Source organism: Callospermophilus lateralis, chromosome 5 (genome assembly GCF_048772815.1).
Source record: "Callospermophilus lateralis isolate mCalLat2 chromosome 5, mCalLat2.hap1, whole genome shotgun sequence".
Lineage (NCBI taxonomy): Eukaryota > Metazoa > Chordata > Mammalia > Rodentia > Sciuridae > Callospermophilus > Callospermophilus lateralis.
The window spans coordinates 153,160,875-153,449,232 of NC_135309.1; the positions used below are offsets into that span (position 1 = coordinate 153,160,875).

The 288,358-nt window shown below is 42.2% G+C and overlaps 3 protein-coding genes across 5 annotated transcripts; 1 reads left to right on the plus strand and 2 right to left on the minus strand.

The window, feature by feature from the left end:
• The first annotated feature begins 20,485 nt into the window (after positions 1 to 20,485).
• Positions 20,486 to 156,812, plus strand: Ankh (ANKH inorganic pyrophosphate transport regulator). The gene is made up of 12 exons (XM_076857454.2): positions 20,486 to 20,970; positions 94,633 to 94,849; positions 104,594 to 104,712; positions 107,835 to 107,918; positions 113,430 to 113,600; positions 115,307 to 115,441; positions 117,447 to 117,539; positions 121,128 to 121,223; positions 150,478 to 150,607; positions 153,354 to 153,477; positions 154,095 to 154,194; positions 155,354 to 156,812. Exons 1-12 carry the CDS (start codon positions 20,875 to 20,877, stop codon positions 155,465 to 155,467), a joined length of 1,479 nt encoding a protein of 492 aa, XP_076713569.1. The 5' UTR covers positions 20,486 to 20,874; the 3' UTR covers positions 155,468 to 156,812.
• Positions 155,998 to 202,459, minus strand: Otulin (OTU deubiquitinase with linear linkage specificity). 3 transcript variants are annotated; one of them, XM_076857457.2, is made up of 7 exons: positions 202,181 to 202,459; positions 194,654 to 194,730; positions 188,273 to 188,367; positions 184,874 to 185,017; positions 179,599 to 179,724; positions 175,524 to 175,793; positions 155,998 to 157,295 (listed from the first exon to the last, which is right to left on the minus strand). In XM_076857457.2, the coding sequence occupies exons 1-7, from the start codon at positions 202,309 to 202,311 to the stop codon at positions 157,284 to 157,286; spliced, it is 855 nt and encodes a 284-aa protein (XP_076713572.2). In that variant the 5' UTR covers positions 202,312 to 202,459; the 3' UTR covers positions 155,998 to 157,283. The 3 variants fall into 3 exon arrangements, with proteins under 3 accessions (XP_076713572.2, XP_076713570.1, XP_076713573.1); XM_076857455.2 differs by lacking the exon at positions 155,998 to 157,295 and adding an exon at positions 172,418 to 172,967; XM_076857458.2 differs by lacking the exons at positions 155,998 to 157,295; positions 194,654 to 194,730 and adding an exon at positions 172,418 to 172,967 and having other exon boundaries at positions 202,181 to 202,244.
• A 42,027-nt stretch (positions 202,460 to 244,486) lies between these two features.
• Positions 244,487 to 271,454, minus strand: Otulinl (OTU deubiquitinase with linear linkage specificity like). The gene is made up of 8 exons (XM_076856214.2): positions 271,319 to 271,454; positions 253,205 to 253,364; positions 253,086 to 253,117; positions 252,893 to 252,984; positions 251,590 to 251,739; positions 249,003 to 249,131; positions 247,232 to 247,501; positions 244,487 to 246,480 (listed from the first exon to the last, which is right to left on the minus strand). Exons 1-8 carry the CDS (start codon positions 271,380 to 271,382, stop codon positions 246,307 to 246,309), a joined length of 1,071 nt encoding a protein of 356 aa, XP_076712329.1. The 5' UTR covers positions 271,383 to 271,454; the 3' UTR covers positions 244,487 to 246,306.
• Positions 271,455 to 288,358: the final 16,904 nt, after the last annotated feature.

Here is a 288,358-nt window from a genome sequence, read left to right on the forward strand (position 1 = left end):
TCATTTGGAATCCCAAAGAGGTTGGGAAGTTTCCAAAAGTAGAAACAAACATACCTGCTTGGGAGGCCGAAATCCCCTACCTGAGGACTGGGGGATCTCAGGCCCGTCACTGGACCTCTCTGGGCTGCTGTTGCCACAGCTACAAAAATGGAGACGGAAAAAGTAGACCAGGTTGTTTTAAGCATTAAATGAGGGTCAGTAGCCCAGTGCCATGGTGCACACCTATAATCCCGGAGGATCACAAGTTTGAAGCCAGCCTCAGCAAGTTAGCAAAGCCCTAAGCAACTTAGCAAGACTCTGTCTAAAAATAAAAAAATAAAAAGGGCTGGAGATGTGGCTCAGTAGTAAATTGTGCCTGGGTTCAATGCTCAGTACCTAAAAAATAAATAAGTAAATGAGGATTAGCAAAAGGTCTCTGTGTCAACAAACCAGTAATTTGTAACTAGAGCTGTCTGGAAAATGGTTACTAGAACTTTATTTTGTAACTACAATCGTTACTAAGACCCCCTAAAACACAGGGTCAAAAGTTTCTACCTTTTCCTTGGAAGAGGTCATGGTCTATAGGAGGCCCCTGTAAAGGACGGCCAGGGACAGCCAAACCAGCGTTAGGACAGAGACGAATGCTGTAGTGGAAGCCAAGGGGGCTTTAGAGGGTTGAGAATAAAGAAAAGAGAATAGGAAAAGCGTCTCGGGGGGCTGTGAGGTCTGAGCACACTTTCAAGGGGCACAAGATCAAAACAAAACAATAATAACCCATAAGGCTCTGGAATGAGAATGTGCTACTCCTAAAATGCCCAGGTCTGGCAGGCTAGCGCCCTCCTGTGAGCCGGGTCAGCTGCTGACTGACTGAAGGGATGGCTTTAATCACAGCAGTCATTTCCCCTGGCCTCCCAGCCGCCATTCTATTCTGGTTGCTTGAGGAAATCCTTCCCTGGCAATTCTGACGTGAAGAAGTGAGCTTTCAATTCAAAAGAAAAGAGAAGTTGCAGTAGGTGGTTTTTAGGAAATCCTGAACATAAACCTGTTTGGGAAGCCAGCTACCGAGGACTGAGTCCCAGGGGTACTTGGCCCCTCACTGCTCAGGGTGGTTCTCTGATGAGCAGCGTGCGTCACCCTGGAACTCAGCCCAGCCAACGGTGCTGATGAAGGTCTACATTTTAACAAGATCCCTAGACCACACTGGGGTTCAGAAGCACCACCAGTGCCCAATTCTTGGAGAATTAAAAAAAAAAAAAAAAAAATCATCCCAAAGTGACGAGTGTGAAAACCCTTCATCCCGACTTGGATTGACCTAACCTGAACTTGATGGTATTTATTGCTGTCTGTGTGTTACAGGTTCATGGCTGACCCACAGAGAAGAGCTCTATACTACTCACCCCCCCACCACCACCACCATGACCTTATTTATATCTCCAGACCACCTATAATTTCTGGGTCTTTTGTTTTTACTTTTCTAAAACAAAGCTCAGAGACATTACGTGGCTTGCTGGGACCACTTTGGTCCCCAGGTTCAAGTTCAGGACTCCTGCATGGAGCCAAGCAGCCCATCACTTAAAGGTCATGAGGGCTCCACTCTTATGAGTGGGATTGTGTGGGGCTGAGAAGGTGGCCCCCCTCTGGAGGGCTCAGACTCCATGTGGCCCAGGTGCAGTCAATGTCGGAGCCTGCTGCTCCTGTCTTCAGACCCTGAGTCTCATTACCAGCACCATTCAGTCCACGGGTTCTAGACTCCCTGACAGGCCTTCTCCTCTACTTCCAATTCTTCATCCTTTAAGTCCTGTTTATATACAGCCATCAGAAGCCAGCTCTGGGGTGCCTCATTGGCTAACTGAGACTTTGGCTCTTATCAGCAAGGTCCCTAGGGGATTCCTCTTTTATTCCTCATAAGCCTACTTCATGCCTCCTGGGGTTCAATCAAGTGGTTGAGACGGATGAATACCAGGGGCTCCTCCTGAACAAACCTGCAACAATCTCTGGACAAGAGGCAAAAGCAGTAGAGGGCAAGACTGGGGCTGGGTGTCTAGCTCAGTGGCAGAGGGCTCACCCTGCACATGCCAGACCCTAGGTTCCATCCTCCACAGGGAGGTGGGAGGTCCTTGCAGCAGGGGCAAGGGCTGAGTGAATTGTAAACATCCTAAGCCAGGCACGGTGGCACAATCCTATAATCCCTAGGGAGGCTGAGGCAGGGGGAACGAAAGTTCAAACCCAGCCTCAGCAACCTAGTGAGATCCTAAGCAACTCAGTGAGACCCCTTCTCAAAATCAAAAATAAATAAAGGGATGGGGATGTGGCTTAGTGGTTAAGTGCACCCCCAAGTTCAATTCCTGGTACCAAAAAAATAATAAAATAAAACAAAACTTGGAAACATCCTGAAATTCAGAGGCTTGAGCAGACTGTCTGACAAAGGTAGGACTTGAGGAACAAGCCGGGGACCCTGCCTTCTGCCATAACACGGAGTCCAAGGGTTTAAAAAGAAGGCTGAATGGCATCAGAAAGGGAATCCAGTCAACCTGGCTCTTCACAGGAAGAAGGAGGACTTCAATGTTGGTAGAATTATCTAGGCATTGTGCAAGGGGTTTTACATTTGGCACCTCTTTGACTTTCCTGTGACAATCCAAGGTCAGTATTATGACTCACATGTCACAAGAGGCTGAGTGAGGCTGGACCAAGGAAAATTGCCAAAGTCACACAACCAGTAACTGGCAGAGTCAGTTTCTACCCAGGGGCCACATTCCACTCTGCTATGGGGACCTCAAGGAGGGATCACGAAGAGATCAAGAAAGTCCAAAACAACTTTTTGAATCTCTGACATGATGACATGATGCTCAAAAAAGTTCAGATGTTGTAGGGCTGAGTGTAGTTCAGTGATAGATCACGTGCTTAGCATGATCAAGGGTTCAATTTCCAGCACCCAAGTTTCAAATTTGGAGCATTTCCAATTTTTGGATCAGGAAGGGTCAACCAGGAAAGTCTACGCAAATATTCCAAAACCCCAAATCTGAAACACTTCTGTCCTCAAGCATTCTGGATATGGGATGCTCAAACTGTACTCTCTTGAATGGGTGTTGTGCAAATGCTTGCAAGAGTAGACATCTGAAGAAGATTACATGATAAACTTTAATTCCTTCCCCTCACTTCCCCCCCCCCCCCCCCCGCCTCAGTACCAGGGCCTTGCTTATGATAAAGAACTCTGCTACTGAATTATATCCCAGTTCTTTTTATTTCAATTTTTGAGACAGAGGCTCACTAAATTGCCCAGGAACACCTCCAAATTGCGATTCTCCTGCCTCAGCCTCCCAAGTAGCTAGGATTACAGGCATGAGCCACCATGCCCAGCTCCCGTTATTTTGGAGTACAGTACTGTATAGTAGGTTGAATGGTGGCCCCTCAAATATATGCCCAAATCCTAAGTCCTGGAACTTGTGAACTGACCTTATTTAGAAGAAGAAAGTTTGCAGATGATTAAGTTCATGATCTCCAGATGAGATGGTCGTGGATTTAGGGTGGGCCCTGAATTCTGTCACAGTGTCCTTGACAGAGAGAGAGATTTAACAGAGATACAGGGAAGAAAACTTAAGAAGTCAGAGGCAGAGATTGGATTTCTGCAGCCAAACCAGGGAATGTCTGCAAACTGGATGAGGCAGAGAAAAATTAATTCTCCCTGAAAGTCCTGGGAGGAAGTGGCGGCCCTGTTAACACTGTGATTTTGGACTTTGACCTCCAAAACTGAGAGAATAAATCCCTATTGCTTTAAGCCACCCACTTGTAATGATTTATTATGGCAGCCCTGGGGAACTCGTTTACACCCAAATTAACAATCGTTCATTTTTTAACTATTATCTAAAAATCTATATTGGCACCAAGAGCCTATAAAACTCACTCTAGAGCCATTCATTTTTGGATTGGGAAATCCAGATTTGGAAATCTATGTTAAAGTATTGAGAATATACAGTAAAAAATTTATATCTATCTATAATATAAATAATTTAAATAATATATATATATTTAAAGTATGGTAGTTTGTTAGCTACTTTGGTCTCAAGATGAGGAGATAGAATGTGCCTTTTCATGCAAAATATTTTATAGTGCATAGATAACGTTATTTAGGGATGAGGATTATTTATGCTATTCCTATAGTATCCTAATTAACTTTTCTTTAATGTGCACTAAGCATAAAAGAAAGAAAATGAAACAAAACCAACACAAAGAGCTTAGATTTCACCCACAAATCTGTGTTGTAGCCTGCAATCTGTCAGAAAAGCCTGCAAAGCCCCCGCTGCATTTTTTTGGTACAAACACATTTTATTTTGAGCCTTTTTCTCTCATGCTAATAAGAAATTTTTAAAGCAATCATGAGCTAAAACGGAAGATAAGTGGCAAAGCAGGCTTTTCCTAAATGCTCTATATTATCCTCACTCTGGCCTCATTTTGAATCATTCTCAGAAAACTCTGCAATAATCTGTCATCCTCCGAACAGAGCTGAGCTAGGCTTCTTCACTGGAGCATGGCCACAGTTTACCTGGGAGTTGTTACAAAGTCCCAGGACTCACAAACCGGAAGTAGGAAGAGGAATGTATGTCACTGGGTAGTCCTGGTCACAGAGCAAGGGACTCAGGGGTCAGATGGCCAAAGTGTGATTCTAGTCTTCATCATTTAGTAGTGTGGTCTAGGCAAGGGTTTTTCTTTTCTTTCTTTCTTTTTTTTTTTTTTTTTTGGTACCAGGAATTGAATCAAGGGACACTCAACCACCGAGCCACTTCCCCAGCTCTTTTTAATTTAGAGAAAGGGTCTTGTTAAATTGCTTAGAGTCTTGCTAAATTGCTGAGGCTGGATTGACCTTGCGATCCTCCTGCGGCCTCAGCCTCCCAAGTTGCTGGGATTACTGCACCCAGCATTTTCTTTTTTTTTTTTTTTAATTGACAATTTAACATTGCATATTTCTGTGTACAACATGAGGTTTAATATATGCATACATTGTGGCATGTTAAATCAAGCCAGATAACATGTGCATTATACCACATTCTTCTTATTCTTCCTATTATTATTTTAGTAAGAGCACTTCAAATCTGCTCCCAGCAATTTTCAAATATACAATATGTTGTTGTTAACTGTAGTCACCATGCTGTATCATAGATCTCTTGAACTTATTCCTCCTGGCTAACAGGTTTTATACCTTTTGACTAATATTGTCTCAGTCCTCCAAAACTCCAGCCTCTGGTAACCACCATTTTACTTCCTAATTCTATGAGTTTGACATTTTTATTCTCCCCATATAGGTAAGATCATGTAGTATTTTGTCTTCCTGTGACAGGCTCGTTTTATTTACATAAGGTCCAAGTGTTGTCCATATTGTTGCAAATAGCATAATTTTCTTCTTTTTTTTTTTAAAGACCAAATAATATCCCATTGTGTGTGTGTATGACATTTTCTTTGGCCACTCTTTGGTTGATGGACACTTAGGTTGATTCCATAGCTTGGCTATTGTGAATAATGTTGCAATGCAGATGGCAGAAGAGATATTTCTTCATCCCACTGATTTTATATGTTTTGGATATATAACCGAGAGTGGGATCGTTGGATCATATGGGGGCTCTGTTTTTAATTTTTGAGGAACCTCCATGCTATTTTCCAATCAGGCAAGTTACTCAAGCATCTCCAAGTCCTGGCTTCCTCATTTGTGAAACAAAAATAATAATAGTGTCCGCCACATAAAGTTTTGAAATCCATGTTGCTAAACCCTGTGGTCAATCTCAGTTCTCATCTTAGTTTATTAGTGTTCTTGGTCACTTTCTTTATTTTCTATCAAAATGAGCTCTCCTGGTTTTCCCACCTCCTTGAATGTCCCTTGGTATTTGTGCCCGTCCTATGTGTGGAGATGAGAGCACTTGGGGTTTGGCCCTTGGATCCCACATCTTCTCCCTCTCTCTGCTAGATAGCCTTCCTAGCCTGTGGCCTCCCCTTTCACCTCCACGCTGAAGACTTCTGCAAACCAGCCTCTCTCTGAGTCCCAGACATTTTTATCTCTGTGACCTCTCCACCTGCTGTGGAGTGAACCACACATCTGCTCCAAATTCTGGATTTCTACCCCCAGGTGGGCTCAGCTCCTCCTCCCATGCTGAGCATGACAAGAAATGATACCCTTAGCTTGGGCTCAAGCCCAAATGTCGAGGATGTCATCTGTGCCTCTTCTGTTGCTCTCACATCACATTCAAATCCATCTTACCACATTTTGTTTTGTTTTATTGGCCCCAAGGTCAGTCCACGTGACTCTCACCTCAACTTGGGAGAATATGCAAAACCCACCACTCCTCACCTCTGCTGAAGTTTTAGCTCAGGGCTTCAAGCCGCGGCCATCTCCCTCCTGGACTACTGCAGTAGCCTCCTAACTGGCCTCCTACCGCCAAGCCCTGCCTCTTCTCCAGCAAGCAGGCAGGTGATTCCTTAAAATCTGGGTCCATGTCTGTTCTTGATCAACACTCTCTAATGGCTTCCCCGTTTCACTCAGACCCCAGCACCCCAGGGACCTCATCCCCTGCCCCTTTCCCCTGGCCAAGCCTTCCCACAGTCAGGGGTGGGCTGTTGGCTCCACTTGAAAGGTGCCAAGACACCCACCCACAGAACCACCTCCCTGAAAGCTCCTGTCTGCCTACTCCCTGCTCAGATGATTTTTCCTCTTATAACTCACCTACTTGGTATTACATTTGTATTTGTTTGTTGTCTGTTTTTTTTCCCTCTAGGACTCAAGCTCCATGAAAGCAAGCAGTTGCTGTGTCCTTGGTCCTGGCATGCTGTTTGATATGTTGTTCACTGTTAATTATGGCATGCATGAATGAGTGAGGTAAAGCCTGTAAAGTCTGGTACGCAGCATATAATTGATAAATGGCACCTGCTGCTGGGCTTCTTCTTTTTATGAGCAGTGATTATGCATCCAGGAACTTTACATGTCTTGCCTTCTCTCCTGGCCCTAAATGTTTTTAGCCCTCTCATTCTCATGCCCAGTCTTCCTCATCAGGAGGCTGAGAATGGTAAGAAGAAAGCAAGAGGGGCTGGGGTGGTGGCTCAGCAGTAGAGCACTCGCCTAGCACGTGTGAAGCCCTGGGTTCAATCCTCAGCACCACATAAAGATAAACAAATAAGATAAAGGCATGTTGTCCATCTACAACTACAAAAAAAAAAAAAATTAAATAACGAAAGAAAGAAAGAAGGAAAGAAAGAAAGAAAGAGACTACTATGGCAAGAAAGAATGTCGCTGGCTAGCCCTCCTTTCTTGTCACCAGGCTTGACTCTGCCAGATAGACACAGAAAGAGGTTGGTGGGACTATATGGCCTTTAAGTAGTGCCATCAAACACTCTGAATGTGGGCTTCTGTGGTTGTTTGTTAGTTAGTTAGTTAGTTTGTTTGTTTGTTTTACAGTACTAAGGGTGAACCCAGAGCCACTATAGCACTGAGCCACATCCCCAGCCCTTTGCATTTTTGTTTTGAGACAGGTTCCCACTGAGCTGCAGAGGCTGGCCTCAAACTTGCAATCCTTCCTTCCTCAGCCTTCCAAGTCATTGGGTTTGCAGGTGTATACCACCCACCCAGCCCTGAATGTGGTTTTTGGACAGTCTCACTATAAATAATGTGTTCTGTGATTTTTATATATGAGCCAAAACTTAATTATTTCTGCCTCCCATGTTGCCTCCCAGATTAATGCTGAAAAGTAGCCCAAAATGATATTTTTTGCTCAGAACACATTGAATCTTCCCTTTAATAACCATTATGCTGTTTTGGAGATTGTATAAATTTAAATATATAGAATTTTATGGGATAAACTTAGGCAAACCCTGAGAAAAGCAAACCAAATAAACTTGTAGGGATATGCGCATTGGTAACTGAGATACAAATGTAACTCATTATTGATCCATGCATTTTTTTTTTTTTTTTGAGCTTTGTGCTCCCTGCTCTGCATGAATGAATCCAAGAGAAGCAAGCACACCCTCTGTACACCATTGCTTTAAAAAAGCTTGGTAGAGTCCTTGGGAAATGGAGCAGGGACAAGATGCTTTTCTTTCCTTTTGAGATGTGGCCCTCAGCCATCAGTCCCTCTGAGTTGGTTGGCAGCCAAACCACCCCAAGATAAGGACTGTCGTCAGCACATGCCTGGATACCTGTTACTGCAGACAGCCCTGGTGACTGCAGCTGACAGGTCTAGTATCAGGTTCAAATACCCATCTGTGGTCCCAGTGCAGGGAGGGACCTGGAAAGTTACTAAACCAAAGAGCCAGAAGGACTGGGTCTCAGTCCAGAGCCAGAAGAGCTCTCATCCACCCTAAGGGCAAAACACTCTTGGGAGACAAATTGGCAGTGGACTCTTAGGAGATGAAATCGCTGACTCAGGGAAACCAGACCCTCTGGAGGGGCTGAGCCCTTTAAAGCATGACTGGAACATTTTGGGGTTGGACATTTCACTGAAAAACAAACAACTTCACAGTTCATCTCCATCCAAAACAAGTCTCCCTGGGAGCAGCCCAGCCACGGTCTGGCCACACCTCAAGGCTCTTCCTGAAACTCCAATCTTTACCTTGACCATGTGGACCACACCCTGGCTTGTCCCAGCTTCTGGTCTGCCCCTGACTCCCTGGCCCTGCCTGTGTGGTATCCTTCCTCAGTCTGGTTTGGGGCTGCCTTCCACCCTCGGATATGGCCCCAACCCAGCATGGATATATACGGTCAAGTCAAAGGAGAAGGGTCTAGTAGCTGAGAGAGCTGGTTTTGGAATCAGAGACCAAACGCCTCATTTCTACCATGTTTCAGTCGGCTTTTTTGCTGCTGTGACCAAAAAAAAAAAAAAAAAAAAAAAAAAAAAACGTGAAAACAACAACACAGAGGGGGAAACATTTATTTGGAGCTCACAGTTTCAGAGGTCTCAGTTCACACATGGCCAACTCCATTGCTCTGGGCCCAAAGTGAGGCAGAACATCATGGTGGAAAACTGTGATGGAGGAAAGCCACTCAGGACTTGGCACCAGGAAGCAAGTAAAGAGGGGGTGGATGGAAGCACCACCTATCACCAGGGACAAAACATAAACCTCCAACGCATGCCCCAGTGACCTGCCTCCTCCAGTCACATGCTCCCTGCCTACGGTTACCAGTTAATCCCTATCAGTGGACCAAGCCACTGATGATGGAAGAAGGGAGGCAGAGGAACAAACATCTTGGGCTGAGTAACCTGGGACACAGCTATGTGCCAGCTGTTGAGGGGAAGTAGGGGAAAGGCAAGCTGCGGAGTTGAGTCCAGGCGCATCCCTTTCTCTGGAAGTCATGTGTGTGTGTGTGTGTGTGTGTGTGTGTGCGTGTGTGTGCGTGTGTAGGGGATAGCCTGCAGGGTACAGTCCTTAGATCCCACTACCTTATTACCAGGAAATGGAAATGCAAAAAAATATCCACAGTCACTCACTGGGCAGGTTACTAAAGATGGCATCTCAAGGTCTAGATGTGAGGTGTCCCCCAAAAGTTGACGTGTGAGATAATGCAAGAAGGTTCAGAGGTAAAATAAATTAGCTGCTCTTTCTTCTATAAAGAGAGATCCTGTGTGTAGTCTCTCTACTAGAACATGACCCCAGGGTGGGTGCAGCTCTCTCCAACCTAAGAATAACTCATAAGATGCAGAGAGAACAAGGAGCCTGTGTGTACACACAGGATTTTGAAGATTAGGTAGGAGAAATAGAATGTAAAATATCCCCACCACTATTTTTATGTTAATTACATGTTATAATAATGTTTTGGAATATTTGGTTAAACAAAATATATTAAACTTAATTCTACCCTTTTTACTTTATGTTTTAAGTGAAGCTGGTGCAATAGGTTAAATAATGACATCATTCCCAGAACCTGAGAATATCACTTTATATGAGAAAAGTGTCAATATTTCCTTTTATGGAAAAATTTGAGATTGACTATGAACCTGATGTCAGGATCTCAGTGATGCATAAGGTGGCTGGATGTGACCTTGAATCATTCTGCTGAACCAAGTATAACTGGGATAGTTGGGCTTTATTAGAAGCTGAAACTAGCTGATTTCTCTTACATTCTTTTTTTTTTTTTTTTTTTAAGAGAGAGAGAGAGAGAGAGAGAGAGAGAAAGAGAGCGAATTTTTTTTTAATATTTATTTTTTAGTTCTCGGTGGACACAACATCTTTGTTTGTATGTGGTGCTGAGGATCGAACCCGGGCCGCACGCATGCCAGGCGAGCGCGCTACCGCTTGAGCCACATCCCCAGCCCCAATTTTCTCTTACATTCTATCAAAAAAAATCAACAAAGATTTTCCCCCTGAGTTACTTATGAGAAGTAAATGTGACTCGTGTGTGTGTGTGTGTGTGTGTGTGTGTGCGTGTGTGTGTGTGTGTGTGTGTGTGTGTGTTACAAAGGATTGAACCCAGGGCCTTGCACATGTTCATTAGGCCAGGGCTCTACCTGAGCTACATCTCCAGCCTGTAACTGATAGGAAGAATACCCTGGAAAGTCTGGGTGAAACAGAGTACTGTCAAGGCAGCTTGTCACTGCTCTAATGGAGCCCTTGACCCTGCAGTTCTGGGAAACCCTGATTCCCCACTGTCTCTTCCCCATGCCTGTGGCCCAGGGTTTAACCCCAGCCATCCATCTCTCCTTCATTTCTGAGACACCACCCAATGCCTGCTCTTTCTCCTTGTCTTTTCCCGTGTCTTTTAAACTAAAGCACAGATTACACTATTGGACTGAATCATCTCTAAAATTCCCTGAAGTTGGGCTGAGGGCATAGTTCAGTCTACCTCTTGCCTAGAATGTGCAAGGCCCCAGATGTTACCCCCAGCATTGCACAAAATAAATAAAAAAAAAATTTAAATAAAATGAAATTCCTTGAAATCTTGCTATTTTGTGATTCTGAATCTCTTTCACAGTCCTTATCACTCAATCAGTCATTTCCCAACTATTTCCAGCCTGAACATGTTCTGGAATCTCTCAAGTATATCCTTCCTTTCTAAGCAACACAGAGTCTAGTTCCCCTTACAAAGTGATTTCAGACAAGAAGCAGGATAGCCAGATGCCATGGTGCATAGGTCTAATCCCAGCAACTCGGGAGGCTGAGGCTGGGTGACAGCCAGTTCAAGGCTAGCCTCCGCGATTTAGTGAGACCCTGTCTCAAAACAAAAACAAACAGACCATCAAAGGGCTGGGGATGTTGCTCACTGGTACCAAAAAAGGACAGAAGAGGAGGAAGAGGAGGAGAAGGAGAAGACGACAACGACGAGGAGGGATTATGTGGTAATTTCAGTCTAAACTCTCATGTACCAACTGGGGGTGGTAACAAATAATCCCTCCCTCGGAGAGTTGGGGGGAGTGCATGTGATAATGCATGTGGTATACAGAGCACTTATCCTGGCACAGGAAAAGAAGCCCTCAGCCCAGGATTTGTCAATAATAACAGTAAAATGGCAGTACACAGCTTTCCATTCCAGTCTCTCCTGATCCTCACGGGTCCTTTGCTGGCCACCTATGTGCTAAACATCAGCTCCATCCTCGCATTCCCTGGGCACCTTTGTGAGCTCTGAACTCACTCCCCAAGTCCCCTTTCTCTCTGACCCACCCATGTTTTGGCTCATGCTGTGACACCCTCTTGTTATGGTTTGGGTTTTAAAAGTCCCCCAAAGGCCATGTGTTGAAGGCTGGGTCACCTTTAAGAGGTGAAGCCATGTGGGAGGAAGATGGGTCGCTGGGGACATGCCATGGAAGGAGATATGGGGACCCCAGCCCCTTCTGTCTCTCTTTGCTTCCTAGTCACCCTGAGGTGAGCAGCCTTCCTCTGCCACATGATTCTGCTATGATGTACGGCCTCATCATGGGCCCAAAAGCAACAGGGCCATGTGACTGAAACCATAAGCCAAAATTAACTTTTCCTCTTTATAAGTTGATTTTCTTGAGTATTTTGTCATAGTGATGAAAGCTAACACATCTCCTTCAGTGAGCTGAAGAATTCTCCACAAGGTCCTTTTCATGGAGCAATATACAATATATTGTATATTGTTTTAATTGTTCTGTTTTATTAAAATATTTAATAATATTCATTGTTGTTAATCTATTATTGTTCCTGATAAACTTTGTTATTGGTATGTATATGTATGTGTAGGAAAAATTATAGTACACATAGGGCTTAGTACTACCCAAGGTTTTAGGCTTCCACTTGGGGACTTGGAATGTGCAAACAGAATACATAGTCTATCTGCAAAAAGAATACATAGCCCATGCAGTTGAGGTTGTTTGTGTGACCTGCATCAGAATGTCCTGGAGTTCTTGTGAAAATGCACTTCTCCCAGAACTTATCCCCACCCCCTACCCTGGCCTAGAGTCTGAATCACGAACTCTAGGTGAGGGCTGAGACTGCACATTAAGCTTACAAAGTTTAAGAAGTTCTAGCATGGCAATTAATATTTTTTAAGTCATGAACATCAGGATTGAAGTATCAACTTTGCTGCTTCTTTGTTGTGAGACTTTAGACAATCTAATTAACCTTGTTACCTATGTTTCTGCTTACACAAATATACATGCATACACCCAAAGAAAGAAATAGTAGGATTAAATGAGATTACAAGACTATACCTCTGTCCTTGCTAAGTGCTCATTAGTTCTGGTAGCTTTCTTGTAGAATCTTTGGGATTTTCCATGTAAATTATCATGCCATCTATGAATAGAAACTTAGTTTTTCTTTCCAATGTATTTGCCTTTTGTTTGTTTTATGTGCCTGGTTATCCTGGCTAGGACCTCCATTACAGTATTGAATGAGAGTGTTCAGAGAGCCCATCTGCCCCATTCCCCATTTTAGGGGGAATCACATCTGATTTTATTCAATGATATAATACACTCAGCATCTTTTACAACACATGGCACACAGTGGGAACTCCAAAGAGGTTGCTGAATAAATTAGAAAAGTTAACTGATCTATAGAGAAATAAAAGCAACATTGGACATTGTATTCAACCCAATCTATTGAGTCACAAATAAAACTCTATAATTAGTAAAGGAATATCATCTTGAAATTAGGAACAGTTCCAAGTGTAAATATGCTCTAATGGAAAAAAAAAATCCTTTAATGGGGTTTAGGAATTTAGGGATAATATGTGGTGATACTATGCTTCTTGCTCGTCTGATGAATCGATACCTACTCTGAATTAGTCACCCTAAAAAGCAGAAACAGTTCTGATTAAAACGCAGTGACAATCCAAAGAACTGTGGCTGGTCTACCTCTTTTCTGAGATCCAAAGTCTGAGGAGCAGGAGAATCTGGTCTCTATTTACTATCAAAATGTTAAACAGGCCTAGTCAGTGTTAACTATGCTGTGAAAAAGAGAATACCTTTGTCATCCAGAGACTAAAGATAAAAACATAAACACTTATGGAAGCTGGGTGCAGTGGCACATGCCTGTAATCCCAGTGGCTCAGGAAGCTGAGATAGGAGGATCATGAGTTCAAAGCCAGCCTCAGGAAAAGTGAGGCACTAAACAACTCAGTGAGACCCTGTCTCTAAATAAAATACAAATTAGGGCTGGGGATGTGGCTCAGTGGTTTGGTGCTCCAGAGTTCAATACCCAGTACAAAAAAAAATTAGATACACACACACACACACACACACACACACACACACATATATAAACACATACACACACACATACATACACACATATGGAAAACTGAGCATGAGTGTATTACTTCATATCTATTATTGTATTGGGGGTGGGAGTGAGAAGTAGGAGAAGGTGAAAGAAGCTGCAGGAACATTTTAAATAGGCCCCACCTCAGAAGATTAATATTTTGTGGTGAAAGCAGATTTACACACTAGAAACAGAAACTTATGCAGCTATTACTTTTTGCCAAAATATAAAATGAAAAACAAATGATCAAAGTGAAGCTAAAGGTATCTCTGTGAAAGACATAATATTTCAAAGAGTTTTTAAAAATTAACAGACCTTGGGTATGGCAAAAATAAAAAATTTAAGCTTTATTAAATTTTTTTGGGGGGGTACTAAATTTCTTTATTTGAAGGAATGGTACAAATTAAAGAACATAAGTGGTAAAGGTAACCCCAATATGCATGCACTGCCTTGGTGACCAGGGAAGTCACTTGCACGGCTATGGGAAAGTCAGGCTGAGTATTAAATATTTTTTTAATACAGCTATTTTATGTTAGTCTGGTTATTTAAATAAAACAAGCAGAAGTTGAAGAGCAGGAAAAGGAGAAACAAGCAGAAGTTGAAGAGCAGGAAAAGGAGAATGGAAAGTTGTTATATATTTTTATAATTTATTTATTTCTTCTAATTAGGTATATATGACATCAGAATTTTGATTCATTGTACATAATTACTGCAGAACTTTTCATTTCTCTGGTTGTACATGATGTAGTGTTGCAACATATGTGCAGTCATACATGTACCTAGAGTAATGATGCCCATCTCATTCCACCATCTTTCCTGATCTCATGCCCCCTCCCCACCTCTCCTTTGCCCAAAGTTCCTCCATTCTTCCCATGCCCCACCCTCCCATTATGGATCAGTATCCACTTAATCAGAGAGAACATTTGGGTTTTGATTTGGGGAAATTGGCTTCCTTCACTTAGCATGATATTCCCCACCTCCATCCATTTATCTACAAATGCCATAATTTTATTCTCTTTTAATGCTCAGTAATATTCCAATGTGGATATGTACCACAGTTTCTTTATATTCATCTGCTAAAGGAGATCTAGGTTGGTTCCACAGTTGACCTATTGTGAATTGAGCTGGAAAGCAGTTATATTTTGATCTGGGTTACATCTCTCTGTTCCATTCTGTTCATGAAGAATTGCCAAACCTAAGGTTTGCACAGCCAAGGTGAATTATAAAAACTAATCATAAAAAATACCTTTTATGTTTTACCATAATGAGCCAAATACAAAGCACTGAATTATCAAGTACTCACCTGTATAAAGCACCTTACTTTCAAAATCCCAAGTCAGCTGGTGGGAGTGGTGTCATTTCTGTGTTTCACGGACAGAATCCATCTCAAAACTTACTTCTGATTTTAGGTCACTTTTTAGTGGTAGGAGTGAGTTAATGGTTTACTAATACACAATGCCATCAGGTTGCATAATGACCGGGCAACATAATTCTCCAAATGTTTTATTGTCTAGCAATTACAGAGAAATAAAAATTCATAAAAGTTCATAAGGCAAATAGCTGTGATTTGATTGAAGCTGTGTCAAATCCTTTCCTTGGAATAAAAGGGGGGAAAAGTATAATGTTTTCATCTGCAATCCACAATTTTTCTGTGGATTTAATTTTGTTATTTCAACATGTAAAACGTGAATGTTTCCAAAGCCAAAATCAGATAAGAAGGTACATTCAGAGAAGTCTTTCTTCCACTCGTATTCCACTCTGTTCTTTTCCTTCCCTTGTAGATAAACATTTAATTAATGTGGGGCTTATCCTCTAGTGAGTCTTTTCTAAAATATAAGCAAATTCACACACATACATGCTTTTCTCACCTACATTCATATTTCTCTCCCTTTTTGCCCCCCTCCCCAAATAGGATGCCATTTTATGGTTTGGCACCTTGCTTTCTAGCTTGACAAAATAGTACGCAGATCACTCCATATCAGTATGTAGAAATCTTACCCATTTCTATTTTTTTAAATATTTTTTTTAGTTGTAGTTGGACATAATACCTTTATTTATTTTTACGTGGTGCTGAGGATCGAATCCAGGGCCTTGCATGTGCTAGGCAAGTGCTCTACCACTGAGCCATGGCCCCAGCCCTTCCCCATTTTTTTTAAAGTACTTTTTGAAGCATCTGTGTGATCTCTTTGAAATATTAAAGAAGTTACTAAGCTGGGTGTGGTAGGACCCCCCCACATCCCCGCTAATTCCAGCAACAGGGCAGGATAAGGCAGGAGGATTACAAATTTAAGGCCAGCCTCAGCAATTCAGCAAGACTCTAAACAACTCAATGAGACCCTGGCTTAAAATAAAAAGTTAAAAAAAAAAAAAAAAGACTGGGATGTGATAAAAACATCCTGTGTTCAATTCCTAGTACCAGAGGAAAAGAGAGAGAGGTCTATAAAAGTAAGAACTGTAACTCTTGGCAGAATTTAGTTATTTCCAGCTTATCTACAGAAAAAAATTCAGTTTGGGGATAATTTATCCATGCCAGTCACCTCCTGCCTCCAACTGTTGGCATGTGCTGGGAGTACAGAAACTGACTTTGATCATTCACCAGGCAAATTACAACTAGGATCTGGGCTAAAATGACACAGAGATAGCAAAAGTCAAATTTACAACTGGAAAAAGGGAAACAACTTCTCTTTTGGCTCTCTTTCTCTCTCTGGAAGCTAAAATCTGGGCAGAAATCATGACTTCAACTATAGGATGATGTTTTATGAACACAAATAGGTTAGAAATGAAGATTTCCCCAGGACTGGGGTTGTCGCTCAGTGGTAGAAACTTGCCTCACACACATGAGCCCCTGTGTTCAATCCTCAGCACCACATATAAATAAACAAAGAAAATAAAGGTGTTGTGTCCATATACAACTGAAAAAAAATTTAAAAAAAAAAGGAAAGAAATGAAGACTTCCCCCTGCCATGGATCCATAGTGCACTAGGCCCAAATGTAGAGCTGTAAGGCCTGGATTTATACCTGGTCCCCTCTATGTGGGGAGCTCATGGCTCATTTGAAAATCAGACACCAATCTCCAGATTAAGTCTTCTATCAAAACTGTTAAATACATGGGTTTTACTAAATACATAATATAAGGTAATCATGTGTGCCTCATGTAGATAATTCCATCAGATCAAGCTTATACGGATCTGCATTGGCATCTGCTTCCAAACCACACTCATCGCTTCAATCCTAATGTGATGTCATTTCAGCATCCTGTTGTTGCTGAAAGCTCGGTCCTTGTCCACGAGGATGCCAATCCAATAACGAGGACATAGTTTTGAGGAAAAGGAAAAAGACGGCTTATTGCTTTGCCAGCAAAGGAGAAACACAGAGGACTCCTGTCCCAAAGTGTGATTCTTCCCATCAAGGGGAATAGGGGGCTTTTATAGTAGTGATTCAAAGAAAATGAGATTATGGAGGACAGATCAGGAAGGAAAGGATCAGGGAAAAGAAAATCAGGGAGGACAAGTTTAGGGAAAAGATCAGAGGAGATAAGGGAAATGATTAGAGAAAAGAAGATCAGGGAGAAGAAGACTGGGAAAAAAGAAAAAAAAAAACATGTAAGTTTCAAAGCCACAAGGGATATAGTCAAAGCATTGGGTGAGCCCCCGTTACAGCGTCAAGGTCTGAGTTACAGAGTTCTACAACTGGAGAGTCAGATGCATAATACTGGATTCTGTCCTTGATAACAGATGTTCCTTGGGGGTTACTGGATCTTATTCATTTAAGAGCAAGTGCGGGATTGGGTGCAGAGTAGGGGTGGGGAAATCAAACCTTTGTAATGTTTATTCTTTTTGCATGATCTTCTTAAAAATATTTGACTTAACAATAATTTTAGGCACAAAAATTATAAAATATTGCTGATCATTTATGAAGCTGTTTGGCAAAAAGTAACTTTTCCATGCTCCAAAATCAACGCTAATTTGCTTTTTCAGTGTTTTAGAATTTCTTTCTTTCTCTCTCTCTCTCTTTTTTTTTTTTTTTTTTTTTTTGCCACATCTCCAGCCCTTTTATTTTGAGACAGATCTCTTTAAGTTGCTTAGGGCCTCACCAAATTGCTAAGGCTTGAACTTATGATCCTCCTGCCTCAGCCTTCTCAACCACTGGGATTATAGGCATATACCACCAACCCTGGCTAAAAATATATTTTTTAAATGCCTTCTTTTTATTAACTTACTCATTCTCATTATGTTAAGCACAGGAAAATACAAAAAGAAAGTAATAATTACCCATATTAATTCCACACATCTATCATAACTACTTCAAGGTGTTGAGCATATTTTCAGTTTTCTTCCGGTATTTTTTCCTTTATGTACATATGTACATTATTGAATGTAGAATCTATAAATTTTGTAATGATATCTGGCTAAAAGCAATCAAATATGAGTTTTAAAAACAGAAGACAAAGCTAAATCTTCCAAAAGATAACATCCTCTGAATCTAATTTAAATAACTTTGGGATCTCTTCTTGGCTTTGGGGTAATTTGGAAAACTTTTCACTCATTGCTATTATTTGTATTTTAGAGTTATCTTTACAAACAACTACACAGTTTAAAGGGAAGGGGGTAAAAAAATCCCTTTAAATTCTGTTATCTGATTTTGACTTTGATGCCCCATTTACTTTCACAAATCTCCAAAGTACTCTTTGATTTAGTTAAAGATGACACAATCACTCATTTAAAAGTATACTTTTAAAATACTCAAACAAGGATGACATTTTTATTGTTCTGATATTGGCAATGGAACCCAGGGCCTTCTGCAAGCTAGGCAAGCACTCTACTACTGAGCTACATCTGTAGCTCTGGATAACAGCCTTTGATTCACTAGAAATTTCTCACAGTTCTGCAGTAAGATAAAAAGTGTGCTTTTATACTAGCAGCATTAGGAAAGTGACAGACCCTGTCCAGAGACTAGGGAAAGCAAACTGGCCTTGATGAAGATCGATCTAGGACCTCATCAATCCTACACTCCAGACAAAGGTCATGTAATTAGACCGTTTTAGGTGAAATGAGCCTATGAAAACCTAGATTAAAAGAATGGTTCAATCAGGAGGCTCTATTTGCTTTGCAAAAAGAATTCTTTCCCAGAGAATTCCTTTAAATAACCCTTTGTATACTTAAAGTCATAGTCAAATACATTGACACACACTTTTCAGGAACTTGCTCCTATTAAGAGTACCCCACACAAGAATTTTCTGTTTTGCTGGAAAATCCTTTAAATGTTGCTGTTTGACACATTTAACACAATAAATAATTACTAGAGCTTTACTTTAATTATAGGTGATATAATTTGGGGTTACATGGTTTTCTTGTTCAGATTATGTTGAATTTAAAGAGTATTTTTAAAGGGCATAATATTTGGCAATATTTCATATTTTCAATACAGTTGTGAAATATCTGCATCCAAACACTGGGGTCTCAAGCTCACTATTCACATAAACTTTAGAAAGCTAAATGTGAGGTAATAGGTTCATTCCCGAGTATAAAATATTTTATTATTTTCAATAATAAGCTACTTTAACTCATTATGCTTAAAACTTAAAAAATGACGTGTCAGAGGGTACAAAATAGTGCAGGACAGCCTACAAAACTTGCCCAACCCAGGACAAAATGAAAACGCAAGGCCCCTTGTGCTCAAATTAAAGAGCTTCAAGAGCAGAGTGCTGCACCAGTGACAAGTCCCGCTAAGTGCCAGGCCCTAGGTGTCTGTCTGCACAGGTCACGTGCCCATGAAGCCAGTGCAGCAAAGAGGCCCTTTTCATTCCCCAGGTTGCACCTTCCCGTGGTAGTTTGCTGGGCGTGGGATGGATGCTGCCTTTGGCATACTGTTGAGTTTTAAGTAAGCCTCTCAGCACGGCAGCTAATTATCTGAAAATCACTGTGGACACAGAATTATAAAACAGAATTTTCTTTCCCTTTAAAGAAAGCCTTTACTAGGTGGCTCGCTCGCTCTTTTAAACAATAGTTGCACAATGTTAGCAAACTGCTAAGACAAGTCAGAGTTCCTCCGTAGGCACCCGGCCCTTGGGAGCCTACGGGTCCTTGTTGCCCTCTGTATTTCCCCAAAGGGAAGCGGATGACGGTCGCCCCTGGAAATCCTGAAAGAGGGATTCACTTCTCGGCGACCTTGGTCTCTCTGGCCCGCGGCACCTCCATTTCTCCCGGTCCCTCAGCTCCGCGAAGCAGCCTCCATTGCCGGCCCGGAGCGGCTCCCCGCACCTACCCGCCCACATCCAGGCCAGCTGCCCTGGGATGGGGCTCACCTGGCGCCTGCCAGCGGGGCCAGGGGCCTCCCCAGTCCCGCGACCCACGGACCCTGCGCCCAGATCCCAACTCGCGCGTTCGCGCTCTGGTTGCCTGCCCGGGCTCCCAGGTCTTGCCGACGTTTTGGCCCTCCCGGGATGACGCGGGGACACGAGGGCCCGGCTGCCCAGCCAAGGCGGCCCGGGGCCTTGAGATGGCCCAGAGCCCCTGCCCTTCCCCGCCGCCCTTGGCGCGTGCCGCGTCCCTCGGGCCTCCGCGCCGCGCCCCAGCCCCGCTTCCCGGCCGGCTGCGACGCCGCCCCTGGGTCGGCAGAGGCATCGCGGCGAGTCCCACCCCGCGCGCCCGGGACGCGGCTGCGGCGGCCTGTGCGTGCGCAGCGCCCCCGGCGGCCGAGCCGAGCGCAGGAGGCGGCGGGGGAGGAGGCCCCGGCGCGCCCGGCCCGGCCCGGCCCCCTCCCCAGTGCCCCCCAGCCCCGCCCGGGTCGCCGGCGGTGTCCGCGCCTCCGCGCCCGCCCATGATTTCCTCCGCGCGGCGGCGGCGGCGGCAGCGGCGGCGCCTCGTGCGCGCGGTTATTTATTTATTTCCGGGCCCCAGAGCGCTTATAATGGAGCCGCTGTCAGCAGAACCTTCTGCTGCTGCCGCCGCCGCCGTCCCTCCTCTTTTTTTTCCCGGCAGATCTTTGTTGTGTGGGAGGGCAGCAGGGATGGACTTGAGCTTGCGGATCTCCTGCTAGAGCAGCCGCGCTTGGAGAGGGCGCCGCAGCCGCGAGGAGGAGCCGCCGCCGCCGCCCCGAGGCCCCGCCGAACGCGGCCTCCGTCCGCCCGCGCCCCCGCTCGCCCCTCACCTCCCTGCAGAGTCCCCTCGCGGCGGCAGATGTGTGTGGGGTCAGCCCACGGTGGGGACTATGGTGAAATTCCCGGCGCTCACGCACTACTGGCCCCTGATCCGGTTCCTGGTGCCCCTGGGCATCACCAACATAGCCATCGACTTCGGGGAGCAGGTAAGCCCCGGACGCGCCCCTTGCCCGCCCGGGCAGCGCCGCCCCGCGCCCCGCACCCTGTGCCGGGCACCCTGCGCCTGCTCGCTCTGCCTGGGCCTTAGATGCCGGGCTCCAGGGGATGGACCAGAGGGGAATCACCTGCTCCGAGACCCTTTATCCTGGAATATTTGGTTGGGTTTGCAGCTTGACAAGGATGACTTTTCCGGCACCCCATTCCCTCTCTTCTTCCCAGTTATTCAGGGGACTTTTCCAGGTCTCTCTGGAAAATGGTAAAAGACCAAAGACCGAGGGTGTGAACTTCACCTATAGAAGGGTTTTTAGTGCACAGGAGGAGTATTATGTAATTTGCGATTATGTAAACCTCGGGTCCATAACTCAAATGTACTTTCTAGTAGCTTAAGTGCTGGGGTTTTACTTATCCACGGTTGGTGGGGACGAGGATGGTGGGGAGATTTTGTCTTACAACGTGTGCAAGTTGATTTTCCAGGTACTTCTAATTTTTTAAATTTTTGTTTTATAGCCTAGATTAGGAGTAGGGGTGTCCCAAACGAGTCTTGTTATCGTCGATCATTGACTATCTTCTCTGTACTTTGGGGGTTTTAACACACGCCCCCACGCGTTGGACCACTAAAAAGGAGGAACACATTTTTGTTTGTTGTTGCCTCTCGTCCTTGTTTCTTATGCTTTCTCCAAGTGGCGTCATTGCATATCTAGCGCTGCAGGCTTTCTCAAGCGGCAGGGTACTGTACCCTGCGCTTTGCCTGGGGGACCGTTTTTTTTTTTTTTTTTTTTTTTTTAAATAGGGCCTCTGGCGGGATGCAGTTATATTCTAAGGCCCAGGAAGAGAATTTGGAGATGGGACCTGCGTATTTTCAGAAGCCTAACATATAGCTACTTTTTGCTAATTGGTTCTTTTCTCCTCTTTATTGTGCTTCAAAGAAGTTAGACTAAAATGCTTTTTTATTTGGTATAGTTTTTTTTTTTTTTAATTGTAGTTTTGGAGAGATGGACACATGTAGGTTTCCAGCCACCCAGTGGGCAGGTGTATTATGCCTTGCTGTAGTGAATGATTAATAAGTAATATACGAACCCTAAGTTTGTGAGGTGACTGGGGATTGTGAAGATCAATGCAACGACTGTTTTTGCATGCTTTGGAGTGATTAAGAAATGCAAATTTAAAAAGTAAAGCATGCCCCTTTCATGCCTGTGACTTGTCAAGGAACAAAAGGACAGCAAATAATTTTGATGTTTCTTGGACTTGGACGAGTTTTTTTTTTTTTTTAACGATTATAACACCAGTCTGTGATTCCTTCAAAAAATGTGGACAGAACTTTTAGTATGGAAATTCTGCTATGTGCAAGATTCCACTGAAAGTTGAATAAACTCCACATATATGGCCACATAAAGGAATTACACACCCATAGTCTCAGAGCTCTTAGAGGGTGTGGAGGGGGGGCTAACCAAGAGGCTTTGTAGCATTCTATGCAGTGCCTCCTGATGTTCTCCACCAACATCATTTATTTGTATGATAATGCAAATCAGATGCTGCATATATGTTATCATAATGTATGTAGATTCTCTGTCATAGCTCAATCAGAAAGGAAATCCATATTATGAAATATTTATTCTCGCAATACATATTGTCTTTTTGTGTTTGTGTGTGTGGTTTTGATAGAGAGGTTGAGGGAGGACTTGAATTCTATACCAAAGAAAAATGTTATATGGAATAGAATGACCTGCTTTCATACAGGTCCGTCAACAACATATATATACCTGTATTTCTTTCATTCATTCATTTGTTTATATGTAGTGCTGAGAATCACTGAGCTACAACGCCAGCCCAGACCTGCTTTTTAATACTAAACATAAGTACCATAAGAAAGAATGAGAATATATCTATTATTGCAGAAACTAAAAGTAAAATGATGTTTGCAGCATCTTCTGGTTATGTAAAACAGTTTATGAAAACTACATCTAGAATTATCCTTTTGTCTCCACTTTTGTAGATAGCAAATCTAAAGCATTATTCACTTACATTCATTGAGCACCTAGTATGTGCTTATAATATTTCAGCACATGTTATTTCTGAAGGAAGAATGAGAAGTTTAAACATGGCAAGTCATTTCTTTTGCCCAAGATCACATAGGCTGTAAATGGCAGAGCTGAAGTTCAAGTTCACACCCACCTGGCCCTTATCCATCCACTGTCCGCTTCCTCTAGTTGGGTTTACACAATTAAATTTGCCCAGGATTCCTAGAAACTTAGAAATAAGTTCTAGTTTTTCAGATTCTCAGCCTAGGTCTAAATTTAATTGAAGTTGATATTTTTCATTAGATCGATACAGTTTGTTAAGGAAAGAGGAATGATTTTAAACTAAGCATATTTTAAATATTTTAAACTATGCATTTCTTTTTAAAGACCCACAAAGTCTGTTTGATTTCACAATGTTCAAAGGAGTATTGTTTGTTTAAAATTTAACTTTAAACAAAATCCTTGATTTCCTTTAATGTCAAGACCACCAGATTATGTAGAATAAATTAGAACTTTTTTGAAAGGTACTTAATAGCACTTAAAATGTTAAGGACTCCTTTGCTGTGAAGACTTTGAAAAAGAAAAGAAAGTTGCAATTGCTCTCAATTAAGGGGAAAAGTACCCTTCAGAGTGTGGCGTAATCCACTTTCCAGCCTCGCTTGGTAACATCAGGTATTCAGATGACTCCTAATGAGTCACAGAATTTGATAGGGTCCAATATAATCCTTCTGAGACCCAGGGTGTTTGTCTGTGAATGAAGAGTTTTTCATATGGATTGTTACAGTTACTGGAGATGCGTAACAAGAGTGTTAAAGTGGTTCCTCAGCCCACCATTTTTAAATTTAGGAAATCTAGTGTTAGTCTTCCAAGTGTAAGAGGGTCTCAAATTATGAATGTCATAAAAAAATGGGAAAGAGAGAAAGAAGGAGGAGGGAGAAGAAAGAGGAGGAGGCAGGTAGAGAAGTCCAAGAAAAAGAGATTAAAACACGTTCTTAATATCTCTTGAGTAAAGAAACCACACACACCCAGAAACAAACAGCCCACCAGAAACAAATGAAGTATGGGAATTAAGAGGGTGAGTGTGGTATGTAGCTCCAGCCGTCACTAGGAAGGGCTCTTCATCCAGGGTCACCAAGCCATGGTAGGGACCCTGCCAGGCAGACCTTGTCTTCAGTAATTAATAGTAATCAAAGCATCCCTTTTTGGCCCACTTTCCAAGTTGCTTAAAAACAGAAATGTAAATCTCAAGCTCTTTCTCAATAACCTTGGGGAGACCTCTTCCTTCTGTTTTCTTCTTCCACCCAGCTCACTCTATAATAATGAAGTAAATTTCAAAATAATTGTTTTGTTTTTCTCATTATAAAAGGAATATATGCCTGTTGTTTAATGTTGGTAAAATTCTAAAAACGGGTGGGGGAATACCTCTAATTACTCTCTGAAGAAAAAACTCCTTTAACAATTTGAGTCTCTTCCACCCACCTGTTTTTTTTAAAACAAAATTGAGGAAGCATGTGTGTTTGTATGTGGTATCAAAAAACAAGCAGTTTTCCTCAAGTCATTTGAAAATATTTAAGTATGATTTTAAGAGGCAGCAGAATCCTTGGCTACCTGAGCATGCTGCAATCCCTCTTGCTGGGTGTTGCCCTATTGTTTCTTGTTTGTTCTTTGGTAAGGTCAAGTTTCAGAGGACATCCAAGTGCCTAGCAGGTGCTGGGCTTTCTCTGCCTGCCTTGGACTTTTTGCCTGGGGTGGTTTGGTCCCAACTTCATCTTCTTATTCATACATAGAAAATGAGGTCACACCTTCCTATTTAATCAAGGACATTGTGACCTCCTCAGTGCATTTGACCTTCACTACCCACCCACCCCACCCTGTGTTTCCCTAATCTCTTTGGATGTTCATCTCCTTTTAAAAGTGCTTTTTAGATGACTTTGGTAAGTAGGTTGTTTCCAGAGACACAAAGGTATAATCCTGTGGTTAGTAGGTTTACTCATTGTTGATCAGTTGAGGTGGTTTGATGACTAGCCTAAATACTGCTTTGTCAGAATGCTTCTTTCCAGGAGTGTCCATCACACCTGCAGACAAGGTCTACATGTGTTTCTAACAACAGGTCAAATTCCTAAAAGGCAGGTTTTAAAGCGTGTGGTACAATGTTGTTCTCGAGCTACGGCACTTGTTAGATGTGACAAGCCTAGCTTTACATTAGGGTCACTCATTTGGTTTCCGTTTCTTTTTGCTTTCCTGGTGTGCATGAACCCCCCACACACTCCCCTTCCCCCGTGCCAGGGGTTGGTCCCAGGGCCTCAGGCCCGCTAGGTAAGCACTCTACCACTAGCTGCATCTCCAGTCCAGCTGTTTTGGGTTTGAAATGGGTACCCAGGTTGGCCTCAAACTCCTTTTACTTTTGAGACAGTTTTACTCAGTTGCATAGGGTCTTGCTAAATTGCTGAAGTGCTGGACCTCCTGGGGAGTGGGGACTACAGGCAAGTGCCACTGCACCCCCACTTTCCTCGTTTGATTTGGAATAAGCCAGGTCATGTTGGAGTGGGAGGAAGGAGTGTCCTGTGTGAGTTGGGATAAATAAAAATCACTAAAACTCCTGGCATAACATACTAGAGTAACTTGGGTTGGATATTTTTTAAAAAAGATAAATCAGGTATTTTTGAGCACCTGTGACTATAGCTGCTGTGGAGAAAACCCTATTTTCGGCAGCCTTATCTGGATATGAGCTAGCCACATGAGTGAATTTTCTTGATAACTGAAGTTGACCCTTTTTAGTGCAAACCATTGACTTTTCTTCTTTTTAAATACGAGAACTAGTGATGTTGAGCATCTAACCTAGAGAAATATGGCATATTTCTCTAACTTAGTAGTGTAAAATAATGTAATGTTTTTGGAGGCCTGTGAATGCCCGTCTTGTGCTGGGCAGTCAGGGATATCCCCTGACATTTGACATGCAAAATAACACAGAGTTTGACAACAGCTTGTGGGAATTGACTTTGGTCAGTCTTGAGCCCTGTGTGGCCATTACTTTGGTGGGCATTGTGAGACCACTGAGTATGTGGTGGGGATTTTTTAAAGAATATTTGAGGTCCTGTATCTGCTTTTGTCATTTTTCTACTAACCAGTTGCTGACTATCAGTTTTCTCTTCTTGCTGCATGTTGTGCCCACCTTACCATTTCAATAACAACAACAAAAGTAGAACAAAAATAGCCAGTCTGCATTAAGTTCTTGCTTTTAAATTTTCTGCTTCAGATGCAGAAGAGGCTCTAGGCCAGAAAACTAAAATTCTCTTAGATTCCAGGAAAAATTAAGAATAAAGAACTTTGGAGACCTCCTTTGGGAAAATCCTGTACTACTTTGTGACACTTGTTTTCCTTCACTATTTTTTAGGGGGGGGGGGCGGGTACCAGAGATTGAACCCAGGGTTGCTGTACCACTGATCCACATCCCCCAGTCCTTTTACTTTTCAGACAGGGTTTTGCTCAGTTGCAGAGGGCCTTGCTAAGTTGCTGAAACTGGCCTTGAACAAGATCCTCCCGCCCCAGCCTCCCAAGTTGCTGGGTTTAAAAGGATTACAGGTGTGTGTGCAGCCACTCCTAGGTCTTCCTTCTCTAATTTTACTTCTGTTCAAGAAAAATTCTGAAGTTAATGTCACTGAATGATCCTTTGAACAAGAGAAGGGAGCATTGCCATATTTGACAGCCCCTACCCTCAGATTGCTTAGATCCAGATTAAAACAAACAAACAAAAACCACACTTATGAAACCTTTGCTTTGCAGTCAGAGAGCCAGAGCAAGGGGGAAAAAATGCTTCAGAGCCACAAGGGATATAGCCAAAGCATCAAGTGAACCCTTGTTACACACTGTCCAGTTAGACATCTTGCTTTGGCTCTCTGGCTATCCCTTGTGGCTTTGAAACATGTTTTTTTTTTTTTTTTTCTATTTTCCCCAACCTTCTTCTCCCTGACCTTTTCGTCCCTGATCTTTTCCCTAACCTTCTCCTCCTTGATCTGTTCCTGATCTCTCCTCCCTAATTTCATTTTCTCTGAATCACCTCTTTAAAAAACCCACTGTTCCTGCGGATGGGCAGAATCACGGCTATTGGGACAGGAGTTCCCAGTGTTTCTCCGTAGCTAGCAAAGCAATAAACCATCTTTTTCCTTTTTCTCAAAACCATGTCCCCATTATTAGATTGGCATCGTGGACAAGGACTAGGTTTCGGCAACAAGAGCAGCACCACGTGCGGAGGGTATGGGGGAGGGCTGAGCCCCTGCAGCTGAGCGGAGTGTGGGCTGGTGTCCAGGCTGCAGCCCGCCTCTTCCCTCTGCTCATCAAAATGGTACCACTGATCTGCTGAGATAAAGACAGTGACAAGACAGGTCCACCAGCAGCTTCCTATGAAGCCATACAAACACAGGCTCTGTTTTTGTTTGCTTGCTTTTCCTATTTCCATGGCTTTGGACTCATTCAGGTTCCAGGCCAACAAGCAAATACCACTTCTGACACTATGAGAACAGATGAGCTTAAAGTGACCAAGACAGCATCGGAGACTTTTATCTCAGGCCACTGGAAGGCGTCTGCACCACAACTTTATATGATTGCTTCTTTATGCCCAACGAGTTTCTAGGCCCATCCTGAGAAGGCAGACGACTTGGTTCTTTGTTTGTGAGCAAACTAGGGTATTTATTCCTGTAGATAGACTTACCTAAAAACAGCTTATACATCTGGTTTAGGAAATGTCATGGGGTCCTTAGAGACAAAGAACCAGCTCTTGGGGAGTACCTTTGACTTTAAGTTAGCTTGCAGGTTCTCAATCTTATTATTTATTTATTTATTTGCAGTGCTGGGGATCGAGCCCAGGAACACTCAACCACTGAGCTTCATTCTCAGCCCTTTTAATTTTTTATTTTGAGACAGGGTCCTGCTAAATTGCCCAGGCTGGCCTTGAACTTTCGACCCTCCTACCTTGGCCTCCAGAGTAACTGAGATAACAGGTGTGCACCACCCCACCCAGCCTATTTTTAGATTTTTAAGGGTGTTTTAATGGGACTAGTCTGGCGGGGCTTCTGGTGATTATGACATCCTTGGCACTGTGAGAAGACTGCTTTTCTGCACAGAGGTCACTTTTTTTTGTAAAAATCTGCAGTTTGGGGCTGGGGTTGTAGCTTAGTGGTAAGAGCACTTGCCTAGCATGTGTGAGGCACTGGGTTCAATTCTCAGCACCTCATATAAATAAGTAAAATAAAGGTTCATCAATAACTTTAAAAGAATCTGCATTCTTCCCAACTTGGATGACTTCTGTCCCCAGCCTCAGGGCAAGGTGGTGTGGAGCTCCTTATCCTGCAGCACAGGAGGCTGGGCCATGCCTGAGTACCTCCTCGCCCAGCCCTTTGTCACCTCCTGGCCCCTCCCACCTGCATAGAGACAAGCAGCAGTGAGAACCTTTGGCTGAGGCTGGGGGTGGCGGGAGTTAAGGAGTGGGAATTCTGGACAGGATGTGGCAGGTGACTGGAAAAAATGAGGCCAATACACCTCAAGACATCTAACTGGAATTAAATGACTGGAAAACAGGAGCTGTTACTAGGTTAATAAGACTTTTTCAAGGGAGCAAGATGAGACTAGAAGGAGGAGGGCAGAAGTGAGCTTTGTGGTTACAGTTTCCGAGAATGTTTCCTAAGGTCGCGTATTTTGTGAGTGACCCAAAGAAGAGTACTTTTGTCTGGAAGCTCGGTGCTGTAGTTCTGTGTGGGCATTTATGCTGAGGGTTGGTCACTCCAGTTTGTTTTCTTCAACTAAAACGGTAGTGAATCCACGTCGGCAAGCTTCTCAAAGTCCCTGCTCTGTTTCATAATATATAACATTAAGTCAAGGGAAGTATTTGAGTCCCTGTCATGTTCTAATTTGCCACTTGGCCTAGGTGTGGCTGTTTTGTTCCTAAGACTGTGTTTAAGATGATAAGGAGTTTGTGCTCTTTAATAAACAACCCAGCAAGACGTTGGCCACTGGGTCATGCATTTTAATTTGGAGAATCTGAAATAGCAGATCACACACACACACACACACACACACACACCCCAATAACAGCAACAACAAAACTCTAAATCTCTTAGTTTGGCAGAAAATTCACCATAGCTAGGATGTGAGGCCTCCCACAATGTGTGGCCTAAACTTGACATTTGTAAAGACAAACTGTGCAAAGGAGAGTAACAAATAATGATGCTTAATAGGAAAGAGGTACATTCACCTCTTCATGGTTCTAGCCAAGTCCAGTACCACGGTAACCCAGAAGATAGCTGGCCAACCTGACAAGGGAGCCCGGGTATCGCCCTCTTCAACTTCATACCACACATTCAGGTGCCACAGGCTCCCTCACGCCTTCCAGAGACCTTGTTGTTTCTTTGGGGTGGGGCAGTTTGGGATGCAGCATTGCATCACCTGAGAAGACACCTGTCCTGGAGCCGGACCTGCAACAAGGGCGCACCTCATTTCAACTCCCACGCAGAGGCATTCGCCACCCAGGGCTCACACCTATGGGAGTGTTTGCCCAGGGTGGGCAGGTGCCCCGGCATTGTGGGTAGTTAGCCCAGTACGTGTTTACCAGACCTTCCCAGGAAACCGGAGCTTCAGTGGTGAATGGAAGGGGGCCTGGGCCTACTTCCAGGGCCACTAGAGAACCTACCACATGCCGAACACCACTGGCGGCAGTGAGCATCGGTAGCTGGGTTGCAGGATCCTTTGTTTTCCTGAAATTCTTATTTACTCTGATACGAGGGGCTGGGAGGGGCACTGTTTTTCTCTCTTTTTTAAAACAAGCAGTGAAGTATAAATTACATACAGTGATATGTGTAGCTCTTAAGTGTATAAGTCCGTGAGTTTCGACAAATGGCAAATGCACATCCATGCACAGCCACACCCCATCAGGACATAGAACATTTCCATTAGCCCAGAAGGGTTTCTGGTTTCCCATGAGTCTCGTTTTTTTTTTTTTCTTTTTCAGTACCGGGGATTGAACCCACGGGTACTTTACCTCCGAGGTATATGCCCAGCCCTTTTTATTTTTTATTTTGAGACAGGGTGTTGTTAAGTTGCCCAGGCTGGCCTCAAACTTGCCAGCCTCCTGTATCAGCCTCCTAGGTGGCTTGGATTACAGGTGCATGCCACCTCACCCCATCCCTTTAAGCTCTTTTTGACCATCTCCCTTCTATCCTGATTTCTATGTCAGCCTTTGTCATTGCTTGTACAAAATGGCACATAGACATTAAATCCTTGGATACCTGAGGTCGGGGCCGCTCCTTGTTATTATAGTGTGTAGCAGTTTTTCCTCCCTATTCCAAAATATAGCTTTTAGTATATATTTATATAGTAAATATAGCATTTAGGCAGAGAGTTTGTCTTTCCTGTGTGAAATAACTTTTTCTCTTAATTTGCACCATTTGACATTTTTAATTCTCCTGGTGATAAACATCTTCAATTTTATGAACTACTGGCCATTTTGATGTTCAGACATGGTTAAAAATTATTTTTTTTTTAAAAAAAGCTAGCCTAAAACAAATCATGGCATATACATAAAATAGACTATTTGTTATCAGGCTTAAAAAGGAATGAAATTATGATGTGTGTTACAATATTGGAGAACCTTGAAGACATATGCTAAGTAAACTAAGCTAGATGCAATATACAACTGTTATGTGATTCTCCTTATATGAGATACCTAGAATGGTTGTATTCAGAGACATGAAAGACAGAATAGTGCTTACAGAGGCCAGCGAAAGGGGAATAGGGAATTGTTTTAATTTGAGATGATAAAAGTCCTGGAGATGGGATGGTGGTGATTGTTGTACAAAAATGTGAATGTATTCAACGCTACTGACCTATACACTTAATAATTATTAAAATGATAAAATCTTATGTGTATTTTTTCAAAAATAAAAAAAAAAATCTTAAAGTAACAACCATAAGCTACTGGGATAACCTGCAGTGTTTCCCTTTATCTTCCTTTTGAAGAGGATGTCCACTTTTAAAAAAAAACTATATTTATTAATTTTATTCTAGTTAATGAATAATTAGAATATTTTTATTACAGGAAGAAGGAAAATATAGGTTATCAAGAAGAAAATAAGAATCTTGGGCAAGCCCACTGCCTGGAGACCTGTATTTGGTGCATAGTTTTCTCATCTCTTTTCTTTGCATATAGATACATTAGAGCAGAATTGTCACCTTTTTCTACTTTATATCATAGGCAATTTCCCTTGATTGAAATATTCATTTGAAATGTGATGGTTTGGGGGGGGTGGCATTCTATCACCTGGCATCCCATCATTCATTTAACCAGCCCTCTGGGGTTAGGTGTTCGGGTGGTGGTTTCTGTTTTGTTCCTTTTGTACATGGTGTTAAGAGACTTCTTTGCACATGTCTGTTTCTTTGGATTAATACCCAGAAGTTCTGGTCACATGCGTGTACCTTTTCAAGACAGGCTGAGCGACACTGCCTGTTGCTCTGGTATCCCTTGGAGACACTGAAGTTGGATGTGTCCCTGTCCCTGGCACACAGTGAATGTTCCCTCCCTGGATCTATTTGATGGCACATGACTTCTACATGGAGAATCTGCATTTTAGTTCTCAAGTCATATCAGGTTGAACTCCTTCATATAAATCCTTTTATTAAAAGCATTTTTAAATGCTGATCAATTGGTTATTTCATACCATGATACCTTAGAACTCTTCCTGCACATTCCTTCTTTTCAGTAGGCATGTTTGGTAATGAACATGTACTGATTGACGAGGGCACAAATGCAGGATGGCAGGGATTGTGTTAGTTTTACTTGCCTGTACCTGGGAAGACGTCAGATCTGCAGGTTTCAAGGCAGAGAAGTGGGCCTTCTTCCCATGAGTTCCTGGTTGCTTCCTTGTGAACACATAGGTGGGAAAGAAAGCAAAACATACAATGAGCCAGGCCCTGCCCTCGGTATGGGGCATCCTCTGTGGACGGTCACCTTCCCTTCCTTAGAGAGGAATGGATAGATAGCTGTGGCATGTGGAGCCAGCCTGGCCTGAAAGACGTCTTACGCTCAGCTTCTCCCAGGGGAATGTTTGGTGTTGACAGTTTTCTAGAGAAATGGAGTTAGTGGTATTTAGAGGAAATGGAAGAAGATAAATTTTTTCTCTCTTTTCTTTCATGCTGACCCTGGCTTCCATTTTCCCTGGATCTTGCCCCTTAAAGTCCACCTTGGAAGAAAGGGGAATGAGAAGAGGGAGAGGGGAAAGTGTTCCTGCTAATGAAGAAGTGACCTGTGTTCCTGTGACTTTTTCTCTGCTCTAGTAGCAGTGGGCAAGCCCATCAGAGCACAGGGTATAGAAAGAACCCAGATTCCTGGACGCCACCTCTGTTCCTGCACCCACCAACTCTGTGACCTTGAGCAAAGGACTTGACCTCTGTGGGCTTCTCCTTTGCCAACTGTCAAATAGTGGGGATGAAAGGTCGAGCCACTTTTTAGAGTGTAGACCAAATGGATGCAGAAGTGCTTTGCGAAGTATAAAGTGCTGTGCGAATGAAGGCAGTGTTGCTAAGCCGCTAAGCATGGCCTGCTGCTGTCACACCTGTTTACCTGGTTATTTTTACACACTCTGCACTAGCCCATTTTTTTTTTTTTTTTAATTCATTCAATGATTCACATTAAGGGGATTTGTTAACCTAGAGCTAGCCATGTTAGGGACAAGCAGAACCATGCAAATGATAGATGCTTAGAACACTTGAATTTTGTAGCCTGTATGTCAGTCTGTCACTCTCCCCTCACCCCCACCAACTTTGGGGAAAAGACACTTAAGGCTAGATTTTTTTAAAAAAAGTTCTTCCTTAATTGAGTTACTAGGATTTAAGTAGCTTGCTTTTTGAAATGTTAAATTTTCTTTTTATTATAGTCTGCTTTTGATACAAAAATGGCAGTGGGGTTGCTCACATATTCCATGGACCCCGCCCCCCCCTTCGAGATGCACAAATGAGACCAAACCTTTCTCAATTTTATCAACAATTAGAAGAGTAACACACCAAGGTGTTTTGAAACAAAATGATGCCTGATTAGTGAACTGAAAGTTGGAACTCAGTCTCCCAGGCACTAGATGCACATTTTGGGGGTTTTCTACCGTTAAAGAATGGGAAATGTGGAACGCAGAAGGCAAGAGTGCATTCAAGAACTCATTCATTCAACAGAAGTTTCTCACACAACTATACAATGTCCCAGGCACAGTACTCAACACTAAAGAGAGTTTGGGAGCTGGATGTGGAGGTGCATGTCTGTAGTCCCGGCTGCTCATGATAAGGCTGATCACTGTAGCCCAGGAATCTGAGGCCAGTTAGGACAACATATTGAAACACTATCTCAAAAATTAAAAAAAAAAATTATTTGGGAAAAGGGTAGGAGCAGCCATTGCCATGGATCAAGTCTATCTTGTAGGGCATATAAGCAGCAAGTACGATAGGGGCTAAGAGGGACAGGACAGCGGGTTGCTCTGGAATTCTGTTGGAGGCGTCCTTACCTGTCCTAAGGGTTAGGGACACGTTGTGTTCAAGCTGAGGCCTGAAGGGAATAGTGTGGCCCCGTTCTGGAAAGCAGAAGCGTCCCAGCTGAGGAATGAATGATGCTTTGTGTGCTTGGAGCAGGACCAGAAGGAGGAGAGGCACAGGAAGTGAGGAGGGCTGGGGAAGAGGACACTGCATGGAGAAGGGCCAGTCAGGGCAGAGTGAGGACTTGACCCTGAGCCCTGTGGAATGCTAAAGTGTTCTCAGTAGGGTGCGGTGCCTCAGATTTGCATGTCCCAGGTAACTTTGGTTTCAGTGTGGTTAATGAGTTAGAGGGAGGTGAGACTCGGGCAAGGAGACCAATTAGGAGGTATGTGGTAACCACCAGGGAAACGACAGTGGCCTGGAAAGCCAATCTGGAATCACATGGATCCGTGGGAGAGGAAGGGGTACATGACGGTGACACCAAATGTTTTAAATGCTGGGTGAGAGTGAAGAGTCCTATTTCAGCCATTGTTAACTTGTTAATAGGTTTAGTGAAATGTTTTAAACTGCTTGCAAATTAGGAGGAGTGGTTAATGGCAATTACAATAAATACTTAGTATCTGGATTTCTCTTTCGCCCTGCAACAACTTCAGTATATTTCATGTAAATGCAAGCTTTTCTAGATCTTCTTTTTACTTTAATGCAAATGCTGTGAATATTCATTCATTCCTTTAAGACATAAGAATACCTTATTATAATACTGTCAGTTCGCAAACAATGCCTTAATGAAATAATGATATGAAAAATTCAAAACTCTGTGAATATTTGGCATTGGGATACACCAGGACACTGGAGAAAACAAATTTATCTGCATTATCATCATCATCCTGCTCTGCAAAGGATAATATTACAGTTGGACCAGGTGCCTGGTGACAGCAGAGAGACACCATCTGGAATTAAATTTACAATCTCCTTGGTTTGTTTGGTCTTTCTGTATATTAAATGTTTGTTGTGTAAACAGTAGGGAGTGGACTCACCTTAGAGTTTTGTTTTAGGGTTTTGTTGTTGTTGTTTTTAGTATTATCTACAGTTTAGTATTAGTGACATAAAATTCATTTGGAATACATTTTCCTATTAAAATGTTATACATTGTGATTAGGTTTCCAAAGTACTCTGCTATAGTTGTATAATCCCTAATATCATTAAAATATATTACACTGAATAGTGGTAGAAAACACACTGCTAGAATAGTTGTAATTGGGAAAACAGTATTACTGATAAATATATATTTTTGTCTTTAAGAACAGTTGCTCTAACAGTTGCTCAGGTGGTGATATAGTTTGTGGGAGGTGGTTTGGTGTCAAGGGCCTTAGAAATTGGATTACTTTAAAATCAAGCCAGGCTCAGGGGTGCACACCTGTAATCCTAGCTTCTCAGGAGGCTGAGGCAGGAGGCTCCAAGGCCAGCTTGGATAATTTAGTGAGACCCTGTCTAAAAAAAAAAAAAAAAAAAAAAAAGGCCTGGGGATGTAATGCAGTAGTAGAGCACCCCGGGTGTCAGTGTTCAGTACCAATAAATAAATACACAGATAAATAAAACCCAGAGATCTTCTAGATGAACGTGACTCTTAGCTGTGGTTGCAACCATTTGAAAGCTTAGAACTAAGAGAGGAGTGGGAGGCAACTCCCAGAGGGAAACCTAGGCAAGACTTGAAAGCAATGAGAATGGAAATGAAACAGATCTTCAGTAGAATTCATACGCGGGATTGAGAAAGTTCTCCTGGGGAGGTGGAGTGCCCCGTAGGATCCACTGGAACTTCTGCTTTCCTGCTAATCTTGCACCCAGGACAGCTTGGGTCTTCTGGATGGGAAGTGGGAAAAGAAACAGGATGTGCTTCCTGCCATTTGCATGGAAGAATGTTCTTTTTGAGGGGTCACCAGACATTGCCTGTAACATGCTGCAGTCTAAAGCATTGAAGCAGCCAGTCTTCTGCTGCTAGAGCCACATGTGAGGCAGCTGAAGAAATCTTAGTATTGGGAATAACTCGCATTTCTTAGAGAAGTGCTTGCTCTGATTTTCACTATCAGTTGCTACTTGGACTTTAAAATTCATGTTCCTGCCCTGTAATTCATTGTGGCCTAATTACATCGTATGTGCCTGGCAAATTTCCAAGACTTTACCAGTTCCATATTGTGTTTAATTTTCCTTAGTCACCCCTTTAGTGGCATTTCAGTTCTGTATGTGTTATTGCTGTGCTTTCTAATGAGAGTAAAATTTAAAACACCTACCTGTCTCCATCATTTAGGCTTACCTATTATCTCTGTTCAATGAGATATAGATAAATAAACAGGTAGATAGAGATCTGTGTGTGTGTGTGTGTGTGTGTGTTTCAGAATAGGGCAAAGAAACATTTAATGTGAGAGAACCAAATTATACTAGGAAATTCAGTATTTAAATGGGAATTTGGTAAGTGAAATTTCTTTTGTAATTGGACCATATCCATTTTATAAAAGAAATATCTAGTTATATATATGATGCCCAGACTCTTTTTTTATCTGAGAATCAATCATGTCATCTCCAATATAAGACAAATGATTTTGAACTGAGGGTATGGAAAACCATTACTTAACCCATTGTTTTATCTTTTTTTTAATCTTTTTATCTTATTTCTTATTTCAGATTGCCACATAATGAGCATTATCCTCCTTGTCTGGTACATACCGCACATTTGTAGAGCACTTCACAGTTTGTGGAGTATATTCTCACTAAATGTAATAGCTATTTCACAATCTAATGGCCTGCCCAGAAAGAGAGCAAGCTGTCCCCAGAGGATGTCTGTAGAGGGTGTGTCTGGAAAGTCCACTGGCCTCCGACCACCTTCATTTCCCTCCTCAAGATGAGGACCTTCTCCCTTCCGCTCTGCATGGTGCTGCTTTCTTTTGGGGGTGGGGTGGGGAAGTGGGCTACCAGGGATTGAACTCAGGGGCACTCAACCACTGAGCCACATCCCCAGCCCTGTTTTGTACTTTATTTAGAGACAGGGTCTCACTGAGTTGTTCAGTGCCTTGCTGTTGCTGAGGCTGGCTTTGAACTCACGATCCTCCTGCCTCAGTCTCCCGAGCTGCTGGGATGACAGGCGTGTGCCACCACACCCAGCTGCATGGTGCTTCTTAACAGAGCTCCTCTCTGAGCATTGTGGAGGGGTCTGGAATCCAGTCTTGGTGTTCTAGAGACCTGACAAGGAGACCAGAGAGCTGCTGATAGCCTGCGGTCAGGCTCACAACCCACAGCCAGCCTCTCTTTCCGTGGGTGCTGGTCTCCTGAGCCTCCTCTCCCTCTCCTTTGGTCACTGCACAGCCTCGGCAGGATTCAGGATCGCCTGTGGGGTCAGCCCTGGCTCTCCTGGGGTCTGTCCTCATATACGTCGCTGTCTGCTTGAGCATTCTGGACACAGAGCTGTGTCTTGCCTGTCCTGCCCTCTGCCCTCCCCTAAACAAACGTGAGCAACTGTGCTCAGAGTAGAGTTTTCTGAAAATCTAATCCCCAGGTGAGTAATAAACCTGATGTGAGCTCTCTGGGGCTTTGATTTCCTGCCTTCTGGCAGACGTGGCAGTTTCTCTGCTTTTCAGCACCTCTTCATAAATCAGGTGTTTTGAAGATTTTCTCCCTCCCAAGCCCTCCCTGGTTTCTGACCAGTCCCCCTCCCCCCACCATGGCCACTGTGTTGAATCCCTTCCTCGACCCAGCAGCTGGCTCCAGAGGAGGCAGTGATCGCATTCACTCCTGTGCCACCCTTCCGGGAAGGACCATGGTACCCACATCTTACATGGGATGTGACAGCTCTGTCCCCATCTTCCCATGAGCCCAAGGACAGAGCTGCCAGGGGACCCCACCTACCCTCCTGCTCCCGCTCCCTCTACAGTAGGACTTGGCAAGCGGTGGGGACGTCAGAAGGGCTGAGTGAATAAAGGTGTGAGTGAAGGATTGCTTGAAAAATGAGGTGTCGAGTATGATTTTGCCACGGCTCCTGCAGAGGTCCCTGGCTTCTGTCTAAATGGAGGGACGGCACCCTGGGTTTATTAGATGCTTTCCTCGCTGCACACCTTGGCGCACACTAGCACAGGGTACGTGGCCAGGCAGCTGATGGCACCTTACTGTGCAAGTTGGGTATCTCCTTCCCACCCAGCCAGCAAGGAGCGCCCCTCAGTGTGAATCTGCAACCAGATGGGGAGTTGATGGTGGCTGGACTTGGTATGCACATTTGCTAGCTGGTCCTAATGTAGGTGCCGATGAGACCAGACCCTGTGAAAAACAGTTATTCTTGTGTTTGGTGAGAAATAGAATTCTTTTTTCTGTCTTTCTTTTTTTTTTCCCCTTTTTACTGTAGTACAAAGGCCTCACACATTCTAGGTAAGTTCTTTGCTACTGAGCTATATTCCCAGACCTTTTTAAATTAGTTGCTGAGTCTGGCCTCAAACTTATGATCCTCCTGCCTCAGCCTCCTGAGTCACTGGGATCATGGGTGTGCACCACCATGCCTGGCTGAGAAATTGTTTTCTGGTGAAAAGAAACATGATTTTTATGTGATTTGGTTTTACCTGAAAGAATAAAGTCAGAGAGGGATTTGAGGCTTATAGAAGGACTCCTTGTTCAGGAGAAGGTCTTAGCCCTGGGGGTCTATCATGGGGAGGGGGGAGTATAAAGGGGACAGGGATACAGAGAAGGCTCAGGACCACCCAGCCCTTGAGGCCACAAGGAACACCAGCTTCTCCTGAGCATGCACATCCAGGTGACTATGAGACCAGGATCTTCCTGGGTGGCAATCTTATTTGACTGACAGGTACCAATCTCTATCCGGGGGCAGAGGGATCGTCCTGTGCCACTGTGGTTCCATAGACCGAATAGACCAGATGTGAGGAGCAATCAGAAGAGTTGTCACCGTGTCCCTGCTCTCTCCCTGTAAGGAGCATTCTGTGCTGCACTTTGTACTTGAAGTCATCAGGATGGCTGTCGCCAAACCTAGAAGCTTTCAGTGTGCCGTTATCCGTCATAGAAGTGGGACCTGGACATAGAATAACACTGAGGACACAGTAATCTGATATCCAGCAAATAAATACTTCTTACAGAGCCCCCCACCACCATCTAACTCGTAGCTGAGTGACCTGTGGTAGTTTCTCTGCAGGCAATGCAGACAGCCCTGGTTTTGGACTACCTGTACATAGCTCCCATTGCACAGGGAAAAGCCCTCTGGTGTAGGGATTCTGACTTTGTTGCCTCACTTCCGGTTCCACAAAGGGAAAGAGGATGCTCAGAAATGGGACCAGAACACTTTCCCCTCCCCCAAGCCCAGATGGCATGATGAAAGAAAGCTTATCTGGGACTTACCTGTGGACAAGTCTGGCAAAGAAGAAAGCTGATCCCTAGCGGGAGCTGGGAGCCAATCCCTTGGCGACTGGGTAGAGGTGCAAGCCCAGAGGGAAAAGGGCAGAAATCAGCATGGTGTGTTTTTACAACATAGCACTGTTTTGTAAACCAAAACCCCGCCCCTCCCCCCAACCCAGAGCCGTAATACCTACTTGTTTGGGATTATTTTAAAACCAATGTTTCCTTTCTAAAGTTATTAAATCATTGGTTACATAACCTTGGCAACATTTTGATGGTTTTCTGTTGTTTGAGGTTTCCCTGAGCATGGTATAAAATACTTACAGACTGATTGAAATAATCCAGATTATTTTTAAAATGGGATAATGTTCAGGTTTTTTCATTTTTTAATGCAAAAATAAAACTTTAGAAAACATAGGATGGATTTATTTTCTAAAAGCAGTAGTGGGGCTTTGGAAATAAAGCTCCCCTAAGATTGGAGGAGAGGCAGTCTCTTAGGGACTCCAGATTCCACACTTTAGAATCAGTAGACATCATTGTGACTTCCCAAAATGCAGAAATTACATTTATCCATGTGCTTTTGTTTTTTTCCAGGGCTGGACAGCAACTAAGCCTGAAAGCATTTTTATTCCTTCATCTCCATTTAGAGGGCTTGGGGGATTTGTTTGTTGGTTGGACTTTGTCTATTTGAGGGGTGGTAGGGGGTGGGATGAAGGGGTGAAATAAAGAGGAATAAATAAATTTAGTTATCTTCAACAGATCACTAAAAATAATTTATAACTTACCTCTCCCTCATGATAAGCTATTTTCTTCCTGATAATTATTATGGCTTAATACAGAAGGATACACCAGTGACAAAATTTTTCAACTTCATTGAAAATAAGTCTTAAAAATAAAATTAAAATACCGATTGAATTTTCTGTTGTTGTTCTCGTAGCGTCCTAATGTAATGAGCAGGGGTTCTTTGAAAGTTTGTGGTTCTCCTACACTGAGTAGGAGAACGTTTCTTTATTGTCAGGGAGACTGGGTACAGATCTCTAGGTACAGAATAAATTGACTCTTGCTCTGCCAATCCTCAGCAGCAGATTGTCATTCAGCTGAGGTGGCCCCCAGTAGCGGTTATGATCCAGAGGACTATTGAAACCCAGGCCCAGCCCTGCCAGAGCTGTTCCCTGATGCACCCTCCTTGATTGCAGCCCCTGGTCACCTAGCAACCCTGAGATCTTGCCCTTGTCCTGCTGCAGCCTGCGGGTCCCAAAGGACCACAGGGTCTTCTGCAGTCAGGCATCACAGAGCCCTTCAGCTCCGAGGCAAAGGAGACTTCTTCAAAACCAATAACAGCCCCTTTTTTTCCTTAGTGACCTCTATGTTTTTTATACTGGCCACTTCATCATTCATTTCAAGGTGCCTACTTTGTCCCCAGTTTGTTGAAAATAATTCAATGCACCTTGTTTTTCTGTCAGCAACTCTGTGCCTTTTGTAGTTTCTCAGACCCCTTTCTCATCCCGATGCTTGTGACGAGGTGCCCTGCACCTTACTAGGAAATCTGTAGACTGTCATTTGAAAATCACAAGCTTGAATGTCCATCTTAGCAGGACTTATCACTGTGTGTCACATGTGCATACTTTCTCAGAAGTTACTTGTGTTGGATGATATAAAAGTGATCTCTGGTCAGGACAGCTCAGGAGACGATCAGTTGCTTACCTGAGCCTTGTGATCTGCCCACATGGGAAACAGTTCAAAGACAAATCCTTTACAAAAAACCGAGTGACTCAACATCTCATAAAGTGGGTTCTTCAATAAATCTTGTAGTCCATGTCTTGTCGTAGTCCAAACTCAACTAGCCGTTAGGCTGAATGTCTGTAAACGCAGTCATTAACTTTGCTCTGTGCAAGAGGAGTGTCCAGACATTGTCTGCTGCAGGGAAAACTCAAGGAGACTTATGGAAATGCTGCCTTGAAAAATACCTGACTTGTAGAAATAGTTTTCTTAGACACTTAGTTGACAGTCTTTAAACTTTTAAAATCATAACCACTTCCTAGCATCAAAATAGGAGGTTTACCAGAAGTTCAGAGTTAGTGAAAAGCCTAGACAGGGGTTTTCTGTGGCCATGTTGTTGGCAGAACTGGTTTAGAAATGTATCACCTTTGATTCTAGCTAGTCATCTTGCACCTGTGATCATTGGCCAGTATTCTGCGTCATTAAAGATTCTCATGTACCTGAGAGCCAGTGTGGGGAGAATCAAATGAGGCTCTGCCTGCCTGGCTCCCTCAGCAGGTTGGAAACCAAAAGAAATACCCGCTCTGTGCTGCTCCTCCCAGGACTGGACCCAGAGTGACTTCTTTTCCAGTCCTCTTGGAGGGTGCTCAGAAGATCCTGCAAGCTTATGGGACCACATGGAGAGGGCAAGAGGCACTAAAATCTTACAAGGAATTCCCACAACAGCTCTTCCTGCACCAACACAACTAAACACACACAGATCTTTTTGTTTAATTTACTTTCTGCTATCTTCTCTTGTCTTTTTTTAATGAAGCTAGATAGGTTTAAAAAAAAAAAAAGCAAAACAGAACAGATTTTCTTCTGCCAATAGTGACACCTTCAGACCTCCGCACTGTGGTTTCAGGCAGGCAGAGGATAGATGGAAAAAGACAGCTCTGGGCTCATTTGTTCATCCAGACTAGACTCTTTGCACGTTTACTAACTAAGTAGGTAAAACAATACTCATTTTTGTTCTTTTCAAAAGTAAAATTGAGGGGCAGGGGTCCTATTAGAAAGCATACTCCTATCAACACCATTAATCTGAATGTTAAATGGTTAGGTATCTTATTAAGAAAAGTCTTCTTTGAAAGTTCAGATGTAGAGAAAGGACTTTCTTTCGTTCTTTTTTTTTTTTTTTTTTTTCCTTGCACGCTTAAGTAAGCAGGAATAGAATTGCAGGAAGAAACTGATAATATGATAGGTTGGTAGTAATTTTTTCCCCTCCCCAAAGAAACATTTTTAAGTAGAAAACTGATACCAACCCAGTGGTTCTAATCTTTCCTGAAAGACTCCCAGAAACTTAGAGTTCTCTGGAGGCCAAGGCAAAAAGATTGTTATGTACATATAAAAGTGGGGGAACATGAAAGGCAGAAAAAAAAACAACTCAGACTCAAAATGAATATGAAAAATCTGTAAGGTCTGAGCACAGTGCCAACCAACCTCCTGAATCTGCACCTGTTTTGTGCCACTGTGAAGCATGTTAGAAATGGTGGAAGAGGCTTGTCTTTAAGCAGCACCCACATCTAGCTTCCATGGGCAATTGGAAAGAGAGAGAATGCATGGCCACCTTTGATCCCTGCTGTTTCTCTAGATCTCTGAATTATAGCTAAGATGCCCTAATGAAATCTATGCAGAGTAAGGGCAAGGAGAGTACTAGAAGACTGCAATTTAGGTAAAAATACCAATAAATGTCCTAATGTCTTTATGAGAAAGAATGGAAGTTTGACTGCTTCTTTTGAAACTGGTAGCCAGGACATTTGGCAAAAGCTCTGAAATGCTGTGTATCTGTGTATCAGGTCAACAGTAAGTTCAGAGAAACATAAGAAGTGGAGGAAAATTGTGCCTTTTGAAAACGAACAAGCTATTTGCTCAACAAGCTATTTGCTCATCGCACTGAGAGAGAGTATGGACTATCAGAGAGGTACACCAGATAAGGGTTGCCTATTGGGATATTTTAAAAAGTAGGCTTTAGGTTGCATCTGATTTCCTGGAAGCTGTGGCCCGAGGCAGAGTGTGACAGATCTCTGCCATCCAGCTGACAAAGTGATTCTGATCCAGAGTCCATCTGTTCTACCGTGGTGCTGTCGTAATGTGGTACCTGGTACAGAAAGATCACATTTGGACTTCTAAAACAGCTCCTGCTCACGGTCACTTCCCTGTGTGCACAACGAGTGCCGCTGTGTGAAGGGTGCTGTGGCAGCTCTGCCCCTGGAGTGGGATCCTCGTTATTGTCCTCATGTTCTTATCCACTTATCCTTACTGATGTTCTTATCCACTCTTTCATGGTGATGGTTCATCTCCTCCCTCACCCAGAGAATAAGCCAAGAGCCAGAGCCCGTGGAGGAAGTCAGGGGAGGGCTGTCAGAACAAGAAAAGGGGAGAGAGCCCACCTTGATCTTGAGTTTCCTCCGATTCCCTGCTCAGGGTTAGTATTGGTCTTGCTCCAGCTTCATCTTTTCTGGGACACTCAGATGCACACCTTTGTTTTCTCCTCTTTGGCTGATCCCTGATGGTAGTTTGGGAAGGGGGCTCATTGTTGGGGTCTGGTCCTTTAGGTAAAATAAGAACCCCAGTGGAACAGACTTCTTAGGGAACTGAGCGGCCCAGGAGGGCCGGGTTGCACACGACTAAAACACTCAGGGGTCACTCCAGGGGGACCAGGCTAACTGGGCTGTGCGAAATAACCACACAAGAGACAGAAATACCTTTTTCTTTGGGGGTGCTATGACGGCTCCTCTGACCTTAAGGGTCCGCAGAAAGAGAGAGAGAGAGAGCACGTGCTGACCCCTTTTATTGAGGAGAAGCCATTCAAATGAGGCAAGGGGTCAAGTTTCAGGGGGCTGAGTCTAGCTTCATGATGTGCACTGTTGTCAGGTTGACTGACATCTGGGTAGGCCACACCCAAGGACACAGTAAGAGAAGGGGACACTCAAAAGGCACTTCCATGGAACATTCTATCCTAAACAGGGCAAAGGGTAATATTACAAAGGAACCGGTGAGCGTAGCTCCACCCATGGGGATGTGGGAAGGCACGCCCAGGCACAAAGACATAGTCACTTGCACCCTAAAAATTGAGGCTACCGTCTGGGGTTACCTAGGCAACCAGATTACAGAGTGATTGAGGATGCCACACCAATTAGAAGGGAAGACAGACGCAGTCTGTGCTAGTGGGCCTCCCACACAGGAGATCTGCTGCTGAGCTGTAGGTAGTTAACACACTTGGGAGGCAGTGTCTGTGGACCTCAGTCACTGCCTGGCATCTGGCCACAACTCAACTCACGGGCCCCTTACCTTGAAGCTCTCGGAGCAGGCTTTGTGGCCCTTCCGCACAGCCAAGAAGGGAACAGAGCCTGCCGATGTAGAGCTGGTTGGGTGGACAGGTTTCCTATCTAGGAATCTTCACGTGTACTACTTGTAATGTTCAGAACATTCTGCTCTGGCTTGTACCAAGAAGAGAAAGGGTGGATAGTCACCATTCATGTGTGACTGGATGCTCCTGCCAGGCTCACAAGCACTGAGTGAACAGAAGGGACTTCCACATTGTCCTTCAGACTTGGGCAGAAGACTTCCCACTCCTGCCCCTGCAGCATGGCCCATTTCAAGTCCAGCGTAAGAAACTTAGCTGAGTGTTTTCTCAGGTTGCTGTGAACTGAAGCCTTTCACACTCTGTAGGTCTGGACTGTCCATTTCTTTTTGTTTCCCCAAGTCTTGTGCAGATGGAGACATAGCCAGTCCCTAGGGGAGACTGTAGAAGGGATGTGTGTCCTATAAGCCTAACCTGCTGGCCAGGACTGAAATCCACAGATGCTGCTGAACTGGCTCAGACCCTCCATGCCAGTGTCCTGGGGTGGTGCTTGGTCAGGGCTTATTATCCCTTTGTAAGCCATAAATTCTTTTTTTTTTTTTTAAACTCATTCCTTAGAGCTTTGGAATTCTCTCTGAATTCTGGAATACAAAGATTTTGGTGACTGACATGATCACATATTGACACATTCTACAACATAGATAACCCTTGAAGATACCGTACTAAGTGAAATAAGTCACAAAGACAAATACTCTGCGATTTTATTCACACATGGTACTTAGAACAGTCAAATTCATAGGAACAGACAGTAGAATGGTGGGCGGCAGAGCTGGGGGTGTTTCAGGGGTGGAGTGTCAGTTGTGCAAGTGAAGAGGTTCAGGAGGTGCCCAGGGTGATGCTTGTCCGCAGTGTGATATGCTCAGTGTCACCAGACTTTACACTAAAGATGGTAAGTGTGCTTCCTCGTGATTGAAAAACAAAGTTTGAGAAAGAAAAAAATGATCACACACTTCATGCATTAATCATTTTCCCTTGGAGCCCTTTCTGACCAGATTGAAAAGACCTAAGATTTTTCTTTCATTTTTTAACAAAACTTGGTATGTCGACTTTCCATCCCTCTCACCATCTTCTTTCCTCAGAGCCACTTAAGACTGTAAAGCCTGTCCCCTCCATAGTGACAGTTGGTATTGCATGTGAGGGATCCTATGTATTAGTCACATACGTCCCCCTCCAAGCTCCCAGGACGGTTCCAGATGTGTTCTGTGGGGTGAAGGCAGAGCAGTCACAGGGAAGGTCACAAAACAGCAAACAGCCCATGATGTGGAGCAGTGTGGGTCCTTTCTCTGTGACTCCCTCAGAAATCCCCTGTTTATCCAGTCATTGTCCAAATCTGTAGGTGTCCTTGAAGTCACCTTCCAGGAAGCACCTTGGCTACCTTTAGGTGTCTCCTCTTCTTGGGCCAAAGATGAGCAAGGCTACCAGGGTGTCCTTAGTTAGCTGGGGGAGCTCAACCTGATGTATCAGTAGAATTTTAAAAGAATTTTTAAAATGCAGCACTTGCTAAATCAAGTCGTTTGTCCTTTCTAGAAACCATCTTATGAAGCAAATTCCTAAGCATTGAATTTTGCTTAAAACGGGCAACTTAACAAACCATTAGAACACCTGTTACAAATCAACAAGACTAACAGCTCAATTACCTTGGATCCCAAATCTAATATGGTAGAAAGCAAGTTAGAAAAGTCAAAATTTGGTGGAGCTCTGAATCCAGAGGAGAATCTGTTTGAGATTTTTCCATGTTCTACAGTCTCCTTCCCAGAAAACCATAGCAGAGGCAAGTTTGTTTTCTAGAAGCAACTTTCTTAATGTGGTTTTGTTCTCCGGCAAAATGGAAAGTGGTAGACAGATATATCCAGCGACAATGATATTACATTCCTTCCTTAAAATCTTTAAACCTCATTTTGGATAAAGAAAGAGAAAAAATAAGCTGATATTTTTTAAAGATGTGGAAATTCTTTGCACTGCTCAGACCCTCCACTTGTCGAGAATAAAAGGTGTTGGGGTCTTTCATTAGCAAACCTGATGGTTGGTAGGAAGTGCAGTGAGGAGGAAGACATGTGCAGTCCCCTGTTACCCATGGGGGCAGGAGCCCCCTCTTAAAACATGAAGAACTTTTCATATATTACTTACTCATCCTGATCTCTGTTCAGAGAGGGAGGGGTGTGGCTGAATGTCTTAGAGAAGACCACCAGGACATTTATTAGGTTCAAGCACAGAAAAGACAGATACTGGTGACTTTCTGTGGTTGGTTCTGCTGTTGGTTAAGTGCCAGTCAAGGTAGTTTTGACCTCTGATGGGAAGTGAAGGGTTTTCTATTTTTACATTCCTTCCTGGGTTAAAACAAATTGTGGGTCCCACAGACATCCCTGACATGCATAAAGTATCGCAGAATTAGAGTATTGAGGATGAAAGGCTAAAAGACAAGTGTCATTAGGAGTTTGATCCTGTCATCCAGTGTCTTGTAGTTTCTTCTAGGAAAAAAGAGAATCTAGGGCTTGGCGCTTTGTAGCCTTGATTTCAGCATGAAGGTTACATGAGTTTGGAGACTGATCAAAATCTAGTCAGCTTTGGAAACAAATCTAAACAAAAGTTCTTCATTATACTGAAGGGGGGAAAAGAATCTGGGGGTTTTTGTTGTTGTTGTTGTTGTTGTTCTGATAAAACTGTAAGATGAGGCCAGAGGCTTGGCCATGTCAGAGTCACTGATATGAGTGACTGTGAGTCCTGTGCTGCAAGAAGCCCCAGTGAGACCCAAAGCCAAAACCGTGAGTGTGAGTGTATGTGTGTGTGTGTGTGTGTTTTCACCTTATAAAATTTCAATTTATCCATGTTAGCGCTCTTTATACCTGTCTTCGCTACTCTTGATATTAATGACTAAAATAAAATAATATAATTATTCCCTTTTCAGGAATGAAACATCAGTCCACATTTTCCTGAACTCAGCACTCAGGCCTAAGCCTAAGGAGTCAATTCAGGAGGTGAGAAGGCAAGGTGGCCGTGCTGGTTCGATACACATCACTCCCTCATCCAGCCCTGGTTTAAGATATTGGCCACACTGAGCTAACCCAGCATGAGGCTCAATTTGCTAAAAGTGAGGTAAAGATCTAGTAGGATAACTGAGTCAGAATCACCTTAAGGGTCATGGCTCAGATTTTTATGAATCACTTTTCACTTGGTTATTGGGGAAAGAGGGTGTGGTGTTGTTAAACCCCTGGTTCCCAGGGCTCAGGCCCTGAGTGATCGTTGCCTTCGTGTGGATAGTGATTTTGTCCCTTGGCCAATAGACACACAACTCAGGGGCCAGAAGGGACTTGGCTGCGTGTTTGCCTGGGCACACCTGCAGTTTGTATATACTGGCAGAAAAATTCACACCACGGAGTGTTTTGTTATGCTCATTAAGAGATTTATTGACAAAATAAACTGTTTCTAAACTTTCCTGTATCAGAAAGTGTGTAAAGAGCCAACCGCCAAATAAAACAGTCCCATTGGAATGGACCGGAAGCCCCCAGGGCCTGCTTGCTTGTGGCTGCTTGTCCCCTCGGTCTTCTCTGTGGTCACCCGCGCAGGGGTGTGGCCCTGGCTGCTGTGGCCCACAGTTGGCACCACAGGTCTTTCCATTTCCAAGCTTGCACCTGAGAAGGGCATGGCTTTTGAGTCAGAGAGATGTGTGGTTTGTGGTGGGTTGGAGAGGACTGCTGCTGCGGAACGTGATCCTGTCAGGAAACAAGGCAGGGGGCTACTAGTTCAGCAGAAAGACAAACAGGAAAAGTAACTTGTAGCCAGCAGAAGCATCTGCCAGGATCTTAGCAGCCAAAAATGTGTGGTACTATGGTATCGGAGTTTCTGATGGAAAGCAGGATTCGTGCTCCATTTGCTACCAAACACACCAAGGCGTCTGCAAGATTAATGGCCCGATTGTAAAAATGGGTTTCAAGTCAATAATGCTGGATTGGGGAAGCATTTTAACCTGAACCAGGCTGGCTGTGGGCAGGAACTGTCAGTTCTTTCAAAGGGTTCCTTCGGCAATGGGACAGACTCTGTCAAGAGACAAATTATTCTGATGCTTAACCAGAGGTGCCACATTCATCTCGTCTGGCAACATCATCTCCTTTAGTCTCAACAGAATTAAAAATATATGTGGAAGCACTTTAAAATTTAAAAAGCTCTGTACAAATCCAGAATGTTTTTTAAAGAAAACTTGTTAAAGACTGTATCACCGTAAAAAATGAAAATGAATTATACCAGTATCAGAAGTAATGATGATCCTGCGTGATTTATTAATGTTAGTAACATTGAAAAAAAAAAACAGAGCTTCTTTCCCACTTTGGCTGCCTTCTTAAGAGCAATGATAACAGTGGTAACAGTTACCCAGTCCTGACTGTGGTCCAGCCGCTCCCGGTGCCCAGTATGTATCAACTTAGCCTCTGAATAATCTCATGGGACAACTACTGTGGGCATCCTTTCTCAAAATAAGGACACCAAGGCCCAGAAAGTGAACTTGCCTAAGACTTCACAATGGGTTGGTTTTTTTAAATTTTATTTCTTTTTTTAAAGAATCTCAAGATTAAGTTCCTAGAAAATCCCCAGAATATATGGGGTTTTCCTCCATCAGAACAATGTCCTTTGCTCCTGTCATCTTTGAGCCTGGTTGCCTTTACTGTTGCTGGCATCAGTGATGATAATGGCCGTGGTCACTTGTGACGGTGCCTGGGCTGGGCATTGTAAAGCTGCTTCCCCCTGTGATGCAGGTCTCATGACTATCTCCATTTTGCACATGAGGAAACTAAGGTTAATTGGTTCGATAACTTATCCAGGGTTAGACCGCAGAACTCTTATCTGTGCTCAGGCAGGCCAACAGTAGTGTTCATGTTCTGTACTGTGACATTGGTCCTTTCATTGTACTTCCAAGTTTTGTACAGAATCACTCCATTCTGCCTCTGTAGTCTCCAGATGGCTGTTCGTTTGTAGGAGGGGAGTGCATTCTGAATGTAGGCCAGGTGGGTGCAGAGTGAGAGCCTGTCAGCGTGACCCCCAGGGTCCCCAGGCTGTTCTGTTTGGTTTCCCAACTCCTTCATGCTGCTGGCTCTGAGTAGCTGAAAAGAGAGAAGGCAGCATGGTGCTGAGGACTCAGAACCCCCACAGTGCCTTTGCACATCAGTATTGATCTTACCTGAATGAAGGAATGATCCATAAAGGGCTGTGGTTTTGCATGAGGTAGCTAGCTCTTTTGCATTGTATTGTACAAGCTAAGAAGAGCCCATAGGCCAGCCGGCTCCCATTCCCTCACGCCCAACATAGGCCCATCCGCAAAGGGAAACATCTTGGCTATCTTGGAAGGGCTCTGGCATATATCTCCACTTGCCTTTGATATTGTGCAACGGTGAATGCCTAACATATTCCTCCCCCTTGTTAATTCTGAACTGATTCTGGACCCTATACCCGGACTAGGGAAAGAGTGAGCAGGAATCTTGTTTCCGGGTCCCTTGCTCCAAGGGTTTCGGAGACTGGCTTTTCTAACAGCCCAACAGGCTCTGCAGGGCGGCAGATGAGAGCTTCTGCTAGCCTGCTACTCATTACCATGTGTAGCCAACGACTTGTGCGTGAATACAACCACCTGGAGACCTGAGCTTTCCAGAGCAGAGGCGTCAGACTATTCTACTGAGACAGGTACCTCACTGTTGAGCCAGCTCTTCTCTTTAGTTTTAGTTCTCTGGTAGAACTTCCAAAATATGTGGCTATGCTGAGACATAAGGGTGGAGTGGGTGTTTCACCTGCCTCTGGGAATGTGAAGACACGATCCCTCATCAGCCTTACCGCGGCCGGAGGGAACCGTTACCTTGTGATGGTCTATGTGCTGCTGAGCAGTCCATCTGAGACAACAGGGATAACAGCACCCTTTGACGGAGTGTCCCACAGAGCAGGCTGGCCAAGCTCAGCGCCCAGCAGAGCAGCACTGGGACCCCCTGGATGGATGGAGACAGTAGGCCCCAGAAATCCTCTCTCAGTTCATTATGGCTAGTCAGGTTTCAATTGTCTGTTGGAAGGCAGGTTGCAAATAATTTTTGTGGATTAAATTTCTCCTTTTCAAAAAGATTAGGTATTTGGTATTTGGTATTAGGTATTAGATACTTGGTATTAGGTATTAGGCATTTCAGTGTCTCGATAATCGCCATGTTCTTTTTCATAGCATGTGCAGTGGAACAGCTATCCTTACATCCTCATTTGAACCTTGATTCAGTCTCCTGGCTCCAGATGGTATATATAAAGATCGTATTTCCAACAGTCCAACAAGCCATGCAGGTAGTACTGGGTACAAGCAAGAAAAGGAAGCATGCATAGTAATTAAAACCTAGTTTAACCTTTGTTGGAAGCTTACCCACTCTATCTCCTCCTTCAGCACTTTTAAATAAACCTATTAGATTATCCCATTAATTCTAGATGAAACAGGTCTCCAAATCAGCTTCTTTTCTAAATATATCTGTTTGTTTTTTGCTTCCACCTGTCTGTAACTACCCTTTGAAATGTTAACTGGCAATTGGAGAATTGACTTTAGTGATTGGATTTTTTAGAAAGGCTACTGCTTGCTTACAATCTAGGAATATTTTTTCTTCATTGAGTTTGTTTTTGGAGCTTATAACACATGAAAATAGTGGAGATAATATTTATTTGCAATTGGAAAGCTGTCAAATTTTCACCAAGACAATAAAATTTATGTCCGTGGCAGCAAACTTTTAATCACTTTTAAATGTTTCTGCCTTTTTTTAAAAAAGTTTTTAAATTATGTTTTATTTTGGAAAGGTCAGTACTTAAAGACTGATATCTTAGTATGATTTTCAGACCAGAAAATATTTTTTAAAATATTTATTTGGTATAACACTATTAATCTAAAAATTCCTTTTCTTGGAAGGGGTTTGCCAGGAAATTTCACTGTGATCTTGAGTAGAACTGGCACAGTTGGTATTATGAACTGTTGAGAAATACCACAGAGAATTGGAAATTTCACTGGGCAAAGATTTTTATTCCCAGAAAAAAATTTTAAAAATGTTTTTAAAAAATATATCTTTCCTAAATTATTAATCTTTATTCTTTAAAGGTTATCCCTGTTCTTTTTCTGTCTTTGTTAACTGTTTAATTTGGTGATGAATGACTTTCATCTATGGGAAATAATCTATTGTTTGGTAACTACTTTCCCTCAATTAGCAAGATTCACTTTCTAGTTGATGAAAGATTGTTTTCAATTCTGCAAATACCTTAGTTGTGTATGTGGCCTGGTGCGTGCTGTAGATAGTAAGTCTTAGATGAAAATTGGACCTGTGGTGGAGTTTGGGCAGCGTTTGGTTGACTGCAGCAGAGATGGTTTCCTGCTATGGGATTCCCACGAGAGGACATCTGCATGCCCTCCTTGGTCACTGGACTGTATATACCTTTAGGCCATGGTAATCACTGCTATAAATAGGTGCCGCATAATGACATGTATATGATGGTGGTCTCTTAGCAATTATGTAGTCTAGTGACATTGTAGTCATTTTAGTTTGCATAAAAACATTCTGTGATATTATGTAATGGCAAACTCTCCCAATGACACATCTCTCAGAACCTATCCTGACTCTGTATCTCAGCTCATTTCTTTCTCTCCAAAATGCTAAGGCAGGTTTTTATTTGTTTGTTTGTTCTTTTGTTTTGTTTAATAGGTAAGGAAAGTAAAACACAAGGAGTTTAAGGAATCTAAAGTCCACAGTCAGTTCAAGTTGAGCAACCAGGGTGGGGGTGCAGATTGCAGTCTAGCCCTAGAGTTCACACTCTCACCCACTGGTCTAGACGGGCTTTTAAATATAAATGTACAGATATCAAACATACACCTTTGGATTACTTGCCCAAGTGTTATATAGGATCAATCTGGGCACAGGTGAGGAGGCTGGTTGTTAATAAGGGATCCACCGTATCCAAGTCAAAAGTAAAAGGATAAGCTAGAAAAGGCATTGCCCAAGTCCAGTGTCTGTGCAGCACCTTTTCAGGGCACACCCCACTTCCTCTGTTAGCCAGATATTCTGTCAGGTAGCAGGTAATCGGCTAGATCATCATTTCCTTTGGCTTCCTGGGGCTCCCCATGTAAACTATCGTCTCTGGACACCATTGAGTCTCAAGACCTTTGTTGTATCTCTCTGCTTGTCAGAAACCACTGTCCTATGACCTATTTATCTTGGGGTCCTGATCACTGAGAGCTGATCACTTTGAAATTTGATACATTGTATCAAGGTTCTCCTTCACTCAGAGCATCTTTTATTTCAGCCGAGGCCTTCTTTAGGTTACAAGGCCATGGTCTGAAATGGCAATTCAGTTGCCAGCAGTTTCCAATGTCCCTGGGTAGGTGTAGGAGCCACATGTGGCCAGAGAGGGACCTGAGGCACACTCCTGTCACACCACACAGGCCCCTGTTCTAGCACGGGATGTACATGTTAAGTACAAACTGCAGAATACATCACCATGTTTCCATACTGTTGAAGCAACATCCTACCTTTTTTTTTTTTTTTCTTTGTTCCTTTTTGTGGTGCTGGCGACTGAATCCAGGGCTTCAAGCACACCAGGCAAGCGCTCTGTCACCGAGCCACACCCCTAGCTCCCTGCCTCAAGCTACAGTCTACCTACCTTTTGCTACTTAAGGCACTGAGGTGAGGCACTGAGGTAAACTCACTTCACAAGTAGAGATTAAGCAGTACATGACTGGTCAGTGTGGTTACTGCTCAGGGACATCTTCTAACAAGTTTGCTTTTTATCATAGTGCGGTTCTTCAGGCCCACACCGTGGAGTCAAACCATCATCTATATGGAAAACATACTTGTGAAAATGTGGCAGGTCCCAGACTCTAGTCACGCTCTTGGAAAATACCAGCTTACTAAAATAACATACAGCCTTGCACTGTATCCAAGTCAAAAGGAAAAGGATAAGCTAGAAGTGACATTGCCCGAGTCCACTGCCTGTGTCTGTAAGGTCGGAGTTACTTGCAGGAGGCCCTCATGTGAGAGTCATTCAGAAGGAGCAGTTTCAAAGCGTGGACCTTGACTGCAGTTTTAGTTAGTTGATGCTCCTCTTATCTGTTATAAAGAGGGGAACAACCGAATTCAGGAGGACCTATTTGGTTCCAGGTAAGCATTCTTCTTGCTTGATCTAGTAAAAAATTCACTATGATTCAATGAAATATGTTTCACTATTATCTCTTTACCTGCAGTGTTCTGAGGAGGAAGCAGGCTATGGAAATGAGAGATTTCACATAGCTAGCAGGTGGTAAAGCCAGGACTTGAACTCAGGTTGATTCATTTTTAGCTGCCATCATACTGTGGATAACCAGGGACAGCTTATTTTGATAAAGAGATGCCAAGGCATCTCCTGTTTTTCTTTCTCAATCGCGGTGGTCAGGCTTCCAGAAATAATCCAATCAAACCTTCAAGAACTGAATAGACCATGCAGTTCAGATTCAGCTTCTACTGGAAAATGTCAAAGTTGTACAAATAGGTACAGGCTCTGAGACGTGAAAAGAAAAAGTGTCAAATCCCTGCTTTATAAATAAACTGCCAAATGCTTAGGAAGGATGTGTTTGGGCGAGTTGCCTGTTCTCATGCAGCAGATCAACAGGAACGCCTGACGTGCGAGCTAGAATTCACTGCTGCCAAGCTATTGCTGCCCAGCCATTACACATCATGTGTGTCGAGAAAACCTCCTCCCAGAGTCTCACTAAAGAGGAAGAGCTCTTGCCCATTCCCTGTGTTTTCATTAGGCAGGGACCTGAGACAGCATAAGTTGTCCTTCTAATCCTCGGGATAAATAAGATAGAATTCATCAGTAAGCCCAGTGTTCTCATTGGAGTCCATCATCTCATAATTGAATAATAATTTCAGACAAGTAAACACCAGCCTCACCTCTAAAGTGATCGTTCTCAATCGTAGCAAGTTGGCTGTTTTGTATAAATCAGAGAATTATCACCATGCGGTTGCTTCTGGCTTGGCAATTTCCGCAGATGACGGGGAAGACCACTTATCTATTCTTGACCTGTAGGATAGATGGAGGGATAAGTTAATGTGAGGGAAGTCCAGTGTTTTAACTTGGAAAGCACCTCGTTAAATGATACACCCACAGTCCTGGAACAGACCGAGGGCACAACTGAAGGATGACTCGTAAGCATGTATTTTTAAATGGGCGTGGAGGCGGAAATTGTTACATAGAAGTTTTCCTGTGTATTTGAGGCTGTCCTTCAAAATGATTTTCTTTTATTCCTGGGCTCACTGGGCAGCATGTTTTCCTAGCCCGGTGCTCTATCAGACCTGAGAATATATTGCTTGTGGCTTACCCGCAGTGTTGGCTCCCTTGAGCTATTTACAATCACCCACACAGACCCAAATAACCCAAGGATGGGACAACATGAATAGGAAGTAAGGAAAGCATGCCCCCGTGCACCGGGAAGAGGCCAAATCAAACATACCTCTGGGCTGTGGGAGAAGGAAGTGGCTGGAAAGATATTCCCTGATGGGTTAGGGTATTTAAATGTGGATTGGGAATGAGTGTGTGTGTGTGTGCGTGCGTGTGTGTGCGCACGCGCGTGTGTGCAGCTGTAGTGATAAAAGGCAACATAGCTAACTTAGAAAACTTAGTTTGGCCATAACCAAGAGAACGGCGATAACAGACCCAACCAAGATGGCAAGAAGAGTGAAGGATCTTAGGGCTGCTGGCCTCTTCCCCAAACTGTCTCCCACTGATGATTTTCATAATCCCTGTTCAGGAAAGCATCTAGTTGACCCTCACTGGTATAGCATGGAATTGACACTTTACCCCCAGCATCTAGCCTGCTTGACATTCAGAAGCCACCAATTGTCCTGGTTTGCCTGAAACTAGCTTGGTTTTTAGCACTGAAAGTTCCACATCCCTGCAAACCCTCAAAGTTGGTCCTCTGGTCACTCTCGAGGTGACCCCTATCTAGTTGTTTCCGCAGTATAGCTTAGTGGAGAGGTGGCTGAAGCATTCCTTTTACTTTTTGTGGAGACACACTTTGTGCTGAAGTGACTGTCTTCTGGTGAAGACAATGTAACCCAAAGGAAACTGTGATATTGATCATTCCATATGCTGAACCATGTCTAAGTTGATAAATCTCAAAACTGTGTTGAAACTCAGGCGGCAGCCTCTCATGGACTTTTTTTTTTTTTTTTTTTAACAATAAGATTTACTATTTAATGACACTGTTAGTGGAATGTTTACAATCTATTTCCTTTCAACTCAAACCTGCACAGTGTTGCAATTTGTGGTTCCAGAGAACCCTTGCATAGTGGCAAGCCCTGGAAGAGATGCTGGCCCATGATGCAGCATCCCATGTGGAACTCTGACGAGCTACAAACCAGCCCTTGAGTAACTCCCCGGCTCCAGGCTCCAGGCTCCAGGCTCCCTTTCTCAGTACTGGCAACTATCCCCTCTCCATTTCCTTCACGAGACGCCAGCTTCTCCAGCTTGGTGGCTTCCCCCATGCTTTCAAGGAGGAGTTGAATGCACAATGACAAAGACTCCAACAGAGTGGGGACTCCAGGAAGGACAGCATTGACTTCCTCATCCTGGAACTACTATGATTTCACCCATAAATTTGCAGCAAAATGCCCAGGGCCACTTCCCCAGGCCTCTGATCACCCCTGTGGTCCTCTGTGACCCTGGGATGCCCAGGTATTGTTATTGATTATTTGCTGATTTGGGAGAAGTCAGAATTTTTTTTTCAGTGGATGTTTAAATACGTGCTAATAATTTGTAAAGATTAGGCATTCAAGAAAAAAAATGATCTCTAAAAATGTCTCAATTCCAAAATGGTGTTCCCACTTGAATTTCAGTGCCAAGCACTTCCTCTAGAGTTGATCAAAATCAAGAATGGTGTAAGACCACTGGGTGCTGTGGCACATGCCTTTAATCCCAGTGGCTTGAGAGACTAAGGCAGGAGGATCAAGAGTTCATAGCCAGCCTTAGCAAAAGTGAGGTGCTATGCAACTCAGTGAGACCCTGTCTCTAAATAAAATACAGAACAGGGCTAGGGGTGTGACTCAGTGGTGGAGTGCCCCATTTGGGCTACAGATGGAACTGGCATTGTGGTATCTAACTCAGGAGACTTGTGGAGATAAAGAGAGCCCTAAAAGAAAGAGCAAAAACTGCATAGAAACCAAAGCCAACACTCTTAATTCCTAACTGGAGAAATTCTAAAGTTTAAAGACACAGTCATGTATCTTTCAGCTATAAGCATATGTTCTGAAAAATGCAACCTTAGCCAATTTTGTCAATCATTTCATGAACATCCTCGCGTGTACTTGCACAGAACTGACAGTATAGCTTATGACACACCTAGGCTACTTGGGTTAGCCTATTGCTCCACTGTCCTATGTGCAGTCAATCCATTGTTAACCAAAATGTACTACGAGGTGCATGGCTGTGTGTAAGACACTCAGAGTGCCGTTTGGCACTTAATAAAAGTATTCACTATTATTGTTACTGAAATGCAGTTGAGTTGTGCCTAAGGGAGGAAAGGAAGGAAAAGCCATATATTTGACCATGCAAACTACAAGAGCCCACAGTGCTGACTTCTCAAATATTCAGCATTATGAAAGTTTCTTTCTTGTTTTTGGAACAGCTCAATATATGTGTCTCCATATAGACATCCAGGGATCTTGAGTCTTTGAATACAACAGTTCCGTATTTTAGGGCCTCTGAGTTCTGCACTCATTTTCAGAATCCAGCCAGCAGGTGGGGAAGAAGGTTTGCATAGGGGCTCTTGGGGGCCAGACCCTCATTCCTACCTCTCCCACATTCCATTGGCTCCATTCCTTCATTGGTTCCTTCATCTTTCCCCAGCCTCACCTAACCACAGAGGAAACTGGAAACTGTGGTTCAACTCTATACCCAGGAAGCAGAGGAGAGCTTGGATAAACCAATAGCCAATGGACGATTTTCACTTCATTAATGGTTTCATTAAAAAGCATGGGAAATTTTTCAGTTTAATTTTAAGAAATCATATTAAAATCGCCCTTATCTGGCAGGCAACATGCAAATTATAATGTTCATGTGGGAATCCAGCTACATTCTGAATAAAATAAGATCTACGGGGAACTTACTGTGCACCAAAATACTAAGTACTTTATGTACTTGTTTGATCTTTTTTAATAAGATTAAACTGATTTAATTCCCACTGTAGCTCTTATGAGATGGCTATAAGAATTATCCCACATTTGATGAAGAAACTGAATCACAGAGAAGTCATTAATCCACATGACAGAATGTGAGTTAATGAAGAGTCACAGGCAGGATTAACAAAACTGCTAGTTGATCTTCTTTATTGTCCCTTTAATCCGTAACCTGAAAAAAAAAAAAAAATTGGTACTGAGAGAACTTTAGTTGTTTACTCTGTTTTCTATTTAGAGGAGGCCAAATCTAGCTATATTGCAAACGTGTAATATAAAGGACTTGATTCAGTACAGGATGTCCAGTTGTCCTGGTCCAGCTCCCATTAATTGGTCATGAGCTGGGTGGTTTGTCTAGAAGATCTAATGCTCATGTGCATGGAAAAACACACATCAGTGTGTGCTTTGTCATTGGGTTTACTTTGATTTATTTGCTTCTCAGATTAACCATGCATACATTGCACTCATCTGAAAAAGTGGCTTTAGGGTCTTCACCTCTGCTCTTGAGTCTTTCCTTCAAAAATCAGTTAGGTCCCTTATTTGGATCTGCAGTTAGTATTTTAACCATAGAGATTAAATGACCTAATGTCACTCATATTTGAGCTTGAATTTTTTGAATGTAGCACAACTGATTAAAAAAAAAAAAACATAAGGCACAATTCTATGAGCCCCTATAGATGGACCATGTTAAGACCTATCTTCGAATTAGATGCTTATTTCTTAGGATTTTGCAAGAATGGTTAGGATGAGGCAGCTCATGGCTGACTTTATCAGTTCCATGGATTCAGATCCCCCTATGGAACTAAGAAATGTTTGTAAAAGCTCTGGGAGTGGAGATTTAAATAGATGTCAGGTGGAAGCAGCCCCAGATGTGTGCTAGTATAAAGAGTTTTGATAGGCTGTGGAATAGCTGACTGATTCGAGTTTCTGGGCGCTGAGTATCCACTTCAACACTTCTGGCCAAGTCACAGGCCAGGTGAGGGCTGCCCCATTGTTTGTGGCCTCATGTATTTTTTCAAAACTTCTGTAAGGGCAGCCATATGCAGAAAGCACCTGTTCCTCATTATTTGTGCTTGGCCATGTGGGCTGTGGCTGCTGCTTTACATGCTGCTGTGTCTAGATTTTATAAAAACCTGAGGAATAATTAGAGACTGTCCAATCTCTACCTGACTAACAGCAGGTAACCCCATGCCCTGTTTGCTCCTATATATCAAAGCATTTTCCACTGTGATATTATATTCCTTATCACATTTGTTCTTTGAAGTCATTTTCATTAAGTTGAAAAGGGAATCTAGCCATGAGGCACTGATAGTATATTTGACAAGCCACATTTAAGTCAAGGGCCAGGCAGAAAATAAAAGTATCCAGGGCAACTCCTTGGGCTGAAGTCTTGGTAATTTAGTAGGGACTTTGGACTTGGGACCTCATTCTTAGAGTCAGGGACCCTTTTACAACACAGTGGCAAACCAGCGTGTTAGCAATTACTCATATCAGTCGTTAAATAACCTCCTAAGCTGCAGGACTTTGCGTTGTATTTATTAACCCACATTGTTTGCTGTTTTCATTGTTTTAACACAGCTATTCTCCTTCCATGAACTGATCTTAAGAATCTTGTTTGGTTCTCTGGCATAATGAGCTGCTGTATTTTATATTTCACAAACCTGGACCTGCATTATTCTTCCTAATTCAAATGGAGCTTAATTTTAACATGAAAAAAAGAAACCACCATTTGTATCTCTATCCTTTTATTATTCTTGGGGAAGGGGGATCAACCAATCATTATTGCCCTTTAGACTTCAAGTCTGGTTTTGGTTTTGGTTTTTAAGCAAGAATAATTTATGTGCAGCAAACAAATCATGTCTAGTCCAGGTCTGCTCAATTCTAATTCCTTTCTTTCATATATACACACACACACACACACACACACACACACACACACATATATGTATATGTTTTTTTTCTAATGGGGAAAATCCATCATTTCAATTTTTTTTTTCTATTCTTATTTCATTGAAACCGTTCTCCTCCCCTTTTTCTGCTGATAGGGGTGGGGGGGTTGTATCTGTGGAGACAAATGTGATGGAGATGGTTTTGTCCTGTAGTCCAGCCGTCTGGGGCTCTCAGACTCCTGGCCAGTGTGAGATATTCTTACACACCACCTACTTGTTCAGTGGGCTTCTGTCTGCTGCTTGTTTATTTAGGCAGCAGCACCACAGGAAGAAAGGAAGGTTTAAATGTGGAAATGACTATGTGTGCATCATAGGCTATGAACTTGGAAGTCGTTTGTGAATTTCAGTCTCTAGTTTGCTTGAAAATATCCACTTTTTCTCTATCAGTCTCCCAATTACCAAATTATCTGTAGGAGGATCACCCAGTTCTAACTCCACACTGTATTGCTTTCTTACTATATATCCTTTTCCACAGCAAATTATTCATTTTATAAACAGAATCTCTCATTTAAAAATTATCTTTAATTATTGTTGTTATTCTTGATATTTGGGGTGATAGTTACACTGACACTTATTTTTATTACACTGACACTTATTTTTATTCAAAGCAATAAAATAAATGAACAAAACTTATTTTCTAGTAATGTGGTAGAAAACAGTATAGGTTCAGCTGTCTGATTAGCCAGGTGACTGTTCCAGTCATCTCTAAAGTTCATACTGTGCCTTTACGACATGGTCAATGTCAAATGTGTGAGTGTTAGGTTTTATTTAGTGTTGTAAAATTACGTAATAATGTAATTAATATCACCAGATAGCCTCAAATTAATTGTAGTACTAGTGGTATTTAATGGCAGATACATAGGGCACAAGAAAAGGACAAAAGTGGTTTTCACGTATTTCTTGGGTTTGAAAACTTGGGGTCGTGAAATTTCTGTTATTTGTTGGCAGAGTTTTTACTACTGTGGTTAGTATGGGTTCTGGATGCATGCTGTATGTCACCAAAAACAAAGGCCACTACCTTTTTATTTATGGTAAAAAAGATTATGTAACAGAATTGAATCCTTATCAAAGCAGATGGTCCCATTGTAGGGTCATTATGTGATTCTGCTGGTGCGCTATTTCTGAAGTGTGAAATATTCATTCTGTTCAGATGGCTAGGAGAAAACTGGAATGTCTTATGCAGCAGTGTCCAACAGAAATATAATGTGAACCTCACATGAAACTTACAATGTTCTAGAAGCCCCATTTAAAAAACAATAAACAGATGAAATTAATTTTAATACTATCTTTAACCCAACATATCCAAAATACTATCATTTCAACATGGAATAAAAATATTATACATTTACTCCTTCTTTTAAACAAGTCTTTGAAATCCAGTGCGTGTTTCCACTGGATTTCGGTTCTGACTGCCCATTTTCAAGTGCTCAGGAGCCACCTATGGGCCATGCTTGCTGCAAGGGACAACGTTGGTCTGCTGTTCTCAGAAAGTGAGTTCATTGATGGTTTGATGGCAGCTTCAGATAGGAGGAAGAAAGGGAGCCTGTGACATGTCCATTCATTTGCAGAAAACTAAATGTCACTTCTTGAAAAGGAAGATGTTGACAGGACTTTCTGGAAAATATAACAGTATTCCTGGTGTTTGTTTGCACAGGTTGAATGCTGTACCATAGCAGAGTTGACTTTATTTTCAAGGGTTGGGGGGGAGGAGGAAAAAGAAGCCTTTGATTTAATGTTAGTCATTTCCTCAAGAAATTAAAAAATCCACATCAGAGAGCCTCAATGTACAGGATTTCTTTCTTTACTCACTCATCCAGATCTACTGTTGCCATGGGCACTGGCAATGGGACAGGATAGGAGTTATAGGTGCAGTGCTTTCTTTAATTATCAGATTAATTTTTAAATACAGACTGTTTTTATTGTATCAAGATTTTTCTCATGAAAATAGAAAAAATCTGCTTAGACATTTGTAGAAGGTTCATGGTATTGTTTTGTTGTTTTGTTTTGCTTTTGTATGGTGGATTGAACCCAGGGGCACTTGACCAATAAGCTATATCCCCAGCCCTTTTTTATTTTTTATTTAGAGACAGGGTCTTGCTGAGTGGCTTAGGGCCTCACTAAGTTGCTGAGGCTGGCTTTGAACTTGTGATCCTCCTGCCTCAACCTTCCAAGCCGCTGGGATTACAGGAATGTGCTTATGCACCCCACTAAGGTTTTTGTTTTGATTGGTTCTCGAAAGCTTCAAAGCCCTCACTTATATGTGTACACCATAATTTGCTGAAAACAATCAGGGTTTACTCATACCAGAACTTGTCACAGGTTTTATCTGACCCCATTATCCTCCTAGGGGCTTCTCTGGAACACTGGCTATTTGATGCCATTCATCTTCAGAGTGTCATTCCAACTGAGGGGTGATAACAAGTCCCAACTCCCTGGCGGATGGAGGTTTTGCTAATTTATTACCCTCAAGAGATTATTAATAGAGGTCTCTGCTCAGAAGTAACTTGAAATGTATTTACAGAACCACTAATCTGTTTCCCTTATGATGTTGGGCTCTCCTAACATCTTGGTATGTTCTTTAAGCTTAATAAATTTACATATGGTAGTAATGCATAATGATTCCTTAATAGAACTGCAGTGTGACTTCTCTGAGCTGCTTTCTCAACCTTGACCTTTAGGGTCTGTCCTTGCCTGGCCTGCCTTTAGCAAGAATCCTAAGAATTGCTTTAGTGAGAATCCTCCCACCCTTGGTATCTGGTCACCCAAGGTATCTGATCAAAGTCCCAGCTATGGATTGCCCTCAGGAAGAATTCCTCTGCCCCCATGTGTCCTCTTAGCAATTTTCCATCCACAGATCTCTTCACTCTTCCAGTTGACAATAAATCCCCATTTATTCTTTTATTCAGTCAGTCCTATTGCCATAAAGCTGACCCTTATTGCAACAGTCCTGAATTGAATCTTCCTTACCATTTTAACAAATGTCAAAAGACCTTTTCTCTTTCACAAAATAACTCAGAAGTTGCGTAAAAAGCACACATATTAAAATTTCTGGGCGGTTTTATTGTAGAAAGATACTCAGTAAGTTCTTTCACCCCATTCAAGAAACTAAAAAATACGACCATAGCCAGGCCAATGTAAATTCTTTGGTTAGAAATGAAGCCCATACTTAAAAACTCACTCTTTATCAACCCTTTTATATAGGCATTTTAATATACTTACAAAGAAAGGGTAAAAATTGGCTTAAAAATCATAAAAATTCTTATTTATAAAATGCTGAGTTTGCCCAGTGTCAATCTTGTAGGATGTTTTGATCTAGTGGGAAAATGGCACATTTCTATGAATTGTCCTTAATTTGCCCCATGGTGTTCAGCATGTATCACCCACTGATGTTGTAAAATGAATTGCAGAGACTTTTAGATTAGGCTTAGTGAATGTTAATCCACTTGTAGGAAATAACCTGGAGCCAGGGAGCCTGCAGAATGGCTCGCTCTAGAAATCTACTCTCTGAAGTGAAGGTGGTACAAACTAACTACGTTGTAACCTCACTGAACCACTTTTACCACAGAGAAACCCTCCTTGTTTAAATGTTAGGCACATTTATTTCATTGGAAAGTTCATGCCCTTGTTGATTTTCATGACCTTGTGACAGCATTAAAGTCCCAGATAGACATGGATGCATAGACTTGTGTATCGGCCAGTTTCCTGCCCAAATGTCTTTACTCAATGCATAGTTACCTTCCAAGTTATGCAAAAGAAAGAGATGGAGAGAGCAGAATAATAATGTAGTTGTTGGTATATATTCTTTTCCTGAAGATAATTATGGAAACTCCCCAGAGAGTTACTTTTCAAGTCTACTTTAGTTCCTTCTGGGTGCAGGACGCAGTGCCCATTCCTGACAGAGGAGGGGGGCTTGTTCACGCTGGCAGCCTGATCAGTAATGCCCTAATCAGAGCTGAGCCATTAGTGTCTCATGGTGAGGCCACTTTCAGTCACTATGTTTAAACCTCCGTAAATTTCTGTGCATTTATTTTTAGAATAGTGTATTTCAAGATTCAAGGAAACTAGCTCTTTCCAAAAGCAGGACTTAAATGTAAGCTGTAGGTTATAGCATTCGTTCAAGGTATCCTCTACCAAGTGTTCATTGTGTGCAGATTTCAAAATGTTCCAGACCAGAATGATACTGTTTCACTCAGGCTTTTTATACCTTTGTAAAAAGAAAAAAAAAAAAAAAAAAAAGCAAGGGCAGAATTGCTACACTTCCATTAGGAAAGTGGCAACTTGAAACTGAGATCATGTGGAAGCCAGTATACATGAATGCATGACTCTTTTATTTTCCTCCTTCTGCTCCTTTTAAAAAAAAATTTAAAAAGATAAAATGGTGCCATAAGGAAGAAGTGGGGAGGACGCAGGACTTACTGTCTGCCCTGCCTTTTTTGCTAGAGAGTGATAAAGATTTAAATACGGAGATGGTCAAACTCTGGACTTCCATGTCGAATAAAGCAGGAAAGAAACATGAGCTGCAGGTTTTGTCAGGATGTGGAAGGAATCACAACAGTCGCTGCAGACGAAGAACAAGATGTTCCTGGCAGTGGGTTTCTTTAAATCTCGCTCCCTTTGCAGCAGCTCTTGCGTTTTAGGTCTTAACGCTCCTGTTACAACAGACTCTGGTGGAGTGGCGCGTTGACACCTCTGTCCACGCGTAGCTTGTCTCTGCTGAGCGCCGATGATACCGATGATACCGGGTGCCTGGCGTGTGTGCGACATCACCACCTCTGGAAAATGCTTTTCTTGACACAATACCCTGGGGAAATAAGCAGCCTTTTGATTCTTCACACTTGTGAACCCAAACATATAACATGGTGGCAGGTGTGACACTTTGTAGAGCCAAGTCTGTCTTCTTCTCTGGCTCTGTGGAGGATAAACACAGGAGGAGGTTAGAGAGTAAGAAGAAAGCTGGTTCGACCGTCTCCAGGAAGGCCACATCTAACTGGGGGAGATCAATTTAACACCACAAATGCATTCTTACAGTAGTTCAGGAATACCTACATTCCTTCTTAAATTCACTTCAGCTTTTTGTTCTTTTGGTCCTTTTTTGCTCCTCTTCTTTTGATCCTTCCATTTCGCTGATTTCTACTCGTGTGTAACAGTTTCCATCACTTGAGCATCCCACGGGAAACCCACTGCCATCAAGAGCAACCTGCATGGTCAGACAGCCTCTGACACACCTAGCACTAGGCTGCCAGAGCGCCCCGCAGAAAACCAAACAGAGTCAGTCAGCTTGGATTCATCCTTTCTGCCCTGCAGTGTCCAAGCCTAGACTCAAGCACGATACATCCTTTCCATCTGCCTGCTTGGCAAAAACAACAGAAAAAGGAGAGCTCATGTCTAAAGGAATCGAAGCATTTTATTCAGTGAAATATTTGAATTTAGAAAACAAATCACACTACAGAATCATCAAAGCACGTTTAACATTCGTTTTTTAATTTAAAAACTATATCCAGCGGGAACCTGTGGCAATCTGTGTTTTAAATATCTGTAGAGTCTAGTAAAAGCACACACTCCCACTTTCCATCACATTCTGAGCGAGTATTTCTCTTTCCCCAGTGGGACAGTTTGTTTGCCGTCAACGTCACATTGGGTATTGGCCAAAGCAAGGCTTGCAGTGCTGACTGCCCTGCTGCTTGGTTGGGAGAATTTCTGACAAGCTTTTCCTGGAGACAGACCAGGCTGCGACAGACCCCGCTGCGGAATAGTCAGGTGTACTTGACATGAATGTTCCAAGAAACATGACGGAAACACTCGGGCCCCTTACAGTATTGACAGCTCAAATAAAAACCTTTTGTGATAGAGTACAGCCAGAGGCGCAGGTCAGCTCTGAGACTTTTAAGATGATCGTGATTCATCCTCACTTCTAAGTTTGACAGTTGCTGAGCTGATCCACTCTCCTCCTCTCATGCTGAGTTCTGTTCCTCTCATGCCTCAAGTCACTCTGGTGCTAAATCAAATTTGGGAGTGAAAGCACTGCGAGGACAAAAAAAAAAAAAAAAGGATCATCAACGCAGCTATTTGAGGTTTAGAAGGAACTCGGCTCAGACCCACTTAAGGCAGCTTCTGTCTCATTCCTTCAAACTTACAAGCCAAGCCCTCTTTTATTTTGGAAATGAGGAAACTGAGGCCAGGCAAGTGACTTGGCAAAGGAAACACTCAACCGTGGCAGATCCAGCAGTGAAATGTCCTCTCCTAAGACACCAGCCTCCTTCCTCCAGCCATTTAAGTCAACAAAGTAAAGGAAAATGGTTTTCAGTTTGAAAAAAAAGAAATTCAGCATAGCCTGCTTTTCCTGAGAGTGAGAAGTGGAGATATTTCATACATAAGTCAAGAACCTTTTCACCAGTTTATCTTCAGAGCTTTTCAAACTGATACCAAAAGTACCGTCAGCCAGAAACCAGGTTAGGGTAGCCCCTGTAAATGAAGAAAAATACAGGGGCTGGAGCTCAGAGTTGGCATTCCCAACAATGAATCTGTCTACCTTGGGCCTCGTGACTGGCTTGTGGGCCAGAGCCCCTAATCTTTGCCTTAAGAGTGACTGGACCCATCCAGGCCAGATTTGGGATCCTTTCTGATCAGGGTTTAGAGGTGAAATCAGCTCTCCTGTCCACAGGTTCTGCATCTGCAGATTCAATCAACCTTCCAATCAAAAATATCCAGGGGAAAAAATGGTATCTGTGTTGAACATGTACAGACCATTGTTTTCTAACCAGTACAGTGTTTAGCTTTACAGAGCACTTAATTGTAAGGGTGTTATTAGTTATTTAGAGACGATTTAAAGTATACAAGAAGATACACAGAGGTTACATGAAAATATGAAGCCATTTTATATAAGGAACGTGAGCTCATGGGTTTCGGAGCCCAAGCAGGGGCCGTAAAGCCGATCCAAGGGATGGCTTGCATTTGGTCTGCATTTGCTGGGGCCTCTGTGCTCTTGGGCACTTGTGGTTGTTGTGGCCTCTGTGTCTGTGGATTCAGTTGTCATTCCTTTTTCTGTTGGTGTAGAAAAGGCCTGACTATGGTATTTATCTGATAAAGATTACCCTTGGGTAGGAACTCATGAGTGTTTTGTCCTTCATAAAAACTGACTCAGGCATGACAAGCAAAAAATTGGCATACTTGTCAGGAAATGTAGAAACCATGAGTTTGCCTGGAAATTTTTGTAGACCTTCGTGTTTTTATAGTAATCAATGGGAGAAAGTCCGGTTGAAACAGCTAAGATTGCAGATGACAAGCGTCACTCTCAATGGGCAGATTCAAGGCAGGGGCTGTGGGCACCTGCTCATTCACATGCATACATCCAGCTGAACCTTGGCTCACTGATGGCCTGGTGGGATGAACTCCCCTCAAGACAGCATGAGGGGCGTCTACTCTTACGTGTTTGGATGCTGTTCAGCCTGGCAGTCATACTGTCTCTCTGGAAGGCAGCAGCCCAGTCTTGCTCCAGCCCAGTAGGTGTCATTATGTAGAAGATGTTAAAGTGAAGCAGTGCTCACATACTGTTCCAGAAAGTCATAGAGCTAGAATATTGCGCATAGTTTGTCCTTGTAGAATTACAGAAATTCCAGATGGCCAAATGACACATTCAGAAGGATAGAAATGAGATGCTGGTGAATAAAAATATGCTTCAAAGGTTAGGAGTCTTCAGTGTAGAAATGCTAGAACTCTGTCAGACACTCCATTTCTGTCTGTAAGTATGAGCAGGGTAAAAAGGCCTTATTTGGTAAATATTGGCACTCTGAGGTGAGGAAAAACCTCCCCATAAAATTTGAAGGAAGTACACGTTTCTTTAGAGAGGGGAGGGAGGGAAAACTGGACTGGGCTACTATTAGTGAACTCAGTGGCTCCAGGCGGTGTGTAGGTGTGCAGGTAGATTCTTAGATGGGTGTGAATCCAAGGCATATCCTTGAATTAGAGTCTGGGAATGCTGTGAGAAGCATCTTGGTGTGCAAAACAATGTGAAGCTGTAAATAAAATAGGATGTGACTTAAACCATCCACTTTGGGGTCCATTCATTGATATTTTTAGACACCTGATATTTGCCAGACTTCTCTCTCTGTGTCTCTCTTACACACACACACACACACACGCGCGCGCGCGCGCGCCTGTCCTCCTATCATTTATGATCTAGTGAAGGAGACAAACAGAATTAACTTTTTAAAGCTATGGGAATGAAATAAATGTCAAAAAGTCATGCAGAGACTAACAGTTGTCTGTGAAGACATTGAGAAAGCATCGTTGGTTGTGGTGTGAGGGGCTATAAATGTAAGTGGGGCTGGGATAAAGCAGGAAATTGGAGAAGGAGAGTTGGCCTGAGGAAATGATCTGAGTCCAGAGACAGGTAGTGGCTGGGGAGTAGGGAGAGCAAGAACAGAGACAGGGACAGAGTATAGAGCAAGCTGAAAGAACACGGCACAGATCACCCCCGGGCGTGAGTTAGGTTTATGCTGTTGGCAGCAGGAGGTCTTGTGGATTTTGGAGATGGAAGTGGCAGGATCCTGTCCATGTTTGGGGAAGGTGATGCTGGAGTGGTTTGAAGCAATTGGAGAGCTGAGAGGCTGTGGCCGAGACAAAGATGAGGGGCCACATCCTCCTGAAGTGCAGCCCTGCAGGGGTCCCAGGGAAGATCCAGCCATTGGTGGCCATCCTGGTGCACGTCAGTACATTTCTTCTCCTCTTCACGTTGGGGGTTTCACCTCAACAGTACAAAGCTGAGGACACTGTTAACTTACTCTTTTGTTGTTGTTGAGGTCTCGCTCAGTTACCAGGGCTGCTGTCCATTAACTCCTGGACGCAGTGATCCTGTTGCTGCAGCCTCTGAGCAGCTGGGTCTGGCTGTTACATATTTTAATTTGTTTTTCTCCTTTCTTTTTTTACATCATCTGAATGCATATTTTTGCCAAAACAAAACAAAACTCTTTAATAACCACCTGAACTTAACATTTTCCTAGAAATTCAGGTGACGATTTATGTTAGTAATCTGCACAATGCTTTTGCTGAAATACCTAACTCTTTATCTATGGGATCTGTTTTATCTGTGGAACTAATTTTAAACCATCCTGTATCATCCTAAACACTTTACATGTACTGATAAGTGGGTTATGCTAACAAGGACCCTCCTCAGCCCTGTAGAAGTCTGACTGGGTGATTCCACTGGATAAAAGAAAAGCACGGCACTCTGCCTGCTTTCTTACCGTAGCAGCACTCATTTCAGGCTTTCCTTTGCTTTCCGATACATGGACTGTCAGTTACTAGTCAGTACTTTTTTCATATTTTACTTAAAGAAAAAACTATTTCTTCATATTAAGGGGAAAAAGTTAATTTGGACCCATATTAAATAGTAAGGACCATTGACAGAGGTGTCAAGATGATCCCAACCCCAAATACAAGAAGTAGAGATTGGTAGGTAGTGAGCAAAGGGAGGTATCAGTGGATAGAAGATTTCAAAGAGCAGACATCAAGTGTGGGGTGATTCTTGCTAAATCAACCTAATGAAGGGCTTGTGCATCAAGAGTAGGGGATGAGGAACTCACCAGATATCAAAGGTGTCCAGGTATTAAAGTTGGGCCGTTTTCACTAAATAGACCCTGCAAAATTCTCGCTACTACTGGACTGAGTAGGGTGAAGCCTGAGCCCAGGACAAGTCAAAGACAGGGCTCAGGGGAGTCTGACTAAAGTTCCATCATGGAGAGAGCCCTTGGAACACAACCTCTGGGAACACTTGTTCTGTGTTTTAAGAGGCTCCTTATTGCCCAGGCACTATTTCCAGACCGGATGTGTCATTAGACTTTGTGTAATGACATTCCAGTGGCTTCTGTGAAGCACGTGTCAGTGTGTCAACATGGGCAGAGAAAGAGGTCTGAGAGCACAGTCCCCAGCAGAAATACTTGCCCAAGTTTTATGACTCATTTTATTACATTTTGGCAAAATAATAATAATAATAATAATGCTTAGAGTTTTTATTTTAATCTAAGGAAACATTAACACTTAAAAAATCTGTTTTCCCTTGATAATTTTTCTTTTTTGTTTTTTTAAGAGAGAGAGAGAATTTTAATACTTATTTTTTAGTTTTCGGCAGACACAACATCTTTGTTTGTATGTGGTGCTGAGGATCGAACCCGGGCTGCACGCATGCCAGGCGAGCACGCTACCGCTTGAGCCACATCCCCAGCCCCCTTGATAATTTTTCCAACTTTCTAAGTCCTTTGTATTTTCTTTTAAAGGGAAAATACACAGAAACAACTATCTTCAGGATCAAATGATGGAAAATATCTAAGCAAAAAATTTATAGAGAGAAATGAACCATGAGAAATAGTACTGTGAAGTGAACGAGGACCATGTAGTGTTTTCTATAGTCAGAATTGAAAAAGTACTTCTGATGAGCCACAGTGGTACCAATTATTTGTCCTGCCATCTTGGAGAATTAGGAAAAAAAGAAGAAATAGAATTAAGGTGGGTTATATTGAGCAAAGGCTCTTCAGGAAACAATGAAGGTGATCTCCCAACTCTGGGGCCTGGCTGCTGTGGATGATTTGGATGGAAAAAGATTAATTGTGCGCAGTCATTTGTTAGGAGAAAAGAGAAATTTAGCAGAAGGTGATAAAAGTTCCTCCTTGTGTTAAACGCAGGGACTACAAGGAAAGAAGTTTTGAAGTTTCACCTGAAATGGAAGTGTGTTAAAATATTAGTAAACTAAAATTTTCACAGATTGCAGATCAAAGTTTCAGTTATTCTGTTTGCCATTGTTTCTCTACATACTGTCCTTCAGTACATACTGCTTGTACTGAAGGACAGTATGTAACACAATCAGAATGCTCTTTAGCTGTTAGTTCCAACAGTACGCACCCACAAGGTAAATCGAAAGGAGCCTCAGTAGACAGGGACTTTTATGACCCAAAACCAGCAGTCCTGCCTCCCACCAACACCATCCATGGAGGCTTCCTCTGGGCAGTGTGGTGGGTGAGTGTGGGTGCAGTCTTCTGAGAAGAGGCCTGGTCCTGTCAGGACCACTGGGCTCCCTTTTCTGCTCTGCGGTTAGGTCAGCCCTGACTTTTCTCATGGGCGTGAGTGACTGAGCTTGTGTCTCCAGCAGAGTGGAGACTTCTGAAAGCCCAGTGCCTGTTTTGTTGCCAGCGAGTCAAGTGTTGAGACTGCAGTATACGCTCAGGGCAATGCGTTAATTCACTTAGGAGCTGCGTCGGTGCACCGGAGGGATCATGATCTGTACTTGCACAAACATGATTTATCTTTTACTTTTTATAGTCCATTTGTTTCTCACCAACCTTCTTCACCCCACAGTGCCCTCATGAAATCATAATTCTCTGTAAAATGGCATTTTGTCACCATGTAAATGATAGCATTGAATCTGGAATTTTATGAGTGCACAGTCCCATCCTGGGGGCTAGGTGAATAAGAGGGAAAGCATGACCTTGACAGTGATTTGCAAGGTTTGATTTCTCCCTCCGTCTCTTTTTCTTTTGCAGACTTTTATATTTAGAAATGAAAAGTCCATCCTGGAATAATAAGTCAGAGATCCAGACAAGTAATGGCTTCTGAGGGGACAGAAAGTAGATGTGAAACATGTAGCTGTCTGTTTGGTTTCTCAGGGCTGCAAAAAAATTTCCCAAAACCTGAAATTACTAGGATAAATAGCCAGGCACTAAATTCATGGTCAATGTAAGTCATGTCCCTTGGGTACTTTAAATTCCAAATCAATGAAAGTTAATTCTGAACTTATCATTGCAACCATGGGCAAGCGTGCTCATTGTTATTCCACTTTACATTTTAAAAAGTTCATAACCCCTAAGCTTTCATAATAGTTATTCTCCTTTCTCACAAAATTCAGACTTGCATCTTCGTTCAGAGTCCATGTCTGTGGCTTGAATTCAGTCGGCATCCAAAAACTAACTTCCTGTTTAGGTTCCTTTGTGAGCAAAATCTTGGTTTCAGATCTTAATTCTGTTTTGGCTTCAGAAGGCCAGTGCCCACTCTAGAGTCACACTGAGACCAGGCTGACCCAGAGGAAGGTTCCCGCCCATTGAGTCCCATTCAAGTGGTTCCTGGACTTAGCCTGAAGATCTGGGAAACCCAGGAAGAGGAGAATCCTATGTTTGCAGGTCCCCTTTACCTCTGCATCTCAAACCTACAGAAAGGCATCTTTTCATTTCATGAACACTTTGTATTATGGAGGAATAGAGATTGGTGGAGGGGAAAATACTAGAGCTTTCTGTTATGAGGTGTGCATTTATACTTCTGCCCCTTCCCCTCTAAATGTGCCACTGTGTCGCCATATAGGCTTTCTGTAGGGAGATACCATGCTTGCCTTCTAGAGCATTATCATCTACACGGGGGCCCTTCTGCAGGTGCACGTAAACACAGCCTACAAAAATGGAACCTATTTCAGTAGGTTTACCTTTCCCACAGCTAGTTCAGATTATTGATTGGTACCCAAGGGAACAATGCTCAGGTGATAGTATAATCCTTTAATCTTCATAAATTCATTGTGTTGATGTAACCACATGATGGGGAGCATCATGGCAGACCACACAGGACAGCCATGTAGGTGTGACTGAGTAGCCATGACTTGCTGATAGTTGGGTTAGTGCCTGGGATGAAAGAGACACAAGAAACATTTTCTCATTTATAATGAAAGTTAAAAACAAGAATTGGTTGATGGTTTATAATGTTAGGATTGGACCCAGGACCTCACCCATGCTGGGCAAGCACCCTACCACAGAGTGCTGTGGATCCCTGTCTGAATTTCAGACTTTTATTTTGAGACCAGGTCTGGCTAAGTTGCCCAGGCTGGCCTCAAACTTGTGATCCTCCTGCCTCCATTTCTTGAGTCACTGGGATTACAGGTGTGTACTACTGTGACCAACTTCTTTTTGTTTTAATTGAAACTGTATTTCCCAAATTCATGACAATCATTGTTATTCAGAATGTGGAAAATTCACTTCATATCTAAAATCACAAGGAAGGAAGACCAGTAGAGTAGAGGGAATTAAGACGGCAGGAGAAGGGGAGGCCAGGGGAAGTCCTGGGAATGAAGTCTACCCAAGTGTGTTATGTCCATGAACAAATATGCCACAATAGAGGGGTGACCCCATCTATTTAATTACATAATATTTATAATAATGTATATAGTTCAATGATTAATAATAATAGAAGGGGAATCTTTATAGTAGAAAAAAGTGGATCCGGGGAGGGAAAAGGAAGATGCTGGGGAATGAGACTGATCAAATTATGTTGTGTGAATGTATGGATGTGCCATAATGAATCCCACTATTATGTATGATTATAAATGTACCAATTTTTAAAAAAGTTTAAAAAAAAACATGGACTTCTTGGGAGAGAAAATTCTCCAGTGCAAAGATACTGCAGGACATGTTTCTTCCTCTTGTTACTTTATTAGGAATCAGTTCAGGGACTTACTGTCTTATCCAGTATTTCCTTTTTCTACTTACAAGAGGTCACAGGAGGACAGTTAAAATTAACGATGCCCTAGGAGGGATCACATCTAATAGAAGAGCTGCCGTGACCCATTCCCATTGGAAGGACCGCCAAGGGGAACACACACAGGAACTCACCCTACACTGTTCTTGGTGGCTCAGGGTCTTCCCCGCCCTCCTAGCAGAGGGAGGTGACCTCTTGCCACAGCCACAGTCAGGCCTCCCTAACCTCCTAAGAAGAGGGTTTGTAGCATGACAATGAGAAGGAGGCAAGCATTCCTTGGAGACCACCTTACGGGGGGGAGGGGGGTCCCATTGTACTTCCAGGTAACTATTGAGTAGTCATTATTAAATTGGGGGTGAATATTCCATTTAAACACTCAGTATCTAGTTTTAATCCTGAATAAACAGTAGGCTTATGTGGATTGACTCCCCTCACCCACCCAAATATGTGTTTTTTTTATTATTATTCTTTTTAAGTTATGATACAATACCAGGGTACACCTTGACACAATCACAAAAGCATGGAACCCAGCCCACTCCGGTTCAGTCCCAGCACTTCCCCTGCCCCTACTCCCCCTCCCTCCACTCCACCAACCCCTCTTCAATCCAGTTACAGTCCACTTTTTTCTAATTGTAGTGTCCCGTGGATCCACCTGATGCCAGGATCCACCATGCCACATCCACGCACATGGGGAAGTGTGTTCAGAGTACTTTGTGGGAAGAGGAGGCCAGTTGGAAGGGGGAGAAGATGCTACAGGAGAGATGATCCCCTTTAACTGACCAATGTTTTACTTTTTTTTTTTTTTTTTTTTGAGAGAGAGAGAGAGAGAGAGAGAGGAGAGAGAGAATTTTTAAATATTTATTTTTAGTTTTCTGTAGACAAAACATCTTTCTTTGTATGTGGTGCTGAGGATTGAACCCGGGCCGCATGCATGCCAGGCGAGTGCGCTACCGCTTGAGCCACATCCCCAGCCCCCAATGTTTTACTTTTATTCGATTATTGTTTAATTAGGCAGGTTGTATCCTAAGAGTTTTCAAACCAAGAACGTTGAAATAGCAGAAGAGTGGAAGAATCCTATTTCATGATTACAAAGCTGCTCTGAAGTTGAATGTAACTATGTATCTACTTCTATTAACTATGTATCTACTTTGTGCAGTGTACTTATATTAACTATGTATCATATTAACTATGTATCTATTATATACTTAAACTATGTATCTACTTTATATAATTTAAGTTTTATATATTTACATAGATTGTAAACAAGTCAGAAATTACCTCTTAATGTTACATGTATCTTCTCAAAACACCCAGCTAAGTGATAATGTGAGTGCTTAGACACACAAACTTTTGGATCTAGAAGAGTCAGCACAGCCTGTTGAGCCACCCCTGGTTAAACAGGGAGTTTGGCTGTACTTAAGCAAGCAGCAGCACATGCTATCCAGTAGCAGTGTCATTTTAACTTCCAAGGCAAGGGACGGTGAATATTTTGCAGTTGTTTGGAACCATCTACAGAGATATTATATATCCAGCTTTGATAATGTGCCAATTAGTCAGTCTACCTGATTGTGGGGAAAATGTATACGTTGGGTCATTAAAGGAAGGTCAGGCCAATTCCAGGCAAGCTAGATGCCTGAGTATCAATACCCAGAGCAAAAAAGACGAAGCTGAAAAGTCAATCCTTGGTCATCTCCAGCAGCCTCAGGCTCGGCTACACATACTGAGAATCGCATGGAGAACCTCGAAGGACATCAGAGTCACTTGAGGTGGACCCAGTCACTTCCCCAGTATCCCAAAGCCAGTTGTGCCAGAGAAAGAACGAGATCCTAGGCCTGCTGGTTTGCCACCCAGCGTCTCCTGTTTGAACCATCAGTGAGCACTGATGATGAGTCTATTCCCCTGCTGGGTACACACCTAGCAAGAGTATATTTTGCTTAGAAAAGTCTGCAGTCATTTTACAAAATTTTTCAGTCTTCAAACCCAGTGAGGCTCCAACCACATTTCTAGTCCATGCCTGACAGTTCCTTTACTTTTGCTGAAGAAGCAAAGCAGTCAAGAGTGGGCACACACTTACTCCGGCCACCTCCTTCCCTGGCTTCCTGCCTGCCCCTCAGTCAGAGACGAAAACATCTCTTCGTTCTGCCATTTGACAAATAGAGGACACAGCTCTGCATGCCTGGGACTTTGAGCCACCTGGGGCTGCGACAAGCAAACCATGAGAGAATGGTTTGAGAATGGTCGAGGGGAGACGTGTAGAGGAGTGTCTATTACAGGCAGGATTCAGACTGGCTTTCTTGGTCCTAGCTGTGCTGTGCAGTCTGGGGTGTAGAGTCTGTACCTCTGTTTCTTTGGCATATGGAATCGGAGAAATAATCGGATCTGCTTCGTATGTTTTTTTTTTCCCTGCTTTGGGCAGTGCTAGGTATTGAACCCAGTACCTGCAGCACTTTACCACTTGAACTTGTACATGAACTTGATATACAGCACTTTACCACTGAGCTATAGCTCTATCCCCACCTTAAGATTTTTGTAGGACCGAGTGATGACACTCACCACACATTCCCTGCTGATGACTGGTGGTTATCATTGCTGTTGCCCCATTTGAAAATGGAGAATGTTTGCTTAAAGAATTCAGCATTTTCACAGGCATAGTGGCACATACCTGTAGTCCCGCAATTTGGGAGGCTGAGACAGGAGGATTGCAAGTTCAGAGTGAGCCTCAGCAACTTAGCAAGGCCCTAAGCAATTTAGGGAGACCCTGTCTCAAAAAAATAAATAAATAAAAATGGGTGGGGATGTAGCTCAGTGATTAAGTGCCCCTGGGTTCAATCCCTGGTACAATATATATATATATATATATATATATATATATATATATATATATATATATATATATATATTCAGCATTTCTTTCTTGGTTTTAAATTTTTCTATTAATCAATTTCATGAATTTGATATTATTTTCACTTAAAATGAGTTTAAGGACCACAAAGTATTGTAACAGGGGTTTCTTTAAGTCAGGATAAAAGCTGTACTTATTTATTTTTTCAAATGCAAAATGCTGCCTAATCGATCAGTGGGCAGCAGTGTTTCACAGTCCTGGTTGAATTTCACTACCTTTGTTGAAGGAGCATTTTTCCTACTCTTGTGTTGTTAGCTACATTTTCATACTTGACAGTAATGACTCTAAGTTGGTGACCAAACTTTATATTGTCATTAGCATGTCACAAAGAAAATGGAAAATATTTTTGTGCACAAACATGAAGGAAGTCAGCTCCAAAAGAAAAAAAAAAAAAGGGCAGCTGTTTGCCCTGGTGTGTGGTGAGAGAGATGCAGTGGGTGGACACACAATGGACCAGGCCTGGGTCAGGCATTTTTTGTCTGAGACACACACTGTTTCTCTGCACCACCTTCTAGTTTCATTATCTCAGAAAATGCACAGGACAGCAAAGGGAACACAGGAGCCTGCCTTTCACAGCACAGAAGGAATTCCATTTCTGTTGCCTCACCTTATACAGAAGAAAATGTGATATATATATTTCTTTGAAGTCCTTGGACAATGTAATGCTAAATGCAGCCTTAACATAATTCCCAGAAAAGAAAACGGGTTGCTTCCAAGCCTTGGATTGCAAATTAGAAGGCGGTATCTGTTAAAAAAGCCAGCTCATTATACCACGACTTGTAGCAGGCTCTCTCATGTGCTTATTATGCTTAACAGCTCCATGGGCAAGATAATTAACTGTACCTTAAGAAGCTATCTGCCTATGGGAGCCAACTTTTAACCACGCATATTTCCAAATTACAGCAGTTAATAAATCTGGGGACATTTATCTTTAGACTGTGATCTAACAGTAAACAAAGGAATTCTTATGGTAGGAGATCTGTTAGGTAATTAGTGTGAGAAAGGAGAGGGAGAGAAGCGGGCATTTCATCAGGCACCCCAGAGCCCCCACATCCTCCCTGAGCTGCACCAGCTGCCGTTAGTTAGTTCGCGTTCCTGGTCAGGGCTGCTCTCTACCCCACTTCCCTGATCTGTGTGTCCCAGTGTGCCACACCTTGGATCCATCACCAGCGCTGGGCACACAAGAAACTGCCACATTCAGCTCCAGCTTGAGTAATTCAGTTCTCCACTGTGGCTAAAATGGTGTCCTTGGAAAATATGTGCTGCTGCCCCAGGATGGGTTGGTATTTTCCCTGACACTCCCAACAGAGATTTCCTGCCCAAATCATGAGGATTCCTGGGAGTCTGCACACCAGTTATCCACGGCCTAAGAGAATGGAGCCCTGCAGTCAGTGACATTGACTCCCCCGCCTGGCCCCGCAGCCTGGGAGAGTTGGTTCTCACCAGTGTAAACAGATCCTAATGATATTTCTGTTTATCCCAACACAAGTCTGCTATCAGATAAGTGTTAGCTTAGCAAACACATTTGCTTTGCAGGCCAGAATGGATCATTGGTTAGCATTACTTCTTCCACTTAGAGAAAAACATTTTTCACCCCGTGGGCGGTGGCTCCATTCATTGTTCAACAGTCAGCAACACAAAAATGCAATGGTAGCAGATGTCCAGGGAGAGGCCTCACTGCCCCAGGAAGGAGCCAAGGGACAGGAGATTGCTCCTGCCAGGGCCTGGCTTGCTGCCTCCCAAGGCCACCGGCTGGCCAGCCCCCTAGTCATCACTTGCAAACTTCTCTCATCAGACCTTATGTGGGACTGAGTTTTTCCAGGGCCGAGGAGCTGAGTCGGTGAAGGTGGAACAGCCACTGAGACTTGTAGCAACTATCCCTGAAAATCTGGTGCTGGCTGCTTGACCTTTGCCTCCTCGTCCCCCAGGCATCTTCTACTCAGTCTCTTACCTCTTACCCTATTGTACCTCTGCGGAACTCTTGCGCTCCATGTCCAGAGGTCTCACTGGCCTCTGATCCCCTACCACCTACCTTGCTGCCAGTTCTGCACAGGCCCTACACCCTGGAATTTTGGGAAATTCCCATGAGCTACTGGGTAAAGTCACCAGAGACAGAGAGTTTTGGGGGATCATGGGATTGGCCCTGCTTGGGGTCTAGGATACACGGAATCGTGTGAACTATCGTGCACGTAGGCAGAGTTGATGTGGGTTGAACAAGTGACAGAGGTGTGTCCCTGTTGGGTCTTCACCATCTCACAGCATCCCCCCAAGCTTCTTTCAAGCCCAGAGTCCTCAGATTTGCGTCAAGGTCAAGGCAGACTGAATCTGAGACATCCCGGCTCCTCCAACCTGTTCTTCACTCTTCAAACTTGGATAAGAATATCCACCTCTCCTTTATTTTAGGCTTTGTGGTAACTAAGTATTGTTTTGCTTTCATCTTGCGTAACTTCAAGAATGGGTAGTCAGCCCAGGGAGTGTTTCCAGCTTGCAGTCTCCGGCACCCAGTCTCAGGTGGTGATGCCCTGCGCTGCCTCTGCCAGCCATCCTGAAATGTCTTCCCTTTAGTCAGTGTTCGTTGACCGCCTCGGTACAGGATGAAGGAGGCTGTGACAGTCCTTCCTCCAGGAGATTAGCACAGAGAAGGGAGATGCTGGTGGCTCCCGCCCACTCCCACGCAGGTGATGGAAGTGGGGTTCCCCTCAGTGGAATAGGCTGGCCAAGAAATAAAAGCTAAGAAAAATAAAACTGCAAAAGAACCACAGGACACAGAAAATATTTTCAAAAGCAGGGGTGGGACAAGCAAGCCAATCATATGGATGGAGCTTCTATACTTGCCAAATGGAGCCTGCACTTGACTTGCTTTATTTATATAGGGGCGGGAGGACGATATCAAAGGCAGGGAAGAGGTTTTAAGGACAGTTGTCTTGCTTTGTGTGTCTTGCTGTCAGGTTGATTGACATCTTGGCAGGTCACACCCATCTCCAGTGCTGTGTGGGATCTCAGGCAGAGCTTGAGGGGGAAAGTCACCTGCATTAGGTGATCAATCCCTGTGGGGGTGCCATGAGGGGTTCCCAATGCCAGATTTATCCCCTCATTAGACTACTATGTGCAAGCCCATGGACAACTTGTGACAGGCAGCAGACTCATATCTCACATAAAAATATACATTGTCACATTTCCCTTTCCCAGCTTCCCCATGGGTCCCAGGGGAGCATCTCTTGCCTGCATGCCATGACAGGAGTTGGCTTCTGATTCTGTTGACTTACCTCTCTAGTCCCTTGTACACAGCCCACCAGGTCGGTCTTCAGACACTGTACTCTTAGGTCCGCGGTTTCCTGTTGCCCATCACATAGAACCTGCAGAACCTCCCAGCCTGGTGCACAGGTCTCTTGTCTAGATACCAGTCTGCCCTTCGCCCCTCTCTGGGACCAGAACAGGCTGAGCCTGGTCATTCCCACCACCCCCTCAAAGCCCTCAGCCTCCTCTGCAGATCAGGACCCTTCCCTGTGTTCCCCAAGCACTCAGTTTGCTCTTAGCACCTCAATGTCTGAGCCATGCTTCTTGCTTTGGACAGCACCAAGCACATGATAGATTCTAAACAACCTCTTATTCCTTTAGTGATTGCTACGAGGGCCAATTTCACTGTGGCACCTGTGTGGCAGAGATTTGTTGGCATGTAAGGGAAGAGTTGGGTGGGTGCTACGCAGAGGCCCGGGGAGACTTGATTTGGGGAGGTATGGTCGGAAGCTGCTTTTGCAAATGTAAAACCAGTGCCTCGTTGCACACCTTCTGCACATTTCCTTCTAAAGCTGTCAGATTCATGAGGCAAAATATTGAGTGATGAAAAGTTTGCTTGATTTTGCTTAACTTCTGTCTGGGTGGCTGCATTTATTCAAAACTGATTTTTACTCATTTTGTAAAGTAAGGGAACCATGCTTTTAAAAAGAATATGAAGAGCCTTAGTAAAGCTAGAGGACCCTGGCTATGCTGCAGAGGGGTTGGGTAGAGAAGGCACTTTTAAACTGACTTCAATGAGGCTGTAATTTTGCATTTTTAGGGAAATAGCCAAGCAGTTTCTGCCATTCCTCTTCTTGCTATCCCTCTCCTTCCCACTGAGCAGAATCATTACATCTCAAGCATGGTCAGTGCTGGTCACTCAGTTTAGCCTTCCATCCCAAAGTTAGGGGTCTTGCCATCCCACTTCAGACCACACTGAGGGGTCATGCAAATGTGACCAGAGTGATGGAGAAGTGACATTTGGTCTGAACCGATCCATAGGCTGTGGCTATTCTAAAAAGTCAGTAACTTCCAGAAGACTCTCAGAAATGCCAGAGACCTTCATGCCTTGTGTCCAGTCTTCTCTGAGCCAGAATTGCACCTTGAGGTCTGATGGGAGTCTTGGCGTGCTCGCATGCCAGAGTTTCTGATTTAGGACTCACGTCTCCAAACCATGGCTTTACCACTGTCCTTGTTCAGGGAGGCTGAGAGTGTTGAAGATTTGCCTCTGCTGCCACATCATATTAATTAATTAACCCTAAACCCTGCTCTGTGGGCGACAGATTTGGGGAAGCATTCCTATTTTACTGAGGATACTGAATCTCAGAGAGGTTGTCATATACCTAAGATAGCACAGAGGGAATATGCAGAAACTCAGATACAAACCTTGGAATTTACTGGCTTTTCACCTCCTTGTTTGGATTTAGAAACCAGAACCCCATAAGCCCCATCTCCTCATCTTTCACAACAACTAAGACCCCCACTTGCTGGGTTTTCAGATCAAATAAGATGTGATAACTCAAGAGAATAATGTCCAGCACCGACCCCTGTCCTCACATCGAACGGTACTTGAAAACAATTCTTTTAATCTTTTCAGGGATGAATGTGAAAATAATTTTATAGTTCTGGTTAGCAGTTTTTGTGTTTAAATGTATTTGACAAAAAGAGAAAAAGAAAAGAACCAGTAAATAAGTGATTTGGCCTCATTCCAGATATATTTTTAAGATTCTACCCTGCTTCAAAATCTACAGCCAATGTCAACAAATTCTTAGTTTGTCTAATCTTTTTGTGGCCTGCATAGAAGGTGGCTTGAGTGTTTTTCAAAGTTAGGACTTCCTGTTTTTCCTCATCAGTGTTTTTCTCTTTGAATTCTTCAATTTTTGCATCAGCCAAAAACATGTAACACAGTCACATAGGACTAGTCTCTGGTTCCACGTGTGCTTGAGAGGATTAAAAGCTAGGTGATAAAATAGCTTGTCATATTTTATTTGTTTACTTTCCTCTTCACCAGAAGTAAATAACTATAGGGAAACATTTTTTGTTATAAAAAACCAGGGGAGAATCTTAATGTGTTTTAACTTATGAGAAAGCACCATATTCTATATTGTTGAATTGAAAGGCACCCAAAAGCTTCCTTTAGAGCACATGTATCATCAGAGTTATTAATTTTACACAATGAGTAGATCTGTGTCCTACTCAAGGTCCAGATTATTGTTGTTGTTAATCCTTAAAGTGCAATTTTAAAAATCTGCGTTTGGTCATCTTGAAGTTTAACAAATGACCCTGGGAGATTCTTCTGAGTAAAATAAGAAGAAATGTTTGCTTTGATGTATTTCTTAGTGTTCAGGAGCAGTTGCCAAGCCAAAATACTGAACACTTCAGAAAATTTCCGAAGAGACACAGCTTGGAAAGGGGGCTTAGCTTTTTCATCCCTGCCAATCTGGAAGCACATCATGGGTTTAGAGTAACTGCATTGGACCCAAATGAGATTCAGGACTACTAAATTTGCTTTCAAAAAGTGCTTTTAAGCCAAAGAAAGCCTCAGAGTGAGATTTGGTTAAACAGTTTTAACAGTAATGTCGGAATGATGCTCAAAATCCTCAAGAAAGGTTGTCATATATAATACCAAGTGGGTTGAGTTGTAGTTATACCTAAAGGGCCCCCAGGTAACCTTGTGACATGGGAAACATGCTTTTCCCCCTCTTTACATGGTTACTTACAGAACATTCCATAAATCTATCCTTTACTGGAGATTGAGCCCAGAGGCACCTTACCTACATCCCCAGCCCTTTATATTTTGAGACAGGGTCTTTTTAAGTTGCTTCAGGCCTTGCTAAGTTGCTGAGGCTGGCTTTGAGCTTGTATCCTCCTGCCTCAGCCTCCTACGTTGCTAAGATTACAGGCCTGCCCTACCGCACCCAGCTCATAAACCTTAGTTCTGAAGACCCTTTTCCACTCATGTTGGTCAGTTAGAACTATCATCCCATCTTGTGAGTCGTCTACTGACCTCCTACATCTGGGCATGTGTTCAGTGATAGCCCCATGTGTGTTTCTCTCCATCTTTCCCGACTTCTCCCCCCGCCCCCATCTTCTGCATCCCGTGCTCCGTGAATCTCTTCTCCCTGTTCTCATACAAATGCACCCTGACCCTTATGACACTTATCAGTCAGTAGCTGTTACATGCCAATCCCCAATTCTAAGGTTTGTGAGCACATTGAGTCTGCCAGAGTCTGTGCTCTCTGCTGACCCTGAACACGAGGTAGTGGCCATAGAAAGTCAACACGGGCATTGATCAGGCGTGAGTGTGGAGTCAGGCAGACACACACACTGGCTGAGCGTATTTGAATGAAGGCATTCTGTGCATAATTAAATGATGACATTAGTACCTGCACTGAGAGCAGTCATGGTGCTCAGATTAGTTAGAAGGCCTCCTGGGAGAGCAATGGCATGACCTTGCTCTGGGAGGTTGGGCAGAAGGTGAGAGGAAGACATTCAGCTGGCATTTCAACCGGGTGAAGATGACAGCAAAGAGATTCAAAGACGGGGCTTCAAAAACGAGAGGTTTAGCAAGGCAGGACTGATAGTCCTGTTAAGTTCCTAGGACTCCGCGAAGCTTTGGCTGACGTGCAGACTGGGTTAAATGACTCTGTGCTCCAAAGAGTGTGTCGCGATGGTTTTGCCTATTTGTAAACAAATCTTGACTTAAGTGCGCCATCAAGAAATGTGGAAACAGGCCTTGAAGAGTTTAAACAAGTGGCTGCAGGAAGCGGAGTTAAGCATAGAGAAGATCCTTGCATTTTCTCAGGCCCGAGGTGTAGGCTTTGGACCCTCACTGCTGACCTTTGGCCAGCGCACAGCTCCTAGCACTGGAAATCATGGCCTTTGTTCAAGGAGATGAGCAGGGAGGCTTCTGCTTAGAGCTGACCTACCCGGTGATCACTAAAGCCTGCCTGAAGCAACAATGGACATTTTCTCTGAGGAGTAGTTATTTGGCTTTGCACCCTAGAAACTTAGGTATTTTATTTGTTTTTATGTGTCTCAAAAAAAGTGCTTTTATTTTCGTCATTGTAAACAATAAAAGTAACATCTTCCCTCTGTAATAAGTAAAATAGTGCAGATGTGTGAAAGTTAATGATTTCCCCCTTCCTGCCCCTCTTACTCCCAGCTAAATTAGCCAGTATTAGCAGCTTGGTGTAGATGTCTCCCTCTCCCTCTGCTTAGATCACACAAATGTATTTCCACGTTCTTGAGGCTTTTCATTTTCCTCACAGAATGCCTTACGTTGCCTGAGGGTGACTTCTTCAGCTTGTCACTGTGTGGTGGGTGTCCTGCTGGCTCAGTACATTTAGCTCCACTTCATGCTTCTTGTGTAACACTCCACTGTGTGGATCCGCCGTGATCACTTACCTTTCCCACCTTGAGGGACAGTCGAGGGTTGTCAGCTGTCTGACATTACAGAGTGCTTTAATGACGTCTTTCTATGCATGTCATCGTGTCCCAGTGCTTTTGTTTAGAGAGATTTCTGAAGGGATTACCGGATCAGGGAGTCGCTACACTTTAATACCTCTTGACATGTTCTTTTTCCTCAAGTCACAGCAGTTTACACACCTGCCAATAATACAAATTTGCTGTCACACCTAATCTCGGCTAGCACCAGGTTCTATCGGTTGTTTAATTTTTTACAGGGGCTAGCAGTCTCCTCTGCTGTGAGGTGGGGCATCCTTTCCCAAGTCCCTGCCTCACCGCTGTCCCGCGAGTTGCCTTCTCCACGGCTCACCATCCTGTAAGACCAGCCCCCTCTGCCTGCAGTGGGCTTCATGTCTTTCTTGGCTTTTCTCTTGTATGAAGTTAAAAATCATTTGGTCTAGGTCCCGAAGAGAATCTAAATTGTTGGAAACAATTAGATTTACAGGTGAATTCAGAACGATCCCTTGACATATTCAGGACATTGTCTGCTCCTCGGGAAATGCAGTTTGTTGCTTCTCCATTTATTCGGATCTTGTTTTATGTATTCCAACAAAATGCTATTATTATTATTTTTTTACCATTTAAAAATACTGGTTGAATTATTCCAGAGAAATTTAGGGTTTTGTCTCTCTTGTAATGGGAAAGAGGCTGCTTATTTAGTCTGATGTTGTTCTAATCAGTTTATTGGTCTAATGAGACATAGAATGTGTGTCCATCTGAAATGGAGAAAGACTTCTAGTTTTTTTTGTTGTTTTTGTTTTGTTTTTTTTGTTTTTTTTTGTTGTTTTTTTTGTTTGTTTTTTTGTTTGTTTGTTTTTTTGCTTGACACTGATCGCTTTTAAATAGTAAACTTACAGTAAGGAGTTTTACTGGAGGATCAAGAATGCCCTTCTCCCAACATACATTTATATTAATGTTTTCCTAAATGATGCTTTAAAATAGTCTCAATTTCAGGGCTGTGGATATAGCTCAGTTGGTAGAGTGCTTGCCTCTCATGCACAAAGCCCTGGGTTCAATTCCCAGCACCACCAAAAAAAAAAAAAAATAGTCTCAATTTCAACTGGGAAGATCTAGAACTCATACATTAGTGTGCTTCACTTTGGACTCTCTGAAAAGAAACCTCACAGCACTCGCAAAGGCATCAGTAACTCTTTTGGCAATGGGTAGTTTCTTGGGAATTTCACTGCTCTTGGAAGCTTCAGATATTGAAAAGATGGACAGAAACTAAGGAAAAATCAAACCCAGCATGCGTGGAAGATTCAGCACTGGGTTGGGGCCACTGCAGGAGCTCTGGGGATGGCCACACACACGCCTTCTTTAGTCAGGCATGCTGGGCCTCTGGCCTGCATCTTGGGGACAACTTCATTATCATGCACCATATGGAGGCCATGGAGGCTTGGCTGGGGCTGTACCAACTTTGGCAGGGTCTTTCCCAGGTACCCACTTGCTCCTTGAAGTGAGAATTAGAGGGCAGAGAAGAGGAACATAGAGTTGAGTTCTTTTCTCTTCTTTGGAGACCAACCTGGAAGCTGCAGTCCAAGGAGCTTTATTGAGCTGCTGGTCCTGTTAATTCTTCTTTGCTAAGATGTAGGGTAGGGACAAGACCTGACTTCCGTCACTAGATCCTGTGCCTTTTTGTCCTGCACTGTTCCCTCCCCCGTCTCCCCTTGGCGTTGGAGGGGGCGGGACTCCAGACTGACAGGCTCATTGGTCCTGACTTGGGCAAGGCCTGGAGTCTCTGAGCCTTAGTTTCCCTGTCTGCAGCTTGGGAATCTTCAGTACTTGCCCTGTTGTTGTTTGTTTAGACGAAACCAGTGAGAGCATGCGTGAAATCATGTTTAGTCTTGTAGGACTGCTACGTGAGAAGTTGTCATTCTTCCTATGGTCGCAGAGTGCTCCTGGGAGGGGTCACTGCTCTCCACCAGCAGATTTGCCCTCTGATGTAGCAGCATCCTTCCAGGTGGACTGAGCGGACAAGGTTATAAGGTGTTTCCTTCCCTGGTCCCCTTTATCCCCTCACCCATGTAAGTGCAAGGGCTAAAGCAAGAGGCTTCATAACATTTTAGGCTACTGAGTTTCAAAGATACAAGTTCTAAATTGTAGGGAATTTGCATTGACAGTATGACGCTCCGCAGGTCCGTTTGCTACCTCACACACTATGTGTATGAACTAGTAACTGGTAATCATGTGTTCATTTGCCTGTCTTTAGATAAGTGCAAAGGACTTTAATTTTATCTACATTGTTATTTAGCTTATTACGATATCATATCAGGGTTTTCTCCATGAAAAATGTGAAGCATAAACCATGGCTATAGCTTTAAAGACAACATACATTTAGGCTGGGCAACTCTCAAATCTCAGCTGCAGCTAATGAGGCTGTTGGATGCTTCGCTGCTTAGTTTGCGCATGACAGTGTCCTTCATCCTGTAATGTGATTAATTCAGCAAGATGATTTTACTTTGCCTTGAATTCCATAAATCAGTCATTTAAACCAATAACAGCAGAGGGGGTGAGGAGGCAGAAACACAGGGGGTGAGGGGATGACAGGCCCACTGCAGAGAAAACTGCAGCAGCTTCCACACGGTTAAATGCTATCTGAGGCTCATTGGGACTCCATCCAGCATGGGCCTCTCTGTGTATGCAGGTGCATGTGCATAGAACAGACGGGACCCTTACTTTGCAATGTTCTATTCCTAACAGACTAGGCTTAGTAGGGCTCATCATGGGATGGATGGACAAGCTTGTTCAATGACCGCTTATAGCTTTCTCTTACTCATCTCCTAAAAACAATCATGTCAAAAGCCCCAGATCCTCAGAATTCATTCACAAAACTTGGTGTGTGCCAGTGTATTAAATTCCAACAGTGAGTTTAAATGGACCCCCGTGCAGAAGTAAATGAATCCTGTAACTGAGAAGCAAATAAAAACATTAAACATTAAAGATGGGCCTGATGGCACATCCCTGTAAAACCAGCAACTTGGGAGGCTGAGGCAAGGGGATCTTAAGTTCAAGGCCAGCCTCAGCAACAGAGTAAGACCCTTAGCAACTTAGTGAACCATCTCAAAATAAAAAAATTAAGAGGTCAGGGTATGAAGCTTCAGTGATAAAGTACCCCTGGACTTTTAAATCCCCAGTACCAAAAAAAGAAAAAAAAAACACTAAACAAGTTAAAGCCATTAGGATGATAGGATGATGCATTAACCCTTGTAGCAAGGAGCCCATAGCATTATGGTCCACATCTCTACCAGGCCTCTATAGAGAGCTCTTAGCATTCCCCCCACACTGCTGACGGCTGGCCAGGGCTGAGCTCGGCTGGTCACCCTGCACAGGGCTGTATTCATGGTTTCTGAGTTCTCTTGAGCTGCACAGTACTTACTGATTGCAGAACATCACTGACCTAGTTTCTTTTGTTCTTTTTCCTGTGACTCAGATACATGATGTCTTCAGCCACACTTGGCTCATCCTTCACAGTTACACTGTCATATTGTCACATAGTACTGTTTTTAAAAAATAATCTTTACTTTAGGATCTTTGGGATTATTTTTTAATAAAAATTGTCTTTCTCCAAAAGTTCTCTGCAATGTGATAGCTAGACATCTCTGTTTAAAGTATGGGTGTGAGGCAGAGTTCGGTAGCACCTGCAGTATTAATCAAAGTGAAAGGAGGATTTGGTCTTCAGATAGCAGAGTGAGGCTTACAAGCTGGAATAGAAAGCTCTCTGGAGTCTTCTCTCAGCTTCATGTCCACCTGGGCAAGTGACCTGGCTCCAGATCATCACCAGCAAGCCAAGAAATAATAATAGCTCCCTAACAGAGTCATCAGGAGAAGAGAAGCTCTTAGAATGGTGTCTGCTCAGGCTCAGGGAGTGTGAGCGAGCATCATCATTACTGGGCTCATTGAACTTCGTGGGGTTCAAATGCAAACAGGTGCGCCCTTTTTCTTCACCTGGTACACATGCATTTATAAAAATCAATGGAAGGCTACAGATAACACCTCAATGTTGCAATTAAGTCAGAAAAAGGAGTGGAGATTCTCAGCTGCTCAGAGATCCCTAGCCAAGGTCAAGGTTGTAGAATAATCAAGGAAAAAAAATCTGTCACCAAGTAGGGAAAGAGTAAGTACGGAGAATGATAGACTCGGGGCTGGGGTTGTGGCTTAGCGGTAGAGCACTCGCCTAGCACATGTGAGGCCCTGGGTTCGATCCTCAGCACCACATAAAAATAAGTAAATAAAATAAAGGCATTGTGTCCAACTACACACACACACAAAAATATTTATATATATGAAAAAGAATGATAGACTCCCAAGATCACAGAGTTAATCTTTATTCCAGGCTGTTTTTATAGAGTTGTTGTTAACTATAAAAACATTTAAAACTCAATTCTGAAGTGAATTGGCATAATCTTGAAATATCAACCAAGAAATATGATTTGGGGACCATGTATCTTAATAAAAATTCAAAAAAAAAAGATTAGCAGGGAATGTGGGAATTTCAGTAACAGTAAAGATGTGAGTTCAAGGTGAAAATATGTAAAAGTTTTTAAATGGCATAGAAGTGTTGGTCTTTCAAAGGACATGGACACTAGAATTAGCGTAGTAATATCCCTTTTTTGTTAAGCCTTCCACCATTTCCAATTAAATTGAATTTGGTCAGGGTGAATAGGTTCATGTTTATATGAACTTGAATTTGGGGAGGATACTGTGACACCAAAATATACCCTTTAATGGAGAGAAGCAGAGGGCATCCTGTTTTGTACCCAGACACACTGAAGAGACCAGCAGGAGAAAGCTGAGTTAGCCATACTTCATCATATCCTGTTCAATAGTTTGTCTCTATCCTTTGAAGAAACTCTTCTTTGGATTTGGGAAGTGACAGAAAACACCAGTGTCATATTTTGGCAGGGTCATCTTGGGGTTTTCAGGAAGCACTGAATTGGACAGCACTGCCCAGGGCAGTAGCTTTACGCCCGCCCCCCCACCTCGGCTGGCCCCTCTCAACCACAGCCTGGTGTGTGGGTGTCAGGTTGGTGCTGGAGCTCCAGCTAAACAGAGCAAGGCTGTCTCGTTTGGAGCAGTATAGATCCTTGAGAAAATAAAACATAGCTGGAAAACTACCGGGAAGACAAATGATCTAATTTAACCCAAACCACTTTTTAAAATACAGACCAACAGAACAATAACAGTGGAAAATTACAGGAACCCAACTCTGGAGAAGATTGCAGTCCAAAATGGCTGACTCCCCACGTCCTGGGAAGAAGCTATTTCCACAGGTGGCTGCAGCTAGATGTGGGCTTCCGAATTTCCCACACTTCCACAAATGTAAATGTTCTGATGACCATGGGTGAGAGGAAGATTCTTAAACTGTATTTACCTGCTCCAGTGGTCGCTTTACTTCATGCCATAATAGGTGTAACAGACAGATGGAAGCTGTGGACGGGGGAGTCATCTTTTATCAAAGGGATTAGAGGACAGTGTGGGCTATTTCCTGGCAAAACAAAATGAGTGCTTCCAGGATGAGGCAAGCAAAGGAAATAGTCATCTTACTGAAAATTGTGAAAGGGAACTTAGTGTTTCCTATGATAACCTCTTGGTATTTAGGAACCATACCAATTTCCAGCTGGATACCCTGTTGTAGAAGAATGTGAAAAGCATTTCCATATGAGCCACATGATCATTTCCTCACATGACCATGAATGTCAGATACAGGATCAGGCCCCAGGCCCTTGGCATCTTCTCAGTGGCACCTCCATCCTGCTTGAGTATTGGTGGCCCTCACACATACCCACCTTTTCAGGATTTGGAGATCACCACCCTGGTATCAGTCAGTGGTCCACCCAGACCGCTGCTCTTGTTTATTTAGTCATCTGTGCTGGGGATGAAACTCGGGGCCTCACAAGTACCAGGCGAGTGGTCTACCCCTGAGCCACACCCACCCCACATCCACCCCACACTCAACCCTGGGTCGGGTGCTCTTGGATTTCCAGGGTCCCGTCAGAAAAGATTGTCTTGTCCTTTGAATCTAAACCTGATTTTTCTTCTTATAGTAGTTATTTCTGCTACAAAGTTGGACTCCATAAAGAATGATTTGTCCTGTATCCCAACTGATGTCTAAAGAAAGGGGAAGAAATGGAGTTGTAAAAAATCTTTACTTAAGCTTTACATTTAAGAGGCTAACAGTGAGGCCCCAGGTTGCATTCCATTTTTGTTTGTGTCTGCCATTAAGCAGCCTACTGGGTGCCCAGCTAGAAGCAGCAGGGGAAGCCCCTGTCTTTCTATTGAGAAATTTCCAGAATTACAGGAACATGTACAGTGCTACTGCCATCACTTTGCATATTCTAAGTACATAGATTCCACCAAAAATCATTTGTTTGGTTTTTGAAAACTAAACCTTCAGTTGGAGGATTCTGTTTATGGATAACCCAATGTAAGTTATGGAGCAGGGAACACGTGCATTCGTTCGTGTATTGAGTTCGAATCTTCATCCTGCTGAACAGATGCAGGAAAACTGATGGCAAATCAACCTAGTCCCTGGAAAGTGGACAGATGACCACAGCTCACCCTGGAGCACACGGCAATGGGATCTGAGGTCTGGAGTTGAGATTAGTTTTCTTTTTGAGATTTTGAGATGGAAGAGATGTACACAGTGAAACCTTGACAGGAAAGAGCCACCAACTTGAAAAGATCCAACAGGAGAGGGAGATGAAAGGTCAGTGGGACATATGTGCTGAGCCCCAGATGGGTAGCCCTACACCAGCCTGGTCAGACAGCCTCTTATATGGTCTTATAACCATAATTGAAACCCCAGGGAGAATGGCAACCCTAGGCTGTGGTCCAGACTAGCGTGCTCCTTTGTTATTGTGGCCATGGTGACCGCTCATTGGCTCAAATTTTGTACCAACTTCAGAAAAATTACCCGTCTACACATCAGCACCTCACAGTCTTCCCATGTGCACCAGACCTGCTCTGGGAGGAGCCTCCACCTGGCCCTGGCCCCAGAAGTACAACAATCTTCTTTCCCACTTGAAGAGATGTACTTCAAGTACAGATGCACTGACATTGGCCTAAAATGACTGGCAGGAGCTGGTGACTTGTCCCAAAGAATCTCAGTCTGTAGTATAAAGATTTCGCTAGTCTACAGGTTCCAAATTTAAAATGTCAGGACTCTTTCCTGTTCTAGACCAGTCATACCAGGGAGATCAGTTCATACCTATGGGATTTGGTAGCCATTTCCCTGAAGGTTGGAGCTTTTACTTTTAATATCCTGTGGTTTTGCAATCTTACTGTGGGGGAAAAGATCAGGCAACAGAACACCGAGGACCTGGCAGATAAGATATGAAGGAATATGTGACCCCCTCGGAGATTTCTAGAGGCATCTGTGTTTTACAGTCAAACGTTCCCCAATCCTGCACACCCAGGGCGTGGGGGTCTGAAGTGTCAGGAAGGGCCCAGGATGCACCTTCTGGGATCAGAACCCGGCCGTTTCATATTTAGGATTTTGGAGTACTGGTAGATCTGGCCCTAATCTGAAGTCACATGTCTTTACTTTGTAAAAGCCCAAGGACATTTAGGAACTTGCCCTTAAACAGTAAGTGAACCTCTGTGTTTATGAATGTCTTGGGCTGCAACTCTGCCTCAAGGGCTCATTCATTCCAAAGGCATCCCAGACCCTTTTGAGCTCAATTTCAAGACCATGGCTAGTCCTGGTTACCAGCCACAGCGCCTGTTCTTCCTAATCTGGTTAGAGATGCGGCTGTGCTGGGGGTGGCCCTTGACCACCAATGACAGCCCGTCACACCGCTTCACACAGAAGCCTTACGCAGGCTTGATCTCTGAGAAATACCATCTCATAATAAAAGGTGATTTTTTTTAAAAGTGTAAATAATTAGTATGAATGTTTACATTCTTGGTAGATAATAGTCGATTCATTTGTTTATTCAATAGATCAATTGGAGGGCTTACCAAGCCCTTCACTTACAGTGATGAAGAAAATAGACAAAAGTCCTTGCTTTCAGATGTCTTGTCTAGGCCAGTCACTGCTTGGTGCCTACGCCACCTGCCTATATCCCATTTAAGATCAGCAGGGTTATTTCAGGGAGAGGAAGTTCCTTGACCACTCAGCAGTTAAGTGATGGAAGCAGATTCCAGCTCAAGCCTGCATGCCTCTGAACCCTGTGCTCTTTCCTCAAATTGCCATAATTGTCGAGCTAAATGAAACTTTCTCACTTGGCTTGCAGGCTGAGGTATCATTACCTGTGTCCTCCCTCCTCCCCCCACCCTTCAGCCCTAGGTTTAGGACTTAAATCAAGGAACTGTTGGTGGAAATAGAAAGCATTGTAACAGAGGCCCCAGCCAGGGCTGATTTTTTTTTTTTTTTAAAGCAAAACATGAAGTTTTGCCAAGAAGACACATAAACAATCTAGTCCTACATTATTTAAGAGCACTACTAGGTGTGATTGAAACTTATGTTGAATAATATATATTGTTTAAATTTTAACATACATTTGAGAGGTAAAAACAAGTAAACAATCCACAATCACAGATTTTGGGAAAGATGGGAAAGAAAAAGAACACAACTAGCAGAGTTCTCCAGTCTGTGAGACAAGTAATTAGAAGTTGTCCTAAATAGAGTTCTCCAAAAGCAAAATCGGTATGTGTGGCCTCTTGTGCATTGTGATTTAATGAGCAAGTGCTTTCAGGGGGAGGAGAAGCCATCAGAATGGGAAGCTGGAGAGAAGTTAAGCAAAGATTGGTCTCCACTGGAGACCGCTTCCCGTGTCGCATGGGAACGCCAGGTTGTGAACCGAACCAGAGTGGCTTCCATGGAGGCAGGGAGCTCATCGTCTAAACCCTGTGACATTCCCTTCCTGCTGTCAGGGGGTCCAGTGGGGATCAGGTGTGTTTCACCCACACAAAGGGGCTGGGGTACTTCTTCCTGAGAAGGAAGCATCTGTGAACCACAACTCCCAGCAGCTGGTGATGGGTGCACCACCCGGTATTGGGTATCTGGGCGGGGTGCCAATAGCATCCACTACCAAGTCCAAAAGGAATTAATTTGGTAGATGATCAAGCGATAAGTGTTGACACATAGCAGGAGCCCTCTGAGTAGATGTGCCTGTTGAACATAGAATTTATTGTCAGGTTTCTTGCTTTTATGTTGCTCTAGGGTGTTAAGGGATTTAATCAACTGTGATAGAAGGGAAAATTTGTTTCTAAGAGAGGCATCACAGCAGGGGTGCTCTGCAGAGGCTAAAAAGGTGCTCATGAAAGTTTTCAGGCTATTACTAGAAAAGGAGAAAGAGCATTAGAGACATAATTGGAAACAATTATCAGGAACTAGCTTATGTAATGCCAGCTTAATCGGGAGGATCACAATGACTTCCTACTGCTAGTGTACATTTTTGCTCTAGTCTTTTCCAAAACCATTTTTACATTTTGGTATTTTCCTGTGACTATCTCTTTTTCCCTAATAAGCTTTGCAAAGACCGTTCAGCTCCGCAAGTGTTCATGGTATCAGTCAGCCGCGTCTCCTGGGAAAGTGAATGGGACACAGCACAGGCAGAGACTGAGCCCTTGAGTTTTGCTGGCTCACTCCACCTGTGCTTGTGCTCAGTGCCTGCTGGAGTATATTGAATGAAGACCAAAACCTAGATCAGCCTTTGACGTTGAGGAATGTTTTCAGAGTACATGAAATACCTCCTTTTATAGATCCTGAGTACCACGCCCCCATACCACACACGCATTTTAGTATCTCTGCAATCTGGATGCATCTTACAGTTGGGAGCCTTTTTTCTTTCTTGGTGGTATACAAATTAGTAATGTACCTTATGATTTTTAGTGTCTTAGAATCAATGAAACACAATAGATTGCATTTATTTTTAATATAGTATGATTCTTAAATACTATGTGCATTTGAAGATTTGTTCTTGAATTTTTTGTTGTATTCAGCCATCACTCCTTCAAGCTCCCATTGGCTCACTTAGTGTTGCGCAAATAAACTTTAGCAAGTAAGTATAGCAAGGTAGCATTTGTACTGTCCTGTAACAGTACATTCATAGGGGAAATTATGAACTGCTATCTACTTAATACAAATAGGAAGCAGACAGGAAAAAAATACATTTCTTTCATGTCTTCTACTTTGAGTTTATATATGCATAGACTGAATATGGGATTTATGAATGTCATTGTGTCTTCTCTGGAAGAATGAAAATGGTGGGCAAAGACTTTAGCGCATATCATTGATGATAGACATATGTCATCCTATTTGTTAAAATCCACAGAATGTACAATACTGTGAGTGAGGTCTGATGTAAACTATGAGCTTTGAGTGATAATGATGTGTCAAGGGTTCATCAATTGTAAAAACACAGCACTTGGGTGTGGGATAGCAAAAGTGGGGGAGGCTATCTGGGGTTAGAAGGTAAATGGGAACTCTATAATTTCCACCCAGTTTTACCATGAATATAAAACTTCTCTTAAAAATAAAGTCTGTTTTAAAAAATACTTATTTGACTGGAAGTTATCTTCCAGTTGCATGGTCCTAAGGACAGAGGTGATGTTCTAGAGGGGTTTTAGGCATAAAGTTCGGTCCTCCTGGACTCCTGTTCCCAACATCATCCGCGTTATCTATTTGTCTGCTAGGTGGGTGGGTTAGTTTCGAAAGGGTATCTGGACCATAAAGTGGTTAGAACATTCAATGACTGCATCTTCCCGAGTGGTCATCGTATTTCATCTAAAGGGGTTCTTTTTATACATATTTGTCTGCACAGAGCCCAAAAATGCATTTCAAGTTAAAGCACAGCAAGAACCAGATGATTCTATATAATGATTTTTTCATAGCATACAGCATATTCTGCAAGGAAGGCCACTTACACAGTATGTAAGTTTACTCAAGCGCACTCAAACATGCACATGCATGTCTTTAAGAAAAAGTCATTACCTGCCCCACATAAACAGGTTGATTCACTTCCAGAATGCCTGTTGCTGTTATTTACATTCAGCTTACCAATAAAATTTAACATGTTATGGTTTTTTTTTAATTAGTTTTTTACCAAAATTTTATAGAATTATTTTCTAATTTAACAAAATACTTACTGGTTTTTTTTCCTATTTCTTTAACCCCAATAAACAGGTATCTCCCCCACAAAAAGATTCTCAAACTGAAGCCAATCTGGATGACAATGAAGACCAACAACCTTTATCAAATTACAGGGAGATTTACCCTATAAGCTGCTTAGCATTTCTATAGGAACAGATCTACGGAGTATTGTTTTGGAGTGTGATTCCCCAGAGAGAGACTCCATCTCTAATGGTATTTTTTTTTTTTTTCCACCTTCTCAGGCCTTGAACCGGGGCATTGCTGCTGTCAAGGAAGATGCAGTCGAAATGCTGGCCAGCTATGGGCTGGCCTACTCCCTGATGAAGTTCTTCACAGGCCCCATGAGTGACTTTAAAAATGTGGGCCTGGTATTTGTGAACAGCAAGCGAGACAGGACCAAAGCCGTCCTGTGTATGGTGGTGGCTGGCGCCGTGGCCGCCGTCTTTCACACCCTGATCGGTAAGGCTCTGACCGAGATAGGCACCTAGCCTTGGTCATTTCTTTCTCCTCTTCCTGGATTTAAATATATACTAAAATGAATGACGTCTTCACCAATTATCAAATATTTCTCTTGAAGTTTTCAGGGGATGAAAAGATAAGAGTCTATGTTTCCAGCTCAAGAAAATAACTTTTTTTTTTCCCCTAGAAAGCTATAGTTTTGTGTCTCTGACTCTCAAAGTCAGAGAGGAAGATGTCATCAATAGGTGATTGTACCTAGTAAGGTGCACAAAATCCCTGGGCTTTTGTTAGAGATGTGTGTGTGTGTGTGTGTGTAATTGTACCAACTTAATCTTGAACGTAAAAGTGGAATGTTGTTACTCAATATTAATACTTATCAGTAGTGACAACAAATGACAGATTGTTTTATTTATTACAATTAGTTCATGCTAGGACTCTTTTATGCTGTTTTACTCAAAGATGAGACTAAAGCCTAACATTCTTTCCATGAAATAAGAAAAATTGGATCATACGTAACAGTTTCACAAGACAGGGAAAAACTCATTCCTTCAGGATGGGGATCTCATTCCGTTGCCTTCTTGGTCATAGAACCCCAAGATTGTGATTTCAGCCTTGCTTCCCTGGCATAGCATCTGTTGAAGCCAGTCACATAAACTGATTTCACAAACCCATTGAGTACCTTTAAAATGTAGCTGGTCGTATGAGAAGCCCATGGATTTGGATGGTGAATAGGGAGGCTGGAAGGTTAACCCAGGCTACTTACAGTGTATTTGCAGGAGCTAATGTTTGCTCACTTAATTGTGAATCTCAAAGTAAATAGGGTAAGCCATTTGCGGTTTTCCTTTTTAATATGGCATAGAATTCTATTCCAAGGGCAGTGTGGAGGAAAGCGAGTCTGCTGATGGGCCCCTTACCTAGCCAGCATTGATACTGATCTCTTCATCTGGGCTCAGAGCCTCTCCTTTCTTTTCTCAGTTTTTGCCCTAACTGCTAACCATAAGTATTTGAAGAAAATTTCTGTAGCTAGATTTAATCTGGGCCATTTTCAAAGATGGTGTATGTATCCAGAAAACTCCATACATTTTTAAAATAAGGGGCTTATCTAAATAAGTAATTTAGTTCCCATTTTACTTCCATCTCTAAATAGACCCATCCATTCCCTATTTTAGGTATGGTTGAATGAGACTTTGGGAGAAATAGCAAATTACTAGCTGTCAATAACTGGGGAAGAAAAAAGCTGAGCATACTGTGTTATTGAAACCGGTTGAGGAAATTGTCGTCATTGAAATAAAAGTCAACATCACTTTCCAACTTGAATCTAAGTTTTTCACTTTTAAAGTTGAATCGTAAAGTACTAAATTTAAACCAAAAGGGTTCTACATTCCAGTTATATTTAATAATCATTTTTATCACATTTTATTTTTTTACAGATAAAACTTTTATTCCTTGCATCAAACAGATGATTTCTTGAGTTATGAAAAAGTACATATCAGTTTCTTTTCAACTCCTGCAGCTTAAATTTTAAGGAGCTTCTCTCTCCTAATTCACCAGCCTCATTTCAGTTTTCCAACCAATTATTCAGTTGCTCTTATTTTCCTATCTTTGCTCATCTTCCTCCTGCTTCCTTTTTTAATGGTCTGTAAGATCTGGCCCATTCTTTGTTTTCCATAGGCAGGACCACAGATCCAGAATGGGACATTGCTCTCTCTCCATCCCTCACCTTTTTCTTTTACCATTCCCTATATCAGTGAAGTGTCAGTTTCTACTTTATGTGCCACCTACTGTGAGACACTTAGTCCCATTTTTACTTCTTAGTACTGCTGAAAACAGCTGCTTACATTTCTTCTTGACAGTCAGCTCTTGTGACGGGGGAATATTGACCTAGATAAAACCAAAACACACGTACTCCAAACATGTGTGGCTTGAGAAGTGTGATCTCAGGCTGTCTTCCTAGTCCCCTTTGCCTGGATTCATAGTGAAATGAGCATTTGTTCTCTGCATGAACAGTCCTTGAATGGGACCTGCAGTTAGCAAAAAAAAAAAAAAAAAAATCACATGTTACAGATTCATCATGCTGGATTCACAGAGTGGAAATATGCATCGGAAAGATCTAGCTTTAAACTTGATTTTTCTATTTTACTATTTTTTTTAAATATAAAACTAGTCTGATTGTCTTAGACACTTCTTGAGAAGCTATTTCCCTGTCTCTTTAATGACTTTATCTCCTTTCCTAAAGTTCTTCTAATCTGTCAGTGGCACATATGTGTGGACACTTAAGGGAACAAAGAGGGAGAGGTTCTCTTGGGGCTAGGGCTCAAGGCCTTGTAGATTAGCTCTGAGACAATGAGTTGGATTTCAGCACAATCCTTTCTAATTTTTTCCTTATCTTTGATGCAAAATGGAGTCATGAATTTGACCCTGTACTCAAAATTAATATTTTGTTACATCTGCATGAAATTCCCAGTGATCACCCTTCCTGCCTATTTCTCGTCGGTTTCTGTCTAGAGTCAAAGTTGGTTCAGATTTGGTTCAAGATGGTTCATGGTGATTTGCATTTTTTTCAGTTTAATCTTCTTTCTTTTTTGTTTTGCTTTTTTACTTTACATCTTTTTTTCACCCTTTAAGGTATTAGTTACTTTCCCCAGCATAATGCCTCCTGTACTTTTGATGAATATTTCTCTTCTTAGAGGTTCTCAAACTGGTAAATTCATCCATTTCTCCATATGATGCTGTTAAATATGAACTGAGCCATTTTAACTACAAAGACTACATCATTAGTATTGCTAGAGCTCATCATCCAACTCTGAACATTGGGGGCTTTTATTTCAGAAATTACCCACCCCTGAGTACAGAAGAGTAAGAGAAGGGATTGCCCTTTGTTTTAGTTTCTTTGTCCAGTTCTCCGCTGTCCTATATAGTGGCTCTACAACACCTAGTTGTGCATATCATTCCAGAGCCTATTGATCAAAAGTTGGGACTAGAAGTGAAATGGGAACAAAAGATATGGTGGCCAGACACACCCTTCCCCTGAGTAGATGTGGCTGGTGGGATGTGGGTGTGATTTCTGAACACTGACAAATGCCTTCTTCACCCAGTGAGAACTTTGAGAGAAGGCAGAAGAAATTGAAAGCCAAGGTCTGGGTGTGAAAATGCTCTCCTGGACCTGAGAGAGCAGGGTGACTCGGGGAGTGGGAAAACAGAGAAGGAGCTCTGGTGAGAAAACGATGGGAAGGCAGGCGGAAGCCAGGAGCTCATGACCCAGAGGGAAATAACACGAGAGAGAGTGCAGGGCCGTGTGCTCAGGCAGGAGACCGTAACCAGGTAAAGGAGACGTGGAAACTGAGACTAGGAAAGGCTCTGCTGACTCCCTGGAAAGCCAAAGGAGGGGCAGAGGGAGGTCAGTATAGAGAGGAAGCCCATCAGGACGCATTATGGTGCAACTGTGGGCTTTGTTTCTTTGGTTTTTTGATTGTTTGTTTAATATTTTTTTAGTTGTAGATGGACATATTACCCTTATTTTATTCATTTATATGTGGTGCTGAGGATGGAACCCAGGGCCTCCCACATGTTAGGCAAGCGCTCTACCACTGAGCCACAACCCAGCCCTCAGTATCTTCTTAAATGCATCTTTATAACTTCATGGTCTCTTTGTAGAAAGAATTAGAATATCTGTAATTCTGCTCGTCTCCTTGGCTGTGGACTAGTGCCTTGGTTAGGTTCTCTGTGATCTCTCTCAAGGACTGTTTGTTCCCGTGATTCTTCCAGGCATTTGAAAAATCCTCGTTCCAAGTGTGATCTTCTCTAGCTTAGATTTTCCCCAGCCTGCATGAATGTGAGCACTTAGTACCCTGGTATTTACTAATTATCTACCCACCCCTGGGGGATCTTCTTCACTTAGAAGCAGCAGTTTCAAATGTGACCATCCCCAAGTAGATGTAGCTCCTCCCTTTCACAGATAAGTCCTCTGTGTTCATCAGCTAATGGGTCACGAACAAGTGAAGGTCAGGTCAAAGGGCACTAAAAGCTTCTCTGTAGTGTCGTCCATGATTAATTGTGTTTCCCCCAATAGAGGAAAGGACCTTTTGCCCGTCCCTTTTCATCACGTTTGCTGTAGTTAAGGAATTCTTTTAGTTGTGTTTCATATTTTTTTTTCCTGATTACTTTTCTTTCTGGACCCCACAGATAAGCATAGCCCTCTCCCCTCTTGGAGGCATTGGCACATAAGTGTGGGTTTCCCCAGACGGGGAGCAGATTCCGCCGGCCACACAGCTGTCCCCAGGAATGCCTGGAGAGCTTACGAGGGAAGACGGCTGCACTCAGCAGCACCTCCCACCCACAGGGTGTGCTGTGGGACAAAGAGCAGACACTGAGGCTGTGCTGAGTTTGTCAGACCTGAAGTCTAGGAGAGTCACTGGCCCCAAAGCTCTTGTCCATTCTGTGCACACCCATAGCCTGGCTCTGGCCACCAGATAGCAGGGGCCTTGGGAGTGCTTCTTGGCCTGTTGGGCGACTCCAGTTAGTGTTCATGGATCATCCATGAGACTCCATTTATAACAACTGCAGAGCACAGGGTTTGCCACCAACGCACTGCGATTCAGGGCACTGGTCACAGTGCAGGTGGTAGATACCCTCTTTTTCACTCTGGTGAGTCTATGGAAGAGGAAAGCTGGATGAACTTGCATTTCTTTCATTTAGGTCCACAGTCATTTTACCTGTAAGGAAATTCCTATTTCCTGAGCGCCTCAGTTACCAAGCTATAGGAACCAGGGCTGTGGATTTCAGCCTTTGTTCCACTTCTTTATTCTCAACAGTGACCTCTCAGGCCTTTCCCACGTTCTGAAGCAGCCCGGGCAGTCAGCGGGACTCTGGCAACCACACACATAGGCTCCCACAGAGGGCAGTGGAAGTCATCGCCATCCTGGTTCTGTCTGCCAGTCTTCTCTTTTTGAACTTTCTCCTTGTTCATGTGTTATAAACAAGTCCTGTAAAGGCCAAATGGGTCCAGTTTGACAGAATTAAAAAACAGGTGCCAGGGATGACCAGTTTCAGTAGAAGATCACAATTTGTTGTTATCTTAAAAACCTTCCCCCTACTCAAAGGCTACAAGCACAGGTATTTATTTTTGCTCACCAGACCATGGGAACGCTGGGTGGTTCTTTTGGGCTTGGCTGGGCTGCTGCCTTTGTGGTCAGCTGAGGATCAGTTGGTGGCTGAGCTGATCTTGTGAGGGGCCTTCTGGGTATGGTCAGCTGGTTGCAAGCTGGCCCAGGTGACCTCTGCTGGACAGCTGAGCTTTCTTGCACACAGTATCTTGTGGTCCAGTGGCACAGCCTGGACTTTTGGAGATGCCGTGTCTGAACTCTAAGCAGGGAATAGAGGCTCACGAGGCATCTTGAAGCCAAGAAGCAGGCAGCACTCCATCACCCCCAGTGCATGCCACCTACCCGAGCACAGGGCAGGCCAGCCCAGGTCCAGGGTGGGGACATAAATTCCAGCTTTTGACAGGAGTTGAAAAATCACAAAGGTGGAGATACAGGAGAAGAAAAGAATTGGGGACATTTTTATAGTTAGTCCTTTTGGGGATGATGGATTTGTACATTCATTTGATTAACATTTATCAAACACCTACTATGTGTTTGATAAAAACTGAGCTAAATCCTGGGTATTCAGGCATGAATAAGACATGTTCTCTAGAGAGAAGAAGTTATCAATGATAGAATATGATCCCGCTCTATCAAGTCTTAATACTAATGAGGTAGGATTTTTGTTCTTGTTTTAAAATTTCACATTCTCTTTACTTATATCAGGCATGAGTTTATAGTATCACTCCCAAGCCTGGACCACGTTCGCACCTCCCATCCCCAAGTTTTCCTGGTACAGATTCTAGTTGAGTTCCATGTCAATGTCCCACGTAGGAAATCATCACCTTCACAGCTGGGCTAGTCAGCCCAGTACCTGATATTAACAGTCATTCAACATGTATTCGCAAAGCGATGTAAATATGGCTATTACCCATATAAATACACCCACTTTGGAAATGATACTTTAGAAACCTGGGGGTGAAGTTGCCTGTTCCATGAACAGCCTTGGTGGGTCCGCAAACAGTACTGGTGAGACTTTTAAGCATTGACAACTTGGGAAATTTGAGTTTGAAGAAGGGCGGTCAATCCTGTATGTTGGAAATGCACATATTATCCTGTTTCTGCAATGAGGGGGAGGACTTTTTCTCATTCCCTTTGGGAAAATACATATAGATAGACCATTGTCACCAGTGTTCATATTTTGTGGTTTACAAAAGTGCTAGTAAGCACTGGATGAGCCAGTTTGGAAACCATTGCTTCCAGAAAGGGCTGTCATCCTGGTTGGCTGAGGTCAGAAGAGCTGTAGACTTGAAGGGCCCTTCTGTCTCTCCTTGTTTGGGCAGGGTCAAAGCCATCTCCCTATAAACAGGTCAAGTCACTGTCCTCTTGGGGTTACAGCATCGTAAAACCTGCTTACCTGTGTTCAGAACCCTCATTTAATTTTGTTTTATAACTTTCTGCCCTTCATGAGGAACACACAAGTCGTTTCAGGACACGGCAGGGCAGCCATGGAAGTTGAAGGTCACTCAGTTTTGCTAAAGCAGCTGGCCTGGTAATTATGGAGTCCACGCAAAGCACTTCAAGCAAATCACCCAGCCAACTGCTCTCACTGGAAATAGCTGGAAATAGCCAGGGGCTGGCACTGGAAGGAGGGATTGGAGGGGCAGAAGAGACATGAAAACAGGTGCTGGGATTTTACACTCACAGCTCCCAGGGTGGAAACAACCAAAGCAGGGGACCACGGGACTGGGGCAAGGCTGAGAAGAAGTCTTCTTCTACTGTGAAAAGGAGGATAAGTTTCTGTCTTTGGCCTCCAGATTTCTCCCATGTAACTGAAAGAGACCAAAATGGAAAGAAGCAAAAGCAACCTGGAGCCCATAGGTCCCACCGTGCCGGAACTTGGGGTGGAGAGAAGCCTGCATGCAGGCCCTGTGCTGAGAAAGAGGGAGGGAAGGGCTCACATGTCTCCCAGGAGCAGAAAGCCCCCTGGCTCCTCCCAAGGAGAACGTGTTGGGAACCCTGTGGTCCTCCAATCCCCAGTCCCCTGTGTCTTTCTTGCATAAAGGTATCATTCTGATGTTTTAGTCAAATATCCAAGGAAGTAGCTGCATTTACAGGGAGGGCAGAGGCTCACTTCTGTTGGTCACTAGTCCTGGACAGCACCGGCAAATCCCAGCCCCTGGTCTCCACTCAAGCCCACATGTCCCTCTTCCCTGACCACCACCCAAGGACCTAACATGGAAATCATTCTCCCTCTCTGCCTCAGAAGTGCTGTCTTCATTTGTCAGGCCTGCCGGAACAGAGCACACCAACTGGGAGACTTAAACAACAGACGTTTACTGTCTCGGAATCCTAGAGACTGGAAGTCCAAAATCAAGGTGTCGGCAGGGCCGTCTCCTCCTCAGGACTGTGAAGGAGACTCTGTCCCATGCCTCTCCCCTGACTTCTGGGGGGTTGCTGGCAGTCTTCAGCATGTAAGGGCATCACCCCAGCTCTGCCTTCATCCTGGTGTGGTTCCCCTGTATGCATCCAGATTTTCCCTTTGTATAAGGACACCATCGCATTGGATTGGGAGGCCACGCCACTCCAATGTGATCTCATCTCATCTAATTCCACCTGCAGTGACCCTCTTGTTACATAAGGTCACATTCTGAAGTCTAGGGGTGAGGACTTAGGCATCTGAATTTTGAGGAGACCTGGCTGAACCCACAACATTGCCGTTCTCGGTCTCAGCCTTGCCCTAGTCCCGTGGTCCCCTGCTTTGGTCACTGCAGTCAAGTCTACTCAGCTGGCATTTTGTGTTGACTGTAACCTTCCCAGGAAACTCTGACTCACGAGCTACTTATAGCCAGCCCCACGTGCTGCTCTCTCCCCCAGCACGCCACCTTTCTCGTCACCCCCACCCGAATGGGCACGGTTGTGTGGTGTGGTAGGCCAAAACTGTCCCTTGCAGGTTCCTGCACAGTGAACATTTATTGACTGAATGAAAACAACTCCACAATAAACAGCAGCAATGGTACACTTTGCGACAAACTTTCCACAGCTCAGCAGCCAGAGTAGACCTGGGTGGCTCAGCAGCATCTCATTCTGGCTTTGTGCTTCAGTCTGCAGAGCACTGTGGGGAGGAAGCTCTGACCTCCTGCAAGCAGACTGCAGCTCTCCCACGCTGCCTTCCAGGTCCACTCAAGCCTCCTCTGTCTGCCTGTCCACTTGGTAGGACTCTGATCCAAATGACGGGACATCACAGCTGCCTCCTTCCTTCCTGTCCCTGGCCGTACCTCAGCCCACCTTCCCATATCTCTTCTTTCTGCCTCGTGATGCCCGCTGTTCCAGCTTTCTCTTCTTATTCCCCCACCATGGCCCCACTACCCTCCTCACCTGGCACTTGGCTCACCTGATCTACTGGCCTTTGGTTTTTCACTTCTGTCCCTCTTTGGAGGACAAGGAGCATTCCTGCAGCCCCTGCCTGCCTTCCCCCACCCCAGCTCCACCTTGCTCTACGGAAGTCATAGCCACCCCAGCCTACGAACTTGAAGTCACCTACTTGCCCCCTGCAACCTCCAGGACTCCCATCTGTGCATTTCAGCATCCTGGATAGCATCCCATGACCTCACTTACTCTAGAATTCCTGTAATTCAAGACTAATCCTGATAAAGATTAGAGCTTTACTTCACTTTGCCAATTAAGGTGGTAATAAGTTGCCCTATAAACGTTGAGATGTGGGAGGATTCTTATTTCACAGAAAGTAAGACTCTGCCCTCTAGCTCTACCTGATTTCAAGGGCACATTCATATCCATAGTTATGACAGAAACAGCAGGAACACTTAGTGTTGCAGCCCTTATAAAACATGGAAAAGCATATAGATTAGTATTTTCGTGTCCAGCCTTGGCTATATCAGTGGGGTTGAAAATAGCTCCGTGTTTCATTAAACCTTTGCTAATTAGGATGCTGAGCTAATGCAGTGGGATGACCAGTGCCTTTCTCCCTTTCTCTCTTGGGCATATATACATTCATCCAGCCCACATGTTCCAGTCTCACACTGTGACAAATCTTAACACAGGAGAGACTTCCAAAACACCTCTTGCACGTCATTTTCCACCATGCAAGACTTTGCCACCAGAGTTGCCACCCTCCTGCCAAGAAACAAAATAGAAGGACTGACAAGTGTGAAAAGCTTGCTTTAGAACTTGTATTGAAAAGGCATGTTAGCTTCTGGAAACTTCCTCTGTTAATACCTAATATGTGTAAGCATTTAACTGCAGATCAGTTCATCATTCATCCTTTTAAAATATCAAAATAATACAAATGTGCAACAGTAGGAGATTGAAGAAAATCAGTTCATGGAGAGGAATTCAGTGAGTTAGAATGCAGAAGCATATCACGGAAAGGTGGTCCTGGTTTTCAAAAGAGCATATGTAGTATGCGCCCATTGTTACATTAAAGCACACACTTACTCCACACAGCCGTAAAAGAACTGCTAATACTGCTATGAACATGGTTGTACAAATACCTCTTTGAGTCCCTACATCCAATTCTTTTGGATATATAATCAGAAATAGAATTGATCATCTGGAATTTTTTGACTTTTTAGTGCTACAGATTGACCCAGTAAATAAAGCCCAGAATATTAAATATTCTCATATGTCTTTTGACCCTTTGCAGCTTATAGCGATTTAGGCTACTACATCATCAACAAACTGCACCATGTGGATGAGTCGGTGGGGAGTAAAACCAGAAGGGCCTTCCTGTATCTCGCTGCCTTCCCTTTTATGGATGCTATGGTAAGTAGGGGACTATTCGCCTTTCTCTTTTAAATGACAAAATATGCATAGCATGAAATGGGCCATTTTAACTGTTATGTGTAGAGCTCAGTGGCATGAAGAACAGTCATGTTTTTAGACAATCTGTCTTGAGAGCTCTCTTCACTTTCCAAAACCAAAACTCTGTACCCATTAAACAATAATTATAGTTTCCCCAGAAACCACCAATCTACTTTCTGCCTCCATGAATTTGACAATTTTAGATACCTCATATGAGTGAAATCACAGTATTTTTTCTTCTGTGACTGGTTTATTTCACTATGTTCATCCATGTTGTAGTGTATGTCAGAATTTCCTTCCTTAGGATTGAATAATACTTCATTCTTTGGGTTTGGCACATTTTGCATTGCTTTTACATGTTTGTATTTGCTAATATGACTAATACTGCTGTGAACATGGTTGTACAAATACCTCTTTGAGTCCCTACATTCAATTCTTTAGGATATATAATTAGAAATAGAATTGATCATATGGTATTTTTTGAATTTTTAGTGCTACAGATTGACCCAGGGCCTTATGTGTGCTAATAAACACATGCACTACCACTAAACTACATCCCAATCTGATTTTTAATTTTTGAGGAAACATCATACTGATTTCCTTGACTTTTACACAGTCCATCTTCTTGATTTATTTTATGAGAATTTTATGTATTTGCCATAAGTTGTGCCAGGTGGAAAGAAAGCCCATTTGAAAATTTTGATTCAAAATATAAAGTTCTTTTCTGACATATTCAGATCAAGTCATCGGAATAGTTCACTGATAATTTACCACTTGTGTAGCCTACACTGCCAAAGTTGTAGAATAAGAATCTCCTGAACACACCAATAAGATTTCCTTACTTTGATACCAGCTCTACTATCTTAGCTAAGGACTGTTCTTGTCTCTAAATCATCATGACGCCCAGAACAGTACTGATTTTCTTTCCATCTGGTACAGATATAAAGAGACTTAGAGCACAAAAATTTACAGTGATGTCTGATGCTGGAAAATAAGCCCTTTCTTTGGGCTCTACTTTAAATTACTTTTTATTGTCCCCTACCTCAAGTTGCACATGCGTTAGACACAGGAGTAGATGGACCTCTGTGTAGAGGTAAGGCCACAGTCCCAAGCCCTGGAGCAGGAAGATGGGTAAAATGCACCTGCTGAAAGGTCTTCAGAAGTCTTAAGTGGTTTGTGGTCAATTATTGCATGGCCTCAGTGGCTCCGAGGGCTGTCTTCTGGTCTGCAAGGAAACCTTAAATATTAAACCAGTTGTCACATGAAGGTCTGGTCCTCAGTTGTGGGGATGTCACTGTAGGTGAGAGAACTGGGCCATCTGAATCCGTGCACCTGTACTTTCTTCTTACTTGTTGCCAAGTATGTTTTCCCTGGGAGATGATGCAGGAGTACATGTGTGTGGTGGGTACCCTCTCTGCAGCCCATCCCCACTTCCAGGAAGCGCAGGGCTTTCAGTCACTTCATTAGAGAACGGAATGAAGTGACCTTCTTCACATTTCTGAAAGAGTTAAGGCCTGACCCCCGGATGAGGCCACCGTGCCACTGTAATGTCTGTGCTCCTTCTGAGCTGGAAGTGGGAACCTAACCACGGAGAACTGTAATTATACAGTGAATTCCAGGAACTGGAGACTGTTAGCAAAAGCGACTCATGGACTCTTAAAATACCCTGTCTTCCACTGTCCTTCAGTTCTATTTATTTGCCATGAGAAATAGTTTCAAAAACTTAGTACAAGTGGAGCATACCTAATCCAAAAATCCAAATCCTAAATGCTCCAAACACCAAAATTTCTTGAGCACCAATGTGACAACCCGTCTGGATTATTCTATAACCAATCTCAGGTGAAACTATGTTTCATGCACAATTTTTTTAAATGTTGTATAAAACTACTTTTAGGCTATGTATATAAGGTATGTATAAATGAATTTCATGTTCAGACTTAGGTTTGAACCTCAAGATACCTCATTATAATATATGATCATATTCCAAAATCTAAAAAAGTTCAAAATCAGAAGTATTTCGAGTCTTAAGCATTTTAGTGAGGGATGGTCTATGTGCATAGCACCAGAACATTGTTGATTGCTAACTTTTCTTCCATGTTTTAAGTCCTCCCACTAAGACCTTATTATAACAGTAAGAGAACTGCTAATAAAACCTTAAATAATGAGCATTTATAATGAGCAGGTCATTTCTGTCCTCTCCCACCTACACACACATCCATACCCAGTAGTGGGTTGGAGAGAGAATATTTGGAAGCCATGAAGCTTTGTTATCCAGATGGCTTTCAACAACGGACAGCCCACAGGTGATGGTTGTGAATGTTATCTGTGGTTGTATTTCTTTTAACATTTGGCATCCTGAGTCTCTGAGCTGAGACATAGACATAACAGCTGCTATAGGAAGTCTGGACACAGACCTGGGGAATAGAGCATACTTGTCTGATTGTGTCCATCTCAGATGAAATTTTATTTCTAAACCAGTCCAAAGGTAAGAAGGAAAATCAGTCCGTAAACAGATCCCATCGAGAGCATCCGGCCTTCTCCAACCCAGCTGTCCAGGCTCTGGGTTGCCTGCCGTGGTACTTCTTTCCATCTTAACTTCCCTTGAAGGCACAAAAGGTCATATCAGGTCCTGCCCAAACCCGAAGACAGTAAAACAGTAGAACCCGAATCAGCTAGTGAGAACCGTCACGACTGTGATCCGCAGAACCAAGTCAGTGCCCTGGTTGTAACTTGCACCCCTGGAAGGAGGGATGCTTCTGAGATTCATCCTGCTCCACGGGTGACTGGGTTTCCTCTGCTCTTGCTATCTGATCATATTCCAAAATCTGCCAGGCACCCAAACAGAATGACCACACTAGTCTGCATATACTTAAATGTACTCACTCTTCCACTTAAAAAAATCTAACATGGATTTAGCCACCAGACCCAGTGACAGTAATTTCACCAACTAAACATTTATCATACCTGTGCTGCTAAGACATTGGAATGTGTAAAATATATTTCAGGAATACCCAGTAAATCATAATGAGAAACAATATCATCCCAACAGTGTATCTCATGGCAATTTTTTTTCTTTCTGGCAGGCATGGACCCATGCTGGCATTCTCTTAAAACACAAATACAGTTTCCTGGTGGGATGTGCCTCAATCTCAGATGTCATAGCTCAGGTAACTGTGGTCTTTGTGTCAATTGGAGGTCCTCAGGGTCACCTGGTGAATGACCCACTGAATGTGATAGAACTGACAACCGATGCCATATTTATGTTGGGGCACAGGGCTGGGGGCGTGGCTCAGTGGTAGAGCACTTGTCTAGCATGCACAAGGCCCTAGGTTCCATCCCCAGTGCTTCGGCCTATGGGAGGGGGTGCCTTCTGCACTACTCTGCAGCACTGGTTCATCAAATATGGACTTCAACAAAGGATAAATGACTAAGAAAAGGAAACCTCCTGTGCACTGCGGGCACTCTACCACTGCACTACATGCTGAGTCCTTTCCATTTTTATCTTGAGATAGGGCCTTGCTGGGTTGCCGAGGCTGATCTTGAACTTGTGATCCCCCTGCCTTGGCACCACATTCCAGCTCTTGACCATTATTTACAAAGAAAGTGTGCGTGTAAAAGACTTCAGAGTCACACCTGGTACACTGAACAGTAATCACAGTGTTGTTGTGCACTTGGCCGGGTGCCCTCGGCATGGTTTAGCCATACACAGCCTGTCACTCAGTTCAAAAGTGAGCACTTAGAGATTATTCTTTTCTGGGGATGGGGTAGCAGGGATTAAACTCAGGGGTACTCAACCACTGAGCCACATTCCCAGCCCTATTTTGTATTTTATTAGAAACAGGGTCTAACTAGGTTGTTTAGTGCCTTTCCATTGCAGAGGCTGGCTTTGAACTCATGATCCTCCTGCCTCGTCCTCCCCGTGCCCAGCTGGGAATTATTCTTAAATGGCATTTCTTATGCAGGTTTCCAGGGAGAGCTGCCATTCACGCATTATTTTCCCACATTTAAAAAGAACCAGGGGATGGCCCCACTCTCTTCCTGAGTGTTTGAGTAGGCTGCTCCTCACCTTCTGCTGGATCCACATCTAACGGCCACACCCATTCCTGATTTTCTCCTCTTCCCTTCTTCTTCCACTGAGAATGCCACACAAAAAACTTCAATAGAAAATTAGATTTAATTACTCTGATTTATCAATTAGGCTAAGTTCCTACAATCAGGGACTTGGTGGAATGATTGTTTCATGGAGGAGGTTAGACCATGATCTCTAAGCGCCCTTCCAAATTCTCATTCTAGGAACATCCCCACGCATTGCCCCTTTCATGCTCCCTCATCTCTAAACCACCTCTTTGAAATAATCTGTTGAGCTGTTAGATTGACCTCCCTAAAGACCAAGAATTAAACTTCCAAATCAATTGCATTTCCTCCGTGGATCATTATTAAAGCAATTTGAATACGTTCCTGCTAAGGCTGTGCGCGCGCCTGGACACAGCTGGGGTGGCGCTTTGATATGTGCTGCTGGGTGTTCTGGTGGGGCTCTTCGAGTTCCCTCCCACTCTTGCCTTCAGCATCCGCTGAGAGACAGCTGCTTTGTTCACTCCTTAATCGAAGCGAAGGAAGCTCCTCCCGTTTCACATGTCGGCCTCAGCAAGCCATGAGCATCTGTACAGGTGCATTATTATAAAGATAAGAAAGAAAACAGAAGAAAGCGTGTAACTTTGCCAAAGATAAATACAGTGGGCATCCAAGGGCAGAAGAAAAAGCGTAGTCGTGAAGGCGCCTTTGCCAGTACGCCCACAGCTGTTCCCCTGCTGGTTTCAGACCTGATCTTGGCCTCTGCCTGGGGAGTAAACAGATCTGGTTCAAAGCAGCAAGGGACTTGGGTGCAGATGCCATCTGGCCTCGGGCGGTTCCTGGTGGAGTGGTTTATTTTAAACCTCGCAGTTTGGGTTCCTACCACAACTTGGTTGGGGGAATAAACTCCATTTTTGTTCCTAAGTCTCCCTCTCGCCTTGCCAAGCTTCATCTCTCTCATTACCTGAAAGCCTCTGGTAGTTCCTAATTTGGTCATAGGTAAATAGATCCTATGCAGCACTGGCATAGTGAGCAACTGCCAATGATAAAATGAAATTTGTTAATATGCTTTGAATTTCAGTGGCAACTCTCTTTAAAAAAAAATAATAATAATAACAACTTTCCTAAGCTAATTGATTTCACACACTAATACAAAAAAAGCTCTTGGTTTGGTTCAAATATGTGATCACTTTTGGGGTCACCATTGTTGTAATATGGTTCCAGTTGTTAGGCTGAATATTGCCAAGGGGTTTATGAGAAATGTCCTCTGCCTTCTATGCTGTCATCTGCCCTTGCCCTGAGGTCAGCAAGACCCCTGATGATCAGATCAGACTCTCCCTGCATTATTTTAAAGTCTCTTTGCTACTCGTTTGTCTCTCTGTATCTTCTGACAAAATCCCAGCCCTGATTGGAACCCGTGTTGTGGACCCTCCTTCGCCTGCCCCAGGAAGCACATGCTTCTTCAGAAACTTGCCCAGTGCCTGGAGGACCCCATCACAAGTGCCAGACCTCCTCACCCCCTCCGCTGTGTCCTAGGGACTGTTTCAGAGGGTCTCCACCTGCTGCTCACTTCCAGCCATGACCTCCATCCTGCTTCACGGAGAAGCACTTGAACCTAATTCAAGCCCACTGTGGTGCAGGTGTGATGTGTCCCCCAGAGGTTCCTGTGTTGGAAGCCTGGCCCTCAGTGTGGCAGTAGGCTTCGTGGGCTTAGGTCATTGGGGGAGTGCCCTCAGAAGGGATTGTGGGGATCCAGTGCCTGGTTTCCTGCTTTCAAGCTGAGATCATTTCCCCATGTTCCCTTGGTTGCCACCAGCCATGATAGGATACAGCCAAGAAGGCTTGTGTCCCTGCTGGAGCCCACACCATGGTGTCTGGACTTTCAGCCTCCAGAACTGTGAGCTAAGTAAACCTCTTTATTCTTTAATACGTATAAAGTTAGCCTGCCTCAGGTATTTTAGAGAATACCAGGAGGCTGTTTTTTTAAGGTATGTTAGAACAACAAAAACAGACTGATACTGTGCCCTAAGTCAATAATATTTGTCATATGCATATTGCCCCCCTATTAAATATCTGCATCCTCTCCCTCTCCTCAGAGCCCTAAGCAAGGCTATCCAAAAGCCTCTGTGGCATTTCTACTCAGTTCCTTCAATGATGCCTTCAGCCTGAATTAAAGATCTTCTGTGTGAAGTGTTTGGTGGAGTAAATCTGTGGCATTACCATCTGGTCAGAAACCCAGGAGCCACTCTTGAAAGGTGTTCCCTTAGCACCAGGACTGAGATGTGAACCCTAGAGCTTTCTTAGAGTGCGACCTCTGCTGCTCTGCCTGGTCTGAGGGGTCACCCTTGCCAGCTGAGTGCTGAGAAGCTTCCCCACTCATCTCTGACCTACTCCCTCCACTCTTCCCCCCAGGGCCATAGTGGTCTTTTCCCAGTGAAATTCTGACTGTCTCACCACCTGCTTAAAAAATAGCCTCCTGGTAGTCTTGTGAGTACTGCATGCTGTCTGATTGTGCCTCTGGAGCTGTGGCCTCCTGGTGTTCTTGATAAAAATCCCAACCCTGATCTTGGCCTACAGAGGGTCTGAAGATTGACAGGCTGGTGGCCTCTGCAGCCCCGTACTCTCCTCTCCCCACTTGCTCTCTGTTCTGCAATCAACCAATCATAGCTCCTCCTTGCAGGGCCTGGCCATGGATGAGCCCTCTCCCAGGGGTCTTTGCGGGTCTGCTCCTTCTGCCCAGGAGAGTGCTCTGCCTCGTTGCCCCACCTCCCTCCCACCCTGAGCCCTGCTCACTCCTGGCCTGACCGCTCCCAGCAGAGATGCCCTCCTCCTCTGCTGCTCCACACTCTGTCCTTCTCCACCCATCTGCCTCACTTGGGCTGGCAGGGAACACTCACTGATCTGTGTCTGCCTCCTCCCTTAGATTGTCGGCCCCAGAACAGATTCTGGGGCCGTCTATTATCACTGAATCCCAGCACCTGGCACTGGGCCAGCGGATGCCAGCTCTCACTGGGAAAATGCTCTCCACTGAAACCGTTGGTTCCCTCAGAAAATAATCTGACATGTTTCTGATGGCTCTCTCAGGTTCAGAATTGTAATTCCAGGTTGAAATGCAAAGGGTACGCATGATATTTTGAGGTGATAAATGATACATTCTGCCTTGAAGATGTCAGTTCTGTGGCAAATGCTGGGCCACAGGGCATCAGTCTATTAGAAACCTGGGGGAGGCTGGCGGCATCTTCACCTTGGTCTTGGGAGCTCCGCTGGCTTAGTCATGCACTGGTCCCCTCTGCACTTGGGGACGCTGTCGGGTCCTCGGCACACTTCCTCCTTGGCCGTGTCTTCCCTTTCCCTCTCTTCCAGGTCCTTCTCCCTGGCCCTGCTTGCTCTGCGGGCTTCTGTCTTGCAGAGCCGTCCTGACAGCCCGGGAGTTTCCTGGACTGGGCAGAGGAGGTGTTGATCTTCACGAATTCGTTTTTCACAGTTTTCAGCCGCTAAACATTCCCATCGTGGTTTAGGCTGTGGGTTTTGCAGAATGTGAAGCTTGCTGTGGACATACTCACCCTGAATCTGCATGTGAGGGCACCTTAGGGGATTTCGATCAGATAAATCCTCGGGTCTTGTGTCCACACCACAAAGCTCCAGTCTCCTGCCTCACCCGTGCATCCCAGCAAGGTGTCCTTCCACTGCAGTGGTCCACTTGGAAGCAGCAATCACGGGGAGAGTCCTGGGCATCCTGTTTCCATCAGTGTCACTGTGTCCCTGGCACAGTGTGAGGGCTGCCTGGATGTGTGTCCACTCACATGGCCTATGCTCCCGGCAGCCTGGTTATGTCCACATGGCACCTCTGTGCTCTGGGCTACCCTGAGGACTCAGTGACAAGGTCAGCCTCACTGTGCTTCAGAATGACAGCCTGGGCACACATGTCTGTCTGTGCTGAGAGCAAACCACTCTGGCATCTAAGACTTTGATTTCGTTCAGAGGAGATCTCTCCATTGCTGCTGCTCTGAGCTCCCTGCGGCAGAGGGAATCAAGGTCTTGATATTACAGATCCTGGCCTGGCTGCAGATAATTTCCCAACCCATGGATACTTGGCCATTGGAGTTGTTGGTCAGGAATAAGCCTCCTGCCCAATTACCTACTTTTTTACTCAGTATGCTTCCAGAACCTTCTGAGCATGGGTCCCAGGTGGTCTCTGGGCAGAGGCTGGACTGATTCTCTGATTTCTGCAGGATGGGGAGGTTAATAAGTTATCAGATTTGCTTTGGAGACTGTACCATCAACAGAGATTGGTGCTTTATTATGATTTTAAGCTCTTGCAGCTCTGGTAATTTCAGCCTCTTCCACTTACAGAAGTAAGTTAGTACTTTAAGTTTTAATTTAGGTGTTTTTATAGTAATTCCTGGGAGTGCATCTATCAAAACCAGGGTGAGTTCCTCCAGTGAACCCCGATACCTTCATGGGAGTCGTAGGAGAGACATGTGGAGCCACAGCTCACGTTTCTGCCCTCTCCATCAAAATCAAGGTCCTCACTGGGGAGGGTGGGCCTGCACCCTGCCGCCCGCCTCCCTGTCCTCCCGCTGACCGCCCCTCCTCCTCTCTTGCAGGTCGTTTTCGTAGCCATTTTGCTTCACAGCCACCTGGAATGCCGGGAGCCCCTGCTCATCCCCATCCTCTCCCTGTACATGGGCGCGCTTGTGCGCTGCACCACCCTGTGCCTGGGCTACTACAAGAATATCCACGACATCATCCCTGACCGAAGCGGACCAGAGCTGGGGGTAGGTCTCTGCAGCGGAGTGGAAGCTTGCATTTCACACCTGTGCACGACAAGCACTCGGTGCCACGAGCTCCTCCTCATGATGTTGTTCCCAGAGGCCTGGTGCCGGGTGTCCTCAAGGGAAAGGTGGTGAATAAACTCTAGGGGTGGAAGGGATCTCAGAGGTCACTGTCCAGCCTCCCCATGGCCCCGGGAGGAGACCAAGACATAGCACACGGTGTCAGGCCATGGATGGGTACCACACTTGTGCCTCCTTTTCTCTCTATGGTAAATTATTCTGCAGTCAAGAAAGCTTTAGGACCCTGGCAGCTCTGAGTCCGCATTTTATGATTTCTAGTTGCGTAGCAGGCATCTGGACTGTGTTCATGATTTCTGTAGCCAGTGCCAGTCTCTTATTCATGAACCTACTTCCTAGAGACCAAACAGAGTCTTTGGTACCTTGGGGTGACAGAAACGTTGAGATACGGTCTCTACTTTCGAGCAGCTTTGTAGCCCACATGGCAGGTAACACCAACACAGAAGCAGGCATTGGGCGTGAGCCCCCGACAGCACATGAACTTTAATGAGAATGTGAGAGCTTCCAACACCAGGGAAGGGGCCTGGGATTGGTCTAAGGAGCCTCCTCCTCAGAGTCTGATTTGCCTTGGAAGTTGAATAAGAAACAAGCAAGTGTAAGATACAGATCCTCTCCCAGTGGCCATTCTGTTCATCCCAACAGAACAGCATCTGATTTATTTAATGCTAAGAGTTCCACCCACAGGTGTTAGGCATTGTCGGGTTTGTTTCCATTTAGCTGTAAGGCAGATCAGAATGCTCATGTGTAGCCCTGAATATATCACCACACTCCACCACCTGCCCCCCCTTGACCACACATCACTTTTGTCATGTCAAAACAGTAATCATGTTGACCACTTACCTCTACCTGAGGTCAGACCATCAGTGGAATCCTCCCTACTTATTCCCACCCTGGGCCAACCACATCAAATTGGTCTTTACAGTAACAATCCATCTCTTAACATCCAGCCACCAGCAAAGGGAAATAAATCAAAGTGGCTGAGATGGTTGGGTGATGTAACTCTTACCCTTTCAAAGAATCAAAACCAAAATTGCATGATGAAAGCAAGGCTTTGCCAACAGCACACACCTTGGCTGCAGAGGTCTCAGCAAATCCCTTTTCTTTCTTTTACTTTGCTTATCCTTCTGAGTAGTTTATGTACCTTCTGTGAAAGCTTTGAGAGTAAGAACCCTGTAGTCAATTCTCAGAGTGCAGAAATAATTAGGCATATTGATATATGTTGAGTGATTCCAAAATAGATCATAATAATTTTCTATTTCTAAGAGCAGCCTCCTCCTGACATGTTCTAGCCGGTCAGTGTGGTGATACAAACAAAGACTAATTTCAAACCTGTTTCTCAGGCCGTAGGCCTGGGTTATACCTTGGCTAGGGATTCCCTAGATGGAACCTGTCAAGCTTTGGTGCCTGTGTTGATCTCACCTTGGCTTGCCAACTGTCTGAAGTTATTTCTAATAACTATATGTTTTATTTTAATTCAACCTGGCTTATCCTGAGAGGCATTTCCTTATATTACTGTTAATTACAGTGAATTGACTCATGATTGGCATAAAAAGGAAAAGCTCCCATTCTAAGTTGTTTTTCCTGTTCTACTTCTAGAGCTTAACAGACTTCAATTCCATTTCTTAATGCAGGGAGATGCGACAATAAGAAAGATGCTGAGCTTCTGGTGGCCTTTGGCTCTGATTTTGGCCACACAGAGAATCAGTAGGCCCATCGTCAATCTCTTTGTTTCCCGGGACCTTGGTGGCAGTTCTGCAGCTACAGAGGTAGGCACGTGGCTGGGGGTGGGGGGCCGGAAATGACAAATGCCTTGTTTTGGGGAAACGAGAATTAAAACTTATTTCCAGTTCCTCTCGAGAGCTCTAAAGGTTCTACAGTATTTAATTATGGAAGCCATGCGGGAAGGCCATGAGGAGCTCATTCTTGTGACTAATGGACATGTAATTTTAAATTCTTATAATTATGGAAGAAAACATCTGCTTCATCCTCATTTCCCAGAACGGAAAGGTGAAGGGACGGGAGTAGCTAGAAGCTGGGCTGGTGTTAGAAATAGGTCTTCCGCCCCCCCCCCCCCACAGTGGCCTTTCCATTCCTCCATGGCGGTGGCCCGTGGCCTCTTCCCTGTAGTTGCGGGAATGATGGCATCTGTCAGGTGGTAGCCGAAGGGACAGGACCTCCACTTTGACCCTGCCTACCCTCACCTGCACGTCACCTCCTGCAACACACAGCACCCACCCATCAGGTGCTCCCTGGCAGTCTGCCTTCCTCAAATGAGGATCTCCTGTATTTACTCACTCACAACTCAAGAAGTTTATCTGGAAACTGGCAGCTTCTCCAAAGAAAGAGTTGACTCATTTTTTCCCTCTTTCAAGCTGGGTATGAACAAATAGAATGACTTCACTTGCTTCCTCCTCCGCGGCCTTCTGGAGAATTAATTCCATCTCTGGCACCGCTGATCCTCGAGGAAGGCTGGTGGCCACTCATTAGGGCCTCCTGTTTATGTGAGTGGCTTTTGCAGGAGCCCGGAGCCCTGGCCTGCCCTGCCAGCAGGGCTCCAGCCTGGAGCACCCTGCCAGTTTCCATGTCTTGGAAGCTGTTCACATTGGCCGGCAGGGAGAAGCCCGTAAATCAAAAGCAGAACGCTTTCCCTCCCCTCGGTTTGCTCCTGGACTTTGTTTTCTGAGTCATGGATGTCCTCTTGGGTGGCTTCTGTCACAGGAGCTTTTTTACTTGAATGCTTCAAGTTTTCCAGTAAAAAGTATGAGACCCCCATGACCTGTGTGCGGGAACCCCATTGTCTCCTTAAAACAAAGAAACAAACATAAATAGCAAATTCTGTATGAGAGCCACTTGAAAATTGCTGGCAGTGGCATGGTGTCTACTTATGTGGCAGGCATCTGTGTGCACTTCACCACTCCGCCAACCCGGTGAGATGGGTGTTAATGTTCTCACTGTTCTGCTGGAGGAACAGAGAGGGACTCCCTGGAGGGCTCATGTCACACAGCTGGTGAGCCGGGGTGAAGGCTGGTGAGGCGCACCTCTTCACGGCGCTGTGCTGTTCCCCACGCCTCGCCAGGCCACGCCACCCCTCACCGCAGCTCCTGGCACGCAGGGCACTGCTGCTCTGTCCGTTAGGAAAGCACAGGCTTCTTCCTCCCAGTGAGTGAGAGTCGAGCTCTGCCAGATGGCGCTTTAGGTGCCATGTTCTAGTTTTTCTTCTTTTCAGTCACATAAGAAAAGAAACTTTCATTTTTTTTGTGGAATTACTTCGATTGCTCTTCCTATATGAACATTTATTAAATTTTACTAAATTAAAATTTTAAACTGGTCCGTGCTGGCCGAGTAGCCTGGAGTGAGCTGAGATGGAAAGTAGCTCAAAACTGCATGCGTGGTGTCAGTCCCCCGAAGGACAGAATGGGGGTGGGGAGGTGGGTGCTGAGCAGACTCTCCAGAGTGCGGCGAGGGCTCCCAATTTCACATTGAGTCTCGAGAATTGGCCTAGGCTAGAGAGAATTTGTTTGGGCCTAAGGGGAGGAACCCTGACTGAAATCGTGGCTTCTCAAGCTAGTGCTCCAAGCCTGTTTCTCACTGGATTTGTGTAGGGTCACTTCCTCTGGGGTCACCTCTGCTCCTTTCGGGGCTGTCCTGTGGCTGGCGGATGCTGGTCACCCAGTGTGGAGGGATCTGCTCCTGGCCCTGTCACATGGCGCTGCAGCTCCTAGAGAGCTTTGTGGACACCCACGCTAATGCTGCCCCCTCTTCCTCCTGTAGGCAGTGGCAATTTTGACAGCGACATACCCTGTGGGTCACATGCCGTATGGTTGGTTGACGGAGATCCGTGCTGTCTATCCTGCTTTTGACAAGGTGAGGCCTGTGGGGCATGGTGTCAGAAGCAGGCTTTTAACATAACCGTTTGATAGACAGGGATCTCAGAGGAGGAGCACTGCTTTTTCTCAACCCCACGTTCCTTTGTAGGGTTCACTCAGTATTGGGGACTGAAGGTAACTGTGGGGTATTTCCCTGTGAAAATAGCAGGGCACATTATGCTTACATTGATGCTCTTTCAAATTGATATTCCTATGGCCACTTTCAGGTTATTCCTATTGAGAAATTATTTGTTTGCAAAAGGGAAAACAAACTCTCAAAAAAAGTTAACATGTTATATTTTGTTTCTGTGGTTTGTTTCTTTAAATTAGTACCTTGCTGACCTCATACTAGGTGGCTAAGGTGCAGACATGAGGCTGGGACTCTAAGCTCATAGGCAGATGGCTGTCTCTCTGTGGCTGGGGTGCATGTGACGCACACTGCCTGGACAGCAAGACTTGTGTCCAGTTTGGTTCTGATGCAACACACTTACTCCTGCTGAAAACCTCTGTGGCAGCAGCCCTGTCCTTCCCCAGCTGCTGGCCCCACCACAGGAAGCACCTGACCCTTCTGACCTGTTGTCAGAACCCTCCTGCTTGTCATTCAGTAAATATCTGTTTCCTGACATCTACATTATTTGGATCTCTAGGCCTTTCCAAATGGCCAGTCAAACATACTGAAAATAACATGCAATGTTTTAAAAGGAAAAGTGAAAAGAAGCAAAGTAGCCTGCCACTTGTACCGGCCATTGATAATCCTTGTTTTGTCTTTAATTTCCATAGTCCTAGCTCAGAGCCATTGCTAATTCCTTCTTATCTTAGCCCAACATCAGCTCTGTGAAGTGAGGAAAGCCCTTGACCCGGGTCTGCTGCAGGCCAGCCCTGGGCGTTTGGAGCTCTGAGTCTGGCTAACACTGGAGCCTCTCCTTCCTGCCCTCACCACCTTCACCCCGATCCTGTGGGCACAAGAGCCCCGGGAAGCCACACAAGCAAGGCCAGTCTCTAAAATGCCCCCCTGAAATGGTACATGAGCTTCTTAGAGGGACCAAGACAGGTAGAGTGGGGGCCTAGGGGAGATGCCACACTCTAGCCCCACCTTACAGAGCATCTCAGGGGATGAGGTGGAGATGGACCACTCACTGTCCATCCACCTCCTCTTCTGCGCCTACAGTCCACAGGCAGAATTCAGTCCGTGTTAGTCCATGCTTATGTGAATACACACATGAGCCCCTCTTCTCTCACCTCCTGCCCTTACGTCCCTCCATGTTGCGCAGCTCCCTGCAGGCTTCTGTGTTCCAGTCACCTTCTCTCTGTCCCTGTGTACCCACGCTTACCCACAAACACTAACTCGCCTCCATGCGGTGGGGATCCCACCAGGCAACCCAGCAGGAGCTAGCTGGGCCATCGGTGCAGGACTCTCCTGGTGTGGAACCTCCTCAGCAGTCTGTTAGAGCACCCACAACCTGCTGCAGACAGTCACATGGAGCATCCAGGTGCACAGCTGCTGCTGAGAAATGCTCTTGATTACTGCCCCCCTCGGAGGAGGCCTGAGTCACTTGCAGACAGGGAGGACGCTGTGTTGAGTGGGTTGGATCCAGTCTACGGATGGAAATTACTTTTTTCATTTCAAGGAACGGGCATATAGAGAAAAAACAAAATGGATGTAAGTCTTCTTGCCATTTTCAGTTCTTCCTCTGGAGAATAAGATTATGTACTGCAATTTGATGACATGGGCAGGTGCTGAAATGGCAGAGCCTCCTGCCAAGGAAAGTCCCATCTGAAACTGGTTTGGGGCCATCTTGAAATAATAAAGCTGAACAATATCACACTGTATGGCTTAGTAGGAGCATCCAAGGAAAACATTACTTTGTTCTTAATCACAGGGGTTAGGAACTGTAAAAATATCCCTTTAATGAGTGCACCTCTGGCCGGAAACTTGAGTTACTCAGAATCCCTTTAAAATCTCGCCCACTGTTTCCATGCATCCCAGTGAGGACACCAAGCCACTATTGGAGTGCCAACATCTTGGACCCTCTGGGTGGACTTCCCACATTTATTGCCTTGACTATTAAAGTCAAGAATAAGAGATTTGTGAGGTCAGATTAGGAAATTTAAATTTTCTCTGTTTAATTATCATCCATGAAAGAATATGCTCCTGAGCACATCAGGCCAACCAAATGAAATAACCATGCTAATTTAATGATGCATGTGAGTTCATTTCGGCCACATTTGCAGAAGTATTTGCTATTTTGCAAATAAAATATTTGCTCTTTCACCAATAAAAGTGCCCCTGCAGGAGCCCTCGCATATTGCCATCAGCACAGGCGGAGCGTGTGCTGTGAGGTTGCCTGGTTCCCTCAGTGTGGCCCCCTCTCACTCTACCACCAGGGCATCCCTCTTACAGACCCTGGGGTGGATGAGAGATCACCAGCATGGTGGGATGTGTACAGTCTGTTATTCAGAAAAGCAGACATGCTTTAGAGAGTGGAATTTTAAAGTGTACACTCACTGAGAGGTTTGCGCTGGTGCATCCACAAGGGGAAGGGAGATTACCTTAGCTTCCGCAGTGACAGGAATCAAAGGCATTTTCCACGAGGCTCCTATGCGTGTGTCTCATTAGGCAAGACATGGAGCCAGGTGTTGGAGATTGTTTTTGTTTGTCAGCTCTGGGACTAATTGGATGCGTAACGAGGCAGGGGATCTTTCTCTCTGTTGATTTTCCTGGCCACGGGGCCAGGTACTGGTTTGATGGGGTGAGGATCATGCTTGGCAGTGGGACGCCATGAGAGGACATCTGAGCCACTGCAGTTCTGGCTGGACCATTCAGTGCAGCAAATGCTCTTTGAGACCTTCTTCACTCAAAGAAGATGGTGCTAAGTACCTCAGAGCCACAGAGGGCAAGACGCAGAGTGCTTGACCTCAGAGGCAACACCGCCTCATGGGGACTGAACATATTCCAGGACAGGGTCCACCCTAAGAGAGCCCCATGGTCAGTAGTTCAGAAGGCAAGACCCACAGGATGGCCAGGAGGCCAAAGGTCAGAAAGGCTTTGGGGAGATGGGCTGTGAAGATGATGGCCTTGAAGAGAGGCGGTTTGAGAATCAGGAGGTAGATGAAGAAAAGCGCTGGTGTGCGGGGGAAGAGCAGGGAGCCCCATTTGGGATGCAGGAGGAGAAACAGCGGAAGTGAGTTTGGATCATGCTGAGCAGGGCCTTGAGTGCCCAAGGAATCTCAGTCCATTTGGTAGGAAGGAGAGGAACCCAGAATCACTGAGCAGGGCTGTGGCATTTAGAAAGGCATCGCTGGGCTGCAAGGGGCAGCTTAGAGCCACTCTGGACAGGTGAGGTGAGCAGCCCAGCACTACAGGAAAAGGACTGAATCAGTCCAGCATTTGCTCTGGTTAGTGTTGCACGAACATGACAGCTGTCTGGGAGACCCAGTGTGACAGCCATCTTCCACCCTGTCACTTGAAATTGGCACTTCAGGATCATCAAGGAGAACAGGATGCTCTTTGAGATCCCTGGGGGGTTGGGGGGGTCAGCCAAGGATAACCCTGGGCCCAGTCACCACTGCCGTTCTCTTTCCCCAGAATAACCCCAGCAATAAACTGGTGAGCACAAGCAACACGGTCACTGCCGCCCACATCAAGAAGTTCACGTTCGTCTGCATGGCCTTGTCTCTGACGGTAAGGGAAGACGGTGTGCGTACCCCCTTCTCCCCCCCCACCCTCTCTCTGTGTTTTGTAAAGAGGGAAATTGCCATTTTAAAGGAAGAAATCGTGTGTTCCATAATGGGATGCCGTGCTAACTCAATCAACACCCTCTTCAAAATGTTTTCTTCCCTAAATGTGAATGATGGTTATTCAGTGGAGGCCATCGAGTTCCGGCATTTCTCAGGGCTCTTAACTGATCAGGAAAGTCAGACTTTGCCTTTAATTTGAATAATGCTCTCGTCTTGTTAAACAATTTCCAGCCCAGTTTTTAAACATCCAAAATCAGCTTTATAACCATTTCCTGTCCCTTTCTCTAATTTAATTGGCATTTTTTTTCTATTTCTGTAGTAAAAGTTCCTTTCTTATTACATTATGCTGATGTAGCCATAATTTGCCTCTGTTTATTGAGCCCCTACTGGATCCTAAGCCCTGTCTGCTGAAGATAGAACTGTGAACAACTGTGGGTGACAGCCGACTGTACATCTGTGGGTGTCCAGGTGCACATTCTTAAATAAACAACACACACCCTTCGCTTATCACCATCCCATGGGAAATTCAGATGTGTGAGATAAAGTCCAAAAAATGGAAAAAATATGTATGTGTTTTATAACCCAAAGGACTTGGTGTGTAATTTCAGGTGGTTCGTAATGTCTATCAACAGTAGCAAAGAAACATGTATAAGCAGCCTTACCGGGTAAACTGTGCCATTGGAGTTGGAAAGATAGAGATGAAATGAGGATAAAACAAAATTGGGGCCAGGTGTGGTGGTGCACACCTATGATCCCAGAGGCTCAGGAAGCTAAGGCAGGAGGATTGCAAGTTCAAAGTCAGCCTCAGCAAAAGTGAAGCACTAAGCAACTCAGTGAGACTGTCTCTAAATAAAATACCAAAAAAGGGCTGGGAATATGGCTCAATAGTTAGGTGCCCCTGGGTTCAACCCCCAGTACCCACCCACCTCCCAAAAAATAGGGGTCTTTTGAATTCAGTTCAGTTTTTCTTGTTCATTGTTGTGGCTATACATTTCCCATGAAGTCCTATAGACTATTTCCCTTTATATGTAAGTATGTTATAGAGGTGCCTGGCTATGTGCAGTAGTCCAAAAAGCAACCAATAAGGACCAAAGGTTATTTAAGGCACTGGGTTATGCCGAGAACAGGAGCACAGTAAGTGCCGTCCGTGACATAAGGACCATTTAACTTGATAAGACCTGTTAGTGGGCCTTTAAAACCAAGTCACCATAGGTTTGAAACCTTGAACAGACATTGCTTTGCAGGCTACAACTTAATATTTGATGCATCGCTCCCACACCTGAGTAGGTTGTGACAGGGAGAACTCCAGACAGTGGCCCGTCACAGAAGGCCTCTGACCTCTCTGAGACGTAGCCTCAGTCCTCAACGGCTCATCCCCACTAACAGTGCCCCTCACACCCTTCTGTCCCTTGTGAAGTGGGCATGTCCGAAACCTCTCCCGACACTGCCTCAGTGGGAGGAGCTCTGATAGCGTGGCCTGCTGGGGTGGCGCTGGTGACCCCAAGCGACCTGCCTCTCCGTTGGCATTCCTTCTTTCTGTAGTGTGCAAGTTTTTCCATAGTTCCCTAAAATATTAGCAAAACACTGAACAACTTTGAAACTGTTTAAAAGAGTATTTTAGGAAAAAACAGAGAAGTTTCTATTCTAGGAAAAGACCTCAGCTTTTGGAGACTTTGTTAAATGACTGGGAGTCGAAAGTTGAATTGAGTCCGCACCAGGCTCTGTGACTTGGACGTCATTCACACAGAAAGCCAGCAGCTCTGGGCTGTGCCGGACTTGCCACCGGAGGTCTACCTCCGCCTGCTTCCCCCATATAAACATCTTCCCACAGCTGGAATGGCATGTGACGGGGAACTTGACTGTATTGGGTGTAAGGACAGTCCTCTCTGTGGTTCATGGGCAATAATTTGTACGTGTACAAAATTATAGTGCTGGCTGCCGTGGTACACACCTGTAATCCCAGCTACTCAGGAGGCTGAGGTGGGAGGATGGCAAATTCAAGGCCGGCCTGGACAACATTGCCAGATTCTGTATCAAAAAAGAAAAATAAAGAAAGAAGTGATAATGACTCGGGATCTGGAAAAAGGCTTGCGTTTCTCAGGTAGAGGTCTTATGTATTTAATTATTCTACTCCCAGATTGAAAAAACATCTATAACTAGAAGCATCCCAGTAAATACTCACCTGAGAAATAAAAGACTCAGAATTCTTTTTTGGAACAGAACTTGGAGATGAACTAGTCAAAACCTATAATTTTCAGAAGAGGAAATGACTCAGACAGAACAAGCAGCTTGTCCAAGTACCCAGCAGAACAGGCCAGGACTCAGCCCTTTGGGGCCCTGTCCTGTGAACTGTGCTGTTTCCAAAGAATAAGAACAAATATTGGTCCTTGGGCTTCCAGACTGGAGCGCTTGACATCATGCTTGAAGAAATGGTGGCTTCTTTAACATTAGAAACCATGGTATTTGGGTTAGCTTATAAAATTCTCACATTCATCATCCTTATCATGACTAAATCAGTCAATCCAATGTCTTGGCTAGAGAAATTGCTATCAAAAAAAACACGTAGAAAAATATGAAGCCTTGTTTTTCTAAATTCCATATGAAGCTGCCTCTCTGAGGTGCACGAGCCTTTTCTTCCACTTGCCACAGCTGTTCTTATACATCACTGCTGCTCCTGGGCTCGGAGTCGCATCGGGCAGGCCTGGGATGTGGTCCGTAGGGTCTGCTGTCCTGCCCGACAGAGGGGCACAGTAAATGGGCAATCAGCTAGCTCTTTGCTGGGGTGAGGATCAGGAAGACACCCCCACACACACCAGCTGCCTTCCTGAGCCACATTTTTTTTCATTATGCTCAGTTTATTCTATTTTTAAAGTTCTTAAGAGGCCCTTTACTCTTGAGTCTATTTTTATTGTTTGACTTTTAAAACATCTTAATGTGTGGAAATTAATGTAGCAGAGGTCATTGAAACAACTCAACAGCAGTGTGCTCCCTGTGTATTCCAGTAGATGATTTTATGTATAAAGTGTGAGCTTCCTTATGACTCTACAGCTTCCTGTGCACCACCCAACAGTAGCTCTTTGGGGAAGTTAATTCTTATCCCTGAGTCTTAGAGAAGGCTGACCCCATGGGCCCTACAGACACTCAATGATACAATGATAATAACTGCACTTGGAGATTTGTTTTTTTTGTTTGTTTGTTTGTTTGTTTTGGTACTGGGGATTGAACCCAGGGGGTACTTAATCACATCCCTAGCCCTTTATATATTTTGAGACAGGGTCTTGCTAAGTTGCTGAGGCTAACCTCAAACTTGCAGTCCTCCTGCCTCAGCCTCCTTATTCACTAGGATTACAGGTGTGCATCACCAAGCTCAGTACTACCTGCATTTTGAAGAGAAATTTACACTACCCAGAACAAAATTCATCTCTTTTCATCAGAAAGGGCTCCTTTTCAGGCCATGACAATTTGGGTTCAATGCCTGACTTGACCTTTGAAAAATACTACTGTCACTTTGGACAATAAGAGACTGATATTACAGTGTGCTACGATGACATGTATTCCCTACTATAGATTTTCAATTTAAGTTTGAAGTTTCTACCTACTCCACAAGCTGCTTCTGCCCTCACACTCTTACCCTAAAAGGCTTTTTTAATCACTAGGTTTCAAGAAAAGCAGCTAATGTCCTCTGCCCAGTTGGAAAACCAGGTGAATTCAGGAGGAGCGTAGAGCAGAGAAACAGGAGTGGGTTTCTGTTCCTGTTAGCATCCTGCTTTCAGTCCTTCAAAGCATGCTCCATGGGTAGTGCTGACTGATCTCACCATCTGAAGAGAGAGAGGATGGGGAAAGGGGCATCTTTCGTCAGTTCAAAAGATCTGCTGCTTCAAAACGGCAGACTGTCATCTAAAAATGAAGCCCCTCAAGAGCAACGCAGGAGTGGGCATGGTGCAGACTGAGATTAGCAAGGGGACCGCAGACCGGCAAGCTGCTGTTTGAGGTGAAGGACATCACGATCCAAAAATACATCCAGAGTAAAGCCATTTGGAAGAAGAGCTTCAAAGGGTGTGCTTGCTCTAGGAAGCCAGCCAGTCGTAGGCCACAGGGGAGACTCGATTACAGACAGGCCTTCCAGACGCACAGCCCCGGGAGCAGAGGCCGCTGGAGCACTGAACCTGTCTGTAGAGGTGCGGTCCCTGTGGCCAGTGTGCTGACTGTAAACACAGTGACAGTGTGTCCTACGGAGCTGTGTGTGTTGCCAGGCATAATGGTCTGAGCCTGTGATCCCAGCGGCTCGGGAGGCTGAGGCAGGAGGATCGTGAGTCCAAAGCCAGCCTCAAGCAACAGCAAGGTGCTCAGCAACTCAGTGAGACCCTGTGTCTAAATACATACAAAATAGGGCTGGAGACATGGCTCAGTGGTTGAGTGCCCCTGAGTTCAATCCACGGTGCCCGCTGTGTGTGTGTGTCTCCGTAGTCAGTGAGGGGATGGTGAGCCGAGGAGAGTGTCAGGGATGAACTGCCCAGAGCTGAGCTCAGGGAAGGATGCCGGTCATTCTAAGCTTATAGGAACCCGCCTCTGTATGCCTGCAAGGTCCGACTGGAGGGGAAACTACAAGCTGCCGACCAGGGTGGGGTGCATCTCTCCAGCAATACTGCTGGTGGGGAGAAGTACACTCATAGGATAACAGACCACCCAGTTCCTGGATCTCAGGCCAGTTTGGTGAAAGTCAACAAATCAGGCTGCTAAAATGACCAAATTTGCCAGTTTACCCAAAACATGTCTTTTTTTTTTTTTTTTTTTTTTTTAACTCTTTCTGAAGTTCACAACCCTCATGCTGGGTGGATCAGCTTGAACAGTTTTGGTGGCTTATAGCTGACCAGTTTTCATTGTGACTTCACAGACGGCATTTTAAGAGCATTTGATGTTTCTCTTCTCAAGCTCCCTGCTGATTTAGCTTTGGGGAGCTGGAGCCAAGAACGGGGGCCCCTCTGTTTCAGGATGTGGAGAAGAATCCATGCAAAGCACAGGCTGCTGCTGCCGAGGCCTCCCCAACCCCTTTGTACACAATGGACATGGGCATCCGTCCAGATGGATCCTGGCAGGCAGAGCCGGCAGGCCACTTTTGTGCAGTGGACAGCCTACACAGCCATGCCCAGCACCCCCTGCATGCCAACCCCAGAGAAAGTCAGAGGAGGGGGAAAGCCAAGATCAGGAGAGGGAGAGAGACTGAGTGGGCTGAAGATCAGGAAAAGAGGGAGAGACTATTCACAGAAAGAGAAGAGAGCCTGCTGCAGAAAGATGGGCAGGATGGCAGGGGGAGGCAAAGGCAGGGAGAACGCCAAGCCGGAGGCCCTGGGGCTCTCACAGTCCTCTGCAGCTCTGCCTATCCTTTCAGTACAAGTTACTGTAAACTTATAAGAATTTAAGAAAGGTGTATTTTTAAAGAAATGAATAAATTTAACAAATTGTTAATTTTTTTTTTTTTAAAGTTACTCCACGGGTTGATTTTTGGCAAACTGACCTGTTTCAAGAAGGTGGGTGAGGGCCAGGCATGGTGGTACACGCGTGTAATCCTGGCTACCAGGGGGAGGCCGAGGCAGGAGAATCTCAAGTTTGAGGCCAGCCTCCGCAACTTATTCTGAGACCCTGTCTCAATATAAAAAGTCAAAAGGGCTCTGTGGTAGAGTGTCTGCTCTGTGTGTGTGAGGCCCTGGGTTCAATCCCCAAGACTGAACAAAACAAGTGCATGTGTGGAATGCAACTCCCAGCAGGCTCTGCACACGCGCATTCAGATTACGCCCATGTTGTGGGACTGGCCAGAATCCCAGATGGCTTCTTGTTGGCCACCTAGGAACTGGCCTCCCTCCACTTCAACAGTGGAGGTGGCAGTGGTGATGGGGTGGCGGGGGTGAGGTGCTGCTGTCAGAGGGAAGGCTGCCAGAGGCCAGCGAACCACAGTGCCTCTCACAGCTGGCTGCAAGGGCATCTGAGGTCAGTGGCAGGCAGCATCTAAGGATCTAAGGTTTCTTGGGTTTTGAGGGATTTTTTTGGGGCGGGGGTACTGGAGATTGAACCCAGAGGCACTCGACCACTGGGCCACATCCCCAGCCGTATTTTGTATTTTATCTAGAGACAGGGTCTCACTGAGTTGCTTAGCGCCTCAGTGTCGCTGAGGCTGCCTTTGAACTCGCAATCCTCCTGCCTCAGCCTCCTGAGCTGCAGGGATTACAGCCATGCCCCCACCACTCTGGGCTTGCTGTCTTTAATTCTTTAGGATAAATAGCACGCCGTGGTATAGCTGGGTCATAGGATCGTTCCATTATTAGCTTTCTGAGGGACCTCCTTACTGATTTCCTGAGTGGCTAAACTAATTGACATTCTCACCAACAGTGTAAAAGTGTTCCTTTTTCCCACATCTTTTCCAGCACTTGTAGTTTGTATTCTCAATAATTGCCATTCTGACTGGAGTGAGATGGACTCTCAGTGTATTTTGATTTTCACTTTCCTGATTGTTAAATAAGTTGAACTTTTTTTTTTTCATATATTTGTTGGCCCTTTGTACTACTTCTTTCGAGAAGTATCTATTTCGTTCAGTTGCCCATTTATTGAATGAGTCATTTGGGGTTATTTTTTGTGTTGAGTTTTTGGAGTTCTCTATATATTCTGGATATTTCTTCTCTGTGGGAGAGTAGCTGGCAATTTCTCCCATCCTATAGTTCTCTCCTCACACTGTTTCCTTTACTGTGTGAAAATTTGATGCCATTCTATTTATTTATTCTTGGAGTTCTTTCCTAAGCTATCAGAGTCCTACTGTATGTGGCAGTGTTGACCCTACAAGTTTTCTTCTAGAAGTTGCAGTTTCTGGTCTTATTCTTAGGTCCTTGAAGATCTGATTCTTGAAAGAAAGTTAAAATAGATTTTCATTCTTGATCTTTCCAACTCTTGCCTTTTGCAGCCAATAAGGGATAAAAGGGAGACCATGAACCAACTTATAACCTTCTATTCTGATTATTATGGGTTTCCTTGCATTATGTGATTATTATGGGTTGTATCACATTATGACAAATATTCATGCATTGAGGTGCTAATCCCACTACCTCAAATGTGATCTTAGTTTGGAAACTAAGGTTTTGATGAGGTTCTGAGACTGGAGCAGTGTTTCATGCTTCTAATCCTAGCTACTCAAGAGGCTGAGGCAGGGGGATTGCAAGTTCGAGGCCAGCCTCAACAACTTAGCAAGACCCTGTCTTAAAAATCAAAAATGAAAGGACTGGGGATATAGCTCAGGGTAGAGCACTCCTAGGTTCAATCCTCAATACTGGGAAGGGGGTGGAGAGATGAACTTCTGATAGATGAGGGGCTCCCGACCCAGCTTGACTGACATTCCTGATAAGGAGCTAAGATGGTACCAGAGATATGATCTTAGCAAAGGTTGCACTGTGTCATTGGCTTGTGTTCTTGCATGAAAGGATTTCAAGCAAGACTTAGTAAAAGTTTAGCAAAGTTTATTAGAAGAGAAGGAGGAGAGGGTGGGTCCACCCAGAGAGGAGAGCCTCAACTCACTTCTTTGTGTCTCAGCTTTTACTGAGGTAGGAGGGAGATGGTTAGAAGGTCCCTCCCTCCCGACTGTCACCTCTGGGCTCTAGGTTAGCTAACACCATCTTGGCCCGGCTGACAGGTCCTGGCTGGAACAGGTTTTTATTTATGGTGGGTGAGCTCTATCTTAATCATCTTGCTTTCTTCTCTGGGGACCTCTGGTCTGTGTTCATGTGGGGTGTTAGAGTTAAGACATCTTATCAGTTAGGCCCTTGTGAGCAAACATCTTTGTCCTCCCCTGAATTTATCTATCATCCTCTTGTTGCAAGAGGAATAGTTTCTAGAGCTGAGAGGCAGGCGGGGGTCCTGAAGCGGCTGTCTGGTCAGATCTTGAGGCACCACTGAGGCAGGGCTGTGCACTAACCGATTTGCTCTGTACTGCATGTTTTCTTAAGTTCTCATCCACTGCTCGTGTCTGCTATCTCGCATTCTCTCAAGGGCATAGGTTTGGGCACAGGTGCAGGGAGCATGTCATGCAAAGGCTGGAGTTCAGCGACCACAGCAGAACTTCAGATGCTGGGGAGGCCTGGACCCTTCCCTAGGGCCTGTCCACAGTGATTTCCCACTCCAGAACTGTAAGACACTAACTTCCTGTTGTTCTGAGCCACCTAGTTGTATTTGTTACAGCAGCCCTGATGAACTAATCCGCTGATGTTTCCAAGATAAAGGGATCTTGTCATCACTGAGACCAGATGGACTGATCAACCAGACTTGTAACTGTTCAACTGACTTTTGTTTCTAAATTCTCCATCCCTTTAGTTTATATAAGACCTCTATTATTTTATTTCCAGATTCTCATGAGTAGAGGATTTGCTAAGAAATACTGTGCAGAGCGGTGCTGTGCCTGCATTCATGTGTTTAGTTGTATCTTTGCTGATGGTTTTTTGGGATAGAGGGTTATAGGCATCATAGCTTCTGATATAAGTAAGTACCAATATTAGATTTAGGTTACTTGGCTTGTTTTTCTTCTTATTATTATTGATTGGATAATCCAGCACATTTCAACTGGACCCTTGCAGAGCCCAGGACTAACTTGTATCACTAGTAACTGAAAAGCTAAGCTATTTTTCCCATTTTTAGAAAACAAAGTAAGTTGGTAGTATTTTACTCAATTGTATTTATCTTTCCAAATTGTCTCAATCTTGATCCCTTTCACTGTTTCTCATTTAAATCTTACAAATTGTATCTCTGCAGGTTGTGCTGCCAATGACAGAATGCCACAAATCTGGGAAGTTTTAATGAAAATAGATTTAGTTTGGCTCATGGTTCAGGAGGCCTGAGGTCAAGGGCCCACATCTGATGATGATCTTTTCTTCTTCTTCTTCTTTTTTTTTTTTAATCTTTTTGTAGTTGTAGATGGACAAAATGCCTTTATTTATTTGTTTTTGTTAATTGTTATGTGATGCTGAGGGTGGAACCCAGTGCCTCAGGTATGCTAGGCAAGTGCTTTGCCACCGAGCCCCAGCCCCAGACCAATGATGATGATGACCTTCTTACTGACAAGCCTCAAGGTGGTACAGGGGTCACACAGGGAGAAGCAGGAGTCCATGCATCTGTGTGACCAGAGGTCTCTCCCCCTTCTTATGAAGCACCAGGCTTAATTGTCAGGCTCCATCCTGATGACCTTATCTAATCAATCACCTCCCAAGACCTATGGTCAGATTAAGTCCCCACCCTCTCAGGACTCACAAAGTGGTGACACTTTTAACACATGAATGGTTGGAGGCACATCCACACCATGTCCAGACCATATCCTGAGTGGAATCTGATTTGACACCAAGTTATAAAAATGACTTTTTTTATAAGACAATGGGTTTATCCTGCAGCTGCTGAGTCACACTGTTCCCAGCCCCTTCAGCAACCCGGGAGGTTAAGTCTGGCCGGGGCCCTCCCTGCATGAGGCCTGGCACTGCCCTACACAAGTCCCACCACTTTAGGGCTCCACCCTCCATGTTTCTCTGGAAGAGCAGATTCGTGTAGTGCAAGGTAGGCTCTCCTGAGCCATTGCTCCACACAGTGGTGAAAGGCCTCAGGAAGGCCTGAGGACTGGACTTCCAGAAAGAAGGCCTAAGACTCACCGTGGCCGTTCAAAAATTTGTTTTCATTAGCTTAGCTCAAATACAGAAAAACAAAAGCAGTCTGGGGCACGTGGCAGGAGTGACCGTGTGGCCAGCAGACCTCAGATCCCCCTGGCTCAGGCTGACAATCACGGGAAAGGTGGAGGAGAACACAGGATGTGGTGGATGGCCTGGCCGCTGGAGAGCTGTGCTGGCTTGGGGCTCAGGGTCACTTTGGGCTCCACCTGGGATGGCTTCCTAGCAGCCTGAAACTCTTGAGTAATTTAGGTATGGCTCCATCAAGCAGCTGTGAAATGAGCAGGGGGAGGACCACCCGATTAGAATCTGAAGTGGCCCTGTGTCTGTTTACTGAAGTAAGAGGTCATATGACTCTGGGCAGAAGAAAATGATGAGAAACCACTCTGGTGGTGCAGGGGGCAGAGGGCTTTGCCAGGGCCTGGGTGTGTCCAGGGTGTGCAGGCTGCACTTAGCTCGGCCGCCTGGAAAGCTCAGTCACTTTCAGCTCAAGAAAGCCCTTGCTCCCAGCGTTCATTTCCTCTTCAAGGCACACCTCTGCACTGGCGGCTCTGGATAGAATGGCCCGCCTTGGTCAGGGTTTTCACGGCACCATGATGGTACTCAGGGGGTCTTCTTGTTCCTCCCAAGCCCATTGCAAGCCCAAAAGGACCACAGTGTGCTGCTGAGAAACTGCATATGTGGCAAATAGTAGTGCCTCAAAAACCTGCTCACCATTTATCAAGTGCCACTGATACTCCCCAGAGAGGACTCCTAACTGATGCTCTTGAAAAATGAATTGACCCTACCAAAAAGAAATTTCCAGAGGGTCAGGTGCACTCACTGGAGCCAACTTCTCTCATCTCCTCTCACATGTCCCTGGCCTTGGAACTGGTTCAGGTGCCAGGCTGCTCATCCCACTGTGTGCCGCAGTCTCTCGGCTGGGCACAAATCACGAGTCTCCACACAGCTTGTAGATTCAAACAGCAATTCTTTATTCCCAAACTCACACCGGCCGTCTACAAACACGTTCTGGGGGAATCCACGTTCTCTTCCCAAATCCACTCTCTCCCAAATCCCCTCCTGCCTAAATCCACACCGCATGGGCTTCTGTCTCTCAAAAAAATACTGTCTGACCCTAAGCACTCAAGAGGAACTCAGCAGCAGGATACGCCCTATTCCAAAAGAGGAACACCCTAATCTCCTATTACTAAACCGCCCTATTCTAAAGGGGAAACACCCTACTCTCCTATTATGCTAAACTGCCCTATTCTAAAGGGGGAACACCCTAAACACGGATCCTGCCCTGGTCCTTGAGCAAGGTCACCTTTCAGAAGTCCTTCCACTAGACAGCATGGGAGTAAGCTGGCAAGGAATTTGTCATACCTACTTGGCTGATGGCTCCCAGCATCTCCCCCCTTCTGATTAATTAAACAACAAGTAATGTGGCTTAAGGACCGTGCCTGGTAGGTTGTCCAGTTCAACATATGGCTCTTACCCGTCATCGGAAAACTGACCTTTAGGTAACTGACCTTTAGGCGTCAGCCTCCTGTCTTAGGTTGATACCATTGCAACTGGATCATACCCGTCACTGACTACCGGTCCAGCATACAGCCATACTTGTGGATAGGTCTATGCACCAGTGGGGGGGTGAGGTTCTTTGCCTCACCTCTGTTGGCCCCCAAATTTGGCCTTGGTGCCAGTGGGGGAGTGAGGTTAATGTGGCTTAAGGACCGCGCCTGGTAGGTTGTCCAATTCAACATATGGCTCTTACCCGTCATCGGAAAACTGACCTTTAGGTAACTGACCTTTAGGCGTCAGCCTCCTGTCTTAGGTTGATACCATTGCAATTGGATCATACCCGTCACTGACTGCCGGTCCAGCATATAGCCATTGGCCCCCAAATTTAGACCATCACTAGCAGAAGGGAGGAGGATACAGAAATGCCACGACACCAAGCCAATTGACAGTTCCTTTGGAAAAATTGCATCATTGGTGACACCATCAGCAAAGATCACTGGTGACACCATCAGCAAATATATGCCAGCATTACCACAATAGCTGCACTAAACGTAGTTACATAGTCCAGGCAAGTTCTGCAAGCAGTTCAAAGGGGAGGAATCTATCAATCTGTCCGTCTCCTCCCAAAGTCCGTTTCCTCCCAAAGTAAGTTGACTCCTTGATTGAGCATACTTGTTGAGTTATATTCATTGGGATGAAGATAGGAATTCTGGCAATGATGCTAAAAAGACATTAACCTGAAAAGAATTATTAAATATAATGAAAAGGAAAGGTGAAAGTAAACAAACAGATCTGTTAACCTACTTAAAAAACAATCCTCAACAGCTGTTTACCTGATTTAAATTAGTAAACAAGCAGATATGTTAAGCACCTTTAAAAACAATCTTTAACAGCTGTTTACCTAATTTAAATTAAGCCATTTAAATCACGTGAATAAAAAAAAAATTCGGATCCATTTTCTCATGAGCACTCCTCATATATGAAATACGCACACACAGACATACAACACAAAACACAAATGTGCAAACAAACGTACAACACATAAGATAATAATAAAGGCCTTGTAATAATAAAGGCCTTGTAATAATAAAGGCCTTGTAGCTTTACCTAGGTGAAATCTCCATTGCAATGTTTAAAAACTCCACAGTCAAAAAATAAAACTGATCAGAAAAACATTAACCTAGGTTTGTATGAGCTCAAAAAATAAAAATAGAACCTTATGATGTGGGAAAAATGCAATAATAAAATAGATATTGAAAAAAGCATCCTTGTTAATCACTGTTGCAGATGTAAGAATGGCCAAGCTGGAGTTCTGGATATCAGCTGTTATGGATTTGAGTCAAATCATCTTCTTTTCGATTCGTAGAAATTGCTTTAGTTAGTCTTTCTGGAATCCAAATCGGCTGCTGTTCTCCCTGTGGAAACACACAAACAGAGCCCCGACTCCAGACAATCACTGGGTCTGGACCTTTCCATTGTCCTGTTAGAATATCTTTCCAAAGAACTTTAGGCTTATGCACATTTTTTGGATACATATGCCTTTCCGCAGCACTAAGTCCTGATGAATCCAAATTTAAAAAGTTTAGAGTAAAAAGGGTTATTTTAAGTTTATCTTTGGGGGATATATACCCCTTTCCAATTCCCTCTTTTTGTTTTAGTAAGTACGTTTTAATAGTTTGATGAGCTCTTTCAACTATGCCTTGTCCCTGTGGATTGTATGGAATTCCTGTTATATGAGTAATACCAAATGATGAGCAAAATTGTTTAAAAGAGGTAGAGGTATAGCCAGGACCGTTATCAGTTTTTAACTGTTTAGGAACGCCCACAGTGGCAAAATTTTGTAAACAATGAGCTATAACATCTTTAGTTTTTTCTCCGGCATGAAGGGAGCCCATCAAAAATCTGGAAGAAGTATCAATTGTAACATGTAAATATTTTAATTTTCCAAATTCTGGCAAGTGTGTGACGTCCATCTGCCAAATATGGTTAGGTATCAGTCCTCTAGGATTGACTCCAAGATTAACTTGTGGTAAAAAGGTCACACAATTTTGACATTGTTTTATTATATGTCTGGCTTGTTCCTTAGTTATTTTAAAACGCTTTTGTAAAGTATTAGCATTAACATGGAATTTTTTATGAAAATTCGTAGCTTCTTCTAGTGTAGAGAAAATATGTATGTCATGTGTAGTTTTATCTGCTAAATCATTGCCCAAACTAAGGGCTCCAGGCAATCCTGTATGTGCTCTAATATGTCCTATAAAGAATGGATCTTTTCTGTCCCAGATTAGACTTTGTATAGTGGAAAACAAAGAGAAAACAGTAGAAGAAGGGGAAATCCTACCAGCATCTTCAAGAGATACTATAGCATTAACTACATACTGACTATCAGAAAATAAATTAAATACAGAATCTTTAAACATTAAAAAAGCTTGTAATACTGCATTAAGCTCTACCTTTTGAGCTGATTGTTTGGGTACTAAAAATGTAAAAGTTTGATCAGGGGTAACTACTGCTGCTGTACCATTATTTGACCCATCAGTGAATATATTTGGAGCATTCATGATAGGGGTTTTTCTTGTCATTTTTGGAAAAACTACAGGATGCTTAGACCAAAAAGACAACAAAGGATTAGATGGTAAGTGATTATCAAATGAAACATTAGATTTACACATGATTATTGCCCAAGTATTTAACTCATTAGCTAACTCATCAATTTGATCCATAGTATATGGAGTAATAATTTTATTGGGAGAAATTCCAAACACTCCCTTCGCTGCTTTTATTCCTTTGAGTATTAATTGTCCTACAGCCTCAGGATACCTAGTAAGAATAGTGTTAGGAGAATAAGATAAATGTATCCACAATAATGGACCTTCTTGCCAAAATACTCCTGTAGGAATATTTTTTGTTGGTAGTACAATAAATAATAAAGGCAAACTTATATCAATTCTATCCAAATATATATTTTCCATATATGTTTCAATAATTTTCAATGCCTTTCTTGCTTCAGGAGTTAACATGCGAGGTGAGTTTGGATCTGATGGACCTTTTAGAATATCAAATAAAGGTCCCAACTCTCCTGTTGGTATGCCTAGATAAGGCCTTATCCAATTTATGTCTCCCAATAACTTTTGAAAGTCGTTAAGTGACTTGAGTTGATCTACTCGTATTTGAATTTTTGGTGGACGGACCATGGTTGAGGATAATAGAACTCCTAAATAATTAATTGGAAAATTTAATTGCACTTTATCTATTGCTATCTCTAGATTATAATTTTTTAATAAGTTTGTAAGTATGGCATAACATTCCAGCAATATGTTTTTATCTTTATGTGCCAATAATACATCATCCATATAGTGAAATATTTGTAGTTCAGGATTTTGATTTCTAAGTGGCTGGATTGCTTTATTAACATATATTTGACACATAGTTGGACTGTTAGCCATCCCTTGAGGGAGTACTTTCCATTCATATCTCTGATCAGGACCTTCATGATTTAATGCAGGGATAGTAAATGCAAAACGTGGACTATCCTTGGGATGAATTGGAATTGAAAAAAAACAATCTTTAATATCTATGGCTAAAACATGCCAGGTTTTTGGCAAAGCAGACAATTGAGGAATCCCTGATTGAGCAGGTCCCATAATAACCATCTCATTATTAATGGCTCTTAAATCTTGCAATAATCTCCATTTACCAGATTTCTTTTTAATGACAAAAATGGGAGTATTATGGGGAGATATGGAAGGTTGTATATGTCCTTCCGCTAATTGTTGTTTGACCAGATCATGGGCTACTTGTATCTTTTCTTTAGTCAGGGGCCACTGAGGAACCCACACTGGTCTTTCTGATTTCCAAGTAATTTTGATTGTCTCAGTGGCCCTTTCTGAAAATCCAACCCATGTCTGTCTGTTCCTTGATCTATTTGAATTGGTGCTGCTATACCTTGTCCTTGTTTTCCTAATCTTTTTTCTTTCCTAAAACCTTGTCTAGCCCTAGTAGTGGGCGCATTAGGATTGATGTTATTTGTTAATGTCAAACCTAATTGATCTAGGACATCTCGTCCCCATAAATTTATAGGAAGATGATCCAATACATAGGCTGTATAGTTCCCTCACAACCTTCAGGATCCTTCCAATCTAATATCATTGCACTTCTATGGGGATTAGTCGCCACTCCTAGGCCTCGAAGCGTTTGAGTGGCTTGTTGTAATGGCCAATGTTTTGGCCATTCCTTACTAGATATGATGCTAAGGTCCGCACCTGTGTCCAGTAGCCCATTAAAGTCGTGTCCTTGAATATTTAGTTTTAACATTGGGCGAGAATCTAAATTTAAAGACAACATAGCCCAATCTACACCTGTGGAGCCTAATCCCCTGGAACCTCTTTCTACACTATGACTAGGAAATTTATTATGTAGGCTGGGTATTATTAACAACTGTGCTATTCTGTCTCCAGGTGAAATTACTGATATACCTCTTGGAGAACTAGCTATAATTTTTATTTCACCTACATAATCGGGATCAATTACCCCGGGACTTATCATAAGTCCTTTTAATGTAGATGAACTACGTCCCAATAATAAGCCTACTGTCCCTTGGGGAAGAGGTCCTTTTATTCCTGTGGGAATGATTTGAATTCCCATCTCTGGAGTTAGTACTGCTCTGGCAGAGGCGCAGATGTCCAACCCTGCGCTCCCTCGGGTTTGTCTGATGAGGGATTTAATGGACAATGTGTCCTGGGCACTACTCTGATGGTGTTGCTGGGTTCCTCCACTGCCCCGTATATTTGTGGTTGTGGGCCCCGGAGCATTGGGCCCGGCTGTCCGTTTTTTGGCAACGGAGCCTGATGCCTTTCTCCACGGTATCGTGGGTAAATACCTGGTCCTTTTCCGTTTTTTGGTAAGGGAGTACCCTCTATGGTAGTTTGAGAACGGCATTCATTAGCCCAATGTCTCCCTCTACGGCATCGTGGGCAAATACCCGGTATTCTATTTCTTTGATACCTAGTTTTGTTAAATCCTCCTCCTATGGGGCAACTCCTTTTAAAATGTCCTGTTTGTTCACAATCATAGCATGTTTTTGGCCTGGTATCTAAAGCCTGTTGTACTGCAGCTGCCAAGACTTGCCCTTGTTCATTAATATCTCTACATAATTTAATATATGTGTTTAAATCTTCATGTCTCCATGGTCTAATAACCTCTCTGCAGCAACGATTTGCTTGGTCATAAGCCAGTTGTTTTATTAATGGCATTGCTTGTTCCGTATCCCCAAAAATTTTGGCAGCCGTTTGAATTAGCCTATCTACAAAGTCAGCGTAAGGTTCATTAGCTCTCTGTATTACCTTAGATAGCTGACCTTGTAAATCTCCATGTCCTTGTAAAGTCTTCCATGCCCTAACTGCGTCTGCAGCAATTTGTGCATATATAGCAGGATCATATTCAATTTGTTGCCGCTGACCCTCATAAGGTCCTTTTCCTAGCAACATTTCTAAATTTCTTTGAGGGTAACCGGCTGCTGCATTTCTCCTAGCTGTCTCTGCACAAAATTCCTCATTGGCAACCTTCCATAACAAATATTGTCCTCCATTTAGCACAGATTTACACATGCTAGCCCAATCTGCTGGCGTCATGTCCAAGTTAGTAATGGACTCGACCATGCTCACCGTGAAGGGAGCTTGGGGACCATAGGTTGTTACAGCCTCCTTTAACTGCTTCACTGTTTTAAAATCTAAAGCACGGTGAATTCGCTGCCCTCCTGCCTGTTCAAGTACAGGACATGCTAATCTTTGAGGTCCTGTCTCAGGATCCCATTTATCAACTACGGGGTTTGAGGGCCACTCAGCTGTCTCTATCGGTGGGGCTGTTGGTTGAATTAAACCTTCTTGTGATAAAACGGAGTTAGTAACAGCCTCCTGTTGTGGCCTTTTTCCTAACAACCCCTTTTCCTTTAAATTTTCTTCCTCTGTCTGACTAGCTGGAGAGACCTTCTCTTTTGCTTGATCTAAAACGTCTTTCACCATGTTCTGAACCTCTAACAATTTACTTAACATCTTTTCAGTTTGTTTTAATCTACTATAAAGATAACGCAACCCAATAAGATAACACAAAACAAAACCGAAACTGAATGAAGCAAAAACAGAATAAAAAATCGTTGTATCAATTTTCTCTTCCTCAGGGCCGACAAACTTCAAACCTTTAGTCAACCATTTTTTCCAGTTTGCCTGAGAAATTTCTAGGGATAGGCAGCTTGAAAGAAAAACAAAATAAATCAAAAGAAGAACACATTGTTTTCTGAAATGGTCACCCATTCTCTCGCCTTCCCTCAGGGGCGAGCAATTTCACTTACCTTCAAGTTTCAGACGTTCCGCGTACGAGCCACCAGATGCCGCAGTCTCTCGGCTGGGCACAAATCACGAGTCTCCACACAGCTTGTAGATTCAAACAGCAATTCTTTATTCCCAAACTCACACCGGCCGTCTACAAACACGTTCTGGGGGAATCCACGTTCTCTTCCCAAATCCACTCTCTCCCAAATCCCCTCCTGCCTAAATCCACACCGCATGGGCTTCTGTCTCTCAAAAAAATACTGTCTGACCCTAAGCACTCAAGAGGAACTCAGCAGCAGGATACGCCCTATTCCAAAAGAGGAACACCCTAATCTCCTATTACTAAACCGCCCTATTCTAAAGGGGAAACACCCTACTCTCCTATTATGCTAAACTGCCCTATTCTAAAGGGGGAACACCCTAAACACGGATCCTGCCCTGGTCCTTGAGCAAGGTCACCTTTCAGAAGTCCTTCCACTAGACAGCATGGGAGTAAGCTGGCAAGGAATTTGTCATACCTACTTGGCTGATGGCTCCCAGCAACTGTGCAGCTGGGGGGCTCTCCTGACCCTCGACTGCCTCTCTGTTGATTGAAGAGAAGGGACAGACCGTGGGCATGGTGGCACACTCCTGTAATCTCAGTAATGGCAAGGCACTAAGCAACTCAATGAGACCCTGTTTCTAAATAAAACACCAAATACAAAGTAGGGCTGGGGATGTGGCTCAGTGGTCAAGTGCCCCTGAGTTCAATCCCCCATGTCACAAGGGGATGGGGGGGCAGCATTTAGCCCAAACTTGAGTCCAGGGCTGCAGAGCACAATGCTTATGGAGATGGCCCCGGAGCCACAGGGCCCTACAGCCCTGCGCTCCCCCTTGCATTGTTTAGAAGGGGTGTGGAGAAGGTGTGCACCAGCAAGGTGGCCCTGAGGGAGAGGGTTACTAAGGCAAGAGGCCTGGGGATCACTGCATCTCCTCCCTAGGTCTATGGAAGACAGTTCCTGTGCTTTCCTTTTCTTTTTTACCTTGTATCTCCGTAGTACAAATCAGGTCTGACCTGATCAGGTCTCATGGACTAGAGTTATAAGGCTACACATTGTTATTTCTTTTTTCTTTAATTAGCCACATGGCTACATTGTTATTTCTTTTTTCTTTAATGAGCCACATGGCACTGTTGCCAGGATTATCATGACACCTGGTAAGATCAATTGATTGTACTCTTGTGACAGTCCAGGACTGGTCCCATCTGAGCCCATCTTTTGGATATTTGCCAGACTGGGCCCTCCTGGCATCTCCCCAAGTCTGTGCTTCCTGGTCACATCCATGAGTACTTTCGCCACATGGGTGTTTGTGATCTGAGCCTCTATGCTTTTAAAATCATGCAAAAAGCCCAGCGTCCCTCTCATCTCTTTCCAGATCCTCTTAGTGTTTGCTTACCCTTCCTGGTTTTAAGGTGGCCCGCCTGAGTCTGCTTTGTGCCACCTAACAGAGTATCTCAGACTGGGTAATTTACAAAGAACAGAGATTTATTGCTCCTGGTTCCAGAATCTGAGAAGTCCAAGGTGGAGGGCCAGCATCTTGCCCCTGTCATCCCAAGGCAGAAGGGCACAGTGAGAGAGAAAAAGAGGCAAACAGGGGCTGAACTTGTCCTTTTATCAGAGCCAACTCAGAAATGACCGAGGTCCTCAGGAAATGAAGCCCTTCAATGCCCGCCCCCACAGCACTCTCCCAGATGGTCCACCTCTGGTCGCTGCTGCTGTAGGGCGACATGGTCTCCCAACCTCCATTGGAGCCACCTCCCACATTCGCTTCTCAGGCAGAGGTGGCCCCTCACTCTGTGCTTTGCTGCCATTGTTTCTGCCTCTGTCTCAAATGCTTTCTGGCTGGCAGGTGCCTTCTTACCAACCTCTCCCTGGTGCAGACAGGTGCCCCTCACCTGTGCTCCCAGCACCAGGGTCTTGCCTTCCAGTACACTGGCACATTAGCAGCTGGCCTGGTGCAGGAGACCAGAAGCCTTGAAGGCCACAGTCCCTACACTTGGTCTGGCTGCCAGGAGCTGGGTAGAGAGAGCCTGTGGTGAGCAGATGACCCGGGGGTGCATGTTTGCTGGCTGCATCTGTATCTCCGTCCACTCTGGTACCTGTGGTCTTTGAGATGCACATCTCCCTCCTCACTGGCCTGTGCTGGTTGTATGGAGAGAATTTATCTTTTGAGAGCTTTTTAGTCTCCTTGTAGGTTCTCTGGCATTATCAGATCACACTTGTCTTTTATGCACAAATTTTGAAATGCTTTCTTTAGTGTCCCCCCAAACCCCAGTTCTGTGAATTCAAAGAGGTTATGGTCAGCCTCTCTCAAGGCAGCAGGCTTCTTCTTGCCTGTCAGGGTTAGTCCAGTGAGGCCATTCTCTGTCTTGTCCCAGCTTCCCCAGATCAATCTGTCTGGAAAGGATGAGGCTGAGCTGCTGGAATAAGAAGTGGTTGGTCTCCAGATCTGCCGAGATCCCTTCCTTCTTTCCATGGAAATCCAGGCCTGGAATTTTGCCTCAGCTGGCTGTCTCTGTCTGGCTTTACCGCCTGCCCCAGGCCAGGAGGCCCAGAGGTGCCATCCAGGAGTGCAGTCCCCACAGAACTGAAGAGTGTTGGTGTTTAGAACATCTTACTCCTAAAGCTTCAGGACTTCAGGTCTCAGAAAAACCCAGCCAGGAAGGGGCAGAAGCTTCAGGAAAGGTAGCAGTCAGAAAAAAAATCTGCTGGGTGGCGTCCTCCCTGGGACAGATAGCTCCTTTCAGGGAGGCACAGCACACTCAAACAGTGTTTGTGCTGCTCCTGCCGGGCAGAGCCTCAGGAAGCAGCATCATTCTGAAGATGCCAAAAAGAACTCCAGCTCTGCCCCACCCACACCCTGCCACCACCTTTGCAAGGCAGCAAAGTCAGGACAATGCCAGTATTTATAGTGCCCTAATCCTCAGCAGAGCCAGACCACTCTAATCCTCGGCTCCTCTGGGGTCTGAGCAGGTGTCTAAGGAGCTGTTGGCAGATAAAGGCAGAGGCCCTGGGACTGAAACACCCTGCCTGGAATTCAGCAGCCTAGAGTCTGGCCCAGCCTCTCGAGCCTCAGTTTCCACAGTTAGAAGGCTTTTCCATAATGCTGGGCTGAAGTTCCCCTTGCAGCTCAGCCTGGGCTCCTCAGCTACCATCTTTGCCCACTCTCCATGTTTCACAGGTAGGGTCAAGTCCTTGGGTCACTCCTGGATGCATCCCAGTACTCAAACAAAGCAGTTGGTTCTGAGTCCTCGGTGTGCTCGAAGGCTAAGAACCTACTGTCCCACAGGACCTTGTCCTGGTGGCCCTGTTTTCCAAGTTAAAAGTTGAGTTCCTGAGAGTGACCTAGCCTCACCTTCCTGTCCCTAAACTTACCCTCCAGCATAGCTTCATTCAGCTACCCTGGGCCATGCTAGGGCCTGTTCCAGCCATGCACCAAGCTGGCCATTGGTCTAGAACAAAGGGGGCCTGTTCCAGGCTTTGTTCCTGCTGGATGCCCCACCCCCATGCCAGGAGGTGGAGACTGCTGCCTCATTGTTCCCATTATCCAGCCGAAGAAAATGACTCTCTTGTGCATGGGGGATGAAAAAGGAGCAAAGGTAAATGAGCAGAGTTCACAGCTTTCTCACACCAGTGCACTGCGTCCCAATGGCAGGAACATTGCAGCACCTTAGGACCTCCAGGAGATAGGGAGCGACTAAGATGTGGGAGTCCCCCAGGCCTGGGTTAAACTCTTGGCCCCCAAAGTGACCTGGGGCAGGTTGCCCTGTGACCTAATCGTAGAGAAGCAAATAATGATTTAACTATCCTGGGATTGTATGGGGGACCAAATGAGAGAACATGGAAAGCTCTTGGCCTGTTAGAAGTCATTGGTTAAAATTTTTTCATACTTCTTTCTAGAAGCTTACATAGTCCAACATTCGCTTTATTTTTATTTATTTATTTATTTATTTATCTTTGTGGAGGTAGTACCAGGGATTGAACTCAGGGATACTCCACTACTGAGCCATATTCCCAGCCCTACTTTTTGTGTTTTATTTAGAGACAGGGTCTCACCAAGTTGGTTAGTGCCTCACTGTTGCTGAGGCTGGCTTTGAACTCATGGTCCTCCTGCCTCACTGGGATTACAGGTGTGCGTCATGGCACCCAGCTCCAACATTTGCTTTTTAAGCCAGCATACTCTGTAGATTTGAGGGGTTGATTTATTCATTGGCAGGTGGGGGAGAGGGGTTGGTCCTCAGGTCTCAGGACAGATTAAAATAATTGAGACTAGTGCCTAAAGACTCTACCTAAACCCTGTGAACAAAATGTCAGTGCAAGTCCACATGTGTGTTTTAAAAAATTATCAGATGAATAATCATGCTGTACTGTTATGAGCAGGTTCCAATATTTTTCCTTAGTTTTTTTTTTCCATTTTACTTAAACGCACATAACATACAATTCCCAATTTTAACCTTTTTTGACTGTACATTTAAATACACTTATCAAGTCATAGTGCAGTAACCACCATCCAGCCACAGAACTCTTTCCACCTTGCAGGGCACCATGGCACATGCCTATAAATCACAACTACTCCAGAGACTGAGGCAGGAGGACTGCAGGTTCAAGGCTACCCTCAGCAACTTAGTGAGCCTCTGTCTCAAAAAAATTTTTTAAAGGTGGGGGCACTGTGTAGCTCAGCAGTAAAGCATCCTTGGGATCAATCCCCAGTACCACCAAAAAAAGAAAAAGAAAGAAAGAAAAGGGTGTGTGTGTGGGGGAGGACTCTTCATCTTTATCTTGCAAAACTGATACTCTACCTGCCCCACCCCCCAGGCAAAATCCAAGTTGACTGTTAACAGTCAAGGAAAAGGAAAAGCTAACAGAAGCTGGAGTGTGGAACTTTCTAAATATTCTTCAGGCTGAGTAAGAATATGAAAGAATCCAACATTGTGTGGGTGTACTATATGGCTTGGTGCATGGCGCCCCCTGCTGTTTATTAATTTCTTCCAACCAGTACTTTGTGCCACCTCTTAAATGCTTTTTTTTTAAAAAAAAAAACCATGAACGTGGTTTAAAGGTGATGGTTGTATCCTACTCCCTATGGAAGTATTCAGTGTAGACGGGTAATAATTATAATTATCACAGGATCAGCATCAGGATCAGAAGCAGAATTTTGGATATACAAATACTTTTTCATATGTGTTTCCAAGCTTCCTAATATAGAAAACATATCTTCTCCCTTATTGGATTCTCTCAGTAATATATTAGTTTACTGCACTTTACTTGATCTGCTAAAATTCTGCCTGCCTGAGCTTATCTAATAAGTCCTATAGATAGTGAATCAGTGTGCCACCTTCTGAAGCTTCCCTTCCCTTTGAATCGGGACTTCTCACATCCCTGCCAAAGCACATATGATGATCTGCTTGATCCCTGAAGACATCTGCAGGGGTCTATTTTATTTAAAACTTTTTTCTGCCAAAATATATATGTGGTTAACAAGTATATATGTGTATGCACACACGTGTACACCCTTGTACAAATAATGGGGAAGTATGAAGAGGAAAATGAAGTCATTGCTGTTCTCACCACCTACATATGACTCCACTGTCAACATTTGATTGCAATCCAAGTAAACCTTTTACAGTAATAATGGTGGACATTGAGGGATTGTGCACAGTGTGCCTGCTCCAGGAGGAATGCTGTGTGCTGTGTACATGGCAAGACTTTCTTGATGAAGGAAGGAGGACATTGGTTTACTTCATGGAGTCAAGAAAGAAAGTCCATACAGTTGGCAGACTGGCTCCTCTCTGGAGGGCAGCCCTGTGAGGAGGCACGATTTCAGAGGTGAGGGCACTGAGGCCCAGAATGCTGAGAAACTCCAGGAGGCGAACTGCAGAGGAGCCTGGGGTCGAAACTGAACCTAGCAATCAGACTGCAGAGCCAGGATCAGCAGCACCTCCTCATGCCCTGTCTTGTTGAGGGTTAACCACCAGCTTTCCCAGTGGAGATTTAAACCTGATTAAACGTCTATTGAACCTTCCTAAGTTAAGGCTCCAAATAAAAATGATGTCCAGGACCAACTATTTTAATTCAAAACAGCTGCACATGGTTTACTTTTTCTCACTGCAGGGGATAAGAATCTCATTTACTCCTAAGTCCTGATTATTCAGGGCAATGGGGAAAGCCTGGTGAGTTCCGTAAAAGTATGGCCATCAGCCTTTGGAAATCAAGTCAAAACCAGAGCACCAGCTGCATTTCCAGCAGAATGGAGTTCCCTGAGGATGTGGAGCAAGGGGCTGCCCGCTGTGGCTGGGTTCTATGTTCTCTGAGTTCAAATGCTGATGAATACAACCAGCTCCTCTCAATCTCAGCCCCAGTTGCACTCAGCATAAGTCAAGTTCATCTTGACCTTGATCATCTGACCCAGGCTTCTGTACTATTGAGTTACTTTTTTCTTCTCTTTGCCTCTGTGCTCTTTGAAAGGAGGGTGAAAAAGAGTGCCCCAGCCACCTCACAGAGGAATATCTAATGGATTATTTAGAATTCTTTGGAGATTTGTCCCATCTCCCCCATCTATATATGGCAACACGGACTCACGATATTTATTGTATACTTTGAGTTATAATTTAGTACTATGTTATTTATTTTGTTGCTCAAATTTTCCCACTTTGGCAGTTTGGAACTCCTTTTGGCTGGCTCCTTTGTCCCCTTGATGTGTCCCATTTGTCTTTTGAGCACTTTCTTGCTTCGTGGCACTATAGACACTCAGTGGATTCTCTTGCACAATCCCAGCCTGAGTCCTAGAAAAGTCATTTCTCCAAGGAGTTTGGTTTCCTTTGATTGGAAAATAAATAGAAAAACCAAGACCTGAGCATGGTGGGTGCTGTTCTGTTCTGTAGGCTGCCTCTTAATGAGATAATATTGTCAGCAGTCTCCTCAGCAGAAAACCCAGCCCCAAAGCTGCTCGGAGAAACGAACCATGTTTGTTGTCAATAGGTCATTAGGTTTGTATTCTTGTTTGGAAAAGTTGGTGTCACTGGGTTCTGAAAATATTTGAAGAACACAGTGTGTCCTGGTCAACTGGGAGGACATGTTCTAAGGCAGCTCTACGGTGGCTGAACTCAGTTAGAATGGCACTTTTTCTGAAATATTTTTTGACAGGTTAACTTTTATAAAGCTACTTGTTTTCTGAAACAGACCGTTTAAATTAGGCCTGGTTTTTATGCAGGACTCAGTGTGTTGCTCAGGGAAAGCTGACCTGCAGATAGGTCAGCTTTTAGCTTTTAGCAAAAAGGAATACACACAACTGAAAAGCAGGTATGGTGTGTATTCCTTTCAGGACATTGCAGGAAATGTTCACTTGTTGAACTTGCTGGAAGGCGGGATTTTCATAGTAGAGGCATGGCAAAGGTTTCAGAGACTGCAGGGGCAGAGGCAGAGAGAGCTTTGATAAATGTGGCATTCCTTCCCTTTAACTTCCCTTTAACTAATGATTGTTCAAGCCCCAGACCAGACTGATGGATTTCATGTCAATGTTCCTGGAAGATCCAATCTGGGCCCTTTGTGTGTGCATGGTTGAAAACTCTGGCATGTGACCTTGATAAGAGGCTTTTTGGGTATGCCTGGCACAGGTGGATACTAGATAGGAAACAGTGAGGTAGTAGTCAGAGTCTCATGGTGGCACTCTAGACATGGAACACTGAGTTGCCATCTCAGAAAGCTCTTATAAAGGTCCATCAATCCTTAGCATTGTGGTTGTATCAAAGTGTCAGTCTGTATTCACTCCCCAGGTTTGCTGACGTTGATGTAAGTGTGTCAAATGATGTGGGCATGCACACCACCATTGTGTCCTCTTATTAAACCCCCTCCTCCAAAGGGGATAGCTGATCACTTCCTACCTGATAGCAGAAAGCCTCCAGGTGAACATTACCCATGAGGGGAAGCCAGAGGTAGACATTACCTGGCTTGTTTGCTGTAGAAGCACGCGCACCATCCTTCTCTGACAAGCAGTTGAACCCTCCTCTCCGCTTAGTTTGTTGTAATTTAAAAGCCACTTTTCAGTGATTTTGCAAATCCCAGGGAGATTGCAACATGTGTTTGAGGCATTATCTCACATTCAGATTATCGGTGGCTACAAGATAAAGCAGGCTAATGAGTCTCCTGGAAGCTTAAGTTTTGAGCAGAATATGGCCTCAGTCTGTCACTCTAACCACCAGAGGAACAGAGAAGGGCTGTCTTCATAGGTCCTAAGGCACTGATTGACTCCACACTTGGGGACGGTGCTCCTTTATCTCAATTGTTTAGCGCTTTACTGCTATGGTAAAAAATGGGGCCTAATGTAAAGCTAGAAGTAGGGTTTGATCCTTCTGTTTTGGAGGATGGGGTATAGAGAATAAATTGTATCCCCGCACCATGCTTTGGAATTGTTATATGAAATTATTGCCATGCCTGGGCTATTTTTTGTATATATACACAATTTGGGGGGTATGCCTGGCACAGGTGGATTCTAGATAGACTACATACAACAACAAAAAATAAGGTATTTTTTTAAAAATGTTTAAACAAGACATAGTGGCCATAAGTGATGTCTCATTATTTTAGGTCAGCAGCTCTGCAGTGGGAAAAGATGACAGGCCACTTGTCCAAGACTCTCAAGTAATAAAGTCCCTGAGCTGCAAAGTTGCTAGATCTGAGGGAGTATTTTTCCCATCATGTCAAAATGGGGGTGATTGCTGGCAACAAGCAATAGGATTAATGGAAGCACTTCCCAGATGCTGAAAATACAAACAGAAAATTCTATTGCATTTATAGTGATTCATTTATAATAGATCCTCCAAGGTATTTTTTAAATGTTTAAACATGACATAGTAAATAGTCCCAGCCTTATTCCATGAAATTTAATTTACCCAAAGCATAAAGGATATTATATTCTAAAATCTCAGTATTCTTTTTTCATACATAACTCTGATTTACTTTATAATATATTCTGTTTTAGAGAAGAATCACTGGCATTTTAGGAAAAGAATATAAGTATTTGATGGAACTGGCATGTTTTTAACAATATCTTCCAAAAGTACTACATTTTTTTTAAATTCAGGTTTTTAAAATCAGCACAAACTTTTAAAGATTCTGCTAAGGATTGTTACCAATAGCCCTGCCCCAGCCCAACTCCTCCAGAGACTTTTCCTTCTGGTCCTATTTCCTCTGTGACTCCTTCAAGTCTTTGGATGGATTCTGACTATGTCAACTTGGGATAAGATGGGAAATTATTTAGCTAGACCATGTCAGCTGAGTCCTGATTCCCTTCCTTTCTTAAACTGAATGATCATTTTTTCTTAGTTCTTCATGTACTTAACATTAAGTATATTATTCCATTTTCCTTGTTTGGGTAAATCCACTGTCACATAGAGAGCCACGTTAGACTTCCTGTATGCCTCACCCTCTGAGTGTGTCTCTAAGCCTTGCTTCTGGCTCCCGTGTAGACCCACTGACTTGCACACCTGTCACAGACTTCCTGGGATTGCCCCTCACCTCCATCCCAGAGATTCCCCCATGCTTTTTTGCTTGTAATTGAGCCTGGGTTTCTTCCTTTTCTTCCCCTGTGACTCCCCTACTTGGCAGAGCATACTTCCAGTAGCAACATCCTCTTTTTCCTTTATTTCCTTTTTTTGGGGGTGGGGGGAAGGGGTACTAGGGATTGAACCCAAGGGCACTTTACCACTGAGCCACATCCCTAGTCATTTTTATTCTTGATACAGGGTTTCATTTTAGAGGGTCTCACTAAAATTAATTTATTTTTATGTGGTGCTGAGAATCAAACCCAGTGCTTCACACATGCTAGGCGAGCCCTCTACCACTGAGCCACAACTCCAGCCCCTTGAGGTCTTGATTAGTAAAAATATCCTACTTTTAAATAGCTTTCATCTGGGGCTGTAGCCTAGTGGTGGTGTGCTTGCTGAAGACCCTGGGTTCACTCCCCAGCACGATGGAGGGAGGGGAATCCTCGATTGACATCTTGACTTAGAGTTCTAAAAAATCATTTCCCTCCAAATTTTTGCTCTGTGTCTTCTTGTTTTCCATGCTGTTCAGAAACCTAAAGGTGGAAGCTCTGTGAATCTATCTTCTCTGGTTCCACCATTTTCCAATGGTGTGCCCTAATGGGTCTTCCATCTTCTGCGCTACCATCACATGGTGGCCCTTTCTGTCTGGAGACTCGTGTCTTTCAGCTCTGAGAGATTCACTCTTTCCTCTTTCTGGAATTCCTGGAATATTGGACCTTTATGTTATTGTAATCTACTCTCCTGTACTCCTCACATTTTTATCTCTAAGTGGTAAACTTCCCTAACTTCATCTTACTGTTGGTAATGGCTTTTCATTTCTGCTTTCTTAATCCCCAGTTCTTTTTGGTCCTTTAAGTTTAACATTTCCATTCTGTTTTTTGTTTCATGAATGCAGTTCTCCACCTTTCTGAGAATGTCAACATGGAAAGATTTTCTTTCTTCCTCTATGTTGTTCTCTCCTTACCCCCACCCCCACCCCTACAGCCCTCTCTTTTCTTTCATTTGTTTTGACCTCCTCGGGAGCCCTTGGTTGTCTGCTGTGTATGTGGAGCATTTATAAAGCTCTAAGAAGCTGTGGATGCTGTGTGAGATTTATCACCCACATGGGTCTCTCACTGATGGCTGGTCCAGTGGGGCTACTTTTTTGGAGCCTTGAATTTCCAGGACCTTTAGGTCTTCCTTCTTGGTCTAATTAGATTCCTTGGAAACTACTCTGGGTCTCTTGTTTGGGAAACTCAACTGGTTTCCTGTGTCCTGGGAGCCAAGTAAAAGAAGGCAAGGATATTTAATGTGTCCCCTTTCCCTTAGTCCCTGTTCTGCCTTCGATCATGCCGGAAACCTTGTATTTTATCTTATCCAGCAATAAATCTCCTGTGTCCTGCCGAGTTTGGGAGGCACAGTCACCAGCCGTGCAAGGGGAACTGTGCCTGAATTGCTTACCACTAGATTTTCATGGGCCAGTGCTAGCTCGCCTTTACCTCTACTTCCTCATCTGTGGGGAGGGGAAGTAGAGAGAGAACTCTGCCTTTCCCCATCAGCTTAGGATTCCATTCTCTTGAACCTGTTTAAATCTGTTTTCCACTTGCCCATCTTCTTTCCAAAGTTCCAGATTTTTGGCTATTGTCTCTTCCCTTACTCTCTCAACTAGACATTGCAAAGTTTATAGACAGATAGTTGTTTTAAATATTAGCATTTCCTTTATTATTATGTGTGCTCATTCAGCATGGTTCTATCCATGCCCAAATGCTTTCAGGTGACTTTCTCCTATTTTGTTAAGGCTATAAAAATTAGTGGACATGACCACCCAGAACTGAGCTGTGCCCTGGCTAAGCCTCCACAAGAGCACACTGGTCTTCACCAGTGGTTAGTGGATGTGCCATATCCACATCTGTTCCACCGCAGGGTCCCTTTGGGGAAGCAGGGGGATGAGCACCTCCTCTGGCAGGGAGCAAGGCCGGGCCATGCCTGTTGTGGTGGCCACCTGAGCTTCCAGACTCAGACAGTTCCACTGCCTTCCAGACCTCCTCAGGGATCAGGGCACACCAGATTCTGTTATTTCACCCATTTATGCCTTTCCTCATAACCCTGCTCAACGTTATTTCCCCTCAGCTCTGTTTTGTGATGTTCTGGACTCCCAATGTCTCCGAGAAAATTTTGATAGACATCATAGGCGTGGACTTTGCCTTCGCAGAACTCTGTGTCGTTCCTCTGCGCATCTTCTCCTTCTTCCCAGTGCCAGGTAAGGAACAGAGAATGAATGAGCATTCCCATGGGCCCTCACGCCCAGTGAGATCTTTCTTTGGAAATGTAAAATTTCACAGTGAATTAAAAAGATGCAAATATATTAGCCAGCAAGTAGAGAGTTCAAGAAATGAATCCAATAGGCAAAATATATTTTTTTAAGTTGCAAAGAAAATAAGAAAGCAGACCAAAAAGAGTAGCTTGTGGGATTTGGGGCCAACAAGAGAACTGCCATCTGTCTTGATTGTGGTGGTAGTTACTTATGTTAATTCATGAATTACAACTCTTAGAATTTTACATACATACACACACACACAAAAAAACGAATTTTACAGTATGATGACTTAAAAAGTAAAAAAATTGGGGGGTTGGGGGACACCAGGGATTGAACTCAGGGACACTTGACCACTGAGCCACATCCCCAGCCCTATTTTGTATTTAACTTAGAGACAGGGTCTCACTGAGTTGCCTGGCACCTCACTTTTGCTGAGGCTGGCTTGAACTCGTGATCCTCCTGCCTCAGTTTCCCAAGCCACTGGGATTAAAGGTGTGCATCACCATGCCTGAGTAAAAAGTAAAAAAATTTTAAACAGGAAAATAGAGTGAGATTACTGCTAAAATTTGGAGCTATACAAAAAAAGAGAAGTATTCTTAGAGGATAGATTCCAGGGGCAAGTTGAGGCCAGATTGCATATGGTCAGGACATGCCCATAGTGAAAACATAAGCCAGTTTGAAAATGACCAAGTTGATTTAGTAACATTAGGTATATTATACAAAATGAGGTAGTTCTACATAAAATGAGAATAATAGATTATGGAATGGTTGGTTAGTATGTGACCATTGCTATGACAAATGTACAGCATGTATATAACTATATTCTAATTTCTATCTGAGTGCTTGCATATCTATATTGTATTTCTAGAAGTAATTTACCCAGTCAGTAACTGGTTGCATGTGGGAAGCAGGACAACTCATAATATGTAGGAGGAAGATCTCCTACTGTTTCCTTTTGTACCTTTTAAATCCTGTAGTACGTGTATATTAGTCAAAACTAAATTTCCAGGGCTGGAGGTGTAGCTCAGTGGTAGAGTATGTGCTTAGCATGAACAAGATCTTGGTTTCATTCCCAGAAATAAAAAAGAAAGAAAAATTAACTACCAAAAAATTCCACCTAAATGAGGAAACCCAGATTCTACAAGGCTATGTTAAACTAAGATCTGAGTTATGGAGTTAGTCCAGAACATCTACCAGTTTTTGTGGTTCCCAAGTTAGGCAACAGGTAGCTCCCACTCTTAGGTGCCACGTCTTCTCAGAGGTCAAGCCTTGTGTCACTTTTAGGGTTGTGGCTGGAATGAAGGAAATGACACAGACCACCACAGCGGGATGGTGTCTGGTCTTTGTTGGATCGACACTGGCTAAGTTTGGAAGGTGATGTCACTCAGGGGAGGCTGCACTTGAAGTTCATTGCCCACACTTGTGACCTGAGGAGGGGCCAAGGAGTCTGGAAGCTCCAGTTGGGTGTGTGGGTCACCTATAATCTCTTCTTGACTCCACTTCCTTTCTGTCAGAAGACCTTCCAGATAGCTGTCAGGCCGCATCTCTGCTCGTGACAATCTTGGGTTTGCACCACCAGATTAGCCTCTGACCCTTACCCTCTCCCTTGGCCAAATTTAAGTGGGTCTGTGCCTGAAAAAGGAAATGAGCCTCATTGATATAACACTTCCACCACTTGGGAAGGCAGGACACAGTATGAGACCAAGACAACAGCAGGAACAGGGGTGTAGCTCAGTGGTAGAGGGCTTGCCTAGTCCTGGGTTCAATCCCCCACTCCTTGAGGGCTTGGTGGGAGAAGGATTGGGGGACGGTGCAGCAGGCTCTGCTTTCCTGGAAGCTAATGTTACACAGCTGCAAGCACGTCCTCCTCCAAGAGCCTTTGCTGGAGCTGCCTGCCTGGGGCTGAGGGTCCCCTGCCTTCCAGGCCCTGGCCCTACACTCCCTCAAGCCCCTTCCAGTTCCAGATAGAATCTGGACATTCGGAGCAGTTCTCCCTGGCAAGGGGAAGCGTCTGTGCCCAACATAGCAATGCCGTTCAGTTATTCAAGTGCTGGCCTCCTGCACCTCCTCCACACTCAGGCTGGCAGCCCTGCCTCCTGCAATCTGGGTGGGGAGAGAGGTGCAGGGAATTTGTGCATAGTCATTGTGAAATAGCAACAGATGGAACTTGTGGCTGCACCATGATGGGGAGGAGACAGGGCAATGCCCACGGTTGGAGTGGACAGGGCTGGCTCTGGGAACATAATGGCAAGTGGGAGCAACAACAGTTCCCCACTCTCTCATCCCCTCACCTCTCTGGTGATGGGAGACAGCTCTGGGGCCAACCAGAGCTCAGCCAGCATAAAAGTTGCTTTTTGTGGGGGTTGGGTGGTTGCCTTCTAGAAGTGGATGGTCAGGACTAGGGTAGGGCTGGGAGGACTGTATCACAGGTGGTGCACAGGTGTAGCCTCTCTAGGCTACACCTTTCCTGGATGATTACTGTGGAGCAAGGGACCTGCCTACATCCAGCCACCTGAGGTGGGAAGCCTGGGTAGGAACAGGGACTGAGCCCAGCCTGACTCAGAAGCAGCAGGAAGGCCAGGCCACAGCAGCAAGGCCGGAGTCCCAGGCAGTCTGTGGGTCAGAGGTGATGAGAGAGAAGCAGGGCTGATGGAAGACACAGCTGACAAACCCTTTGCTCTCTCCACAGTCACTGTGAGGGCCCATCTCACAGGGTGGCTGATGACACTGAAGAAAACCTTTGTCCTGGCGCCTAGCTCCGTGCTGCGGATCATCGTCCTCATCACCAGCCTCGTGGTCCTGCCCTACTTAGGGTATGGTGTTGGGGAATTTGCTGGCAAGGCCTTCTGCTGCTTAAGTACTCTGTCCAGAGCCTTATGCTCTGGACTTTCAGGTGAACCCCCTGAGCATATTAGAGTCAGACCTTTAGCAGGGAGTTCTGCCTGCCTGGCAGCAGGTGGAGGCTCTTGAGATCCGTGCCAGCTGCAGGATCACAAATAAGAGAGACTTGGGCGGGGCTGCAGAGCTGAGCCGAGGCTGGGAGGATACCAGCCCTGTTGGTCCCCAAAGGAAGACAGCTCAGCCCTGGGTTCCAGGTCCCTCCTCCCAGCATGGGTGATTGTTAGGGGCCTTTCTGAACCCAGTTAATCAAGAGTGAGGTTCACGGGGCTGAGACTGTAACTCAGTGGTAGAGCGCTTGTCTAACACGTGTGAGGCACTGGGCTCAATCCTCAGCACCACATACAAATAATAAAATAAAGGTATTGTGTCCATAAAAAATATTTAAAAAAGGAATGTGTTTCACTTGCCCCTCTCTAGAATACACCTTTCCTGGGTTTCAGTAACATCAGTTGGGTTTTGGCATAAACTTTGTGTTGTGGCTCAATTTGGCTTTAACAGACAAAAATAACCTTTGTGTTCTCATCTCCAGGGTTCATGGAGCTACCCTGGGTGTGGGCTCGCTCCTAGCAGGGTTCGTGGGAGAATCCACCATGGTCGCCATTGCAGCGTGCTACGTCTATCGGAAACAGGTGAGAGACACTGGCTCCAGAACTGCAAAGCCCCCTCCCAGGTGTTCTGAGTCTGTGCCACACATGTGCAGGGACAGCCATGATAGGCACTTTAGCTTTATCCTGACCTTCCAGGGTCTGTACCCTCACAGCCAATGTCACTTCACCTTGGTCAGCTTTTAGTAAAACGGCAGGGAAGCCTTTCTTCTATAATAGTTTCTTCCTTATATCCCACCGTGTTTCAAAAGAAAGAAATACCTCTCAGGATGGATATGTACAGTCCTACATCCTGCTGTTAACCTCTGGAGACCTAAAAAATTGTAGAAACTAACAGTTTTGACCTTAAAACATCCTAAAAAAGGTGACTCTGGGCTGGGGATATAGCTCAGTTGGAAGCATGCTTGCCTCCCATGCACAAGGCCTTGGGTTCAATCCCCAGCACCACCAAAAAAAAAAAAAAAAAAAAAAAAGACTCTTCTTGCAACCTGATTCCTCCCCTAAGTCGTTGTAAGCCCAGACTGGATCACTAAGGTGTGGCTAATTTAGAAAATGTGGGGTGATTAGGCCACTCTCCCTCTCTTGCCTCCACAGAGCCTTTCCCCCTCTTCAGCTCTCCTCCAGGAAGCCTTTCCTGACTGTGCTAGACCTTACCCCACCCCACCTCAGCACTCTCCCACACTGTCACATGTTCTACCTGCTGGCATACAGCTGGTCTACCTTGCAGGCAGGGTCACCATGCCCTGTGGGGGGTATTTCTTTTCTGTCTCAGGTAATAAGCAAGACTCAAAGCTATCCCAGAGAGGACCAAGTGATGACAGAACAGGGAGGAGTGTTCTAGAACATGAGATTCAAAGCTCCAGGCTTTAGGGAGGAGGCTAATAGTTTGCACATGGCCATAAGGGTAGTGGGGAGCAATGGTGACAGAACTGCAAAGAACAGCCTCCACTCCAAAGGGCTGCAGGGAGGTGAGAAATGGTCCCTCTAAGTGCCTAGCACAGTGACAGGCACACTGCAGGTGAGAGGAGTGTGCTGAACAAGATGCAGCCTGATGAGCTCACCCCCCAACCACAGGCGAGACCCAAGTCTGCAGCGAGAGGTCCTGACAGCCTCTCCCTGCTGTTGGTTCTATTGCCGGGTGCCCTGTCCACAGCCCCACACTAACGAGTCTTCTTTGGTTTAGAAAAAGAAGATGGAGAACGAGTCAGCCACTGAGGGGGAAGACTCTGCCATGACTGACATGCCTCCAACAGAGGAGGTGACGGACATCGTAGAAATGAGAGAGGAGAATGACTAAGGCACAGGACACCACGGGCACTGCAGGGACAGTTGGGATGGCACTTCAGCATCATCTCTTTCCCATGTGTTTTTTTGTTTTTTGTTTTGTTTTTGGTAATGAAAGAGGCCTTGATTTAAAGGTTTCATGTCAATTCTCTAGCATACTGGGTATGCTCACACTCATGTGGGGACCTAAAGAAAGGTCTTTCCTTCCGCTTTGTAAACAGACAAAACCGTTGACTTTGTGCCCCTGCTTCATGAAAACCCAAAAGACATAGCTGCCTCGTAGTCAAAAGTTTCTACTCCTCCCTCGGACAATCTTTACTTTGAACCAAAGGACTGCGGCTGTGCCATCGCCTCTCGGGCCACCACTGCCCAGCTGGCCACAGACTCTTTCCTGTCCCATTTTGTCTCTCTTAAGAATCAACAGGTTAAAGTTTGGCCTCCTTTGACTTGCTTCCCAGTAACATGGCTGTACACAGAGATGTCACCTGGTGGCCAGTTTCTTCTCCCTTCCACCATGGAGTCATGAACTGCCTACCAAACATATGCAGAAGGTGAGCGACAAGCTGCAGCCCAGAGTCACCATGCACACTGAGGAACAGATTTGTGACCACACTGGGCCGATGTATGGAAATATTCTGTAGAAATGTTTGCAATGCCATCAGAGTAGCAAATTGACGTGGTCAATGGCATCTCACTTTTCGTTTTCCTAGATCAGAGCGAGCTGTCATACCGCACCGTGTGTACACACGAGCCACCTTTTCACAGCTGACACAAAAGCGCATCTCCCAGCATCAGCATCCCTCCGCATGACTTTCCCTGAGGCTTTTCACCCCTTTCCTGAAGATGGCACTAGAGCGAGTTAAACGGAGCCTTCTCACTTTCCATTTAGTTTTTACAATGAACTGAAGCTTTAAGTCATAATCTAGCATTCTAATGCCAGGTTGCTGTCTCATAACTTTAAAGTAGATTTATTACCTGGTTCTGCCGTTCCTAGTCATGACTCTGCGGTACAGGTAATTCCAAGTGTACTACGGTACTTCCCTCTCACATACACCATAAAGCAAGACATTTTATAAACAATTATCAAAGTCACTATGTGATATTCCCTGAAATAATGCATTGGAAATCCATTTAGTGCAGTATATTTTTCTAAGTTTTGGAGAGCGGGTTTTTTCCTTTAAAAAAAATATGGACACATTCTCTAAATTCTTGTTTTAGTCAAAATAACTAGACTGAAAGAACCTAAACAAAATATTTTAAAGATATAAATATATGCTGTATATGTTATGTAATTTATTTTAGGCTATAATACATTTCCTATTTTCGCATTTTCAATAAAATGTCTCTAATACGATGCAGTGATTGCGTGTTCCACATACCTGTAGTTGAATGGTATTGTATCACTGACCATTGTATCTTATTTGCAGCAGTTTTACAAAATCCCTTGTTTGCATATGAATGTAAGGGTCCGTAAATTACCAGAGAACTATTCTGGGTCACGGGTAACCCAGGAATAAATTGTTGTGTGGACAACAGTGGGAATGCTAGTGTGAGCTGGAAGGGCAAAAGAGGCAAAGGAGAAGGCGGTCCTGTTGTGTTTATTGTTTTCAGTGCTGTGTACCCATACTGTTCCTCAGAGAAAAAAGGCAAAAGGGCATAAAGGTGGCTGTGAACCTCACAGGGCTGCATTCCCGCTTTGGGGCACCTGGTGCCCCTCAGATGTGCCCCGCACAGGGACAAGACCTTACATGCTTCCTCAGAGCGGCTTTTCCTCCATTTATATGTATGAGTGCTGAACATTCAGATGCGTAGCTGCTTTGGGGGTGGTTTCAGGGGCAGATCTGAAAAGATGAAAAACAATCTAATTGTATTGGCTTTTAAAAAGTACATGACTAGAAAATTAAACAGCAGTATTTTTTAACATGTGTGACTATTTCATGCTTCTGGGGTTGAAAAGCAAAATGAAAAAGCTCTCATTCAATCCAGGGTAAATCAGCTAGCACAATTCCTTATTGTGCAATTAGGACATGCAATTTTAACTTCAGAGATACCTTTAGTAATAAAGATTAATGGGCCATCATGTTATTTTGGAGTTCCCAAGAATCTGAGAAGCAGTGCAGTCCCCTACCACAGCTCAGGAGCTGGGATTCTGTAGTGCTTCTTAATACATTTTCTTTACCTTGGCTGCTGCGACATGGTCAAAGAAGCATCTGAACTTTGAAGGCAGAACCCTGAGCTGGCATGTTCTCCTGTTTGCACCAAGAATTTCATCATCCAGATAGGGAAAGGGGAGAGGGGACGCTTTCCCCACTCCACAGTCACAAGGGGCAACCCTTCAAGTCTGCTAACCCAAGCAATGTTCCAACATGTTAATTTTTGCACAGATCACTCAGCTGACAGATTTAGAAGAGTGCTGTGCCTGTGAGAGTCACATGTCAAGGACTGTGGAAGGATCAATCTCAAACTACAAGGGCACAAAGCAGATATTCATCTAAATGCTGAGAAATGAGTTTGGGCCACTCAAAGCATAGCCTTAGGTGAGGATTTCCTGAACACACTGCATCTGTAAGACTTCAGAGAACTGAGCAAATAGAACTAGATGAGGCTGCTCCAAGAAAGTCATGAAGATTGGACCTGCTAGCCACAGGCTCAGGGAGCGCTGAGATTTGCACATTGGCAGAAAACCCTCATCCATTGAGGAGTCTTCTTTGACACTCAAGGCCACTCGTTTATATTGCTGAGTAAAAGTCAGTCACCCTACTTGCTTCCTGCATTGGGCCTGTTTTGTGCCAAAGTTACTCCTCTGGTTTTGATTTGGGTTTTCAGCATTAACAGGTAGTTTTGCTCAGAAATGCCCTCAGAAATGAGACATTTCCTATGAGAAAAGATCCATCAGATGAGGCTCAGTGAAATCTGGATGCAGCAGTTGCAGCACTTCCTTCTTCAAACAACCTTGGAGGTGCAGGGGACCAGACGCCCAGGAGGAAAGGCACCTGGGGCTCACTAGGGAGTGACGAAGCTGGGGTAGGTCTTCAGGCTCCAGGGGTAGCTTCACTTGCAGCCCTTTCTGGATCTGGCAGGATTGGAACAGTTGTGACATATCCCAATGATGGGAAAAGTTATTCAATTTATCTTTAGAGGAGGAAGTGAGAAGAGTCAGCTGCTCCCACCCTGCTAATTATTCCGCTTGGGGATCTCTTCTTCTGAAGGGGTGGAGCATGGGAAGAACTTTTTTGTAATACTCCTTTCTAAAACTTTGTCAATGGCCCTTGACTCAATTCCCGCTCCCCCACTCAAACTAAAGTGGAGAATGACAATATGTGTTGCAAAGTAGAAAGTATATTGTTGCAATTCAATTGTTCCCTTAAGACATGCATGTCTCAAGGGGGATGTCAATGCCCTGGGACTAATCCCCAACATGGCAAAAATAAATAAATAAATAGAAATCTAATTCAGTAAATCTGAATATACCAGCACCCAGAAAGAATATCATGTGCTGGTCTGTACCAACCAGCCATGGTTTCTGGCCCCTGGTTCTGCAGGTGAGCTGCTTGATAAACTTAACATGAGTCCTCATCCATCAAACGAGTGCACAGTCCAGAAAAAAGGGGTCTCTTACATTCTAAGTTCTGGCCCACACCTTTCTTTGTAACTAAAGGTGCACTGCAGTGCACTACAGTTGCATGTAGGAAAACCGTGGGGGCCTCAGTGTTGATGTGCACACTGCACATTCAGCCAGCAGCTCCTGCCTACATTCTCCACACCACCACCTTCGCAGGCCCTCACACTTTATAAATAAAGTATTTGAACAGTAGAAAAGCAAGTTTTTGCGCAATGTGTTTGGTAAACATCCGAGATACTCCTCTGTGTGGTTATTTTGAATCTCTATTTCTGTCATTTGAAGCAGCAAAACATCAGGTGACTCATCAGCTGATCTAACCACACATAAAACAGGATGTAGAGAAAACCTGAAGGAAAACATAAGAAAAGGCCTTGTTGCCTGCCCTTTCAGAGGCCAAACATCCAAAATTACTACATAATGTTCAGCATGAGAGAAACTACATTGTGCAATCAAAATAATCCAAATGTCACTCAGGAGTCAGAAAAGGTAACAAATTATACACTTTACTATCTGATTTCAAAAGGAGAAAATAATGAGATGAAGAGAACTTGCTTTAAGTTTAAACTTCCTTTTCTCTGCAAAGGAGGTTAAGGTCTGTGATCTATCTGTTGTAACTTTCTGCTAGGAAGAATGCCTACATCAAAAGAAAAAAATTATCTTCATCAGGTTCAGGTGGTTTCAGAAAAAGCATACCTGGTACCTTCAAAAATATTTAATCTTACTGATAATTTTTTTCTCTGCCTCCTTTGCAATCAATGAGGGTCTCAAAGACTTCATATATGCATACAAGTACTTTTGTAGGTGGCTGTGGGCTATACACAAGGTCAGCAAGTGTTTTTTATATGGTATCCTTTTTAAGTTAAGCTATGTAATTTCAAGTGAACTTTACTAACAAGACTTGTTATCAGCTTCTATAATATGGACATTTAAACAAAAGCACACAAAAACTAGGAATCCTTTCTCTTCAGAAATATGAGTTTCTATAGGTTAAAGAAAGGCAAAGATGAGAGCAGACCAGCTAAAAATGGTTGGACCATTAACTGTATAACTTCATGAAAATTCCGTGATATGGAGACTGGTCATTACTATAAGATTTAAAGACAGATGTTCCCAACTATGAGCCCTGGGCATGGTGGCTTTGGAGTTGGGTAGATTCCAGTTCCCTGAAGTTGAGGCCATAAACTGCAAGGCCCTACAGATTCAAAGAACCAGTTCTCAAAGTTCAAGTTCATACCATCCTCATCTCACAAAGCAGACATCATCACCAATCACCCAGCACTCTACAGCATTGGCCGCATCCCACAAAGCAGGCCCATTACCCCAGGGTTGCTATATCCTCAAGGCTTTTGGTAGCAAATACTTGTTTTTGGATTCAATGATATATTTTGTCTTGATAGGGTAAATCTCTAAGGCTGGTATGACCAAAGAGCCAGATAGCTTCACAAAACTGGACAGAGTCAAACTCAAGATTCTGTCCAGTACCAAAAAGCCCATGTTCATACACTACAGGAGAGCTTCCAAGCTGGAAGCCTCAGGCCCACAGCATGGCCTTCCATAGCACTTGCACCTCACAGCCTTACTGGCCCATCCATCCATCCAAGGAAAGGCTTGAGCCACTACTGTAAGGCCTCTTCCTGGTCTAACATCCTACATGTGATCTTGTTTCAGAACTCCATATGAGATCCAATAAGGAAAAAAGAAATTACCTCAGTCTTCATTTCAGATCTGAACATTAGCAGCAATCTATATTTTTCTTTTTCCTTTTAATAAAATTAAGTCCACAGGGAGTCATTCCTCTACCTTAGGTGGCTGTCAGCCATATCAAAACTATGGGTTTAATTTAAACTGTTGAAATCAATTGCATTAAAATTTTTGTATAGCCTTTGATTAAAACTGACTGCAGGTCAGTGTGACTATATGCTTCATTTAAACAAGCATTGTTTATATATTTAATTGGAAGTTTTTCATTGTTAAGAACATTTGTATAATTTTGTTTTTCAGGTTTTTTTAATTTGTACCCATATATTTCAATTAGGTTTTATATTCTAATTTTACTTTAAATAAAGCTTATTAAACAGTTGGCAGATAATATTGAGATTGCTTTCAGTTTCTTGATTTTCTTATTCGAATAGCCTGTTCACTCACAAGTTACTTAATTCCTAATCCTGACAATTTTCCTCTTTCAAATTTACATGATATTAAAATTTGACCCTTTGCTTTGGTAACTAAAACTTCTGAGCATTGAGGTAGTTCTATTACTCCCTACCTTATTAAAATATAACATATTCCTTCAGATTTTATTCTGTATTAAAATGATTTTTTACTTCCCATAATTTCAGTAATACTGAAAGTACTTCTCTGAGCCCCAACTTCTCCACACTCATCTTATAGTGGGAATCCCAAAATCAGTTGAGTGTGAGAAAAGCAGAGTCTGAAACCCTCCAGCTCACATCTAAGAGGCTTTCTCCTATCAGTCTTTATTTTAAAAAGTTTGTTTTGTTTGTTTTTTGGTACTGGAGATAGAATCTAGGGGCACTTTACCACTGAACTATGTCCCTAGCTCTTTTTATTTTGGGGGACAAGGCTTCACCAAGTTGCCTTGAACTTTCAATCCTCCTATCTCAGCTTCTCAAGTCACAGGGATTATAGGCATGTGCCACTGTGCCCAGCATTATTCTTTTTTTGAAATACAACATCTTCATCTCAAAGATGTCTCTTATTTTTTTAGCCAACTCATAGTATATGAAGTGTTTTATTATAGATCTACACTCCCTAAGATTAAAAGCATCCCACTGACTTGCTCAAGATTGAAATTTTTCTTCTTTACTCCTCTATTACATCTTATAGTTAAAATCCCAGCTCTCAGTGCTTCTCTTACACTGGCCATGCCTTTGAAGTCTTAAGGTGCCAATTTTGTGTCCACCCACAGTTATGCCTTCTTCGTGCTCAGCAATGTCAGGGTATGTTCTTGGCTACCTTAAAGACAGCTTGGAGCTGTACCAACCCAAGCGGCATTAATTGTTCTGTGGGGAGCAGCACTACCATAAGGGGCAAGTATGTAACACCCACCCCACCCTTCCCCAGACTTTCCCATCTTCTCTGTCTAGATGAGTCATAAGTATCACCTCCTGCACAACCCATGCCCACTAGCAGAGTTCCACCAATGCCATAGCCATAACTATCTCCTCGTCACTCTCCCCTGCAGCCTTTCCTGAGTACCCTGTGTGCTCCCACTGGCCTAACCGTGGAGTTTTGCTCAGACCAAGCTTTCCTTTTTGACACTATCGAAAGCAGTGCTGGGGTGGAGGGGAAATTGGTCTTCCTTGTATATTTCTGCCCACTTACCTGAACAATGCAAGCCAGTAAATGCCATGTCAACTTCACAGTTCAGCACACTCGTGTTCAAACAAAAGGAACAAAATCATGAACTATGTATGCATCCTTGCTCTGTCCCCCTGCTTAATAGCCATGCATCAGGTAAGTGACTAGTGCCCCTGAATCAGCCTCCTACAGCTTTTATGATCTATGGGATATCAAGATTTGCAGTGTGACTGGTGGCAATTCAGGAAGACAGGTGGCTCGTCTACTAATCTTTCAAGTCACAGGAAAGCACTTCAGTCAATGAATCTGTGAATGGTTTGGTTTCCTTCAACAAAGAAAAAAAACTGGAACTTTCATGAAACAAAGTGTAACCTTACCTCAGGTTCAGAAACCCTTGAACCCCAAGACCAAAAGAGAATAAACAGATGGAGTAACTATTTTCAAATTTACATTATGCTGTACACCTAAAGACTCCTGTCAGACTTTTCACCTGTCTTATGGAGAAAGTCCTCTGGGTCTAATAGCCAAGGAGAACTGGTCATCTGTGGACAGACCTTGCAAGTTCATGGTGATAAAGAGGACCTCCTTATCCAGCTAGTTCTACCACCTCTGCCCCAGATGCCTCAGACACCAGAAAACAGCACTCTTCCTCAGCCTGCAACTATGCCTCCCAATGCTATTTAATTCAGCTCTGTGGAAAAGAATAAAAATGGTCCACAGACCCCTCCCACCTTAGTTGGGAATCCAGTTCTACAGGCTTCTAGTGCCTTAAACCCGGGCCTGTTTCCATACTAAACACACCCTAGTGATCGATCCCAAAGTCTGTTTTCCAGTCCTGACTTGTTCACAAGCTTCAGATCCACGTACTAAGTCACCTCCCAACATCTCCTCTGAGGGTTCCAGAGAGGACTTGGTCTCATAGCCCCTCCCTGCACACTTCTTGCCCACCCCTCTCACTGTCTCCTGACTTATCAGAGGAACCACATCAGCAGCCGCCCAGAAACCTACTGCAGAACCTACTGGACCCTAATCCTTCCAGTGCTGCCTCCTAGCCTCTCCCATTTCCAGCTTCCCTCTGCAGTCCCACAGCTTATCTCAGATACTCCTGCTCACCTTGGGCCTGGCTGTTACAGAAGCCTCCAGACTGGTCTTTCTTCTCCAGGCTTGTTTGTCCCCAGGATGGGATGTAAATGACACCTCCTAGAGTTGTGCCGCACCCCACCTACACACCCATTCCCAGAAGTCCCCTCATTCCCCTGTCCCCTTCCTCCACTGCAGCTAGTTCTAAGGCACCCAGCCTGGTTTTCTAGGCTGGCCATTCTTGCTCTGAGCATGGATGGTTGTGAGGCCAGCCTGGCACTTCCGCCGAAGTACATCTGCCTATCCAGGCTCTATACAGAAAACAAGAACCTAGTCAGCATTCAGGATTAATGTCTACTGAGAAGCAAGAACAAAACAGGGACTCCTGATGGACCAGCTTCCTGTTCCAGAGTCTTAACTCTCTATCATCCCCCATCCACAATGAGGGCAAAGGACTAAGGGATTTTTAAAAAAGAGAATTTGCAAAGATGGTTTCTTTGCAAAGATCTGTACTGGGTCCCACTCCACTCAAGGGTGTGTGTCTTAGGTTGAAAGGGACCTCTTAACAACTGAGTGACAGGGCTTTTCAGGAGCCATTCAGAGAGCTTGAACTGGCCCCAACAGTGCCGGGACTCAGGGGGTTGGTGTCTGACTCACCCGTTGAATCTGAGGGAAGAGGTGCACTGAGGCTGCCTTGAATAAGCCAAGGCTGACAGGAAGGGGTACAAATGCCTTTCTCTTGATGAGACCTGGCCACAGTGATCACCAGGTGGGCCTGGGGTCATCTTCAGGCCTGTCCAACAGTACTACATTGGGGAAGGGGTATGAGCAAGGCTCAGCAGAAAGAAGCTGGGTTGTCACTGGATTCTGAAAAGCTGCCAAGGAAGAAGTAGGTCAGAGTACAGAGCACTGGCACAACGGGGCAGCTGTCAATGAGAGGCTCTGAATTGGGGACAAGAGGTGGGGGATAGAAGGGTCTCCAAAGATTCCTGAAAGTACCCCAAGAGAAGAAGAAAGAACATGAGCTAAGTCCTGCTCAGCCCCAGGTGGGGAGGCCAGTTTAGGACAACTTCAAGAGTTAAGACCTTGCTCTCTCCCTCACCTCGCCTCGCCTCCCTCCTCCTGTTTCAACTCTGGAGGGCCAGACAGGGCGGCCAGCCATTAGTCGTGGCTCTAACACAGTTGGGATATTCCAACTTCTTAAGTAGAAAAGGAATATGAGTTTGCTCTTGAATGCTCCTAAATGTCCATGTACTAAAGGCTTGGTCCCCAGGGCAGGGCCACTAGGAGGTGGTGACTAGTGGGAGGTCTTTAGGTCATGGGGGCCATGCCCTTGAAAGGGACTAGAGAATCCTCATATCTTCTTCCCTTTTGTTTCCCGGCCATGAAGCAAGTGGTTTTGTTCCGCCACATGCTTCTGCCTCAACACAGGGTTAAACACAATGGGTCTTTCCTGTAATGAGCTGGAACCTTAAAAACTGAGCCAAAACATTTTCTTTGTAAGTCGATTATCTAAGTTATTTGTTATAGTTGTAGAGAGCTGACTAATACAAATAGCATTTGGCAAATTAATTTGACTATAAGCTCTATTAACAGAGTACTCAGCAAAGTCACAGGATGCAGGGGAAGTTTTCCCACCGAATACATCTTGAACGATGGAGAGATAAAAAAAAAAAAGTTATTCTGTGATTTCATTCCTGGAGTCATGCACAGTTCAGCTCACTTGTTAGGGATGCACAAGAGCTCGGTGAAGGGTGGTAACTGTGAGGGAGGGTTGGTGGTCAGAAGGGAGTCGAGAGGGGTGAGCCTCAGGTGGATGATTCTTATTTCCCTGAACTTGAAAGCAAACCAAGCCCAGAGAAGGCACTCTAGTGAAAGGACAAAGATAGTTCCACCTTTCTCCCCTGAATGTGCTCTGACCCCAGGACACCTACACAACAGCCCTCTCCCCACAGTCTACATCTTTTTTTTTTTTTAATGTTTTCCGTTGTTGATAGACCTTTATTTTATTTATTTATATATGTGCTGAGAATCAAACCCAGTGCCTCACACTTGCCAGGCAAGTGCACTACCACTGAGCCACAGCCACAACCCCACAGTCTACATCTTTAAGGTTCTTTTCTTATCTCCAAAGAAGGACAAGCCCTCCAAGCAGAGTTCTTGTTTCTTTCAACCAAAGAGCTCAATAAGAACCCCCAATTGCCCCACAGTCTGTCTTCCCTTCTCACTGCTCCTATCCCTACAAAATCCCTCTTCTGTTAAATACAAATATAAAAGCCAAAGGTTGTTAGAACATACAACTGTTGGGCAAGTAACATGAACAATTGGCTCCCAGAAAATGACCTGCAAATGGCTTGTACAAATGAACTTATGTTCTACTTTACTCAAAAGTAAAGAAACACAAACTGAACTTCCTACTTGCAGCCCAGCAAAGATCAGAAAGTTTGATAAAGCTTGGTGTTGACTAGGACCTATAAATCAACAGGACCACTCTACAGGGTAGTTTGACAAGAGGTTTCAAGCACACACTCAAATTAGGGAAGGAGAGCAATGTAACAGGCAAAGAGTATAAACAGGCAACAGAGCCCAATCAAAAGGAGAAGAAAACAAAGAGAAAATGCAGAATACCCAAGGTTTGGGCAAGGCAGAGGGGTGAACAGAAACATATTGGATAAATACCTGCTTGTTTAACCACACTAAAGCAGCTAAGCAGCTGGGCTTCTCTTTACCATTTGGAGGTTGTAAAACCTTCAGAAGGGCTTCCAGAAGACCCACTGTCAGGACCAGAGTTTTTCTCTCCACTCCCAGGGTGAAAGAAGGTCAAGGAGGAGGAAGTGCTAGAAGCACTGGCCTCAAAGTTGAGCTGAGCACCATAACTCAGACAAGTAGAGGGAGAAAGTGTATTTATGTGCAACACTGAAAAAGCTGATGAACCCACATGAATGGGACAGTGAGGGAAAATGGTTTGTTGTTGCTGCCCATTACCAGCTTAACACTGTTTTCTAGGGGATGCCCAATCTCTAGCCAGTAGGTCCTTCAGAAGTCCAGCACCATTTTGCAATACTTCAGACTCAGCAGTTCTGTTTTTTTTTTTTTTAATATATTTTTCCTTGTTGGATTTTATTGTATTCATTTATTTATATGTGGTGCTGAGAATCAAACCCAGTTGCCTCAAACATGCTAGGCAGGTGCTCCGCCACTGAGCCCCACCCCCAGCCCCTCAGCATTTCTTTGACTATGAGGAAGGCACAACTCTGCAGGCTCATCCTTCATTCTCTGCTCTTGCAATGCCTGGGAACATCTTGCCCCATTTTTAGATTATTAACTTCTTTCAGTGACATCCTAACTCATATCAACACATACAAGTTCTTGCTAACACATTTCCAGTAGCTGAAATGGTTAAAGCTGGCCTCGCTCAGCAAACACAAGCAAGGCTGGGTCAGGATTTGGGCTGCAGCCCTGCTCTTGCAGGCTGAGATCTTCCTCTAAATCTGTTACATGCTGGCATCTCACTTAATCCACACCAGCATCCAAGATAAGACGACTATGCAAGGTAGAGTTGAAGACATTGAGATTTAAGGAGGTTCAGTAACTCACCCTCACTCAACCCTGTTAGAATCGAGTAGTAGGACTGCTCATTAATCCAGGTCTAAGTCCAAAACTGTGCACCGTTTTTGAAGGTATGTGCTAATCACTTCACCTCATCTAACTCTATCTCTGCCCAACAAGGCCTCCCCAGAATTGATTCCTGCACTCCAAAGCGCAGGAATGAGGTCAAGAGTCACTGACCTGGACACCACAGGCCTGCCCTGGGGCGCTGGAAAGTTAAAGCATTGGATCACAGTCTGCCAAAGTCCTCAAAAGCAGGCATTTAACTACAGTGACACAGCCAGGCTTCTGAGTTTTATTTTTTGAGTTTATTTTTAGTTATTTATTTTTACAATCCTTAGCATCCAGGTTTGCTAAAAGGGATCAACAGCAAAATCCAAGAGTAGGAGTGGCCCATACAGTGAAGACGAGAGACTCAACAGGTGACAGGAAACTCTTGCCCTATGAGCCAGGAATCTGGATGAGTTTGCCAATGGGAAGTAAGGCCTCAAACTGTCCAGAACCTCAGGGGCATGTTTTTCAAAACAGGAGAAATTTTTGGCAAGTTCAAACATCTTATAGTGTAAACAGAGGAGATGATGTTAAACAAGCTGGGGGCTAGCAGGGTTGGGTTCCCACAAGTGCTCTCCCTTCACGGCAGACTTCCCCATGGAAGAAAAACACCATCAACTCTGGCAGAAGTTACAACATTGGGCTGTTATCCTCCTCAAATCCATAATATAGAAAGTTAGAAACTGCCAAAAGCAAGGTAACAACACCAAAAGAGTATTACAAACACAATAAAAATGAGAAGAGATATCCCTAAATACATTGATTCTGGTTGTGTTCCCACACTGAAATACTCCCAAGTCATCACCATTACTATGGATTCCTGAGGTTCTTCTAAAAGGTACTGTATTTTTAGCACCACTTATGTGAATACAAATCAAGGCATTTTTCAATATATAAGTGAAAGTTCCTAAAACTGAGCATAAAAAAATTTTGAAGTTATAATTAAGCTCAAGCACCCTTGGTTACTAGGAATATAATTACCAAGACTGGATATTTTGAATCCAGTGTTCTTTCTTTGTATCGACCCATATTTGGCAATTTCATTCCTGACCCAAACTTACACCTAAGAAATCAATGGGCTTAACTGAAATTAAACTCCAATCAGTGTCCTCCTCCATTAATGCTACTGAAGCCTCTGGGCATTCAAAATGCTATAAGGAGGCCTGGGAAGAGAGACATAATAAACAGCCTACTGATATGATGTTTCAGTATGATTAACATGTTTCCAGACTTAATGGCCGCCACATCTTCAATATACATACCAATTCATTTTACCATTCCCAATTATAAATTTCAATTTATTGTTTAGAAAAAAAATACAGAATCATATGGGACAGCTCACATCCACCCTCTCAGAATACTACTGGGTCCCAAGCTATGGGGTTACCACCCACCTAAAGAAAGGAATGCAGTGACTGTAGGCCAGCATGGGTACACACACAAAAAAAGGCACCCACATACCTCTTCTGGTAATGGCCAAACCCACCTGGCTCCTACGGATACTACCTCCAGGAAAAGCCCAGGGTAGCAGATGGCCAAACCATCTGCCAATTGAATTTGGTGCTTTTCATGGCTCTAGGTTACAAACTGAATTACAAGACCATTAAATCAATATTATAAAATCAGTTGCCTACGTCCTTCCCCACAACCTCACTAAACCATTGCACAGCTCAGTACGGGCTCCCTGGTCTCTCCATCGCCCTAGGAGAGATCACAATGTTTCCCAAAGAAGCTATGCATTAAAGACTATACTTCTCTTAAATAGAGGATTTACATTTTAGAAATATGAATTTGTGGAATCCATGCACATAAGTCCTCCCATTCATTCAGATTCTTCTCTTTTTAAAACCTAAGCACAGGGCTGGGGTGTGGTTCAGTGGTAGAGTGCTTGCCTGGCACATGTAAGGCACGGGGTTCGTTTCTCAGCACTATATAGAAATAAAATAAAGATATCATATCCACTTACAACTAAAAATATTTTTTTAAAAAACCTAAGCACAACTAAAAAGAACCAATTAAAAAGAAAAAAAAAAACTAAGCACAGAAGATCTTACCTTCTGTGTATACTGCTCTGTTATTATGACACTTTAAAGGTTATTCTAAAATCAGTTCCTCATCCTCACTTCTCTTCATAGTTCCTTAGGCCATATTTTTTGTAGCATTCATTAAAAAAAAAAAAAAAAAAAAACTTTATTTATTTATTTATTTATTTTTATGTGCTGCTGAGAATGGAACCCAGAGTTTCACATGTGCTAGGCAAGCACTGAGCCACAACCCCAGTCTCTCCTTAGGCCATTTTTAAATTACTTGATATTTTACCCTGCCTTGCTATACTATTTGGGGATTTTATATGTTTCACCCACATTTCAGATTCACATGCAGTGAAGGCTTTCTATTTATTTTTCTAGCAGTCACAGATCTTAAAATTAAGGATTTTTGTGCATACCAGAAGTGATTCCCCCCTGGTTTATGCTTCTGAAAATATTTTCTGGTCTTCAAAGGGGAGAACCTATAAGTACTGCTTAAGAAAAACACATTAAAAAATGACCAAGCCATGTTTTAATATCAAAAAAAGATCCAGCTCTGTAAGTCCTATGTATATGATCAGATGGCAGGGGCACTATATCATTAAAGATGACACAGCACCTCAGTCATTAACTGGAAAGTCTTCATAAAAGTAAACTACTAACTCTTAGAACAGCACCTTGGGATGAGGGAAAGGACAGGAAGAACAACACAGAGCCTCTAACCAAAGGAAGGAGGAGGGAAAAAACGATGAAGCCCATAAAAATCTACAAATGCTTCTTCCAAAAGAGGTGTTATCAATTCATTTGGCCTGAGATTTTACCTGATAAACTCTAAAACTAGAGGGGAGTAGAACAAAAGGATTCAAAACCAATATTTGCTCTCCTTAGCCAAGGAAAACATCTTAGTAGACATTAAGAAAATATATTATAGTGTAATAAAAGTGTAACTGGCTATATAAAGAAAACATGATTAATCCTGCTCTGTGCACTTAAAACATTTTCATATGCGATATTCTAGAGAGAAGGAATGGTAACACTGCAGACCAAACCCCACATATGCCCATATCACAAGCTGGAGACCATAGCTGCTGCCTGTTCCCTGATACTGCCATCACTGATCCTAGTGCAGAGTGGATGCTGAACATCCAGAAGTTCAGGCGAGGATGAGAATCTGAAAATGTTCTGGAAAAGCAATGTTAATTCCATGGGACACGACACAGAGAAATGCTTTTAGGTTTAAATGTTCCTTAAAGGAGCTCAAAGGTTTAAGTTCTGCGAATATCTCTAAACTTCTGAACTCTTGCAATATAAACTCTTAGAAAGTAAGCATAGTGTAGTTCTCACTACCTTGCCCTCTTCTAGAACACCATACCATTTTAAAGATCCCTCTAAGTAGATTATTCTCTTGAATCCATTTTTATCTTAATTCAATTTCTATACTATTGATGTCACTCCACCAGCTCAAGACCAAAAATGAAAAATGAAATTAAGACTCTGAGCAACTAAAATTGAATACTACAACCAAAAAAAAAAAAAAGAATTTTTAAATGAACTAATCATTTCTATTTCATTAAGTACTATTTCTTTGAAAGCTTTCTTTTCTGATGTTATTCTGCTAAACCTGGATGACAGTCTGATAGCACAGTGTGAGAAGGTCTTTGAACAATAAGCAACATAAAATAAACACCCCCTTTCAAATCTTTACCAATGTGGTGGCTAAAACTACAATTTCTGTAGACTTAAATATAAAATGTAAGCAAATTGCCCAGAAGTCCAGTTCAAGTTCACTAAGATTAGAACATTTTCAAAATGCATTAATCATGAGTTTTAATATCATATTATTCACATTCAATAATGCATATGAACCAATGGTCAGATTCAATATATCCCAAGGGCATAAATCCCTATTGCCAAGTATAATCTAAATATTTCAAGCTGTGCTCTAAAAGAATGCTCATAAATGAATGGTAAATATTTCCTATCATATAGTTACAAATACTAAACTTGTCAAAGCCAAGAAGTCATTATTATTACTTTAATTGGGCTTCTAGGTACCTCCTTATTTAAGATACCAATGTATTTCACTGTGAAAAGCACAAAGCCTCTCTAAAGTATTCACATACATTTATAGAATCTGATTCAAAATGCTAATGATACATGTCTAGTAAAAGGTGGTGAATATCACCAAGTAGGTACTAGGAAAAGTACTAATGTAACAGTCTGAATACTTTGTGCAGGCTGAGCTTTCTTAACTAAGACTTAATTTTTTATTAACAGACACAGATTTTCAAAAAGTGTAGAAAACTTATTAATCATATTAAATTAGATCAAATAGATTTTAACTATTATAAAATAAGCTCAGTACTTGAGGGAAACATCAACTCCACAAATGTTGAGCCAATTCAGGTGCTGCCAACAGAATACTGAAGAGTGACCACAGTGCACATCCCTTGCAGACCAGCTCAGCAGCACTGTCCCCTTTAGCAGCTCCAGTAAACACCTCGCCTGTGCCCAGCAGGTCATCACTGCTTTTCTCAGGCTGCCCAAGCCAAAGCAAGGACACATGCGGCTCAGCCACCCTTCTGCACACTGCTGCTTTAGCTTGCTCAGGAAAAATCTCAGGTTGGTTGCTGTTATTTATCCCCTGCCAGCAGACAGGATATCAGCCCATTACATGGATCTGGCAATGATGCTACCTTAAACACAGCATGAAAAGGGCAAGAGAAGATCAGGAGCCCAGCTTGTACCCACCTCTGAACTCTGAGCAGTGACTGAAATCATATGGCCTTAGATTCCTCCTCTAAACACATGGGTAGATATAAACTCTGTTTTAACTATAAAACTGTGACTCTTTGGAACTTTAGAATAATTAACAGCCCCTGACACTGGAGTAAAACTACATGAAACATTCATCCATGCTAACAGGGACCTAAACCATGTCCCAGACTCTGGAACATTGGGGACAGTAGACACCTTTAACAATCACTAGATTCCACTGTATCTCCTCCAAACTTGAAAAAAGCCTCCAAACAACCCACTCTGGGGCCCAATTCTTCATCTTCTATGAGACCATCTGCTTAAAATAGCATTACTTAATATGTGAGTCCAAATCATTGCTCATCCCTCCATAAAATGAGAATATCAGAGGATGATGACTGTGCCATTAACAAATCTCCCAGAATTGTACCACTTAAGCAGACTGCATAGAATGATCACTACAGAGACCCATTTCCACCAAAGAAAAATTACCATCTTAAAACTTAAAAGCCAGTTTACCAGTAGAGAGAATTTTGACTTGAGACATGAAGATATTCTTCAAAATGAGTTTCCTCTAAAACAAAAGTATTTGCTTTATGGAAATGCAGTATGCACTTTCCAAAGGTATGCTCTGAAGGTCCCAATGAAACACACTGGGTCCCAGATAAGGGAAAACAGTTGTTCTTATTATGAAAAGTTAGTCTTCAGAACACCCCAGTCCAACTTGGCTCCCAGGGGCCCAAGAGTTCTCACAGACTGTTCTTAGAGACCAGCAGAGGCCTGAGGCCCAAGCTGAGGAGCTGCCTGTGCACTTTTGCCATGTCCTCAGACTGTCCAGGCAGGTGAGTCTCTCACAGACTTGTCTCCTCACATACTCTGACAGGGATATTATAGTGCCGATCATCCTCAGCAATGAGGGTCACCACAGGCCAGTCCTTGGGTGGGTCAGTGGGATAGATTGTAATGAACTCTTCAGTGTTGTACTTGGAGAGCCGGTACACCTGGATGGTATGGCGCACAGCATAGGCAAGAAGGAACATTTCAACCTGTGGAGAAGGAGCAAATGGGATTCTTAAGGAAGCCAGACCAAAAGATGGGGTCTACACCATGTTCCATCTATTACCCTGACCACGCACACAGCAGTGGCTTACGCTTCGACCTTTTTCCTCCTCTCCTTTGGACCCAGTCCCAATTCTTATTTAAAAAAAAAAAAAAAGAGAGATAGTCAAGAATGGAGCATACATTTGGTAAAGTACCCATACCCAGAATATATAAAGAATACTTACAACTCAACAATTAAAAAAATATAACCAGAGGCTGGGGTTGTAGCTCAGTGGTTAAGCGCTTGCCTCACGTGTGAGAGGCACTGGGTTCAATCCTCAGCACCACATAAAAAATAATAAATAAATAAATAAATAAATAAAACAGAGATATTAAAAAACATATATCTCTAGCTTAAATACTGGGCAAAGGATTGCAAAGACATGTGTCCAAAGAAGACATACAAGTGGCCAAATTAGCACATGAAAAGATGTGTAATTAGAGAAAAGTAAATCAAAACCACAATGAGATACCACTTCACACCCACTACAATGGCTATAATAAAAAAGCTAGGGGCTTAGGTTGTAGCTCAGTGGTGGAGCACTTGCCTAGCATGTGAGAGGTTTGATCCTCAGCATCACATAAATATAAAATAAATAAAGGTATGTGTTCACCTACAACTTAAAAAGTAATAAAAAAAATTTTAAAAAGCCAGATGACAATGGGGAGTGACTCCTTAAAGAATACAGGGTTTTCTTTGGGGGTGATGAAAATATTTTGGACTTCATAGAAATGGTGATCCCATAGCACCATAAATGTACTAAATGTCAGTGAGTTGCATACTTTAAATGATTATTTATGTTATGTGAACTTCATCCCAATTTTTTAAAAAAGATAGTAAAAATGCTGGTAAAGATGTGGAGAAATTCGACACTAATTCATGGCTGGTGGGAGTGTAAACTGGCCCAAACTATTTTAAAATGCAGTATAGCTATTCCTCAAAATGTTCAACAAAGGATCACCATCTGCCATAGCAATTCTACTCCTAGGCATACAACCAAGAGAACATGTGTCCACACAAAAAATCAACCCTGAATGTCCACCGCAGGATTATTCCTAGTAGCTAGATGGTGGAGGCAACCCGAATATCTGTCAAACTAACAAATGAATAAATACAATACTTTCATACAATGAGATGTTGCTTTTCAATAAAAAGGAATGAAGTACTGATCCATGCAGCAGTATGTGGATGAATCTTAAAAACATTATGCTAAACAAAGGAAGCCAGTCACAAAATACCACACAGTATATGACTCCGTTTATATGAAATGCCCAGAATAGGCAAACTAGAGACAGAAAGTAGCTTTGTGGTTTCCCAGGGCTACACGGAAGGGAGAGTAACTGCTAATGGGTTTGAGGTGTCTTTTGGGGGTGGTAAATTGGTCTAAAATGAGACTCCAAGCGGTAGTTTCAAAACTTTAAAAGGGTGAACTTGTTGGTATGTAAATTACATTTCAAGAAAGCTGCTATTAAAAGAAGAATGGACACTACTGTAGCAGACCTTGTAGGATCTCAAAAAGGACTAACTTCAGTCTAACATGCAAACCATACCCTCCTAGGCTTTTTATTACAAAGTATTAGCAATGGTTCAGGAGATGTGAGCAACCCACATTATGCATACAGATAATTTTTTTATATTAATCATCCTGCCTGGCCCAACAGTGACACACTGAGAAAAACAATGGAACAGATTTCCACCCACCAGGATGACTCAGCAGGAACTCAACTCAGCTCTCCTTGCAATATCTGTCCTGGCACTCGGGCCTTTTAGGAAAAAGTGGTATGAGAGTCTGCCATGTAAGGAGAATGGGGCAGCCTCAAGGGTTGGCTATTCAAAGTGTGGTGACTCAACTATTGCTTTAAGAACAAGATTGTTATGGGCATCTATATAAGATCCAAGAGCCTGAGCTGCCAAGATTAAACACGACCTTCAAATGGCTCCTCCACATGCTTCATTTATGTCTACCCTTCCAGAGCCAAGGATACTAATTATATCCATCACCCCCAGAAGAAAGTCCAGGATAATATTGTTAATGATTATAAAACAGGACCACACATCTTCGACATACCTCACTTGAAAGGGTAGAGCTCAATTCCCCTCCTCTTGAGAGTTGAATGGATTTAGTGACTGGCTTCTAACAAACAGAATATGGTATAAGTGCCTGTGTGCGACTTCTCTGCTCTCTACGTGGACCACTCTGAGAAAAGTCAGCTGCCATGTCATGAGGACACCCAAGAAGCCATATGGTAAGGAACCATGCCCTCCTATTAACTGTAAGGAACTAAGGACCTCTGTCAAGAGCCATGTCAATAGGCCATGGAAGTAGATCCTTCAACCCCAAGGAAGACTGTAGCCCCAAATAACATGATTAAATCTTATATGACCCTCGGCCACAACCACCTAAGCTGCTCTTGAATTCCTGACCTACAAAACACTGTGAGATGTTTGACAGTTAACACTGCTGTGTTTTGAGGTAATGCACTCCAAAGACACAACTCACCTGTTCAAGGCCACCAGTGTGTCCCACCTGGTTTAAGTGGTTCCTCAGTAGCTGTCCAGGGTCATTCGATGTGTCCCGAGCAAACAAGAGCACAGAGAAAAATGGTACTTCCTTTCCCTTCTCTTTATCATCATATAGTTCAATGGCTCTGTTTAGCATTAGGAATTTTACAGCTTCATAGAGGCAGTATTCCTCTTCTTCATTTGTGAACAGTTCATCACAAGCCATTTGCCTTGCTTCAGCAGTTCTCATTTCAGCCAGGCTTGCCCACTACAATAAGAAAGTTATGTAATAGTTAGAATTTAAGTTTCAGATCAATCAATGGTACTCTTAAGATCACACAACTCCTAGTTCAGCCTTTCCCCCATTAATCTAAAACAGAAGCACAATGCGATAAGGAGAAGCCCTGGGCAACGGGATGAACTTCTGACTCTTCTAACTTCCCAGGGGATGAGACTAAGCTAGGCAGGCAGAGATACTAATGAAAAAGCTAACGTGTCTATGTGAGGCCTGTGTGTGGAGCTGTATGTAGCAGGGAGTTAAAACTACCCTTTGAGGGGTTTTCACAAACAGTGACCACCCAGAAACAAAACCTACCATCTAAAATGGAAGATGGCAAAGAACACTGTGGGATCTTTAGCTTATTAAACTTACCCTCTGACCTATTAAAAATATACATGAGCTTCATATAAATAAATCCATTCTGACTCCTGATTAAGAATAAAGCAGAGTATCAGGTATTCAGTTAGTATAGGCATACTTCTTAAGTGAACAAGAAAACCCTATAAATATATGTGCTTATATAAATATAAGTTACAGTGAATGAGTAAAGAGATGACAATATAAATAACAGTCCTTATGAATAATCAATAATTTGTGTTCCTTTCAAAAGCCATCAGAGATTTTAAATTCAATAAATTTTAATGGTAATGACTACACAGAACCCCCCAAATATTTAGGCTAAAAGCTAGAACATGTTGTCCACATTTCATATTTTCTAAAAGTAGACCCAAGTTGACAGTCCAGAGCATGGATCTAGAGTCAGAGAGTCAGGATGGAAACAAGGCCTCACCACCAAGCAACTGATGGCTTTTGCAGAGTGTTTAACCAAACTCTGGGCCTTGGTTTCTTCATCTATAAAACAAGGCTGATCATAACACCACCAATGTCATGGTTGTAGCAATAAAACAACATGTGAAACTTAAGTGTATATCATGGCACAGAGGACAGTTAGTAATACTGGCTGAGATAATTAATGAATAAGTTTAATGTGATTACAAACTGGCCTCACTTAAACAGTCCCAAATATGAGACTTTAATTATAGTAGTCATACCCAATAAAGCAAAAATAGCATTTTACCAGATCCTTCTTATTACCTATAGCTCTGCTAAGCACTCTCCCACTCACTCACACAGGGCCACAGTCCTGCCCTCAACCTTCCACTGACCCAGGAGTGAAAAGGCACAGGAATCCAGTCCCTCAAAATCCTAAGTTCCACTCTAACAGGTAATGAGAACAGACCCCCTCTTCCTTTCTCTCTCTCTCTTCTTTACAGTGGAAGATGAAACTTCCTTTGACAGTGTACTTTCCAGTAAACATTTCTTATCTTTGTATTAAAAACTAAGTTTGAGAAAGTCAGGGACCCAGTTTATTCATCAACAAAGCATTAACCAAATGTCTATTATGTATCAGGCTTGCTGCTAAAGGACTAGGTGCAAAGGAAGAAATAGGGTGTCTCTCAGGGATTTCAAAGTTGAACAAGGGCAGAGAGACTAAATTTGAGTGAACAGATCACCACTTAAGGTAATGCTAGGAAGGACCTCTTGTCTAACTTCCCTTTACCTGACCCCTCTTCCACCAACAAAGCCTGGAACAACTGATGGGCCCTAAGCTCACTGTACCTAGGAAGGGAACTCCAAGTTGCTCAAAGCAAGCAACTGAGAAGTCAATGCAGGCCCACGTATAAGCAGGACATCTAACTCAGAGGAGAGAGCAAAATCACAGGAAGAATTTTAAACACAAAGTTTAAAACACCAGGAAGCACAGACCAAGTTCTCCCTGAATTGTCTCAGACAAATTCTTAGGACACTTTTCAAACAATAAGTTACTAAATCTACTTATTGAGAAGTCACTGGAAACAAAGTAAGTATTTAAGATATAGAGATAGAATATTAAACCATAACTGGGAAGAACTTAATAAGCCTGAGTTAGTTTTATTGCTATATAAGAAATATGAACTAAATCATATCTCTGAAACTTATAAATATGAATTAGAACAAAGATTACATTTCTTAAAGTTTACCTTTAAGAAAGTTAAAAATATTGTTATAGATACACTAGCATACAACATCTCAACCAAGAATAGATAATGGTGATATTCCTCCATTTTTACCAAAGACCTCATTGGAACAGTTTGCATTCACTTAAAAATTTGAGATTCCATCTTACTCCAGTCAGATTACTCCATCTTACTCCAGGCAATTATCAAGAATACACGTAACAATAAATGTTGGCAAGGATATGTGGAAAAAGATCCAATCATACATTGCTGGTGGGACTGCAAATTGGTCCAACCACTACGGAAAGCAGCATGGAGATTCCTTAGAAAATCTGAAATAGAACCACCATTTCATTCAGTTATCTCACTCCTCAGTATATATCCAAAAGACTTAAAGTCAGTATATTACAATGATGGAGCCACATCAATGTTTATAGAAACTCAATTCACAATAGCTAAGATATGGAACCAACCTGGGTGATCTTCAACAGATGAAAGGAGATATATATGAACGGATATAACAGAAAATGAGGTATATATACACAATGGAATATTACTCAGCCATAAATAAGAATGAAATGATGGAATTTGCCAAGAAATGGATGGAACTGGAGACTTTATGCTAAATGAAATAAGCCAATGACAAAAAAACCAAAGACCAAATGTGCTATATGATATATGGATGCTAACACACACTAAGGGTTTAGGAGAGAAGAACAGAAGTGCATTGGATTAAACAAAGGGGAATGAAGAGAAGGGAGGGAGAACAGGATAGGAAAGACAGTAGAATGAATCAGACATAACTTTCCTATGTTCATATATGAATACACAACCAGTGAAACTCCATCCCAAGTACAACTGCAAGAATAGGATCCTAATGAGAATAAGTCATACTCCATGTATGTATAAAGTCAAAACACACTCTGTCATGTGTATCTAAAAGAATAAATTAAAAAAAAATTCTAAGTAGTTATATAGATCATAATGTCCCTATATATCAAACTATATGAATTGAAGAAATACATATTGATAGAATAAAAAATCTTTTATTCTTTTTTCCCCCATTGGATTAGTTTATTCTTATCATTAATAAAATGTAAAAGTGAAAGACAGCTGTTCATGCAACAATAAAGACAAGTTTCTGGAACAATATTTGTAAAGAGTAAAATGTGTGTGGAAATGGGCACTATCTTCAAAGGCATGTTAATTAATTAGAGGGCCTTTTTGAAAGGTAGTTGACATCAAAATTTAAAATGTATATATTCAATTCATAAAGAGCTAAAAAAGTAATGCATACTTGGATATATCATATGGCATCATTGTGGTTTTAAAATGCATTTTAAAATGCAAATGAGTGGTGTCATGTTCTATGTATTCTGCATCTTTTTTATTATATAGTGTTCCAAAAATCTTTTCTTCTTAAAAAAAAAAAAAAAAAAAATTCATCTAAAAACTAGCCAATTCCAGCCTCTAGTCTTAAGCCAAAATAAAATTCTTTTCTTTCCAAAATAAAATTATTTTCTTTATAAACTAAAATAAAAATAAATAAATCGGCCAAGGGTTGCTTGAGACAAGAGTCTTGCTATGTTGCCCTGACTGGGCTCCAGCTCTTAGGTTCAAGCAATCCTCCTGCCTTGGCCTTCTGAGTAGCTGAGACTACATGTGTGCACCAGTGTAACCTGCTCAGCCAAGAGCATCTGATAACCCACTGAATAAAGACTAAGAACTAGTATGCTGGGGAAATCAGGAGTAAGAGCTCTGCACTAATCAGAGGCAGAAAATCACACTGTCCAAACCTTCTTCCTTAGCAAGGTGAGGGATTCCTTAATTTTTTCAACCAGGTCCTCGCTCTTCCCATCAAATTTCAGCCCAAGTTTCCACTGCTTGATCCAGCTGTATTTGTGTATCAGTTTTTCAGGTAACTAGAATAGCAAGAAACAAGAGAGATAAACACGTGTTAATCTTCCAAGAAAAATCCATCACTTGATTCAAGCTGGAAGAAATCACGAAGCCTATGAAACCTTTATTTCCAGAATTAATTCCTGCAAGTCTGTCATGTGGGTGTAGGCTGGAGGACCTAAATATTTAAGTCAGGAACTTAAGAGGTACTACCATGCAGCGGACTACAAAAGAGAACAGTGCTTTTGGCTGACACACACAGGCAGAGTCCTGCCTGCATGACACCAACCACAGCCAGGCATATTCCTCAGCAACTGTAAGGATGAGCTAAGATAGCACCCATACTTCATCTTTCCTGAAACCTGGGCTCACTGGCAGCCTTCCCACCACTCCCTAGTACACTGCTCAGGAAGGCACTCCCAGACAAGGGAGGTAGTCTTGGGTAAAATCAAAACCTGCTCCTTTCCTACTAGGAAAATAAAGCCTAATTTCTAATTCCTGAAAAAATTCACTGAAAAAGTGGAAAAATATTTTTGTTAAAACAATATTAACACATACACTCAAAATTTTAACAAGCAAAGAAACAACAGTATTTAGTTTAACTGCCTAATGAATTCAGTAAGATTTAAAGAAACAAAAAAGACACCAGAGAATAAACCGCAGGGGCTAAAGGAGATGGGGCTGCTTTATTCTTTTTCATTTTGACTACCTTATTTTTGAAAGAATGACCTCTAAACTACTATCATGATGATTTCTTTCTTTTTCCTTGGTTCCTGGAGTATTTATTTGGTTTCCCTCTACTTATCAATAAAATCTGCAGTTTGAAAGGCAAGCTGAGACACACTGGTGACTGGTGACCATGGGAAATTAGACTCTCCCAACATCCCTGGGTGTGTCGGGAGAAAAATCATATAATTAGGCTGGGCACAGACATGTCACTTCACTGCTATAAAAATTTAGAAAAAAAAAAAAAGTTCACTTTTTGGTCAAAAGTTCATTAAAAAATAACTGAATCCTCCAGCATCCTACGTTGAACTTGTTTAACAGTTATAAACACAGTCATACAGGAAGCCGTGTGTTCCTATCTAAGACTTAAAAGACCTTTTCATGTATGGTAATTCTGGTTGCACCTTCTCAGTCTACAGCAATCATGTGAAACCAAAGTGGTTCCATTTCTACAAAAAACAGAAGCACAATAGGGATGTAAATGACTCCCCTGTTACAATGATGGCAACCTACACCACTAGCTAAGCAGAGGAGCCATCATCTTATGACCCACCTAGAAACTCTGACAGCATGTCCTGTACCTCAGCAACATGGGAACCCTTCTGCCAAACCTTCAGTTCAGCCTCAGAGTATTCACCAGCGTCTAATGTGCCCTCAAGTGGCAACAAGATGAAATCACAACTCAGCACAGAGAACTATTTTGTTCCATCATGTGGAACATATAAAAGAAAATTAAATGTAGTATATAATACATAATCATATGATCTATAATAGCAATATAATCATTGTATAATAATTATAATATTGATTTACATTATTAATATAATATATAAGCTCTGGGTTATTTACTTCAACCTATCTTAATGCATTTGTGTCACTTCATTGAAATACTTGAAGAATTGAAAATTTGGGATTTAAAACAGCTAAGCAGAAATTATTGGCTCCACAGATATGAGAGGAAAATGAGAGGTAAAATGCAGTCAAAAAAGACAGCTGAGCATCCTCACACCATACAGTTATCTAAAAGGCAAGTACAAGAATCAACTAAAATGTAAAGACCACAAAGATCTAACCAACTACACAAAAGAACAAAGTCAGTTCCTCATTTCTTTCACTCATTGGGCAACCTGTTGCTAAAATGATAATCCTCCTTAGGGTTATTTCCATTTACACGGGGCCAGCATGTCCTGTATCTCAGCAATATGTGGACTGAAGAAATTTTTAAAATTGAGACCTGAAAACTAAGGAAAAGAATAGAGGTGTTAGAATTACTTATTCAGAAGAAAAAAAGTGAATATAACTTTAAATGCTCTCAGGAGTCAAAACTCATGCAACACAAAAATAGCCATCCTTTTATACTACACAGAGACAGGACTTTTGTAAGAATAAAGGAAACTTAAGCAAGAAACAAGAACCGAATAAGAAACAGTTATTGTAAATATTCAAACAAATATTTGAACAGTGAATACATGAATTAGGCTTCACTTCATTTATGGCTGTTTAACAGCCAGCTTTTCTCTAGCACATGCCTATAATTCTTGACATCATGATAGAAAGGCAATAACAAAAACATGTCGTACCCAAAATGAACTTACAAAAAAAAGCTTTGGTATCTTGCCCTAGCAAACACTGTGACAGGACCCACTTATTCAGAGACATTCTAAAACACAGCAAACTTAGAAACAAGAGAGTCCCTGCTATAAAGAATACCCCCTGCTCAGGGATCAAAGTGCTATCCCAAGTTTCAGAATAGCCAGACCTAGCCATCTCCAAGGTCGGGGTCAAGGTCAGATGATTAGACTACAGTCAAACATGGAGATTGAGATTTCGACAGAAACAGGAACAACAAGCCCAGGCAGCGACAGGAGATAAGGAGGCAACTGAACTGTCAGGAGGGGCAGGAAGGACAAAGCTCAATTCACAGGCAGGGAACAGAGCAAGGCCAGTGAAGCTGAGCACCAGCTCAGTCCAGGGTCTCTTCCTCTGAGCCCAGATTCAGGGGACGGTTGCTTGGTCAAGCTCTCCTATTTCCTGAAACCAAATGATGATCTACAAGAGAAGGAAGATGGCAAAATCCAATAGAAAACACCTCTCAGTACAAATGAAAGCAAGATACAGCTAGCTAAAGGTTCCAGGCCTTACACACTTGCTCACTCAAGGAAGCTGGACTCAAGAGTAGACTGTCTCAGGGAAGAGCTGGTGGAGGAGCCAGAGAGAGAAGAGGAATGGGAAAGCACATATAGGAGGTCCAAGAGATGATCCAAGGGATGTCCAAGAGGAGGTTAAAAGCAGTGTTGGTCAAGCACAACCAAACTAAGTCTACATATCCTTTACTTCCCTGACTGGCACCTCAAATACAAATTCAGTGGTGAAAGTGTCACCCATCAGGCCTCAGGAGGAAAATAACAAAACAGAACCTGTCAAGAAAATATTCAAACCATGTTAAGTTCTAGGGGGCTAGAACATCAACACAGGGGCAAGTCGTCTAGGTGGATGAGAGCAAAAAAAGAGTTAAGTGATTGTTTTCAGTGCACAGTCAGCAGAACCAAAGTTTAATAAATGTAAATACTGAACTCACAGGCAGGTAGAATGAACCTTTTCTCTTTTTGACACAGGTCTCTCAGCACTCAACAAACCTTAGATGAAGAAATACCACCCCTATGAACAAATAATTAGACTGTGTTCCCAAGGGAAAAATATACTGGATTATACAGAGAGAAAATGGAAGAAATTAGAAAGAGAATCTAGGAATTTTAAAGCTCTTTCACAGTATTCAAATTAGGTCAGGAAAACAACACACGCATCATATTCTAATACTGATCATAGACAGAACACCATCTATGTATCCTATTTCTAATACGGCAAGTGGTATTATCCAAGTATAGCCTGTCAGGGCATTGTGCTTTACTTTTTTTTAGGGTATACTTCATATGTTTAATTACTTAGCACAATATTTGTGCCAGAGATTCCTGAAAAGTATAAGAATTCAAATTCAATGCCAACAAAAACCATAAATGTAAAGGTCTCTTAAAGGTTAAAGGTTCAACAAGAAACATATGTAACATGAAGGAGGATTTTGTTGTAATATAAATTAAGCTATGACCATACAGCACATAAGTTAAAATACACCCCACAGAAAGTGAACTCAGTTCACTACTAATAAATGTCATCATGTGCAAAGGAAAAAAATAGCTTAGTGTATCAATTTGTTTTGGAATCTTCACATCAAAGACATAATAAGCTAATACCAAAAAATCTGCTTAAGGTGACGTCTTTGCTTAGAAATAAATATCATTCCCAGGTGTCAGTTTGCCAGTTTCAATAGGTGTGCTGATTGTATATTGGTTTATAAAATAGATCATCATGAAGCAGATAGCTGGTATCCTCCACCCACCAGTCCTGGTTTTGCCCTGTAGAGTCATATGATCCCTTATCCACCAAAAACAGTTCTTATTAGCTTAGCCACCAACAAGTTTCTTTTAAAAGTTATTTTTATTCTAAACAAATATACTTCATCCTAATCTTCTTCTATTCCCAGAATGAGATGAGTCAATCTTGGTCACATTCTCATCTCCTACTGAAGATACAGGCACAACTCAACCCCATCCACACAATAGGCATGGACCAGCCCAGTTCACAGCTGAGCTGTTACCACTTGATTTTTTGAAGCATTCCTTTTAAAGTGCAGCCAGGGCTTTATTATCACTGCTGGCCAACACACTTCATGTGGGTGCACAGTGGGCTTACTATTCATTAACATCCCAATATCTTTCTTTCCCCTTCATAAACTGCTTTTAGGCAGGTCTCCCACAGAGAGCACTTCAGGGTTTGGGGTGATTTTTTTTTTTTTTTTTTTTTTTTTTAAAGCACAGAACTTTAGATCTTCTTCCAATTAATGTCAGTCTGTTCTGACCAATCATTCCTATTATGTGATCTTATTTGTGTCACACGAACCCTTGGATCCCAGTATATCTCTATCATGTAGAAGATTTAAAATACTAAAGAAGACCAGGCCTGGGAGCTTCTCCCCATGTGATATTAACCATATCACCATGCAGAGAGTACTATTCCTTGAACTGCAGCTAAAATGAAAGAAATGTGTATTCTAAAACCCTGGCAGGTTCTCAATTAGTAAAATATACAGTCCATGTAATATAAACATCAATACTGAAATTAAACTGTTCCTAAGTGATTTTTATGTAATCTAAACATCTGTTTTCTAATTCAGCTGAATTGTTTAAATTAACTTTTATCATTTTCTCTTCTGGGAGATACCAATTATTTTTGTTTATTTTACTATGTGAAATCATACCCGACACAAAAACTTGAATAAACCCACATGCTGATGCCATTCTGCAGACACCGGCAGATAGCATGAGCAACAAAGGGAAGTCTCACAAAAACTCTCTGAAACACTGCAGACTCAAACCTGTAGCAGCAGCGTACCAGCGTGAGCTCCGGATCCTGCAGCCAGAGGGGAAGCGCAGCCAGCTGGCTCATTGCCTGGAACAGTGTGGCCCTCAGTGCACAGTAATTATCGCCACGGACTCGCCTTATGGAGGTGAATTTCTGAGAAACCTCCTCATAGCCCTGGGAGAAAGTATCAAAGAATTTTAAATGGTGGTCACTGGCTTCAGAGAGCATGAAGAGTTCCATTCCTGTGGGGAAAAAAATTATCCTATTCCAGATCACTGGAAAAAATGAAAACAAGACTGGCTAAATCCTTTGTGAGACATTAAAATTCCTTCTTATTACTGTCACTTAATGATGGGAAGACATTCTGAGAAATGCACCACTAGGCAACTTTATCCCTATGCAGGCATCATATACTTGCACAAACCTAGACAGTATAGCCCACTACACATCTAGGCTATATGGCCTCTTACTGGCAACATTAGCAGTGGATTCTGTATGCTTAAAAGCCATGATGAGATTAAATTAAGCACAGGAGGAAATGAGGCTATGTAGAGTCAGTAAACATGAAAAATATGAGGCTGCTTTTGTCATAATATGGCAAACTGTTTTATGGTAAACACTCTAAATAATGATCAAAAGTATAGCAAAGAATAATAAAATAAATATTTCAAACAACAACTGTCACATATTACCATTATCAAGTATTTTGTAGTATACCCAAAAGTATGTGTAATACTTTCATATGGCTGGCAGTACACTAGGTTAGTTGATACCAGCATCACGAAACATCTGAGTAATGCAGTGTATTGCCATATACAACAGATACATCAATGGGTGAGGTGAATTTTTCCTTCATATTAATTTCTTCTCTTTTATAATCCTGCAGGATCATAATTATATATGTGGTCTGTTGTTGATCAATACATTGTTATGGGGTGCATGACTGTGTATGAATGTGTGTGTAAAAATCTACATGCTAGGAAATGTCTGAATAATCGGATAGACCTTTTTTATTCTGGACACAATATCTTTATTTTATTATTTATTTTTATATGGTTCTGAGTATCGAACCCAGTGCCTCACACGTAGAAGGCAAGTGCTCTACCATTGAGCTACAACCCCAGCCCAAGACCTTTTTTATTTCCAAGTAAACTGAAGTGTCACTCTTGCTCCATCTGAAAATAAAACAAGGAAATGAAAATGTGCAGTGCCATGCTTGGGCACTCAAAAACAGCCATCCAAATAAATTATTTTGAAGCGTATTTCAAAAAAGTCCTGGTAACTGGGTCCACAGGCATACATGAGGTCCTGATTTCTTCAGCTCAACACTGTTATCACCAGGACTGACTCTGCTGACCCCAAGTCCAGTCAGCCCCTTCACTTGTCCTGTTCTTGACAGTCACTTGAAACTCTATTTGCTACCCTGCATTTACACAAAGAAAGAGGTATCACACTGGAGCAGGCATAATGCAGATCCCTCATTCTGGGTGTCTAAGAACTAGAACCTTTCTAGTAGTTGTTTTCAAAGTTTATATTTTAGGATGCCATTCTACGTGAAAATGAAAGGACTTCTTTCCAATAATGAAAATTTGAAAGTTGCATTTGTACTTAGTGATCCAACCAGTACAACATATAAAAACCATCAGGCCGACTCACATCTACCAACATGCACCAGTTCCCTCTGACAGACCCCTAATTATCCCAGGAATATTTACCATGGCAGATGCAATTGCAACCGTACCTTCCCAAAAGCACAGAAAATCACAGTATTTTAGAGAAGAATCAAACTTTTAAAATTAAATTTAGATTTATACAAATTTATATCCAAGAGTATCCAAACGAAAAGTTAGACAATTAAGCAAATAAGAATTAAAATAAAATTGAGACCAAAGTATTGCCAGGCACCCTAGTTACCATGCTCTAATTAAGCCACAAGTCCTGATGAGATGTTCCTCAAACGAGGTCAGAAATCAAATCTTTTCTTTCCCTAGAATTAATCCCATAGAGAAATAATTTTAGTACAAGTTCCAAAATATGGAATATTTGGGTAATTCGAACATCTTTAATAATGGACTTTAAGATGATAACTATTTAAAGAGACCCTATGAAGAGACTGAAGTCACAAAATAAAATTACAAGTCAGAGAAAGCATTTCTGGGAAAGATGAGAAAATATAGTTTAGATATCTAGTTTTTTGGTTATCTAGTCTGGTACAGGGCAAATAGCCCCCCAAGTCTATATATTTTTAACCTGGGCATGAATTGACAGCCCTGAATATTTTGTGATTGAGGACACTAATAAGTATCAAAAACACCAGACTTGAAAGAAGCAGGGCTCACCATTTGCTCTCAGAGGTTTACAAGTGGCAGCCACATTTGACTAAAAGCCCCTAAGGAACAGGGGGCATACTTAAAGATGAGCAATATTTCTAGAAAAACAAGCTATAAGGAAAAGAATAAATGTATTCATATGCTTAAAATTTTAAATTCTAAACAAGGAAGTTCTGAACAAAAAAATTAAGACATTTCTATCAAATAAGACAGATCCATATCCCTAATACACAAGAAGTACATTTGAATTTATAACGTAAATAATCCCAATTTTAGGTGGACATCTAAATCCCAATTTTAGGTAGTACCAGAGATTGAACTTAGACACTCAATCACTGAGCCACATTGCCAGCCCTATTTTTATATTTTATTTAGAGACAGGGTCTCACTGAGTTGCTTAGTGCCTTGCTGTTGCTGAGGCTAGCTTTGAACTCACATTCCTCCTACCTCAGCCTCCTGAACCGCTGGAATTATAAGCATGCACCAAGGCGCCTGGCTGACACTGCTGTTTTTGTAGCTCATAGTCAAATAGTAGTAATAATTCCACGTGGTTTGACCTAATAAAGAATGTTAGAGTCCCCAAGATCAGCCCCATAGTCTTGAAGAATACATTAGGGTTGCCAGTTTATGCAACGGAACTAAGAAGGGGCAGCTCCTGGGAAACACTAACGAAGGAAACTACTCCAGATGCCTCTATTTCAAGGTATACAAGAGGTTTCTAGGCCCCTAGGATTAGAGAGCATCTGACCAGACCCAAGGGTATGGAATTAGCCTGCCCTTATCCTTAAGGCTTTTACAACACCAGGCTAATAAGGGCATTCTCAAATGGCCCTAAAACTCACCCAAATCTGAGTAACACAGTCATTTAAGAGTTTTTCAAAGAAATTAAGTTACTGAATAAATGATGCATGTTCTATAATAATATTGTGACTCCAAACAAGGTGCTATCTATGGAGTCTGGTTCCTCATTTCTAAAATTAGAACACCAGTATTTACCAAGTCTAATAGCAGTTGTCTTAATGAATGTCTAAAAATATAAAATGACATAATTTATGAGAGACTATTTAAAAGACCTGAAATATGGGCACCTTTGCTGTACCTTTTTCATACAGGTTGCTTTTTGTGTATTTCCCCTCCATTCTTTTTTGCAGTAGTCCATGATATCCATTTCAGGAGCCACACTTAATCTGGGTTCTGTTAAAAAAAAATCAAAAAGAAAAAAAAGCAAACCAAAGCATAATTCAAATACTGAATTACTTGGGGGTCACCCTTCCTTGCTCACTTTCTCACTTTATTTTCAAAATCCAGAATTCTACCAGTGCCTACCCACCTAGTCCAGATCACCATTACCTCACCTCTAGTTAGCCATGGAGGTCTCTCAATGGTTCTCCCTTGTCACCACAACTCTGGACCACTCTCCACTTACGGGGAGATGACCTCACTCAAGCTCAGAGAGCTCCAGGGGCCCCATCTCACTCCTCACTTAAGTAAGGAGTCACCCTCCTGACTGCCTTCCTGGCCTCAGCTTCCTCCACTCCCCCAACTGACTCTGCTCCTGCCTCATCCTACAACCTCCCCTAATACTCTTCCGGAAAGCTGTGCCCTATCCCTCAGGGCTGCCCACTCCTTTCTATGCAGGCGTCCAGGGTTACCTGATGCCCTGTATCAGAATATCACAGCCCTTTGCTCTATATTCTCTAAAATCATTTTGGTTTTCTTCTTAGAAATATTAACACCGGACACATTTCTTTTTCTGTGTCCCCACATACACCTATCCACAGTAAAACATGAGCTCCTTGAGGGCAGGGGCTTTGTTTTGCTTCCCAGCTGTGTCCTCAGCACCTGTAACTGCACTGACCCACAGGGGTCTGTGAATACTTTTCTAATCAAAGACAACAGTCTGAACTATAAAGAAATAATTTTACTGATTCCATTTTTTAAGGTTCTCTTAAAAAATTATTTATTTATTTTTATGTGGTGCTGAGGAAGCGCTCTACCACTGAGCCACAACCCCAGCCCTTGATTCCATCTTTTTTAAAATATTTTTTTAGTTGTAGATGAACACTATATCTTTGTTTATTTTTATGTAGTGCTGAGGATCAAACCCAGTGCCTCACTCATGCAAGGCAAGTGCTCTACCACTGAGCCACAGCCACAGCCTTGATTCAGTTTTTTATATCCATTATGCAAAAAGATAACATACTACAACAAAAATATCACTTAATTATCTGTATTTATTTATACCCTGTCCTGATCCCAAAAGGGTATTATTTGTTGACAATAAACCAGACAATGGAACTCTAACCATTAGTTGATTCATAGACCTCATTTGACTAAATACACATTCCCCAAAATTAAAAATATAATTCATGATCATACAAATGTTAAAAGTTTAAAAAAAAAAAAAGTCTTTAGATTTTCCTTAACATAAAAGGTTTGGGGTTTGAGTTTGTGGTGTATGAGTACACATAAGTTAACATGTATTTTTCAGGAAGAAAATGAGGGGAATTCTCAGGTACATCTTGATTTCCTTTTTAAGTTATTGAAGATATTAATGATGATTTTAGGACATAAACCCACAAGTACCTCAAAACATATTTACTCCTGAGGAAGTTTTACATAAAAATTAAAATTGTTTCATTCAACTCAATTCACTAGGTGTCTAGCATGTGCCAAGCACCAAGCTAGGAACTGTCTATATAAAGGCAATAAAGACAGAGGTTCTACCCTGAACAGACTTATAGACTACTGAAGAACAAAAAACCACAGGCATTTACAAGCCAGAGTGTGATGGTGCCAACATGATCAAGGAGCATCCCCCCTACAGTTTAAGTAAAACAATTTTTTTAAGTAAACTTTAAAAACTGTCTATTTTTAAAATCTCATTGTGAATCCTTCTATAAAGAAAATGATTTTACATAAAAAGGGAAATTATATTTATTCATATAAACAGATATGGTTAACTGTGGCACATGCCAGGATTAGCTCAAAAGTGAAACAGACTCCTTAGTTATAGTATCCGTAGACAACCAACACCAGTGCTGCACAGTCAATCCTTAGCAAACACGCTTCATCTTTTAAATTCATGCATCTGTCTTTCCACTCACCTTCCCAAAAAACAACAACTATAAATGTAGAGCCGGGGTACTACAGAGTGCACACTCCTAGGCAGTCTCCCTTCCTGCTCTCCCCATTGCTGTCCTCCATCCCACACAAAGACAAGACCTGTCCCTCTGGGCAAGTGGGGCAGGCCAACCACTTCAGGACTGAAGCGAGCAGACCAACCCATCTGATGTCAATACAGGACACATGGGGAGTGAGGGTTGGGAAAATGGGGTACCTGCACAGTTGGCAGCACCAAAATGTTACCTGAATTCCCATTTGGCTATTGTTCTATGGTGGGGTTGGGGGGAAGACTCCAACTGCTACTTCATGCCATGTACTAGGCCAGGAGCTGGAGGTAAGGACAAGGCAGTGCCAGACCTCAAGCAGCTCACTGAGTACCACACTCCCCTTCTTTACCTGCAAACTGTACAGACTATGATTGGTGTTTCTAGGAAAGAACATTTCTAATGGCAACAAATAAAAACAAGGAAAGCTGAAAACCAGAGTGGCAAGTGTGCTCCTCAACTACCACATGAGTGACGAATATAAGACTCAGACACTCAGAGGTAAGAAATTAATACTGAAACCCTCCAGGCAGCTGGGACTCTCAGCATGAACTAGGACAGGAATATCCAAGTTTTTCTGGAATGGGTCAGAAAGGAAATAACCCAGGCTTTAAGGGCTATAAGGTCTCTGTCAGTACAACACAACTTCACCATGCATGAAAGACACAAAAGCAATAGGTTCACTAAAAACTTTCAATAAAATTTCACTATAAAACCAGATAGTAAAAAAAAATAAGATAAAATAAAATAAAATAAAAAACCATATAGCAGGTCAGGTTTGAGCTGTGAGCCACAATTTGCCGAACCCTATACCAGGTAAAGAGTTTTCAACAAGAAATGGAGAGGATAAGAAAACTTTCTGGCTCAGTCTGGGCTTTGCTTCAAGAGAGGAAGCACTACAGAAGGATGTTATTTCAGGAAGAGCAATGAACTCCGAAGAACTGAGATGCAAGGAGTATAAAGGGATCCATTTTACTCCCAGACTAAAGCTGGAAGTTACAAGACCCACTAAAAAGCTTGAATGACTGTGTGGAGATCAATAACAGAAAGAACCTGGAAAGGGGAAGAGAAAACACTAGCTGACTATGCATCTTGCTTAAAAATATGGCTAAAAGGACTCTGCATCCATCCTCTGAAGTCTTATGAGTACCAAGAACAAGCTAGGACCACTTCAAAAAACATCTCCTTTGACTACAGGGAAGAGTCACCAACTTCTTAGGAGGAAGACTCAGAAATTATCAAAAACCCTACTGTGTACAGACTCAAAACAAAATGAAATACTTAAATATCTCTACAATAAAAATTATAGAACTCTATAGAAAGAAAGTGAAGAAAACACTGGGAGATGGGAAAACCTCCCATGTTCATGGATAGGTAGAATAAATACTATTTAAATGGTCATATTACCAAAAGCAATATTTAGATTCAGTGCAATCCCCATCAAAATACCAATGATGTTCTTCACTAAACTATAAAAAACAGTCCTAAAATTCATTTGGAAGAATAAAAGACCCCCAAACAGCCAAAGCAATTCTAAGTAAAAAAAAAAAAAAATTGCTGAAGGCATCACAATCCCCAAATTCAAATTATACCACAGAGCTATAGTAACAGAAACTGCATGGTACTGACATTAAAAACAGATATACAGACCAATGGTACAGAATAGAAGACACAGAGACAAACCCACACAGACAGAGTCACAGAATGCTTGACAAAGGCACCAAAAGCATCAGTAAAAAAGACATTTTTAACAAATGATGCTGGGAAAACTGATTATCCACATGTAGAAGAATGAGACGTGATCCCCATCTCTCACCCTGCACAAAAGTCAACTCAAAATGGGTCAAATGCCTAAGAATTAGAACAGAAACTATGCAACCGCTAGAAGAAAATGCAGGGTCAACACTACAACATACAGGTACAGGCAATGACTTCCTCAATAAAACTTCTAAAGCTCAGAAAATAATACCAAGAATTAATATATGGAATGGCATCAAATTAAAGCTTCTGCACAGTAAAAGGAACAATTGAGAGTGTCAAGGGAGGGCAGGGGATGTGGCTCAAGCGGTAGCGCGCTCGCCTGGCATGCATGCGGCCTGGGTTCGATCCTCAGCACCACATACAGACAAAGATGTTGTGTCCACCAAATACTAAAAAAAAAATTCTCTCTCCCTCTCTCTCCTCTCTCTCTTTCTTTAAAAAAAAAAAAAAAAAAAAAGAGTGTCAAGGGAGGGGCTGGGGCTGGGGCTGAGCGGTAGCACATTCACCTGGCATGTGTGAGGCACTGGGTTCAATTCTCTGCCCACATATAAATAAATAAAATAAAGGTCTATTAACAACCAAAAAAATGTTAAAAAAAAAAAAAAAGAGAGAGAGAGAGAGAGTCATCAGAGAACCTACAGAATGTGAGAAGGTCTTTGCCAGCTATTCTTCTGAGGATTTTATCCAGAATATATAAAGAACTCAAACAGCATCATTTTAAAAAAAAAAAAAATCCAATCAATAGGTGGGCAAATTAACTAACTACTTACTTCTTAAAAGAAGAAACACAGTCAACAAATACATAAAAAAATGTTCAACATCTTTAGCCATTAGGAAAATTCAAATCAAAAGTACACTGACATATCATCTCTTTCCGGTTAGAATTGTAGTCACAAAGAACACAAACAACAGATAGGCAAAGTCCCAGTGACTAGGGGGGCTGAGGGATAAGTATGCAAATTAGAGGCCAACCTCAGCAACTTAGCAAAACTCTGTCCTAAATATATAATTTTTAAAAAGGGAAAAATGTAGCTCGGAGGTACAGGACCCCTGGATTCAATCCCCAGCACCACAAAACACAAACACACATACACAAATAATACAAGCAATAAGTGCTGGGGAGAATGTAATGGAAAAGGAACACTTCTATATTATTGGTAAGATTATAAATAAGTACAGCCACCATGGAAATCAGCATGGAGGTTCTAAAAAGACTAGGACTGGAATCATGAAACCACCATGACTCAGCTGTACCACTCCTTGATATTTATCCTTAAAAAAAAAAAAAAAATGGAAATCAGCATACTAGAGAGATACATGCATACTCATATTTATAGATGCACAATTCACAATAGGCAGATTATGGAACCATCTTAGGTGTCCATTAACAGATGAATGAATAAAGAAAATGTGGTATATATACACAATGGAATTTTACTCAGCCATAAAGAAGAATGAAATTATGTCATTTTCAGGAAAATACAAACTTGAGACCAAACTAAGCCAAACTCAGAAAGTCAAGAATCCATGTTTTCTCTCATATTTGGAAGCTAGCGAGAAACAAATAGGAAAAGGAGGGAGGGGTTCTCATGAAAACAGAAGGGAAACCAGTACAGTAGGGAAAAGAACCAGGGAAGAGGAGAAAGAGAGGGAAAAAAGAGATACTAGGGAACCATATGACCAAATTATATTGAGTGCATGTACAAATATGTAACATCAAATCCCATTATGGATAATTATAATGCAACAATTTTAAAATTATCCTACTGTGTATCATGTGTTCCTAATTACAATGATAATGCTTTGTTAAAAATAAAATAAAATAAGCAGAAGCCAGTTCTGAAAACAAACCAATAGAACACCTGAATTGCACAGGTAATGAAAGAGAAAATGCCACTTGTGAATTATCTGAGGAGTATCCCCACTTGGCTTCTGTATGAGGCCTGCTGGCACAGGATCTACTTCACTTACAGCCCTGCAGGCCAAGTCTTCATGGACCAGTGAAAGGGGCTAGGAGGAGCATCTCTCCCTTGGAAAGGGCCCTAGTGAAGGTAAAAAGAGCAGGCCTGACAGATAAGAAGTATGGATGATGTGAAATCACAAAACAAGAGAGTTAGCACTATTTATTCAGTAACCATTCTTTTTAGTCAGTCATATTTACATGGCCATCTGCATGCAAAGATGTGCACAGGTAGCTTCAACTAGAAATGAAAAATCCATTTCAAAGTCAAACTCTCCTAGGAATGTAATGAAATAAAAAAAGAGAAGGTAGTTTCAGGAGATTAAAATAATCCTCTACAGGAACAAAAAAATGACATGAATATAAAGAATGCAGAGAGAATACGTGCACTGAAATTTTGAAACCTCAGGAAACAGTCTTCCCTAAACATACATACCTCAACAATAATCAGTATACGTAAGACCGTACTTGTAAGAATACTTCCTAGGAAGTGTATGTCCAGATTTTATGAATATGGCTATACCAATTTAACTGCATGTTCTAGTATAAACAGTAAGGACTCTAATAAATAAAACAATTCCAAACATACCTGATGCCCCTCTTTCATGTATAAGCAATTCTTTCTCCTTCTCTATTTCATCTGCAGCACGGTACATGTCCTCCTCGCTGAAATCACACCAAAGTAGACATTTTCAAAACACTTGTTGCACTGATGTATTCTGGTATATCACAATCTACAGCTGCTTACAAAATGCATGGGACACCAAAAGCTTAACTCTTCTCACATTACATAGTAGCAATCTGATCAAATATGGGTTCTATATCTTAGATGCTCATGTTTCTATCTCACCACTGTCTTCTACTTCAGAATTTCTTATAATGTACATCACTCACCAGCAACATGGTCCTAAGGCCATTCCAATTAATGTCTATTAATGTCTCAGATGTACATCTAGGCATCTTAGCATGCATCTTATCAGTGAAACTTTCAAAATGATTCTCTCAAGTTCTTAGGATGGGAAGAGTGCTAATATAAGCATGCAGGCGAATTACCAACCTTTGTAACATGTCACAAGTAAATATAACAATAGCTACTCTAAAACTAGTGATAGGAGAACATCAATTACAGTCTTCAAAGCTAACAATCCCCCTTGAGGTTCCTCCTGCTCCCTAAATCCCACATTCAACCAGCCACCTATGTTCTGTAGTGTTCCACATGCTTTCACTTTACTACTACTACTATGGACTTTTTACTCACATAACAGCTTCCTGAAGTGTCTCTAGTCTCTCTGGTAAACTAAAAGAATCTACTAAGTACTAGAAAGGGACATAATTCCACTAGGTACTAGAAACAATGAAGAACATAATAGAAAAAATGAAGACCCCTGGTTTAATGTCCGCTATCTCCCTCAAGATTCTCAGCTGAACACCCAAAATGACAAAGGATATAGAAACACCAACTCCATCTTTGCTGAAAGCAGAAGACATGTGAAAGCCCAAAGTGTTGAAAAGCAGATATCTGTGGAAAGCAAGCTAGTAAACAGGACAGAACCCCAGAAAAACTCTGAAACTGGAGTCCCTAAAGTCCTTCTGAGGGTATGGAGAACACACTAAGCTAAAAACAAGGAGACTGGCTGACACCCACATAAGGAACACTCAGACCCCCAACTTCCTCACAACCATAGCACATGCCATCCCCACACAAGCCGGTGGCAGGTGGCACTCCAGGCACAATGAAAGGCAGGAAGGAGGTCGTAGCAAGCTAAAAAATGTAAATGAATGACTAAGATGCCCCAACCACCTAGTACAGCTGAGGAGAAAAGAGGGACAGAAGAGATGCTAGGAGAGGTGGACAGAAGTGGGAGTCTAACCTGCCTCTGCTGAAATCATTCAATGGTTCTCAAACACTGGGGGGACAATGTCAAAATCTGCACTTCATCCTCCACTCTATTCTAGCCTGGACTCCATTACCCCACTAGGCACTATGCTCCCTTCACTCCAAACACTTGACCAACACCACCCTGCACTTTTTTTTTTTTAATAGTTGTTGATGGACCTTTATTTTTTATTTATTTGTATGTGGTGCTGAGAAGCAAACCCAGTGCCTCAGACAATCTAGGCAAGCACTCTGCCACTGAGCCACAACCTCAGCCTGCACCCTGCACTTTTAAACCTATGATCTGCTCCAGGGGTTCTCTCTTCTTGAACAGTTCATACGCCTGACCTGCCTCTTAGCCATGTCAGCCTTCTGCAGAGAGCAATGGATGGAGTGAGGACCTAGGAATCAGACTGTCACAAGTTGAACCATCCTTCATTCCATCTGTATGTACAGTGATTACTGGGGTAACTCCACCTTTTAGTGTCCAAGTTTAACCTCCTATAAAAAAGGATAGTAAGAGAATTCACTTCAAAGGACTGTTGTGAGGAGTAAAAACATGTAAAATAATTAGTACTCAAAAAAGTTAGCTATTCTTATTAATCCTCATACATTCACTGGTGCAGAATATTAATAAGCAATTTGCCCAATGATCATTTTTTATTCCATTTTTTTCCTCTAGAAATAAATGTGTGTATGTGTGTGTTGTTTAAGGTTTTGAGGGTGAGGGAACAAATATTATGGAAAGGGTACTTTCCTTGTATTCTGACTCCAGTGAGATTTCAAGAGAAAAATGTAACATCACTCCCGGAGCCTATTCCAGAGTTAAAAGCAAACAGAAACCTGATTCACAAGATCTAAAACAAAAAAATGACCAAAACATGTTCATTCTTTCCTTGAATATTTAACATTTTTCTGCCCCCTTGCTAGTTGTATCAGAGAAACTCTGATAAAAAAGAAACACTGATCCTCTGGAAGAATCATTTAAGTGAATCACTTTCTAAATATCATTATCAGAAATATGTCTTAGGGGAAGGCACTTCCCCAATCTTGCCCTAGTTTTCTCATCTTCAAAATGAAAGACTAGAGGAGAGCTATAAAATCAACACGATTCCTCTTCTAGGTCTTCCTTCTACAGACTTCAAACAAGTTCTGTGGCTAATCTGCACGCACATCTGGCTCCGCTTTGGTCCTCCTCCTTTTTAATCTACAAAATAACAAAAAATGCAATCACAACATCAGTGCCCAGAGGAGATTTTCTAAACAAGCACCTTACTGTACACCCCAACAATTCCTACAAAGGCCAACAGGAAGAAAATGAAAGGAAACAGAACAGGATAACTAAATGCAAAGAGAAGACAGAACAGAAAGGGAGATTTTTGGAAACAAAAAGCAGTGATTCGGGACACAGTATTCAAAAGAAGCAAATCAAAAACTGATGAATACAAGGCCCAGAGTATATGCAAATTATTTTAGCCACAACTGGATTTAACTCAGATCCTGTGTAAGAATATAACTAACTTCCTTGGTCACCAAACAGTATGGAAATTGTAATATGATCTTTAAAAAATTATCCCCAAGTTTTATCTCCTTGGAGAAAGAATAAGGTTTTTTTGTTATTGTTGTTTTTGGTATCAGGGATTGAATTCGGGGATGCCTAACCACTGAACCACATCCCCAGCCCTTTTCATGTTTTATTTTGAGACAGGGTTTCACTAAGTTGCTTAGGGACTCACTAAATTGCTGAGGCTGGCTTTGAACTTGTGATCTTCCTGCCTCAGGCTCCCAAGCCACTGGGATTACAGGAGTGCCCTATCATGCCCAGCAAAAAAGGATAACTTTTAAATTCAAGTAATAAAATCCAATCAACAGAAAGGAAGGAACTCAACAGCCATAATGAAGTAATTATCCATCTAATATAAGGCTAACAAGAATGGAAGATAAAATTAATTTTAAAAATACTTAATTCAAACTTTTGCTTTAGTTTAAGTATCAAAATATTAAAGCTGAAAATAATTACAAAATAAAATTATATGTAAAGCTGGAAATCTGAAATAGAGGTTTAGTTTGAATTTGTGTTATAGAAAGGAAAGACAGTGAAGCAATGAAAGGAAAAGGGATACAACAAGATAAGATAAATTCATAAACGCTGAACAATTTCAGAAATCTGGCAGGTTTTTTTTTTTTTTTTTGCATAAGTATTGGGGTGGGAGTGGGAGGTATCCACCATGGCAGAAAAGAGGCCAATGAAGCCTAAAGATTCAGATGATCACCACAACAAAAAGTTTTCTTTTAGAAAACATAGTAGGAAAAGTGGTAGAGGAAAGTAAGATAAAAGTCTTAGATGACCCAATTTCCTGGCTTACAAGTCACAATTACATTGTTAGATTAAATTTTAAAACCAAACGCAAATAATTCCTAGTTAGAAAATTCTGAGTATAGCATCATGACATTATATTTTTTAAAGTTCCCATTATACAGAATTTGCAAATTTTCTAGTAAGCTAAATATCTTATTCTTACTATTAAGGCAATATACCAAATTGAGTAAGCTACATGGTAATGCATACTAAATTATAACTGCTCTTGCTCTGTTCAAAGACCACCACACAAACTTTTGAAGACTTATTTTATAATGCTCACTATTATAAAGACAAAATTATACTATTTCCAAGAAAACCTGCAAATTAAAAGCAGAGCTCAGTGAAGCAAAAGACAATCCTGTGAAGCCAATTTTTCAATTTGATTCAACTAAACATGTAACATGAAAAACAACTCTAAAGTCTACACAAAGCTACTAAGACAGCATCCTAATCACTCACCAGTATGAACCTTTGCACCAAGATGCCTTGGTTATCTAAAAGAATTGAGTTTAGCTTTTTCAGCCCTCTGAATTCCAGTCCTGCATTAACTTGGCCTGTCCTAGACTAAAGGGTCAGGTAGTGAAACATAGCCAACCAATGTGACATACCTTCCCACACAGGCACAGGAGAAGCAAAGACCACTTAAACCAACCTTTTTCCACCACTTAGTGGTTGCAGAAAAGGGTGACCATCACATCAAATGCAGGGAAGTACCAGCACCGAGGCCAAAATTCCACCCCTCTTCTGCAAGTGGACTTCCCATGACAGGCTCAAGCTGTCCTGTGTGACTTCCAGAGGCATATGAGGACAAAGCAGCCACCCTCAACAATGAGTTTTGATTCTTAGAGACATCCTAGCTCTGATCCCTAAAGCAGGTTCTTCATTAGGTGGAGGGAGTGAGAGGTGATAGTTGTTACCCTACCACATTTACCTCATTCGACCCACACAAGGTGAAAGGAGAACACAGACCAGCGGTTTAATGCTTGGTGGTGAGGAAGCAGAGCTCACAGCCCCTTTAAGAATCTAGTTTTAAATGAAACCTTGGGCCAGAAACATTTACAAATTTTGCCTTCAATTTCTTAGGGCTTCACAGACAGTATGCTTCTCAACATAGCCAGCCCATGAATCCCTGATTCGAACCCTGTCCCGCCCTCACAGAACGTAAGAAGGGACATGGAGTAGTCTCTGTTCTCAATTCCCTAAATATTTCTGGTCTGGATATCAACCATGTTCTCAAGAACCACAGTGTGGCTTAGCTGAGTTAAGAGCAAAAGGCAGACACAAGAGTCAAATGTTGGTGGTGGGATAAGCCGGAGAAAGAACAGAGACCTGGCTAACGAGAGCAGCAGGAACTTCCAGAAAGTCCATTAATGGTCTAAGGGACTGTTGAAGACCTCTTCAAATGGAACCCTAAAGTACCCTCTGAGCCATCTTGGGGGTTGTCCAGGAGATGCCAACCAACAGCTCTCAAATGAGTCAATTTTCAAAAAGGAAAAAAGAAAAAGAAAAACTGCAATGACATTTAGAAAGCAGCTTATTCATATGGTTTACATGCCCACCTCTCACCCTTGTGAAATGCAGTGAGCTTATTGGAAAAGTTACCTATGCTGCTAGGAAATGAGCCATCCCTCACACCCTCCAAAGAGTCATATCCTAAATATATAAATCAGCTGTAGATGGTGGGTCATGAATTGTATTCATAACTACTTTTCACTAAATATGCTAAAAATGACTCTATGGAATATCTCAAAACATTTGCAAGTTTATTATATTTAATTGTTCCCAGTGCAAACACTTTGACTTATCTGAGTGGAAAGAAAAGGCTTGGTTCCAATGACCAAAAAGATTTTAAAAGGGCCCTACACTAAGTTTACACTGGAACTACTAATCAAGTAGGAATTTACATGCAAGTCTACATACTGCTGATTCAGAAAGATGAAACGGTATAGAAAGTCCAAAACTTAAGATGTTCAAAAGTTGACATCTGAAAGTTATACTCACCTCCCTATTTCTCCCATTGATGAGTTAAACGGGAATGAGATAATAAAAGGCAACAAAAAGCAAAGAGAAAAAAAGATATTAAGATGCTAATGAAAACACAACCAGAACATCTATTCTGGGGGAATGGGGGCTGAAGCTTGCTGTCATTATAATCATTTACCTCTGCCTGGTTTTGCTAAGGAAGTCAGGAAGAGGTGGGGTAGATGCCTGCCAAAGCATCAGGGATCCATGGCTCTGACAATGCCAAGCTGCATCTAAGGAGTCTGTAACTGCTCCTTAATGTGTATAATGACAAACCTAAGCTAGGTTTTTTTTATTATTATTATTATTCCTTTCAGCTTTAAGTCTACTGAGAAATGAAAAGGGCATCTGTGTCCTAACCTTTTCCTCAGAGAAGAGTTCCTTCCCACTGTGGCCCATTTCCCCAGGTGCTAACTCTGAGAACCACATCCATCAGAAAACCTGCCAAATAACTATGGGTACTTTTGGAAACAGGAGTCTGGTTTCAAGTTTCTGCATCTCTAAGGGAGTGTGACACTGCTCAGTTGAAGACTGAGAGGTACAACACCTGAGAGGCAAGGCATCAAGGGGGGGGGGGGCGTCCCCCAGGGAAGCCAGAAAGTGAAAGCAGGGTGGTGGTAGCCTAGTGGTGGGCAGCTGCTGCAACAGCAGCACTTACCAAGGCAAGGGGCAGAGGTGAGAGAGCCCCTACTTAAGCCTCTGCAGGGTCTGGAGTAGGACTTTATCCCAAACAGAATACTTATAATTACAGACCACATCAACCCACCACAAGGGTATCTACAGTGGTTTGAAATTTAAAAGGAAAAAATAGAAAGTGCCTCCTTTTAAAAATGAGGATATTTCACTCAAAAGCCAATATATCTGGATTCTTCAGATACAGAAGATCTAACACTATATAGGCTGCAGCCCCCAAAACAGACATAAGCTATCCAGGTCCCCAAGAACAACTCCTGGCCAATTGTACTAACTTAAGTTACTTCCCTACCTCTGGAGTTTGAGACCTCCTGCCCTAAATCTTTCCCAGTGACCATTAACCCATTAAATGAATAATTACAGTCACACTTGAGTGCTCAACAAGATACTCCAAAGCACGTTGTAAAACACTATGCAAATGAGTTTCTATAATACCATTATCTACATAGCAGGCTTCTAAAGAACCCCTCTGTAGGCGATTAAGACAGGAGCTCTAAAGGTGCATTTAAACATGCTTTACAATTTAATTTACCAGCCAATTAAAAAATATCTATCAAATTGGTTGTCTGTGCTTTCGTCAATTTCAGAAGTTCAAAGGCATTTAAATGGGCCTACTTCTCTACAGTGTAGAAAGTGCGCCTCAAGTTCATACCCCTGCCATTTTTCTCACAGTTGGGTAGGGAACTGCTCCGACCCACACTGACTTGCGTTGTTTTAAGGGACAGGAGAACTAGCCAGGCCGTTACAGGGTAAGACGACAAGGGGTCAGACTGCGTCCAAAGGCTGTCCAACAGGTGGGACAAGCGGCGACTTGCCTCCCAAGAGCAAACGTGTCGCGCTGCTGTCTTCCGGTGGCTGAGACAGGGGCGACCTTACTTCCTCCCCACGCCGGGCTGGAGGAAAGGGCTACGGGGAACCGGTAATAAGACGCTTCTTGGGGTCGTTTCCCCAAATTTCTGGAGTTTCCTCAACTTTAGAGACGCCACGGCAGGGCGCGGGGAGGGAGACGATGGTGCCCAGGGTTGTGAGAAAGGCCCTCGGGAAGCCGCTGTCCTCAGACACCGGCCGAGTGTCCTCCTCGGTGAGGACGCCGAAGGAGCCCAGACCAGCCCTCCGCAGGGGACCCGGCCCGCCGCCGCCCGGCCCTCGCCCCGCGCACTCACGGCTCGGCCGGGCACCGCATCGCGGGCCGGGGCTGCCCGCCGGCCGCCGCCTTCCCGCCCTCCCGCGCCGGCGTCTCGCCGCAGCTCGCGCCCGACCACGCTCCGGGCTGGGGCATGGTCCCTCGACTCATGCGGCCGTCCGCAGCGACGGAGGAGGAGGCGGTGCGGACGGGGTTCAGCCGCTCGGAGCGATCCCGAGCCCCAGCTGCCGGGGCGCCCCTCCGTGGCAGCCACCGCCGCAGCCGCCACCGCTGCACTACCGGCCGCTTCCGAAGGTCCCGGCTCGCTTCCGCGCGCGTCACGGCGGCCGGCCCCGCGATCTTTGACCCCTAGTGAAGGGGCGTGGCCGGAGGCGGGACGTCCTGGGGACAGCGGCCTCTGCGCGTGCGCATTCGAGAGCTGAGCCGCAGCCCCGCTGGTCCGCTGCGCATGCTCTGACCCCGCACGGTGAAGTCGCTGCTGTTCGTTTTCCCGGTGGCTGCGAACACTAGGTCCAAACGGGAGGCACCTGTGATGGGTGAAGAGGAAGAATCTGGACCAGAGCTGCGGGCTGACCGGGAGGTGCTGCGGCTCGCCCTGGCCTCCCGCGGGCTTTGGCCTGAGCTGTCGGGACAGGCTGGTGGCTGGCTCCGGGGCCGGTTGCGGGGAGGGAGAACTTGTCCATCTGGACACGGTTGCGAAAGGATAGCACTATGTGTTCTTGGGTTGTGTTCTTTCATGTAGCACTATGTGTTCTTGGGTTGTGTTCTTTCATGCAGCACTATGTGTTCTTGGGTTGTGTTCTTTCATATGGAAATTTTCATTTAAGAAGAATAAAAGCAAAGGTCAGATTTCAGAGATGAAGTGAAAATATGAAGTGTTTCATCTCTGGAGAGGTAGTATAGAAACAGAGGAGCAGTCGGGGGCATTCCAAGAACTCAGTACCAGAGCATGGAGGGATGGTGTGGCAGGGGCAGCTCAGACACCTGCCGGAGGCTGGGGCGGAACCGGTAGACGCAGGGAATTTTATTGGACTATGAAACAGGAAGAAGGATTCTGAAGACCAAATCATGAAAAGCCATGTTACGTTAATTAAGGAGTTTGATCCTGACATCATCAGAGACGATCAAGACTGGGAGATGTTGGGCACAGGATAAAATTATACGGAAAGAATATTTGCATTTTGGGGCAGAGAACTCTGGGGTGTTGTTTCTCCTTTACTTTTACTTGAAAAAGTGACAAATATGCATGCTAGAAAATTCAGAACATATAAAAGAATGTTACACATATTTCTTTCAAATTTTAAGGGTGTGATGTTGTATTGGGTTGAAGAGTGACACCTCCCCCACACACACACAATTCATGGCTATCTGGAACCTCACAATGTGATTTTCCTTGGAAATAAGGTCTTTGCAGATGTACTTAAGGTCATACTTGATTAGAATGGGCCCTAAATCTAATGACTAGTGTCCTTAGAGGCCTCATAGTCAAATGATGTAGACAGAATGAGGGAATTAAGACCAAGTAGAGAAGGGAGCAGAAAATGGAGTGAAGCAGCTATAAGTCAAGGAATGCTGGGAACCACTAGAAGCTAAGAGGCAAGGAAGGTTTATTCCAAAGAGCCTTCTGAAGAAGCTTGGACCTCCTAATAATATGATTTCAGACTTCCAGCCTCAAACTGTGAGAGAATAAATTTCTGTTGTGTCAGCCACCCAGTTTGTTGTACTTTTTTTATGGCAACCCCAGGAAACATGTAAGGCTCAAGGTAGAAAGGTAATAAAATTGTATTAGTCCAAGTTAATTTATGTGGATCCACCAAGCAGAGATTCCGGGTTTGAGGTTTCATCTCAAAGGGTTAGAAAAAGTATTAACAGTGTGTTTATATGCTGAGTGTGTCTTCTCCTATTATGCTTGTCAAACTGGGAAAATAACCATGGGATGGGCTTGGAGACCCACTGGGCCCACTGTGAAAAGGATCTGAATGAAAACCCCATTGTTCATGTGACCTCCATCCATCCAAAAGCGCCTACACGACAAAGTAAAAGTGCCAGAACTGCCTAGGAAGACTACATGAAAGTATCCAAAGGCTTAGGGAGGAGGTGTGTTTTTGGTTATTATGTAGGACCTACTTCCCCTTGATTTTGAGAAATAAATTTGTTCGGGAAGCCCCAGAATCCTTGAAAATATCTAAGATTACTTTTCTCTGCAATGATATCTTGCATTTGCCACTGTAGCCATCAAACTGGGATTCCTAAATGTGATGGGGATAATGGGGTCCCAGAGTGGGAGCAACCAAGGAGTGGCACTTAGTTGCCAAAAAGTAGGCATGGTTACTGTAATGGCCAGCAGAGCCAAAACAGTGTCATCTTACTCATAGAGATGGATGAGTGAGGTCATTGGCTAATAGATTATTGTGTCCCTAGAAAAGAAATATACCAGCACTATAAATTCTTATTGGGTGATATGTAAACCAAAAACAATATCACATTCTTGGATTGTCAAAGACTTGAAGAGATGATGATGCCACATTGCTTTACAGCTTGTCTATTTGGAACATAAGTCCTAGAAAAATGACACTGGAGTCTCATATTTCAATCTCATTGCTACAGGTGCACTACTTTATTGAAAACGTGATTTTATTGCTAGAACAAATCAATACATCTCCTGGTACTGAGTATGCAGCTATTTATCTGCTAGATGTTTTTTTTCCTCGATACCTGTTGGAAAAAACAACCAGAAGGAATGAACTTCCAACCGGCAAGAATGCAAAAAACTAGGCTGGGGTTGTGGCTCAATGGTAGAGAACTTACCTAGCACACGTGAGGCACTGGATTCAACCCTCAGCCCCACATAAAAATAAAAGTATTATGTCCATATATATGCTACACATATTTCTTTCAGATTTTAAGAGTGATTTTGTTATTGTTGTTTGTTGTTTTGTTTTTAGTTATAGTTGGGCACAATACCTTTATTTTATTTATTTATTTTTATGTGATGCTGAGGATTGAACCTAGCGCCTCACACGTGAAAGGCGAGCACTCTAATGCTGAGCCACAACACCAGCCCAAGAGTATGATTTTGTAGTGGGTTGAAGAGTGACACTTCCCCCCAGTTCATGGCTACCTGGAACATAGCCAGGGTTTGGTTTTTTTTGTTGTTGTTGTTGTTTTGGTTTTTTAAACTCTTTATTTTATTTATTTTTATGTGGTGCAGAGGATCCAACCCAGGGTCTCACATGTGCTAGGTGAGCGCTCTACCGCTGAGCTACAACCCAGCCCCAGGCCCTCAACTCTGGGTCCCTAATTTAGCTCATAGCAGCCTCATTCACCTTCCCTTTAGAAAGAACCTCACATTAGTCTGTTACTTTGATATGCTGATTAGTCCTGGTAAGCAGAAAGTAGCAACCACTCTGGACTTTTTGGTAATATATTTACTTGTCAGAGTGTGGAAAATCTTCAGAATTTCAGGAGACTTCTCTCTCAGTGAAATAAGCCCCACCATCCTCTGTGGAAAACTACTCTGCTTTTGGTAAAGACTGGATGCTTAACTACGGGCACCAAGCCACCATGTGGCCTGACGTCAGTGATGAATCATGAAATGATCTGATGAAAATGGAACTGTACTTCTGTGCTTTTTTTTTTCCAAAACCCATTAAATCCAGACAAATTATGGAGGAAAACAACCAGACAATTCCACTAGCGGGACATCCTGTAATATACCTGACCAGTACTCTCCAAAATTGTCAAGATCATCAACAACAAAGTCTGAGAAACTGTCTCAGTCAAGAGAAGCCTAAAGAGACCTGACAACTAATATAACATGATGTTGTTATATTATATTTCTGTTCAGCAGTATCCTGAATAGAAAAGGACATTAGGTTAAACAAAGGAAATCTGAATAAACCATAGATTTTAATTATTATTATAACTAATGTAACATAATGTGTGGATACTGGTTCATTAAATGTGCCATACTAATTAAGATATCATTGAGAGCTGGGCATGGTAGCCCATTCCTGTAACCCCAATGACTGAGGTTGAGGCAGAAGATCCCAAGTTGGAGGCCAGCAACTTAGCAAGGAAGGCCCTAAGCAACTTACTGAGACCCTGTCTCAAAATAAAAACTAAAAGGACTGGGGATGTGGTTTAGCCGTTAAAAATCCCTGAGTTAATTCCCCAGTACAAAAAAAAAAAAAAAAAAAAGATGTAATTGAAGAAATTGGATACAAAATATATGGAAACTTTGTATGGTCTTCTCCTTTTTTATGTAAATCCCCCAAAAACTCACATGTGGAGATAATGCAAGGTTCAGAGGAGAAATTATTGGATTTGACTCTTAACCCAATCAGTGAATTAATCCCCTGAATGGATTAACTGAGTGGTAAGTGAAGGCTAATACTGTGTGGCTGGAGGAGGTAGGCACTGGGGGTGTGGCTTTGGGGTATACATTTAGTATCTGGCCAGTGGAGTCTGTGTCTCTCTCTCTCTCTCTCTCTCTGCTTCCTGATATCATATGAGCCATGATGTCCTGCCTCATCTTGAGCCACACGGAATCGAGCCTGCTGTCTGTGGATTGAGACCTCTGAAACCATGAGCCCCCAAATAAACTTTTACTCCTAAAAAAATTTTAAAATACAACCGGATGAATGAGAAGTTATATTCCATTTATGTACGTTATGTCAAAATGCATTCTACTGTCATGTATAACTAATTAGAACCACTAAAATATACTTTAAAAAGCCTTTTACATTTAAAAATCAAAGTCAAATCACCATTTCAAAAATAGTTAAACCAAGAATTTCCAAAATTCTTGGAAACCAAACAATATTCACCCATATTATTCTTATCTGTACTTGAGTTAAAAACTAAATGTTATTTCATCTTTCAACTATTTTACTGTGGGTATGTTTATATATACATAATATGTGGATATTCTTATCAAATTTGTACTGTGTGTTTTACAGAATATATAATAAATATAGAGGTGTGAGTTTTTAACATACTTAATATGCTCATTTTCACTGACATTAGAAAACTAAACTATTAGAGAGCTGTGTATGTTAAACCAGAGTCAAAAACTAGAGTTTCTTAAAGTGAGTCATGAGTAGAAAGCCCATGTAACAACTAGCCTATTCTTTATCATTTTAAGACTGTTAACATGGAAAAAGAATGAATATATGTTAAGTACAAAAGAGTCATAAAAAAAAGAGACATAAAATTGTATATGCAGTAAAATAACAATTATGTAAACACACCAAAAACCTATGCACAGAACTGTCTAGAGAGCATTTAACACCAAAAGATTGACAGTGGTACCATTTGAAACTGATTCTTTAAAATTCCCAAAGTTATCCTTAATGGGGAATAATTTTTTAAAAAATTAAAAAATATATCCCCAGTGGCTTGTGTTTGAGCAGTGCAGTTTGCTGTCACATACAAAGCAGTGGCTTTGGCCTTGACTCTTCAGAGGCTGGCAAATATCTCGGCCCCAAGCCTGCATCCCTGCAGGGGGGCTCTCTGTCTCTCTTCTGCTTCTCTCCCATCTGTACTTCCAGCTCAATCTCTTCATTTCTTCCCCAACTTGGCAGCCAGCTCTGCTGCCACTGGGCCTGGAAGTAGAGACTGTGAGATGACGTTTTCAAAGGACATGGTGCCTCAGCCTTTGGACACAAAGCTGTCACTTTCCTCTAGTTACAGGTATGTAAATTTTACATCCTTTCTTATTAACCTAGTTCCAAGCACTCTCTCTGAACAGTTCCTAATGTGAATTTTCTACCCTTAAAAGCCAAGGGTGGGCAGTAACAGCCAGATTATTTGGTTTCTCAAAGTCCCTCCACCCTGAGAAGGAAGAGCCACACAGTGAGTGGCCTGGCAGCAGCTGCAGATTGCAATCTACTTTTGGGAAAAACGTACATATGCCTCTTGTCCTTTCAGTTTAACTGACAAGTCAAAAGAGTAATTGCTCAAAAAAAAAAAAAAAAACATGAAGACAAAAGTGCTAGAGATTCAAAGCCTGTGTCTGCTGCTGAGCTGAACCAGTGATGGCTTGGTACCCCTAACAGCTATGTAACTTAGGAAGTCAGAACCTTAATTGGGGAGGTAGGAATGACAGTAGAATGAATCAGACATTACTGTCCTATGTGTATATATGATTACACGACCTGTAGAATTCTACATCAAGTACAACCAGAAGAAAGAGAAGTTATACTCCATTTATATATGATGTGTCAAAATTCATTGTACTGTCATGTATAACTAATTAGAACAAATTTTAAACATTTTTAAATACACATAAGCAAAAAAAAAAACCCTAATTGGGCTTATTCTTATGTCAAGATGAATAAATAAAAACATAAAAAGTTACAAGCTTACATAAAAGTCTATATAAAAACACCACTATAGACAGTTCCAGTTAGTTCATAGCTTCCTCCTTGAATCAAATATTAGATCTAAAGGTAATATGATGGCATGATAATCTGTAAATACTTGGTAACATATTTGTAATCACCTTGAACTAGTATATCTACTTCTATGGCATTGCCTAGAATAGTTAATGTAGGAAAGACTCTAAGTTCCTTTTCGTTGAACATTCCAGCCTTATTTGTAATAACTGTTCAAAAACAAACCTGCCGAACCATTACAATGTTCTCATTTTTTAATTCTCTCTAAGGAACTTAATACAAGTAGGATGCACAGCCCCTTTCTTTCAATACCGTAAACTTGTATTTCACAGTAAAGTCAAATACCCTATATTTATACCTGATGGAATTTCCCAATGCCACAGCAATAAAAAATAGATTTCAAGTGTATTTCACACATCAATTTCTAAAGTATTCAGAGTAAGGTACTTTTTAGTTTATTATTTCTAGTTTCCTAGGTTCATGTACTGTGCTCAAGCTTAGCACCATTTGCTAAGAAGCCTATCCTTTCTCCAAAGTATGGTTTTGTTACCTTTATCAAGGATCAGATGACTGTAACTATCTTCTAAAATGGAATTTCATGCCGCTAGTACCTAAGTGTCTGCTATAGACTGAATTGTGTGTCTCCCTACTCAAATTCATGTTGAAGCCCAAACCCCAATGTGACTATATTTGGAGATAAGGGCCTGTGAGGAGGAGGTGAGGAAGTTAAATGAGGCTATAAAGGTGGAGCCCCAATAAAATGGGACTGGCATTCTTACAAAAAGAGAAGAAATCAGCAGAGCTTGTTCATACTCTGCCCAATCAACCAAACAATTAGAAGTAGAAAAAAAAAACTGCCTTTACTCTTCTGAGGCCAAAAGAAATCCTAGGGGAACAAAAAGAGGTGAAATAGTACAATAAGAAAATACCTTGTAGGGTAGTTCATGCCTATAAACCCAGTGGCTTGGTAGGTTAAAGCAGGAGGATCCCAAGTTCAAAGCCACCCTCAACAACTTAGTAAGGCCTGAGTAACTTAGCAAGACCCCATCTCTAAAAATAAAAATAAAAAAGGGCTGGGAATGTGGCTTAGTGGTTAAGTGCCCCTAGCTTCAATTCCCAGGATTTTAAAAAAGAAAGAAAAAAAGTATGCACTTGTGGTAGTATTAGTTTACCGGGAAACCCCCCAAAACTTTCCCCAAGAGTTTTTATTGGGAGGAGTATAGGTCATAATGAAATTTATTTTTATCATGAAAATGAAACCATTTCATACTTAGGAGATGAGAGAATGATGCAATTATAATTCATATATTTGGGAGTTCTAGAAGATATTAAAATAGTCATTTGCCTCCAGCTAAACAGAATTTCATCCTAAAGAAATTATTCAGGCAGATAATAGTCTGAATGTATTTGGATCTTCTAAAATGGAATTTTATGCCGCTAGTATCTAAGGGTCTGCTATAGACTGAATTGTGTGTCTCCCTACTCAAATTCATGTTGAAGCCCAAACCCCAATGTGACTATATTTGGAGATAAGGGCATGTGAGGAGGTGAGGAAGAAATCAGCAGGGCTTGTTCATACTCTGCCATATGAGCATACAGCGAGGCAGCCATTTGGAAGAAAGCCCTCACCAGAAATGAAATCAGCTGTGAGAACTGTGAGATAGCTGTTGCTTAGCTGTCCAGCCATAGTACAGCTGTTATGGCACCTGAGCAGACGAGAGTGTCACGAAGCACTTCCTTATTCTCACTTTTCAGGACAAACATGGGTTCCTTTGGAAAGGGAGTTCATCGTTCATAATGCACATTAGAGCTAGAGGTGCAAGTCAGAAGTTTCTTAATAAAATCAAGGTATGAAAGACATCCTGTGTCACTTATAGAATATTGTCATCTCCTCAAATAGTTGATTTAGGTTGATGATTCTCATTTAACCCAATCTTATCTCCATTGCAGTCAGAGGGAAAGCACCAGCCTAGTACTCCAAAATCTCTACTTGTGATTAAGTTGTCAATCTTACCTTAAAAACTCATATGAGGATATTTCTGACAAAGTAACAAGGACTTTCTGGGTCTTCTAATTTGTCTCATGTGTTTCAGTCCAGATTTTTAGAATAGTTAGCTGATCTACTTTGGAAGGTTAGGATGTTTGTTTCATCATTGTGTCATCATTCCCAAAGATTATTGCAGCTAGAATGCACGTCAAAACATGGTCTTCAAAATGCAGATCAGAACCACAGTGAGATTCCATCTCATGCCAGTCAGAAAGGCTCTTATTAAGAATACAAGTAACAATAAGTGTTGGCGAGGATGTGGGGGAAAAGGTACACTCATACATTGCTTGGTGGGAATGAAAATTGGTGCAACCACTCTGGAAAGCAGTATGAAGATTGCATAGAAAAACTGGAATGGAACCCAGTTAACCCATTTAACCCAGTTATCCCACTCCTTGGCATATACCCCTTACAATCAGCATACTATAGTGATGCGGTCACATCAATGTTTATAGTAGCTCAATTAACAATAGCTAAGCTATGGAACCAACCCTAAGTGCCCTTCAACAGATGAATGGGTAAAGAAAATGTGATATATATATATATATATATACACAATGGAATATTACTGAACTTTAAAAAAGAATGAAATTATACCATTTGCTAGTAAATGGATGGAACTGGAGAGTATCATGCTAAGTGAAATAAGCCAATCCACCAAAACCAAAGGCTGAATGTTGTCTCTGATACGCAGTTGCTGACTCACAATGGAGGGAGTGTCACCAGATTGAACAGCAGGGAGTGGGCGAAGAGAGGAGGCATGGGAATCGGAAAGACAGTAGAATGAATCAACATATATGTGTTCATATATGAATACATAACCAGTGTATCTCCATATCATGTACAACTACAAAATTGGGAAGTTATTATCTGTGTATATATGATATGTCAAAATCGTAAAAAGAACAAATAAAAAATTAAAACAAGAAAGATTGTATAAGCAATGTTAAAAAAAAAAAAAAAAGAATGAAAATAGTGGTCTTCAAACTGGGGCACCTCTAGCTCCTGGGGTATAGCAAGGCTGCTTCATACCATTGTACAAAGAGGCCTGGAGGAAAATACCCTTCACAAATGCAAGAGGGCTTGGATAGGCCCGATCTCCTTTCCAAACACTTCTTTCTTGTGTTCCCTGTATTCCTACTTCTCAGCCATCCGAAATCTTCCTACAATGTATGCCTCAAGAGCTGCTACTAGCTGGGCACGGTGACACATGCCTATAATCCCAGCAGCTCCGAAGGCTGAGATAGGAGGATCATGAGTTCAAAACCAGCCTCAGCAATGGCAATGCACTAAGCAACTCAGTGAGACCTTGTGTCTAAATAAAATACAAAATAGGTCTGGGGATGTGGCTCACTGGTTGAATCTCCTGAGTTCAATCCCTGATACAAAAAAAAAAAAAAAAAGAGCTACTACCAGTCAACTGTGCCCCTTGAGAATTTGCATGCAGCTGGTCAGAACTGGGATTTACTGTTTGTGTAAAACACACAGTATTTTAAGGACTCAGTATATGTGTGTACATATTTTTTCACACTTATTATTTTTTGTTTTGATTACATGTTGAAATGGTAAAATTTGGAAATATTGCACTATGTAAAATGTGTTTTTTTTTAAAGAGAGAGAGGGAGAGAGAGAATTTTTTTAATATTTATTTTTTAGTTATCAGCGGACACAACATCTTTGTTTGTATGTGGTGCTGAGGATCGAACCCGGGCCGCACACATGCCAGGCGAGCGCGCTACTGCTTGAGCCACATCCCCAGCCCTGTAAAATGTTAATATCACCAGTTGCTTCCACTTTTTTATTATGGTGACTAAAAAATCTTAAGTAATGTATTATGTGGCTCACATCATATTTCTACTATGGTGTTGTTCTAAGTTTCAAAAGGAAGGGACAACTGAAGAAATGCTTTCCAACAGACCTCCAGTGTAAGGCACCAAGAACTTGCAGCCAGACTTCATGGCTCTCCTTTTCTTCCCTTAAGCATGGGTATTTGGGTATTTAAATGGAATGTTTTGGCCAATATGTTTATTCAGATGTATTCTGGAATGGGGAGAAAAGGATGAGGTAGTGTAGCAGAGGTAAAATTACGTGACCTTCAACACTTCAGCCTTTAATTTCACTCAATGATCCTTGCACCTGAGGAAGAATTTCTGGAGACTAGAGTATAGGTAAGAAATATTGGTGGCAGCTGGGTGGGGTGGTGCACATGTGTAATCCCAGCTATTTGGGAGGCTGAGGCAGGAGGATTGCAAGTTTAAGCACAGGTTGGACAACTTGGTGAGATCCTGTCTCAAAATTAAAACAATTTTAAAAAGAGCTGGGGATGCAGCTCAGGGCTAGAGTATTTCCCTGGCATGAAGCCCTGGGCTCAACCCTTGGTAAAACAAAAAAGAGAAGAAATAAATATTGTTGGTATCTGATGTCATTTAGGTGACAGACTCATGGCAATGCTCTCTGCCTAACCTAGCACTCACCTTAGAATGAGGATTTAAGGTGAAATCATCATCTTATGGCATTTCCCAGGAATGGAGGTGATCCACTCTAAACTGGATAATCATTTCTTTGCAATTCATGGGATTTGCTTTCAATGAATTTGGAGAATCTAAAGTGGTTAAAATAATATTTAATGAGAGGTTACTATGATATTTTACAACACAATTCAGAAATTATTACAATAAACTTCCATTTCTGTCTATTTATAAGAACAGTGTTTCTTGGTGCTTACATCTATAAAACCCCCAAATAGGAATAGACTTGAAATTAAATTCTATCTTTTTCTAACAATAGATAGTGTTCACCAATAGATTTTAAAAGAGCTCTACCCAAGAAAAATGTACTATGTATATAAAATAACTATCAAAAATTATAACATTGTTTGATCAAGTGTTTTGCTAACAATTGTCATAATGAACATAACTTTCTAGTAATTCTAAATAGCAAAAGACTTTCAAACATAAAGATGTATTGCATTAGTTAAAATTCTGGAAATGAAGACTGGAAAAGAGATTAGAATTCAGAAAGAAAAAAGACTGATGTAAAATTGTTTTTTAATAAATAATAGTAAATTTTTGATACATGTTATTTAGATTCTATTGGAAATTTAAGAGTCATTTGATGATTTTATTTAAAATTTACTGATAATACAACAGAAGTTACATCCTTTAAAACTAGGTTTCTGGAAATATCCATAGAATTGAATTTTTTGTAGGCAGACAACTTTTCCACACATTTATAAAATTTATTCATAAAATGAACATTTATTGAGCATTTTCCATATGCAAGAGTCTAGAGACCCCTTTTGTGCACACATGTAGGGAACATGAACCTCTTTCCTAATTTCTGATTGCTACTACTTTATTTATCAATATAATCATATGATGTGGTTCCTTCACCTGTCTTGTTTTTCTTTTTAATATTTTTTTAGTTGTAGATGGACACAATATCTTTATTTATTTTTATTTATTTATTTTTTTAATGTGATGCTGAGGATCCAACCCAGGGCCTCACACATGCGAGGCAAGTGCTCTACCACTGAGCTATGGCCCCAGCCCTGGTTTTTCTTTTTCTTCCCACTGCCTTATTGGTGCATAATTGACAAAATTGTTTGTTTATTTTTTAAAACCTTAAGTTTCTACTAGAACATGTAGATGGCAACTTTTAAATGTGGGAGCGGTCAGTTTTACAGTTTTTTAAGATTCTTTCGTGGGAGAAGATAAGCAGAATTTTCCTGATATCTGCTTTAAATGCCGAAAGCTCTTTGTTATAGGTGTGGCAGAAAGAGCCAGAAGTCGGGGGCTCTGCACCTCTTCTCATCACCCACTCTGGAGAAGGCAGCTTGCAGGTCTGTGAGGAAGCTATGATGCTCAGTGAGGAGGCACCTGAGGTTGCCTTTGTCACATGTATTTGCGCAGCTATCTAGAATCCATGGAAGCCAACCTTGCACACCTTTGGCATTCTGAGCTACAGCCACCACCTAGGATTATACTGTGCTTTGTTTATACATCTCTCTCAGCAGGCTGGATTGTAATTTATGGAATCATTGATCTCCCTTACCAAGCTGGAAGCACCTTCAAGAAAGTAAATAGTCACTGTATTAGTCATCTTGAGCCACCATAGTGCAATGTGACAGGCTGGGTGGTGTAAACAACAGACATTGATTGTTTCACTCCGGAGGCTGGAAGACTGAGATCAGGGTGCTGCTCAGGTCTGGTGAGGGCTCTTCCTTACTCGCAGACACCCACCTTTTCTCTGTGTACTCACAGGGTCTTCTCTTAGTGTAGGGGAGCAGAGAAAGAGCTTCATCTCTTTCTCTTCGTATAAAGATAATAATCCTATTGGATCAGGCCCTTATCCTTATGATCCCATTTAACATCAATTACTTTTCCCTAGAGACCTTATCTCCAAATTCAGTCACATTGGGGGTAAGGCTTTGACATGAATTTGGGAGGTGGGGTACAAATGTTCAGTCTATAATATTCATCAGTTGTTACATAATTTATTCCTAAACCAATGAATGGTGCACAGTACTCCTTAATTATTTTTTGCTGAATTATTTCATATTAATTTATTACATCAGTATTACAATGCCATGTAGTGTAGCCTAGAGGAACTAACTATGTGACATTGGGCAGGTTATTTAACCACTCTGAGCCTACTTCTTCAGATGTGGAAACTGGATGGTAAATCCTAGAAGTATGTTATGAGGATTGGAAAGGAGGTTTCTGGAACAGTGCTTGTAAAATTATAGCTATCTAACCCTTGCCTAGCACTTTATGAAGCATCTTTAATGCACTATCCACTGAGTTCCGACCTGAACTTGTCAGACACTTCTGGCACCAGGCGTAGTGATCTAAGACTTTACAAGGTTAACTTTCTAAGATAACCTTCAACTTCTAAGGTCATTGCAATTTTCTTAAATACGTTTTTTTTTTCCTTCCTAGATTTACAGCCAAAGCATTTGGCTAAGTCCAATGACCAACATTAGGTGGCGCCATAAGAACCTCTTATGGACCGGTTCCTGACAGCCCAGCAGCTCTCTCCCCTTCCAGCCTAAAGCTTTTTAGAGTCTAGGGTGAAGTACACAAATCGTAGTCCTTTTGTACATAGAAAGAGCCTATAAAGAAGTTCTTTTCTAGGGGTTTGATTTGCTAATGTGAATATTATGTAGAGGAACAAGGCTCTCTTGGCAAACAATAGCCAACAGTAATCAAGTCAGGAGATCAATCTGAGTTCCAATGCTGCCACTTAGCAGCTGGGGTTTCTGAGAAAGTTTTATTTCCTGTCCTGTATGCATCTCATCAGACTTTGGGGAGGACCAAATGCAGTCATGTATGAGGATGGTCAAGTGTACAATTAAAAACTGAGATTCATGGTGGGCGCAATGGCATACGCCTGGAATCCCAGAGGCTTGAAGGCTAAGGGAGGAGGATCCCAATTTCAAAGCCAGCATCAGTAACTTAGCAACTAAGTAACTCAGTGAGGCCCTGTCTCTAAATAAAATATAAAAAAAGGGATGGGGATGTAAGTGAGTGGTTAAGTGCCCCTGGTTTCAATCAAAACAAAATAAACAAAAACCCAGAGATTCTTCCTACCTTCTTCAGCATATTTCATGGGTGCAAGAATTTGCTGAATTATCATCAATTACTTTTCCCTAGAGACCTGAGTGAGATGCCTGTCTCACTCTCTCTTATTTCCAATTAATCAAGATTCACACTATCCAAAGCTAACTCACCCACATATCTGGGCGGTGTTAGTAAGCCCTGTGGGAAGCACTCAGCAGGGACTCCATTCTGCCTGGTGGTACCTTTCATCCAAGCCAAGAGTGGAGAAGGATGCAGTGTGCACATGTGCACAGAGTCAGGCCCAGTTCTTCAGCTCTGATGTCAGCCAGGCTGAAATGCTCAACAAAGATGGTGAAGGGGACACAGTCAGGAGGTGGTGGTACCTCCAGAAGGAAGGCGGTGGGGGCAGTCAGATGACATGTAATAAGTAACTGACATCTTTCCTAAGTAGAAGGGGTGGCCCTCCTAAATAGGCAACATAATCTCTAAAAGTCATTGGGATAGTATAACTTAATAGTCATACACAAAATAGTCACCTTTTAAATGACATTTTGTGAACATATTTAATATCTGAGCAACATAATTCCCTTGATAGATGCGTCTTAGTTATAAAAATAATTTTAGCCTACTACAAATATTATGTTTGATATTCAATGTTCAACTCTCAATATATTTAGAGATGAAATTGTTTTATATTCTGTATCATTCAGACTCCAATTTGCTTAAAAACCAATATAGAGAATTATTCCATAGTGCAACCTATTACATCACTGTGAAAAGTGTGAGAATTCATGATACATTCATAATAGCAGTCCATTGGGAGAAATCTTATCTCTTTCAGGTAATATCACACTAAAGGTACATTGGAAAATGACTTGAGAAGGGAACTGGTGTGGGTCATGCTGATTATGAGTCCATTTTGCCCTTATTGCTTTGAAGAACAACAATATATGAGCTCTATTAGTTGACGCTTGATAATAAGGGCCAACATGACATCATGGCTACCCTGCTAAGTCTTAAATACCAAAATGTGGGACATCTTAAATCCCTCTGTGTATCATGTCTCCTTGATTATAAATTCATTCTTTTGCCAATGCCAAAGCACCCAGGACTCCCAAATGTCAGTCTTCAGACCCATCCTCTCTACCAAGTTCCAGGCCTGTACACAGTGGTATCTCAGAATCACCATGCTCCAAAGAGATTCCATCACCTATTCTTGCAAATGTGCTTTTCCTTTTTATTTTCTGTTTTCAGCAGTATTACAACCCACTTATTCTTTCAAGTTAGCTATTTTATTCTTTCTTTCAAAACTATTTTTGTGGTAATCCCTGGAGATACAATAGCAAACACAGTAAAGTCCCTTCGATCATGGGTCTCATATCCTACTGAAATCAACAATAAATAACGTGTGTGTGCTTTTGTGTTGGTGGCAAGTTCTATGGAAAAAAATAAAACAAAGGAGTAATAATAGACATTCCATTTTACTTGGGTTATCAGAGAACGCCTCAAACATTTCAAAGTTGAATTCCTTCTGCTTCTTTGCCTCCTATGTCCAACTGGCCACTGTTCTTTGATGGAACTCCCTATCCTTGGTGTTTCTGCTCTAATTCTACCATTTATACTCCAATCTGAGTCATTCTTTTAAAATTCCAGTGCTGTTCTCCATGGACTATTAGGGGCTCTTCACAGTTTGGTCCATTCCACCTTTTAAACTATAATTTCTATCTAGTTGCCTTTGAAAATTTCTTTATTTCCTCATTTTGAAACACAGATAGGTATAAAACTTCAGTTTCAGTATTTGTTTTCCATTAGTTTCCTCTTTACAATGTGATTTCCTCTTGGTTTAGGACCATATCATTCATCTTGGGCTGCACATCTAGCCCAGTTCCTGGCATGAAGTAACAGGTAAATATTTGCTTGGTTCATTTGAAATCAATAAAAAGGGATTACAATTTACCTTTTTCTCTTTCTTTGCATGGCTGTTAGCCATAGCAGAATTTTGGAGTGTCTTTATGCCTGCTGTCCTCACAGACATTCCCACAGTGTGGAACAATCCAGATCACCAGGGATGGGAAATTTTGTCCCTGGAGTATCATAACAAGTCTCAGTTAGTCCTCCCCTAAAGTTTTAAGAACTCTAGGCAAACCTGGTTAGTTGTCTCCTTGCTCTGAAATGTTTGGCTAACAAGAGGAGATGGAAGCTCTGAGGTTCTATGTGACAGAACCTATAACAACCAAGTGGTTGTTATAGGTTTTTGACCCCAAGTTATATCATGGTCTTGGCTTGAAGACTGAATTCTTTATAATCCAATAGTAAACAATGGTTATAAAACAAGGAAAAATGCATAAAGCAAAATATAAAATATATAATTCTAGTAATACCACTAGAGAAAGGTCAAGGCTAGTTTTACTTACTCAGGGAGCATCTTCAAGAGATGGAAAATAAAAGTAGCAGATTAATATCTTCTAGATGTCACAGTTGCCGCAGTCTGGCTGGGCACAATTCAGGAGCCACTTGTCAAAAGAAATGAACTTTATTTTTCGAACACACCCACCACCACACCACATAGCTCCTCAGGAAAAACCCTCAGAGCCCAACTGCCACCACCAGCTTCTTACAAGCCTCTCCACCTCCCCCATTCGTCCTGCTCTTGAGGCCAATTGGCTGGGTCGCGTGGGCGGAGCCAAAAAAAAGTACCCCAATGAGCATCTCCATGGTCTGAAAGGGTGGGGAAACAGCCCAATGAACATCACCGCAGAGGAGCCAAACAGTTGGCAGCTAGAAGTTGGCTGACAGCTGGAAGTTTGCTGGGGCCCCTTTCGGCTGTGGCTCTCAACATCTCCCCTTCTCTGTTTAAACAACAAGCATGTGGCTTAGGGACCGTGCCTGCCTTAGGTTGTCCAATAGTACATATGGTTCTTACCCGTTATCAGATGAGCTGACCTCAAGGCGTCAGCCTCCTGTCTTAGGTTGGTACCATTGCAATTGGATCTTACCCGTCACTGACTACCGGTCCAGTATACAGCCACACCTGTGTAGAGGTCTTTGTACCAGCCGGGGCGGGGGTGAGGTTCTTTGCCTCACCTCTGTTGGCCCCCAAATTTTAGCTAAACGACCATCACAAGCAGAAGGGAGGATACACCATGCCAATTGACGGCTCCTTTTGGAAAAATTGTACCACCGATGACACCATCACCCAAAATACCCCAACACTACCACAAGTCACTGCACCAACAAATAGTTCACAATGCATACAAGCGAGTTCACGATGCATACAAGTGATACATAGTCCAGGCAAGTTCTGCAAGCAGTTCAGTGATGGCTATTGCAGAAGCTGTAGATTGGTTTTATCTTTGTCTTCACTGGCACTGGGATGAAGATAGGAATTCTGTCAATAATGGCTAAAGAAAAAAAATATGTAACATTCCAGAAGGCACTAAAAGAAAACAATTTTCTGAACAATTTACATTATCTTGAATTATTAAATATAATGAAAAGGAAAGGTGAATGTAAACAAACAGATCTGTTAACCTCCTTTTTTGTTCACATATTAAAACAATCCTCAACAGCTGTTTACCCAATTTAAATTAAACCATTTAAATCACGTGAATAAAAAAAAATTTGGATCCATTTTTTCATGAGCGCTCATCATATATGATATATGGACATTCGTACATACAAACATACAACATAAAACACAAGTGTGCACACATAATATAATACATATAACACATAACATAATAGTAAAGGCCTTATAACTTTTTACAGGTGAAATCTCCATTGCAATGTTTAAAAACTCTATAGTCAAAAAATAGAACTGATTAGCAAAACATTAACCTAGGTCTGTATGAGCTCAAAAAACAAAATAGAACTTCATGATGTGGGAAAGGGTAATAATAAAATAGATATTGAAAAAAGCATCCTGGTTCTGTCGCAGATGTAAGGATAGCCAAACTGGAGTTTTGGATATCAGCTGTTATGGATTTGAGCCAAATCATCTTCTTTTTGGTCTGTAGAAATCGCTTTAGTTAATCTTTCTGGAATCCAAATTGGCTGCTGTTCTCCCTGTGGAAACACATAAACAGACCCCCGACTCCAGACAATCACTGGGTCAGGACCTTAGTTAATCTCTCTGGAATCCAAATCGGCTGCTGTTCTCCCTGTGGAAACACATAAACAGACCCCTGACTCCAGACAATCACTGGGTCAGGACCTTAGTTAGTCTCTCTGGAATCCGAATTGGCTGCTGTTCTCCCTGTGGAAACACACAAACAGACCCCCAGCTCCAGACAATTACTGGGTCAGGACCTTTCCATTGTCCTGTTAGAATATCCTTCCAAAGTACCTTGGGCTTATGTACATTTTTTGGACACATATGCCTTTCCACAGCACTAAGCTCTGATGAATCCAAATTTAAAAAGTTTAGAGTAAAAAGGGTTATTTTAAGTTTATCTTTGGGGAATATATACCCCTTCCCAATTCCTTCTTTCTGCTTTAATAAGTACATTTTAATAGTTTGATGAGCTCTTTCAACTATGCCTTGTCCCTGTGGATTGTATGGGATTCCTGTTATATGAGTAATGCCAAATGATGAGCAAAATTGTTTAAAAGAGGTAGAAGTATAACCAGGGGCATTACCTGTTTTTAACTGTTTTGGAACGCCCACAGTGGCAAAATTTTGTAAGCAATGAGCTATAATATCTTTAGTTTTTTCTCCAGCATGAAGGGAGCCCATCAAAAATCCAGAAGAAATATCAACTGTAACATGCAAATATTTTAATTTTCCAAATTCTGGCAAGTGTATGATGTCCATCTGCCAAATATGGTTAGGTATCAGTCCTCTAGGATTGACTCCAAGATTAACTTGTGGTAGAAAGGTCACACAATTTTGACATTGTCTTATTATTTGTCTAGCTTGTTCCTTAGTTATTTTAAAACGCTTTTGTAAAGTATTAGCATTGACATGGAACTTTTTATGAAAATTTGTAGCTTCTTCTAGTGTAGAGAAAGTATGTATGTCATGTATAGTTTTATCTGCTAAATCATTGCCCAAACTAAGGGCTCCAGGCAATTCTGTATATGCCCTGATATGTCCTATAAATAATGGATCTTTTCTGTCCCAGATTAGACTTTGTATAGTGGAAAGCAAAGAGAAAACAGTAGAGGAAGGGAAAATCCTACCAGCATCTTCAAGGGATACTATAGCATTAACTATATATTGACTATTGGAAAATAAATTAAATACAGAATCTTTAGACATCACAAAAGCTTGTAATACTGCATTAAGCTCTACCATTTGAGCTGATTGTTTGGGTACTAAAAATCTAAAAGTTTGATCAGGTGTAACTATTGCTGCTGTACCATTATTTGACCCATCAGTGAATATATTTGGAACATTTATGATAGGTGTTTCTCTTGTCATTTTTGGAAAAATTACAGGATGCAATGACCAAAAAGACAATAAAGGATTAGATGGTAAGTGGTGATCAAATGAAACATTAGATTTGCACATGATTATTGCCCAAGTATTTAACTCATTAGCTAACTCATCAATTTGATTCATAGTATATGGAGTAATAATTTTATTGGGAGAAATTCCAAACACTCCCTTTGCTGCTTTTATTCCTTTGAGTATTAATTGTCCTACAGCCTTGGGATACCTAGTAAGAATAGTGTTAGGAGAATAAGATAAATGTATCCATAATAATGGACCTTCTTGCCAAAATACTCGTTGGAATATTTTTTATTGGTAGTACAATAAATAATAAAGGCAAACTTATATCAATTCTATCCAAATGCATATTTTCCATATATGTTTCAATGATTTTTAATGCCATTCTTGCTTCAGGCGTTAACATTCGGGGTAAATTTGGATCTGATGGACCTTTTAGGATATCAAATAAAGGTCCCAACTCTCCTGCTGGTATACCTAGATAAGGCCTTATCCAATTTATGTCTCCTAATAACTTTTGAAAGTCGTTAAGTGATTTGAGTTGATCTACTCGTATTTGAATTTTTGGTGGACGGACCATAGTTGAGGATAATAGAACTCCTAAATAATTAATTGGAAAATTTAATTGTACTTTATCTATTGCTATCTCTAGATTATAATTTTTTAATAAGTTTGTAAGTGTGGCATAACATTCTAGCAATGTGTTTTTATCTTTGTGTGCTAATAATACATCATCCACATAGTGAAATATTTGTAGTTCAGGATTTTGATTTCTAAGTGGTTGGATTACTTTGTTAACATAAATTTGACACATAGTTGGGCTGTTAGCCATCCCTTGAGGGAGTACTTTCCATTCATATCTCTGATCAGGACCTTCATGATTCAGTGCAGGGATAGTAAATGCAAAACCTGGACTATCCTCAGGATGAATTGGAATTGAAAAAAAAAAAACGATCTTTAATATCTATAACTAAAACATACCAGGTTTTTGGCAAAGCAGACAATTGAGGAATCCCCGATTGAGCAGGTCCCATAATAACCATCTCATTATTAATGGCTCTTAAATCTTGCAATAATCTCCATTTACCAGATTTCTTTTTGATGACAAAAATGGGAGTATTATGGGGAGATACAGAAGGTTGTATATGTCCTTCCACTAATTGTTGTTTGACCAGGTCATGGGCTGCTTGTATCTTTTCTTTAGTCAGGGGCCACTGAGGAACCCATACTGATCTTTCTGATTTCCAAGTAATTTTTATTGTCTCAGTGGCCCTTTCTGAAAATCCAACCCATGTCTGTCTGTTCCTTGATCTATTTGTATTGGTGCTGCTATACCTTGTTCTTGTTTTTCTAATCTTTTTCCTTTCCTAAAACCTTGTCTAGCCATAATAGTGGGTGCATTTTGATTGATGTTATTTGTTAATGTCAAACCTAATTGATCTAGGACATCTCGTCCCCATAAATTTATGGGAAGATGATCCAATACATATGGTTGTATAGTTCACATCCTTCAGGATCCTTCCATTCTAATACCATTGCACTTCTATGGGGATTAGTTGCCACTCCTAGGCCTCCAAGCGTTTGAGTGGCTTGTTGTAATGGCCAATGTTTTGGCCATTCTTGACGAGAGATGATGCTAAGGTCTGCACCTGTATCCATTAGCCCATTAAATTCATGTCCTTGGATATTTAGTTTTAGCATGGGGTGAGAATCTAAATTTAAAGAAAGCATAGCCCAATCTACACCTGTGGAACCTAATCCCTTGGAACCTCTTTCTACAATACGACTGGAAAATTTATCATGTAGGCTAGGTATTATTAGTAACTATGCTAATCTATCTCCTGGTGAAATTACTTATATACTCTTTGGAGAACTGGCTATAATTTTTATTTCACCTTCATAATCGGGATCAATTACCCCAGGACTTATCATAAGTCCTTTTAGAGTTGAAGAACTGCGTCCCAATAATAAGCCTACTGCTCCTTTGGGAAGAGATCCTTTTACCCCTGTGGGAATGATTTGAACTCCCATCTCTGGAGTTAGTACTGTTCTGGTGGAGGCACAGATGTCCAATCCTGCACTTCCTCTGGTTTGTCTAGTGAGGGACTTAATGGACAATGTGTCCTGGGCACTACCCTGATGGGGTTGCTGGGTTCCTCCAGTGCTCCGTATATTTGTGGTCTTGGGTCCCGGAGCATTGGGCCCCCCTGTCCATTTTTTGGCAATGGAGCCCGATGCCTTTCTCCATGATATCGTGGATAAACACCTGGCCCTTGTTCATTTTTTGATAATGGAGTACCCTCTATGGTGGTTTGAGAACGGCATTCATTAGCCCAATGTCTCCCTCTACGGCATCGTGGGCAAATACCCGGTATTCTACTCCTTTGATACCTAGTTTTGTTAAACCCTCCTCCTATGGGGCAATTCCTTTAAAATGTCCTGTTTGTTCACAACTGTAGCATGATCTTGGCATGGCATCTAAAGCCTGTTTTACTGCAGCTGCCACGACTTGCCCTTGTTCATTAATGTTTCTACATAATTTAATATATGTGTTTAAATCTTCATGTTTCCATGGTCTAATGACTTCTCTGCACCAACGATTCACTTGCTCATAAGCCAGTTGTTTTATTAATGGCATTGCTTGTTCTGTATTCCCAAAAACTCTGGTAGCTGTTTGAATAAGCCTATCTACAAATTCAGCATAAGATTCATTAGCTCCTTGTATTACCTTAGATAATTGACCTTGTAAACCTCCATGTCCTTGTAAAGTCTTCCATGCCCTAACCGCATCTGCAGCAATTTGTGCGTATACGCTAGGATCATATGCAATTTGTTGCTGCTGATCCTCATAAGGTCCCTTTCCTAACAACATAACTAGATTTCTCTGAGGATAACCAGCTACTGCATTTCGCCTAGCCGTCTCCTTGCAAAATTCCTCATTGGCAACCTTCCATAACAGGTATTGTCCTCCATTTAGCACAGCTTTACACATATTAGCCCAATCTGCTGGCGTCATGTTCAAGTTGGTAATGGATTCGACCATGCTTACAGTGAAGGGTGCTTGAGGACCATAGATTGTTACAGCCTCTTTTAGCTGCTTCATTTTTTTGAAATTTAAAGCATGGTGAATTCGCTGCCCTCCTGCCTGCTCAAATACAGGGCATGTTAATATTTGAGATCCTGTCTCAAGATCTCAACTATCAACTGCGGGGGTTGCAGGTGGCACTGTTGGTTGGACACTTACGCCCTCTGGTGATAGAAAGGTGTTAGTAGCAGTCTCCTGTAGAGGTGGTGCTGTTGGTTGGACACTTACACCCTCTGGTGATAGAAAGGTGTTAGTAGCAGTCTCCTGTTGTAACTTTTCCCCTGATGGCTTTTTCTGCTCTAAACTTTCTTCCTCTGTCTGACTGGCTCGAGAGACCTTCTCTTTTACTTGAATCTTTTCCTCTGTCTGACTAACTTGAGAGACCTTCTCTTTTACTTGAATCAATATGTCTTCTCCTTCCTCTACCATTGTCTGAACTGAAGGCTTTGGACTAAGCAAACAAGATACGAACGTCCACAATGGCAATGTGCCAACTGGCAGAGTCCCTGGGCTTTTCTTTTCTATTCTTTTTAAATCTTCACCATGATGGTTCCATTGTGATATATTTAACAACTCCTCCTTAAAAAGCCATGGGCTATATTTTTATATTGTGTCAACATATGCCCTGACTGCTCTTGATTTTACTGGGATGCCTCCTTCCTCTAACAATTTACTTAACACTCTTTCGGTTTGTTTTTTACTAATTTCTGATCCTATATTTCTACTATAATACAACCCAACAAGATGACACCAAACAAAGCCAAGACAGAATGAAACAAAATGGAACAACACAAAATCATTATATCAGTCTTTCTATCCTCCTGAAATGTCCATCTGTCCTTTCTCCCTATCTGTTCCTCAGATGCAAATAGTTTTTCCTCAGATGTGAGCGGTTTTTCTTCCGTCTCACTCATCTCCAGGGACAGGCAACTTAAAACAAAAGCGAAACAAAACAAAAGAAGAATCTTAAAATGGCTACCCATCCTCTCACCCTGCCCTCAGGGGTGAGCAGTTTACCTTATCACTTACCCTCAGTCGTTCCCTGTACGGGCCACCAAATGCCGCAGTCTGGCTGGGCACAATTCAGGAGCCACTTGTCAAAAGAAAAGAACTTTATTTTTAGAACACACACACCACACCACATAGCTCCTCAGGAAAAACCCTCAGAGCCCAACTGCCACCACCGGCTTCTCACAAGCCTCTCCACCTCCCCTACTCCTCTTGCTCTTGAGGCCAATTGGCTGGGTCGCATGGGCAGAGCCAAAAAAGTCCCCCAATGAGCAGCTCCGTGGTCTGAAAGGGCAGGGAAACAGCCCAATGAGCATCATCGCAGAGGAGCCAATCAGTTGGCAGCTAGATGTTTGCTGGGGCCGCTGTGAGCCAATTATCAGCTGGCAGCTGGAAGTTTGCTGGCAGCTGGAAGTTTGCTGGGGCCCCTTTTGGCTGTGGCTCTCAACACACAGTGACATCAAAATCAGACTCTGATTCTTGCTATGACTTTAAAAAATAAATCTACTAAGAAATTATTTGGATAAAAAATATGAAATGATGCCGTTAGCTGTAAGGTACTAGGAAGAAAAACATTTAACATTCCATAAATTAAGTGAAAGTTTTCCAATATTTGTAAATGAAAATATGACTATTATATGTCTCTCATTGTCAATAAGTATTGAAAAATAAATATTAACATCATTTGCCTCTATGGACAAATTAAATTTTAAATGCTTATATCATTTTTCAATTATATTAATAGAACTTTTTGTTCTTAACAGGAGGAATAGAGTTCCTTTAGCTTTAAGCACTTGGTAAAGAACTGCAAATACAGGGGAAAGTTCTTTTCAGCTTAGGGCTATGAGCTGGAAGATATTTTCTCAACTCGATGTAGGTTTTACATAAATAGTATATTTAGAACTTGCAAGGGGAAATCACCAATCTTGTTTCACTAGATTCACTAGATTTACTCTCTTCTCCTGACTGCAATAAGTGGATAACAAATCTTTCAGGAGGTAGTGTTTTCTAATTAAAACATCATTTCCTCTCTCAGTGGTGTGTGTGTGTGTGGGGTGTGGTATGTGTATAAAAGGAATATATTTTCTTACTAAAGAAAAGAATTTGAAAAGAGGCACTTAATAATTGGTAGAAATATAAAACAGTTATGCTTCCATTTACTTTTCTCCTGGTTGAAAGGGGAGCAATCTCAGTATAATAAACAACAAAGTATAGTATTTGAGGCATATCTCTTCTCCCACAGGGTACAGATTTACCATCCAGCTTCATATACAAGTATTTACCAAAGACCCACCAAGTTTTCTTTCATTTGGTATCACCCAATAATTATACTATGAAATGAGATTTCTGCTTCATAATGATTACTCAGAACATAGATATTGTAATTCTTTTTATATTTTGTTAACAAATCCTTGGACTGTTGATTGAAAAAAAAGATTGGGAAGCATCAGAAGATAGTTATGTTGAATACAGTCTTTTATGCCATCAAGAAAGTAAAAGGACAATCATAAATTGGGAGAAAATATCAAGAGATGGAAAATAAAAGTAGCAGATTAATATCTTCTAGATGTCACAGTGACATCAAAATCAGTCTCTGATTCTTGCTATGACTTTAAAAAATAAATCTACAAAGAAATTATTTGGATAAAAATATGAAAATCACATATCCAGTAAGGGATCAATATCTAGACTATGTAAAGAAATATTTCACCTCAATAACAAAAAGAACAACCCAAATTTTTAAAAATGGGCAAAGCATTTGAATAGACATTTCTCTGGAGAAAACAATAAATCACCAATAAATATGTGAAAAAGTGTTCAACATCATTATTCATTAGAGAAATGTATGTTATAGCAGAACCACAATGAAATTCTACCCCCTAGGATGACTAAAATTAAGAAGACAGGACAACAACATGTTAGTGAGGATGTGAGGAAACCGTCACACATTGCTGCTGGGAATATGCACTAGTCCAGCTGTCTTGGACAGGTATTGAGCATTTCCTCAAGACATTAGACAACAGGCGATATAACCCAGTAATTCTACTCCTATCTATATACTCAAGAAAATTGAAAATGTATCCACAGGAAAAAAAAAAACATTTGTACATGGGTGTTCATGTCAGCATTATAGCAAAAAGTGGAGCCAATTCAAATGTCCATTGACTGTTAAATAGATGGATAAAATGTGGTATATTCATGCAATAGACTATTAATTAACAATAAAAGTAATGAAGTACAGATTCAAATTAATACACAAACAATTCATGAAAACATGTATGTGAAAAAAGCTGATCACAAAAGCCACATATTGAATGATTCCCATTATATAAAATGTCCAGAATACACAAATCTATATACAGAAAAGTCTGTGGTTACTGGAGGCTGGGGGTGTGGTGGGAATAGAGAGTGACTGATAGTAGGTATAGAATAACTTTTTTGTGGCAATAAAAATGTTCAAACATTATACAGTAGTGATGGTTCCAGAGCTTTGTGAATACACTAAAGTTTACTGAATTGTATACTTTAAGAGGTGAATTTAATGGTATGCAAATAACCTAATAAAGCTGTTATTTAATAATTCCTTTATATTCTTAAAAAAGAGAAATGTTTGAGAAATAATAATTTTGATGGGAAGAAAATCTGTACCCCCAAAAAAGAGGGCTGTCCTTTTGAACCTATTTGCACAGTGCCAGGTTCAGTACCATGGACAGCTCCTCAACCTGCCATGCTTTCAAAGACAGACTGTGAAAGGCCAACCAGAGCCTGCTAATGTTTTCTAAAAGTGGCATTTCTATTACTCTTTTCTTCTTTTTAGCACTATCATATGTTAGGCACTCTTGTTGCCCTTACCTATACATTTTCTGAATTCCTGAGTAGGAAACAAAAGATCTGCTGCACTACCTTACTAATTAATCCATGATGTTACAAAATATGTCAGAGGCTTGCTTAGACGGGACACTTGCCTCTATTAACTTCATTTCCTTACTCAAAACTCTGAAATAATGACACATGCAATGATAAACTAAGACAATATTTTAAAAACAATTCATATCATTTACATTCACAAAAGGTATTTTTATTCCTGAATTCTTTAAAAAGTCATCCCATTACACCATCAGGCAATTTGTTTTATTCTGGGAGCATAGACTATTCCATGATAGCAAAAACCCAGATGAGTGCTCTGGATATATTCAGGCATAAGATTAACTCAATTAAAAGTGTCTTCACGGCAAGAATGACATTCTTGAACGTGCTGCAGATGAGCACCAATTCTCAAGACAGAAACCTGGATCTGGCCAGGAAATGGGCCAATTTCTAGGTTTGAGAAAAGCTAGGTACCTAATTACAAACTAGGTATCTAATCCTTTCTTTCCTACATTTTGTTCAATGATGAACTTCAGCACAAAATTGCAAATACATGTCCCCTACACATATCACTGTGTTCAATCCTTTCATAACAGTTACAAAAGAATTCTAAGATCCACAAGTCCAAAGGAAAAATATATATATAGAAAAGTTCCATAGACGTTTGAACATCAAAACTGTCAAATCAAGCTGGGCTCAGTGGTGCACACCTGTAATCCCAGAGGCTTGGGAGGCTGAGGCAGGAGGATCCCACATTTAAAGATAAACTCAGCAACTTAGTGAGGCCCTAAGACACTCAGCGGGCTCCTTTCTCTAAATAAAATATTTAAAAAGGGCTGGAGAGTGGCTCAGTTATTAGGCACCTCTGGGTTCAATCCCTGGTACAAAAAAAAAAAAAAAAGACTCAACTTCAGTTGCCATTTGCCAATCTTGCTCATATTTAAATACCAAAATTAGTATAGAATTATTACTTCTGCCAAATTCCATAAAGCCAGATGCTACTTCCTGGGGGGGGGAGTAAGAAACATCAAAATAATTGCTGATATTTAAAGGGAAAAGGGCTGGGATCTGGGAGTGCAGCTCAGTGATAGAGCACTTGACCCCTCTGTGGGGGCCTGGGTTCAATCCCCAGCATCATTAATATTATTGCTATTATTATTATTCCTCTTCTTCCTCTTCTTCTTCTTTGTCGTCATCGTCATCATTGTCATCATCGTCATAGTTATCATCACTGTCACAGCAGTAGTAAAGGAAATGGGATGGAAGGGTTGCACTGGATCTCCCAGTGTCCACTGTTTTCCTTTAGTTTAAGTAAGAATGCTGTGTAAGCAGTCAGAATGCCTTTGCTGAAGGTTCTGTTTCAGTATCACGTGGTAAACAGTACTTTTCTTACTGAAAAAGAAAAATCTGAACAGGTTCAATTAGGAGCCCTTACATTTTAAGAAGTTGAGGGCTGGGGTTGTGGCTCAGTGGTGGAGCGCTTACCAAACATGTGTGAGGCACTGGATTTGATCTTCAATGCCACATAAAAGTAAATAAATAAAGTTATCATGTCCATTTACAGCTAAAAATATTTTTTAAAAGAGTTGAGAGAGGCTGAGGTTGTGGCTGAGTGGTAGAGTGCTCTCCAGGCATATGCAAGGCACTAGGTTTGATCCTCAGCACCACATAAAAATAAATAAATAAATAAATAAATAAAGGTATTGTGTCCAACTACAACTAAAAAAAAATAAAAATAAAAAAGAGGAAGTTGAGAGATAGATCTTGAGTTCAAATGCTTCAGAAAGAAAGTCTTTACACTTGCATTTCATCAATCCTAACAACTCTTCAATCCTTATCCTTTGTCCCATGACTACTGTTTTCTCCAACTCTAAGCCTATCTGAGTTACTTTCTTTTTGCTGTGCTCAAAATCTCAAGTAATATGCTTCTTTTCTTTAATAATTTTTCCAACTTGTCTACCCAGCTATATTCTTCTCTGAGGGTCAAACATGACATCATATCACATCACTGAGCAATATTTATGATATTTAGGACATCTTCTTTTCCAATTTTATTAATGCATTTTCTTAATAGTTAGTTTTAAGGTCCCATCAGAAAACAATATGTATTATAGGAACAGTCCAAATAAGAAACTGAAGCCCAAAACTAAATTTACTGAAAAATATCATCACTACTTAAATAAATGCATATATGCCATCAACACAAACTGTAACATGAAATTTCTTCAAGCTAAGGCAAATCATAATACACCTGTTATATTGGATTTAGGACCATAAATACAATTCCCACAGCTTCATGAAAGTATTCACAAGCCTTGCCTTCCTCAGTTTACCCAAAGCTCAACAATGTAACTGGTTTACATGCTGGTTTACATCTCTGCATCCTGGGTATGACACTTGATCATGCAAGTTTCTCTGTGGGCTGTACCAAGAAAGGGCTCCCAATGTCCATAAACCCTTTCTAAAAACACCCTGATTTCTTCTTGGGAAAATAGATCCCCCCACTGTGTGCATGTAATCTTGGTGGAACTGTATTTACAGGTAGCAGTTCTTCTGCAACTGAGAACCTAAGGGGTCCTGTGAAACTACCTCCCATCAGGTCCTGGTATATCCAGGGAAGGGGCATACAATGAGTCCGGGTGTTCTCTTCTAGAACTCTGACATTTGAGTTAATTTGGTATGTGTGGAAGTAAAGACAAGATTCATTCATGCCCATAGAAGCAACCTGACCATCTCAGGAGTTCCAGCTTCCCCCTTGATAGAGCTGTGTGGATTCCAAGACTCATTTTCCCAATAATTTCATTTTTTTCAGTCAGTCACAGGTCAATTCCTGCTGCTTAGAACCAGAGAACTCTGACCAATTGATTGCTTACTTCAATGAGTCTCTTGCCATGTTTAATGGCCACTTAACAACAATAGCCGGTGTTTTGTGTGCCAATACCACCAACTAAATGGCTTACACACTGTTAACAATTCTGGACACCATCTTGGGAGAATTGTTACAAAGAGTCTTCTCTTTCCCTCCACAGAATTAGAGCTTGAAAGAACGACATAAAACACAACATAAAGAGACTATATTGTCATTATTTCCTGTATCTTTAGACCTCATACATCTAGTTTTAATATTGTTAGAGAAACTACATTAAAGTTCTAAGATTTAAGAATAAAATTAACCCTAATCCCATCCTGAGTCAATTGCACATTTCCATTTGTTCATGCCAGCTTCTAGTCCTGCCCATGTTCAGAACTCATTTTATTACATTCAACACTTTTTGTGAACATTTTGTCATGCATTTTTTTTCAGTATTCTTATATTTTTCCTCCCATCCCCTCCTACAACCCATAGATAAATGATGCTATCAGTCCTATATTTATTCTTTTATAATTTGTCCATTTTAAAACTATCATGTATGCATATGTGGATGTGTCTGGGCGTATGTACAGGCATAGGTATTCAATCCTCAGCATATACAGGTTTGGTTCTAGGACCCTCCCCCAGCAGATACTGAAGTCTGTGGATGATCAAGTCCCTTTATAAAATGGCATAGTATTGGCATGTGATCCATATACATCCTCTTGTATCTCACCTCTAGATTACTTATAATACCTAATACAATGTAAATGCCATATGAAGTTATTATACTATATTTGTAGAAAATAATTACATGAATAAAAGTCTGTACATATGCAGTACAAATGCAATTTTTCTAAAAATGTTTTTAACTGAAGTTGGTTAAATCCACTGATGGACTGATTATATATATATATATATATATATATATATATATATATATATATATATATAAAGAGAGAGAGAGAGAGAGAGAGAGAGAGAGATACACATAAGTATGAAGAGTATGTTTTGTGTTTGCAGTACTGAGCATACAGCCAGGGTCTCACACATGCTGGGCAGGTGATCTGCCACTGAGCTACGTCTGCATCTCTGTATGGTGAAGTTTGAGTCACTACTTCTTAGACATAGGAAAAAAAATGAACCATACTCTATATTTCAAATCAGCTTTTTCCACTTCACAATACATCAAAATTTCTCTCTAGTCATATGGATTAAATTTATTCTTTTTAATTGAAGGATTTATATTATTCGCATTTAATGAAATGTTGGGATTGGATTAAATCTACCATCTTGCTATTTGTTCTCTATTCATCACTTCTCTTCTCTGTTCATTTTTTCCTTATTCCTTGCTACTGGTTTGTTAGCTATGCCTCAGCATGTTAGTTTTTAGTGGTTGTGTGAATATTTATAATATACATTCTTATCAAGGCCACTTTATTTATTTATTTCTTGGGGTGCCGGGATTGAACTCAGGGGTACTTGACCACTGAGCCACACCCCAGTGCTGAGAGCCACAAACAAGTCAAGATGGCGCCTGGCAGTATGCTAGGAGGAGTGGTTTGAGAAGTAACGCCAGCGAGCCATTAAGATGATGTTAATTAAGTTAAGCTGTGTGTAATAATTAAGATGAGGTAACGCCAGCCAGTCATTAAGATGATGTTAATTGAGATGAGCTGTGTATAATTGTTAAGATGATGAGGATTGCTGTATCTAGATGATGTTAATTGAAACAAGCTGTGTATAATCAGTAAAGTGTATATATACCTCTACTCCTACAATAAAGCGGTTCCCGCTGTATCAACCTTCACAAGTTGCTTGTCACCCACCCCGGTTACTTTGCCCAGCCAGTCGGGCTGCAGCACCCCAGCCCTGTTTTATATTTTATTTAGAGACAGGGTCTCACTGAGTTGCTTAGTGCCTCACTTTTTTACTGAGGCTGTCTTTGAACTCTGGATCCTCCCGTCTCAGCCTCCCAAGCTGCTGGGATCACAGGCATGCACCACTGTGCCCAGCATCAAGGTCACTTTAAATAATAATATTTGAATGTTACCTTATAACAGCATACTTCCATTTTCCTATCTCATCCTTTGACTGTCACATCCTTTATTTCTGTACACTTTCTTTGAACTTCAAATTCATTGATATTTTTACTTTCCCTAAGTACTTTTAAAATAAAATATTAAATAACCATAAAATACTTTTACATAATTCACAGTGGTACACACCTATAGTCCCAGGTTCTTGGAGGTTGAGACAGGAAGATCTCGAGTTCGAGGCTACTGTGGGCAACAAAGCAAGACCCAATCTCTTAAAAAACAAATACTTTCATATTACCTGCAGCTTATGTTTGTCTTAGAAATCTTTATTTCATCCAAAGGTGAGATTTTTAAAGGGGATTTTTGCTGGTATAGAACCCTATGTTGATAATATATTTTTTCATTTTGAAATGTGAAGATGTTGTACCACTGTCTTGGGACTTTCACTGTCACTGGAAATAGCTCTGCTCTCATTCTTATTTGGTTCTGCTGTACATCACATGCCCCTTTTCATTGGCTGATTTTTAAGATTATCTCTTTATCTCTGTTTTCAGCAATTTGGTTTTGATGTTCTTCAATGTATATGTTTCTCCTACTTGGGGTTCATTAAGGCTCTTGCATCTGTGGTTCATAGTTTTGATCATATTTGAAAAATTTCAGCCATTATTTCTTAAATATTTCTGTATCTCTTGTCCACTCACACTGCCCCACACCCCAATATTTTTCTGGGGCTCCAATTATACATATAATAAACCACTGGATATTACCTACAAGTTACTGAGGCCCCATTTATTCTTTTTCAGTGTTTCAGTTTGAAACATTTCTGTTACTACAAGTTCACTCATCTTTTATTTTTTCATTTTTAAGATGCAGTTAATTCTATCCAGTGTATTTTTCATTTCAAATACTGTTTTTTTTTCATTTCTAAAAGTTCTGTTTCATTCTTTTTATCTCTTCAATATCTCTACTGATTATTGAAGGATATGAAATAACAACCCCCAGGGAGAAATAATGGATCTTGGGTGGAGAAGGCAAACAATGGGCTCTGGGCTCTGGACTTTCCTCCCAGTAACAATGGTTTCAAGCTTTTTTTGGTTGTTGTTGTTCTAATTAGTTATACATAACAGCAGAATGCATTTTGATTCATTGTACATAAATGGAGCACAATATTTTATTTCTCTGGTTGTAAACCAAAGGTCATATGTTTTCTCTGATAAGTGGTTTCAAGTTTTTTGCATCTGCTTTCCAGATTTAGACTTTGAACCCTGCACAACTAGTTACCTGATTGCCCAAGTCTTTAATGACTAACACACTAAACATTCTGCCATGATTAACTCTCATTAAAATCTATAAAAAACAGACCCCTGGTAACCAGTTGCCATTTTCTTCCCTAAAAGTGTGCCATTCCACCACCGCTTCATAAAGTCTACTTGGTGATCCATTGAGGTCTGCTCCCATTTTGGTTATTTTTGCTTACAATTATACTCATATTGTTTAAAGAACCTTGAACACACTGCGCATATTTGTAAGAGTACTGCTGAAAGTTCAGTCCTTGTACCTGATGACAATCCAATAACAAGGATACGATTTTGAGAAAAAGGAAGAAAAAAATGTATTGCTTGGCTAGCAAAGGAGCCCAGGGAACTCCTGTCCCAGATGCTGTGATTCTACCCATCAGCAGGAACAGGGAACTGTTAAAGAGGTGGTTCAAAGGCTACCTTCCTCTGTTCTCTGTTGGAGTTATATTTCACTTGTTAATTTGGGAGACAGTCATTTCTGAGAACTTCTGATACCATACCCAAAGTCTGATTTACTTCACTCCTATAGTGGGTATGTGTGCTCAAAGACGGATAAATCTGCCTAAAATGGGAAAGAAAGGTAACCCTATTTCCTCTGGATTAGGGAGGGGGAGAGATTAGTGGGGAACAGGGAGAAAGGAAGAGAAAGAAAATGTCTGTTTAAAAAATAAACTGCAGAGGCAGAGCAGCAAGGGCTATATTTAAAGAATAAAGTGGACCACTGTTATATAAGAGCTATTTCAAAGTTTTGTATAATAATTCCAACATCTCTGCCATTGATAGATTATTTTCTATTAACTGATTTTCTTCTCCTCTTTATAGGTTACATTTTCATACTTCTTGGCATGTATAATAATTTTTTATTGGCTGCAAAACATTGAGGTTTTTTTGAGTATCTAAATTTTGCTATCCTTCCTTGAAGTGCAGCTTTGTTCTGGGACATTTATTACTGGAAAATCAGATTGGTTTGACTCTTTTCATGGTTTTGTAAGAGGGGTCCACTTTATGCTTTGAATGTAACTCTTGCTGCTCTACCACTTATTTTTTAAAATAGACGAGTTTCTTTCTTTTCCTCTTGCGGGGTTCCTCCCTAATCTCTCCCCTTCCCTAACCACAGGGTAAACAGGATTACCTTTCTCCCCCATCCTAGGCAGAGTTATCTGTCCCTGAGTACATCCTCACCTTGGGAAGGAAGTAATCCAGACTTTGGGGATAGTACCAGAAGACCTCAGACATGACTATCTCACAAATTAATAAGTGAACATGTGGAATGTAGGTAGCATTTGAATCACCTCTTTAAAAGCCTCCTGTTCCTGATGATGGGCAGAATCACAGTCTCTGGGACAGGAGTACCTGTGTTTTTCCTTTGCTAGCAAAGCAATAAATCTTTTACCTTTTTCTCAAAAACTTTGTCTTCATTATTGGACTGGCATCAGGAAGAGGGACTGAGCTTTCAGCAACAGTTTCTTTCTTTCTTTCTTTTTTCATGTCTTTAAACGTTTTAAGGTCAGTTCTGTAAAAGCCTGTACTCTGGAATAGTTCAGATACTACCAAGATGTGACCCTTCTGGGTCTCTTGAAAGGATAACATAGAAGTTCTTTGGACAGAGATTCATAAAATCCTGTCTCCAGGTAAAGCCTGAGACCAAAATCTCAGAAAAAGGAAGTAAATAAGTATGATGAGATAACTTCAAATGGTTCCAGAGCCATTTCCTTACCATTTACTTGCTTTTCCTGAATATGAGTAACTATGGGTATAGCACCAACAGTACCTGTTCTATAAAATACTTGCTTCTTCCTGCATAGATATTCAACTTGGTGATTGGAGTTATCAGAATGAGGCTGTAAGTCTGGCTGCTTTTGGTCATTTCGGTAGTGTTGTTCAACATTGGGCATTGCTGATCTTTAGTTCATAGGAAATATTTCCTCTTCTCTCTAGTCATTTAAAAAACAAGGCAAAACAAAAAAACAGAATTCTACTCTTGGCTTAGCTTAGTTTCATAGTTAAACTTTGAAATGTATATAAGTTTAATGCCTCCGTCACAGGTTGATCTAGAAAGGGATCTACATTGGAATATCCATTTACAATACTAAATTACCTTTTCTTTTCTTTCTTTCTTTTTTTTTCCCCATTTTGCAGTGTTGAGGATTGAGCTCAGAGCTTTGCCCATGCTAGACAAGCACTCTATCACTGAGACACAGCCCAGCCCTATTTATTTCAAGACAGTGTCTCATTAAGTTGCCTAGACCGGCTTTCAACCTGAGATCCTCCTGCCTCTACTTCCAGAGTAGCCAGGATTAAAGGCATGCACTACTGTGCCCAACTTCAAAATATCTTTTCTGATATGTACAATCAAGTCTTCCAAATTTTCCCACTGGTTTTCCTTCAATGTCTACAAAATCACCAATGCAATTCTAACCAACTAGCATAGCCATCAGGTTTATTTTTCTTAGGGGCTGGAAATTACTGCTCTATTCCCTGGCCCCAGGATGTACCTTAACAATATAATATTTCTTAGAAATAATAATAGGTTTAGGGCAGTGGGGGAAGGGCTATCTCATTAGAGGAAACATAAAACTAGCCTATGATAGAGCTGTTGGGAATTCTGTGTGTGAAATTTCAGATCATCAGATTTAGACTTCGTGCTTATGCTTAAGAATGGAGCCAATATTTCACTGCCAGTATGAACTTACTACCCATGGTACAGAGAGAACAACAAATTAAGGAAGTTGTCACGGAACCAGGAGGAAGCCAACAATGGCAGATCCAACACTTGTAACATGAAGTTCAAGTACTGGAGCCAGAATGCTTTGCAAACAGAGCTATCCAGCTGTGGGCTAAAAGTGTGACTGAAAACGTGCCTAGATGAGGACAAAAAGGACAAAAGAAAACTGTAATCTCTTTTCTATCAAAACACTTGCAGTGAAGCACATACAGCTATTGTCTGCATTTTAAAGCAGTGTGAGCGTCTTTTCAGCTACTTAGATCAACAACCTGCCCAAGAAGTGAATTACTCTGGACAACTGTAACATTTTTTTCTTTCCATCTTCTACCTTGACCATTGAAATTACTTCACAAAAGTAATGTTTGTGCATGACAAACTACCCTAAGACTTTAGTGTCACCAGACACTTGTCTTTGTTCCTCTCAAAATAACGGATAAACATCAATATCAGTGAGGATACTAATTAGATGTTTACAAATTTTAATTACATCCTGATCTGAACTAGATTCTTTTGCCATCAGCAAAGGTTATTTATATGTATCCTTGTATGAACTGGACATTATTATCCTATGTGCATATACAATTACACGACTTGTGTAACTCTACATCACATACAAATAGAAGAATGAGAAGTTATACTCAATTTAAGTATTTTGTGTCAAAATGCATTCTATTGTCATGTATAACTAATTAGAACAAATAATTAAAAAAAAAAGCCTAGTGGGTATTGCATATAATTTGAGGTGTGACTGCCTCACACCCACTTTCTAGAAACTTTGAATCTGCACTGCAGGGTCCTCCTTCCCATGCACTGGCCACAAATGATTGGACACAGATGTGCACAAGGGTCAAGGATCACAGGCAAGCTGAGCCATTCATGTTCTAATCTCAGGAATTTGAACTCAGGAACTCAGATGCAGATCCTTTCAGTGGTAGGAGTGAGGAGTAGGGATGCACGCAGAAAAACACAAGAGGAGGGGAGAGAGAGAACATGTACAAAGTGAAGCAGAGCAATCTTGGGGCAGCTCATGGACTATGTGAGAGGAACAAAGCTGGTTATCTTAGTTCTTGATTTTATTATAGATCTCGGACAATTTGCAGAGACTGGCTCTAATTCCTGCCCTGGTGGCCTGTGGGAGTCTCCCTGTCCAGCTCACTTACACACTTATCTGCCTTTACAATCTAAAGTGCTTGAGCAGAACCCAAACTATGTGAGAAGCTCATATTTCTTGCATTCTGGTAGTACTAATGTAGGCTCAGGCAATATTTCCTACTAATCATAAAACAAAAATTTAAGCTCAGGAACATTTGTCATTCACAATAAAAATACAGAACTGGATTTCATCAATTTGCTTAAAGTTCTTAGTTCAGACATTTAGCCTGGGCCTCCTCTTTAGCCATCATCTTTGAGGACTGCAAAGCCAACTAAGCAGCTTATCTTTCACTGAGTGTCAGAGATGTCAGGAAACGAAGGACAGATGTATGTATGCAGGTTAATAGAGCCTGGTGAAGAAGAATGTTTGATGTCCCCTAATGTTCAAGAACTCCCTCCTATCACACTTGCCAGCAAAAGGGATTTTCCTTAGTACTGGTGATAAGCTTCTAGGGCACTCACTTTTCCTGATCTCAGATGTGTACCTTGGCTGTGTGCCACTGTCCTCTTGAGTTTGATAATCATCTGAATGGGCTTGTGTTCCTTCCGTGGATTCAGGCTGATTCAGGCTGTCCATGACCTTGCCTTTGCTGCTGGTTTGCTAGGCCAGCCTGGCTGAATACCACATTTCCAAACTTGGATCTGCATGGTGCTATGTAAAGCCCAAGAAGGGCAGTAGGCAGGTAGGCAGAACTCTTCCACAGGCAGTGGAACACAGCATGTGTATTCTTAGGACGACTTAAGGTCCCACTCATTCTTAGGCACTTGTGACTCCACTAACACACACTCGTTCATGAGCCATATTTGTTGAAGAACCTATTTCTGGCTGCATTCAATAGTACTGGTTAATTTTAACCTCACTAGGGATTCAGTGTTAGCAAAACTTGGATCGACTTCTGGTGGCCAATCTCTAAGCAACATTAATTTGATGAATATGTCCGAGTATCATTAGCTTTGGGAAACTCCTCCCAGGACTACATCTAAAAATTTGCTCTTCAAGTCCTAGATTGATAAAAAGAAATTTCAGGGAAAAATAATTAGTTAGATTCTTTGCCTCTTTAAAGAGTAACTGAGCTTGGCTATCATTATCAACTCTCAATTCAAAATTTCTTTGGTATTTCTTTGAGCACTAATCACCATGTTCTAGTCATGACGATGTGAGGTCCTTGTCCCTTCCCACAGGAGCTTAAAATCTGGTAAAGAAATAAAATGTGATGATGATTTTCCTTAGGCAGAAAATTGTGAAATCAAACAGATTCTTGCTGAGTTTTTCTGAGGGACTGGAGAAGGCTATCTTCTCAAAAAAGTATCACCTTTGTAATGAGACTATCCAGAAGCCTGACCCTAGGACTTCCTGCCCAATAGACCTTTATGCAAATTGGGAGAAGATGCCCTAACTGGCACAGGACAGAACAAAAAAGTAATAACCCAGCAAAAACAGCACTGCCCTTCCTCTCTGGACAAAATCTCACTCACACAGGTAAAAATATCAGAATCTGTTGATTATTGCCTAAAATAAATATTTCAGTGCTTCTAAAGGTGGTCTGTAGACCAGTGTTATCTCATGAAGTCTTTGTTACCAGTCTGCAAAATTAAGTATAGAAATTGAGAATGTAAAGAAACTTTTAAAGCGATTCAATCTCAGTGCAACATTTTTATTATATTTATAAAGTGCCAGTCTGCAAAGAATTGTAAAATTACAAAATTGATCCTTTAGTTTAAAAAGCACTACCTTATCACAATTTTCAAAAGAAAAAAGCCACTTTACTTCCTGTTTTAGAAAGAGAATCCTGGGGTGTTTCCTCTTCTTGTACAGTTCCATGTACCAAGTACTTTTTCAAAGTGCTTACACTTATGAAGACACAGAGGAGGGGCAACCAAAAAATGCAACTACCAATGTAAATGGTCTCACAAGCTGGTAGAAGCATTCCCTTGCGAAATATAAACCAAGTGGAAAATGAATTTTATTCATTTACCATTTGCTGATTAAATATACTCCAGTGATGAGCTTTTAACCTACCCAGCATGTTTAACTATAGCTAAAGGGAGTTTGTGATAAGAGAGATGTAAATATTTGTTTTTCCTATTTGTCCATGAAGATACCAATGTTTTATAACAACATCCCCTCATCTCTGATCCTTTTTTACATAAGGGAGTCATAAATGTATCGTTTGGAACCATGTCATACTAAAACTTCCAGAACACACAAGTAGTTTTCTTCCCCCTCCTCACAAGTCAGTTTGTACTGGATGCTTCTCATCATCTCTTGGGTTCCTTCTAAGAAGCTCTCAGTCCAACAGAAAAACTGACACCTGAAAGAAGTACCTGTATGTGCCCAGCAGCAGACATAGCTGAGACGCCCCATGTTCCTGGAGTAGTTCCCAAGTTGTTTCCAGATTTTGCTTACGGGGATACAGTGGCAATAAAAAAAGGGAACCACCAGAATCTCAGGTTGTGTCTATCCTAATAACTGTTGATATATGGCAAGGTGCCTTGGAGTGAGTCATAACTGTCCATAAAGCATTCTAGGGTCACTGACTTATACCTCATTCCACCATCTCAAAGTCGTGGTGAGCAACATATAAGACACTATCTGATACTTCACTTATAACCACCACCCGCAATTTGATATTCTCTTTGAAGTTTTATAAGTTAGGGACAAGAAAATAGTCCTGGTGTACAAATAAGATGTTTCGATGGGAAAAATATTTCTATACTTCAGCAATGCTTCTTAGAACATGTTCCTATTTTTTTTAAAGAGAGAGAGAGAGGGATATAAGAGAGAGAGAATTTTTTTAATATTTATTTTTCAGTTTTCGGTGAACACAACATCTTTATTTTATTTTTATGTGATGCTGAGGATTAAACCCAGCGCCCTGCGCATGCCAGGTGAGCGCATTACCACTTGAACCACATCCCCAGCCCCATGTTCCTATTTAAAAAAAAAAAAAAAAAAAAACTACTTGTGCAGAAATGGACTTTAAAGCCATCTAGAGTAAGATGAAAGCATTTAGAGCAAGCACTTTTTTATTTAAGAAAATTATCTTAACCGAAATTCCCAGGAATCATTACAAATGAGTCAGTGACACTCACTGGTGACAGCAAAATGACTTAAAAACCTCCTAAGACCTGATGATATTAATTATAAGGATTGACAGATTGATTAGACACAGAAATTTGATTTTTTAAACAGAGAGTGGTATTTTCCACAATACCAGTTAGGAAAATAACCTTACCATTCCACATGTTGCCCACCTGACCTGTGCTCATCCATACTGGCTCCTGAGCCTCACCATTTCCACACAGCAGCAAGTGTCTGCCAACATATTTCATGAGCTTCAAGTGCAGAGACAGTAGGTACACTCCTGGCTGCTCTAAAGAACACTTTAGTCCCGGGGTAACTGAGAATGTGTGTAAGTGCTTTTCCATTCACTTATAAATTATGTTGCAATTAAGCATAAATATAATCCAGATGAGCTTTCATTTTCTTGGCCTAAAGAAGTATGACAAGAGTGAAGCAAAAGTGAATTAACCAATTATTTTGGGAAAATAACATAGAATTTGCTATACTACTTAAACTCACTTAATTTTTAAATTTTTTGTGCATTTGGGGATTGAATCCAAGGTCTCACACATGCTAGGCAACCATCATACCACCAAGCTACATCTCTAGCCTCTGAACTCACTCAATTTTGTATCTAGCTATTTTAAAAAATTGTGATTAAAAATAGGATTTGAAGGAAAGTGAATATTATTTGTCAATTAAAATAAAAAATTCAAAAACCAAAGTAAATGGCTATGAAGTATATATAAATATTTAATTATGATAAGCAATACTCAACTGTGATAAGAAACCTATAGACAATTTTAAATCCATGAAAATAGACATTATTATATATATATTTAAAACAATAACTGATTGTATTAAACAACATGAAATATATCTTGAAAACAGAATAATACAGCATTAGATACTTACTTTTTAAGATAAAACTATTGCTGATTCTGGAATTAGTCACCTACTTATTCATACATATACAGATTTTGAGGGGTTAGTTATTAATTAAAACATATTTACCTTCACTGGGCATGGTCACACATGCCTGCAATCTCAGTGACTTGGGAGGCTGAGGTAGAAGGATTACGAGTTTGAGATCAGCTTCGGGAACTAAGCAAGACCCTCAGCCACTTAATGAGACCCTGTCTCAAAAAAAAAAAAAAAAAAAAGTACTAGAGCCATAGCTTGGTGGTTCCTCCATATCAAAAAAGAAAAAAAAATTACCTTCTTTGATGTGAAATTCTCAACATTTGCAGAGTATTCAGAAAAGTTTTAGATTTTTTTTCTTCCCCAAGACCAGCTTGGACAGAACTGAAGTTATTTTTCTTTTTTGATCTTACTAAAATAGTAAGTAAGAATAATAGCAAACATTTCCATCTAAAATTTATCTGCAGTAAAATCCAAGGGAAATTAGCCCTGATCCAGGGCGAATGATCCTCTCCTGCAGGCCAGCTTTTACCATCTCAGCTGGATTTCCCATACCTTAGAAGGCCCTGGGCTTTCACTTGACTATCTGCAGTAGCAAAGACTTTTGGTTCAATATCATGAAGACCCTCATGGTCACCCTGATGGCCCTGAATTAATAATTTCATGGGTACCTTCCAAATGATAGTGTTCCTAAGTTGGACCTGGAAGTCACCTACAGTTAACTGTTTTACTTTAGAGACAAAATAACCATGATATTCCAGAGACATTTGGTCATCTAAACCTCCCTCACATTGGACTTCTCCACTGAGGATCTTTTGAGCTCAGAGAAAATTCTCAGATGTGATAAAAAGTATGCAAAAGTAAAAGAAATCCCAGTGTCAAGTGTGGAATTAAACTTGCCTCCTAAAGTCATCTTAAAGATGAAAAATGCATTGGGAAGGGTTAAATGCATTGTGGTGATAGCTGCACAATAATGCCACTGACTATATACTTGAAGATCCTTCAAATGGTAAATGTTATGCTATGCATATTTTAACAACAACAAACTCATTCTTGAACTAATATCCATTCTACCCATCAGTATGGCCACACAGTCAAGATTTAAGAAACTTATTCTAAAATCAGAAAAAGACAAGGGCATTATGTTTTAATTTTTTCCATAGGTTTATCACCATTTAGGTTATGAAATGCATTTAAATGTTGGCACCGCACAGATAGTTTATTGTTGGCATTTAAAAGTGGTGCCAGTGGTTGCCCAGCTAGCCCAGTCAGTAGCACATGAGACGCTCCAAAGTGGTGCTACTTTATATGCAGCTCCTTCTGGCTACTCAGTTTGTTATACTCATTAAATTTAAAAAAAGGAAGAATAAGAACAACAACAAAAAAAACACAAAGCACTCAATACCTCCACCCTGAAAGCCTTCTGCTTGAGTACCTTCCTAAAACATCGCCACTATTTAAATGTCATCCTTATTTTCACTGTGTTGAAAAGTGCTTTTTCACAATTTGGTCTTGACCCTCTATTTAAAGAATTCTTGCCCCATGCCACCCTGCCCCGACAACACACAATCAGGATAAGCATACTGGGTTGATTGATGTCATACAGTTATAGGCTGCCAATCCTAGGGAAAAAGATTTTCCTTTCAGTCCTGGACTGATATGGAAATGATTACACTGGTTAAGGAGATCCAAAGTGAATGGTAATATGCAAAAGCCAGATAGGCACCTAACAGTTCCATTGGAGCCAAAAATTCAGAGCAGCAATTCCATAAATATTAGTCACAGCCACCTACAGCAGGTTGTCACCATGTCTACTTGTGAATAGAATAGGTGAAGTTTGTGCTTTCTTGGTCACAGTAATATAGCAAGGGGGGGCATTTCTGACACTGTCAATTATATGGTTAGGGTTATGCAAAACCATGGACATGTCCAAGCCGAAAGGGGCTGTGGAAGTTAAGTCAGAACTCTTGTTTTGAGTTGCTAACAAGGTAACACAAAGCCCCTTGATCTGAGTTTATTAATTTTCAACCAGAAAACAAAATGACAGGGGGCACTGTTGGACATCTTGGTTTTGTAGTACATACAATTGATCATCTCCATTGCAAAAGAATGTGAATATTAATTTCATATGCTTCAGCATTTAACATACCTTTTTTATTTATTCAAGAAACAATACAATCATGGGATAATGTTAGAGCCAAGCATGTTGTTAAGTAAGTCACTTATTTGTCATAAAGGAAGTTGTAATTTTGAAGTGAAATGTCATTAGCAAGATTTTTTTTAATAATTTTTAATTTATTGAAATTCAAAAGATGAGCAAGGCATCTCCAAAATAAAGATTTCCAAAATGACTAAAAAAGTGTTTCCAAAATAAAATAAAAATTAGTCAATCTGAGAATACTAGGCTTCTGTTGCTCCTGTAACATATTACATCATACTCAAGTGGTTTAACCATTGAAGAAATTACCTTAGAGTTCTGTGGATTTCATCTGACCTGGGTCTTGCTGGGTTGAAATCAAGGTGTTGGCAGGGCTGTGCTCCTTCTGGAAGCTCTAGGAAAGAGTCTGTCCCCTGGTCTTTCCCAGCTCCCAAAGGCCCTGCATTCCTTGGCTCTTATCCCCTTCCTCTTCCCAAATCAGCAATGTGCATCCCTCTGACTCCTCTTCACATTCTCCTCTGACTGACACTCTTCAGATTCCCTCTTCCACTCTTAAGGACCCTTTCAATGACACCAGGCCCACCTGGAGAATCCAGAATAATTGCCCCCTTTCAAAGTCAATGGTTAGTATCTCAGTTCCAATTACAACCTTAATTCTCCTTTGCCATTTAACCCAACATAATCCCAGGTTCTGGAATTAAGATGAAGATATCTTTGTGTCTGGGCATATTATTCAGCCTATCACAATGAGTTTCTAGTCATTACATATAAATGTAAATATAAGCTAAATATACTACAGTTTAATATTTTTTGCGACAATTCAGTAATTATCATTCAGTTGCCTTAATCTATAGAATTTATCATTTTTATCTAAATAAAACCAATTAAACTGGACAGATATAACAGTAACAAAAAAAGTAATACATAAAGCAAATTATACAATATTACAAAGTAGTGATTATTTGTGGGTGTGTGCCAAATGTGCATATATGTATATATAAATGTTTACATTTATATATACATATACACATAATTTTAATATTAATCAAATGGTTCTAGAAAATTAATATATAACAAAGATTCCCATGAAGGTGATGCTTACAACATATGGCCATGTTTATGATGATCTTGAACCAGCCCAAGATTAGAGTCTTAATAACACAAAGGTCAGAGATGAAGAAATTCTTTCCAGGTTAGCAGTTTTTCCATATACTTTTTCTTCTTGTTTTTTTCCTGTTGTCCATACTAAATTTCCTTGTGGCTTAAAGGCCTGACATTATGTGAAGTTGCCAAACCTCTTAAAAACAAGGTCAAACCACCAACCCCCCAAATAAATCAGTGCAGCTGTTCCAGGGGAAATCACTGAAAAATACAGGAAAATCATCCTGCACTCAGTGTACCTGAACTCCAGAGAAAAAGGTCCTGATTCCTTCCATAGCTGAAACACTAGCTTTGGTTTCCGAGAAATACTTGTGACCGCTGTCGTTAGCAAGAGCCAGTGCCCCTCCCACAGCAGACTTAAAAGACAGGAATGTGATAGTGACGGTCATTCTCAGTCAGCAGGGAGATCTCTGGCCACTCCCTGAGAGGCTCCTCTGGATACCAGACTGCAAAATCTCTGGAGTTAAACTTGAACAGTCGGAACACTTTTATCTTTACTTCAAGGGAATATCCAAGTATAAACATATCAATCTGGGGATGAGATTTTAAAAAAAGAGGTCACAAACACAAATTTTCAAATTCCTGCCTCCCACCATGGTGGGGGGAGTGTTTTTCTGCAACTTATAAAATAACCTACTTGTCTACAGACCCACCCATAAGCCAGTGAGTGGGCAGACTTAGGAAAAAATGTTCATTGTGCACAAGGAAGGGGACAAGCGTAGGAACATCCCTCTAGACTAGTATGAAGAAATCATAGGAAAAAGCTGTTCAGAAAAAAACTTGAAAAAAGAAAGGAATGCTCACAATTAGAAATTACACTGTTTTCCAACCAGCTTGATCTCATTCCAAATCAATTTGTGTAAAAATGTCAGATAACTTGATTCACCTTCTAGGAAAGCAAATCCAAAGAAAACAGAAACCCTTTTCCACAAGGAAAAAAATTATGGATTTAAACGTTTCAATAATTTCTATTCATCTGCAATAGGTAACCAAATGCTTTCCTGAAGCAATCTCATTTTCCAACTGGACCTCTTCTCCCGTGTGTGTGGGAGAACCTGTTGCCAGTGTGAGAAGTCAGCAAGACCAGAACTGGCACTCACCAGCCAAGGGTCTGCAGACACAGGGGCAACAAGCAAACTTACTACTCATCTGGGGACAATAATATCCACAAACCACCTCTGTGTAGCTGGTTTTATCAAAAGTGAGACCCACAGGCCTACGTGTTTTGAGTACTGCCCTATCGCCCTTAACCAAACACACGTGGTTCTACTTCCCCATTTACCTGTTCTAATCCACACGTGTCACCTACAGAATTCAGGTGATTCATCATAAAGCTCAAAGGATCTGATGATGTCTCCCTGGAAAACAGGAGTCTAAAAAGACTGGGAATGATCTTGTTAGTCTTCATTTGTTCATAAACTTCAGTGACTTGATATAGCATGATGAACTTTAAAGCTTCATAAAGTTTATGTTCCAGAATGACATCAGAAAAAAGGATGTTACACATACTTCCTCTCTTGTGATAATCTTTAATTCCACTAAATTCGGTCCACTAAAAATGTAGATGCAAAGCGAAATTTAGAAAGGTAAAAGTGAATGCATGCACCATTACATAATTTTCTAAGTATTGATAAAATAAGCCAAAGATTAAGAAATGAAAGTAGAACTTTAACTTGTCACTTTATATTTTTTGGTGCTGATTTATTTTAACTGTAAGCATGCTACAATGGACTGAATGTGTCTACTCTCCCAAATCCATACACTGAAGCCCAACCTTGTGATAACATTAGGAGGTGAGACCTTGGGATGGCAATTAGTTCACATGGCGGGAGACCTCACGAATGGGGTTTGTGCCCTGATAAGAGGCCAGAAAGCTAGGTAGTTCTCCTGCCATGTGACGACATGCAAGAAGATATCTGTAAAAAAGGAAGAGGGCTGTGCCCCCTGCTAGCACCCTGATCTGACTTCTACCTCCAGAACTGCAAGAAATAAATGCTTGTTATTTAACCTACCCAGTTTATGGTATTTTGTTATAGCAGCTTGAGCGCGCTCTCTCTCTCTCCTCTCTCTCTCTCTCTCTCTCTCTCTCTCTCTCTCTCTCTCTCACACACACACACACACACACACACACACACAAAATCTTATAATAATAAACTAGTTTACATATTTTTCAAAAAACACCACTTACTAAAGTACTAAGCAAGTCAGTTCTCTAAAACTGCTCAAGATTGCTGGATTATCCAAAAAATATTTCAGCCAAGAACAGTGCTAGCATTCCTTCACACTTACTATGCACCAGGCACAGCTCAAAGCACTCTTCTAGTATCAACTAAATCCTCACAATAACCTATAGGGCATATACTATTCATATTTCTCTTTCATACAGATAAGAAAACTGGCTCAGAAAGTCTAAGGTATTTCCTAAAATAACCTTGCTAGTAAGTGGTAGGCTAAGGATTCATTCTAATCATCCAAAACTTGTGTCATTATTAAAAGGCAGAAAGAACTCTTAGTTATAGTTATAATTAAAATCTTAGTTATAATTACTGCATCTGCACCACCCCAAGTTTTACTAGGGTGCATTTCAGAGGGGCACTCAAAGAACCTTGTCTGGAACTTGTACCACATTATTCTAGGTAAACAGAGGTACATGGTCGGTCAGGTTTCCAGACCACAGAACTATAAAGGGCCTGATTATTATGCAGAACATTTCTCTTGTTTATGAATTGAAAGGAGAAAGAAGGGATGAAAAAGAAATTAATCAGTTACTAAAAGGAACATTTCTATTTGCATGTATTACTTCCCTAACATAAAGTTAGGGTATGTTAGAAAAATATGGCTACATTAGAAAAATATGGCTACACTTGGGACATATTTTATTAATATTTATTTTTCAGTTATAGGTGGGTACAATGTCTTTGTTTTACTTTATGTGGTGCTGAGGATTGAACTTAGTGCCTCACGCATGCTAGGCGAGTATTGTACCTATGAGCCACAACCCCAGCCAGGGACATATGTTTTTATTCCTAGTCTTTTTCTCCCTAAATGCTCACCTGCATTTTCAATAATTCCACACATTTACGTAATTTTCCAAACACATTTGAACCTGTATACTTCTCAGGACCAAAACTATACTGCTGGATCCAATTACAACCTTGTGAAAACAGCAGTTTTTCAGGAAGCTTGAAAAGGAAGAAGATACCAACAATTATTAGTACCCCAACTTTTATTATACATAATTTGAACATGTCACAGCACATGATTTTATCTCATTTAGCATCTTCAGTTTGAAAGACTGAAACAATAGTAAAGTAAAAAGCATACAGTCATCTTTTAAAAAATTTTGTAGGTTAAATGATGTTTTTAGATTATATTTTTAATTCATTACTTCACACTGGATAAAAACCTAAATATAGGATTATGTCCATAGAAACAAATTTTTTTCGATAAAATACCATACTTCCTAGATGTTGGAAACTACTTTAGAAACTATTTTTAGCTGGGTGCAGTGGCAAACACCTCTCATCCCAGTGACTCAGAAGGCTGAGGCAGACGGATCACAAGTTCAAGACCCCATGTCCAAATAAAAAATAAAAAAGAGCTGGGGATGTAGCTTAGTGGCAGAGAATCCCTGGGTTAAGGTCCCCAGTACTGCAAAAAAAAAAAAAAAAAAAAAAAAAAAAAAAGAAGAAGAAGAATGAAAGAAACTATTTTTAACCAAATGAAGTTAGAGTCATACATCAGGAACAGATGAATTATATAAGGATGCATTCTGCAAACCTGGCTATCATTTAGCAGTTAAGAGATGACTTAACCAGGATTATTTCACCTCTTAGCCTCATCCTCCACTATAATTAAAGATAACATGTCCATTTTACAAGGCTCTTGATAGGATTAAATAAGACTACAATGTATGTAAGAATCTAGCCCATCATAGCCATCCTGATTCCGCTTGTTGAACCCAGGGTCCCTGTCATATTCCTTGTCCTCAGCAACTAGCAGCAAGGCCAACACAATACATACCCGACAAATATTTGCTAGATAAAACAGAAATTTAAAAAGAAGTTCAGATAAAAGATGTTAAATAAAGAACGCACGTGTGTGTATGTGTGTGTGTGTGTGTGTGTGTGTTTGTGTGTGTGTAAGAGAGGGAGAAAGAGAAAGAGGAGAGAGATATCTAGGTATCTAGATAGGTGCCTATATAGATACCTAGACAGCTAGATCTCTACATCACATGCTTCATGTTTCTTTGCTTCTCCATCCTAGATTAGGTACCACATTCAAAATAAAAATTCAGGTTGTTCATTAAGAATGTACTGCCATAATCCATTAAGAAAACAATAAAACAAGCCACAGAATAGAAGAAAATATCTGCAAATCACACACCTCAAAAAGTGTGTCTTCTCATAAAATATAAAGAATTCTCAAAACTCAACAATAAGAAAATAAACAACCCAATTAAAAATGACCCAAAGATTTAAATATATAAGATGATTGTCCGAGATGATAATATGAACAGCAATTAGGGACATTAGAGATGCCCACTATCACTGCTACTCACTAGGAAATGCAAACTAAAAGTACAATGATACCAGTACATACCTATTAGAATGACTAAACTAACCAAACAAACAAAAATCTCACAATACCAAATGCTGGTGAAAATGTGGAGCAACTGGAACTCATGTAGTGCTGGTGGGAGTGAAAAATAACCAAGTTTCGCAATTTCTTATAAACTTAAACATATAATTACCAAACCACCTTGCAATCTAATTCCTAGATGCTTGCCCAAGGAAATATAAACTAATATTCATAAAGATCTGTATAAGAAAATTTAAAATAGCTTTAATCATAGTTGTCAAGCACTGGAAACAACCCAGATGTCTTCCAATAGGTGAATGGATAAACTGTGTAACATTCACTAAGAAGGAACACCACTCCACAATGACAAGAGAGGAACCACAAATTTACAGAACAACATGGATGAACTACAAATGCATTTTGCTAAGGGAAAGAAGTCAGATTCAAAACACGCATACTAATGGCTCCAATCACATGACATGCTGGAAAAGACAAAATTATAAGGACAGAAAACAGATCAAGGTTGCCAGGTGCTAGAGTGGGAAAGAAAAGTGACTTCAAAGGTATACAAGAGAATCTGTGGGGTGGTGACTACACACTACATGCATTTGTTAAAACTCATTTAACTGCAGAGTAAAAAAGTGAATTTTACTAGATCACCTTACTTATGAGGGACAAATTCTCTCAAGAAAAGACGAGGGTACTGAAAACAAATGAACAGGGGCTGGGGTTGTATCTCAGTGGTAGAGCACTTGCCTAGCACATGTGAGGCACTGGGTTCAATCTTCAGCACCACATAAAAATAAATAAATAAAATGAAGGTATTGTGTCCATCTACCAAAAAAAAAAAACCAGAAACAGATAAACAAAATTGAGTATGACTAGCTTTCTGAGACAGTTAATTTTCAAACTGACTTAGAGGATTAGATTAAATGGCCTTTCAAAGTTCCTTCAATATCATGATGCTCTGAGTACAAAGCCATGCTGAGAAGACTAAGAGCTTCTGAGTTGTGGTTACTGTCCACATAACATTCCCAGGTCCCCAGTGTGAAGACATACCTTAACAATATCTTTTTCTTTCATCCAGGATGGAAAAGAGAGGCCTTGGCTAAATATCTGAAATAACACTGATCTTAGAGCATCATAGTTATCTCTCTTTACTTGTCGAACACATTTAATATGGTGTCTCCAAAAGAGCTCCTCATAAGCCTATTAGCATAGAAAGAAAAAATGTTTCATTAATTACACTGGATAACAGAATGAAGAAAGTGAATTTAGCTGGCTACAGGGGCCACACTTATAATCTCTGAGACTCAGGAGGCTGAGATGGGATGATCACAAGTTTGAAGCCAGCCACCAAAACTTAGAAAGACCCTGTCTCAAAATAAAAAATAAAACCAGGCACAGTGGCAACACCTATAATCCCAGTAGCTCAGGAGACTAAGACAGGAGGATTTTGAGTTCAAAGCCAGCCTCAGCAACAGCAAGGAACTAAGCAACACAGTGAGACTCCCTGTCTCTAAATAAAATATAAAATAGGGCTGTGGATATGGACTCAGTGGTTGAGTGCCCTGGTACCAAAAAAATAAAAATAGACAATAAAAAAGGGCTGAAGATATGGCTCAATGGTAAAGTGCCCTCTGGTTCAATAGCAAGTACCAAAGAGAAAAAAGAGAAAAAAAAGTGAATTCAGTGGACATACTGAGAAAGTATTATTTTCAGTGAGATATTCCTCCCAGTTAAAGTGGACAGCAGAAACAACGATAAAATTCTGATTACGACTGCATGTAATTTAATTTTAAAATGACTCTCATGTGTTAGGGTCTGTTCTAGATGACAAATCCTGGAAGTCTAGGGCAGGTCATTTTGGGCAAATCTAATCACAAAACTACTACATGCTTTTAAGAGTATGCTAAATGTACTTTAAATGTACCCCTCCCTCCTTTTGCTTTTGCTGGTGACAAGATTGGACAGCATTGTTGGGAATATTTGCCAAGATTAATTCAATGGAAAATTCTAAAACTCTTCAAAATATTGATGTCAGGGTACTTGATTCCTTCAAGAAGACCCTCTGTTGCACATGAAAACGTTTAGTAGGTGGGCCAGGAGAGACCTGAGAATGGAACAATGTTCAAGGGTTTTCTGACATTACAACCTGGTTTACCTAACTCCTTAAAGGCACAGATTTTTAGGTTAAAGACCTAATGCCAACATCTAGTATCTGTGTGGCTTCTGAATTAGAGCCACAATTGTTACTTGCATCCCACTGGTATTGGTTGATCTCTGGATTCAGTAAAGCAGAATGGAATATTTCCTGATTTTGACAGTCTATGTCTTCCAGAACCTCTGTAAACAGACACACCTTCCTCATCAGTTTGGCACGGGGTGTTTCTCCTTTCCATTCTCTTGCACAATAACTGAGTAAATCAACTTCCGCCTCCACACTGAGGTTCCCTGGACCAAATCAAAATAAAAGGCAGTTAATTTTCCCATTCCTCTCCCTATATGAGCCTTTTCTGCACCTTAAAAAATAAAAATCTGCATAAAATATTTACTTTTGAATTTTCTCTGGAGATATCCAATCCACCTGAAAAATAAAAGGAAATAATAATGTCAAAATTATGCTTCAGATAGTGAAATATTTTTGAAATTTAAATATGACACAATGACCTACCATTTCAGCCAGTGCTCTAAATATAAATGCAGCCTTCTGAAATAGCAGAGGGTGGCCACCAACAGTGAAACTGCCAACATCACAGAGCCCTTCGCTATTCTCCAGGCAGTATCTAGGACCTGGCTTGTAACTAGTGTCCAGGAGTGAACTTGGTCACTTTCTACAATTAAAAAAAAAGTACATCAGAATTAAACATCAGCTTTAAAGGAAAACACACACATTTACACACACACAGTAATTTTGCTGCAAAGTGTCTATCCTCAATTTACATAACTATTTTATTTAAAAATTCAATCCAAAAATTAAAGAAACATCTAGTTCTCTCATAATCAGTGTCATATATATATAAGAACATATTTGTTGAGCTGGGGATGTGGCTCAAGCAGTTGCGTGCTTGCCTGGCATGCGCCGGGTGCTGGGTTTGATCCTCAGTACCACATAAAAATAAAATAAAGGGCTGGGGATGTGGCTCAAGCGGTAGCGCGCTCGCCTGGCATGCGTGCGGCCCGGGTTTGATCCTCAGCTCCACATACCAAAAAGATGTTGTGCCCGCAGAAAACTAAAAAAAAAAAAAAAAAAAAATTAAAAAAAATTCTCTCTCTCTCTCTCACTCTCTCTCTCACACTCTCTCTTTAAAAAAAAATAAAGATGTTGTGTCCACCGAAAACTAAAAATAAATATTAAAAAATTCTCTCTCTCTCTCTCACTCTCTCTTTAAAAAAAAAGAACATATTCATTCACAAAATTAAAGAAGGAAATTGAGCATTAAGAGCATGGATTTTACAATTTCTAACTCAAAACTTGCTTACCATGTTACAATTTTACTTAGCCATATGACTACAGCAACCTAACCCATCGTATCCTAATTTACTTGATTATAAATGAGGGTGAAAATACTGACCCTGCTGGGGAACAGTGAAATGAAATATTTAAGCACCAGCACAATGCTTGACAAAGACTTGGCTCTTGTGAATATCTGAATTCATAAACAATTTTAGGAATTCAGTTCAGCACCAGGTGCACTGCAGACAATCAATCCAGTTGGCCTTTTGGGATCCATGTCTGCCTAATGCTATATTTTTTAATCATTATGGGTTATAATATATGGCATCACCTTAGTAACACAAAATAGGAGGAATACAGACATCATTTCCAGAAAGTGAACCTTGTACAATAAGAGCCATGAAATGGCTCCAAATATGCTGCTTGTGACATAACACTACAATTTCTGATTTGACAAGGGGCAAAACAGGCCTAGAGACTCAAATGGTACACATGCAACATTTTGCTGTGTTCAATATTGAAGATTCCTAGTTATATTTGTGTGAGCATGTAAAATGCTGAGTACGGATGAGAAAGAGGTCATCTGAATAAGGGCCAAATCTCCTGGGGTTTGTTGCAAAATAATTTCCTCCACAGTACACAATTTAGTAAAATTCCAGTGATCAATTACAGTGAAACACTTGTCAATATGGAATCTACAATTCTGGCATTTTTGATCATCTGGACATTTGATATACATTTGTACTCTCAATAAATAATTTACAAGCAAATGAAAAACTATATATTTCTAGTTACTTAAAATTACTTTTTCAAACAAGTACCTATTTAGAAGAGTTAATTAGCTTTTCAAATCATTGTTATATTTACTACCACCTAGAAATTTAGTCAAACATTTTGTTTAAAAACATAAGGCTGTAGTTTCTTTACATCTATAATTTAGATTTTTATTAACTGAGACAGTCTTCTAAACTTTGAAAATTCTAACACATAGAAACACTTTTAGTAAATCCTTAAATCTATGGAGAACTAGAATTGTGTCTATGTAATACATAATTCTTCAACTGTAGCTGTAAATCTCTCTTAAGTGGAACATTCACATAACTTATTTTCTCACTGTAAAGCCAGGCACTTTTCCTGTCAATGTCACTTTCCCAGTGAATGCACAGTACTCTAGCAGAGATCGTCCTGTATGGAAGTTGCGGCCTCACTGACAAATGTCTGGATTGTTTCCCACTTCTCACTTTTACAAACAATGCTGTGGCAAACATTCTTTTCAACAGTCCTTGAGGAGTCATGTTTGCTTTTTTTTTTTTTTAATATAATTTCAAGAAGAGGAAATGCCAGGTCAAAGGGTGTGCACATTGTTGGCTTTCACAGAAGCTGCCTTCAAAAACAACTCTGCCAATTACCACCACTCCCCCTAGGCCTCGTTAGAATTTCTTATTCAGGCTGTGTTTCTGAAAACTCATGAGATTGGGATTCTCTTGTGGGTTCTCATCATTCACCTTTCTTCTTCCCTAAAGGGCCTTTTTAGAGTAACTGCCGTTAGCCACAGAGTAGTGCTCTTGAGTGTGTGGACATGGAGGGCTTGCAGCCATGAAGGGATTGGCTGCTGTCTTGGATATGGGCATGTACTTTCATTTGTCACAGACCATGTGACCTACTGCATTCATTCAAGTACCACCTAACTCCTCAGGGCACGTCCCCTAAACATAGGTCTCTCCTGCAGCTACCCAGGCCTCCATAGGGACCTACCATAGATGATGGCTCTCCCTGCTTGCACCCAAATTTATGCTTTCAATGTCAATGTCTGTCTCTGTCTCTCTGTCTCTCTCTCTCTCTCTCTCTCACACACACACACACACACACACACAATTTCCCAACCCTTCACCCTTATCCTCAAAATAAACCCTACCTACATACCCAGGACAGAAATATGTGAGATGATCAACTTACCAGAAAACAACCCTAGAATATAAGCCTGTACTTTATGTATACACAAAATATGTGTGTATATTGTATATGCACATATATACAAAAATGTATATTCTCATATTTTTTTGGTCAAATAACTCAAGCCAAGAAAGGCCAGAGAAGGCAGCCATGGGGATACTGGTATGGGTATCAGGGAACCATCTGGAGGTAGCAGGAAGGGGACTTTGTAGTCATGGGTGAGTGGGCCATGGCCATTATAAACACGTATAGGATCTGAATGAGCTGTGTGCTAATGTTACCAGGAATGGGGCTTCTAAGGAGAGGAAGAACCATGTTTTAGCAAGAAAAAGTGTAACTTCACTAATAATTAAAATGGTTACAATTTAAACTGCTATGTGTCAGCCCTGTGCTAAGCATTTTACAGAGATTATCCCATATTCCTATGAACCATGCTGTGCATCTTACAGTAAGGAGGACTTGGAGTCTGATACAATGGTTACCAAGTTGGTCCTGCTCACAGAAGCATGAGATAAACAACTTCCTCTCCCTCCATTTTAATCTCTAAACCCAGGAATGAAGATAGTACATAACAAAGCATGGTATATAGGGAGTGTTCAGTGTAGGGTAACTCTCTTTTTCTTAATTTGTTCTAATTAGTTATATATGACAGTAGAATGCATTTTGACACATCATACATAAATGGAGTATAACTTCTCATTCTTCTGGTTGTACACAATGTAGAATTACACTCATTGTGCAATCATATATGCACACAGAGTAATAATGTCTGATTCATTCTACTATCATTCCTACCCCCATTCCCCCTTCCCTCCCTTTACTCCCTACTCCCTTCTACCTAATCCAAAGTACCCCAATTCCTCCCTAGCCACCACAGGTTGACTCTTCTTACCATCACTGCATCACAATGCAGGGAGCACAGAGTACCTGCCTCTCAGAACCGCATTAGGGCTCAAAGGAGACATCAGGCAAAGTGCTTAGCTCAACATCTCTCACATTATTAAGTACCCAATAAGCACTAATTATTATTTTTACTTATTACCTGAATCACCTTTATTTTACAGGAAAGAAAAGTGTTAGGGAAAAAAAGATTAAATAATTGCCTAGAAGACTCAGCCAGTAAGTGGTGGAACTAGACTCCAAAGACAGGACAGATGCAATGTGAGAAGCTACTTGCTTCAGACTTTGCTGTACTATGAATTATGGAGCTGAGTAAATCTTCAAGTCAAGTTTGCTACAGCAAAGAGAATTAAGACTCTTTAAAAGAAAATTTTAAAGTTTTTAAAAATTCATAAAAGAGAAAGAAACATCCTACAGACATCTTGCAAAACAGTATCTTGATAACAATTCAGGTGATCTCCTGAGTGGAATCTCATTTTTCCAAATACAGCTGAGAGAGAGAGAGTAACATTTTGGACATCAGAAGGTTCAGACAGTCCCCTTTTCTGCTAAGGAGAATTCTGCTGTCACTAGCCCAGCTACCTAAACCCTGACCCAGGAGAAGTGCGCACCCATCTGAGAGGGTCCCTGTGCTTGATGAAGTACAAAGAGAGGGAAAGTCCCACCTCTGCATGTTCAGTCATCCTAGGTAATGGAAAGAACAAAAGGGAGTGTGGGTAGAGCAAGTCTGGGCAAAGAAGAATCTCTACAAAGTTGCAAGAGGAGGCAGAAAAGAGAGATGTTGCCAGGAATTATAGATTGATGTTATTAGCGTCTATCAAGAGACACAGAAAAATGAAATTCCTTTTTAATCCTTTTGGGCTGAACCACTTGGGTGGTAGCTTAAACACATCTACATATAAATAAGTCTAAAATACAATGAATGTATTTCTGTTTCATTGAAAACAGCTTAACCACATCTTATGCATCCCCTAGCCACCAGCATCAAAGCATGCCAAGACCCCAAAGCAAATAATCAGAAGAATCAATGCTTTGGTAGTTAAGGTGTGCCTGAGGAATTATACCAGGACCTCCTAAAAGCAACAGTGTGACTATCTCAAACTAAAACCCAATCTCTGATCACTCCAACTATAAGATCATTGCGTAGAACTTTAAGAAGGCACTGCTTTTTGTGGTAAAATTCTACCTGACTTTTTTCAATCTGCCACAACATAACACAGTTGAAGTGATCCAAACATTACAACAGGAAACCAGTTAAAAGAAAAAAAGAACTAAACCCTGAAAACAAAACTAAAAGATGCTGAAGAGCCAAAAAAGAAGTGATCAGCAGTTCTACCCAGGGCTGTGGGCTCCCAGTGGCGTGGATGTCACAGTCTTGCTCAGGGAAACTCAGCAGCACTGGATTTGCCTCTGAAACTCCCAAGGCTGCTCCAGCCCACGACTGCTAATTCTTTACTCTCTACTTCCTCATAGGCTGCCACAGTCTTCAACCTCATCTACTTCCCCTTCCAATCCAATTCATGGCCCAACATGCAGTACAATGGAGCTTCCTCCCTACATATGTCAACACATCAACTGCTTCCAGCCCAGTGACTTCCTCCTAAGTGGGCCCGGAAGGAGGACATCAAACCTGAGCAAGAAGGGTGGAAAAGGCAACTTCATATACATGTTAGAGGTAGCAGAGGAAGTAAAGAGACAGACATACAGTAAAATCTCCTTGTTTAAAATTTTTTCAGGTAAATACACTATATTTAATAAACAAAAGATATTGCTTTCTGCTTCAATGCCATAATATAGTTAGGAGAGGGAAAAACCCTCATTATGTTTGAAATGGTGAGGTCTTAACTTTTATATTTCAGTAATCAATTCTGTTCAATTAAGAAGGGCAGTCCTTCCACTCATTAAAGTATTAAACCAACAACTACAAGATCAATATCAATGAGGAAGAGAACCACCAAGCGGAAGGCTTTTATCTTCACTGTCGTGACCAGTAAGGCATTCAACTCTAGCCTGCCATGTGACCTACTCAAGCTGTGAGCACAATCTTCAGAGATGGTGCACATCTCACTCAGGGCTCTTACAGTACAGCAGGAAACTGCTCCCTGCCTGACACAGACAGGATCTTGTTTGTATGCTTTTAATAACATATAGGTCAGAGTTGTCTTCATTTTACTGGGCACACCTTGTAGGAGTGTTAAAGCCCACCCATTATTTTAAAGGTAAGTTTAATTTTCTAATTGTGTGTGGGGTTTTTAAGGCCCACCCAATGATAAAAATGCAAAAGTTGCAGGTGAGGCACACTACTATCAAAGTGTGAGTTGTCATTCCTTCTCAGTGAAATTCAAGACCACTTTATCCAACCATGCAGGCCTCCCTGGCTGTGGAGAGACAACTGATTTTATAGAATGGGCAAAAAATTCAGTTTTAGGGGCTGAGGTTGTGGCTCAGTGGTAGAGTGCTTGCCTAGCACAAGTGAGGCACTGGATTCAATCCTCAACACCACATAAAAATAAATAAAGGTATTGTGTTCATCTACAACACAAAATATTTAAAAAAAAAAAAAACAACTCTTTTTCATTCTGCCATTTTCAGGTTTCAGGGCCAGAGAAATCACTTAGCCTCTATGATAAGAAGTCACCCCAATGGCCAACAACATGGTGATAAAACAGAATTGAAACAAAATTAAATGAAAAAAGCACTATTCAAATGTACCTATTTATTTGGCTGGGTTCCTGCTACAGTCTTCCCACCATCTGTCCTCCAACCAGTACTTTGGTACTGTCAGCCGGGAACTCCCTTTCGGGGAGGAGTCCATTTCTTTTCCAGAATATTTCTCTTTATTGATCAAAATCTACCTTGATTCTATGGACATAGATTAAGTTGATGCTACATTTATGAACAGAATAGACTGGACTCTGGCATGGACCTTTCTCAAGGAAAAAGAGCCTCACTAAAGTGACCTCCAGGGAAATGAATGCAGTTTGACAAGCGACATAGCGGGGGACCTGACCTAGGTCAGTTTAAAGGAGGATTCCCTAGAACACGAGGCTGGGCTGAGTTCTGAGGATGGACAGGAGCCTGCAAGGCGAGGAAAGCAAGGGCAGGCTAGAGCTGCCAGGCCTTGATGAGCAGGCCTGTGGGTCCCAGTCAGGATGCTGATGCTTCACTGATGAGACGTAAATACCCCTGTGGCTTTTTAGTGAAAGGACCGTGTGATTGAAACTGTAAGCACAACCTGAATCATTATTGCTTGGGGTTATGACGAACAAGTCTGATTCCTTTTCCACAGGAAAACCTCTTCTATCTTTCACAGAATGACAGGCTGCTTTGGGATGATGAAGCTGGAATTTTGTTGGATTTCCCAGGTTTGATTCCAACCAGCCCCTTGGGCAGGCCTGATCCTCCCTCAATGAACCCTCTGCTCTTCATCCACACTACAGGTGTGTTCCTCTTATTCATGTCTGTTTCCCGATGAGCCCACAAATACCTTTAAGGCAAATGTTCAATCTTTAAACTTTTTTGAACTCTATAAAGGCAAGAGTTTTATCACAGTTTTGGAGACTTATGGTTAGGAAAAAAAAAACCTAATGCTTAAAATGGTGAGGTTAAAAGACTTTCTATCACTTTTGTATTTCAGATATTAATTCTGTTCAATTAAGAAGGGCAATCCTTCCACTCAACAAAGTAGTAAAACAATTGCAAGATCAATAAGGAAGAGAACCAACAAGGAGAAGGTACCAGCACTGGTTCAACTCCAGTGCCTCCCCTGGAGGAAGGCAGGAGCTTGTGCAAGAGGAAGAGCTCACATTCTAGACAAGAAACCAGAAAAAATCTTAAATCATGGTGGATCTGGGCATCTGATGAGCTGTCACATGCATGCTTTATTTTTGAAGTGAACACACTGAAGTCCAGAGAAAACAAACAGAAGTTTGAACTTGAACCCATGTTCTGACTGAAGGGCAGTGCTCTCTAACTACCAACATTGCTCCTTTCCCTTGATATTCCTTTTCCAAGAATTAAAACAATTGAGAACACAACCTTGAAGATCTATCATTTCCGCTCTGCAATTTTTTATTTTCTAGGTTAGATGGCCTGTTTATTCAACCAATTCCCCTACATTATATGATTTGGAGATCTCTTCATTGTCCTGGTCACTTTTGTCTGAACTCATTTTTTTCTTCAATTTTTTTTGTTTTTTGTAGCTGTAGATGGACAGAATGCCTTTATTTTATTTGTTATGTGGTGCTAAGGATCAAACTCAGTGCCTTACACATTCTAGGTAAGCACTGTGCCACTGAGCAACCCCCTAGCCTCTCATTCCATTCTTAAAGTAAGGCCCTGGGTGGAAACAAGGTAACCATTAGTAGATCAGGGGTCGGCAGGATTTCTGTAAAGAGTCAGTCATATAGTCTCTATCCAACCATTCAACTCTGCCCTTACAGCAGGGAAGCAGCCAAGACAACACAGTGTAGAGCTACATTACACACCCCCAAATACCTTCATTAATGGAGACTGAAATTTGAATTTCCTTTATTACTGTGTCAGAAAATGATATTCCTCTTTGGATTTTCTTCTCATCCATTTAAAAATATAAGACACATTCTTAGGTCAGAGGCCATATAAAAACAAATATCAGGCCAGATTTGGCCTATTAACTTGCTGAACCCAGTTCTAGATGACACATTCAAATTGCTGTAGTCTGGGATTAGTATTACACAGCAGCAAACCAAAAAAACAAGAGGCTATCCACTCACATTATGCTTGCTGTCAACCTAAATCCCTTTGGGGCTAGGCTGGAGTCCCATCTTCTGAAGGGGAAACAGGGATCAGAGATTTTACCCCATCATCCTCAAGTTTCCCAGTAGAGGGACTTTTCCTGGAGGTCAGGTAATGGCCTCTGCATCCCCTCCCTTTCTCATTTCACTCCTTCCTAAGGGTCAGAGACCTGTGACGGGCAGGTCTAGAACAATATCCTGGGACTGCTCAGCTCTGCCCCTTCTCTCCTCCCTGAACCTACCTGCAAAAATGGAATGCTGGGGCCTGCTCTCTCCTTGGGAGGGAGGCCTGGCATTCCAGGGGTGAGTTCAGCTTAGGTATGCCTAGCAAGCCTGTCTGGCCACAGGACCAAGATGTGTGGATTCTCTCTCATTGAGCTGACTCATCAAAATTTGTTTAATCGCCAACTCCTGTGCCCACCTTTCCTCAGCACACGGGAAGGGAAGCAAGTGTTATCCAGATCACACGTGTAAGTTCTGTGAGTCTAAAGACTCAGGTAGGGCCTGGCATCTATCCCCAGACAGCCTCACTGCTTTGACTTGCAAGGGCTTTTGTGGCATCCTCTCACACAAATCTGATCTTTAACATTAGACTTCTACGTTCTAACACAAATAATTTATGAACATGTTGACAAAAGCTACATGTCACTTTTGTCCTGGTAGTAATTTGCACATTAATTAGAATCATTAGGATGCTGTTCCTAATGGTTACCAATCCTTCTAATTGGACTGTTTTCCCTAATTTTATTTTATACTTTAGTGTGGTTTGGAATTTTTATTTTTTTAATAAATTTTTTTAGTTGTAGATGGACACAATTTATTTGTTTATTTTTATGGTGCTGAGGATCAAACCCAGTGCCTCCCACGTGCAAGGCAAACACTCTACTACTGAGCTACAAATCCAGCCCTTGGCATTTTTTTTAAACATTCAAGAATGTGTCACCTCCTATTTTAAAAAATCTTTCCATTGCTTTTATTTATTTTTAATTTTTTCTTTTTTTTTTTTTTTTTTGTGCTGGGGATTGACCCAGAGCCTCGTGCATGAAAGGCAAGCACTCTACCAACTGAGCTATATCCCCAGCCCTCCACAGCTTTTCTTATTTGTAGGAAAGACCCACATCCTGGCAGCCAATCAAGTGAACTGAAAGGGCGCTAGACAAGATATGAGAAGGGTAAAGAATGGTACATCATCTATCATACCATCCGAGCCAGAAGCCTCGGGAGTTAGTTCTCCTGTGACCAATACCAATGCCACTTGGTGCTACAAACCAAGCTTCACCCTGAAACCCCTCACAAAATGCTCTCTGGGACCAATGGAGCAGTTGAGATCTGCCCTCACAGGAGTTCAGTGTGATGTTTCTGTTGGTACTACACATAGAAGCCTCCCTGGCCACCTCCCACGTTTATACCTCTCTGTCCTCTCATGGACCCATCTACCTCTAGGTAGACCTACAGATCTGCTTACCTAAAAAGAAACCAGTGAACATGAAAAAATAAACTCACTGGGGTTCGGGCTGTGGCTCAGTGGTAGAGCTCTTGCCTAGCATGTGTGAGGCCCTGGGTTCGATTCTCAGCACCTCATATAAATAAATAAGTAAATAAAATAAAGATTCATCAACAACTAATAAAAATATTTTTTTAAAAACTCACTGAACATTAAAGAGCACTGTTACTTAAAGTTTGTGGAGCAGCTCATCAACATCACCTCAGGACGTTTTAGAAATACAGATTCTCAGGCCCCTCTGTAGGCAAATCTGCATTCTATCAGGACCCTAGGTGATCTGCATGCACACTGATGTCTCAGAGACACTGTGATGGGACAGAGAATCCCACTGGCTTCCCCCATGAGTCTTCTGATTTATTAAAGGGCTAGGCCCAGGCATCTGTCTCTTAAGTTCCCAGGTGATTTCAATGTATTACCAGTGATGAGAAACTGTTATAGGGAAAGCAAGAGCTTCCCCTATCCCTGACCTTTTCTGTTATCTTAAATATATCATCAAATGCCAATTAATTTCCAAAGGTATCCTTAGAAGAAATCAAACCAGGTAAAGAAAAATCTATCTCACTGGTAAAGTAACCCAACTACAATGAAGTGCTACTTCTGTTTTGTGCCCGTTTCCCTTTGCCCATGCGAGGGGCTACTTTTACTCATCAATAGTTTCCTCTGGCAAGGAGCTATGCCTATCTAAGATGGAACTTTCCTGAAAGTAGTTATGAAGAAAGAAACCTGATCACTTAAGTGGCCTCCAAGGAGTGTGGCCAATTCACCCTGGTTTGCCTAGGACCCTCCCAGTTTTAGCACTGAGAGTCCCCAGCCCAGGAACATCCTCAGTACCAGATAAGCCGGGGAAGTGTCACCCATCCCCAACCCCCATCAGTCTGATGCCTCCCTCCCTCTTGCTCCACCTTCAGGGCCCCCCAGAGCTCACTCTCACCTCCCACAAGGCTTTGTCTGTGCTATTCCCTCCGTCAGGAACATTATTCCTTCCACTCACGGCCTAGTTCACTCCTCCTCCCACTCTCAGTGCAAACATCACTTCTCTGAACCATCCCCAAACCCCCTGGCTTGAGCAGATCCCTATTTTCCTCTTTCCTAGCACACACTGTTCTTCTTTAGCACTTGTCTCAATTTACACAATTATGTGTGTGTTTGATTAGTGACTGTCTCCCTCCATAGACGGCAAATGTCTTAAGGACTGGGATTGTGTCTGGTTTCTCTCTGCTTTCTCCATGCCTAGGCACAGAGAAGACAGTTAATAAATGTTACTTGAATGAGTGGAATGAATCCATGTAGTCAGGATCCAATCCCCGTGTCTCTGTGGCAGACACTGTCAGCTTGCACCAGGGTCTGTTCTCTCCTCCTTCTATACAGAAAAAACCTGAATTTCAGTCAGGCACAGGGCTACTGAGAATAAAGGGTCATTCCATCCTCCTGGGATGCTACATATGGCTATGGGAGTAAATTCTGGCCAAGAAGTAGGTATGTAATTTTCAGAAGTGCTCATCAAGAGGGGCAAATCCCTCACCTTTGCTCCTCCCTGCTAGCTGGACTGTAAACATGATGACTGATGCTCCAGCAGCCATCCTGGACCAAAAAGTGACTATGGGCACAGAGGCTGTAGAAGAAGCCTGGGCCCCTGACACCATGGAACCTGTCCCAGCCCTGGGGACCTCTGATGTGAGAAAAATAAACTTATTCTCTCATTGGAGGTTATTCTGTCATTCCACCATACCTGAGCTTCTATGTTGGTGGTCCCTTCCAGTTTTTAATGTGCATGTCAGAAATAGTGAACCACCAGAGTGTTTTCTCTTCCCTTAATTACACCACATAAACACAAAGCAGGAAGTGAGAATGTGAAGTGGCCACCTAGTAGGATGGTTTCAAGGTAGTGGAATGAGGAGAGAACTCAAGGTCTAGACCTAGGGAGCTGAGTGACTCTGGACGTTAGCTTCCTCCACTATGAGAAAACATAAGAAGGCCAGGCCATTAGCCACCACTCCTTTACTTCTCTAGAGGTTTCTTTATTTTAATATGCTTCAGAGTTACGTCAGAGGAATCATCAAGTTGGAGCACATGGCACAGGACTTTGAACAACTGTGAGAAAAAACTGATGTTCAAACTAAACTCAAAACATTACTTGAAGCTAGCAACCAGGAAAGATGGCCTACACACAGACAAAAGATACATAAGAGCTTGACAAATACCTACAAATATTCTGGCTCTTAGTCGTTGAAGATGGTTCTAAAGAGCTATTAAACCTATTGGCCTGAACACATAGAAAGTGACCAGTTTCTAAAAGGAAGCAAGAGGAAAAGAAGAAAAAGAAGGTTGGGAAGATGAGAGGGAGGGTGAGGGAGAGGGCAAACTGAACCTCCATGTTACAGGCTCCAAATTTTGAATGAATGAATCAGTGAGGTATATATGGAGAAAACACTGGAACAGGAAAACATGAAGACCAAGACAAGCACAGCCTATGCGAGTCTTCCATTGTGACGATGAGCTAAGAACCCCAAATTTAGTTGAACAGATATTTTAAAAACAAAATGAATGAACAAACCATGGAAAACTAATCAAGTAAATTCTCTTTTCAAGTGATTTTTATCTTCAGATTTCAGAGGAATTCATATGCCCAAGTTTTATTCGTCCAGGGTACAAATCAACATTTACATTAATAAGTCTACTATGTTTCCATTTCAAGCAGACAAGTGGAGGACCAATCTACTCCTCATCTACAAACTGAATTCTAAGTTCATTCTGCAAATGCCAAGTAAAATGCCAAACAGCTAATCTTGTCACTGACATCAGTGTTTCTAGCACTTCATATCTAGATGGGGGCTGCGTATCTAGTTCAGCCTGCACTGGAACTAGCTCGTCACCTCTTCCACTTCCCCTTTCCTGTCAGCCATCCTGCTCACATAGCACCCCGTCCAAGGGGTGATTTGGAAGCATTCGGTTTTCCTTTAATTTTAGACAGTTAATACCAAGTTGAGGCCTTGTGACAGATCAAAAAACGGCCCAGCCCCAATATACTAGACATTATTCTAACACCTAGAGGGGTCGAGTCTTTCATTACCAAGCAAGAAGGAAGTTAGCTCACTTTTCTTCAACTTGGGAGACTAAATGCTGTAAGGGAGACTCTATACCCTGGCTTAGAAGAAAAACAAAAACTATTCAAAGCCCTCCAAAGAACTGCCACCACCAGCTCCAAACCACGTCCATGCCTGTGCTATTGAGAACTAGTTTGCAACCACTGAGACTGTCCCCAGCCTAGAGAGGACAGGAACTTATCTCTGTCATGATGGGATCAAGAGGGTGGGATGCTTCTTTCTTTTAACAGTCAACCCTCAACTTTGAATGAGTTTCTATTTCTCCCTGAATTGGGGAGGCTCTCTTGAGAAACTGACTTCCAATTACAGATTACTCCCTATGATAGACTAACACTAGCATCTGTTAAAAACCAGTAACTGAGCAAAAGGAGACAGAACTAATGAGGTATTTTAAATTACTATGTGTATTCATCCAACAATTCCACAGACTCAGTGTCACAGTTACAAGGTTGAAGCAACAACAAAAGGTATGCTATAAAATTCTGAATTTGGAGATTTATCAAGCACAGCATTTTATGTGCTACAGTTGCTGATATTTTTATTTCCTAGGAATCCCAGCAACAGCACTAACAGACAATAGTCCATCGTCTCCTAGAAATGAACATAAACATTTTATCATCATCATAATTTAAACATGACGCCACCTGTCCATTCTGGCTCCAATAAATGGGAAAGGTAAAAAATGGAGTATGACTAGAACAAAAAAGGTTATTGGAAAAGTGAGAACACAAAAACTTCTTTGTTGAATTCTTGTGAAGAAACATTTAAATGTTCTTCCATTAATTACAAATCAAATCAATGTGCATGTGACCTCAATTCTGAAAACGGACTGTCTTACTAAGTAACAACATTCATCAAACAACACAGATAGGCGAGAAAGGAAGGATTTGCTGGTCAAACATACTAACTAGCACAATGACGCCTCTAAAAGTTAAGCAGAGACTTTAGTAGTTAACGTACAGGAATCACAAGAATACAGTAAGCTTTATTTACCTGGCAATGAGAACTTTTTCATAATCTCCCTTCTCCTATACTTCAAGCCTGTGAGAGTTACCTCAAACAACAATGGTGTAAAAGTGATAACCCAACTTTTATTCAGAGCATCTTAAATGTGCAGAAGTAACTTTGGGAATTATGGAGTGCTCTCGGGTGGAAACCGGAGCAGGCAGGTGGTTGGTTAAAGATCTGTCATCAGTGGAGGCCCAGACCAGGGGTCTAAACCCTGGCCACCACTTATAAGCTGGAAACCCTGAGTTCTTTCCACAACAGTTCCGAGTGTCATGGAGTGATGGTTACAAAGATTAGATAAGATTATCAATGATCAGTGTCTCTGTGCTCAGTACCATAAAGAAAACTCAAATGCCCACTGTTACTGCAACAGGGACAAGCACTGTGTGCAACAGGCTGGTGTTTAGGGAGGTGCTCATGCCACCTCAGGGAGCGTCCCTGATGAACCTAAGTCTGTCTTGGGTTCTAAACCAGGTAAAAGGTCATTTTCAAGTTAAGAAATGTACCAATCAAGAGCTTCTACCTAGAAAGACACATGGTACTCAAAAGATACATTTTATTTGATATTTATTCAACTCACAGAAATGTAAGACTAGACATATAAAAGTAGGACAAACGGGTAGCAAAAAAAAAAAAATCAACTAGAAACCCTTTGATTTAAGCAGTCCATGTATGAGTGTGCATGTGCACATGAGTATGTTTAATTAGCATTTTTCCCCTCAAAACACTTTTTAAAGAAGGAAGATACTCCCCTTTGGGTCACAACTAGAACAGAGGAGAATCACAGCACGTCTGTTCACTCCTCTGTGGCACACACTGACCACTGGTAGCACACTCCTCTCCCATCCCGCCCCCCATACACACACTCATTGTTCAGCTCCTTGAGAGCAAAGGCCTTCCTGGTACTTGTTCGAGAACAAGCTCCCAATTCTCTGCACACCTTTGGTAGCCCAAGTTGAAGTAGAAGTGTGTGTACCCCACACTCCCTCCTCATGCCCAGCTGGCTGCTTGGTCAATAACTTCCCATTTGCCTACTCTTCCTATGAACACAGAAGTGCTCACCAGGTAAACTCACCTGCCTGCCTAGCGACTACCTGTGATTACCCATGGGAACAGGCCAGAGACTGCTTATGGTGGGCCAGAAACATCTGCTTCATAAAGTCAGTCATCCTTGAAGGACTCTGGAATAAGAGAACCCATGATAATGAGGAACAGACCTTTTAACTGGCAGGAAAGCTTAGGAAGGAGGTGAGTAACCTTGTACAAGTTTGTGCATAACTCAGTTTTTTTTTTTCTTTTTTTGGAATTGGGGATTTAACCCAGGGGCACTTTTCCACTGAGTTTTACCCCAGCTGGGTTTTGTTTGTTTGTTTTTTGAGATAGGGTCTTGTTAAATTGCTTAGGGCAGAAGTTGCTGAGGCTAGCCTTGATCTTGCAATCCTCCTGTCTCAGCCTTCCAAGTCACTGGGATTTCAGTCATGCTCCAGCATAACTCGGTTTCTTAAAATGGGGATAACAAAGTAGCAATCCCATAGTACAAGGAAATGACAATGATTATAACAGCAGCTAACACTAGAATGCTTACTGTGGGTCAAGAACAATCAGAACAATTTCACATGTAATAAGTGAACTAAAACATAAGCACTAAAAAATTAGCCATTATTACCTTTATTTTAAAACAATTTATCATTAGGCCCTTGTACCCAACCAAAATCTCACCTAGAACAAAAACAAAACTAACAAAAAGCAGAGCTGTTCTGAATACAGGTGGAGTCGGGGAACCGGGTAGATGGGTCCCGCCTTCCATCCAAGGTATTCATGTCTCTAAACCCCAACCTCTAAGGACCACCAAGAAGTCTAGTAGTTCCTTATAAAGTGTTTGAAAACATGACCACTACCACTAAGAGGAACAGTGGTGGAAAGAACAATAGCAGGGTCTGAATCACTTAGGACAGTTAATGGCCCTGAAGCAAGAAGACTGAGGATGGAGTGTGGGGTGCTCACATTCCCTCCTCAAACACACAGGTCTGCCAAGGGTGCTGAGAACAATAAGTTTATTCCAGAATCTACCACCTTCCTGACAGCTGATGGTATCTTCTCTGAGCTTTGAGGCATTGCACTAACCGACCTTTGACCTCTTATTTGTCTAATATTATGACAGCGCCTTCCCGGTATATGGTACACAAATGTTAGTCCATGGTTCTCAATATCAAAACACTTTTTAACAAGAATAAGAATGACAAACCAATGAACCTCTTTCTATCTCTACTTGCTCTATGGGTTTTCTTTTGTGTTTTTGTTTTCTGTTTTGTGTTTTTTTATTGTCATGTGTTACTTGGTATCACTTGCTGTTATCTTAAAAGCTAATCTATACCTCTCTCACACAAAAATGTTTAGGAGTAGATTAAAAAAAAAAAAAAAAGCTATCTCCATCCTAGCTTGAGCAATAGATGTTAAAACTGTTGGGTTTTGTTTTTTTGCCAGTGTACCAGCAAAGAAGATAAACTATACTTCCAAGTCCTCAGAGAGCACTTAGGGAGGAAAAAAAATCCCATAATCTGACCCTTGAATCACATTGCTTTAGAGAAGTTTCCCATGATCTAATCCTTCAATCACATTCTTCCTCTGCTCCACACTAAATGCAGATCCCCTGTGCTGGTGCAAAGGAAAGACTCTCTTCCTAAGCTCACCACACTGGGACACCTTAAACTTAGTGCAGAGAAAAGAAAAATTCTTGGCAATTATGTTAAGCCCAGAGTAGGCATTTCTCCACCTCCCAAACAGCTTTTCCCAGCTGTGCCCCTACCTGCACTTCAAAGTTTCTTTCTCTGCCAAACTAAGAAAGGAGAAGGGAAGAAAATAACATAATAAAAAGTTCAAATGAATACACAAACACAGGAAATATTTGGCTAATTCTATAATAACCCAAGGTGCAGAAAGGTTAAAAAATGAGTTCATTCTCCAAACTTTGGAAAGTGGGAGGTAAATCAATCACAGAATTCTAGACTGGGAGGGTTATGGACCCTCAGCTAGCACAACACTCTCATTTTATGGATGAGGACATGAAAGTCCTCAGTGGTCCTGATTCTACCCAGACACTCTTGATCAAAATGATGTCTAGACTTCATGTCCGGATTCCCAGATTGGTGCTGTTTCCACTACAACCAACAGCTGACTGTGTGAATTAAAAGCTCCTGCTGGGACTAAACAGCAATTAATAAGGATACCAGCACCTGCCAACTTGCCATAAACGCTGCAGTACCTGAAACCCAGACTGTGAACGAGCAGGCTCCCCAAATTCACTAGTGAGCTCACACTCCTGGCACGGCCTCCAGGAAAATAAAGAAACGGGGCCCATTCAAACCGAGAAGCAGCACTGACCATCTTCCCTGGATGGCAATCAAATAGAGGTCACAGCTGAGGGGCGGGATGGAAGGTGCCCTTCACCTCTGGTCTTGAGAGCTGGCAGGATCCAAACCAGAGGGGGAGTCGCAGTCACAGGGACCAGACCTGCAGGCGCGACCTACTGCTATATTGCATTGCTGCTCTGGTCCTTGATGATTTTTTTTTTAAGCCCGAGTTTTCTCGGTTGTTTAGCAAGTCTTGACTGCTGCGAAGGTGTGGGCCACATCCTCTGCCAGAAAGGCGCGAAACCAGGCGACTTCCCTCCCACAACAGCCGAGTGCTCAGGGAGGACCCGGGCCCGGGGTCCAGGTGCTTCGGCGCTGCTCCCGTGGGGCTCGGTCCCCGCCGCTACCGGCCCCCTCCCAGCAGTGACGCTGGCTGTCTCCTTCCAGGAGCCCGCGATCCCCTCCAGGGCAGGCGACCCCACCCCTCGACCCGGGGGGTCCGCTCCTCACTCGCACGCGAGCCCGCTCCGACGGCCGCCGCCGTCCGCGGGTGGGGCGCTCCCGCCCGCGCCGTGGCGCCTGCCCTCCCCGCAGGGCCAGGGCTCGTTCTGGTTCCAGGGCTGCCGGGACCTCCACCTCTCCGGCGGCGCCTGGTCGGCGGAGGCTACCCCGGACCCCGCCCGGCCCGACGGCCCCGCCCGCGCCGCGCCCCCCGCCCCGCCAGGCCCGACGCCCACCTGCGGCGGGGGCGCGAACCCGCGCCCGCTCCCGCACCCGCGAGGGGTTTCTCGGCGCTGCCATGCCGGCCGCGCGCGCGGCGTCGGCCCGTGGGTCCGTCAGACACGGGGCCGCCCACGGGCGCCCGGGCTCGGTCCCCGCCGCCAGCGGCGCGAGAGGCGGGGGGCGGTGACGGCCGTCTGCGCTCCTGCCCTGGTCACTGACTGACGCGCCGGGGTACCAATCAGAGGCCGAGGAGCGGGCTGGGGGCGGGGCCTCCGCGCGCCGTCGGGGTCGCAGGCCTGGGCTGCGCAGGGGCGTCTAATGCTCTGCGATGGGTCCGTAGGCTCCTTGCGGCGTCCAGGCGAGGCTCTCGAGGCTGCTCTTGGGGCAGCACTCTGGCAGTGTAACAGGAATGGATCCCATGGTCTCCCTGGCACTTTATTTCAAAAGTCCATGGGGTGGGAAGCAAGTAAACCCCGGGGTGGGGGAGGGTGGCTGATGGGATAGAGGGACCAGGGCAAAATAGCGAGTGAGTCCCTTTCCTTCGCCCGTGTATTAAAGCTTGTCAGCCACGCCCCTCCCGAGACTGGAATCCAGACGTAGCTGCCTGCACAGGGATGTTCCACTAGATAGGCAAATCTAAGGGGAAAGAAAATAGTTTTCTTTCCCCTTGGGTCAGCAGACCAGGCTTAAGCTTACTTAGATCTCACAGTTTACTTTAGGAGCAGAGTAAGTACGTTGTTGACCAAACTGGTTCCTCTTATTAAATGGTTTATGGAAAGGAAAAAAATATGGGAGTAGCAAGCAGTAAAAATAAACCATGCAACAATAAAAAGACACAAGGCTCTTTGCTCCTGATTTCCTAATCCGATGGACCCTTTTTTCAAAAGAAAAGGGAAGAAAATGAAAATCCTGATAAGCCCAACCCTTTTCTCCAAAATATGCAATTCCCAGAGACAAACAGATTTGCATGTGAAATGTCCTGGCCGCTTTCCGAAAGAAAAGTTCCATAACTAAAGAAAAATGTGGAAAACAGTCTGGAAGTTTATGTGGCTTCAGTATCCTTGAGGCAACATCTAAAAGTAACTGAATCTTTTTTCTCCTTGAGTCTCAGAACAAAGTATTAAAGGATCATAAATCTTAGGTAATTCCCGTAAAATCCACATTGGAGCAAAATCAGTTGACATAATGCCAGGCATTTAGGACAGCAGATATCAGACCGTGGGCATAGACATACCCTTTACATGTACTATTTCATTAGTCCTCACACTCACGCATGAGGTAGGTACTGTCACAGAAGAGGAAACTGAGTCCCATTAAGTAATAGCGCAATTTGAATGAGGTGTCACTTCTCAACCATCAAACCATTCTGCCAACCATGATTTACAGAAGATAATAAAAATGTTCCCAAACTCTGCAGTTTGTTTAGCGGGGAAAAAAACAAAAACAAAGTACTTTTTAATCCAAATCAGATATTTAACTTTGAGGGGTAGTTCTCTACAGCCATAAGCCATCACTTGTGTGTATAGAGCAATGTTACTTGTACCAAATAAATGACTTAAAATTGTTGAGCCTAATTAAACCAAAACAAGGTTATGAGCAGTGGCAAGGACAAATTGTCCATTCTAGAAACTAAAAATACCAGAACTAATTTCTCTTGGTATAATAAAATAAAATTTACTTAAGTCCTTTAACCACAAAACAAATGAGCCAGTTTTCCTCCCTCCCACAAGATAATATTTATGAACACTGCTGTTTGGATTTGGCCTAAAATCCCTTCAATTAATACACATTAGGTTTTGTGGTTGACTATAATGTTCATTGTTACTCCAAAAGCTGAGTTCAAGGTCTTTTAGAGTGGTACTTAAGGACTTAAACCTTGGAACCAGACTGCCCAGCTTGCCAGCACATCAGCCACATGGTCTTCCGTGAGTTACTCAGTGATTTCTGTGCCCCCGTGTCCTAGTCTGTGAAACGGGTCTATAAGATCGTCTAATTGATAGTTTTTGTAAATGGAGATTAAGGGTTTTATGTATAAAACCTTCATAATAGTGCTTGACCTATAAACATCATATAAATATTAATTGAATAAAAGACACAATATAGATCCTGGAAATTTTCTCCCAATATTATTGCTAAATGTTTTGTATCTTTTCCTATGATCTTCTATAAGATCTTGCGTGTACAGAGCAATGTTACTATAAAGCAATAAATGACTTAAAACTGTTGAGCCTAATTATATACAAATGAGGTCAATATACAAATTAATATACAAATTAAAATTGTTGATCCTAATTGTTGAGCCTATACAAATGAGGTCAAATATACAAATATATAAATGAGGTCATTTATATACATAAAGAATAATAATTTCTGCATCTCAATCTAATACTGAGCCAACTAACTAAATTTTCTAAATATTGTCCTTAGTTGCTCAGTAAAGTTCATCTTTTTCTGTCCAGGTTAACAATTACAGCGTCTATAAATAATAAAGCTAATTGTATCTTGTTTAAAAAATAATGCTTCATTAAAAAATTACTTTGAAGAAAAAGAAAACATGAACACATGTAAAGATTTCCTGTGGGCTTTTGGGACTGCCCTTGTATGATTCACCACATGTCTGAACAATCACGAAGCTATTGATTTTTTTAAGAGATCGGGAGCACTTTGTGGGGTAGAACCTAGTACCCTAGTATCTGACCTAGAGTCCCTAGTACCTCACTCAGAGCTTGAGTTTTTATGGTATTTTTAATCATCTTTTTTTGCTGCTGTGACCAAAAGACCTGACAAGCACAGTTTTAGAGGAGGAAAAATTTACTGGGGCTCTCACTGTCAGAGGTCTCAGTTCATAGATGGCCAATTTGCTCTAAGCCGGAGGCGGGTGTGGTGAAGGAAACCAGCTCAGGACATGGCAAACAGAAAGCAGAGAGAGCTCTGCTCACTAAAGACAAAATATGTACCCCAGAGGCATGACCCCTCATTCATTGACCAAGCTCCTCCACCCCGACCCTATCTGCGTACAGTTAACACCCAGTTCATCCATTCAGTTAGATTTACCCACTGATTAGGTTAAAGCATTAATAACCCAATCATTTCGCCTCTAAATTTTCTTGTATTGTCTCACATGTGAACTTTTGGGGGACACCTCATATCAAACCATAACAAATGGGTAGTTAAAGACTGGGTTCAGGAAAGGCAGTAGAATGAATAAGACCTAACTTTCCTATGTTATATATGAATGCATGACCAGTGTAACTCCACATCATGTTCAACCACAAGAAGGGGTCCTAATTAGAATAAGTTATACTCCATGTATGTATAATATGTCAAAATACATTCTACTGTCATGTATATCTAAAAAGAACAAAAATTTTTAAAGAAGATTTTTTTTAAAAAAAGATTGAGTCCAGCAAAAACTTCAGTAGAAAGAAACTTATCTGAAATGTTTACACAAATCACCACCAAAATATCCACCTAAGAATGACCAAAACCATAGGCAGCGCCTAGCATGGTGCTCAGAAGCCACTGATAATGACCCCGGAGAGTTCAGAATGAATGGCCAGGGCAACAGCTAAACCTCTAATTGTTTGCATGGAGGGTTGTGATCACATCAGAAGAAAGAAAAAAATCTGGTCAATAGTTCCTAGCAAGTATTTAATTAGAATTTTTGTTTTTATAAGGTTTTCTTGACCATTTGAACTTTGAAATGGAATGTGGAATATCCAGAACCATTAAAGACTTAGCAAAATAAATTTTCCATTGCTTTGTCAAACCCTTCATTTCACTCAGGGGTCATTCATTCATATCCTGGCCAGCCTGAGGCTAGGACAAGTTGACAGTGGTTATGAAAACAGTAGCCTTTGTTTGGATAATTGAAATCTTCACTCCCTTGCAGAGCATGCTGGTAGACTGATGTCCAGTTAAATGTCCTCCTCTCACAGGAATATTGCCAAGGGAGAAGGTGGACCACTTGCTCTAATTTGCATACAAGAATGATGCCTGGCAAGTGGAATGCAGTTATCCAGTATTCACTGAATGACCCCATGGATGAATGCGTGGTGGCAACGAGCTGACTTCCTACAGAGAATCAGTGACATTTTCTAGCCTATACTCACTTCTGACTGTCTTTATCCAAATTCATTGTCTTTGTATGTGGGAGGGGGAATATACAAAGTTTACCACTTTAGCTGCTTTTAAGTGTATTATTTGGTAACTATTTGTACTGTTAAGTAGGTTCACATTGTTGTGCAACTATCACCAACCATCTGTTTCCAGAACTTTGTTCTTTTCCAAATGGAAACTCCACACCCAATACATGCTAACTTTCTATTGCTCTCTCCTTCCAGCCTCTGGCAACCACTGTTCTGTTCTGTGAGTTTGGCTGTTCTAGATACCTCAGGTGAGTGAAATCATAGGGTATTTGTACTTCTGTGACTGGCTTATTTCTCTTAGCATAATGTTTTCAAAGTTCATCCATGTCGTAGCACATGTCAGAATTTTCTTCCTTTTAAGGCTGAATAATATTCCATCGCACATATGTGCCACATTTTATCCATTTATTCATCTATCAATGGACATTTAGATTGCTTTCACTCTGTGGCTATTTTGAATAATGCTTCTATGAACATAGGTGTACAAATATCTGTTTGAATCTAGGCTTTTACTTCTTTCAAGTATACACCACAAATGGGGTTGTCAGATCACATGGTAATTCTGTTAACTTTCTGAGGAACAATTATACTATTTTCCAGAGTGGAAAAGATTCCCTCCAGCAACATCTGAGAATTTCGACTGTTCCACGTCCTCTCCTACATTTATTAGTATTTGCACTGCTGGGGATTGAACCCTGGACCTCACACATATGTGGAAAAATGTCTACCAATGAGATATACCCCCAGTCTATACTTATTACTTTCTGGTATTTTTTTGTGGGGGGCACTGGAGATTTAACTTAGGGGAACCTGATCACTGAATCACATCCCTAGCCCTAATTTGTATTTGATTTAGAGACAGAGTCTCACTGAGTTGCTTAGCACCTCACTTTTGTTGAGGCTGGCTTTGAACTCACAATCCTCCTGCCTCACCCTCCGGAGCTGCTGGGATTACAGGTGTATGCCACCACACCTGGCTGGTGTTTTTTTTTAACAGTCAACCTAATGTGTATAAATTGGAATCTCATTCTAGTTTGGACTTGCATTTCTTTGATGATTAGTAGTGTTGAGCATCTTTATATCTGCTTATTAACCATTTATATAATCTCTTGGAGAAATACCTATGCAGGTCTTTTGACCAGTCATTGTCTTTAAAACACTATGCCATCACTGTTGATATCTCAGAAAATCAGAATTTGAGAAAGACTTCTTTTTCTACTTCCATTCTACATTGTATCTGATTATATGTTGCTCATTATTTACATGAAGTCCCTAAATAACTACAAAAACTTTTATACAAAATTGGTTAGGGTCAATTTTTGTAATAGAGGACAGTGTGAAGAGGTCAATAGGTTATGCTGATGATGACTGCAGAGCTTAACTGAGCATGTATGAAGTGCTAGCTCTTCACCTGTTTTAATTCATTTAATTGTACAACTCCCCACTTTAGATAGCTACTACTAGTATTCCCAGTAATAGGTAAAGAAGCAGAAGGACAGACAATTTAAATATCTTGCTCCAGGTCATCCAGCTAGTAAATGCCATTCTAGGATTTGAACCCAGGCTCCGGTGCCATATGGAAAGCTTTCCCTAACAAAGAAATCACTGCCCAGGAACTCAACAATTCTCCCAAAGCCACATATGATCTTTTTCCTGGATAAGCGGTGACTTGGAGAAGCCTGGGCCACCCTGTGACATACCAGTCCAGGCCACGGGTGACATACCCCTCCTCCAATATCAACGGCACGCAGGTGCACACATGCCACAAGTGGTGGGAGGCCACAATCCAAGTCAACAGTTCACAAGCAAGGCTGAGAAACCCTGCCGGGTGAAAGAGGAATAGGCAGGCCATGTGTGAAGCCCATGGAGGCTGGGAAACCCGGAGAGTACTTGAGAGAGGGGCCAACAGAGCAGGCACAGAAACTGCCCAGCAGGCACTGGCAGAAACTTCCATAGCAGGAGCATCAAGCTATGCTAATAGGGCCCTAAGAAAAAGTTATTAATAATAAAGTAATAATATATGTTTTGAGTATTTTTAATATTGATCATAAAATATGTTTTAGATGTGTAAAATAATCAGTCAACTAAATTATAGCACTATCCTACTAGTCATTGACACCTTAGCATCAACAAGCCTTAGTTGAGCCAATGTTGCCAGCAGGAAGAGTTTAAGAGCTGGCTAAAGGGGAAAAAGAAGGTCAGCTTACAGTCCTAAAGGGAACCCAACCGTGTGGGGGTGGTGTGTGTACAGAACTGCATGGCTTTGTGGAGCTCCAGACAACAACAGAGTAGTTCCTTAATTTTTTTTTTTTTTTTTAGATGATTTTGCTGTTCCCTAAATTCCTGGCCCCCATCCTGCCAGCAGTTTGCTTTGACTTTGGTGTTTACACTACCTGGGTTCTGCCTTCTTCTCCCTCATCTGGCTGACTCCCCCGGTCCTTCCAGTCTCTGCTGTGGACCACTGCAAACGGGTTCCCAGGTCATCCCACTCTTCCCACCACACTTAGTCTCCTGCCCGGTATTGTCCAAGTCCTGATCTCTCTCTGTGCTTGACTCTGAGCTCCCAGGGAGCCAGAACAAAGATCTGTCTCCCCGGGTCTCTTGCCCAGTGTTTGGTGGCCGTTCCAGGAGCAGCACTTGCTCAGTGTGAGAATTAGACCCACATCCTCCTCATGGCCATGCTCTGGTCTGCAGATCTGTCCCTTCCCTTCCAGCAGGCTCATGCTCACATGTCCTTGTCATAGATTCGCCTTCAGATGGACGACACTTCCTCTTTCGTGCCTGGTCAGCTTGTGAAGGCGCCAAGGAGAGTGGACCGCTTGCCACATGAACTGAATAAATGAGCAGACAGTGTTGCCAAATAACCTGATGATGCAGGAGAAACGTTTGAAGAGCAGTAATCTCTAGAATCTTTCAGAAACTTTACTGAGCTCGAGCTCTGATTAGCCAAAAGGCATATTTTTTAATATTTTAATTAAAAGAGGAACAAATAGCAGCCGTTGTGGCTTGTCTATCCTGCCCCACCCCCCCTTTTTTTTTAAACAGTAAATCCAGAAGTGGGAAAGAAAACCAGATTGTTCTTCTCTGGCTCATTTCTTTTTGAGGCTCTCTAGGGCTGACACAGTCCACTGGTTGAGTGCTTTGCTGGCCTGACATTTTGCCTCAGGGATGATATTTAAGAGAGAGGAGCGGGAACATCTTGGAATCTTCTAGCTCTGTCTCCCCACCATTTCAGCTACTTGAATGACACGGAGATCACTTTTCCTTTATGTACCTCCAGTTCCTTAGAGGTCAATCTGCGATGCTGATGATGACTGCAGAGCTTAACTGAGCACAATAAAAAGATAGAACAGACTGGATGATTTCTCAGACCCATCTATCCAATGATTATAACTCTGAGATAAAATAGTTCCTCCAATGGCTCCGTTTAAACACTTGTGGCACAGTAAAGTGAACCAGGCAGCATGAAAACTCACTGTTCAAAAATACTTTGAACAACACAGAACTGTGCCCTGAATGTTAACGAGTCCCCCAACCGCTAGATTGTATTGTAACCTCAGGCGCAATAGTATCATGAAGTAGGGCCTCTGGGAAGTGAGCAGGCCATAAGGGATATGCTCACATGGCTGAAATTTGACCTTTTAAAAGAGGTAGAAGGGAGTGCTCACCTACATGAGATCCCAGCAAGAAAGCACAAGCCATGATGCAGCGTGAGGCTCCGCTAGACACCAAATTCACTGGCACCTTCATCTTGGACTTCCCAGACTCCAGAATTGTGAGCAATAAATCTATATTATTTATAATCACCCTGCCTCAGTATTTTACTGTAGCAAGCCTGAACAGGCACACTGGAAGGCTCAGTTTATGTGTTTCCTTTGGGGAACAAATGCTTTCTTTTCTCCCATTAGGATTGTTGGGTGAAGGAAGTGGGCAATGGTAACTGTGCAATGGGAACTTCTGCAGCCTTTGGTCTCTATGAAGAAAGGAGCTGCCAGATGATGCATTGGAGGAAGTAGATTCAAGAGATGGAGAAAGGGCTCTGGTACGTTGAGCTCCTGGATCCAGTCATGCCTGAAGCAGTAATACCTCTATGTCGTACAGTTATTGTCGTACAGTTATATTAAGTCCCCCAAACCCACTCCCCTCTAGTTTCTTTTATCATGAAATAGATTTCTGATAAGTTTAAACGGAAATTATATTAATATATTATATGTCATCTATTTTCACTACTGTAACAAATACCTGAGGCAGAGTACTCTATAAAGAAGAGAGATTGATCAATTCACATTTTGGAGACTGAAAGTGCAAATAGCATTGTGCTAGGCTCCCTCTTCTATAACTGTTTGTGTGTGTGTAGTGCTGGGGATTGAACCCAGGGCCTTGTGCATGCAAGGCAAGCACTCTACCAACTGAGCTACATCCCCAGCCATAACTAACTCTTGAGGGTACTAACCTGAATCCCACAAGAACTACATGACTCTCTCCCGAGGAAGATGCCCCTAGTGACCTAATCACAAAGACCCTTGGAAATACACCCAAGCCCTATCCAAACACTGCATTTACTGTGTGCAGACAAATTACACACAAAAGAATTTACAATAAGAGAAAGGACTGGTAGAATAAACCCCCAATATTAATAATTCATACCTACAAGTGATGGAAATAAAGGCTATTTTTATTCTCTTCTGCCTACTTTTCAGTATTTTCCAAATTACCTAAAATTACTTATAATTGACCTATTTTTAACATTTTAATACACTATCCCCTAAGAAACGGTAGTGACTTTGCTATGTCATAGAAAATCCTGACTCCCCTCTGAGTAAGAGTTGGGATTTGAATCCTCTGCTGATGGATCTTGTGAAGGGTCATTGTTCAGCTCTAAATTCTACAACGGGGCAGTAAACGCTTTGTGAAGGGCTAATGGTCAATATTTGAGGCTTTAGCAGGCCATATGCTTTCTGTGGTCATCTCTCAATTCCACTACTGTGGCACAAATAGCTGTAAATGAATGAGCATGGCTGTGTTCCAATCAAACTTCATTTAGGGACCCTGGAATTCAGATTTTCAGTCTGTCCGACCCCACCCCAGTGGATGGAGCACTCAGGGCAGCACAGACCTCATCTGTCTTGTCCCCTGAGGCATCTAGCCCCTGGTATACTGCCATCACTCGATTAACATTTGCAGAGTAAATGAGTGAGCCAACGGCAAGCGCTCTCGGGATCTCCCTGTTGGAAGTTGCCAGGTCAGAGCGCGAGCTACCTTCTTAGACCACATGCCAGGAAAGGACTCTTGGGTACACTCATCTCCCTGCCACTCAGTGACTCAGTGCTGTACCGTATGACAGAATGGCCCACCCAGCTGACTGCCTATGATTTACCCCACAGAAATTGAACCCACTCACTGATGTCTTTTTTGGCACAGGAGAGGAAATGCACTACTTGCACCAGCTGGCCCAGCTCAGAGGGAAGCCTCTGCAGTGGCTAACTAGAGCTGGGCATCTTGAGATGTGTTGAGATAAAGAAGATGGGAGTGGAGCACCACAAACGTTCATGCAGCCTTCCTAGGTCCCAGTCACCAAGCTGGAGATTTATGTGTGACTATTTACCTAGTTTTATTTACTATTGCAAGTAGATAAAATAATAGTAAATGTTTATGCCCCAAACACTGGTGCACCTAATTACATAAAAGACACACTACATGAATTTAAGCCTCAGATAGACCCCAGTATAACAATACTAGGCGATTTCAACACACCTGTCTCACCGATAGGTCATCCAGACAGACCCTCAGTAAAGACTTTTTGGACATGAAAAATATTATAAATCAAAATGACTTAGAAGATACCTATCGTATATTTCATCCAATAACAGATGAATACATTTTCCTCTCAGTGGCTCATGGAACTTTCTCGAAGACAAGTCATATTTTGGGCCATAAAACATCTCTTAGAAAATACAAAAAAAAAAAATACAATTCCCTGCATTTTATCAGATCATAATGGAATGGAATTAGAGATCAACATGAAAAAACCTGACACTACTATATAAACCCATGGAGATCATTATTCACACTTTACTGATAAGGAAGAGAAAGCTCGCACGATTGGGTTCCTTTCAGGAATTTCATGGGTTAGATAAAACCAGATAAAAAATAATAAAACTTAATTACTAAAAGTTTAAAGCTGATAGATAGTGATTACCAGTGGCAGATTGAGTATATTCATCACCTTTCTACCCTAAAATGATCAGAGTCATTTAAAAAGGACGCAGAAGGAGTGCTAGTAGCAAAATATTGCAACACAGTTTTGTATGAGGAAAGGTAGACAGAGAAAGGGATACTGAGCAGAGGAGAATGTTCTCCCTAAAGTGCCCCTGATGGAGAAAACCATCAAGAAAAATAACTCATAACCTTGATGGTTCTTGTCTTCCGGCACTTCTCAGTGCTTCACATGAGTCATTTCACTTAATCCTCCAGCAGCAGATAAGGTTATGATCCCCCTTTTACAGATAAAACTGAGGCATGGGATGATTAAAACATGACGCTCTGAAATGAATCAGCCCAAGTACTTCAAAGAGTTCAAGGAAATTACAGATGTGATCATCCAAATAAGCATTGCCTAGCCAATCCATAGTAAAAGCTTAGTCCATGCTGGTTATTGATTTAGACATTGATTGTCTGGTTCTATTTTATCTTCCATTATTGTTTTGTGGTTGAACCTAGGTCTATGTCAGCGCATCCCTTGTATCGCAAGCTCTTATTGAACAGAAGGAAGATCTGGGAGTCTTGGATAATACTAGAAGCTCAAATCTAAATGGGACATTGAGGTGTAGAAAGGTCAATTTTCATGCAACTACTTAGTAGGTGCAACCAAGAACAGAACCCCAATCCTGTGGTTCCCCAGTTAATGCCATTCTATCTGTTGCTTCTTTGTTCGCTCCAGCAGTAGACATGGGGAGTGAATCCAGCCAGACCCCTTCTTTCAGAGAGTACCCACCCTTCCCTGGTTCCACGTCTTCAGAAAGGGAGTGCAGTCACGGGGGTTCTCTGAGCACTCCCATCTCTCCCAGGCAGGTGTGGCCAGGGGACCACACAGAGTCAACTGGAGCCCTCCCTGGGGTTCCTGGTCAGACGTTAGAAGAGAGAAGTCACTTTTTGCTAGAGTTTCCAGTTAGTTTGGATCTTTGGCCAAAATGGCCTCAGTCATCTCACTGTATCGTGATACCCAGCAAACCCAGGCATCACGGGAGAGATAGAAAACCTTGGTAACGCCACAGACCATGGCACAGAGACAGCTCTGCGGAAAGCCCAGCAAGCAGTCAATGGATTGGGACAGGAGGGACCAGGGCTGTGGAAGGGAGAGTACACAGAGAAAAATGGAATCGAGTATTTATTAATCTATTTAAGCATTTGGGAAATAATATTTTAGGGACCTGGTAGAATTGATGGTGCACTTGGAAAAAAATTAAATATGGTACATAGAAAACCCAGCCAGGGGACAAAATGAGACTGAACAAACAGTTGTACTAGAGGGAAACATGCATTACATTTCACTTTTAGGCTAAACAGGGAGCAATATTGATGTGGTCACAATAAGGTTAAAAAAATTGTGACATACTATATAGGTAGGATGGGCAGAGATAAAATGCAGGAGGGGAAGAATAGCAGAGAGACATAGACTCTAAGATAACAGGAAGTCAAAAGATAACATCTAAAACGATAAAGAGTAGAAAGAGCGTACTATCTAGAAATATGAAAAGAAATGCCATAAGGTCTCAGTTAAGAGAGTCAAGTTTTACAGCAGGAGGCTTAGGGGTTTTGTTGTGACAGGCTTTTTAAAAACTATCCCATTTTAAAGATCATAGCTGCTATTATTTTATAAATAAATATTTATTATGTATTATTTTCTATGCAAGGATTTATATATAAAAAGTACACATCACTGTTCAGATATATTTTTAGGTATATGTGAATTTTTAAAAGTATGTATTTTCAAAAAATATAACAGATAATCCATATGGCTTTCCAGAGAAGCCATAGATGGAAGTTGTGTCCATGATTCTAAGATTAAATCAATATCTTATTCCTTAAAAATAAGTCAGCAAATAAGTACAAGAACAAAAGTACATATACCTCCCTGAAACACAAATCTCTTCAAATACAGTGAAATTTAATGATACAGAAGAAAAGGAAAAAGAATTTAAAACTAAAACCAACCTCTTTACAGCAAAGGGGCCTAGAAATGCAAGAAGTCTCGATCACAGGGGTAACTCTGGAATCTCCAGCTGAGGGGGAAGCAGCCTGTGGGCTGGCAGGAGCCAGGTTCAAGGACAGGGCTAAGTCTTCAGTACATAAAATTACAAGAAATGATAGCTGTGAATATGGAAAAATGAATCTGCACTGGAGGAAAAAAGAAGTTTCTTCTTTTTAAGAAAATATTTTTATTCTTGAGTTTTCTTTCCTTATAGCCAGTAAACTTTCCTCTATGATCCCTGCCTTCCAAAATCCTGCTAGGAATGTGAGGGACATTTGTTGCCACCCGTTTGTCCCTGAAGGCCAAGCACATATCTTTTAAGTTGCATGAATCACCAAAGAGGAATGTTGTTCACCTCTCTGCCCAGAGTGAACTCCAGAAGCTGAGGGGTTAAGATTTGGGGAATCCCTCGTCGGGACCACCATCAACACTCGGAGCAGCCCTTCCACCCAGGTGACCATAATGAGGGCAAGAGACTTGAATGTGATGAGCAGGATCTGCTGTAGAGTGTTGCTACAGCAATCCCAGGTGGAACTGTCCTACCTTAAAAAGGGAATCCATTGATTAAATGGATTGGGGTATCCAGTGAGTAACCTGGCTCCACACGTAGCTGCCAACGGTTCAGACGATGCCGTGTCTCTCAGTCTCTGTCTCTCTGTCAGTATCTCTGTCTGTATCTCTGTCTCGGCCACAGGTTCATGTGATCCTTAGCACACATCACCTCAAAACCAGAAGATTCTCTTTCCCGGAAGCTATGGCCATCCCCAAGAATGAGTTCTGGTCCCACGTTAAACACCACACACACACACACACACACACGCACACGCACGCACATTTTCAGAACCAATTATCACATACGTTGTTGCATGAAGCCAGTCTTAATCATGAGCCCTAAGGATGAGAGTCACAGACCCTGTGTTAACAGCCCCAGGAGAGGGGTCAACAGTTCCAGTCTGTTACCAGGAGAGGCGGGGTAGGAATCGTGGGCAGACACAAACTGCAGAAATCAGTAGATTCCTAAAAGCATAACTTAAGTGTAATTACGACTTGGGCACATCACACGCGCTATTCTCCAAGTAAGGAGTCCTGACCTTACCAGAGAACCAGTGCATCCAGAGCCGGGAGCCAGCCTCTATCCTGTGTCCTAATTGTGTAGCATTTGCTAATTCTCTAGTCATGCCCCTAAGGTCACATTCCAGGCCATGTACTGAGCTCTTTGCTACGGATACTGCCCCCGGAGACCTCTCGGTTTCTCTGTCTGCCAGGTCATTCTTCAGGGCCTCACAAACTGAACTTCTGGAACTCTCGCTCTGCCCCTTCCTATGAGCTTTCACAAAGAACCCGGCAAACAGCACCATGTCAGAAACGCAGCTTTCCCTCAGAGGTTGCAGTGACTGCTCTTCTCTTTGTCCTTTGGCATTCGGGCTGCTTTATAGGCAATGAGTCTGTGATTTCCCCTTGATCGTCCTGGGTTTATTATGGCAGAGTTCCGGGTGGCCCCAACATGACTCCTGTGCTACTGCTGCTCATGATGCCACCTGACCATGCTCTTCTGTGCTTGGACAGGTCCCTGGGGGCCACATGTTGGAAGCCTGGTCCTCAGTGTGGGGGTGCTGAGGTGGTGGGACATTTAAGAGCTAAGGCTTCCTGGGAAGAAGTTAGGTCACTGGGGCACCATCCTCTGAAGGGATTAATGTGGTTACTCTGGGACCCCACTGAGTTCCCACGGGACCCTGGTTAGCTCCCACAAGAGTGGATTGACCCCTGAATCCTTCTCTGGCTTTGCATCTCACTATATGTTTCACATTTTCCCGCCAATGTAATGCCATCCACAATGAGGCCCTTACCAGAGGCTGAAGAGATGAGACCTTCACTGTCCAAAACTAAGAGCTGAGTAATTCTCTTCTTTATAAAATACACAGCCTCGGGTAGTTTGATATAACAACAGAAAATGGACTACTATATCCCCCATTAAGAAGTAGTGAGGGGGCTAGTTTGTGGCTCAGTGGTAGAGCACTTGCTAGCATGTGTGAGGCACTGGGTTTAATTCTCAGCACTGAATATAAATAAATGAATAAAATAAAGGTTCATCAACATTTAAAAAATTTTTTTTAAAAAAAGAAGTGGTATGACGGGGCTGGGGCTATAGCTCAGTGGCAGAGGGCTTGCCTAGCACATGTGAGACACTGGGTTCGATTCTTAGCACCACATGAAAATAAACAAATAAAATAAAGGCATCTGTCCATCGACAACTACAAAAACTTTTTAAAAATAAAATTGAAAAAAGAAGTGGAATGACTATGTTGACAATATACATAGTACTGAGGAAATGATGCCGTCAGACTTCCGTGACTTCCATAAAAGATGACACAGCTTCCTTCTTGTTCTCCCGAACACTCACACTTGGATTGCGGAGCCAGCCCGCAAGAAGCCTGACTAGCCCGCAGTCATCATGCTGGGAGGAGGCTTTCCTTAGAGGGGTCCCATGTGAGATCTCTGGTCTGCAGGTCTTAACCTTTGAGTCCCTGCAGTCCTTGCCATGCACCAGATGGGACAGTGAATGTACCTTGCTAGGATCTGAATTTCGGGGTCTCCCCCTAAATCACATGTTGAAACCTGATCCCTCTGGTGATGGTATTAAAAGGTGGAGCCATTCAGAGGTGACAAGTCTTGGAAGACAGAGTCCCCATGAATGGGATTAGTGCCCTTACAAAAGAGGCCACTGGGAGCCTTTCTGCCTTTCTGCCATAGGAAGACACAGCAAGAAGGCTTTACCTTTAAGGTAGAAAGTGGGACCTCACCAGACTCTGAATCTACAGCTGCCTTAGTCTTGGATTTCCCAGCTTCCAGAACTGTAGGCAATAAATTTCTATTGTTAACAACTTACCCAACCTAAGGCATTTTGTTGTAGCAGCACAAAGAGGCTAAGACATACCATGAGATGATGTAAGTCTCCAGCCATCAAGTTACCCCCAGCCTTGGAGTCTTCTAGGCTGAGGCCTCAGACATTGTGGAACAAACAGTGACACCTCTGTTGTGCTCTTTTCAAATTCCTGGCTTACAAAATTCATGGACATAATGAAATGTTGATCATTTGAAATTGCCGAGTTTGAGGCAATATCTTAGGCTGCAAGAGTAATTGTCAACACTGCCTGAAGAAACTCTCTAGGAGGCAGACCAGAGGCTCACAGCACTATGAGCCATCGTCCCATGGTTCTGTTACATCCAGAAGGAGTTTGGTTTGCAGAGACTCACCAGACACCTTGATTGTGAACGATCTAATCTCATTTTGCACACAAAGAAACTGAGGCTGTATTAACCAAAACTAAGGTAACCAAAAAGAGTCCTTTTCTTTAAGGAGTAAAGTACTGCTTAGTGATCTAAATAAAATGCCAATCCAAGGTAGCTGGGATAGAGGCAGATGTAATTCAGCTAATGCCTTCAGCAAGGAAGAACAACTAGAAAGTTCATGAACAATCTGTATATTCTTGATCCAGTTTCATATATTAAGACTCTCTCTAGTAAAAATAAGAAGCTTCCTCATAGCAAAGGAAATAATCAAGAACATGGAGAGCCTACAAAATGGGAGAAAACCTTTACCACCTGCACCTCAGAGCATTAATCTCCAGGTTATACAAAGAACTTAAAAAGCATAACACCAAAATAACAAATAACCCAATCAATAAATGGGCAAAGGAACTAAACAGACACTTTACGGAAGAAGTATGAGTGGTCAACAAATATATGAAAAAAAAAATGTTTAACACCTCTAGCAGTTAGAGAAATACAAATTAAAATTATATTGAGATTCTATCTCACTTCAGTCCAAATGGCAATTATCAAGAACACAACTATCAATAAATGTTGGTGAGGATATGGGGAGATCGGCAATCTCATATATTGCTGGTGGGACTGCAAATTGGTGCAACCACTATGGAAAGCAGTATGGAGATTCCTTGGAAAACTTGGAATAGAACCACCATTTGACCCAGTTATCCCACTTCTCAGTATACACTCAAAGGACTTAAAATCAGCATACTACAGTAACACCACAACATCAATGTTAATAGCAGCTCAATTCATAATAGCTAAGCTATGGAACCAAACCGGGTGTCCTTCAGCAGATGAATGGGTAAAGAAAATATGTTATATATACACAATGGTATATTACTGAGCCATAAAGAAAAATGAAAGCATTTGCTGGTAAATGGATGGAACTAGAGAATAACATGCTAAGTAAAATAAACCAGTCCCCCAAAAACCAAAGGCCAGATGATCTCTCTGATATGTGGATGCTAATGCACAACAAGGGAGTAGAGAAGGAAAGAACAGAAGTTCATTGCATTAGACTAAGGGGGATGGAAGGAAAGGTGGGAGAGGAGAATATAATGGACAATAGAATTAATCAGACATAACTTTCCTAGCCTTATACCTGAATATACAACCAGGGTCACTCTGCATCATATACAACCAAGCTAGGACCCTAATTAGAATAAGTTATACTCCATGTATGTATAATATTTCAAAAAGAAGAAATAAAATTAAAAATAATACTTTTTTGTTCCCCCTGCCAAAGAAAAAGAGCCCCTATAGGTGATAAGCTATGTATGGAGCTATCTGGGCCAAAGCAATGAATTCAACCTTCACACGGGCCA

What these genes read in the sequence shown, in the direction of transcription:
- Otulin (XM_076857455.2), bottom strand. Translation starts at nt 202,311, where the DNA reads ATGAGTCGAGGGACCATGCCCCAGCCCGGAGCGTGGTCGGGCGCGAGC. An exon ending in ATGCGGTGCCCGGCCGAGCC is followed by an intron (nt 194,731 to 202,180) that starts GTGAGTGCGCGG and finishes GTGTGATTTCAG; the next exon opens with CGAGGAGGACATGTACCGTG. An exon ending in ACATGAAAGAGGGGCATCAG is followed by an intron (nt 188,368 to 194,653) that starts GTATGTTTGGAA and finishes TTTTTTTAACAG; the next exon opens with AACCCAGATTAAGTGTGGCT.
- Ankh (XM_076857454.2), top strand. Translation starts at nt 20,875, where the DNA reads ATGGTGAAATTCCCGGCGCTCACGCACTACTGGCCCCTGATCCGGTTC. An exon ending in CGTCTTTCACACCCTGATCG is followed by an intron (nt 94,850 to 104,593) that starts GTAAGGCTCTGA and finishes GACCCTTTGCAG; the next exon opens with CTTATAGCGATTTAGGCTAC. An exon ending in GAAGCGGACCAGAGCTGGGG is followed by an intron (nt 113,601 to 115,306) that starts GTAGGTCTCTGC and finishes TTCTTAATGCAG; the next exon opens with GGAGATGCGACAATAAGAAA.
- Otulinl (XM_076856214.2), bottom strand. Translation starts at nt 271,382, where the DNA reads ATGGCAGCGCCGAGAAACCCCTCGCGGGTGCGGGAGCGGGCGCGGGTT. An exon ending in TTAGAGCACTGGCTGAAATG is followed by an intron (nt 253,118 to 253,204) that starts GTAGGTCATTGT and finishes TTTATTTTTCAG; the next exon opens with GTGGATTGGATATCTCCAGA. An exon ending in AAGAAAAAGATATTGTTAAG is followed by an intron (nt 249,132 to 251,589) that starts GTATGTCTTCAC and finishes TTCCTTTTCAAG; the next exon opens with CTTCCTGAAAAACTGCTGTT.